This window comes from Lepus europaeus, chromosome 19 (assembly GCF_033115175.1).
Source record: "Lepus europaeus isolate LE1 chromosome 19, mLepTim1.pri, whole genome shotgun sequence".
Lineage (NCBI taxonomy): Eukaryota > Metazoa > Chordata > Mammalia > Lagomorpha > Leporidae > Lepus > Lepus europaeus.
In genome coordinates, this window is record NC_084845.1 from 44,532,306 (window position 1) to 44,786,249 (window position 253,944).

The 253,944-nt window shown below is 59.3% G+C and overlaps 11 protein-coding genes across 17 annotated transcripts in view; 8 read left to right on the plus strand and 3 right to left on the minus strand.

Annotated features, from left to right (window-relative positions):
- Window positions 1-7,150, plus strand: part of CX3CL1 (C-X3-C motif chemokine ligand 1) — a 13,074-nt gene extending 5,924 nt beyond the window's left edge. The window contains exons 2-3 of the mRNA XM_062176408.1: window positions 2,448-2,568; window positions 4,353-7,150. Of these exons, the coding sequence (XP_062032392.1) occupies window positions 2,448-2,568; window positions 4,353-5,376 (1,145 nt within the window). The 3' untranslated portion in view covers window positions 5,377-7,150. The remainder of the gene's footprint in view (window positions 1-2,447; window positions 2,569-4,352) is intronic.
- Window positions 7,151-26,921: 19,771 nt separating this feature from the next.
- CCL17 (C-C motif chemokine ligand 17) lies at window positions 26,922-28,342 on the plus strand. Its single transcript, XM_062177769.1, has 3 exons — window positions 26,922-27,008; window positions 27,529-27,646; window positions 28,113-28,342. Exons 1-3 carry the CDS (start codon window positions 26,927-26,929, stop codon window positions 28,231-28,233), a joined length of 321 nt encoding a protein of 106 aa, XP_062033753.1. The 5' UTR covers window positions 26,922-26,926; the 3' UTR covers window positions 28,234-28,342.
- Window positions 28,343-34,558: 6,216 nt separating this feature from the next.
- CIAPIN1 (cytokine induced apoptosis inhibitor 1) lies at window positions 34,559-49,714 on the minus strand. Of its 3 annotated transcripts, XM_062177108.1 has the most exons (10): window positions 49,635-49,703; window positions 48,744-48,887; window positions 44,483-44,658; window positions 43,884-44,036; window positions 42,483-42,559; window positions 41,086-41,251; window positions 38,463-38,536; window positions 37,579-37,694; window positions 35,526-35,607; window positions 34,559-35,164 (listed from the first exon to the last, which is right to left on the minus strand). In XM_062177108.1, exons 3-10 carry the CDS (start codon window positions 44,637-44,639, stop codon window positions 35,054-35,056), a joined length of 936 nt encoding a protein of 311 aa, XP_062033092.1. In that variant the 5' UTR covers window positions 44,640-44,658; window positions 48,744-48,887; window positions 49,635-49,703; the 3' UTR covers window positions 34,559-35,053. The 3 variants fall into 3 exon arrangements, with proteins under 3 accessions (XP_062033092.1, XP_062033091.1, XP_062033090.1); XM_062177107.1 differs by lacking the exon at window positions 48,744-48,887 and having other exon boundaries at window positions 38,463-38,539; window positions 41,089-41,251; window positions 49,635-49,714; XM_062177106.1 differs by lacking the exon at window positions 48,744-48,887 and having other exon boundaries at window positions 49,635-49,714.
- A 52-nt stretch (window positions 49,715-49,766) lies between these two features.
- On the plus strand, window positions 49,767-64,707 carry COQ9 (coenzyme Q9). Its single transcript, XM_062177105.1, has 9 exons — window positions 49,767-49,873; window positions 52,819-52,981; window positions 54,090-54,225; window positions 59,124-59,266; window positions 59,549-59,633; window positions 60,965-61,069; window positions 63,269-63,424; window positions 63,720-63,773; window positions 64,101-64,707. Exons 1-9 carry the CDS (start codon window positions 49,798-49,800, stop codon window positions 64,134-64,136), a joined length of 954 nt encoding a protein of 317 aa, XP_062033089.1. The 5' UTR covers window positions 49,767-49,797; the 3' UTR covers window positions 64,137-64,707.
- A 968-nt stretch (window positions 64,708-65,675) lies between these two features.
- POLR2C (RNA polymerase II subunit C) lies at window positions 65,676-70,887 on the plus strand. Its single transcript, XM_062176137.1, has 9 exons — window positions 65,676-65,809; window positions 65,980-66,029; window positions 67,706-67,774; window positions 67,912-67,964; window positions 68,438-68,566; window positions 68,914-68,965; window positions 69,141-69,309; window positions 69,431-69,505; window positions 70,281-70,887. Exons 1-9 carry the CDS (start codon window positions 65,724-65,726, stop codon window positions 70,423-70,425), a joined length of 828 nt encoding a protein of 275 aa, XP_062032121.1. The 5' UTR covers window positions 65,676-65,723; the 3' UTR covers window positions 70,426-70,887.
- A 285-nt stretch (window positions 70,888-71,172) lies between these two features.
- DOK4 (docking protein 4) lies at window positions 71,173-78,108 on the minus strand. Its single transcript, XM_062176136.1, has 8 exons — window positions 77,781-78,108; window positions 74,684-74,791; window positions 74,459-74,573; window positions 74,181-74,300; window positions 73,911-74,100; window positions 72,821-72,959; window positions 72,557-72,680; window positions 71,173-72,455 (listed from the first exon to the last, which is right to left on the minus strand). Exons 1-8 carry the CDS (start codon window positions 77,844-77,846, stop codon window positions 72,337-72,339), a joined length of 981 nt encoding a protein of 326 aa, XP_062032120.1. The 5' UTR covers window positions 77,847-78,108; the 3' UTR covers window positions 71,173-72,336.
- Window positions 78,109-101,762: 23,654 nt separating this feature from the next.
- CCDC102A (coiled-coil domain containing 102A) lies at window positions 101,763-120,849 on the minus strand. The gene is made up of 9 exons (XM_062177116.1): window positions 120,765-120,849; window positions 112,878-113,619; window positions 110,816-111,042; window positions 108,683-108,791; window positions 106,691-106,807; window positions 106,204-106,413; window positions 104,876-105,046; window positions 104,157-104,260; window positions 101,763-102,664 (listed from the first exon to the last, which is right to left on the minus strand). The coding sequence occupies exons 2-9, from the start codon at window positions 113,469-113,471 to the stop codon at window positions 102,535-102,537; spliced, it is 1,662 nt and encodes a 553-aa protein (XP_062033100.1). The 5' UTR covers window positions 113,472-113,619; window positions 120,765-120,849; the 3' UTR covers window positions 101,763-102,534.
- On the plus strand, window positions 120,424-139,191 carry ADGRG5 (adhesion G protein-coupled receptor G5). Its single transcript, XM_062176017.1, has 12 exons — window positions 120,424-120,584; window positions 120,704-120,816; window positions 133,108-133,177; window positions 133,753-133,909; window positions 134,371-134,487; window positions 134,956-135,072; window positions 135,743-135,895; window positions 136,477-136,598; window positions 136,769-137,037; window positions 137,467-137,584; window positions 138,504-138,781; window positions 139,091-139,191. Exons 1-12 carry the CDS (start codon window positions 120,424-120,426, stop codon window positions 139,189-139,191), a joined length of 1,776 nt encoding a protein of 591 aa, XP_062032001.1.
- A 34,814-nt stretch (window positions 139,192-174,005) lies between these two features.
- On the plus strand, window positions 174,006-200,527 carry ADGRG1 (adhesion G protein-coupled receptor G1). 5 transcript variants are annotated; one of them, XM_062176906.1, is made up of 15 exons: window positions 174,006-174,097; window positions 181,899-182,043; window positions 189,146-189,231; window positions 189,703-190,125; window positions 191,025-191,157; window positions 192,162-192,309; window positions 192,896-193,027; window positions 193,570-193,686; window positions 193,790-193,835; window positions 193,970-194,073; window positions 194,595-194,713; window positions 195,749-196,017; window positions 196,134-196,242; window positions 197,274-197,542; window positions 199,065-200,527. In XM_062176906.1, exons 3-15 carry the CDS (start codon window positions 189,168-189,170, stop codon window positions 199,193-199,195), a joined length of 2,064 nt encoding a protein of 687 aa, XP_062032890.1. In that variant the 5' UTR covers window positions 174,006-174,097; window positions 181,899-182,043; window positions 189,146-189,167; the 3' UTR covers window positions 199,196-200,527. The 5 variants fall into 5 exon arrangements, with proteins under 5 accessions (XP_062032890.1, XP_062032891.1, XP_062032889.1 ...); XM_062176909.1 differs by lacking the exon at window positions 174,006-174,097 and adding an exon at window positions 181,607-181,688; XM_062176907.1 differs by lacking the exon at window positions 181,899-182,043 and having other exon boundaries at window positions 174,006-174,112.
- Window positions 200,528-202,703: 2,176 nt separating this feature from the next.
- Window positions 202,704-222,132, plus strand: ADGRG3 (adhesion G protein-coupled receptor G3). The gene is made up of 12 exons (XM_062176018.1): window positions 202,704-202,767; window positions 206,678-206,828; window positions 211,988-212,123; window positions 213,830-213,976; window positions 214,672-214,806; window positions 215,317-215,356; window positions 215,445-215,536; window positions 215,657-215,769; window positions 217,693-217,973; window positions 218,148-218,241; window positions 219,322-219,596; window positions 221,113-222,132. Exons 1-12 carry the CDS (start codon window positions 202,704-202,706, stop codon window positions 221,223-221,225), a joined length of 1,641 nt encoding a protein of 546 aa, XP_062032002.1. The 3' UTR covers window positions 221,226-222,132.
- A 6,148-nt stretch (window positions 222,133-228,280) lies between these two features.
- On the plus strand, window positions 228,281-249,432 carry DRC7 (dynein regulatory complex subunit 7). Its single transcript, XM_062176019.1, has 17 exons — window positions 228,281-228,486; window positions 228,857-229,031; window positions 229,865-229,990; window positions 230,537-230,731; window positions 231,876-232,034; window positions 232,840-233,058; window positions 240,008-240,136; window positions 242,395-242,467; window positions 243,246-243,374; window positions 243,522-243,650; window positions 244,427-244,647; window positions 245,372-245,587; window positions 246,345-246,455; window positions 246,542-246,652; window positions 248,180-248,374; window positions 249,113-249,252; window positions 249,339-249,432. Exons 1-17 carry the CDS (start codon window positions 228,281-228,283, stop codon window positions 249,430-249,432), a joined length of 2,628 nt encoding a protein of 875 aa, XP_062032003.1.
- The last annotated feature ends 4,512 nt before the right edge of the window (window positions 249,433-253,944 follow it).

A 253,944-nucleotide genomic window follows, 5' to 3' on the forward strand; every position in this document is an offset into this window, starting at 1 on the left:
AGAGGGCCTCAAGTCCTTGGGCCCGGCACCCGCATGGGAGACCAGGAGGAACGCCTGGCTCCTGGCTTCGGATTGGCACAGCACGCTGGCCATAGCGGCCATTTGGGGGGTGAACCAACGGAAGGAAGACCTTTCTCTCTGTCTCTCTCTCTCACTGTCCACTCTGCCTGTCAAAAAAAAAAAAAAAAAAAAAAGAACAGAGGGCCTGGGTCTTCACCTACTCTCAGAAATGTTTCAAGCAAGTGTTGACTGACTAGGAAGTGGATGGGTGGGTGGGTGCGTGCATGACGGCTGAGAGGAAGGGGGTGGAGGATGGACAGGCGCAGGTGGGAGAGTGGGGGGTGGGTGGTTAGGGAACGAGTAGGGGATGAGTAGGAGGTAGACAGGTGGGTGGGAGGAGACTGACAAGAGGGAGTAGCAGGTGGAGAGATGGGTGGGTAGGTGGGTGGATACCTACCGGCTGCTGAGTAGATGGAGACTTCGTGTCATCCTGGGATTATTGATGGGGTAGCCACCTCGTGCTTGATGCTGGCAAACACCGCGACACCAAGACAGATGAGCTCCCCGGTGTCCTGACACTGGTGACAGAGAACAGATGACCGGCTGGCGGGAGGCATCAGCTCCGTTTACAGAAAGCTGCAGTGCTGAGATGGGAAAGGCCTCCCCTAGGGTAGCTACGCAGCCTTCCTGGCAGAACCACGAACTTGAACCTGGCCAAGAGCCGGCCTTCTGGCAGAGATGGGGACTTTGGGGCTGGGTGATCTTGTGGCTCTTTACGGCCCTGCAGGAGAGCAGTGGCCTTCCCCCTCCCTCTCTGCGCAGCCTCGTGTGCCTCCTCCTGTCTCGGGTCACACACAGGCACCACTGGGGCTTCCCCAGGAAGGCACCTGCCTGGCCTGTGCAGGGGACTGCCGCTGGCTGCCCCCCCACATCCCGCAGGGTCTGGGGAAGCTGCTGCTGAGTCATTCCGAGGCTCCGCTGGGGAGGAAGGAGGGCCACCAGTTGGCCGGGGACTTTCATATCCTGCTTCCTCCCAGATGAAGGGAAGCCCCGGGGCTCCGGGAGCCCCCCGATAGCCCAGCCCAGGCCTGCAGGCCCTAACCCACCCTTGCCACAGAGGGTGAGCTGAGGCTGGGGGAAGCGGTGGAGAGAGGAGGCAGCAACTTCTAGAAAACCCAAGGGTGTGTGGCTGGGAAGGTGGAGCAGGTTGGTGGAACCCAGGTCCTGGCTGGGGCCACCCAGGTCCTGGCTGGAGCCTCCCAGGCCCTGAAGCGCCAGCTACGATCAGCTTGCTTTCCTTGCTTTCCTGACGGCTGCCCTACAAGTCCTGGCCTCCAGGGTCTTGCTGCGTCTGCACTTAACCTTGACCCAGATCAGAAACTCGAGCTCTTCCTTTTTTTAACCCAACATCCCCTGAGCTTACACCTAGCACACAAAAAATCTGGGCATTTTAGGAAGAGGGGAAGGCAGAAATGCAATGCTCACCACCTTGGGCATTTATACTGAATGCTTGGGCTGAGCTGCCCCATCCGGGCCTGGGGTTTCTCTGGCTGTGCGTGGTCCCCAGCCATCTGCATGCCCTTGCTGGCCCGTCCCACCCCCTCCCTCTGCTTGCCCCCCATCTCCGCCCCTCCTCCTTCTCCTCGGAGGCACCCTCGGCTCTTGGGCAGGATGACTCAGGCCCTCGCAGCAGCCTTGGCTCCTAAGGGGCCATCCCTTCAGCAGCCCCGCCTTCCCCAGGAGCCGGGTGTGCTCACATGTTTCAACAAGTTTCTAATGTGCAGCATGGACCTGGTTGCATGGATGCATTCCTGTTTCTATGGTTTTATATACGGCCATTGTGTTTGTGCCTGTCATAGGCTGGGCACAGGAGCTGTGGTTGGACAGAGGTCTGGGTGTGTCTCAGAGGTCGTGGAAATCCCTGTGGATTTGGGAAGAATAGGGTGTATGGGTGTCGGGGGACGATAGCTGAGCAGGTGACTTACTGGGGTGAAGGCAGTGATGGAGGATGGGTGGGGCCAGGAACTGGGGGTGGGGGGCTGGGAGGGTGAGGAGGGCCTGGGAGGAGAGCCTGTTCCATCACTTCCTGGTTATGTGACCCTGGGCAGATCCCCAATGTCAGACTTGTCCTCCTACTTTTCCATGGACCAAGGATGGCGACTTCTCTTCAAAGATGAAACACTTCCTATGCGCCAGACCGAAAGAGCTCCGTGACTACTTACAATAGCGCTCTGAGGCCGATACTATTTTTGTCCTGATTTTACGGGTGGGGAAACTGAGGCATAGAGAAGTTTGGAGGAAGAGGATGCTGAGGCCACGGCCTTAAAGCCAGGGTGTGCAGGACCTGGGTTCTGGCTTGGGCTGTGTGGTCAGGGCAGGCTGGGGTGGGGCTGGACAGCCTGATGCCCACAGACAGCCCTGCTGACCACAGCTCTCTCTGGACACAGGACAGCACCTTGGGGTGGCAAAATGCAGCATCGTATGCAACAACATGACCCCGAAGATCCCTGTGGCTTTACTCATCGGCTATCGGTGGAACCAGGAATCTTGCGGCAAACCCGCCATCGTGTGAGTAGGGCCTCTGTGGCTGCCAGTTCCCACCCCAGCCTCAGCAGTCCCAGGCCTTCCCCACACACATGCACGCCTGCCCGCCCCAACCCGAGGCCTCGACATGCTCTCCCCTCGCTGCTGCCTGCAGTCCATCCTGCTGAACTCACTGCCGGTGCCATGTGGCTTGGGTGGTCAGTGACTTCCTGTGTGGCCCACGGTGGCTGGAGGGTGGCTGCCCCAGCTTGTGGCCTGCAGCAGCCACCAAGGGTGACTTCTCTCTGGGCAGAAGCACACTCACACAGCACGACCTACTCAATGGCAAGGTGGGCTGACAGCCGTCCAAGTGCCAACTGATCTCATATAAATCCTGGCTTCCCCTCCCACCGGCTGGGTGGCCTGGTTCCCTTATCTGTCAGATGGGTTGCAGAATGCACGGAGATTGGGGGGAGATGGTATAACCAAAGGGCTGGGCAGGGTGCCTGGGAGCAGTAGGGCTTGAAAATAGCAGAGACGGGAACCCCCAACCAGGCTTTTGAGCGGGATCAAGCTGAGCCATTTCCTGTTGGTTCTTGGGGACCATCCCCCACCATCCTGGTCACTTGCTTCTACTGGAGCCCCTAGCCCAAGACTGACTTTTGGGTGCTGGAGCAGCCTCGGCTGGAAATGGCCAGTGGCCCGTGCGGTCTGTGCGGCTGGGGAAGGCCAGCGCCTCTGCTGCCCCACTGGTTTCGGCAAGGCACAAGGCCCCAGCGTGCTCCTGTCGGACCTCTCCTCTCGCCCTGCAGGCCTCGCTCCCCACTGAATACAACTGGCTTCTGCTCGCGGGGAAGCAGAAGTGGGGAGCCCTGCAGGGTCACTGCTTCCTGTGCCCGCTGGCTTCCCAGGGCACAAGGGCTTCACCTTTCTGGAGCAGGAGTGGACATGCGGTGCAGACACCCGCAAAACGCCGAGCACGGGCCGTGGCGTGGGACAGTGGCCCCCAGCAGCTCAGAGCCGTGGCCTTGGGGGTGAGCCAGCCCCCACGCAGCTCCAGAGGGGACTCCAGATTGGAAAGGCAGTTAGGGTTCCAACAGGGCCACCATCTACAAGGCTCTAGCTGACAAGGAGCCCCTTGAGCCCAGGAGAGGAGGGTAGGGGCCGGGGGCGACAGTAGCCATGAAACCAAGGGAGAAAACAGGAGGCGGTGACATCAAGTCCCTCCCCCCATGGCGCTCACCTGTCACATGCCTGGCAGCAGAGGACGCCTCCTGGTGAGGAGGCTCACAGCCCAGGATCCTCTGCCTCAACTGTAACTCTCCAAGGGGTCTACCAGAAGTTCATGAAAAAACACGCATGGATTTGGGCAACTTTCTGTGTCCAATTAAGCCCACCTTCCATTCCGGTTTCCTGTGAACGAGCCGAAGTGCCTGTTACCTCCGTGACCCTTTGCAGCCGCTCCTGCTCCCTGGCTCTGAGCCAAGTGCTTTAACCAACTTACCTTTTTCACAGTGACACAGAAGTAAAGCCACCAACTCATCTGTTTTCTGGGACCTGCTGGTTTTAAATTCGAAAGCCTCTCACCCTGAGACCCCCCTCCAGATGTTGGTGCCCCCCAGCAGCCACACGTCCCTTTCCCCACTTCTCAGTGAGGCCCCCAGGCCCTGGAGGCTGACCTGCTCCAGGCTGCCCAGCAGGGAGCTAGGGAGCAGGATCTGCAGTCGGGCCCACTTCCCCGCAGAGCAGGTGCGCAGCGCCCCGTACCATGTCAGCCTGGATTTCTGGCGTCCCGGGGGTCACTGAGTCCCTCTCTCCCTCCCTTGTAGCTTGGAGACGAAAAGGCACAAGCGCTTCTGTGCTGACCCCCAGGCGCCATGGGTCCAAGAGGCTATGAAACACCTTGACCGCCAGGCTGTTGCTCGGACCCCACACAGCGGCACATTCGAGAAGCAGATCGGCGCGGTGAAGCCCGGCGCCAGCACGGTGAAGCCAGGGACCACGGCAGCTCCCAGCGGGATGCCCGAGCCTGCGGTCTCAGAGCCCAGAGCCACGGGGGACAGCAGGAGCCCCGAGCCGACTCCTGCTCCCAAGGAGGCACAGACGACCCTGGGGACCTCCCCAGCGCTGCCCGCTGGGGTGCCTAGCTCCTCGGGGAGTGGCTCCCTTGTCACTCAGAAGCCTCAGGATGGAAGGCCCCCAGCGGGGCCCACGGGTCCTGAGTTTGTCGACATGGCCCCTGTCTCTACCGTCGGCTCTTGGCAGACTTCTACACACCAGCACGGGGCCACCGAGTCCCCCTCTGCGGAGACTCCCTCCACGGAGCACCCCTCCACTCGGGCCCTCACCACCTCATACCCAGCCCCAGAAGAGAACCTTGGGTCTGAAAGCCAATCTCCAGGGGCCCCTGCACTGAGCCCCAGGCCAGGGGACCCTCAAAGTACCTGGGAGACAGTGCCCATGGTCACTCACACGGGTGCCTTCCAGGACGGGGGTGCTGGCAGCATGGCCTACGCTTCTGTGGTCCCTGGCTCCTCTGAAGGGACCCCCAGCAGGGAGCCTGCGGCCTCAGGCAGCTGGACCCCCAAGGCCGAGGAGCCGGTCCATGCCACTGTGGACCCCCAGAGGCTGGGTGTTCTCATCACTCCTGTCCCTGACTCCCAGGCGGCCACCCGGAGGCAGGCGGTGGGGCTGCTGGCCTTCCTCGGCCTCCTCTTCTGCCTGGGGGTGGCCATGTTCGCCTACCAGAGCCTGCAGGGCTGCCCCCGCAAGATGGCGGGGGAGATGGTGGAAGGCCTGCGCTACGTGCCCCGGAGCTGTGGCGCCAACTCCTATGTCCTGGTGCCGGTGTGAGCCGCTGCCCACCTGCCCGTGCCCATGTGTTTGGTCGAGAGCTGGCCGGGGGTCCCACCCGTCCTCCCTCACCTCTCCCACATTCCGGCCTGGGCTGGGATCATCGGAACAGGGAGGCTGGACCCTCCCTGTGTGAATTGCTCCGAGCCCAGGGTAGCCCTTGGCCATTCTTGACCTCTTAGGGGAAGCAGGGGTGGCCTCCCAACTGCCCTGAAATCTGAAGACTCCTCTGCTGCTGGCTGGTTTGAGGCTCCCTCTGACACTGTCCCAGCCCCAGTGAACAATTATTTATTGAGTGCCCAGCCCCCTCGGACCCAAGACCTCCCTCTCGGCCCTCTCGTGGGCTCCCTCCCACCCCGTTGCGTCTCCTGGTCCTGCTGCAGTTACCGGTCCCCGGCCACCTGCGGTGCTATCTCCCCGCGCCCACCTTGGGCCGAGCCCTTTCTTGCATGAGGCCAGTGCAGTGCTTCCTGGGTCTGCTCCCAGCAGAAGTGCTGCCCTCCGCGAGGCATCATGGGAAGGGGAAAGGTGACCTTAGTGTTTGCCCTCCTCCGTCTCCAGTGTGCAGTGAAGGCACCTTGGCTGTGAGGCCGAAGGCTGGGGGTCTAGTCCTGCCTCGGCCCTCGGCCCAGCAAGGGCTTCCCCTCTGCGAAAGGGAAGAGGGGGTAAGTGGCCATGGCTGTGGCCTGTGCCCGTGACGTCCCTGGCTGACCCCAAGCTCCCTTTCTGTAGACCCTGGGGCAGCGTCACAGTCTGATCAGCAGAGTCCCTGAGCAGCGTGGCTATGGCCCCTGGGACCTAGGGAATCCGCAAGGGAGGAAGTGGCGAGCCCAGGTCCTGCCTCCCTCCCCCCAGGTTGGGGCTGGGCAGGGGTGGGGTGGGGAGAGTAGCAGGAGCAAGGAGGAGGAGCCAGGCTCACACCCTGCCGCAGCCCCGCCAGAGGCAGGAGCAGGGGCGGGGACAGAGTGGGCGTGGGCAGCAGGAGGGCCCAGGGCAAAGCTATGGGCGCTTCTACACTCTGCCCTTCTACACGCTGCCCTTCTACACTCTGACTGCAGGCGGCCGGGCCCTGTCGTCCCCGGCCCCTCAGGCTCCTTCCTGCGGCCTGGGGTCCCCTCCCACCTCGGTCATCCCTGAAAACACTGCTCTGTGCACTCCAGGATCTTCTCCCCTCACCTCTGCCCCACCAAGGCAGGGCCCGGCATTTCTGGGTTGGTGTCTGTGGGCCCCATCCAGGTGGGCTTCTGGGGGGAGGGGAAGGTGTGATGACCTGAAGTCAGGGGTTCCTTCCTTGGCTGTGGGAGGGGGCCAGGCTGGCCAGCACCCCCTGACCAGTGCTCACCCCTCCGGGTCCCTGAAGGCAGCTCATCCCTCCCTCCATTGCCCCTGATAGCGACCCTTGCCCTCTCGTGGGTTGGGCTTCACCCAGTGCCAGTGACGCGCTCCCTGGCAGGTGCATGCTCCAAGAGGAAACCCCAGCCCCGCCCCGAGGGAGGAAGACCAGTTTCCCTGCCCACCTGCCCTGTGTGGGAGGCCCAGGACCTGGCTCGGGTCATTGATGGCTCTGAGGCAGATGGCAGGTCTCATGCCCTTTGTCCTGGCCTCAGGCCCCACCCCCCACCCCGTAAGGCAGCTGCTGTGGTTCCCTGGAGCCTGACATGGCCAAGGGCAACCTGGGGAGGGCGTTGGAAGGAATTGGTTGATCCTCCGGCTTTCCCAACCCTCATCACCAATGTCTGTGCCATTTTGTATTTTACTAATAAAATTTAAAAGTCTTGTGAATCAAACAAAAGGTACTTTTCCTGGGTCAGGCCCAGCCACTGGGCCTAAGCAAGGGTAGAACAAGGGAGGGGTCTGCAGACTGCCCAGGAATGCGGAGGGGTGGACCCCTGGCATGGCTCTATTCCGTTCTGCTGTGTGACTTTGGGCTGGTGCCTTCCCCTCTCTGGGCCTGTGTGACTACAGATGTGAGGCCTTTCCTAGTGGCTCCCAGCCTGAGAGGACTTGGAATCCCTCTGAAGGCCCAGCCCAAGCCACGTGAGCCACCGTGTCGGGGCCCCAGTATCACCAGCTACACTTCCCTCTTTGCTGTCTTGCCTCACCCCTGGTTCAGACAGAGGTCAAGAAGGGATTACTGTTCCCCAAGGGACTGGAGAGTTCTGAGATGTTGACCCAAGTGTGAGATTCCTGGAGGCCCCTAAGCCTTGCAGGGTCCTGGGCTGGCGTCATCAAAGCTGTGCAGCCTGGAAACTGCCCAGGGGTACCACAGGTCAAGTTCAGCCTATTGAAGTAGAATGTTCTGCGGATTCGAAGATGCACGTTTTACACACTGCAATATGCTTGGGGTTGGAATTTATTTTGCAATGAATGGCTTGTCAGAGTCTAATGGGCAGGATTTTTTTCTTGATTAGTTTGCTAAGTATCAGAATGTCTCAGCATCGTTAGCATCTTAGCTTCAAGGCCTGTCTGGTGTTTTTAAAAACGAGAGGCAACATTTTAACATCAGGAAGTTGCACAGGTAAACTTACTTTCCTGTGTTCTCTCGGGTGACTCAGAAGAGCTGAGCCTGCCGGCCACAGTCCCCCAGGGCGACAGCAAGTGGACCTCAGCAGCAGCCACCCCTGAGATAGCACAGCTAGAGTGAGAGCCCTGCACCCTCCCGTCCCCACCGCGTCCCGGCCCCTCTGCCTGCAGCAGCTGCCGTGTATCATCTCCCTAGCGATTTGAAGTTCACAGTCGCTGCAGGAATCCGCAATGGCTGCCCTGTGCCAGCGGCGAAGTCCTGGGCTTCCCTGTGCCATGAGCTGCTGTGCCCCGTGCTCCCGAACCCACTCCCCGGCTGCTTTCCCACCCATTCCCACCCCAGGAAGGAGCTTCCATGCATGCACACACACATGCCCTCACACACGTGTGCACACACACACACACACACTGGCCGCTCCCCCACTCCACCTACCAGCAAGCAGCCAAGACTTTGCAAGGAAAAGCTTTGTCCCACCCTTTGGATCCGCAGGACTGGAACAGGTTCTGGCCTGGGCTGTTTCCCAGGGATCCTTTGGTGTGTGTGTCGCTTATTTTCTCTCTCAGTTACAGCTGAAAGCATTAGCTGAAGCTGTTCCCACAACGAACGCAGACTGCGGAGGGTATAGCACTAGTTTTAGTTAATAGCCGCGATTTATTTCACGTCTTCCACGTGTCACACAGAGTATAAATACTTTCTTTTTGTTAAGTTTTTTATTTATTTATTTACTGGAAAGTCAGACTTACAGAGAAAGAGAGAGTCTTCCGTTTGCTAGTTCACTCGCCAAATGGCCACAGCAGCCTGAGCTGGGCCACGCCAAAGCCAGGAGCCTGGAACTCCATCCGGGTCTCCCACGTGGATGCAGGGACCCAAGCAGGTGGGCCATCTTCTGCTGCTTTTCCAGGTGCATTAGCAGGGAGCTGGATTGGAAGCAGAGCGGCTGGATGCTGGTATTTTAACCCATTGCGCCCCAAACCTGGTCACCGTAAATGCTTTCTGTCTGATGACCCCTTTCTTCTGGTGAGGCAAGGGGAGCTCTAATGAGCACTGTGACTTCCTCAAGTAGTAGGACCTGCTAAGGACCCAGGTCTGTCTCCAGAAGTCACACCTCCCACAATGCTTCTGAAAGAGCCAGTCTCTGATGTATTTTTAAAAGATTTATTTATTTACTTATTTGAAATGCAGAGCTACAGAGTGGCAGAGGCAGAGAGAGAGAGAGAAGTCTTTTTTTAAGATTTTATTTATTATTTATTTGAGAGGTAAAGTTACAGAGATAGAGACACACAGAGAGGTCTTCCATCCGCTGGTTCACTCCCCAGATGGCTGCAATGACCAGAGCTATGCCGATCCGAAGCCAGGAGCCAGGAGCTTCCTCCCAGGACCAAAGCACTTGGGCCATCTTCAACTGCAGAGAGCTGGATCAGAAGAGGAGCAGCCTGGACTTGAAGCGGTGCCCATATGGGATTCTGGCGCCGCAGGCAGAGGCTTAGCCAACGATGCCACGTGCCAGCCCCTCAGCCCCTGATTTTTAAAAGCACAGGCCCCTGCACCCCAAAGCAGGACCTGGGAGTCTGCTCTTTCCTCCTCCCCGACCCCGACCCCAGCCCCTTCTCCAGGAAATGTGGTGCCTTGCCTACGTGTTGGAGCCCACCGCCCCAGGTCGCAGGCTCGCATCCCACAAGGACAACAGTAGCGACTTCAGCCTTGTCATGGCTGCCCTTTGCCATCCTCCTCCGGCCGCCCTGGTGTCCTGTGTACATTCCCCACTAGGGTGAGGCCAGACAGAAAAACGCAGAAATGAATGGCTGGGAATTTCCAGCTTCAGGCTGAATAATAAGCGCCGGGGAGGCGTGTGTGTGTGTGTGTGTGCACGCGCGCTCCCCTGTGCGTGTGCCCAGCCGCTCCTCCTGAGCGCGGACGGCAGCCCGGGAGACCACCGTGCCCCATTCTCTTCTACTCAGTCATGTGCTTTTCTGGATAAATTATGACTCAGCCGCAGGAATTTCAGAAAAGACCCAATGCCAGGCCGGTTTTCCTGAGCTAAATACAGCCAAGTGCGGTGGCTGGCGCTGGTGCAGGATCGTCTCCATCTTGCCCAAGCAGGGAGGGTGCTGCCTAGGAAGCCAGTGGCGTGCCAGCATGGGCGTGTTTGGAAGGAGATCTTGCCTCTTGCCTCCAGGGGATCCTGGTCTCCCCGGGGCACAGAGCAGAACTGGCAGTGAACATCTTGTTTTCTAGCCGTGCACACAGGGGAGAGGGGCTCCCTGGCTGTGTGACTTGGGGCAGGCGACTTAACCCCTCTGGGTTCAGGTGTTGTCATGAGGTGATCCTTGCTAAACATTTAGGGAGATGAGGAACCCTGGTTAGGGTGTTGTGGTGCAGTGGCTCTTAAGCTTCTGCTTGGGACACCCGTATCCCACGTGGGTGTGCCTGGTTCAAGTTCAAGCTACTTTGCTGCCGATCCAGCTTCTTGCTAAAGCATCTGGGAAGGTGGAAGATGACGGCTCAAGTTCTTGAGTGTACTTGGAGTGTACTTGAGTTCTTTTTTTTTTTCCAAAGATTTATTTATTTTACTTGAAAGTCAGAATTACACAGAGAGAGGAGAGGCAGAGAGAGGTCTTCCATCTGCTGGTTCACTCCCCAAATGGCCACAATGGGCAGAGCTGGGCCACTTCAAAGCCAGGATCCAGGAGCTTCTTCCAGGTCTCCCACGTGGGTGCAGGAGCCCAAGCACTTGGGCCATCTTCTACTGCTTTCCCAGGCCTCAGCAGAGAGCTGGATCAGAAGTGGAGCAGCCAGGTCTCAAACCAGCGCCCATATGGGATGCCGGCACTGCAGGCAGTGGCTTTACTCGCTGCGCCACACCACCAGCCCCAGTACCTGAGTCCTTGTCACCCAGGTGGGAGACCTGGCTTCAGCCTGGCCTTGCTTTGGCTCTTTCAGGCATTTGGAGAGTGAGCCAGCAGATGGAAAATCTCTGTCTCTCCATCTCTCTCTGTCAAACTCTACCATTCAATTAAATAAATAAGTAAATAAATATAGACTGACAGACATAAAATGAGGAGCCCACAGTGATCACTGAACCTATGGTGGAGCCATACCTGTTCCCAGGGGGGCTTGGTGTATCCTATGTCTGTGATTTTCTTACTGGGTGTCCAAGAAAAACTATAGAATTATAGGACTTCTGCAAAGAAACACGACCATTGGTTTTCAGTAAAGCAGGTGAAGATGTGTTATGGTGTCATGAAACAGATTAGAATAATTTGCATATTTTCCCCTCCCCGCAAAGCTAATAGATGCTGATATAACTTTTCTCCTCTCAATTGCCTTTGAACTTAGCAAGGTCAAAATCATGAATCGTAGCTAATTAAAACCAGACCAGGCAGATCACTGGGGCAGAGAGGGAAGTTTATTAGTTCTCAAGCCTTTGGGGCAGTCGGTTTCTTGACCCTTCTAGCAGCTCCTGACCGTCTCGAAGCTGCTGGCAGGTACAGCTGCCACCAGCATGCTAGGCATGTTTCCCCCACGTCAGTGCCAGCGGGGGACCCATCAGAGCTTTGTGTTCCCTTGGACTAGCATCCAGCCACGTTCCAGAAAACAGCTGGGTCCCAGAGGGAGGATGACTGGACCCTCCAGCCAGGGAAGGGAGTCAGCTGGTCTGTGCGGAAGCAGCAGAGCTTCGTGGCTGTGCCGTGGAGAATCTGAGGTCATTGTTACCGCAGCATAACCTGGCCGAGCCCGAGGACTCGGCAACCGGAAGGAACAAATCCCAGAGTTGCCGTTGCCACACCGGCCGCCTCGCCAGTAACTCGCAGGATGCTCAGCGAGGCTGGAAAGCACGCAGTACCGGCATAGGTGTGCCCCCACCTATCACTCCTCCTTCCTTCCCGTGGCTTTCAGGATGCAGGTTTTATTTGTGTATGTTCTGCCTTGACGACAAATAGCACCTGGGCTGGGTACTTAGCAAGAAAAGCAGTTTCTTTAGCTCACAGTTTTGGAGGCTAGAAGTCCAAGGTCAGTGGCCCCGTTTGTCTGATGTCTGGTGCGGGCCCCGTGGCACGTGGCGTCCTGGTGGGGTCGCATGGCCAGACAGGAAGCTTCGGAGCATGTCTTGATCTTCGCTTACTTTTTTGTTTTTAAAGATTTATTTTATTTATTTGAAACAGAGTTACAGAGAGAGGTAGAGACAAAGAGAAAGGTCTTCCATGTGCTGGTTCACTCTTCAGATGGCCTCAATGGCTGGAGCTGCTCCGATCCAAAGCCAGGAACCAGGAGCTTCTTCTGGGTCTCCCACATGGGTGCAGGGGCCCAAGGACCTGGGCCATCTTCTACTGCTCTCCCAGGCCATAGCAGGGAGCTGGATTGGAAGAGGAGCAGCCGGGACTCAAACTGGCGTCCATATGGGATGCCGGCACTTCAGGCCAGGGCGTTAACCTGCTGCACCACAGCGCTGGCCCCTACTTACTTTTTTTTTTTTTTAAAGACTTATTTTATTTATTTGAAAGGCATAATTACAGAGAGAGAGGAGAGACAGAGAGACAGGGATCTTCCATCACCTGGTTCCCTCCCTAAATGGCTGAAGCCAGGAGATTCTTTTGAGTCTGCCATGTGTGTGCAGGGGCCTAAGCACTTGGGCCATCTTCTGCTGCTTTCCTAGGCACATTAGCAAGGAGGTGGATTGGAAGTGGAGCAGCTGGGACTTGAACCAGTGCCCATATGGGATGCCGGCACCACAGATGGCAGGTTAACCCACTGTGCCACAGCGCCAGCCCACTTTGTTTAATTTTTTAAAAGCAGAGCAACAGAGAGTGAGAGGGAGAGACAGAAGGAGAGAGATCTTCCATCTGCTGGTTCACTCTCCAGATGGCTGCAACGGCTGGGGCTGGGCCAGATAGAAGCCAGGAACTCCACCCAGGTCTCCCACGTGGGTAGCAGGGGCCTGAGCACCTGGGTCATCCTCTACTGTTTCCCAGGTGCATTAACAGGGAGCCAGATCAGAAGTGGAGAAGTAGGGCCAGCACTATGGCAAGGCTGGTTAACACCCTGGCCTGAAGTGCCAGCATCCCATATGGGTGATGGTTCGAGTCCCGGCTGCTCCTCTTCCAATCCCGCTCTCTGCTATGGCCTGTGATAGCAGTAGAAGATGGCCCAAGTCCTTGGGCCCCTGCACCCGCGTGGGAGACCCAGAAGAAGCTCCTGGCTCCTGGCTTCAGATCGACGCAACTCCGGTTGTTGCGGCCATCTGGGGAGTGAACCAGCAGATAGAAGACCTCTCTTTCTGTCTCTACCTCTCTCTGTAACTCTTTCAAATAAATAAAATAAATCTTTAAAAAAAAAAAGAAGTGGAGAAGCAGGGACTCAAACCAGCGTACTGACTTGGGATGTAGGGATTCCAAACAGCAGCTTAACCCGCTGTGCCACAAGCCCACCCTTGTGAATCTGTTAGGAATTTACTCTGAGAAGAGCTGGGAAATGTGAGGGGTTTTTTAGCAATGCACTGGTGCTGGGGAGCTCCAGTGGCCGGGACCCACTTCTTCAGACAAGGAAGGAGAGAGACTGTCACCACGTCTGTCTCCAAGCCTGTGCCAGGTGACTGGGCTCAGCCAGGTCTCACCTGCCTCCTAAGCCCAGAAGCCCAGCCAGGGAGCCAGGGCTGGGGGACACGGGCATCGGGAGCCTGCCCTGGGCCTGGCACAGGCGTGTGCTGTGTCTGGGTCTCCCTGGAGGCTTTGCCTGCCTCAGCTGGCTCTGGCCTCCCTGCTGCTGGGCCGTCCCTCTGCTGCCATCTCCAACTCCTGTGGCTACACAACGTTGAGACCCCCAGGCCAATTCTCTCCCTGGTAATGGGATAACTTTCCCTTCCACTGTTCCCCTGGCCGAACTTTGGCCTTAACTTAGATGCCACTTCCTCCAGGAGGCCTTCCCTGATGTCTTAGTGACATCTTAGTTTAACGAGGGTCCCTCACAGGACCTGGCCTTTCCTGTTTGCTTCCCTGCTTTCCTGGAAGCTCTGTGACAGCAGGCACACGCGGGTCCTGTTCCCCTTTGGTCCCAGTGCCCTCCTTGGTGCAGAGAAGGGCCAGAGCCACCACCCTTGTGTCCTTGTGTCCTTGGCACTCCCTGACCAGGGCTGGGTTGTGCCCCTCTCTGCTGGCCAGAGAGCCCACCTGTCATGGCATTTCCTGGGGGAAATAGCTCATCGTCTCATAGGGCTGTCAGAGCCTGGACATGGCCCCCGGGGAAGGTGTGTCCAAGTCACTTCCATCCCCTCCCCCTCTCCAGACCCTGTCACGTCCTGCCCAAGACACGGCCCCCCAGGCCCGGCCAGAACCTCCACTCATCCCCCAGTCTTCCCTGAGGAGGAGCTGGAGGGGAACCCAGCAACTGGCAACCAGGTGCAGGTGGCCTCTGAGTGCCAAAGCCCCCCTCCTGGGCCTGCTCCTCCTCCCAACACCCCCGCTTCTTCCCCTGTACCTGTGGGACCTGTTTCCAGGTGCTTGCACCTGCCGTGACTGCCACCACACTGATGGAGGCAAAGTCCCATCTGTGTGGCCCGGAGTCCCCATTCCAGGGTGTCAGGGGCCGGCACACACCCGAGGGATGGGGGAGGAGTCTCCCACCTATTGCCAGGGTCGCTGATGAACACAACACTGGCCTGACCCCGACTGTCACGTGAGAGCCTGTGAATGGATTTCTCGGACGATCCCTGCCACAGCCTCTCAGGGGCCCCGTTTTCCAGGTGGGAACACAAAGACATGGAGAGGTTAAGGAATCGACCCAGTGTCACTCAGCTGTAGGCAGTCTGACGAAGGAGGCTTTGCTTCTTTTGTTTGTTTTGTAAATCATGGCACATTTTTTGTACAGCATAGCACCCAGTGATGAGAAGAAATGGGTGGACATTTGGCACAGCCGAGAAATCACCTCTTGGGAAGCCCACATCCCGTATCGGGGCCCCTGATCCAAATCCCAACTGTTCCACCTCTCATCCGGCTCCCTACTGCTGAGCCCTGGGAGGCAGCAGGTGACGGCTCCAGTATTTAGGTCTCTGCTGCTCATGTCGGAGACTCTACCGGAGTTTCAGGCTCCTGGCTTCAGCCTGGTCCAGCCCTTGCTATTGTAGACATTTGAGGAGTGAACCAGCAGATGGAAGATCTCTACCTCTCTCTGCCTTTCAAATAAAAAATGAAAATAAATGAGCTTCTGGCTTCGGATCAGCGCGATGCGCCGGCCGCGGCGGCCATTGAGGGGTGAACCAATGGAAAAGGAAGACCTTTCTCTCTGTCTCTCTCTCTCTCACTGTCCACTCTGCCTGTCAAAAAAAAAATGAAAATAAATGAATTAATAATGTTTAGAGTCCCTAGCTTCTTTCTAAAAGGAGAGAAGATCGTGTGCACATAAACGCCCCTCGCGATGTGGTAGGATAGCTGCACCAGGGCGGCGCTGATTGGAGCAGGAACAGGTGCACACACAGGCTGTGTGCTGATAAGGACAGCCCACATTAGTCAGTAAACTACGACTACGCACGAGGGACAGAGGGGCACCCAACTCCACCTCCACTGTGGTCAGCAGAGGCCTGTGGGGAGCCGGCGCTGTGGCACAGCGGGTTAAGCCAGCACCACTTATGGACACCGGTGCAAAACTTGGCTGCTCTACTTCCAATCCAGCTCCTTGCTAATGCGCCTGGGAAAGCAGTGGAGGAGGTTTCTCCCTCTCTCTCTCTCTCTCTGTAACTCTGCCTTTCAAATAAAGAAAAATAAATCTTTAAAAAAGAGAGAGAGGCCCGTGAGCATCAATGGCACAGGTAACACATGTGTTCACCAGGGGCCGAGAAGGGCTGGTTAATAATGTAGGCATCCCCCCCCACACTTCACTCCATTTGGTTGATTTTGCTACTGTCTTTTTTTTTTTTTTGGGGGGGGGACAGGCAGAGTGGATAGTGAGAGAGACAGACAGAGAGAAAGGTCTTCCTTTTTGCTGTTGGTTCACTCTCCAATGGCCGCTGTGACCGGTGCATCTCGCTGATCCGAAGCCAGGAGCCAGGTGCTTCTCCTGGTCTCCCACGCGGGTGCAGGGCCCAAGGACTTGGGCCATACTCCACTGCCTTCCCGGGCCATAGCAGAGAGCTGGCCGGGAAGAAGGGCCACTGGGATAGAATCCAGCGCCCCAACCGGTGTGCTGGCGCCGCAAGGCGGAGGATTAGCCTGTTAAGCCAAGGCGCCGGCCAAGCTACTGTCTTTTAAAGTTGTCTTTATTTATTTGAAAGGAAGAGTGGGAGAGAGAGAGAGAGACAGAGAGAGAATCTTTCACCTGCTGGTTCATTCCCAAATGCCCACAAAAGCCAGGGTTGGGCCAGGCTGAAGCCAGGAGCTGGGAACTCATCCAGGTCTCCCATGTGGGTGGCAGGCACCCCAGCACTTGAGCCATCACCTGCTGCCCCCCACGGTGCAAATTAGCAGGAAGTGGAAGCAGGCTGCAAACCTGGCCACTCTGATTTGGATGCGGTGCCCCAAGTGGATGCTTAGCTGCTGTGCCAAATGCCCACCCCCGTATTGCTTCTAACTGCCATCCCAAGGGTCCACACCCAAGGCATCAGGCTGAAGTGGCTCCCCAGAGATGTGGCCTGGGGCTTCTGCCCTTTCTCTGTCCTCCCCCAACTTCCTCTCCCTCAGGGAGCGCATCCTCACTGAGCCCCTGAACACAGTGAAGGCACCCCGATTGCCAGGCTCCTCCCAGCCTGAGTCTGTGGGGAGGGTGGGAGAAGCAGGTGGCTGGCGGCCGAGGGGTCAGACGGGCTTTGAGAGACACGGGAAGAGGAGAGGAAATGGGCAGGACAGATGTCCATCCTCCCAAAGTGAATCCACAGATTCAGTAAAAAAAATTAAATAAAATGCCATGTTATTTTGGGAGAGGGAGTAATTTTAGTTTCATTTTAAAAAGCAGAAGCAGTGGGAGAGCTGGAAGGAGTGCAGGCGAGGCTCAGGGAGCCACGTGGGGAGGACAGACAGCCAGAGCCGGGCTGGCCGGGGACCCACGGACTGTTGGGGCGCTGGCCTCTCTTTGCAAAGGGCATCCCTAACGACTCCGCTTCCCAGGTCTGGGACTACGCTATGTCAAGCACCAAATTCCGAGGCACAGCCCCTCTCCCTGCTGGCTTCCTGGCGGGGGAGGCCGGCCACAGGTGCAGGGACAGCCCCAAGGCATGTCCTAGGGGCCCCTTGGAAGAGCCTGAGCCCCCAGGGTGCGGGGCTGTTGGCGCTGGCCCTGGTGCTGAACCACAACGGAATGCTTCCCTGGGAACACAGGGTCCACAGGCAGGAAGGATGCCTCCAGGCAGGCCGCCAGGCTAGGAGCAGCAGACCATGGAAGACTTCAGGACTTCTGTCACTGTACCTGGAGGGCCATTGGGAGACCAGACGCTCCCTGGAAAGAGAGTCGGGCCCACACGATGAATTAAAGGAATTGATGTCTGATCCTGCAGGAGTGTCCCAGGCTCCTGGGGCCCTGGCATCAGAGAGGTGCTGAGACCAGCACCTCAACACAAGCAAGAGCCGGGGGGGTGGGGGCTTCCCGCAGCCTGCGTCAGCAACAGCACCCACCATTCCTCCATCTTCTCATCATCAAGGCAACACGCTTGTGCTGAGGGCCAAGGGGCCGGGCAGAGGACACTGGGAAGAAACACAGGCCTCTGCGGCACTGACATCCCAGGAGCTATGGGACAACTGGTTCAGAGGAGACAGGCATGGATGCAGGTGGAAGTCCGTGCAAGACAAGTGGGAAAGCAAAAGAGCGAAAGAAAAAAAAAATCAGAGCAGAGGAAGGGCTTGGGGTGGGATGTGACTTTTTAAATTTTAAAAAAGCTTGGCTGGCACCGCGGCTCACTAGGCTAATCCTCCGCCTTGCGGCGCCGGCACACCGGGTTCTAGTCCCGGTCGGGGCACCGATCCTGTCCCGGTTGCCCCTCTTCCAGGCCAGCTCTCTGCTATGGCCAGGGAGTGCAGTGGAGGATGGCCCAAGTCCTTGGGCCCTGCACCCCATGGGAGACCAGGATAGGCACCTGGCTCCTGCCATCGGATCAGCGCAGTGCGCTGGCCGCAGCGCGCCTACTGCGGCGGCCATTGGAGGGTGAACCAAGGGCAAAAGGAAGACCTTTCTCTCTCTCTCTCACTGTCCACTCTGCCTGTCAAAAAAAAAAATTAAAAAAAGCTTTTGTTTATCCATTTTGAAGGGCAGAGTGAAAGAGGAAGTGAAGGAAAAAGAAAAAGAGATCTTCCAGCTGCTCGTTCACTCCCCAAACAGCTACAACTGCCAGGGCTGGGCCAGGCTGAAGCCAGGAGCCTAGAACTCCATCTGGGTCCCCGACATAGGTGCAGGGGCCCAAGTACTTGGGCCATCTTCCGCTGCTTCCCCAGGCACATTATCAGGGAGCTGGATTGGAAGTGGAGCAGCTGGGACGCGAACCGGTGTCCACAGGGGATGCTGGCGCTGCAGGTGCTGCTGCCCCAAGAGATGGAATTTTTCAACAGCATTAAGTGACACTGAAGTGAAAGTCCAAGGGAGCGGAAGCAGTGGGTCATGCAGGTGTCTGGGAGGGAACCGTCCAGGCCGCAGGAGCAGTGCGTGCGGCTCGCCCAGCAGGATGAGCAGGAGGCCATGGGGCTGGAGCCGAGTCAGAAGCGAGGTCTTTGGAGAGCTGCGGCCCTGTCTGTGGTGCGAGGACAGACTGGAGGTGGCAAAGAGGTGACAGGGAGACTGCCCAGCAGGCAGCTGTGGGGACCCTGGCGGGGCCGATGATCCTGGATGCGTCTGAGAGGCAGCACCATGAGCTGACCCAGCAGGTGGGGGCAGGTGACAGGAAGAGGTAAGGCCAGCGCCCGGGGTTCTGGCCTGAGTGATGGGGAGGAGGCCGGGGCCTGGCAGAGACTGGGGCGCAGCCAGTGTGGGGCTGGCAGGGAATCAGGAATCCGCCGTCAGATTCAGGGGGCTGGAGTTCCTACGCAGCCTGCTGAGTAGGCGGCTGGATACCGGGGTCCGGAGCTGCGAGAGGAACAGGGGGGGTGGTGCCTGGGCAGGGATGCTATTTAAAGACAGGAGCACATGGCTTGCCAGACCTGGGCACTGAAGCCACAGACGCGGGGCCCGTCCTTTCATCTTGTGGATGTAGAAACTGGGGCTACAGAGAAGGCACTTTGAGCTTCAGGGCTCCCCACCTGTTGATGGTAGAGTCTAATTAAAAACCAGCTGACGAGGGCTGGCGCTGTGGTGCCGGCAGCCCATATGGGCATCGGCTGGAGTTCCAGGTGCTCCATTTCTGATCCAGCTCCCTGATAATGCACCTGGGAAAGTGGGGCAAGACGGCCCAAGGGCTTGGGCCCCTGAACCCCATGGGAGACCCAGAAGCTCAGCTCTGGTTGCTGCAGCAATTTGGGGAGTGAGCCAGTGGATGAAGATCTCTCTCTCTCTCTCTCTCTCTAACCCTGCCTATCAAACAAATAAAATAGTTTTGACTGGAAGGCAGTAGGGAGCCACAGATGGTCCCACCATGGGAGCAGGCCTTGTGAAAGGCCCCTCAGATGTGGGCACTGCATGGAAAAATCCATCAGGAGAGAAATCAGTCAGGAAGAGAGGGACCCAGAAGCCAACGAGCCTGGCGGGGCCTGAGCTGGCGGGGCCTGAGCGGGTGGGAGTGGGGAGGAAGTGACGGCGCCCAGCAGGCCGCTGTGACCTGAGGGCTGGAGGCAAGGCAGGAGGTGGGAGTGTTGCTGATTCACGCAGAACAAAGGGAAGCTGCTTTGAAAGGGGCCTCGGTCCTGCATTGTTTGTTCCTGGGGCTGAGGAGCCATGGGGACAGACGTCTGCCCCTCCGAAGCTCACGGTCCAGCCCGGGAGCCAGGCCGGCACGGAGCTGTTGGACCGTAGGCAGCGCTGGCTGTGGGGCTGGAGAGGTGGGATGGGCGGCGGGGTGTGCCTGGCTGCTCACTGGGGCCCATGGGGGGACAACGTCTGAGAGTCTGGGGTAGGTGACATGGGGGCGGGGGCGGCAGGGGGGTGGGGAGAGGGATTGCTTGGGGCAAGAACAAAATCTAGGACGGAGCCTGGGGGCATCTGTCTTGAGCTGGGTGTCCCCAGGGGACTGGCTGGACCTCAGTTTCTCCCTCTGTAAACAGTGACAGCTCTTACGGAGTCCTAGGTGTAAGAGGACAAAGTAAAGGGGCCGCCCGAGGGGAGGGCTCAGGGCTGCTGGGAAGAGAATCCCTGGGAAAGACCCTGCCCTAGATGCCAGCAGGGCGGAGGCCAAGCCGGGAAATGGGTGCCCAGGGATGACAAGGAGTCCCCGGTGCAGGGGGAGACGCGGAGGCAGCATCTGTCCTCACGCCCACTTTACAGATGAGGAAACTGAGGTCCAGGCTCCAGGAACAGGTAGAGAGGGCCCAGGACCCAGGGCTGGGGCTGGGGCTGGGGCTTGCCCGGCGTGTGCTGGGAACCACCGCCCCTCGCTGGCCACTCTGAGGCCCAGGGAGCAGCTTCTTGGGAGCGTCGTGGCCAAGTGGGAAGTGTAGACCACACTTCAGGAAGTTTCGTCACGAATGAAAGGAGAATAAAAAGGCTGTTGCGTGTGGCGGGCGTGGGGTCAGCGCGAGGGCTTGATGGAAGTGGAGAGCCACAATCACGCGTCTGCAGAGGGCAAGCGGGTCTCGGTGGGCAGCCAGGAGGTGGGGCTGTGACGGGGGCACTGGGAGAGGCTCCTCTGGGAGGAGGGCTGGAAAGCCACAGCCGAGGGGCAGGCGTGTGGTGCAGGGGTTAAGCCGCTGCTTGGGCACCTGCGCCCTGTTTCAGAGGGCCTGGGTTCAAGCCCTGGCTCTGCTTCCCATTCCAGCTTCCTGCGGATGCACACCCTGCAGCAGGTGATGGCGCAAAGTACTTGGGTCCCTGACAGCCATGTAGGAAACCTGGGCGGAGCTCCTGCTTCCTGGCTGTGGCCTGGCCCGCCTGGGCTGTTGCAATCATTTGAAGAGAGAATCAATGGATGTGAAATTCTCTCTCTAAGAAATTAAAATAAGTAAATACTTGAATAAAATTTTAAAATGTCACAGTTGAGGCCGTTCAGGCTTGGCAGACAGAGGCCACAGCCTACAAGGAAGCTGTAAGATGCGGGTGCCCTGAGGCTGGAGCTGTGGCACAGCGAGTTAAAGCCCCGGCCTGCCGTGCTCTAGCATCACATACGGACTCTGATTCGAGTCCCGGCTGCTCCACTTTCAATCCATCTCCCTGCTAATGCACCTGGGAAACAGCAGAGGATGGTCCAAGTGCTCGGGCCCCTGCACCCATGTAGGAGACCTGGAAGAAACTCCTGGTTTTGGATTGGCCCAGTTCCAGCCATTTCAGGAGTGAATCAGCCAATGAAAGACCCCCCCCCCTTCTCTCTGTAACTCAAATAAATAAAATAAATCTTAAAAAAAAAAGAATCGGGGTGCCCTGAGTGGACTTGCTAGGTTTGATCCACAAACTGGTGGGAGCACTAGACTGAAAATAATCTGTTCCAGGGTGAAGGGGCCACCAGCACAGAGGTGGGCTGGGCCTGTGCTGTAGAGACCACCCATCTTCTCATGTCTCCATGCCTGTTTCCATCCATCACCCGTCCTTCTATCCACCCATTTACCCATCCATACATCCACATATCCGTCATCCATCATCTATCCATCACCTGTCACCTATTCACCCATTCTTTTTTAAAAACAGATTTTATTTATTTATTTGAGAGGTAGTTACAGACAGAGAAAATGAGAGAGAGGGAGGTCTTCCATCTGCTGATTCACTTCCCAAAAGGCCTCAACGTCTAGAGCTGGGCCAATCAGCAGCCAGGAGCGAGGAGCTTCTTCTGGGTCTCCCATGCAGGTGCAGGGGCCCCAAGGACTTGGGCCATCTTCTGTTGCTTTCCCAGGCCCATAAGCAGAGAGCTGGAACAGAAGAGGAGCAGCTGGGACTTGAACCGGCGCCCATATGGGACGCTGGTGCCTCAGGCAGAGGCTTAGCCCACTATGCCACGGTGCGGGCCCCTTGCCCTTTCTTCTGTCAGTCTATCCATCCACTTACCCATCCGCCATCCATCCACTCATTCATTCACCCATCCATCCAAACACCTACCTCTTCATCCATTCAATGAACATTTCATTAGCACCTACGTGGTGCTAAGTCCTAGAGGGATACGTTGCAACACAAAAGAGATCCTTGTCTTCTGTGTGAGACCCAACAAATAAGCCCGGAATCAAGTGCAATGTGAAGCCGTTCAGGATGGGGAAGTCAGTGACCTCTGAGGACATGGGGTGGGGTGGGGTGGGGTGGGGTGGTCTTGAAGGAAGGAAGCGAGGGTCCATGCTGCGTCTGAAGCAGTGAGAAGTGGGAGTGGGCAAGAGAGTCCTGGATGAGGGCCCAGCTGTACAAAGCCTGGGGCATCAGCAAGAGCCCAGCATGTGTGAGGAACTGAAACAGGGCCCATGTGTCTGGAACAAAGTGATACAGCAGCTGGGGCGTGGGAGGGAGAGGTGGAGGCTGGAGAAGAGGCGGGGCTTCGGGTCTCATCCTGAGGGCGATGGAGAGACTCACTCAGGTCTGTGTTTTGGGAACATCACTGGGAGAGAGAAGCCCTGGAGGTACACAGCTGGAGGCTGAGCCGTGGGTGTGGGCCGTGGCCCCACAAAGGCCCACGGGCAGCAGACCCAACAGGTGCTCTGGCTCACCAGCCGTGGGTGGTCCGAGAGTTGCTGTCCTGACCCCCAGCAGACCATCAACCCACCAGGACCAGGGTAGGGGCCATGTTGGGGGGGAGTGTCAAAGTATAAATAACACCAGGGGCTCCCACCTCTCAGCCAGGCTGGCCCTGCCCCCTGGCTCTCACCGGATCGGCAGGGCAGGACGAATCCAGCTTCGGGAGCCATCATAGGGTGGAGCTGAGGGGTTGAGACTTCAAGTCCATAGCTCGACCTTCTGGGCGGCACCTGCTGGACATGGGCTGCCGCTGCCGCCCAGCCTGCCCCTCCTGGCTGGCAACCATTGTCAAGTGCAACTGAAGATGATGAAGTAAATCCCTGCCCCCCACTGTCACCTGGGCCGTTGCCCCGTGACTGGCAGCGCCCCTGGTTTCGCCCCATCCTGCCAGCTTTCTAAGACGCCTGGGTCCAGCCAGAGGAGAGAGACAGGAACCTCACTCCCTCTTTCAGCACGAGGGACCCCAGAATTCTGCAACTCCAGCCCCTTCTGGCCCCAGCCAAGTTGGGGTGTGGATCCCCTCCAGCTGGTCTTGCCCCCAGGGATTCCCTGTGGCTGCAGCCCCCCCGGGGTGGGGCGGAGGGTGGCAGGCGCACAGGTGGGGCCTGGCTGGCCTTGGTGAGGGGTCGAGGCAGAGAGTCACCATCACGCCCACTCAGATCCCCTTCTGCCTGTCCACACTTCTAACAGACACTTCCGGCTGCTTCCCTGCCTCTGCCCTTGCCCTCCCCACCCCACCGCCGCCTGCCGCCTCCTCCGGGGAGCACTCCTGATTGTGCTGACGGACGCCCAGGTCCTGGTGTCCTCCCAGCACTGGGGAGGTCTCTCCGGGCCCCTTTCCCCTGGGTATTCAGGCCATTCCTTCCGGAAGGCCCCCTGGGGTCAGCGGCAGAGCCTGGGAGAGGTGAGGAGGAGCAGTCTGGTTAATCCGTGAGGAAATCACCCTGACAAATGTCCCTGGTCCCTGCTGCCTCCCAGCGAGGCCGAGAAGCATGCACGTCCCCCTCCATCCATGCGGTGTCCACTCGTCCAGCGTCGTCACAAGCCCGCTCGGCGCAGGACAGAGCAGGCAGGGCCCAGTCCTGTGGAACTTCGCTGACCCGGCTGGGCTGTTTTCCTGCCTGCGGTCTGCCCTGCCTGTTCCCCTTCCAAACCTTTGCTCAGGCAGTAGGTATGCACTCATCTACGGCCCTCCGGCTGCCTCCTCCAGACAGCCTTCCGAGATCTCCAGGTGAGAAGCAACCTCTCCCCACTCTGGGCACCAAGGCTCAGGATCACCCCTGCATGCCCCCACTTCAGGTATTCACCCCTTGATGCCCCCAGCCCTCCAGGGCAGAGTTGGGGCTGGCCTCTGCCCTCCCTCTGCCCCTGGGGCGGCCCTCCTGGCCAGTGGCCTGCAGCAGCCCACAGCTGGTCCAGAAACTTCTGCGGCTGTTGGCTTGAGTGGTTTCCTAGAATGGACAGGGGAATTTGGCTCCTTCTGGGGAAGCGCTTCAAGGCTGCACCGAGCACAAGAGGCTGCAAAACCCACTCAGGGAGTTTCCCGGGCAGGGGCCCACCCGGGTCGTCGTCGTGCCCGCGTGCCCTCTGGGGCCCAGAAGCATCCGCAGCCTCAGTGGCAGGTGGAGGAGCCGCAGGAAGCGGACAGAGGCAGTGGGCAGAGGGCACAGAGAACAAGGCGGCTGGGGCCACACCCTCTGCCCTGCACAGCCACTGCTGGGGCTCCCACACGCACTTCCTCCGCCTCCACAGGCCTTGACAGCAGAGCCTGGTCAGGCTGCTGCTGCGGCATGGTAGGCTAAGCCTCCACCTGTGGCCACGGCCTCCCATGTGGGCATCGGTTTGTGTCCCAGCTACTTCTCTTCTGATCCAGCTCTCTGCTATGGCCTGGGAAAGCAGAAGATGGCCCAAGCGCTTGTACCCCTGCACCTGCATGGGAGACCTGGAAGAAGCTCCTGGCTTCTGATCAGCTCAACTCCAGCTGCTGTGGCCATTTGGGGAATGAATCAGTGGTTGGAAGACCTTTCTTTCTGTCTCCTGCTCTCTGTAACTATCTCTCAAATAAATAAATAAAATCTTTAAAAAAAAAAAAAAAGAAAGAAAAAAGAGGCTAGCGGGGTGGGTGTGGGTGGGGGGTGCAGCCAGGCCCCTCCCTCCTGTGCAGGAAGCTGGTTCCAAGGATGAGCACCTGCAAGACGAGCGCCCTCTCCTGGACAAGTGAGCAGAAGCCTGGGGTAAGGTTAGGGTCTTTTTTTTTTTTTTTTTTTTTTTTTGACAGGCAGAGTGGACAGTGAGAGAGAGACAGAGAGAAAGGTCTTCCTTTTGCCGTTGGTTCACCCTCCAATGGCCGCCGCGGTAGGCGCGCTGCGGCCGGCGCACCGCTCTGTTCCGATGGCAGGAGCCAGGTGCTTCTCCTGGTCTCCCTTGGGGTGCAGGGCCCAAGCACTTGGGCCATCCTCCACTGCACTCCCTGGCCACAGCAGAGAGCTGGCCTGGAAGAGGGGCAACCGGGACAGGATCGGTGCCCCGACCGGGACTAGAACCTGGTGTGCCAGTGCCGCAAGGCGGAGGATTAGCCTAGTGAGCCGTGGCACCGGCCAAGGTTAGGGTTTTGACAGAGCCACCCCCACCACGGGAGATGAAATTGAAGCCCAGAGAGGCTCTGTGAGCTGCCCAGGGTCACACAGTTAGACAGTGGCAGGGAGGTTCTGCCATGAGCAGGAAAAAGTCTCCCTGGCAATCCCAGCATCCAGAGCTGGCCCTGCGGGGTGGGGGTGGGGGTGGGGGAGCTGCCTGGTCTCTCTTCCCATGATCTGTGCTTGCTCTGAGGAGCCAGGAGCTCACGCCGTGAGCCTGATCACCGCTCCTGGGAGGGTCGGGGTCAGCAAAGAGCTTGCTGGTTGGTATCATCACCGCTCATGAAAATGTAATGAGGGCCGGCGCCGTGGCTTAACAGGCTAATCCTCCACCTTGCGGCGCCGGCACACTGGGTTCTAGTCCCGGTCGGGGCGCCGGATTCTGTCCTGGTTGCCCCTCTTCCAGGCCAGCTCTCTGCTATGGCCTGGGAAGGCAGTGGAGGATGGCCCAAGTGCTTGGGCCCTGAACCCGCATGGGAGACCAGGAGAAGCACCTGGCTCCTGGCTTCGGATCAGCACAGTGTGCTGGCCGCAGCGGCCATTGGAGGGTGAACCAACGGCAAAAAGGAAGACCTTTCTCTCTGTCTCTCTCTCTCACTATCCACTCTGCCTGTCAAAAATAAAAATTAAAAAAAAAAAAAGAAAAGAAAATGTAATGAGGATTCGCGGATTAGCGCGTGGCCCACTGTGGGCAGGCAGGACGCACCTGGCGCCACGGTGGGGAGCAGGTGGGAGGATGTGGGGTGGACATCACCTGCAGCATCCCTGGGTGCTCAGGGGCAGGGCGGAGCCAGGCCTTGACTCCCCCACGTCAGACTCCAAGTCCAAGCACCTTCCAGCTGCACACCTGCGAGATGAGGCCCACAGGGATGCCCGTGCTCTGGCCGCGTGACCTGACCCATCTCCGTGACGCCTGGGCCAGGGGCTGGGCGGGAAGCCCAGTGCAGATGCTGGGTGCTGCTCGGCCAGAGGTGAGAGGCACCCATGTTGCCCAATCCCTTCTTTCTGTTCTTTGGGCTTCCCGGGCTGTGGGAGTGATGTCTGGACCGACTGGTGTCCAAGGCCCCGCCGGGCTGCAGCCATCTGTGCATAGGGTCCTGCAGCCAGGGTCGCTCTGGGCCCTGGGCTTTCTCAGAATCCGAAGGAAAGGGCCCTGCGCACCTGTGCGCCGAGGTCTGCCGGTTCCTAGGGTCAGCCCCCCAGCAGCTGGAGGCCTGTGGGAGGCGGGGTCCCGGGGATGGGGCTGGGCACCGTGTGGCACCGGGCAGGAGGGAAGTCCTCCAGTGTTCAGGGAGCAGGGAGCAGGCCTGAAGCTGGCTGAGGATGAGGCTTTGTGATTCTGCCCATAGAGGAACCAAGAAATGTCCCCTTGGAAATGAGAAGTGTCGTGGCCCCGGACACACGGACCCCACCTCTGTCCCCCTCGAGTCCCGTTCTCTGGAAAGCCGCAAACATTCCAAAACTGGACTTACACTGAATCATCTGATTCTTCGAACTGCCCTGCTCTGGGGAAGGATGTCGGGGGAGGTGACAGGAGGCGGAGCAGATGGCCCAAGAGGTTAAATAGTCACCTCCCCAACCCAGACACACCCTTGGCTCGCGTCCTGTCTCCCCGTCTCCCCGTGGAAGGATGCCTGGCACCATGCACCCCCTGAGGCTGCTGTTCCTGGTTGTTGTCCTCCTGGGGGCGGCCCTGCAGCACAGCCACGCAGGTGAGAGCCGGGCCGGGCGTGCAGGAGCGGAGGGCACGGACACAGCAGCGGTCTGTGTGTCACTTATACACCAGGGACGGGAAGGGCTGGCGGGGCGCGGTGTGGAGGGAAGGGACAGAGAAAGCATGCAATGGCGTGGACGGGCCAGCACGTGGCACCGAAGTGCTTAGGAGCAGGACCGACTCCACGTTGTTGCTGGGCTCCGTCTGCTTCAAGGGCTTCAGGCACAAGGAGAGACTCAGAGCAAGGACAGCAGGCTGGGCTCCCGGGGCGGGGCAAACGGGGGCCTTTAGAATCAGCGGAGACAGGGTATGCTCAGGGATCACAGCTGCAAGCCAGGACTCGTGTACAGACCTGGGCCCAGCCTGAGAGACGCACAGCACACGGACTCCCAGGGCGCACACAGAGGGCACGTGCTAACGCAGGCGACGGACCTACCACACACAGCGGCCTCACGCACACACACGCTTGCACACATGCATGCATGTAGACGCTGCCAGCAGCTCCTCTCTCTCCGTAGCTCGGGCCACCAACGTGGGCCGGGAGTGCTGCCAGGAGTTCTTCAAGGGCGCGATCCCCCTGCGGAAGCTGGTGTCGTGGTACAGGACCTCGGCCGAGTGTCCCAAGGAGGCCATCGTGTAAGTCCCCTGCCCCACCTCTGCTCCTAGGGGGCCGGGCAGTCCCTGGAGCTCCCAGGGTACCCACTGGGGAACGTTGTGGGTGGGGAAGAGAGGGGACAGTAGTCCCTGCAGTCACAGGTCTGGCTCTGGCCCGAGTTGGGCCACAGAATCCCAAGGCCATGTCCCCTCTGTCACCCCCACTCGCCAGGCTCTAGGTGGCCCAAGGAGTGGCACACAATCCCACAGCGCCAGCTGCCTGGCTGGGCCAGGCTGAGGCAGGGCCCTGGGGGGTGGACAGCAGCAAGGGCAGAGCCTGGTGTGCCACACCTGCCCCCCGATGGCCTGGATGACATCCAGCAAGGTCCTGCCCCTTGTGGTCCCCAGGGTCCTGGTCGGCACAGGTGGGATGGCCTTGGGATTCTAGAAGGTTCTTGGCACCCTGACAGCCCCTGGCGGTTTCCTCCCTGCCCCCACCCCCCCGCAGGCTTGTAACCGCCCAGGGCAGGCTCGTCTGCTCAGACCCCAAGGATGGGCGAGTGAGAAAGGCCATCAGACGCCTGCCAAGACTCACCCTGCCGCGGGACCTCGCCGACCGGAAGTCCTGAGGATCTCCCAGCACCACCCAGCCGCTGGGTCCACCAGACACAGAGACCCCGCCAGTCCCTGTCCAGAGCTGCTGTCATGGGGGCAAGAGGGTGCGGATTAAAGTGTGTCCCCTCGGCCTGGGTCTGCGCATTCTATTCCTGAGAGCAGGGCCCTCAGAGCCAAGTGTCCCTGCCCTCCCAGGCTCAGACGGGCAAGCCGACCGCCGCAGGCCACGTCCAGAGTGGAGGTCCCAGGTGGGCAGGGCCAGCTGCCCCTTCCCTTCTGCGCACCCTGGCACGTGGGAGCCCCGGAGGGGCCCTGGGTCCTCGCCCATCTTCTCTGCCCCCAGGGTCTCCCGGCCCCCAGAGCAGCCCCCTCCTCTTGCCCGATGCAGATCTGAGAACCTGCTTCTCCTTCCAACTCCACCAACACCCAGGACCCCTCTGCCGTCCACTCCGCCACAAGCCTTGGGCAGCCCCGAGGCCTAGAGTGTGTGCGTGTGTGTGGTGTGTGTTCCACGGCTGCCCCTCCCATTCCACCCCCCAGCACTCCCCCCACATATCTCTGGGGCCCAGCCCCTCGGGTGCCCTGGCTCCTTCTCTCAACTCAGACTCCAGCCTGGCTGAGCCTCCCTCCTCCACTTCAACGCCCACCACTCAAAGCTCCAGGCAGGCTCCCACCCCACCCCTCCAGGCCCGCGTGCCAGCCCCACTGCCCCGGACGGGGACCCAGCGAAGTGTGGGCGCTGCTGCCTGGCTGCTTCGGATTCTGCGCCTCCCCCGTGGCCCCGCCCCTCCCAACCCCTCGGTGGGCTCAGGGGACCCCATGGCGCTTGCTCTCGAAAGGACCGGGGGCGGGAGGCTCGGAACCTCCTCCCCTCCAAACCGCGGCCCAGGCCAGGCCTGGAAATCACAGGGTCTGGGGTCTTGGGGGGCACACAGCATGGGGTCCTCCCGGAGGACCCCCGCAGCGGGGGGCGCGCCTTCGGGAACGGCTCTTGCCCGCTGCTGCCCCCTCGAGGCCAGTCGTCTCAGGGCAAGACCCGTGTCCGCTTTCCCGCCCGGCAGGGAAGAGGCGGTGGTGGCGGCGCGAGCCTGCGTCTGCGAGACCCCGCGGTCACCTCGGCCACAGGCGGTCTCTTCTCCTGCCCTGGCACCCTCGAGTGACCGCTGCAGGCCCAGTCCGGGTTCTTGGCAGAAAAATACCCTCCGAGCCCAGGGGGTAGGGGAAGGGTGAAGTTTAGGGGCAGGTAGGGGTGCCCGGGGCCGAGGACGGCGAGGGCTGCGCCGGCCTCACCCTGCGGGCCGCGCACGCGGACTCTCGGGCGTGGCCGGCTTGTCTGCCCGCGGGGAGCTCGCGCTCCACGGAAGGCCAGCGGCTCGGACCACGGGGCTGGGGGCTTCCAGGGAGCCCGCGGTGGGACGGCCCGAGGGGCGGGGACAGGTGGATCCGGCAAGGTCAGGGAACCCCCGCACCCCACAGCCACAACGGGTGCGTCTGTCCCGGGCGTTTCGAAGAGTCGTGACTCGGAGACCCCCGCGATCGGGGCGCGCGGCGGGGGCAGGTGCACAGTCCCGCGTGGCTCCTCCCAGCCCTGGCATGGGAGCGCAGCTCGACCGCCCCCTCCGCGGGAGGTCCGCCTTGGTCTCCGCGGTTGCAGCCGATCCCTCTCGGTGTGTGCACGGCCCACTCCCTGCCCTCACCCGGTCTGAGCCCGACCGCACTCTGCCTGCTGATATTGCAGCTGCTCGGGGGTTTGATTCACGCGAGGAGCTCACTGGGCAGGTATTTGCGACACAACTTAGTCCCTGACTCATTTATAACCTGACTCATTTATAAAAAGTGCTTTGCGCGTGGCGGGCTTTTGAGTTAGATATTTTCATCAGCCACACCGGGGTGAATTCCGTCAGGGGCACTCGTGTGGAAAGAGATTTCTCCAGGGGCTCTCACCCCTGGGCTTGAAGCATTTTCAGGTTTTTAAAGATGGAAGTTAAAATTGGATAGTTCTCCAATTTCCCAGCAGAGGGCGCCCCAGCCCTACAATAAAGGTCTGGGGCTGCAGCGTGCTGCCCACGCCAGAGTCGGGTTAGACCGCTGGAGAGGCAGAGGAAGGGCAGTGCGGGATTCGCAGGGCCGCCAGCTCCAGCAGCAACTTGGGCAGGCCCAGGAGCACCGGGCCAGGCTGTTCTGTGTTTCTTTAGGGTCTGTACTGGCCTATTTGGCACAATAGCCAGGAGCAGGTGTTCCTGCGTAGCTGCGAAGACACGCGGTCACATTGGAGGGCCTGGCTTGACGCCCAACTCCAGCTTCCCGCCGCTGCAGACACTGCCACCCATGGGGGAGACCCGAGTTCCTGGCTCCCAGCTCCGCCCCGGCCGCTGTGGGCATCTGGGGAATGAACCAGCAGATGGGAGCTCTCTGTTGGTCTCTGCCTCCCACGGGCACACTCTGACACAGCGCCTCGTGCAGTCTCTGCTCTGTCGCTGCCTGGGAGCCTGGCCACCTTTGCTTCCCCTCCGGGGGCCTGTGCTGGCTGAGACGGTGAAGTTGGACCTTCTCTCTCCTGTTGGAGGCTGACCCCAGGAAGGGAGGTGGGGCTGAGGGGGCTGCTTCTGGGCCTCCCCTCCCTTCGGGGGACCACGGTCTGCCAGCACCTGCCTATCCCCACGCCCTTTCCAAGCCCACATGGCTGCCACAGGCATGAAATGCCCTGCAGGACAGAGAGCTGGGAGCCTGCGGAGGGGCTTGCTCAGCCCTGTGCACCTGCTCCGAGCAGGATGTTCCCAGCGGCCGAGAGGAGACAGTCCACGGCCATGGGCAGGTGAACGGGGAAGCAGACTGTGGCTGTCCTCACAGGGAGGGTCCCTCCCCCGGAAACAGGAAGGAGGTTGCTGGCACCGGGCAAGCTGAAGGACACCGCAGCCACAAGGGGTCGCGCGGTGCAGTAAATCCGTGGACTCAGATCCATGGGTGCCGCAGGCTAGAGGGGCGGGGAGATGGGGAGCAATGGCTTCCAGGGCTGGGGTTTCCTTTTGGGTGGTGAAAACTTTGTTTTGAAAATTTACTCGCGGGGCCAGTGCCGTGATGCACTAGGTGAAATCTCCGCCTGCGGTGCTGGCATCCCATATGGGCGCTGGTTCTAGTCCCAGTTGCTCCTCTTCCAGTCCAGCTCTCTGCTGTGGCCCGGGAGGGCAGTGGAGGACGGCCCAAGTGCTTGGGCCCATGCACCCCCATGGGAGACCAGGAGGAAGCACCTGGCTCCTGGCTTCGGATCGGCATAGCTCCAGCCGTGGTGGCCATTTGGAGAGTGAACCAACAGAAGGAAGACTTTTCTGTCTCTCTTTCTGTCTGTAACTCTGTCAAATAAATAAAAAAATCTAAAAAAAAAAAAAAATTTACTCGCCAGCATTGTGGTGCAGCAGGTTAAGCCCACACACCATATCAGTTAGTTCAAGTCCCAGCTGCTCCACTTCTGATCTGGCTCCTGCAATGGCCTGGGAAAGCAGCAGCAGATGACCCAAGTGCTTGGGCCCTGCACCCGCATGGGAGACCCAGAAGCAGCACCTGGCTCCTGGCTTCGGCCTGGCTCAGCTCTGGCCATTGCTGCAGCTTGGGGAGTGAAAGCAGATGGAGGATTTCTCTTTTGCTCTCTGTAGCTCTTTCAAATAAATCAATCTTGAGAGAGAGAGAGAGAGGAAACGAGGGAGGAGGGGAGAGGAGGGAAGGGAGGAGTTGCTTGTCCTCACCCCCACCCCGCTCTGTCCTCCCCAGACCTGTCCCAGACCTGCCCCGTGTGACAAGACAGCAATGGAAGGAAACAGACTGAGGGGACAGAAAGGACAGGGCTGCAGCCAGACCGGAAGCTGAAAACTCGCCAACACTGCCTTGTGCCCGGCCAGCCTGTCTTAGCATGCAGGTGCCGGTGCTGGGGAGACGGGATTCGCTGCGCCTCCTGCCCAGCGCCGCCCTCCATAGGGAACTCTAAGTGATCCCCAGCGAGACTATTCCTTTCAGTATGGAGCAATGCTGTACCACCTTTCTTCCAGTTTCTAGAAAATTTCTTGGATCATAGCTTTCAGTAATTTTTTTGGATTTTTGAGAGAGTTACAGAGAGAGGCCGTCCATCTGCTGGTTCACTCCCGAAATGGCCACAAAAGCCAGAGCTGCGCCGATCCGGAGCCAAGAGCCAGGAGCTTCTTCTGGGATCTCCCATGCAGGTGCAGGGGCCCAAGCACTTGGGCCATCTTCTACTGCTCTCCCAGGCCATCAGTAGAGAGCTGGATCGGAAGAGGAGCAGCTGGGACAGGAACCAGTGCCCATATGGGATGCCGGCACCGCAGATGGAGCCCTGGCCTATTACGTCACAGCGCCAGCCCTCAGTCATTTTTTGTATAATTTTTTAATATTATATTTGTATTTTAGTTTTTAAAATGTTCCACAAGGATTTATACATTTCTGTTAACATGTCTTAGTTGTGCCTAATCCTGTTTTTATTTCTTTAAGTTTACTTGAAAGAGCAACAACACTTCACCCAGGTACAGGTGCAGGGACTCCAGTACCCGCGCCGGGGCGCACATCAGCAGGATGCCGGGTCGGAAGTGGATCTGGGACTGGAACGCGGACACTCCAGTGTGGGGCGTGGGCGTCCCCGGTGGCATCTTGCCTACTGCACCAGATGCCCGCCCTCTCTGCCGGGGCTGGACAGCAGGCGGCCCTCCTGGCCTCATAAGTGGAGGCCACACGCAGGGGAGCCCAAGACTGTTCCTGGCTCTGTTATTCTGAGCTTGAGAAAGGCTAACACCTCCTCCCAGAAGCGCTACCTTCCAAAGCCACAAGATATGAGGACATGACATCCCCCACGCATCTCCTTGCTGTATCAAGTTGTGGCCGAGTCCCAAGCCCCAGATGTGCACTGCTGATCAGCAGGCAAGGCCTCTCCCACCGTCCCACACCCCTGCCTCTGAGCTGGCTGAATCCCCTGGGGACCTGGAGTGCCCCAGCCGCCGCCACACGGGGCGGGCCATTAACTACGCCAACCATAGCATCGTGGGTTTTGCCAGCAGTGGCCATGGCTCAGGAGTACAGGCAGCCAGGCTCGTGGTGTGGCTAAGCCTGTCCCAGGCCGCTCTCTGGGTTGGGCTCTCATCCTCAACCTGGAGGTAGCATTCCTGGCCCTCCGCTTTGGCAGCCTGACAGACGTTAACATGAAACCCTCCCAGGGGCTGTCCTGTCTCCTGCTGTGTGACAATCCACCACAATTCGGCTTGAAGCTCCCATTGATGAGCGGTTTCTGGGGGTGGGAGTCCAGGCAGGGAAGGGTGGGCCTCTGCTCACACCTCCCCAGGCTGCAGTCATGGGTCGCCGGGCTGTGACCTCTCCTGGAACTTGGGGTCCCTTCCCAACCCAGCGCCCTGCAGCCGCTGGCCTGGGGTCCCCACGTCCCAGTGAGCGCCTGCGCCTGGGCCTCTCACAACTTGACAGCTTCTGCCAGGCCAGCAGAAGGACCTGATGAGGTCCTGGCCACACAGGGTGGTCTCCCTTTAGCTACCTGACTCCGCAGGCCTCTGATTACACCTGCAAACCCTGTCCCGCTGCTGCAGAGAAAGGCAGTTGGCTACGCCACGGCGGGCACAGGCCGTGCTCACACTCAGGGCAGGGACTGGAGTAGGGCCTGGGCACCAGGGATCACTGACGCTGACCGCAGGGGCGTCCCAGTGAAACCAGAACTCAGCCACACCCCAGACTGAGCTCCAATGGCAGACACCGGGGAGAGCAAAGGCTACCCAAGGACCGAGTCAACCTTCCCAGGGCAGATACCGCTTGTATCTCACCGACTCCAGGGCTCTCGAAGGCACACAATCTGGGGCCGGTGTAGTGGCGTAGCGGGTGAAGCTGACCGTGTGCGACACTGGCGTCCTGTATGGGCGCCTGTTCATGTCCCAGATGCTCTACTTCTGATCTGTCTCCCTGCTATGCCCTGGGAAAAGTGGTAGAGGATGGCCCCTGCCACCCACATGGGAGACCTGGAGGAAGCTCCTGGCTCCTGGCCCAGCCCTGGCTATTTCAGCCATCTTGGAATGGGCCAGCAGATGGAAGCTCTCACTCTGTTTCTCTCCCTCTAACTCTGCCTTCAAATAAATAAATCTTTCAAAAAAAAAAAAAAAAAAAGCACACCATCTCTCCCAACATTTGGTCAGCTGGAGTCCCAGCCTGTGCGGGTGGGCAACAAGAAGACCACAGGGCTGAACAGCGCCCGGCCTCGCTGCCCAGCCCCGGTCCGCTTCTCCACACGCCCCCAGCCGCCGGGGCTCTCCCGCAGCAGACACACACACACACGTCTACAAATGATCGTAGAAGTCTGCGGGTTTAATACCTGTAGGTTAACAGAAATGAAACAGGACACAGATCTAACACTATAGTCAAATGGGGTGGTGGGAAGGGACAGAGGGACGCTGGACGGGACGGGGTCACAGCAACCGGCGAGTGACGGCTCCTGCGGTGCCCCGAAGACAAGAGACACCAGCCCGAGGCTGCCAGGCCCTGAGGGGTGCGGGGCAGCAGCCTGGACCTCCCCGCAGGCTGTAGATTCAGGGGGCTCTGGTCAGCGTGTTAGCAGCTGGAGAGGGGCTTCTGTTTCTCCTCACACTAGGGGCAACAGGCCCCCGCGTGGGTTCAGCAGGCCCCACAGTCCTTGGTCTTTGGATCCATAGCAGCACTGCGCACCATTGCGCCCCAGCCAGCAGCCCTGTCTGCTAAGCACCTTCCGGCAAACGGATTGCAAACGGAGAGGGGGCGCAGCCGGGGCGGCCTCGGAGGGGCGGGAGTCGGCCGGAGGGGCCCCTAGGCGTCGTGAAGGTTGCTGGCGCTCAGGAGCACTTTCTCCCCAGGCTTGAAGGCTGGCATCCCGAGGTAGGGGCAGCTGGCACAGCGGAAGGCATCGCCCAGGTAGCACTGGAGATGGGAGAGAGAGCCCACAGGGAAGCCGAGGTCAGGGCAGCCCGGAGACACGGCCGCAACGAGGATACTCCGACTGCACAGGCGGCCGGGGGGTACGGGTCTCTGGGTTCAGGGCAGCGCTGGGCAGGGCGAGGTCCTTACGAGGCCACGTGGCCTCTAGGAGCTTCACCAGCGGCCGAATAACCTCAAGACCCACTGGGAGGCAGAGAAAAGGGCTCCTCCGGCACAGGCCCAAGCGCGCCCTCACACATCCCTGCCACACGCGCGTCCTCAAAGGCTCTCCCAGCGTGAGGACAGTGGGCAGCGAGCGCCTGGGAGGCGGGCCAATGCCCTAGGCTGGGGAGGGCTGACTCACGTTCCCGCAGGCCGACTTGGGCTGGGAGCTCTTCTGCTGTGCCGACTTCTCCTTCTCCAGTTCTTCCGCAAGGCCGCAGGTGCTGTGGGGACAGCGGTCACAGGAGAATGAGATTCGCCCTGCCCAGTCGCGAAATCCTGAACGGCGCCAAAATGCACCGCAATCTCCCATTCACACCTGGGTGTCCCAACTCAGCCACGGGGGCGGGGGATGGGCAGACAAGGCTGATGACGGCGGGGGGGGGGGGGGTTGGGGGGGCGGACGCTAAGAGCAAAGCGGAACAGGAGGGCCTGCGCCCGCGGGCTGTCACTGTCCTTGTCGCCGTGTGGGACGCAGATCCAAAGCTGCTGAAGAACAGAAGAATGCAGCACTTCCTGGACGCTCACGGAGTCCCTGACCGCGAGCGCTGGCGGCTGCACACTGACACAAACTGCCCTGCACCTACAGGGCGAACCTACAGAACACCACCGGCTCGGGTTCTTCCTAACTAAAGGCCATGTTTGCGGGTTCACACCCGGGTGGGGAAACTACCAACAAACACAGGGATGAAGAATTTGAACTCAGGAAACCAGGAGCCTCTCAGGTTCCTGCGACTTCTGAGGCTCAGTGATACTTAGGTTTCTGAACCAGGGCGGGCAGCACACGGGGATTCAGTGCATGGTTCTTTAAAAGGTACCTGTTCAACTCATGGCCATGCCAGGGTGGGGACCTTTTTTCTGCTGAGGGCCATTTGTATATTTATAACATAATTCACGGGCCATACAAAATCATCAGCCTGGGGCCGGCACTATGGTGTAGTGGGTAAAGCCACCGCCTGCAGTGCCAGTATCTCATACAGGCGCCGGTTCAAGTCCTGGATGCTCTACTTCTGACCCAGCTTTGAGCTATGGCCTGGGGATGAAGAAGATGGCCCAAGTCCTTGGGCCCCTACACCCACATGGGAGACCGGGAAGAAGCTCCTGGCTTCAGATCAGCACAGCTCCAGCCGCTGCAGCTATCCAGGGAGTGAACCTGCAGATGGAAGACCGCTCTCTCTCTTTCTCTGCCTCTCCTTTTCTCTGTATAACTTTTTCAAATACATAAATAAATAGTTTTTTTTTTTTTTTTGACAGGCAGAGTGGATAGTGAGAGAGAAAGACAGAGAGAGAGAGAAAGGTCTTCCTTTTTGCCGTTGGTTCACCCTCCAATGGCTGCTGTGGCCGGCGCATCGCGCTGATCCAAAGCCAGGAGCCAGGTGCTTCTCCTGGTCTCCCACGCGGGTGCAGGGCCCAAGGACTTGGGCCATCCTCCACTGCCTTCCCGGGCCATAGCAGAGAGCTGGCCTGGAAGAGGGGCAACTGGGATAGAATCCGGCACCCCAACCGGGACTAGAACCCGGTGTGCCGGCGCCGCAAGGCGGAGGATTAGCCTGTTAAGCCACGGCGCCGGCCATAAATAGATCTTTAAAAAAAAAAAAAAATCATCCACCTGAAAACTAGCCGGCTCTAGATACACTAAATTTCGGATCCCACCTGCAGCTACCTGGGCGGGGCCTGGCCAGCTGATGTCGTGGGCCTTCAAGTACAGCCTGCGGGCTGGACGTTCCCCACCACTGCTCTACATATAATACATGCAAAATAAAACAGGCATTTAAAAAACAGTGAAGGATTGGGGGCTGGCGCTGTGGCGTAGTGGGCTAGGCCTCCACCTGCAGTGCCGGCATCCCATATGGGCACCTCCTCGAGTCCTGGCTGCTCCACTTCTGATCCAGCTCTCTACCGTGGCCTGGGAAAGCAGTGGAGGATGGCCCAAGTGCTTGGGCCCTTGCATCTGCGTGGGAGACCTGGAGGAAGCTCCTGCCTCCTGGATTCAGATCGGCCTAGCTCCAGCCGTTGTGGCCGTTTGGGGTGTGAGCCAGCGGATGGAAGACCTCTCTCTCTCTCTGTCTCTCCCTCACTCTCTGTAACTCTGCCTCTGAAATAAATAAATCTTTATAAAAGAAACAGTGAAGGACTGAGATTCCTTGGGAAGCAGAAGCCGCTGGAAGCCGCAGGGCTGCCCCGCCCACACTCACCAGTTCTTGCAGGCCTTCCTCTTCTTCCCTTCCCCACAGGAGGCAGCCCTCAGGGAAGCTGGGTCTGGCTTCCTCAGATCTTCCGCGTCCAGCAGCTCGTCGGAGTCGATGAGATCCTGGAGTGTGTTCAAGGCCACCAGTGACGAGCACGGTCTCCGCCAGCGAAAGCTCCGGCGGCTGCGCCCAGGCTGCCAGAGCAAACCCCCGTGGCCCTGAGGCAGCCGGCCCCCCACCCCCGTCCTGCTCTGGGTTGGTCATCTTGCTCAACCTGAACTACCCCACGTCCTCAAAGATGCTGCAGGACGGGAAGGGCCTGAGAACCGATCTACACGAGAAGCAGCTGGAAGACCGGCCGGGGAGAGAGGCGCTGTATTTACTTGCACATGAGGTCATGTGAAAGAGGCACTGAGTATGTTCTACCTAATTCCAGAGAAGGCCAATCACTACAGACGCCTGTGGCCCTGGGCGGTGGGAACACAGGCCAGGCCTGTTTTGCTCAGCACTGTGGTCTCGGCGGTGCAGAACTGAAGGAGTGCGGCAGACAGGGCTGAGCAGAGATGCAAAGTGTTGTTTTTAAAACAGTGAGCGCTTGGCAACCTACCCAAAGGGCCCATAAAAATACCCTAGCTGACAAACTCCTTCCGGGTCAATACAGAGCCACAGGAATCCTTCCCGTGCAGTATGGGGGGACAAGACGCTCTACAGGAGAACGGAGACTTCAAAGGCCGCCACGTGGAGTTTCCTTCTACATCAGAGATAGCAGTGAAGCCGCAGCACCGGGCTCTAAATGCATTCACACCCCCAGGTCCAGAACGGTCACTGCGAACCACGGCCGCTCACCCAGGGCGGGGCAGGACAGCAACGCAGCGGCCCGGGCGACTCACCGTGCTCTCGTCATCCATGTCGTTGGCCGAGAGGGTCCAGAGCTTGGCCACGGCAGGGTCCACAGCAGGCTTCGCTGAGTCCCCCAGGAAAAGGAAAACAGCTCCGGTCAGTGCGGAACAACGAGCCTGCCTGAGCACCCGCCACTGAGCGCCACAAACGTGGGCTCGAGGCCGCTCTGCCATTTAGAAAAGGCGTGGCGGGTCCAGTGCTGTGGCACAGTAGGTTAATCCTCTGCCTGCGGTGCTGGCATCCCATATGGGCGCCGGTTCTAGTCCCGGCCAGCTGCTCCTCTTCCAATCCAGCTCTCTGCTATGGCCTGGGATAGCAGTGGAAGATGGCCCAAGTCCTTGGGCCCCTGCACTCACGTGGGAGACCTGGAAGAAGCTCCTGGCTCCTGGCTTTGGATCAGCACAGCTCCAGCCATTGCAGCCATTTGGGGAGTGAACCAGCGGATGGAAGACCTTTCTCTCTGTCTCTCCCTCTCACTGTCTATAACTCTACCTCTCAAATAAATAAATAAAATCTTAAAATAAAAAAAAAAAAAAAAAGAAAGAAAAGGCGTGGCCCAGGCCACCCACTGTAGACAGCAACAGAGCCATCACCTGTTGGGCACTCACTCCACACCAGATGCTACACCAAGCACTTTACAGATGCAGCTAGCTTAATCCTGCTGACAGCCTTAGGTGTCTGTCATCCCAATTTGACACTCGTGGAAACAAGTTCAGCTCCTCAGGCCAGCCACACCAGGCCCCAAGTACGAACCCGTCTTAGGCTCTGAACGTCTGCTCCCTACTGCTTTCTCCGTGGAGCTTGGCTTCCACCCCTTTATCAGGGGCTGAGAGCGACACCCTCCTCCCACTGCAGGGGTTCTGAGGACTAATGAGAAATGTATCCAAGGCTTCTTAAAGAGAAAAGCAGCAGCCGACTAAGGCCTGCTACCCACAAGAAAACAGGCTCAGAGCTGCTGGCAGCAGAGTAGCAACAGACCTAGAGCCGCCGTCTAGGTCAGGAGGACAGGGGACGGAGGAGGGGCCAGTGAGAGCACAGACCCAGATTCAGTGAAGGCCGGGCCTCAGTCAGGGGGGAGAGCTGGGCACAGTGGTTACGACGCCACCAGGGACACCGACATCACCTGTCGGAGTGCCGGGGTTCAGTCCCAGCCCTGCTTCCTCTAACAAGCACCGTGAGAGGCTCAAGTACCTGGGGCTCTGCCACCCATGTGGGAGACTCACAATGAGTTCCTGGATCCTGGCTTCAGCCTGGCTCGGCCTCAGCTGTTGTGGGCATTTGGGGAGTGAACTGTGGATGAGAGCTTTTCTAGTAAAAAAAAAAATCCTCGGCCAGGCCTTGGGTAAGTGCACCCCCTAGTGACTGCTGTCACAACTGGCTGGCAGAACTTCCAGGAGGCCGCTGCTCTAACCCATTCTTTCTTTCTTTTAAAAAGATTTATTTATTTATTTGCAAGGCAGAGTTACAGAGACAGAGAGAAAGAGATGGAAAAAGGGATCTTCCATCTTCTGGTTCACTCCCCAAATAGCCCCAAAGGTGAGAGCTGGGCCAATCCGAAGTCAGGAGCTTCTTCCGGGTCTCCCATGCGGGTGCAGGGACCCAAGCACTTGGGCCATCTTCTACTGCTTTCCCAGGCCATAGCAGAGAGTTGGATTGGAAGAGCAGCAGCTGGGACTTGAACCAGTGCCCATATGGGATGCCGGCACTGCTATATTGGCCCCTCCAACACACTCTAGAATCGAGATTCCAAAGGATTTCTTGAGACGTGGGCTGACTAGGCCAAACAGTGCAATACGAATGTACCGGTAAGCATCTGTTTATCTGTGTGCTCCTCACAGCTGGGGCAACTGGGCACTAGACAGGAAAGCTTAGAGTGGTGGCAAAGGATGTGTGTGCACACAATTTTCTGGGTGGAAGAAACACAATTTTACAAGTATCAAAGTGTGGAAGTCTTCAAAAAAAAAAAAAAAAAGCTGACTTTATCAGTACAGGGGAAAGCACGTGGGACCAGGATGAGGTCTTCTGAGGACAAATGCAGCGACTCTGGGGCCTGGGAAGAATTCATTACGGCATTACGGGGTGTGTGCAGTAATGAGTTAGGCTGCCGCCACCTGTGTTCTGGCTGCTCCATTCTAATCCACTCCCTGCTACTGCACCTGGCAAAGTGCCAGAGGCTGGCCCAGGTGCTCGGGCCCCAACACCCAGGATGGACTTCCTGGCTTCTGCATTCAGCCTGGCCCGGTCTGAGCCGCTGTAGCCATTTAGGGAGTGAACCAGTGACGGAAGATCTCTCTCTCTTCCTCCGACCCTACCTTTCAAATAAATAAATCTTAAAAAAAAAAAAAAAAAAAAAACTGAGAGAGAGAGAGACTTCATTATCTAGACTACGTGACCCTGGAGGCCTCAGATCCTCCGGTACAGCAGGAACTGAACCGTAAGATCTACAGATTACATCAGCTCTGGATCCTAAAATGCCTGGGATAAAACACGTTAGACACATTCTTCCCTCTGGAGGCGACAGAAATGAAGGCCCAATCGCGAACTATCGGCGTCCCATTTCCACCCTGGCCCTCCGGCCATTCGCCCAGAAGGACGTCCCTGAGCCAGTCTTACCCTGCGAAGGCTTCTTGGCGGAGGAAAGCCTAAGCTGACTGGAAGAACCCACTTCAAAGTCCGGCTTTTTGCCCGTGATCTGCACGGAGAGCAGGCCGTCACTCGTGTAACCCAGGTGCTCTTGGACGCACTGTGCCTCCTCGGGGCTCAGGGACTCACGCTGCAGCTGGAATTCAAGACACCCACAGGGTCACCCACGGCGCCTCTGCAGACATTACAGGATGCCGCCGTACGCAGGGGCTGGTGTGAGGAGCAGAGGGACCCATCCTCACTTCACTGCTCACGCTCAGTGTCTCGCTGGTCAGAGTCCTCGAGTGCCACCTGCCTGCCTGTTCACTGGGAAGTCTCCACGCGCTTACGGGTACAAGGCGCTGGGCTGCAGACGGTCCCGCGGTACAACAGACAGGAGACTGAACGCCCTAACAGAGCCAGAGGAGGGACGTCCTCCCTGTGACCCTCAAGAAGCAGCAGACAGCAAAGGGAGGAGAGAAAGGGTCGGGGTGCCACCTCTGTCCAACAGAATCACAGAATGGTTACATAAACCAGGCTGTGGGTGGCACAGAACACTGGCACACTGTCCCTAAAGCTCAGGGGAGAAGCACCTGGGATGTCCAGGGCTGCAGGGAAAGCGGGGCGCTGGACGACGCACACACGTGGTCCTACTTCTATTTGAAAAAGAAGTCTGTGCGTGCATGTGTGGCAAACACAGGAGAGGTCCTGCACCCACACACACGCCTCGTGGCCCCCTCAGAGAGGACAAGTACAACCAAGGGCTGGGAGGTCACTGTGTGTGCTGTGAGCGTCAGTGCAAAGTGAGTTCCTACGAGCAGTCCTCGTATTTAGACCAAACACAGAAAGGAGACTAGGAAGTGCAGACCTAAGGAATCCACAGCCGGCCCTGGATCACGTAGCCAATCAGACAACAGCCACCATCGTGGAACACTGACCTCTCGGTACCCAGGAAAGTGCTAGCCCCGGAGAGGAATGCAGATCCGGACACACTCTGTTCAAGCATCTCGCTGAATTCTCAGGAATGGGATATCCCCGCGCCACAGCCTGCTCAGCCTGCCCCCAAACGCAGGGCTCCTGGAGGTGCCGGCGCCTCACCCGGGCGGGGGACCTGAGCCCACAGAGCCAGAGCGGGTGTGAGAGCAGAGCCACCGCTCCCCCAGCTCCTGCACACCTCCACTGTGCCAGTGCCGAGGAGGCCGGAACAAGCTCACTCCGAGGGCCCCAGGGTGAGTCCCTGAGGCCCACCCAGCTCGCACGCGCAGTCTCTACTTGTTTCCTTGTCCTGTGCGAGGCTCACCACGCACATTCCCGATTGTTCTGACAAGGAGACTGTTTTCTCACTCACGGTTTAAATTCCTGGCAAAGCAAGGCCTCTACAAACATACCTCTTTTACTTCCACGAGACCGGAGAGAGTCAGGGCCGAACACAGTTTAGACGCTGTCCTCACCTTGCCGTTGTTAACTGCCAAGAGGAAAACTCCAGTGAACAGCCTCACAGGTCGAAGCAGGAAAAATACCACAGGCTCTGCCCTAGGTGGGCAGCAGGCACGCACACAGTCGCCCTTTCTGCATCATGTGTATGTATTCCAGGGCCAACATTTTAATTTGACAAATCCTGTTGGTAGTTCAAAGTGCTGATATGTGTTCTTAACTATTATAATTCCATTATTATTGTTCCTTGTTTCTCTGCTTCTGGAACCTTCTTCCGGAGGTTGCCGGACAACCACTGTGAAAGAGGTTAACTGCGAGGTGCACAGGGCTATGAGTGTTCTGGCTGTGCAGCTCCCACAAACTGTTTCCTCACCCAAGGCTTAAATTCCCAGCAGAGAAAGCCGATTTCCATCACAAATGCCACGAGGCTGTATTTTCTTATAAACAACGAATGCCTTTATGCATTTCAAAATACTTTCACTTTTATTCTTCTATTTGATGAAATAAATGATCACACTGAATTGAAAGTCTGGTGAGAAATGCTACCAACTCCAACGCTGAATGGCCCTGGGAAAGAGGCTGTTTCATGGGAATCAGTCATTACCTCTTCAGTCTCGGACTTTCAGTCATTAGTTTTTCAACTTTTATTTTGGAAAAATCCTACACATTTAAATATACTCATAGGAAGTGGCAAAAAAAAAAAAAAAGTTTAGAGAGGTCCATGGACCGTTCACCTCGTCTCCCCACAGGCCACATCTTACACTACCATTGCCCAGTGTGAAGACCGGGCACTGACCCTGATGGACCAAGTGCACCCCGGCTTCAGCAGTCTGACATGCGCTCGTCAGTGGGGCTGTGTGTGCACATCTGTGCGACTACCAACACAGCTGGGGCACAGAACTGTCCCATCACCACGCAGCAACCCACACTCTGCTTTGCAGCCACAGGCCCCTCCCTCCTGCTCCTAACCCCTGCGAGCACTGATCTGATCTCCGTCAGCACAGTGCTGTCAGGTCAAGCGCAGGAACGGAATCCTACACGTGGGATCTGTGGGGCTGGGCTGGTTTTCCACTCGGCACACTGGAGTTCACACACAGATCAGGAGCTTGCTCCTTTTCGTTGTCGGACTGCTTTCCACGTTATGGATACACTGAAGTTTAACCACTGACTGAGGAAGGACCCAGCCCCTTTTAGATGGAAGCTTCCTTCTAGTACCAAAGGACGCAGCTGCAGATCACCATTCCTTAGATATTAACAATGTAGCCCTAAGGAGAAGGTTCTGCCAGGGGAGTATGTTCTCCAAACAACCGGAGTGCAGCACCCTCAACTGCTAGAGTCCCCAGGGATTCCCATACCCACAGCCGTCTCCACTGGCTCTTTCAGGAAGAGACATCCCCCAGGCCGAAGGATCCGCGCCATCTCGGCCAAAACCTCAGCACTGTGTAGCATGCTGCTGCCCGGGACTACGCCCGACAAGACCACGTCAAAGCTGGACTCCTTGTGGGCAGCTGCAAAGAAGGGAGACTCCAATCAGCAAACCCCCGAGCCCCAGAAGTAACCTCCCCAGCCCTCCCAGCTCCCACTGAGGCCATCTGCCTGCTCCACACACACCAGCACACCACTAGCAAAAGGGAACCCGCAGCCTGCTTGCCCTCCCTCAGTCTTACTTATTGCAAATCTTTTACATGCTCAGGGAAAGGAATGAAAAAGGAAGCTGGATGAAGACTAAATTTTTCTTTTTTTTTTTTTTAAAGTATGGAATTGCTACTAAGAAACAAGTACATACTTGAGTATACTCCCAAGTCCACTACCTCCCAACTGCTAACAGCAGGGGCCCGGCCACTGTCCCACCTGCCACCTCAAACCTGCCTCAGATAGCAGGGAGTCCCAGAGACCAGCGCTCCCAACAATCCCCGCCCCCACCCCTCATCAAGGCGACACGGTTGGCACTCACACTGCAACAGCTGGTTGACGTTCTCCACGGACACTTGGCCCTCGCTGCCAGTTAACACGTGAAGCTTGTCCACCAGCTCTTTCAGAGCCTCCACGGGGGACGACTTATCCCAGACCACCGCCACAGCCTGGCCAGCTGAGATCCCAAATTCCGCCATTTCTGCAGTGCTGATGGACCTAAAATTATCAGCCAAAAGAGAATCAAAAGTGAGCAGAAACAAAAGCATAATGAGGTATCATCAGATACAATCACAATCTACTCCCAACCTCCCACCAACGAATGCTGATGGCATTGGAGATCTTTCTGTAGATGTTAGAGTATGAATTAAGTAATGAACCTTTCATCCAAGGCCTCATAACCCCAACACTGCCCATCACGCAGGTGGAGAGAATCCTGGCTTGGCAGAGTCAAGAGGGGTTTGAGTCACAGAGGGAATTAATTAGGCAGAAGCATGGCTCAGCACGGAAGGCCAATAATTGGCAGACATAAGCCAAGCACAAGCTTCATTTAAATTTTGTAAAGTGAATATCGATTTTCCCTTTCATCAAAATGTGAAATTTAATTCCACTGAATCCGCAGTGATCAATAGTCCCTACTATGTCTTTAACATTTAATGATAGCCAGACTGTTTAAAGCACCTGACGTACATTATCCCAACTGAACCCGAGAACAGCCTTAAACCAGATACTAGTCCCATTTTACAGTCAGGAAACTGTGACTTTGCACAAGTCACACAAATAGGGGACGCAGATAAAGTAAGAGAGCGGGGATTGTAACTCCATCCATCGGACTGGAAAGCCCACGCCTCTGCCTCGCTGGCGGCTCGCCTCTCGCTCCCACTTGATCCTCAGGTGAGTGTGTGCCGTGCTCACAGGGAAATCAGGTCACGAGGCAGCCGTGGCTCAGCTCCTCCTTTCCTTTTAAACATTCATGCCCCAGCTCCCTACCTCAAACAGCTCAAATGAAAGAAAGGCAGAAGCGGGGGCAGAGGGGTCCACTCCGGGGCTCAATGCAAGCCAAGTGCGCTCTTCCGTCTTGAAAAATGTTCACTCCAAATGCCTCTCTCCTCTTTGCCTATGAAACACGCCCATTAGCCAGAACCATCCTTAAAAGCCACAGGACTTCCGTCTGTCACTCCTTTTTAAAGCAGTCACTAAAGGTTTTATTTTCTAGAGCAAAATCAAAACGTCTAAGTGCGCTAGATTCAGGGCCCCCACTTCTAACCCTACAAAACCCCTCCATGGTTTCCCTCTCTCATGCCTTCTTCTCCAGTAACTTCACACAGAACGCCCACCCTTTATTATCCACAGGCCTTGGCGAGAGGATGCCAACTGCTACCAGACAAGTGGCATTTCTCATTTAGTGTGGGTTTTTAAATCCCTAAAGAGCATACAATCAAGAACTGAAACTTTGAAGTTTTTAATTGTCACATGCTATTGAGATAGAATCCTCACAAACTGTCCAGGGGAGCCACCTGTGATCAGTCACATTTAAGAACCAGGCAAGGAAGACAAGAGTCCAGACTGCTGAGTGTTGAATAATAAATGGCTGATTTCTAGGGTGATGTTGGAACAGCCTCTCCCCTGGGACAAAAGTGCCGCCAAGCTCCCTGCCCACCACTGACTGCTACAAGTTTGTCCCCATAAAACTGCCCTCAGGAAGCAAACAAGGAGCAAAGGGTAGCTTCTTGGCCAGAGCAAAACAAAGTCAATGTCCAAGCCTTTGCAGCAACTCTACAGAGACAGCTGAACAGGGCACAGGGATTTTTATTAATTAACAAATAAGAATGGGGGTACAATGTGGTGCTTTGGCCTATGTATATACACGGCAGAATGGTTCAAACTAACAAACATACCCATCGCCTCACTACTTATGGGTATCTTTTTGTGGCAAAAATGCTAAACATCTATTCTCGAGCAACTCTGAAATACACGTTATTAACTGTGACCACTCTGTGGGGCAACAGATCACTAAGACTCCTCCTCCCAAGCACTGAAACTTTGCACAGTGTCCCTACTGCAGCCGTGACATTGTGCCCTTTTTGGGTTCCACATGCACATGAAAGTGAGATCACACAGTATTTGTCTTTTGGTGCTTGGCTATTTCTCTTAGCACAATGTTCTGTAGTTTTACTTATTGTTTCACATGACAGACTTTCCTTTTTAAAGGCCATATAGTAGTCTCTGTGTGTGTGTGTAACATGTTCTTTATCCTATCCATTCATCAACTGATGGACACCTGCTTGCCTACCTTACCTACTGTGAACAATGCTGAAATGAACATAGAAGTGCAGTTGCTTCCACACACCAATTTCAATTCCTCTGCAAATACACCCAAACAGGATTGCTGGGTGATATTATAGCTCTCTCTTTAGTTTCTTGAGGAACCTCAACACCATCACACCTCTGAAATGGCTGTATTAATCGACATTCCCAATCACAATGTACAAGGCCACCTTTTCGCCACATCCTCACCAACACTGGTATCATGTGACTTTTTGATAACAGCCATTCTAATGTGTGAGGTAACATCACACTGAGGTTTTGATTGCATTGTCTTCATTAACAGCGGTGAGCATCGCTTTACACACACCTGCTGGCCATTTGTATCTCTTATTTTGAAAAGTGCTCAGCTCCTTTGCCCATTTTCAGTTGGGCTCGTTGTTTCGCTATTGAGTTCTTTATTTATGATATTACTCCCTCATGAGACGCACAGCTTGCGAATATTTTTTCTTAATCCATGGATTCTCTCTTCACTGTTCATGTTTCCTTCGCTGGGCAAGGGCCGTTGAGCCTGAGGCAATCTCTTATCTATTTTTGCTGCCCTGCCTGTGCTTTGGCAACAAAACAATGCCCTGGAGCATTTTCCTGTTTTCTTCCAGTAGCTTTATAGTTTCAGGACTTCTGCTTAAATACTGGACCCACCTCGAGTTGGTTTCTGTATACGGTGCGAGATCAGGGTTCAATTTTGGGCTTGTGCTTGTGGATAACATTTGCCTAACACCACCTGACAGTCCTTTCCCCATTGCCTAGTCTTAGCACTTCGGTGGAAAATCAAATGACCATGAATACTGGGTTTACTTCTGGGCTTTCTATTCTGTTCCACTGTCTGTAAGCCAGTACCAGGCTGTTTTGCTAACAATAGCTATAGAATGTATTCTGACATCAGGGTAGCACACAGGTAGTGAAAACAGACAAACTGGAGTTTGTGCACTCCTGGATCTCCTTATCAGGTCCACAACCCTGGGTAAGTGTTAGCTCCCTGATCACGTTTCTCACCAGTGAGGTAGGAACAACCTCACACTTAGCAAGGTTGCTGTAAGTAAAGAAGACAAAAGCATGTTAAGCCCTCAGCAGAGCTGGGCACCCACAACTCCATGAACTAACCTGGGAGGACCCTGGGCCGCTGCCCTGCAGGCCAGTGTACTGCCTGTTTCAGACAGGCCCCTCTTCCCTCGTGCTCAGTCAGCCTCTGCGGGTGACTCCGCACCGCACTGCGGGAAGCATCTTTCTCACTGTCAGCTCTACAGGGTAAGAGCCGCACGTTGTGACACCGTGGACAGCCCTGGGTAGGACTGTGGCAGAAAATCAGGCAAACATCAATGCTTTGCTTTCCGTGTTCCCCTAATAATCCTCTGATGGAGAGAGAGGGCTGGCTCATAAAATAACTTGTAAAACACCGATCCTCAAGGGACAGGCACAACCACCTGTTTTCAGTGAACATTTTCCAAATAAAACAGCCAACAATGTTCTTCTAAATATCTGGAAGCCAAAGTGGGATACTTTTCATCATCAGAGCTTTGTGCAATGGCTGTGAAATCTGTCTGTAAAAACAAAAACCTATAAGGAAAGAGTGCCTGGCACCTAAGCCACATACTCAGAAGCCATGGCTCATGACTACAGAGGGGGCAGAAGCCAGTCACGCCGCTGACCTTGTCCACACACACAGGCCCCACAGCTTTTAGGAACTGTCACAGGCCGGCAGCACAAAGCAAGGCCTGAGAATAACTTCAGGAGATGCACTTGTTCAAGAAACCCAGTGAGCATCCAACCTTGAGGCGTTCGGCCCCTCTTATGGGTAAACGCAGCCAAAAGCAAAAAAAAAAAAAAAAAAAGAATTGGAAAATTACGTCTCCAGGTCATTAGCTGGGGGTCAGGGACCAAGGTTTCAGAAAGGACACTCCCATAGGAGAGGCTCCTTCGAAGATGAGTGGACAAAACTCAGAAAACAAAACCTCCCGAAGAGATCGCTGTGGCTTTACCTAAACCCGGCAGTGTGGACCTGGCATTCTAACGTCTGGGCAGAGTTCTGGCTTAGGAGGTCTTCGCCACGCTCACGCAGGGGGGATAGGATGGTTAGAAAGACCACGGGAGCTCATGACAGGGGCGCAAAGCACAGCTTCCACCTATGACAAAGACAGGGCCTAGCTGCGAACACACACAATCTACAGGATGACATGCTCCTGTCGTCCCTGATCCCTAATCCCAAAACCGCTCACTGCTCCCTGTTAGGTCTTCCCTGCTGCTACCCGCATTTGTGATCCGTGACCGCACCGTGGCCTCCTGGAGCCCCCAAGCAACGTCAGAACGAACACCGGCCATCCCAGACCTTCCTCCGCACCGGCGGGGCACACCCAGACCAAGTGACTCGACTCCCCGGATCTCCCAAGTCTGGGAGGGACTCGATTCCAAACCTTGGAGGCTCGGACAGGCCACAGGCTTAAAAGTCCAACGTGTGGGCCCCAAGCTTTGGTGCTTTGTCGCCATGTACCTTCCGAGACCCGAACACCGGAGACTGAGGCCCAAGGTCAAAGCAGTGGCTACGGGTAAAAGCAGGTTTAAGATCTGGGTTTCTCGGGCCCCGGCTCGGGGAATCTTCCTTCTCAGAGTGCTGTTCCCGGGAGCGGACGTTCGAGAAACAAAGCAGCCCAGGAAAGGCTGGAAGCCACAGCGTCCGGAGCCCAGGGCAGGCCGGCCCCTCACACCCGCTTCCCAGGGTACAAGCCCTCCAGGGTCCTCAGGGAAGCAGCCGTGGCCGGCGTGCCACGGCGGGACGGGGCTGGGGCTAGGAAAGGAGAGGCTGTGACGCAAGGTGAGCCCGGAGGGGACCGTTGGGGAAGGCCGGGCTCTCAGATCACCCCAACCGCGCTCACCTGCCGCCCGAGCTCGCTCCGGGCTTCTCCGCGGCCACCGGCTCCGCGCCTCGCGCCGCTCGCGAGAGGCGGAGGCGGCGCGACGTCAAGAGGGCGGAAGTGGCCGCGGCGCGGCCCTGACGCTGCCCGTTGCGTCGCCGCCCGCGGCGTGCCCGCTTCCAAGATGGCGGCGGCGGCGGCGGTGTCGGGCGTGCTGGGCCGGGCTGGCTGGAGGCTCCTGCAGCTGCGTTGCCTGCCGGGTGAGCCCGAGGCTGAGTCGGGGAAAAGGGAGGCGCAGGGAGGAGGCGCGAGGCGGCGGGAGCTGGGTGCGCGGCGGGAGGTGCCGTCGTGGCGGCCGGCGAGCAAGGTGAGGTGAAGGGCAGCCGCGCCGAGTCCCCGGCGCCGCGAGCTGGAGCGGGCTGTGTGGCCGGCTTTGGTCTTCATCTCGAGCTGTGAGGGACCAGAGCGCTGGCGCAGGGCCTGTCACCCCCGTTTCTTGGAGCTGACGGAGCTCAGCGAGGTCTGGGGACACCCAAGGTCACACAGCTCGTGGGCTGCGGGCCTGGCGGGCGCGGCCCGTTCTCGGCTCCTCTGCCAAGCGCCGGGCAGGACCGCTGGGAGGACCTCGGTTCCCTGCAGCCGGCCCTGCCCCCGCCCTTCGCCAACTCTGGGGTGTTCTCTTACCACGGAGCTGTAGGCTCCGTGTTTTTATTTCTGTGTCCGAGTTCTTAGGAACGGACCTTGGCATCACTACATAAATGGAAAGGCGGTGTCCCCCTTCGGAAATGGAATGTATGCACTGTCGCATTAACTTCAACATACAACTCATGATGTAGCCGCCTGTGTTTCTCCTCACGTCTCAGCGGCCCATCCTGTGGGGCCTCCCCCTTTTCAGTCCAAAGTTTTCTTCAGTTTTTTTTTTCTGTGCATACAAGAAAATGTTGATATTTTTGCTATGCATCATCCTATTTCTTTTTAAAAGTTTCCTGAATTATTGTGTAGTTTTTTTTTTTTGTAAAAGATGAGTGTCCATTTTGTTTTCATACACGATGTCCAATTAAAGATCTTTAGTAAAATCAATGCCTGTGTTACGTATTTACCCAACAGAAAACAATCTGTCCCAACTACGAGTCTACAAAAAGGTGTGCATAAGTGTATTTGTAGCAGCCTTATTCATAATAGCAAAAGGTGTCCATCAACAGGGTAGTGAGAACTAAACACGTGTCAGAGACAAAGCTGGACGCCAGGTGGCGTAGCTGGGACAGATTTCAATCAGTAAGGACTTAGAGTGGGAACAGGAGTCGGCTGACCTGGCCGGGGCCTCGGGAATCCAGCTGATGCAAATTGGCAGGAACCTTGGTCTTGGGCTTCCAGCCTCCGGAATGATGGGAAGATAAGTGTCTTTTGCTTATCACGGTCGTTTGTAACGGCATCCTGAGTTAACCGAGACAGATTTGGGTACCAGAAGGGTGGTACTCCTGTGAGAAACACCTGACAATCTGGAAGTGGCTTTGAAACTATCATGGGTCAAAGTTGGAGGCGTTCTGAGGTCCCGGGGAGGAGGGCGGAAGGGGGCTCAAAGCAAGGAGACAAAAGAAATACAAAGGGTTAGTGTGAGTATGGTTAGCCCAGCTGTGCGTGCTAGCAGGTGAAGATCAAAGTTAGAGCTCTCTCCTCCCAGGGAAGACGGAGGCCCTATCCTCAGATATTAGCTGGAACAAATGATTTTTTTTTTTTTTTTTTGCCATTCTTGAGTTTTCCCAGGCAGTAACTTCAAAGGGGTCTAAGTCATCTTAGGGACGTGGCCTTGAGTTAGACTACCGCGGAGTCTGTTCAAGTCTTCACAAGCCAAGGTCAGGGGCCCTCGTTAAGAAGTCAGAAGACCCTGACTAGAGTTTGGTTAAGGAGAAGATCTTGTCAGATCTACTGATGGGCACAAAAATATGGCTCAATCTCAGATAGACTGAGCGAAAGATGCCTGACAGAAAATTACATAGAGGTGAACTCCTAGGACAGGCGAAACTAAGACGAGCAAAAATGAATCCGGGGTGAAAAATTGGGGGCGGTGTGGGTGAGGAGTGCCTGTGACAGGGCGTGAGGGGCTTTCTGGGCTGATGGTAATGGTCCCTCTGTAGATAGGGTCAGGTGTACACTTGTTCAGACTCAGAATGGTAGACTGAAGAACTGTGCAGTGCCTTGTGGGTAAACAGCCCCTCCAGAAGAACAGTCAACACCGAATTCCAGGAAGGACACGTGTTAAGGTGTTTAGGAACAAGAAGACTGAACCTGTGGCCAGTGCGTCAGCAGGGAGTGAAAGCCTTGACTACAGGGGTGTAGCTCCTGTTGCGAACTCACAGCTCTCATCCCGCGGGTCTTCTCTTGTCTGTGTGTTTAGTTTTTATAATAAAATATTGGGAAAGAAAAAAGTAGTTTGAGTTTATGCTTAGGAAATATTGTGGACCTTTCTGAAAGTAAGTGGGGTATTGCAAGTGGGGTACTGTGACTTTTTTTAAAAAAGATTTGTTTGTTTGAAAGGCAGAGTTACAGAAAGAGGGAGAGAGAGAGGTCTTCCGATTGCTTGTTCATTCCCCAAATGGCCGCAATAGCTGGAGCCGGGCCAGGCCAGAGCCAGGAGCCAGGAGCTGCTTCCGGGTCTCCCATGTGGGTGCAGGGGCCCAAGGACATGGACCACCCTCCACTGTTTTCTCAGGTGCCTTAGCAGAGAGCTGGATCGGAAGTGGAGCGGCTGGGGCTCTAACTGGCGCCCATATGGGATGCCAGCATTGCAGGCGGCAGCCTTACCCGCTATGCCACGGTGTCGGGCCCCCATCTGTGATTTTCAAGGCACTTAAACGTTTTGCTCAGGCCTCACAGCATAGCATGCCCATGGAGCGAGTAGATTATTACTGTCAATTTGAAGATTTGAAAACCTGCATGTTGGAGTGAAGTGGTTTGCGTGTACCACATGGCTAACATGGTAGAAGCAGGCCGATGAGCCGGGCAGGGCTGTTCCGTGGCTCATCGCTGCTGTCACCATGTCCTGTTCAGGGCTTCGCATTCCCCTGTGGCTTTTGTGGGACCCGACTCTTGGCCCTGTGGTCCTGGAGGAGCCTGTCCTGCTCGTCCTCCCCATCTGGGGCACTGCCCTGGGTCTCACGGGGCATCCTCTGGGCACATCCCTGACCGAGGCTGGTTTCCATTTCAGCGTCCCGCTGCCGAGCACCCCTGGCGCCTCGTGCCTTCCACGCTTCCGCGGTGGGGCTCAGGTCTTCAGAGGAGCAGAAGCGGCAGCCTCCCCCCTCTTCTCAGCACTCAGAGCCACAGGGGGCAGAAAAGCCTGACCCGGAGTCTGCTCGGTCACCCCCCAGGTAGGCACGAGTCAGCCTGCCCGCTGGGCCGGCTCCGGTGTCTGCTCTCCCCCATTTCCTCTCCCTCCACCCGCCTCTTCACCTCCCTTCCCTTCCCTTCCCTTCCCTGTCTCTGAGAAGACCGTGTTGTCTTTATCAAGATGGTGCCTGGGCCTTGTAAAACACCTGAACAGCACAGGGTTCGCAAAAATTAGCCTGGGAACCTGCTGGGTTTTTTTTTTAGTCCTTTTAGCTGTTTTTCCTGGCATACTTCGTATGTAATGTCTGTATACTCACACAGTCACTCTGCTCTGCTGGTTCACTCCCCAGTGGCAAGGGCTGGGCTGAGTCAAAGCCAGGAGCCAGGAACTAAATCTAGGTCTCCACATGGGTGGCAAGAAGCCAAGTACCTGAATGGTTCCCACTGCCTCCAGGCGTCCTCAACAGCAGGGAGTAGGTACTGAAGCCAGGTGCTTCCATGTGGGATGGCAGCACCTGCACTTCTACGCCAAGTCCTTGCCCCAAATCTCTCTTATTTTGGTTTCCCTCACTCGTGTGACAGATAACAGGGTAGGGTAGATGAGTCTCTGTAGACGTGGGGCAGACGTGGGAACAAAAGGTATGAACGCTGCCTTTTCCATACGCAGGAACTGATGACCCTCCAGAAAGGTAATAATTATGTTTCCATTAGATTGGTTTTTCTTCCTAACCCTGCCAACAAAAAGTCAGATCCATGTCTTTTTTTCTGGTTTCCTAATTAAAGTACTTCGCATTTCAATTCTATACATATTTTTCAAGACCTTATGAATAATGTAACTTTTGCCCCTGCCTTGTGGACTTACAGCCTGTACAAATAAAGGTAAAAACAGACAACCCTCCGAGCACAGCACGCTGAGGGCTGCACACAGGGAAACCCAGGGTGCTGTGGGAACGCGGCCTTTGGGTCACATGCCTCTCACGTCACTGTGACAGGGCGGGTGACGTGTCAAAGGCTCCATGCTGCCGCCCAGGCAGACGCCCTCACAGCACGCACTGACGGGAGACTCAGCCTCTGGTTCTGTTCAGGCCCGTTTTGCGTGCCAGGCAGGAACGGTGAGCTGAAGCGCGCCGGCCTCTGTCCGCGTCTCAGGTACACGGAGCAGAGCGGCGAGGAGGACGAGGACTACGAGAGCGAGGAGCAGCTGCAGCACCGCATCCTGACAGCGGCCCTGGAGTTCGTCCCTGCCCATGGCTGGACGGCAGAGGCAATTGCAGAAGGAGCCCAGGTGCGTGGAGGGCGGGCGGGCCACCGCACCGGGAGCCAGCGGGCAGAGCAGAGGCCTCATGCCATCTTCCAGTCCAGCTCCGAGCCCTGCAGAGCTACACGGCTTTTCTGGGGTTTTTGTTTCTTTCCCCGTTAGGGTGGAAAATTAGGTTTACTTATTTAGTTTGTTTAAAAAAGATTTTATTTATTTATTTGAGAGACAGAGCTATAGACAGAGAGGGAGGTCTTCCATCCACTGGTTCGCTCCCCAAATAGCCTCATGCCTGGAGCTGGGCTGATCTGAAGCCAGGATCCAGGAGCTTCTTCTGGGTCTTCCACACGGGTACAGGGGCGCAAGCACTTGTCCATCTTCTGCTGCTTTCTCAGGCCATAGCAGAGAGCTGGATCGGAAGAGGAGCAGCCAGGACATGAACCGGTGCCTATATGGGATGCCAGTGCCTCAGATGGAGGCTTAGCCTGCTACGCCACAGACTGATTTTTAATGACAAAAACTGTGTACCAGGGAGTTTGGTTCTAAAGGCAGCCTATTGGGCAAGAGTTGTCTGTGATCAGAACTACCGTATTTCACTGACTGAGATGCCAGGGATCCCCAGGAGCACCGTGTTTTTAACACATCACAGAAAGAAAAATGTTGCCTTAGTGAAGTATGACACATCATCAGTTTATGATTCACACCAGCGTTTTTAAAATGAAAAAAAAAAAAAAAAAGTGCATCAAGTTAATGAGATCTGGGGGCTGAAAACCCCCCAGGCACCACTTTGTAGACCAGAACATGTGTTTTCCTCCATGAGTGTACGAGTGCTTCCTCCAGGGATGTCAGACTGCTGCTGTAGGTTACACAAGACTGTGCTTAGGCCTGTGTTGTGTCACCTTGTTCACAGTGAGATCAGAGATGGGGGACTACAGCCACAGCTCCTGTCCCACGGCCCCTATCCCAGGGCAGCTGCTCTTGGACCATGGACAAGTTTGCCACCATCCTGAAATTCAGCTGATAGTTTTTGTCTACTCCCACCCTCTCCCAAGAGCACATGGTAACTGAAGTCACATTAGTGACATGTCTATACCCTGTGAGTCCACTGTATATTCATTGTGAAAACTTTGAACAGTGCAGACAGAGGTAAAAAAAGAATGTAAAAATCATCCATGATCAAAGATCCTGCTGTCAACATTTTAATGCCTGTCCTTTAAGTTTAAAAAATGTTATTAAGCATTCATGATTTTAATATTTATTGAGCAAATAGTGTGTGTTAGACACTGTGCTAGCCCCTGGGGACATGACAGCTGTCATGGAAGGCACGGTCCTTACCCTTGTCGAGCTTCTGTCTAGTGACGTTAACCAAGTACGTCTGTGATATGTGCATCAAGAACAGTCGCTAGAGAGACCTAAGGGAGGGACCTGCTCCAGGATGGGGTGGGGCGGAAGAGAGGCTTGGAGCTGATAAGTGAGGCAGGAGTATGTTTTGACTGGTGTGCCTGTGGTAGGAGGGCATGGACAAGTCCAAGTGGAAAGAGAGCATGCAGAGAGGTTAGAAGCCAAGGAAACCACCGTGCAGAGAGGTTAGGGAGCGAGCCTTAGAATGAGGAGTGTCAGTGAAGGCAAAATCAAGCAAGACCCTCACGGTCCTGATAAGGAGTTGTGCTTTTATTCTAAGAATAATTGGAGACATTGGATTCAGTTTGGCATTCCACATGCCCATTTTGGCTGCTGGATGAGAAGTGGATTGAAGCAGAGAGAGTCAGTCACCCAGCAGAGCGAGGTAATCTGGCCCAGAGGCGCCACACAGGCCAGTGGGTTTGCTGATAGATGGACATGGGAGACAGTGACAGCGTGCAAGTGCGGATACATGGTGGTGTCGTTTGCTAAGGTTGGGCCATTGGAATAGGACAGGGTTTAGGAACGGATCATGGGTACAGCATTGTCTCTGAGTCAACCCCGTGAAGGCATCAAGCCCACAGGGCTGGGGCTGGAGACAGCTGGACTGGATGCTACATTTGGGCATCATCAATATATATATGTGATAAGTAACTACGGAAATGAGTAAGGTTGCCTAGGGCCAGAGTATAATGTGGTAAGGGAGAGTCATCTGCACCCTGACATATGAGGGGGCTAGTGGGCAGTAAGCAGTCGGAGCTAGAGCATCCTGGTGTAGGGAGGCGCTGGGAAGTGTTCTGCAGCAGAGGTGAGGCGGTGGCGCCACATTTGTGCAGGCTGGATGGGAGCTAGGGTGTACCCAGGCAAGGGAGATGGGATGGAAGTTTGAGCATGATTGAATGCAGATGGGAGGGTTACGGAAACACGTGTGGGAGTGAAGCTAGAAGAGAAAACAGGCAAAATCAAAAGCCTGAGGTTCCGGGGCCAGCGCTGTGGTATAGCAGGTAAAGCTGCCACTTGCAGTGCCAGCATCCCATATGGGCGCCGGTTCAAGTCCTGGCTGCTCCAGCTCTCTGCTATGGCCTGGGAAAGCAGTGGAAGTGGCCCTGTCTTTGGGCCCCTGCACCTGCATGGAAAACCTGGAAGAAGCTCCTGGCTCCTGGCTTTGTATCAGTGCGGTCTGGCCATCACAGCCATCTGGGAAGTGAACCAGTGGATGTAAGACCTTTCTCCCTCTCTGCCTCTGCTTCTCTGTGTCTCTGCCTCTCAACTAAATAAATAAATCTTTAAAAAAAAAAAAAAAAGCCTGAGGTTTATTTTTCCTTTTTAAATGAAGTTGTATTGTTTATTTGGAGCAGCAGAAAGAGTTCTCCATCTTCTGATTTAGTCCCCAAGTACCCACAATGGCTGGGACTGAGCAGGGCTAAAGCCAGGAGCCTGGAACTCAATCCAGCTCTCCCACATGGGCAGTAGGAACCCAGTTACTCTGAGTTGTCGCCACTGCCTCACAGGGTCTGCATTAGTAAGAAACTGGAGTCAGGAGCCAGAGCTGGAGCTGGAGATGAAACCAGGTACTCTGACGTGGGATGCGAATGTCTTAACTGGCATCATAACTCCAGGCTAAATCTAGATCCAGAAACAGCTGGAGGGACTGGCCTTGGATGTAGCAGGGGCACATTGGGAGAAGGTGCTACAGCTTTAGGGGCATTCCCAGGGGCGGCTCCTGCTTTTCTCTGAAGTAAGTGTGGTTGTTCGTGGCAGGAGACAGGTTCGGAGTCAGTACAGGAAGTGGTGGAAGCAGCAGAGGGCAGAAGGGTAACAGGGTTGGTGGAAAGGTCAGGTCAGACTGAGTGTCCGGTTGACTGGCTGCTGTCACATCTTCATGCTGGCTGCGTGATGCTTACTATATTTCCTCAACTTCAGTTGGTAAACGAGTTGTTTCCAGTTTTTTTGTGTTGCAGACCTGCTTGTACAACATAATTTGGGTATGTTTCTCATTCATTTCTAGGATAAATGTCAAGAACTGGAATTGCTTTTCAGGAAGTGTTATTGGAGAGGGTTCAGTCAGGAGACAGAAACCACACCAGTTACTGGAACAGAGAGAGTTTCCTACAAAGAACTGTTAGCCAGGCATAAAGGTACTGAGAAGGCAGCAGCCAGGGGAACAGAGAAGTGGACTGATCACAACTGGAGGCTGCGGGAGAGAGCCCTGGAGGGACGCCCGGACTCTGAGCAGGAGGCACTGCCCTGCTGGCACTGGTGCCTGTGAGCCTCAAGAAACTGTCCTTTGGGGCTGGCACCTGACCTGGGGGTGCTTGGGAGGGCAGGGGAAGGATGGCAACTTGATGGAACCAGTTCTGCAAGTGACGGGAGACTGCACGCTGTGTTCAGCTACCGCCTGCCTGGGGGAAGAAGCATCGCTAGGGTGATGCTGCATCGGGCAGCCAAGAAGTAAACACGTGGCACGCAGACAGGAAGTAAACAGGAGGGAGCGAGGCCCTTCTTCCTGCTGCCTCCATTGGCAAAGCCTGAGAGGGAGCCAGACATCGGATTTGTAGGCCCCAGCCCCTGCTTCCCCAGCTGGGTCTTTGCAGCTGAGACAGTGACTTAATGTCTGGCCCAGAGAGTGTGGGTGTCTGTTTTGAGGTTCTTGTTACACATGTGTTGGAAGCAGTCTGGCCTCCGTCTCCTCATTGGGAAAATGTGGGTGATAAGAGAACTCCCAGGCAGCCCTGTTGTGAAGGTGCAGGGAGCCAGTGTAGGCCTGCGCCCGGCAGGCAGCTGCAACCCCGTGCTACTAGGCCAGCTGGTCCTCTCCAGAGGTTGTGTGCTGTGGTGTGGAGGTGGTTTCCCTGCACCAGTAGGTGCTGGGTGATGGCTGTCCAGCAGGAGTAGCAGAGGGTGTCCGTGGCTTTGTCACCTCCGCCATAGCGCATGCAGAAAAGCCCTGTTGCTGTGCTAAACCATTAGAGACTCAGTGTCCGTAAGATTTCAGGTAGGCGACTTGGTCGGGAAGGGAGTTGCCAGCGCTCTTGCCCAGCTTCCTTGGGTATTAGGACTCTGGGCTGCAAGTGCCAGAGCCCGCCTCTCACTCACTTCCGCTGGACAAGGAAAGTTCTGGCTCACTTTCTGCAGAAACGTCTGAATGTAGCTCAGGCGCGGTGTTCTTGGGCCGCACCGCCAGCAACAGTCCGTCCATCGGCCCTGCTCTGCTTTCCCCGAGGTGAGCTTCCTTCGCACAGAGAGAGAGGCAGGGACTCGCATGCAGAACTGAAGACGGCTCAGCAGCTCAGGCCTAGCAGAGTCCTGGGTGGACTCTTCAGGCCTTCATGTCCCCATCCCTGAGCCCGCCATGAACTCCAGTCCCCACGTGTGGATCCGTGCCTGGTGTACAGCAGGCGGGCCCGCGGGACGAGAGGCGGCGTCCCACTGCAGACCTAGCTGCTGCCGGAGAGGCACCTGGGCTGAGCAGGCAGCACCGTCCCGCCCACCCACCACCTTTCTGTCTTCTCTGTCCCCTTTTGTAGTCCCTGGGTCTCTCCAGCGCAGCAGCCGGCATGTTTGGGAATGATGGCAGTGAGCTGATCCTGCATTTCGTGACCCAGTGCAATGCTCGGCTCACCCGTGTGCTGGAAGAGGAGCAGAAACTGGTCCAGCTGGGCCAGGCGGAGTAAGTCCTCTGGTGTTATTGCTCAGGGTGGCAGCAAAGGATCGGGCCCCAGGCCTCCCCAGCCGTCCCCAGGAGGCCAATCCAGGCAGAGGCAAAGGAGAGTAGCACTGAGCAGCCCTGCGGCTTGGATGGGACTGAAACCCCAGCGCCTGTCTCTGACGGCTCTGGCCGGGCCAGCAGCAGGAGCCGGTGGGACCGTCCCCCCCAGGGCTGAGTACACAGTGGAGTGCCGAGCCCCTGCCTTTGACCCAGAGACACACTATTTTCTTTTCCCTCTTCCAGGAAGAGGAAGACAGACCAGTTCCTGAGGGATGCAGTGGAAACCAGACTGAGAATGCTGATCCCGTACATTGAGCACTGGCCCCGGGTAGAGTCCATGTCCAGGCCCCAGAGCAAAGCAACAATCACATGAATATTTCCAATTGTCAGCACCTCTCCCTCAGAGGATTTTGCGCACCGTTGGGAAGTTAGCTCCTTAATCTGCTCCACAGGCCCGGGAGTCCTTAGTACACAGCATTGAACCTTGGGAGCATCGAAGAATAATCCTGAGTTTTGGGGCCTGGAGTGGCCTGGGGACAGAGTCACACCCTGGGCGGGGTCCTGGCGGTCAGAGTGCCGCCGAGTCTCCATTGAGGGCAGAGAAGTAGGAAGATTTTAGTGGCCATCATCAGCTTCAGTGACAGCCTTGTCATTTCAGGTCTCAAGGACGGGGACTTCTCGTCCCAGCGTCAGTGATCTTGGGGCTTGAAGCAGTCATCCCAAGGGCTCTATTCAAACCCTTTCTGAAGCTCTTTTCTCTTCCGTTTCAAAGCACGTCACAGTGTGGCCCCTTCTCTGAGTGCAGGAAATACAGAGGCGAGAGGGCCTCCGCCGCGCTGTCCTCTGCCCAGCTGGAGGTCACTGTTGAGCGCGTGGTGTCAGCCATGCAGCCGACAGACGCTTGCACACCTGCAGTGCACCTCGCCCCAGGCCGAGTCCCGGCCCCTGCTTGCCATGTGCATGTCCGCGTGCCTGGCGGGTAAAGCAGAGGACCTGGGCTTCCTTCTCGGGTCAGCTCAGCATTTCCCCTGGCTACCTCGTTCAGAGAGAGCCAGCCAGCCGATGCAGGACCTCTGTCCAGCTCCCTCTGGCTGTGGCACCGTGGCGGGACCCTGTTCTGTCAGGAAGGCTGATGTCTGCTAGGGGAGGGGTCCCTGGTTTGGGCCACCACTTACATTAGTTAAAGAACTTTTGGTTTCAGGAAATAGACGTCAACTTGAGCTAAGCAAAAAAAGATGGGAGTGTTTGTTACGATGCCACGGTGAGGCCTTGAGGTCAGGGGAGCCGCCTGGTCTGTGAGCAGCCCAACGTTTGGTACTCCCAACTCAGCTCCTGTCTGCTGCTTCCGTGTGACAGGATGGGGAATGCTCCCTCATCCTTGCTGTTAGTAATCTTCCGGAGACAAGGGAGCCTCTCCACCATCTGCCTTCCAATTCCAAACTAGCACTGGAGAACGTGGCTGGGCCAGGTTTGGATGGGAAGATGCCCCGGGCTCCTGCCAGGTCAGCTGCAGGCAGGGCCGTTGGCTGCTGGGAGCTCACACCAGCGGGTGGAGACGGTGGGGCCCCTCGGATGTGTCTCTGGAAGGGCGTGATGCCAGCCACCTCTGCGCTGTGCTGACCTGTTGCTGTACCTGTACCTCTGTCGGTTCCTCCTCAGGCCCTCAGCATCCTGCTGCTCCCCCACAACATCCCCCCCAGCCTGAGCCTGCTCACCAGCATGGTGGACGACATATGGCATTACGCCGGCGACCAGTCCACTGACGTGAGTACCCCTGCGTGCCCATGGGACGTTGGGTTAAGCATCAGCCCAAGGAGTTTGTGACATTTCTTTGAGCCCAGTCTCTTCTGGGGGCTTGTGGTGTCATTGCTGTCTACGGTATGAGGAAGTCCCTCAGCCAAAGTGGGATGCAGGTCATCGCCCTCCAGGGACCGGCGTCTGGCCCCGAGCTTGCTGTGAGGATGTGAGGGCGGCCTCGGGGCTTGCGCCCCTGCTGTGGCCATTTCCCCTCCCTGGCAGCCATGTGGGTCCTGCATCAGGAGTCCTCAGTGTGTGTCCCTCCTGAGACTGCTGGCCAGAGAAAAGGACACCATGGGGACGCAGCCACTGCTTTGAAAAGAAACCCCACCCCACCCCCACCTCCCGCCTGTGCCTGGGTTGTGGCGTAGTTAAGCCCCAGCCTGCAACACTGGCCTCCCATATGGGCACTGGGTCAAGTCCCCACTGCTCCGCTTTCAATCCAGCTCTCTGCTAGTGCACCTGGGAGGGCAGCAGAGGAAGGCCACACGTGAGAGACCCGGATGAAGCTCCTGACTCCTGGTTTTGGCCTGGCCCAGCTCCAGTGTGGCCATTTGGGTAGTGAACCAGGGTATAGAAGATATTCTTTCTCTCTCTCCCTCCCTCTCCCCCTCTCCTTTTCCCCCTCTCTCCCTCCCCTTTTCCCCCTCTCTCCCTCCCTCCCCCCCTTTCCTCCTCTCTCTCCCTCCCTCCCTCCCTCCCCCTCCTCTTGTCCTATCTCTCTATGTATCTCTTGCCTTTCAAATAAATACATCTTAGAAAAAAGGACCGCCCCCCCACCAGCTTGGCCTGCTTCCTGCAGAGATCAATAAGCCCCTTTAAACAGGTACTGAGAAAGATCTGCCTTACAAGTGCCATTGTATTTGTGTTAGGAAATTTAAAAAGAAGTCCATGTTCACTAGAGAAATTACCACGTGATGGGATTTGGTGGGCTCCAGGATGAGGGGGCGCCGAGCGGCTCCCAGCACAGCCATAACAAAATGCTGTAATAAAGCGCCCCTCGTGGGGACACAGCGCCGGCAGAGGTGGTAGGGAACTGAAATGAGAATGCAGCAGGCCACTGAGCCGGCGCTCTGAGGAGCACGTTGCCAGGGCATCGGAAGTTGCTGAGGGGCTGAGCTGTCTGCCGTGCGCAGGTCTGCTTTCTGTCCACGCTCTGCCACAGCCGAGCACGCCAGTGTCCGCTCCTAACTGGCTGGTCACGGGCCCCAGGCGCCCTGGGCCTGGGCCCTTTCATCGGCTGCCCCCAGAAGGATGGGAGAACACCCCTTCCTCTGAGCTGCTTGGTCACAGCCCGAGTGCTGGCTGTGACTCAGACCCACTGACTAAACTCTCGGAGGTCGGCCCAGGAGCTTACGTTTTTAGTCTCCCGGGTAATTCCTAAAAAAAGTTTATTAGAGAGGCAGAAAGAGAGAGAGAGCGAAGGGTCCCCTTTGCTGGTTCACTCCCAGATGCCTGCCACGGCCGGGGCTGGGCAGGGCCTGCAGGCTGGAGCCAGGAGTACATTCCGGGTCTCCCCTGCGGGTGGCAGGAGCCCAGCTCCTGCCTCCGAGTCCTGCCTTGACAGGAGTGGAGCTGGGAGCCACCCTTGAGCGCTCTGATGCGGGGCGTGGGCATCCTGACCGGGAGGCTGAGCGCCTGCTCTCCCAGGCAGTTCTGATGCCCAGCTGCCGCCCGGCGTTCTGTGCTGCTGAACAGAACACCCGAGACTGGGCATTGTGGGAGAAAGAGAGGTTCATCTGGCTCACCACGCTGGTGGCTAGAAGGTTCAAACACTGGCTGTGGCATCCGGCGAGGGCCCCTGGTGCGTCACCACGTGGCGGAGAAGTAGAAGAGGAAGCAGACGCTTGCAGACTCAGAGGAGCTACCTGGCTTGCTGTACATCAGCCTGCTGGTTCAGTCACCGACTCAGCCCCCTGAGAGAGCGAGCTCCCTTGAGAAGAGCATAGATCCTTCTTAAAGGCCCCGACCCCTCCTGGGGGCCCGACTTCCCCGCCCTGCCACACTGGGGACCAGGCGTTGACATGAGCTGGTGGAGATGAGCCACGTGCCAAGGCCAGCAGCAGTGTTGTCAGAGGACCCTGTGTCGTGTGAGGGAAGGAAGCCCGAGGGAGCCTGGGACCCCCAGGGCAGTGGCTCGGACCCACACCCCGGGCTGTCTTGCAGTTTAACTGGTACACGCGCCGTGCTGTGCTGGCTGGCATCTACAACACTACGGAGCTGGTGATGATGCAGGACTCCTCCCCGGACTTTGAGAACACCTGGCGCTTCCTGGAGAACCGGATCAGTGATGCCATGAACATGGGCCACACTGCGAAGCAGGTAGCTGGGGGCTGGCCGTTTGGGAACACGTCCTTGGGCCACAGCTGGTCACCAGCCGTCTCTTGCCTTGGCTTCAGTGGATGGATGGTTGTGAGGACCTTCACAGCACACCTGTGTGGTTCTGCCTCACACCAGCCCTTCCCTGAGAGCCAAGCTTTGTGACGGGGCTGTCCACAGCCCTTCCTCTGGGATGCAGGGCCCCTGACTCCTCTCGTGGGGGTTCCCAGGCTGTCTGATTTGGGCCACCTTTGAGCTCGTGTTGGACGTTTAGGGAGCCCTGACTGCCTTTCTTTAGGTGAAGTCCACTGGCGAGGCACTGGTGCAAGGACTCATGGGTGCAGCAGTGACGGTGAGGACTGCCCAGCCCTTCCCTGCCTACCCCCACTCCCATGCTGGCCCTGTGATGGGGAGCACGTGCCACTGACCCCAGAGTGTGGCACCTAACCCAAAAGCTAATAACAAGGCCAGGCCTGGTTCCCCCCAGTGTCTTGACCCTGAGGCCCCACCCCTTTATTTCCCACCGGCATCACAGCACATCCCTGAGCCCTGAGCCCTGAGCCCTGAGCCCTGGGCTGTCCCATCACAGCCACACTTGCTGCCTGGAAAACCCTGGGCCCTCACCTTGGCTTCCCGGAGCAGGGCAAAACCTCACCATCTGTTTCCATCCCTGTGTCAGCTCAAGAACTTGACAGGTCTGAACCAGCGCCGGTGAGGGAAGGACAGGAGCTCGAGTGCCCGGAGGAATGCGAGTGGGAGATTGAAAGGGCTTTGGGAAGCGTGAAGTGCCATCCACCTTAGGGTGCTAACCAGGACACTCTGGAGGACTCCTGAACACCTCGGCAGCCACCCAGAGACCACAGGGCACCTGACGATCGAGCCACTTCTGCAGTCCTAACACCTGGCCACGCTCAGCGCATCCTGCCTTGCAGCTTGTGATGGGAGAAATGAGACTCCCCGGGGCGCTCAGCCAGCACGTCCCTGCGTGGTCTCATGGGCACCCTCGTGTCCTAACCTTCCTTGCAACGGTTTTGGGGGCTGCTAAGGCTGAGTCAAGGCTGGAAGCCGCCGGATGGTGGCAGCTCACCGCCAGCATGCTGCAGGCATCCTTCTGAGATGTTCCTGGGGACCCCTCAGAGAGCTGCCTCCCTGAGACAGGTGCCTGCTGGACACTGAGAGGCGTGGCCCAGGCCTAGTGTCGCATCACTCCAGCACGCACTGCGGGATTGTTAGTGTATTCAGAACCTGTAAAAATTATAATAAATGTTTGAGGCTGCTTCCTTTTATGCAGTTTGTTTCCATATAGACCATGGTAGATGTCCCCAGAGGGAGTTCTGGCCCTGGCTCTGCCTAATGCCTGCTGGAGGGTTGGACAACTCTGCCTCTGGACCAGGTCTTCCCATCAGTAAAATGGGGGCAGTGGGGCCTTCCCCAGACGCCTCGCTCCCTTGGCCACTCTTGTCTGTCACCATTTTAGTGATAGGTTCGTCAGTGTCGGTAATCTCAGCCTGTGCACTGCCTGGGCTCCCTTGCACATCTGCTTTGCTCTGGCCCACGTCTGCCGAATACTGATAGAGGAGTCAGAAGTGGACGCATTTCAGATCCCTCTGGGCCTTCCCCGGGCCCCGCGCCTCTCTGGTTACTCCCTGATACCCCGTGAGGCTCCTGCAGCAGCTACCCACGTTTCATCGCGTTCATCACATCCATGTCACACTCAGGAGATGACCTACTGAGATGCCAGGCAGGCAAGAACCCCTCCTGTCCTTCCTGTGTCTCAGGAAGAGGTGCCCCCTTCCTGGGGGCTCTACCGCAGCCACATTCCATTTTAGGGTCTCTAGAGCCTTTTACGGAAGTTTCTAGAAGTCACATGTCCCATGGGTGTTCAAATTCACATCCTCCTTAAAGGCCTCATAGTATGCCTATATGTATCTATCTAACCAGGTCTCTATCCATAGACCAGTTTTGTTTACCTTTTGCTATTACAGTACTGTCATGAATGTCCCTGTATCTTTGTTTACAACTGCAAACATCTTGGCAGAATGAATTTTTAGACGTGTTATTGTTGATTCAAGGGCATATGCAGGTCTTGCCAAGTTACCTTGTAAGGTGGGTGAGCCTGGTGGTGGGGTGGGGGGTAGAAAACGCAGGCCATGGTGCAGTCGCAGCCTCCCAGCGGCAGGCGGCGCTGCTCGCGCGTCTCGGCGGAAGCTGCGGGGGCCGCGCTGTCCAGCTTCCGGTGACAGAGCCGCGCAGGCGCGACGGGGGCGACGCGCGAGGCCGGCTAGGAGGCCTCAGAGGCGCAATGCCGTACGCCAATCAGCCCACGGTGCGCATCACCGAGCTCACCGACGAGAACGTCAAGTTCATCATCGAGAATACGGACCTGGCGTAAGGCTGCTGAGGGGAGAGGCTGGCGGCCCTGCCGAGCCGGCCCGAAGGGTGGGGGTGCCCTCCCACGGCCGCCCCCGTGCCAGGGCTTTAGCTTTGGGAGCCCGGGGCTCGGGGCCGGCCTGTCGGGCCTGCGGCGCCCTCACGCCTCTCGCTTTCGCGTCCTTCAGGGTGGCCAATTCTATCCGGAGGGTCTTCATCGCCGAGGTGCCTATAATAGGTAAGCGAGCCCCGCCGCATCCTGCCGGGGCCGCCGCTTCCCAGCTTCCCAAGGCCCCACGCACCTGTGCCGCCTCCAGGCCTGGCTTGGGGGTGGAGGTGCTGAGAAGGCTGCAGTGCCGAGGCTGGGTCGCACCCGGCGCCTCTGGCCCGGCTGCCCCTGTTGGCCATTTCGGACCCCTGCCGTGTGCCTCGCGGAGTAGCACGGATTCCGCAGGGGCTGCCCTGGGCTCGGATGCGGTTTCCACGCGCGCGCTCGGTGGAACTTAGGCAAGTCGTGACCCTTCTGTATGCTGCCGGTTCTCGTTGGAGATACTGGACTCTGGTGTTACTCACCAGGCCGACAGCGGGGATCAGCGAGTGAGCGATTCTGATGGATGTGCACGGGGCTTGCACGCCGCACAGAACGGGCCGTGCGCTCATGGAGCTCGGGGAGCTCGCGGGTGGGAGGGCCTCTGGCCTCTCTGCTCCAGTGTTTTCTGCGTTGACTGTGCTTGTGTGGAACGCCAGGAGTGTTTTGTGGCAGCTCCGGGTGTTTGCGTTGGGCAAAAGAAACGTTAAGTCGTGGCTGCTGCTTCCAGTGTCCAGACTCTTACGGAGGCAGCACATACCGGCTGCTTGCTAAATCCGCCGCCTCCACCCCCAGTCGCCTCAGCTGGGAGTGCGGGCCTTCCTCTGGGCCCCGTGGGTCCCGCTTTTCACACTCTCAGCTCTGCAAATGACGTCGCGCACCGACGCTGGGAAAACAAAGGCAGCTCAAGACCCAGCCTCAAGGAATTCTCCAAGCCTGCAGTGGGGATGAGACACAAATCAGACACTGAGCAAAACACGACCGGCGTGCTAAGGGGAGTCTGAGCTGGCCTTGTCCGAGCGGGGTTCAGAGGCCGGGGGTGCTCACGGCTCAGCCGGAAGGGCAGGCGGGACTCCGGTGTTAGGCTCGGGGGATTTGGAGCTGCACGGGGAAGGAAAGCGCAGGCCAGGAAGCAGCCGGGGTCGGGGGGTACGAGAAGAGGCAGAGAGGCCTGGGTTGGGGCCCGAGACGACTGGTCCCCTCCTGCTCTCTGTTCCCAGCGGCCATGCCCCTCCCGTTTTGATTTCGGCGTTTGTATGAATGAATGAGTAAAGTGTGGGTTGAAGTCACGTGGGTGTGAGGACAGTCCTCACCGTGCTACCAGCTCGTTGCTGGCAAGGATTGGTTTCTCTAAGCGCGCCTGGTTCCTGACAGGATGCAGTAACCTGTGTCAGCTGAGTGATGAGGAAGTGCTCGCTGGGGTGAGCCAGCGTTACGTCGTAAGACGCGGTTCCTGCTGTCAGCCTGTTTGTTGTTCTGTGAGTTTCCCTCATCGCAGTGGCTGAATCCTTTGTGTTCCTGGCTGTTTGACACTGGCACAGGTGGCAGATAATTGGCTTCTCACAGAAATCGGCAGCTCGAAGCAGGTGTTCCCGGTGAGGCGCTCTGGGCCGGCGTTCCCGTGTGGTCCAGGAGGCCCCTGCCTTAACTCCACCTGGGTGGCCAGGGGGCCATGGTGCCTGCGTGGTTCCTGAGCTCTGCCTGGTGCTGCAGTCAGTCCCCGGCGGCCCGGCCCGGGCGTTCCTGAATCTTGACACTCACTGCCCTGAGCTTTGGGGAATTCGGTTGCTGAATGAAGTCTCACCTCCGCCCCCTTCTCGTTTTAGCCATTGACTGGGTTCAGATTGATGCCAACTCCTCCGTCCTGCATGACGAGTTCATCGCGCACCGGCTCGGTGAGTGCTGCCCTGGGGAGGTAGAGGGACGGTGTGGCCGGTGCCGCAGGAGGCCTCCCCGCCGCGGGGCGCCTGTGGGCTCTCGTTTTGGGCGTGGCTGTCTGGCTGCCTTGAAAGCGCGGGTCTGTGTCTTCCAGGATTGATTCCTCTCACGAGCGACGACATCGTGGACAAGTTGCAGAACTCCCGGGTATGCTGCGAGAGTGGCTGTGTGTGGCTTGGGTAGGGGCTTCAGGGCCCACAGTACTTGTCCTTGGCATCTGGCTGCCAGCGTGGACTGCGCCGTGGTTGTAGGGAGACGGCGGAGATGTTGTCCAGAGCCCGAGGCAGGCGTTTTTGGTCTTGGTGCTGATGAGGATCCCATAGGTTATGTCCGTCGGGAAGTCTCAGGAGCCAGTCCCGCAGAGCAGTGGCCACCAGGGGGCCTGCCTGTGCAGTACAGGGGCTGTTGCTTCCACAGCACCACCACCACCCCTGCCCCGGGGTCGGGGGGCAGGGGCACAGAGGTTGCTGTGGGTGCGGGCGAGGAGCAGAGGGGCTGGGCGCTGTCTCACAAGAGCAGCACCCCTGCACGGAGGCAGCGGCTCAGGGAGCGGGCCGAGCAGGCAGCTGTCGGGCTTCCCGGCTCTCCGTGGGCTCCTTCCAGCTTCCCTCTCCGCTCAGGACTGCACCTGTGAGGAGTTCTGCCCCGAGTGCTCGGTGGAGTTCACCCTGGACGTGCGGTGTAACGAAGACCAGACTCGCCACGTCACGTCCCGAGACCTCATCTCCAACAGCCCTCGCGTCATCCCGGTCAGTGTCTGGAGCGCCCCCTCCCCCGGGGCTCTGCCGTGGCCGGCTTCGGTGGCCGGAGGGCGGGGGTCCCGGTCTGATGCCTGCCAGCCTGGTGCTGGTTTCTTCTCGGGCAGCGGCAGCACTGGGGCTGGCAGCTGCTGGGGTGAGAGAAGCGGCCGCTTTTCTCTGTGTCTGTCACCCAAGGGCCGTCCGAGAGGCCGGGGTCTTGACCGCACTGTGGAGTGGGTGCATCCGAGCAGGCCCCTCCGCCGGCCCCTCTCGGCGTCCCGCGCTTGCGCAGATTGCAGTCTGGAGGCGCTGTGCGAGCAGCAGCTGACAATTGCCTGGGTTTGGGTTCCCTACAGGTGACGTCCCGGAATCGAGACAATGACCCCAATGACTACGTGGAGCAGGATGGTAAGGGCTGGAGAGCGTGCGTGCGTCACCTTCAATAGAGCCTCTCCTGCCGCCCGAACTCGTGTAAAGTGGCTGAGGGCCGTGTTTGCGTCGCGTGTCACCCTCAGCGGCACTGTCGGTCCACGCGGGGAGAGCCACGCTCCTGGCCAGGACTGACTCGCACCTCTCCTCGCAGACATCCTCATCGTCAAGCTGAGAAAGGGCCAGGAGCTGAGACTCCGAGCCTACGCCAAAAAGGGCTTTGGCAAGGAACATGCCAAGTGGAACCCCACCGCGGGGGTGGCTTTTGAGTACGATCCAGACAATGCCCTGAGGCACACGGTGTACCCCAAGCCCGAGGAATGGTATGCTCCAGGGGGAAGGCGTGCGGGTCGGGGCGGGTGTGCAGAGGGTGGCTGGTGCTAGAGGTGGGGCGGGCGCTCTGCTGCGGTCTGGGAACAGCAGCCTCTGCTTCTCTGACCTCAGGCCAAAGAGCGAGTACTCGGAGCTGGATGAGGATGAGTCCCAGGCTCCCTATGACCCCAACGGCAAGCCCGAGAGGTGAGACCTGGGCGCATGGGGGGCGGGGTCTCAGTGCCTGGGGTCTGCCGCAGGCTCAGTCATCAGCCGAGGGGGCGCCGCTGTTCACCACTGAACTAAAGCAGTGCTGTGTGCACATCCGCTCTGGTCACGAGAAAGCGGCTCTCCACTCACCCAGATGGTTCCCATTCTGATTTTCAGCCCCTAATGTGCAGACTGTTCAGGTCCAAGCCAATTTATGCACATTTACGTACATAGTTAGAGGCAGAGCGGGGCTCCATCTGCCGGTTCCCTGCTCAAATGCTTGCAACAGCCAGGCCTGGGCTGGGCGGGCCTGGAGCCAGGAAGTCAGTCTTAGGTGCCCAATTACTTGAGCCATCACTGCTGCCTGCCAAGGTGAGCGTGAGCAGGAGGCCAGAGTTGGGAACCAGGAGTCAAACCCAGTCACTCCAGAGTGGGCGTCCTAACCGCGGAGGGCAGACACATGGCCCACAGCCCTCAGTAAGGCCCGCGGAGCTTAGCGTGGGGTCTCTGCCCGCAGCTTTCCCACCTTCCCCCTTTCCCACCTTCCCCCGCTGTGGATTGCATGCGTAAGGATTGTTCCAGGGTTTTCACCTCCCTGAGGTCGTGGAGCCCCCTGAGGTCCTTCAGTTGAGTAAGAGGCTTGGGTGGAGGGAGGTCGGCCCTGGGGCAAGGTCAGGATCCTGGTGGGAATAGAGATCAGGCCCAGAGGGAGAGGGTGGTCCGCGGCTGACCAGGCCGCTTCGCCAAGGCTCTCACTGGGCTCGTCTCCCAGGTTTTACTACAACGTGGAGTCCTGTGGCTCTCTGCGCCCCGAAACCATTGTCCTCTCAGCCCTCTCGGGACTGAAAAAGAAGCTGAGTGACCTACAGACGCAGCTAAGCCACGAGATCCAGCGCGATGTCCTAACCATAAACTAGCTGCTGCTCGCCGGCTGCAGCAGGAAGCCCTCCAGCCTCTCCTGGAACCCAAGACCCGGCCTGCACCTGCTCAGGCTTCTCGGCGCATTGTCCGGGCCACTAGGAGGGCGTCACAGGTGGATTCCAGGGATCACTGGACTTGGGCAGGGCCTGGTTTTCCTGGCCAGACTGTCTCTCGCATCCTGCTACTTGGCATGCTTGTCCGTGTGAAGAGCCACTGTGCCCACCTTCTCCCGGCTTTGTAAACCTTCTCTCCAAAAGGGGCACGTTCGCAGCTGCACATCAGGCTGGGTGCTGGAACCTTCCTCAGGCTGCCTGTAACCCTTCCGGTCCCTTCCCCAAGGCCAGCCTACTGGCCCCTCAAATTCAGGTGCCCGTAATTGGAGAGGTAGCCCCGTGGGCATAGCATTAGCCCCTGGCTGCCCCCTGCCGCCTAAATAAACATGCTGTTTCATTCTGTCATTGGCTACCAGCTCCTTCCCCACCCACCGGGAGCCTGACCTTTCCGGTGAGTGAAGGTGGCGGTGGTGAGGGGAGGCTGGGCCCAAGGACCACCTCTCCTGATTTCTCCTGGTGAAGCTTTGAGGCCTGACCCCCAGCACTGTCTCCAGGTAGGAGCGTACCCAGAACAGCTGATCAGGCAGCCGGGAGAACGCCGGAGAGCGGGTACAGAAAGGAAGGGCTATCGATTAACAGTAGTTGTATTTTTAAAAGTTTTTATTTTTGGCAATAAAGAGCACAACATAATCTCCTTCATGCGTCATCGTGCCACTAGCTGAGCCAGCCAGCCGGGCCTCTGTCCCCAGGGCTCGGGGCCGCCAGGCCCCAGGTCAGGAGCTGCGCTGGCTGGGCGGGCTCCCTGGCTCCAGGGCTCCTCTGGGAGGGGCCTCTCGTTTTGTCCTCCTCCTGCCTCGGCTTCAGCAGTGGTTATTTACAAGAAAGTCTAGTCCCACAAATCAGAACCCCAGAGTATTAAAAGAAACAAAAACAAAACCCCACCTCACACAACTGAAGGTTGGACGTGAATAAAAAGATAGCCCTTCTGCGCTAGAAAATCAATTGCTTTAATTGCATCTCAGCAGGGAGCCTCAGCACCATAGGGGAAGAGCAAGTGGGAAGGGCTTGGTTTGAGTGCTTCTGGCCGGCCATAGGCTGGCCAGACCCGGGGGGAGGAGCTCCCTCTGCTGGGGCGCTGTCCACCCCTGGTCAGTGAGGGGCAGCAGGGGTGCCTGGCCCAGCCCTGGGGGACTCAGCACCCCGCCCCAGGGCCCCTTCTTAGCCTGCTGAACAGGAAGGAGCTTGCACAAAAAACATGTTTTCAACCAGATATAACCTCTGCTTAAAACGCCCGAGTGCAAGGCCGCCAAGTGGCTCAGTTCAGGTCCTCCCTGTGCCACTCAGGGACAGCGAGGCCACCTGCCACCCCGGCCCCGGGTTGCTTAGGAGAAGGCAGTGGTCAGCGCCAGCCGTGAGTGAATTGTCCCCTCCTCTGGCCCTGGCAGTTCAAAGCAGGTCCTGGTACAGGAGGGCTGCACCATGGAGGGCAGGCAACCTGCTGCCCTCAAACTCAACAGCAGCCTTGACCTTGGCCTGGTCATGGGAAAAGTGTATGTGTTGGCGGGAAGGGAGAGAGGGGGGAATCTCATTAATATAGAATATGTCATAAGCCATATATATTAAAATCATTAACAGTATATAGTCCCGCGGAGCTCCAGCCCCTCACACATGCTCAGGCGGTGTGGCCAGCCCCTGGCCTTGGTCCAGCCTCACCCTTCTTCGGGGCAGAGAGGGAGCAGCTTGCTCCCTTCCTCCAGGCTCTTGGCTAACAGCCCCTCGAGACCATCCACAGGAGGCCGCAGTCTGCCCCGCCGCGGGCGGCCCAGCAGTCACTGGTGCGTGCCGGCCCTGCCGTCACTGGGATGGGGCCTTGGTCTCGCTGCTGTCGCCCTGGCTCGACTTTGGCTTTAGCAGGATGAATCTGTTGAGGAGGTCCGTTTCCGAGCTGGCCTGGGCCGCCCCGTACCCCTCACCTACGGGCACAGAAGTAGGCTCAGAACTCAGATCCAGGGCACGAGACCCCTGCCCGGTAGACTGTGTCCTCCCCGGGGCGTGGGGCACAGCAGCAACCCACCGGCATAGCTGGCGGACTCGGCGATGTTCTGGGAACCTGTGATGTGGTGCCAGTAGGCGCTGCGGGGCAGCATGGTGGTGGGCGTGCAGGGATACGAGTAGTGCTCCGTGCCCTTGTTCAGCAGCTGTGGGCAGAGGAGCGGGGCCTCCCCGTTAGCTCTGAGGACACTGGCTGCTAGGCTCCCTGAGCAGCCGGCCCAAGCCCCCGCCCACGTCGGCGGCACACGGGGAGACGTGGCTGCCGGACCCCAGGACCCGGGCTCACCCTCACGTTCTTCTCCATCTCCAGCAGAACCCTCTTGTGCTGCTCAGCGATGGCGAGGGTGGCGCTGTGCACCCGCTGGTAAATCTGCTCCCCCTCCTGCGTCTGGAAGGTGTAGAGCCCCTCGCCAGCATCGCACATCCTGGGGAGACAGCACTCACCTGCACACGCTTGCCCAGGTGGGGCGCGGTCGGGGCTCTGCCACGTGTGCGGCTGGGCTCCCTGCTTACAACGAGCAGCCCATTCCCTTTCCGCCACCCACTCGGGGCTAACTATTCATAGTTGCCTTATTGTCATGCATGTTCTCAAGTCGTACACACAGGAAGCAGGCTCATGGGCGCCAAGAAACCCAGCGCAGATGGTATAGAAGATTATACCAGAACGTACGCGGAGGCAGCCTGGCCCTGGGGCCGGAGCTGGGTAAGGTCAGCGGTCAGTGCCGCCTTCCCCCCGTTTCATAGGCCACACAGGGGAGACAGCTCCACTCACGTACCCAGTAAGTGCCAGGATTTGATCTGAACCCAAGCAGTTGGTTTTTTCATTTTTTTTTTTTTTTTTTCCAGTTTGGGAGGCAGACCAACAGTGAAAGGGACAAAAAAACCTCCCATTTGCTCGTCCACTCCCCAGATGCTCCCTATGGCCAAGGCTGGGCTGGGCTGGGCTGGGCTGGGCTGGGCTGGGCCAAAGCCAGGAGCCAGGAACTCGGTCCAACTCCCGCACAAGGGTGTCAGGAACCCAATTATTTGCCTGCCTCCCAGAGTCCATATTAGCAGGAAGCCAGAGTTGGGAGCTGGAACCGGGACTTGAACCTGGGTACTCTAGTAATGGGACACGAGTTCCTCAACCTCTAGGTCCAACTTCCCGCGCCACGTGAACTCACGCGATTCTTGTAAACGGTTTCACATAACCCGCCTGTCCTGGGTAAGTTACTTCTCTGAGCCCCGATTGCCGCCTCTATAGAAGGGGAATACTACATTCCTCATGGGACAGCCAGGCTGCGAGAGGAAGCTCTCAGCACAGAGCCTGCCCGGAGTGGGTGGCCGCCAGCACCGTGCGGACGGCGGGATGCAGTGGGGAGGCACGAGGGTCCTACCGGCCAGCCTCGAAGGTGAACCGTGTGGCATCCCGGCCATAGCGGCGCAGCGAGCAGAGCGGCCACGAGACGAGCTTCACGCGGGGGTTGTGTATGTCCCAGAGGTAGATGTTCTCGTGGGTGATCTGCAGCTTGCACTCGCCGTACACGTCCAGGTTGGGGCAGGGCAGCAGGAAGACGTTGAAGCGATCTGCAACAGCCAATGGCGACAGGGCCTGAGGGGGGGCCTCGCCCTCCGCAGCCCCGCCCAGGGCCAGGGCCCCGCCTCACCTGTCTGCTCACACTGTACCCCAGGGGCCAGGAGGTCGGGCTCTCCCAGGCTGATGTCGTTGAGCCGCGATCCCAGACACTCCACAGACAGGGTCTTGTACCATTCCTCCGCCTCCAGCTCTGGACAAGACAGCGCCTTGTAACGCTGCTGCAGAGGAAGGCCCCCCAGCGCAAGGCAGGGGGGCGGGGCCCGTGGAGCGCACCCGTGAAGGCACCCCCAGCCCCAGCCCCAGCCCCAGCCAGCCTCTTCCTGGACCACTGGCCGAGCAGCGCCTCACCTGAGTCGCAGGTGAAGGTGCGCGCCGAGTCGTCAGTGAATATGATGGCCACCGCCTGCCGCTTAGTCTCCTTGGGGAGCCTCGTGACACACTTGACATTGCTGATCTCGGTCACCTGGGACAACACCATGCACAAGGGCCTCAGCTCAGCCTCCCCGAGTGTGGGGGTGCTCTCAGCGCTCAGCAGATCACAGGCTCGGGGAGCCACGGCCCTGGCCCCCTCACCTTGGGGCAGCCTCGGAGGCACACTGACTTCTCGTCTGGATACTTCTCCAGCCGCTGGGGCCCCTTGCTGGAGGACTTCCGGAACACCAGCCAGCACCGCCGGTAGATCTGTGGGACGAGACCACAGGGGATCAGGCCTCCCCGGACCACTCCCACCCCAGGTCCCCCATCTGGGGCCACTCCCACAGTCAGCTGTGCCTGCTGCAGGCGGCAGGGCCACACAGCCCTCCCTGAAGCCTGGGGATGGTGGTCACCGCCAGTGACCCCCCTGGCTCTCTCCTCCGGTCTAGCAGGCAGTCCCTTCCGGGCTGGCTCTGAGCGGCTGTTCCACCAAGGGGGCGCTCCAGAGTCACTGTTCGCTGCGGCCACCACTCCAAGTTTAGTGTGAGTAGCTGACATTTGTTGAGAGCCTCTAAGTCATACAAGTCACAGTCCCAGAGTTACTCTTGAGATCACTGCTCTTACCATTCCCATTTTATAGATGGGGAAAGTGAGGCACGAAAGAGTAACAGCTAATAAAGGGCAGAGCTAGCATTTCAAATGGGCTGTCTAGACCTGGAGCAGATACTTGCTGCCTGCTGCATGGACCTTCTGGCCAGGGCTCTCGCTGTGCCAGCCCCAACAGAGGGAGGCGCCGAGGGGCAGGGGCAGCCCCTTGCCCACCACCATGGGCGTCGCTCACACCCACACCTGTCTCCAGGAGCTCACACTCACCCTGTTCAGTCTTTTACCAGCCCTGGAGAGCAGGGGGCTAGGGCGGTTTCCCTGTTGCAGCGGGGGGAGAGCGGCGGGAAAGGGGCGGAATGGAGAACCCAGGGCTACCCAGCAGCAAGTGCCTCCCCTGCCAATGTCCTGTGCCTGAAGCCACCGGAACTCGCCACAGCTCCCCAGACTCCTCCTGAGACGCAGGGGGCGGGCAGGGAGTGGCAGAGGCTAGGGAATGAGTGACTGTGCTGTCGGGCTAAAGGCCATTTTGGCCTTTCCAACTCCTTGAGGTCCAGTCTGGCCGCCTCCCTCACCTGCTGACTTCCTGCTATGGCCCTGCCCTCCACCAGCCCGAAGCAGATGCATGGGTGGGTGGCCAGGATGCCCACCTCTTTCAGTGGCAAAGCCCCATGCCCAGGCAGCTGTGGGGTTCCTCTCACTGGCCAACAGCAGGGAGACAGAGGCAGCCCAGAGCTGAGCGGACGGGGGCCCCTGGACCGCACTCCCCAGACCCTGCCCTCTCCCCAGCCCTGCTCTGCCATGGTGCCCCAGGTCCTTGACAGCCAGGGTCACAGGCACTGTGGCCTAGGCAGCCCGCAGGCCAGGAAGCCCCCCAGAGCCAGGCTGGTTTTCTGGCTCCTGTATAGGAGCCGAGGAGGCGCCTGCGCCGCCGGCCCCTGCCCTGGCCCGTCTCCCCAAGCCCCAGCTCTCGCTGCACAGCTCCTTTAAGGCAGGGGTGACTTTCCTCTGGGGATCTCACGCCTATCCTGGCAGCCTCATTCACAGAGCACTGCCGAGCAAGTGAATGACCACGGCAAGGGACAGTGAATGGGCGGCCGGCCGGGTGAATGGATGCTGCTGCCCCAGATGTACCCTCCCGGGCTGGTCTCCATCAAGTCGGGGCAGAGGGCCCGGAGGCCCTGCACCCTGGTTGCCTGGTTACAGGAGACACTCGCGCAGCCCCAGGGAGCCAGCGTTCCACAGCCCTCCTCCCCACTTCTCCCAGGTCTTTGATCAGCACTTCAGAAACACTCTGGCACGGGAAGGCCCTGGCAGGTAGGGGGTGGGCGCCTGGTGCCTGGCCGCCCCTCCCCCTTGCCTCTGGGGGCTGAGAGGAGGATGGCTGCCCCGTCACAGCAGGGAAGCACGGCTCAGGTGTGCAAAGGGAAGGGGGGGACGGGGTGTGGGGGGGAGGCCAGGCCTGGCCACGCCCCACTGCGCAAGCCCTCCCCGTGCCTACCTCTTTCCCTCGGGGTCCCCAGATCTCCTGGAACAGATCTGAAACAGCTCAGCTGAGCCCAGTCCGACCCTCGGCCCCCAGGACTTGCCGGGTCCGGGTCACCGGGAAGGAGGCCGATGGTCCACACCGGCCCCTGCTCCCTTGGCCCCTGCCCTTGGCCTCAGCCTCTCTGTGGTGTGCTCCAGGTCAGCGGGCTGAACCCCACTCTAGGGGACGAGCCAGGGCCCAGTCTCCACTGGATCGGGCCCAAGGAACCCAGAGAGGGGAGGAGGGAAAGGGGCCAGCCCTCCGGGTCTGCTCCGCTCCGGACCCCCTCCAGGCTGAGCCAGGAACACCTGGGTCGTGTGGCTCCACCCCATGTCAACGCAGGGAGAACAGGTACAACTAAATGTAGGCCACTGGGTGTCCAGGGCTTCCTTCCTGCTGGGCAGCTGGGGGAGCAGCTGGCAGACCCCCACCCCCAAAGGCAGGAATAGGGGAACAGCCAGGGAAACTGAGGCAGCTCTTGTGTAAGCTCCTGGCAATCATGAAGGTGATCCCTGGGTACCCTGCTCTTGCCTTCTGGGGGTGCTTGCCCCAGGAGGGGACCTGCAGATCTGGGGAGGGGTCCACGGCCCCCTCCAGCTCTCAGCTCGGGCTGGGCGACAACTTGGAGGGAGGCAGTGGGTCCAAGAGCCGCGAGCCTGAATGCCTTAAGTTCTCTACAACCCACAGCCGCCCCGCCCCGCCCCGCCCCGCCCCCGCCGGGCCGGCCCTCTCCTTCCACGCCGAAGCCCGAAGCCCACCGCCGCGGCCAATAGCTACACAGCCGGGGCAGCGAGCACGCGGCGAGCGAGCGCAGAGGGCTGACTTCAAAGAAAAGAGGCCAGGGGAGGTGGGGGCAGCAGAGGGGAGGGGCCGCGCGGAGGAAGCCAGGGGAAGCGAGCGGCGGCTCCCGCTGCAGCCCTGGAGGTGACAACTTCAACAATAGCCGGGGAGCCGCCTGGCCAGCGGCCACGGGCACCGCTGGCCCGCGGCCGGGGTGCCGGCTGGTCCGGCTGGGGCGGGGGGCTGCGCGCCAGGCAGCCCAGGCGGTGACAAGCCGGGAGACCACACACACCCGACGCCCCGTGTCCCCGGCGGGGGTGGGGGGGCCCAGGGAGGGTCGCTCACCCCCAGCTTCCTGCTCTTCATCCTCACGTAGCCTTGCTTGACGATGTCGTTGAAATTGGTCGCCATGGTGGCCTCGCGGGGCTCTGGGGTGCCAGGCTGGCCCAGGGCAGGGGAGGGGAGGGGAGGAGACCCAGGTGGCCCGGGCTCCGGCTCCCGGGATCGCCTGTCCCAGGCGCGCCTCTGTCCGTCGGGGCTGCCGCTCACCTCGCCCGACTCAGCATTGTTCTAGCAGCTCCTGTGCCGGGCGCCGGCTGCAAACAAAAGTGACAGGGAGATTAGAGGCAGTGACATCTTTCTCTTCCCCTAGCTGGCTCCTCTTTTTCCCTTCCTCTTCCCACACTCCTCCCTCCCGCCCTCCCTCCGCCCGCCCTCCTTCCTTCCCTTCCCTCCCCACCCCAGGACGACAGAACCATTCAGGAAAACCGAGGTGGAGGCAGCGCCGAGGAAAATGGTCCAGCCCAGTCCCCTCCCTCACGGCTGGGGCTGGCAGTTAACCCCTTCCTGGGAGGACTGGCTCCAGCTCCCGCCGTGGAGGAGGGGGTGGCCAGCCCGGGGACCCCGGCTGGGGCCGAGGAGCCGCCGCTGTCCCTGGGCTCTTGGCCATGGCCCCTTCTCCTGTTACAACTTCGAAACAGACACAGGGCAAGCAACGTGCACGCGTGGACCCCCACCTGGGCACAGGAGCCTTCGCGGGCAGGCGGCGCTGGGAGGGGCAGGCGGTCCCCGGAGTTGGCTGGGTGAAGCCCAGGCTCCCCGGGGTTAAAGACCACCTGCCTCTCTGGCCTCAGCAGCCCCCCCACACACACACATATGCCTCTGCCCCACCCTGGCTGTACCCCAGAGCAGCTAAGACAGCCTCTGCAGCCCAGGCCCTGGAATTCTCCCCTGGTGCCGCTTCCTGGGTGGGAGGGCAGAGTCCAGCAGGGCGGGCCTCGAGATTAGGCTGAGGAATGTGCTAGGCCGGCTGGATGTGGCCACTGCCGCGGCAGGCGCCTCCCCTGGCCACGCAGTGGGGAGGACCCCGTAGGCTGCTGGAGCTCCTGCCTGGTCCCATCACGGGGACAGGAGTTAATTACAGGGAGAAGTAGCCAGGGCCTGGGGCACCTAGGGGAAGCCAGGTGGGGTGGGGTGGCGTGCGGTGCCAGCGACACACCAGATAAAGAAAGCCCAGACTCAGGGGAATCTCCGTGATGACCCAGTCTAGCACATTTGAAAGGTGGGAAAAGAAAGATGCCCAGAGAGGGCAAGCCACCTGGCTAAGGCCACACAGCAAGCACAGAGTGCGGCCACGGCTGAAGGCGCGGTTCCAGGGTGGGCAACGGAGGTCAGCCTGGGCTGGAATGTCTGATGTGTGGAGCGCCACTGGCTGCCTGCCACCAGATGAGCCTTAGGGGCGGGGCTGTGCCAGCCCCCGGCCCCCAGCATCTTCCAGATCACTGAGTGAGAAGGCAGCAGCATTGCTGGGGTCAGCTGGGCATCTGTGCTACCAGGCCGGGGCCCTGGGGCAGGCATCCTATTGGATGTGCCAGCAGCCTGGCATTAATTAATCTCCAAGAGGCCTCATGGTCGAGTCCCTAAGTGGAACAGATGGGGCTACCCGAGTGGCACATGGAAACTAGGGGCAGGGCTGAGGGGTACTGCTCCTGGACCCCATGCCTGCCCTGAGGGCCCCTCGGTGCACCCCCCCTTCCCCTCCTCTACCCCAGCGCCCGTGCTGTCTCCCCGCAGCACTGTCGCCCCTGGGCTCGGGCACACAGAGCGGTTCATTTGCCCGCCTCTGTCTCGGCTCTCTGCAGGCTGGCCACTGGCTGCTGGCCCCGCCGCGTGGGAGGCCCCTCTCACAACACACCTCCAGGAGGCCACGGCCCACAGCGTGAGTCCAGCAGGCTGCCTGGTCCTGGGCACACCCCTCAGCTTCTGTGGGCCTCAGTTTCCCCAAGTTTAAAAAAAAGGAAGCTCTGTCCACCTACTGTAAACGAGGAAATGCGTCCAGGAAGCACCTGCCTGACGGCTTTGGACCCAGAGCTTCATCTCGCAAACTCTAAGGGATGTTTTTCTGTTTGGTTCTCTTTTCTCCCCAGAAGCTGCTGCCCAGTCAGGGCCACCACCAGGAGCCAGGTTTCCGCCCGCCCAGCGCAAGCTGCCTGTCCTGCACTGCCCGCCCCAAGCCCCAGGCCTTGGAATCAGCCCCTGTCCTCAGCGACTCCAGGCCAAACACAGTCCTGACAGAGATTTGAAGAGGGAGCCTCCGCCCGGGCCCTACAATGGGCTGTGGGAGGTGAGGTGGGGAAGGGGGCGGGAAGGAGCAGGAAGGGCCAGCAGGTGGACCCACACATTTCGCAGGCAAGGGGAGGCAAGGGGGTAGCCCAGAGCCAACCCATCCCCCAGAGGGACCAGAGGGACCAAAGGGACAGCCGTAAGGTGCCACGGCATCTGGCAGCGTGAGGCAGGCCAGCACTGGGCCAAGGCGCCCGTGCCCGGGGCCACTGCCCTCCCGCTCTGGAGCCACCAGCAGCCTCAGGCCTTTCCCCAGCACTGGGTAGGAGGCCAGGGAGCTCTGAGCACCCAGAGGCACTAAGCAAGGTGTCCCACAGCCCCAAGGCCCCCCACCCCTCCTCCCAGCCTGGCACCAGCAGAGCAGCTCAAGCAACCAGACACGACCTGCCCTGGGCCAGGCCAGCACAGGCGCCCTGGGAGCCGGGCAGGTGTGTGCTGGGGAGGGGGCAGGGAGGCGCCCTGGTGCCCAGCAGAGGGGTGGGGCCGGCCGCCCTGCCCACCTCCCCACGGGGCAGCGACTGACTCTGCCAGCTCCCCCAGCTCCCCACCTGGATTCTGCCCGGAGGCTTTGGCTCCAGAACAAACGCTACTCGCTGAGGCTGGCAGCCAATGAGAGCGCGGGAGCGGCCGCCGCCTGGCTGGGTCTCCACCCCCCTCCTGCCGACGGGATCTTATCAGGGCTTCAGGGACAGCCCTGCCTGGACACCATCTCGCTGTCATCTGGCTGTCTCTGCCCCACGGCGAAGATCCTATCTCGGGGTTCTCTCCCAGCCCTGCCTGATTGCTATCAGGGGCCTGGGACACCAGTCCCTACAAGGGGCCGCCCTGGTGGGTGGCAGCAGACAGACGAGTGCCCAACTGGCCGCAGTGAATGCTGGGAGGAGGGGACATCTGCATCGCCAGGGTCCCCTAGACCCTCGGGCCAGAATAGTGGCGCTGTACCCCATACCACTGCCACTCCGCTCTCAACAAGCCAGCTGCCTTCCCACCCAGAACTACTAGGCCTGCCGGTCCCCCATACAACACTGGTCCTTCACCTGGCCTCAGGCTTCAGTCCACTACTCCATTCAGGTCTCAGCACAAAGGTCACCTCCTCTGAGAGGCCCTCCCTGACTACTCCAGCCAAAGGAGCCCCGCCTGTGAGCATCTCTCGCAACACCCAGTGTCCTTGGCACATGGGATTTTCTTGCTCCTTCATCTCTGTCTGTTACTCAGCCATACAGAGACACCCGGCACCCCACAGCTCGGCCTTGTCTGCGTAGTTACCAGCTACCTACTATGGAGCAGGTGCACAGTCCCGGGGTCTGAATGCACAACTCTCTCCAGGATCTGTCCTCCTCGCCCCCTCTCCCACCATCACCAGCGTCCATCTGGCCAGCCCGGGCTCGGCTTCCACAGGTGTGTGAGCAGTGGCCAGCTCCCGCCTCCATGCTCCTGGAGCTGTCACGGCCATGAGACCTGTTACTGGACTAACAGCCCGGCCCCAAACCCCAGTGCGGCTCAGAGCTGCCACAGGCGAGCACAAGGTGTCCCCGCTGTGTCCGGCTCTGGGGTTGTCGGGTGAGGTCGTGCCCAGCCCTGTCTCCCTATCTAGGAGGAAGCAGCTCAGAGAAGCTACCCACAGGTGAGAGGGGCTCCGCTCCTGGGACCCACACCGGGCGGCCTGGGCTGCCTCCGCGTCCCTCTGCAAGGGACCAGGACAGAAGGCGGACCAGGAGCGCCCAGCTGCTGGCAGGGCCCCTCCAGGCCCTGGACTTTCACGCCTGTCCACCCCAAGCCCACCTGCAGCAGCTGCCATGCACCCAACAGCACAGACAGGCTGCACCCAGGCCCTGCTTTGCCCACCCCATCCGGGTGCACAGCCTCTGCTCGTGCCCCTTTGCAGGGACAGCAAAAAACCGAACTGGAACCAGGGCCCTGCTTGGGGGAGGCAGGGGACAGGGCTCCAGAGCAGGGAGGAACGGGTCAAGGCCGACAGGCAAGCTGCCAGGTCGGAGCTCCATTAGCAGGTGGGGACGGACACTAGGAGCCAGCGGTGTGTGTGTGTGGGGGGGTAATCTCCTGGGACTTGGGGGAGGTGAGCGCGCAGGGAGCCCCAGGGAGTGGGGAAGCCAGGAGGAGGCTGGGGGCTGCCGGGGCTGGTTGGCAGGCGCTGACACCGCCCGGCCTGGTTTTCTCTGATGGAGTGTGTTGAGGGGTGCGGGTGAGGTCAGGTCCCGACCTCGACTGGCCGGCGAGGAGAGCTGGGGGCGGGGGAGAGCTGGGGGTAGCTTCGCGGCCGGGGTGCCAGCGCTGGGGGCGGGTCCCTGAACGCCCTCCACCCTTGGTAGAAAGGTCTCACGGGTGGCACAGTCTGCAGGATCTGGAGGCGAGGGAGGGTCTTGCGAGCTAGACGCGGCCCAGATTCCCCCTCCCCACCTCTCTTCCCCCCCCCCTCATTTACCTGGGCGCCGAGGCCCGGGCCGGGGGCGCTTACTCGGCGGGCCGCGAGGCAGACTCATGCCCGCGTCACCGCGCGGCCGGCGGGGGCGGCAGGGCGGCGGCGCCGGGCTCCGGGCGGGGACGGCGAGGGAGGCGCGGCCGCCGGGCTTGGGCTCCGGCTGGGGCTCGGCCGCGCTCGCAGCTCCGCCCGGGCCCCGTCGCCCCGCCCCGCTCCGTGCAGCCCCGCCCCGCCGGCGCGGCCCGGGACGGCCCCCGCCGTATTCCTCCGAGCCGCGGGACACGCGCGTCCTCCCGGCTCTCCGCCCTGCGGGGCGCCCTCGGTGCCCGCGGCTCAGCCCCGCCGCGCCGCCTTGGGCCGCAAAGCCCGATTTCGCATGGCTGCTCAGCCTGCGAGAGCAGGGCCCCGCATCAGCTCCCCGCCTCGCCCAACTCCTGCAGCAATCGCTACTCACTCAGGCTTCGATCCCCTGCTCGACCCCTGCCCCTCCCGGGGGGGGGTGCCCAGTCACCTCCTCTGTCCCCTCCCACGCTTACCTGACTGCCTGGTCGCCTGTGCCAGGCTGGGACGGGGCTATGGCCTGGTGCCTGCCCTCTGCACCCTGCTATCCTGGTGCTTCTCAAAGCGCTGACCTTGGACCAGGCACGTGGGCAGCACCTTGAAGCTGGCCAGAGATTAAAATTCCCTGCCCCACCCAGACTAGGAAACCCGAATTTCTGGGAGCCGCCAACAGAAATCTGCACTTTACGGGCCCCGAGATGGGTCTGACTCAGCCTAACCTTTGTGAGCCGGGCTTTAGACCCTATATACAGAGCAAGAGAAAACCCGCACCTGAACGCGGAGCTGGAGACACCGCAGGACCTCCAAGCCCCACCATCCTCAGAGAGAAGGGCCTGCCCAGAGGAGCCAGGAGCCCCCACATTCCCCATGGAGGCCACTCCTCTGCCTCCAGACACCCGGGCCTCAGCCCTGCCCTGGGAACTCCTGCAGGGGCCACTTCCCTGCCCCCAACCATTTCCCTGGGTGGCCCCCAGCCTGGAACCTCCAGAGGAGGAGGGGCCCCACTGGTCTGAGTCCCGACCTTCTGACCTCCACAAGCATCTGCCAAACTTGACCCCACCTGCTTTGCTTCACACGGCAGCCCATAAAGCCCCCGGCACCCGATCCGTCACCGCAGAGCCTTTGCCACCAGAAACTGCTGGAGGCGCGTTTTGGCCAACTTAACAAGGGTTTTGACAGTAAGCAGGCGTCTTCAGAGGAGGGGCTCCAGAACTCTCCCTCCCCTCAGCTCTTACTCTTTGCCCAGTCCACTGTCTGTCTGCACCATTGTCCCCTAAAACATTTCAGTTCAGCGAAAAAGCACTGGGTAAGACACACATGCGGACAGGTTCTGAGCGCTCCTCGCCCCACGCCCGGCTGCGGTAACTGGGCGGCATCAGCACCGCACGCGGACCTGGGTCTGTAGCCGTCCTTTCCCACACCACAAAGGCCGCTCAGGTTGCCACACTCATGCCCCTCCCATCCCCACTGCCTCCTCAACCCCTGGCAACCACTGGTCTCCTCTGCTCACCGATTCTATATATATATATATATATATATATATATATATATATATATATATATATATTTTAAGATTCATTCATTTATTTGAGAGGCAGAATTATAGACAGAGAGAGGGAGAGAGGGGGGAGAGACAGGGAGAGAGGTCTTCCATCTGCTGCTTCACTTCCCAAATGGCTGCAACAGCCAGAGCTGGGCTGATCCAAAGCCAGGAGCCAGGAGCTTCTTCTGGGTCTCCCACGCGGGTGCAGGGGCCCAAGCACTTGGGCCATCCTCCACTGCTTTCTCAGGCCATCGCAGGGAGCTGGATTGGAAGTCGAGCAGCCAGGACTCAAACTGGCGCTCATATGGCATGCCAGCGCTTCAGGTGGAGGCTTAACCCACTGAGCCACAGCACCAGCCCCTGTTACTACTTGTCCCCCACTCTGTTATGTATGCTGTGCATTATCACAGTGGTTTTACTGTGCATTTCCCAAGTGGCCGGGATGCTGACCAGGGGTCCATGGGGTCCATGGGCAGTGTGCTGTCTCTGTATCTTCTTTAACAATGATTCACTTCCTTGCCGTGGAAGACTGAGAGTTCTTTATATATTCTAGCTACTAGTCCTCTGTGGGACTGGTGATTCGGAAATTCTGCTGCCAGTCTGCAGCCTGTCTTGCGATCCACCTACCAGGGTCTTGCACAAAGCAGAAGCTTTTCGCTTCGTCAAAGCCAGCGTTCTCCATTTTTCTTCTTATGGATCGTGCTTTTGGAGTCGAGTCCAACAACCCTCCGGGCTCCCGCCTGTGCTTTCTTATGGAAGAGCTGTAACTTCATGCTTTCCATGGCAGTCTGTGGTCCCGCGGCCGAGGTTCCGTGAGCTTGGGGGCTTGCTTCCTCTGTTTGTTTTGCCCATCCATGACTCGGATGCTTCTAGCACCGCTTATTGAAAAGGCTCTCTTTCTTCCATTGAACTGCTTTTTCAATTTTGTCAAAAACCCTCTGGATCTATTTCTGGGTCCTCTATTCTGTTCCAGAAATTGTTTTTGAAATTATATATATATGAGGGATCTTGAGAAGGCTCATGGAAGGGCCAGCATCTGGTACAGAGGGTTGAGCTGCTGCCTGTGACACCAGCATCCCATAGGCGAGCTGGGTCAAGGCCCAGCTGCTCCACTTCCCATCCAGCTCCCTGCTAATGTGCCTGAAAAAGCAGTGGAAGATGGCCCAAGTGCTTGGCCCCCCACACACATGTGGGAGACTCGGATGAAGTTCCTGGCTCCTGGCTTCAGCCTGGCCCAGCCCCGGCTGTTGTAACCATTTGGGGAGTGAACCAGTGGATAGACTATCTCTTTCTGTGTGTCTTCCTGTGTGTGTGTCTACCTTTCAAATAAAGATCTTTAAAAAAAATAAATGCATAAGAACAAAGTTTGTGGAAGATGCCTGTTATGGAATGACCTGTGAATGGATTCCAAGGTTTTCCCAGCAGGCCAAGCTTATGTGCCCATGCTGCATCTCCACACTGCTTCAGGTACCTTCAGACACAATGTCTGCAAGACACAGAGACTGCGTCTGGTAGGATTCTCCAATGAAACATCTGGATCTGGAGCTTTCTTTGTTGGATGCTGTAAAATTTGAAATTTAATTTCCTTGCTGCTCTGGGTCTGCTCTATTGACCGGTCCGATGTTGTTTGTGTTTTGGGGGAAGTGAGCCTTTCACCATGGTTGTCAGACTCCAGTGCGCGCAGTTGTTTGAGTTTCCTCTTGCTGTTCTTCTCCCATGCCAGCAGGGTCTGTAGTGCTGTCCCCTTCTCGTTCCCTATGCACCTTCTCTTTCTTCCCCTCAGTCAGTCTGGCAGAGTTTCGTCAATCATATTGATCTTTTCAAAGGACCAACTCTTTATTTCATGGATGTTTCTCCATTTTAAAAAATGACTTTGATTTCTGCTCTTGTCTTTATTATTTCCTTCTTTCTGCTCACTTTGAGTTTATTTTGCTCATCTTTTTCTTGGTCCTGAAGACAGGAGCTTGGATTATAGATCTGAACCTCCCTTTCTTTGCTTTTCTTTCTAAATTTTTTTTTTTCATTTGAAAGGCAGAGTTACAGAGAGGCAGAGGCAGAGAGAGAGAGAGAGAGAGAGAGAGAGAGAGAGAGAGAGAGAGAGGTCTTCCAACTGCTGGTTCACTCCCCAGATGGTTGCAACGGCCGGAGCTGCGCCAATCTGAAGAAGCCAGGAGTCAGGAGTCAGGAGCTTTTTCCAGGTCTCCCACGCGGGTGCAGGGGCCCAAAGACTTGGGCCACCCTCCACTGCTATCCCAGGTCACAGCAGAGAGTTGGATCAGAAGAGGAGCAGCTGGGACTTGAACCGGCGCCCATATGGGATGCCGGCTCTTCAGGCCATGGCTTTACTCGCTACGCCACCTCCCTTCTTTTCTAATATATGCATTTAGTGCAACAAATTTTCCTCTTAGCTCTGCTTTAGATGTACCCCACAAATTTTGATACATCTTACTTCCATCTGCATTCAATTCAAAGTCTTTTTTTTTTTTTAATTTCCTTTGATTTTTTCCTCTTTAATCCATGGATTATTTAGAAGTGTGTTCTTTAATTTCCGGAATAAAGAATATTTCAGTAAGTCTATGAAGAATGGAATTAAAACACATGTTTATTTCAGTGCAAAAAATATTTGAAATGCATGCATAATTTGTTTCATAAAATGCATTTTTGTGAATTTTTGGAGACTCCTCAAGATGGATTTCAAAACATTTTTTACAACGAAATAAACTTATCTTTTAATTCCACTTTCCACAAACTTTCTGAAGTACTCTCATATTTGGAGATTTTCCTGTTATCTTTGCTGGAAAGATATAATTTGATCCCATTAAATCAGAGAGGACACTACAAGATTTCAACTATAAACGGGTTGAAATTTGTTTTATGATCCAAGATATGGTCTATGTTGGTATATGTTCATGGGCAATTGAAAACAACATGTCTGCTGTTTTAGGGTTGACTGCTCTCTACATCCCCATTTGGTCTTTTTGGCTGACAGTGTTGCGGGTTTCTCCGCCCTTTCTGGTTTTCTGTCTGGTTGTTCTGTCAATTGTTGAGGGTGGGATGTTGACATTGTAACTGTGGATTTGCCCATTTCTCTTTTCAACTCGATCAATGTTTGTTTCACGTATTTATTATTATTATTATTTATTTATTTGACAGGCAGAGTGGACAGTGAGAGAGAGAGAGACAGAGAGAAAGGTCTTCTTTTTGCCGTTGGTTCACCCTCCAATGGCCACCACAGCTGGCTCACTGCGGCCGGCCGGCGCACCGTGCTGATCCGAAGCCAGGAGCCAGGTGCTTCTCCTGGTCTCCCATGGGGTGCAGGGCCCAAGTACTTGGGCCATCCTCCACTGCCCTCCCGGGCCACAGCAAAGAGCTGGCCTGGAAGAGGGGCAACTGGGACAGAATCCGGCGCCCCGACCGGGACTAGAACCCAGTGTGCCAGCGCCGCAAGGCGGAGGATTAGCCTGTTGAGCCGCGGTGCCGGCCTGTTTCAGGTATTTTATAATTCTGCTGTTTGTCGCATACACATGTAGGATTTCTCTGTCTTCTTGGCAGAGGGACCTTCTCATTATTATATACTGTCCTTGTCTGTCTTCGGAAATTTTCTTTGCTCTGAATTCTACTATGGAGGATACGGATGCCGTCACTCCTGTTTTCCTTTACTGGCTGGTGCCTGATGTAGCTTTTTCCATTCTTTAATGTCTAACTCACCGATAACATTCAATTTGAAAGGAGTTTCCTGGAGACGGCGTATATTTTGCTTCATTTGGGTGGTGCAGGCTGCCAGCCTTGGTCTCTGAGTCGGTGCAGTTAGACCATTTGCATTGCCTGAGTTGTTGACGTGCTAGGGCTTCAGCTTGTCTTTCTGTTCTGTGTCTATCCTGTTTGCTGTCTGCTTTTCAGTTCTGTGTTTGCCTTTTCCTGCCTTCCTGTGGGTGATTGAGCACTTTTTAGAAATTCATTTTGAGATTCTATTATGTTTCTGAGTGTATCTATTTGTATAGCTCTTCTGTGGTCACTCTACATATTACATTGTGTCTATCTAACTTATCACTCTATGGTTCCATGACCATTTTACCAATTTGAGTGAAGGACAGAAATATTACCTCCCTTTAGTTTCCTTTACCCTCCCCAATTTGTAATCTAATTGTCTTAAACTTCTCCTCCACGTATATTTAGAGCTATATCAAACAGTATAATCATTTTAAAAATATATGTATATGTATGATTTATTTATATGAAAGGGGGAGAGAGAGAGAGAGAGAGAGAGAGTCTTTTGTGTTCTGGTTCATTACCCAAAAGCCTGCAACAGCTTGGGCTGGGCCAGGCAGAAGCCAGGAGCCAGAAACTCCGTCTGGACCTCCCACAAGAATGGTAGGAATCCAAGTACATAGGCCATCATTTGCTACTTTCCAGATATGTTAGCAGGAAGCTGGATCAGAAGCAGGAGTAGCTAGGACTTGAACCGACACTCTAATATTGGATACAGACATCCCAAACTCTAGCTTAATCCACTGTGCCACAACACCTGACTCAATTTTTGCTTCGACCATCAAACATAATTTTTGAAAATACTAGTGAAAGCCTATTGGCTTCACCCATGTGTCTGTTCACCATGTTCTTTCATCTCTCTTGATGTTCCAAGATTCCTTCTTTTATCACTTACATCTTTATAGAATTTCCTGTAGCCGTTTTGAGGGTACTTATAAATTCTTTTTGTTTTATTTACCTTAAAATGTCTATATTTTCCCTTTATTCCTGAAGAACATTTTCACTGGGTATAGGATTCTGGATTGACAATTTTTTCCTTTCAGCATTTGAAAAATGTTGTTCCACTTCCTGCCGGCTGCCAAGGTTTCTGATGAGAAATCTGCTGTCGCTAGCACTGTGCTTCCCCCGTTTCTGCAGAGTAGCGTTCTCTCTGGATGTAGTTAAGACTTTTAACAAATCTTTAGCTTTCAGAGGTTTAATTATGCTATGTCTAAGAGCAGGTCCCTTAGGGTGGTCCTTGAAGTTCATTCAGTTTTTTAAATCTGTAGATTTACAACTGTGTTCTTTATCAAATTTGGGAATTTTTGTTTGTTTGCTTGTTTAAAGGCTTATTTATTTTTAAAGGAAACCACATTTTAAAAAAAACAGTTTTATTGTATTTATCTGAAAGGCAGAAATAGCAGGGAGCTGAATTAGGAAACAGAGCAGCCAGGACTTGAATTGGCACCCATATGGGATGCCAGCACTGCAGGCAGAGACTTAACCTTCTACACCACAGCACCAGCCCCCAAGGATTTATTCATTTATTTTAATTCTGTATTTTTTTAAAAAATATTTTATTTATTTACTTGAGAGATAGAGTTACAGACAGTGAGAGGGAGAGACAGAGAGAAAGGTCTTCCATCCACTGGTTCACTCCCCAGATGGTTGAAACGGCTGGAGTTGTGCTAATCCAAAGCCAGGATCCAGGTACTTCTTCCTGGTCTCCCATCTGGGTGCAAAGGCCCAAGACTCAGGCCATCCTCCACTGCTTTCCTAGGCCACAGCAGAGAGCTGGACTGGAAGAGAAGCAGGTGGGACTAGAACTAGCACCCATATGGGATGCTGGTGCTGCAGGCAAAGGATTAGCCTACTGTGCCATGGGGCCAGCCCTGGATTTATTTTGTTTATTTGGAAAGGCAGAGTTGCAGAGAGAGAGAGAGAAAGAGAGAATAGAAAAGATAGGGAGTGAGGTCTTCCATGCGTTGGTTCACTCCTCAAATGGCTGCAATGACTGGAACTGTGCCAGACCAAAGCCAGGAGCCAGGAGTTTCATCTGGGTGTCCCACATGGGTTCAGGGGCCCAAGGATTTGGGCCATTTTCTGCTGCTTGCCCAAGCACATTAGCGGGGAGCTGGATCCGAAGTATCTGAGACGTGAACTGGTGCCCATTTGGAATACAGGTGTCTCAGGCAGTAACTTAAGCTCCTATACCACAGTGCTAACCCAGATCGGGGAAGCTGTTAGCCATTATTCCTTTGAGCACATTTTCTTTTTATTTTTTTTAAAGATTTATTTATTCATTTGAAAGAGTTACACAGAGAGAGGAGAAGGAGAGAGAGAGAGAGAGAGAGAGAGAGAGGTCTTCCATTTGCTGGTTCACTCCCCAGATGGCCGCAATGGCCAGAGCTGAGCTGATCCAAAGCCAGGAGCCAGGAGCTTCTTCCAGGTCTCCCACATGGGTGCAGGGGCCCAAGGACTTGGGCCATCTTCTACTGCTTTCCCAGACCATAGCAGAGAGCTGAACAGGAAGCAGAGCAGCCGGGTCTCGAACTGGCGCAAATATGGGATGCCGGCACTTCAGGCCAGGGCGTTAACCCAGTGCGCTACAGCGCCGGCCCCTTGAGCACATTTTCAGCCCTGTCTTCTTTGTCTTCTCTTTGGAGACTCTGATGACACAAATATTAGATCTTTTGTTACAGTCCTATGGGTCCCCGGGGCTCTGTTCATTTTCATTTTATTTTCCAGGCTGTTTTGTCTCTCTTGCTCGGCTTGGGCAATTTCTATTGTTCTCTCTTCCAGTTCATGGATTCCTGGCTCTCTTCCCTCTAATCTGCTCTCACTCACCCACTGAGCGTTTCATTTCCATTATTGTGTCTTTCAGTTCTAAACTTTTCATGTGGATCTCTCTTTTTTTTAAAGATTTATTTTATTTATTTGAAAGACAGAGTTACAGAGAGAGGTAGAGACAGAGAGAGAGGTCTTCCATCCACTGGTTCACTCCCCAGATGGCCGCAATGGCCAGAGCTGAGCTGATCCGAAGCCAGGAGCCAGGAGCTTCTTCCAGGTCTCCCACACAGATGCAGGGACCCAAGCACTTGGGCCATCTTCTACTGCTATCCCAGGCCATAGCAGAGAGCTTGATCAGAAGAGGAGCAGCTGGGAAGAGGAGCAGCTGGGACTAGAACCGGCACCCATATGGGATGCCGGTGCTCAGGCCAGGGTGTTAACCCACTGCGCCACAGCGCTGGCTCCCACGTGGATCTTTATGCCTTCTATTTGTTTTCTGAGACTTTTCCCTTGTTTTGTTTCGAGCTTATTCATTGTTACTCATGGAAGCATTTTGACGGCCACTTCGAAGTCTGTCAGATGGCAGGAGCATCTCTGTCAGCGCAGGCTGGAATCTCTTGTTTTCTGTGCACCCAGCATGAGACTTCCTCGATTCTTGGTCCGAGTGCTCTTCAGGAACCTGGGCATTCCGGCTTGTGTGATGAGACTCTGGATCTCGCTTAAGACTTCCACTGTAGCCGGCTTTCTCCGAAAAGCTCCAAGAGGGGAAAACGAGCTGAAAAGCACCGCTGGGTCGTTGCTCAGGTCCCCGCCCCACCCCTCCAGCCTGTCTGCCTTCCCGCCCACTTTCAGTTTGTTTCATGTATCAACTCAGAGATGCTAGGTGCACGTTTAGAGACGGGAAGAGGCAAAAGCAAGCCTGCTCCATCTTCCCAGAGGCAGAAGGTCTAACTTACTTAGAGAAACCATAAACCCTATCCACGCTCTGCCCTGAAATGAAGCAATGTTATCCGTGAGGGCATCTCCATGCGGGTGAAGACATTCGTGTCCCATTTCAGAGTCCGGGGCTTGACTCCTGGCTCTTGCTTCCTGCTAGTGAAGACTTTGGGATGGCACAAGTTGCTGGGTCCCCGCCGTCCACAAGGGCTACCTGGATTATGTTCCCAGCTCCCAGCTGTGGCCCCACCCCCAACCATTGCAGGTGTTTAGGGAGTGAACCCGCGGATGGGAGCTCTCTCTCCAAGGCTATCTGTTTCTCTGCCTCTGCCTCTCAAGGTAAGTTTGAGAAGCATGAATGGGAGCAGGGCTGCCCCAGATCTCCAGGAGAATGCCCCCTCCACCCCCAGCACTGAGTAGGGGCTGGGGTAGGTGCCCCGTGGTCGCGCTCTCCAGCTCCTGTGCCTGCTGTAGACATCTCAGCCCAGCATTGATGTTGGGCTGGGGCTCAGGCAGGGTGGGGCAGCTTCGTGGTGCCCAGCTGGGTTTGCATTGCTGGATCCTCTGGCCCAAGCCTGCCAAGCTAAAGGCCGCTGTCCTAGGCAACTCACAGGCTGTTGGCTCCCAAATGGTCCATGCCCACCCAGGCCCCTCAGCCTCACCGAGGAGATGGACTGAATTTGATTACATTTTCATTCTGCAACCCACACACTTTCTCATCGGGAGCCAGACTTTTCTTCTCCCCTGGGTACTCCTGGTGCTTGGGGTGGCTCTGGGCGCTGACTTCTGGTCAGATTTGTCTGCGGGAGAATGAGCCATGGAGGACGGCAGTGCCCCGCTTGGCTCTCCCCTGGGCAGTGTCTGGGTGGGCCCAGGCGCCATGGTGACGGTGACGCCCGGGGTAGCCCCAGCCCCAGCACCATCAGCACTTTCTTTCAGGGTCCTGTCACCTTCCCTCCTCTTCCCTGCTTCCCGGCTCCTCCTGGAGAGCAGTACCTGCTGGGGGAAACCAAGGCAACCAACAGCGCCTCGCCTCCCCTTCCCTCTGAACAAGGCAACGGCTGAGCCCGCACAGCTTCCCGGGGTGGGGGGGCGATGCTCCAAGGGTCTCGGGCCACAGGCAGAGAGGGGCAACTCTTACACCTGGGGGCCCTGGAACCAAAGCAGTGAGTTCACTCCTGGTTCCTGACTTGGGCAATTGACACAGCCTCTCAGGTGATGAAGGTGATGATGATGACGATGACAGGAACATCTCCCCTCCTAGGAGTAGAAGTAGGGAGGAGGCAGCGTCCCCGGCATTTGGAACCCTCACCGAGGACCCAGGCAGGAAGGAACTGAGGCCACTCCTAGCTCCTCCCCGGGACTCTCTCCCTGGGACGCCTCACCTTCCTCCCCTGGAAATGGGTGCAAGGAGAGCGAAGTGAAATGATGCCTGGGGCGGGGAATGGAGGGATGGCCATTAGCAGGAGCCACTGTTTTGAATAATGACCCCATCAACAGCTCATCAATAATTAAACCAACAATTTATTAATAATTATGTCAACAATTCATTAATGATTAAATTAATAATTTATTAAGGATTTCTTGGCATTTACATTAATAATTGAAATAATAATGCTCTTTAGGCATTAGAGATTACAGTTAGGGATAGGGTTAGGGTCAGGACTGAGGCCTTTTTAAAGCAATTTTATTTATCTATTTTCATTTTATTTGAAAGGCAGAGATGCAGAGAGAGATCTTCCATCTGCTGATTCATTCCCTAAATGCCCATAATAGCCAGGGCTGGGCCAGGCTGAAGCCAGGAGCCCAGAGCTCAGTCCAGTCTCCTTGCGGGTGGCAGGGGCGCGAGCACTTGAGGCGTCATCTGCTGCCCGCCACGGTGTGCATTAGCAGCCGGCTGGATGGGGGGCAGAGCCGGGATGCAGCCAGGCGCTCACTCGGGGACAAGGGGGGTCTTAGCCGCTGGGCCAGCAGCGTAGTGTTCCTCCCAGGAAGAGCCAGCTCTTCTCTGAGGCTGAGCCCTCTGTTCCCTCGATGCTCCCCCGCCCCGTGTCTGCACCTTGCTTGGCGCTTCTCCAGGACTTGTCCACGCTGCAGCCACGTGTCCAGCGCCAGCTGCTCGAGCCTCTGGTGACCTGCATATGCCTATTTGCTCAGCATCTTTCCCTACAGCATCTCCCACTTTTCTTTGCCCAGGAGCAAACTGAATAAATAAAATACCTTGAAAACAGGGGCCAGTGCTGTGGCGTAGGGGGTAAAGTCGCTGCCTGTGATGCTGGCATCCCATATAGGCGCTGGTTCGCGTCCCGGCTGCTCCACTTCCAACTCAGCTCCCTGCTAACACACCTGGTAAAGCAGTAGAAGATGGCTCAATCCCCTGGGCCCCTGCACTCCCATGGGAGACCCGAGTGAAACTCCTGGCTTTGGATTGGCCCAGTTCCAACTGTTACAGCCATTTTGGGGAGTGAATTGACAGATGGAAGATCTCTCTCTCTCTCTCTCTCTCTCTCTCTCTCTCTGTAAATCTGCCTTTCAAATAAATTAAATAAATCTTTAAAAAAAAACATTGGAAATAAAACATGCATGTTAGGTTCGTGTTCGCACCGTGGACTGCCTAAAAAATCCTTAGGACAACTGTTAAACAGAGTGCAGCAAGTGTGTGAGAGGCAGGAACCCACACTCACACTGCCAAAGTCTTTCTCCCAACAACAGTCAGAGGATGGAAGGGGAATGGCATCATGTGGCCCAATGTTGGGTAGGGGCCACCGTGTGGGTGTGACCGACAGCACTCCATTCACTACGCAGGCATGAATGTTCACCTGTGGGAACATTGTGCCAGCTCCTGGAACCTCACAGGTGCAAGCCAGAGCAGGTTTTGCAATTCCCATTTCACAGGTAGAAAAACCTGAGGCCTAGTAAGTGGAAGAATCCATCTAAGCTGACACAGTCACGCCGCGACTTGAACTGGTGACCGTGGAAGCTCTGCTTCTTGGGACTTGACATAACCCAGATGGATGAGGACGTCTGACCGTGCTGGCCTTGGGCAGCAGTCTCACTCCCCCACATCCCGGGTCTGCCAGCCCCAGAGGAGATCAAGTGTGGAGCCATGAGTGTCCCCGGAGTCCCGGGCAGGCTCACCGCAGCCAGGGCAGTGGTGAATTCTTTCCAGTGTTGGCGAGAGGCGGTAGGAGCACTGGGCCCAGTCATGATGAGGCCCCATCCCGTCCCCTCCCCCAGCCTGACAGTGACACAAGCCAGCCTTCCTGAGAACCTGGACATCAAAGGCGACTACTGATCAGGAGGGGAGTGCAGAGGAAGGAGATGGGGCCCCTCTTCCTGCTGCTTCCTCCAGGGAAGGCTGGGCGAGGGCTGGTTTCTGATAGACTTAGGAAGGAGCCCCAGGAAGACATTCCAGCCCCACCTCCCAGCGTGTGGCTTGCTGCGGACATTTCTCCTTGGGTCGCCTCTCTGAGCCCGTGTGTGGTGTGCCCACAGCAGGTTGACTGGCTGTCCCCTGGACAGGCATGTCCGCCAGCAGCCCAGGCAGGCAGGGTGCTTGGGCCACCCTCCCTTCCCCCATGGGTTCGTTGAGTAATTCAGCCAACATCTGAGCCCTGACTCTGCCTGGAGTTGAGCACTGAGGTCCACAGAACAGCGCATGCCCTTGAGGAGTTTGTGGTCTTATGCAAGGCATGGATGTTGACCTGAGAAGTCCACAGTTGCAGGTGCAGCTGTGAGAGGAGCAGAGAGGAAGGGAACAGGGCCACGTGGTCTTGGAAGAGATCTGGAAAGATCTGATTTGCCCAGGGGTGGGGTGAGTTTTAAGGGGAAAGCTTAAGGGTGAGTTACCCAGGTGAAGAGGGGAGGGAAAGTGTTCTGGCTTGCGGGCAAGGGCCTGCGGCAGACAGCCCAGCCTGTATAATTGTGTGCATGGGAGGCGGCCGGCATGGCAGAGCACACAGAGAGGCGGTAACATGGTGCTTGGTGAGGCTTGCTATGCAGGCTCGCGAAGGGTTCAGCCTTCCTCTTATCATAGATTTTGCACGGAGAGGGGGTTGGATCCAATTTGGCTGCTTCCATAGAACAGACAGAGGCGCCTGGGAAAAGTGGGGGGACACAAGGGCAGCAAGGTGAGGCCTGCAGTGGGCAGTGGCAGAGGGGGCAGTGGACGGCTCTCTGAGACCCTTAGGAGGTCAGGTGCCCTTGGCTTATTGGCAATCGGCCATTGGAAGCCTCAAGGTCAAGAGCAAGGGGGAAGAAAAGTGATGACCTCGAGACAGGAATGGCGGTATGGAGTCTCCCAGTGTGTACAGACCTCCCAGGGCCCCGGCCGTGGGCACACTTTGTCCCAGGCTGATTGCTCATGGATGCCCTCTGCTTCCGCTGCGTGGCCTGCGGGCCCTACGGGACCAGCCTGACCGTTGGCCACTGAGCCGACTCTATTTTTGCTTTCGTAACCACCACCACAATGAGCACTTGTGTGGTTAAATATTTGCACCCACACTTATAGATTCCACGCGCTCCCAGGCTTCCTCAGGATAGATTTCTGCAAGTGCGCAGCCTCTGTGTGTGCTGCTGTGCTGCCCTCCAATGACAAGCGCAGGGGGAGGTCAGTGCCCACAAGGTCAACGCACTTGACCTTGTCTGCAGTCCCCAGGGCCAGGTGCTATGGCTTAGCAGGTGAAGCCGCTGCTTTTGACACTGGAATCCCGTTCTGGGGTCCCGGCTGCTCTGCCAATCTTGAGAAGGCATCAAACAACGGTCTGGGTACCTGGGCCCCCAGTGTGCTCCCCACGTCGGAGACTGGTGGACTTCCTGGCTCCTGGCTTCAGTCTGGCCCAGCCCTGGCTGTTGTGGATACAGGGGGAGTGAACCAGGAGATGGAAGGCCTCACTTTCTCTCTGATGCTCTGCCTTTCAAATTCATTTAGTAAATAAACCTTAAAGACAAAAATCCAGTCCCTGACCCCCTCCCCCAAACATGCTGACCCAAGGCTCTTAGGAACTCCGAAGGTGATTCGTACATCACCAGTGATGTCCTCCGAGCTGCCACTTGACAAGAGTGGTGACAAGGCGTGGCTGAGAGGAGGATCAGGACACGGAGTGGAGGCCTCCCTTGCACACCAGGAGAAGTCATTGTCCCCTCATTGCTCTTCCACTGGAGGATGCGGTGGGGACCTGGGAGCTGGGGGCGGAGCCGGGGGGAGCGGAACCGGGGTACCTGGGTAGAATGAGGAGGGGACCGAGTGGGAAGAAGGGGAGCCCTCTGGGGGGACATCCTCAGCTTACTGCAGGGGGCCCTGCCTTGGGGACCGCCTGTGGCCACTTCCTGAGGCAGCTGTGTTCCCTGATGGCCAGACTGGCCAGAGGGCCCGGTGCAGAATGAAAAGGTGGGACAGCGACTTCACAAAGTAGTCATCAGCTCCAGGCGGTGACCACACAGCACTAAAGCAAGTCTGAGGCCCTTGCTGAGTGTCTCCCTCCCAAGGGCCGGGGGCAACCCGGGTCCTGACTCCCAGAGTGCGGTGCTCCCCTAAGGTGTGGGGGCGTGGACCCCACCCACGCAGCCTTCACCTTTGAGCCCTCTCAGGCAGGGGAGGGGCTCAGGACCCTGCCCCCTGCCTTCCTCAAGGGGGTCAGGCCCAACCTGCCGGGACCCAGAGCCAAGGCCAGCCCGGGCGCATGCGCTCTCCCCCCGCCCCCACGGGGCCCTGGCGCCCTGGTTACTGCAGCCGTGCGGCACCCGCCCACCGTCTCGGGGTTTGATCGTCCATAAAAAAATTAATGGTCCCTGCAAAGAAAGCAGCACAACAGAGGAAGGCTTTTTAGACAATCAATTAAAAGCCTAGGAGAGGGATTATCTCATTGAAATATCAATTTTTAATCACGCCGCATCTCTGAGTTTCCTCTCGAGAAACTTCGCCTGTGTCCCTGCCCTGGTTTCCACTCCATCCCTCGCTGCCAGTGACCGACCTGTGCCTTTGGGTGCCCAGAGCAGGGGCCCGAGATAGAGCATGGACGGTCACTCACTCACTCACTCAGTGCTCAGTGGGCTCCTGCAGTGGGGCAGGCGTAGGTCTGGGGGTGCCATGCGGACCCAGAGGCTGTCAGGGAGCAGGAAGTCTGCGCGATCCCAGGGAATAAACAGGCGATTACAAAGGCTGAAGACATCGGGAAGAATGCACGTCCGGGGTCAGGGACGGAGGTTTATGGGGGCAGCCTTAGGACGGGAGTGTCCATGTGGCCGGAGGAGTCACGGAAGCCTTGGCCACTTCCTGCCCCCGTGGAGGGGACATTGAGAAGGAGGCTGGGGGATGGGAAGAGGGGCGGGTGGTTCCAGGCAGAAGAAACGGCATACGTGGAGGCTCCGAGGCAGGATGGGGCTTGGGGGTTGGAGGAGGAGGAGGCTGGTGGCTGGAAGACAGCCGGCAAGGGGGGACGGTGGAACAAGAAGGGATCTTAGAGGCCACCGAAGCATAACATGGACAGCCGTGGAGGCAGCGGCGTCGCCAGCCCCCACTCCGGAGAGCGACCCCAGTTCAAGCCAGGTGTCTTAGCTGCCCGGAGCCCCCAGAACTTGCCGAAGGCCCCAGCCTCCGCTTCCTCAGCTGTCAGTGGGGTCACAGCTGTGATCAGCTCGCTGGCCGGTCAGGAGCACCGGGGGAAACAGCAGGGCAGCCACCTGCCCGCGCCGCCCGCTCTGCCCTTTTCCCACCTCTGCCCTTCTAGGAGTGGGCAACTTCCTCAGGGTGCCCTGCAGGGCTTGGGCTTGGGGACGACCCGCTGAGAGTCCCACCAGGCGTGTTGTTCTCGCCACGGGAGAGGGGTTGGCAGGGAGGGGCTGCGGGGCCGGCACGGGCAGGGCCCACTGCCCTGCAAGTGCTGCCTCTCCAGGCCCCACAGCACCCTGGATTGAAGAGTCCCGGGCACCTGGCTGAGAGATGGGGTGGAGGTTTCTGAGATGGACCGAGGGCAGGGCGGGGCGTGGTGGGGTGGGGCGGGGCTGGGCGTGGTGTGGTGTGGCGGGGCGGGGCGGGGCCGGGCTGTTCGAGAAGGAAGCGGCAGGTCTGGGCAAGGAGCCCGTGCTGGCATGGACAGCACTCTCTCCTGCCTGTGTAGGGGACAACAGCGCGGCGGCAGGCGTCACCCACGTGCTTCCCAAAACCCGCTTACAGATGTGGGAACTGAGGCTCAGGGAATGGCGCCTCTCGCCTAGTCAGGGGTGTAGGTGAACCCCCATGTGTTTGCTCTCTCTCTGGTGTCACAGTGGAGCCATGGACTAGGGGACATGAGGATTCCCAGAGGCCCCGGATGAGCCCCCTGGCTCTCTGGACTTTCGTTTATTCATCTGGGTGCTGAGGTTCCCAGCACCCACCTGGACCAAGCGAGGCTGGCACAGGGCTTTGCAGAGGATCTGGGGGCAGAGTGCCCGGGTAGAGTTGGGGGAGCCCAGGTTTCCCCCGCCTGCACATATAAGTCCAGAACCTGCTCCACACCACACCCAGGGCGGGGCCGTGCCATGGCCGAGCCCGGCCCTGCGGCCACCGGGGCTTGGATCCCGGACCCTTTGCTCCCTGGGCCTCAGGACCTCATCTTGTCACCGTCCAGCTCCCAGGCTGTTGTGAACATCAAGGTGAAGAGGGGCCCGGCTTTGCCGTGGGACCCAGGGGCCGCAGGTGGGAGCCCTGCCATCAGCCTGCACTCTGGGAGGGGAGGACCCCCCCCCATCCCCACAGAGCCGTCTGGCCTGTGGTCTGACCAGGTCCCCAGTGCTCAGGCCGCGGGGCAGGTACAGAGACGATGCCAGGGGAAGCTGGAGGCGGAGGGGCCACAGCCAGAGCCTGTCTGGCCTTCAGCGCAGAGCACCAGGGAGTTGAGAGCGCTCGGGGGCTGCGGGATGTGGAGTGGGAGTTGATTTCTATCGCAGAGAGCACTGCTTGGCTGGGGGAGGGGCAGGCCAGGGTGGGTGTCTCCCACGGAGGGGAAGCCTGGGAAACAGGAAAGCCCAGAGGAAGACTTTGTGTTTCCACCTCTTCAGGGAGGCAGCCGGAGCCGCTGCTCCACGGGGAGGCGCCCCGCCTGCCTGGGCCCGGGAGGCAGCTGGCACCTGGCAACCCTGCAATTAGAGCACGAGGAGGAGCGGGGTGGAGCTGGTGGAGGGGATGGCGGGCTGAGAGCTGCAGCTGGTTCCTGGGTGCTGCCGCTGCCCAGCCCCCTCCCCGCTGCCCCACAAGGGGGGCTCGGGGTGGCTGGAGGGGTTTGGGGAACGCAGAGCAGTGCGGAGAGCCGGAAAGAGAACATTATCAGTGATGTCGCATGCTAGGGTGCACTTACACAACCCCTTTGTTCTTGTCCCCGTTTTACAAATGATAAAAGTAAAGCCCAGAGAGTGACAGAAGCTTGCTGAAGACACACAGCGGGCTGGGCTGGAAGCCGGGTTTGTGTGGAGGGCTCCCTCCTGGGCACGGATTTCCGGGGAGGGGGCCCTAGGGGCTGCCTGGTGCTCAGGCTGGGCAGAATGCCCTTGTCTGCAGAGGAGACTCCAGGGCCCCCCGGGCAGGCAGCGCTCAGAGGGCAGGGGGAGGCGGGGCCGGGCGAGCCGGTTCTCCAGCCTGCCCACGAGCAGAGGCGCCCTGGCACCGCTGGCCCTGGGCTGTTGTGGCTTTCTGGCCCAGGCTGCCTGCTCCCTTCAAGGGCAAGGCTTTGCTGAGCGGCAGGAAGTTCTGTCTGGGCCTGGTCTGCCAACTTGTGCAGTGGGGCGGGGGCCAGGGTTCTGGCGGCCATCCCTTACCACTCCCCCGCCTCCGCCTGCCCAGCCAACCTTCTTGCCATCCACCTGTCCATCTCTCTCCTTTTTCCTTCTCTCCCAACACATAAGGATGCCCAGAGCCCAGGGCACGATGGAAGGATTCCCCCCTCGCCAGGAGCGGAAGCCAAGCAGTCAACTGCGACACTCTAAGAATAAACTCGCTGCTGAGCTGGGAAGGGCTGGAGGGGCAGGGTGGGGGAGGGGCAGCTCTGGGCAGTGGCTGGGGGTTTCCGCCTGCCTGGAGCTGCAAGGTACCGAGCTGCGAGAGGGGCTGGGGGCTGCAGAGGCCAGGCACCTCACGGGGTCTTGCCGTGAAGGTCTCCACCAGGAGCCTGGGCCGTGGCCTCTGACTGCCAGCCCCGGGATCCCATTTCACGACTCTGTCAGCAGTGCAGCCCTGGGAAAGTTTCTTGCCCTCTCTGAGCCCCTGGAGGCTCAGCCCCCGATGGGACGGTGACGCTGGCAGCTGTGTCACCGGGCTATGGGGACTCTTGGTGAGATGAGGCCTGCGCACAGGAGGCTCAGCGCGCAGGGACGTTCTTCATGGGTGCCGCCGTGGTAACCGAGCCTGCAGGAGTTTGCAGCCATGCGCGCTTGGACTTCATCTCCTCTGGACTTGGGCTCAGTGCCTCCCCTCTCAGTCACTCAGGGCTCCTCACTGTTCAGAGAAACTGCAAGGGGCCAGAGCAGGGCAGGCAGTGCCGGGCAGGCTGCAGGGAGTAGCGGGGGCTGTGGTGTGCCCCATGCCGGGCAGCAGCTACCTCTCGGTCCGGCGCTGTGGCCACGTGGGAGCCCGAGAGGGAAACCCACATTTCTATGGGAAAGCTTCCCGTCGGCAACATCAGCCACGCGTTTCGGATCCTGTGCGAAGCGTCACGGGGGCCACAGCTGGCACCTCTGTTAGCAGGTGCTGCTGCCGAGCGCGGGCCAACTGTGGCCGAGGTAACGGGGAGTCACGAAGGCGCGGGGCCGGGGCCGGGGCCGCATGCCAGGCCTGGGGTGGGGGTGGGGAGAACCCTCGGGCCATGGAGGTGGAAGGCAGACCCTGTCCCTGCCCCCCCCCCCCCCCGCCAGCCACGGGTGGACAGGGCTCTGTCACGCGGCCCAGCTCAGTGCTATCTTGCTGGAGGTGCCAGGGAGTCTGGGGCCGCGGGACAGGGTCTGCTCTGTGTCTGGGACCGGCGGGGCCGGAGGGGCCTGCGGAGGTGGCTCTCGGCAAAGGGCAGTGCGGTCACCCTTCGCTGGGGCCAACTTCCTATCTGGGAGATGGAACACACGCAGCCCTGGCAAGTGGTTCTTTTTTTTTTTTTTTCTGCTGACTGGCGCTGGCCCCGGGGAAAGGGGGAGTCTGCAGCATGGTCTCCCTCCCTTGCCCTTCTCGCTTGGAGCTGGAAACCCCTCCCGCGCAGGTATCTGAACGGGGACCGACGCTGAGCCCTGGGTTAACACAACAGAATCTCCAGGAGACAGCTTAATGTGATGGTGGTGAAACAGATGTTCAGAGAGGGCAGGTCACTGCCCTGAGGTTGCACAGCCAGGGAGGGGCAGAGGAGAGAACCCATCAGGCGCTGGGCATGAAGTCCCCTCTTCTCCCGGTGGGACCTGCACCTCCTTCCCCTCACAGCAACCAGATCCCAGCCCTCGGCCGTGGATGTCCATGCATTCATCCTTCCCCACACTCACTCACTCATTCACTCACTGCACGGGCCAGACTCCTAGTTCGGTGCGAAGTGCAGGCCGATGCTGCCCCCACTCCAGCCTCCTCCCTGCATCTCCACTGTGAAGACTCTGCCCTGAGAACTCGAATTCGATTTATTACAGAAGACTGGGCCCATCCCACGGGGGCGAGGGCAGCCCTCCCTCGACCAGCCCCGCCCTGCGTGGATCCCGGATGGGGAGAGGTAAGGTGGCCCACACTGGGCCTTGACCGCCCCTGTGGTTCTAAAGGCGAACAGGCTCCAGGAGCCCTGGCACACACACAGGGTACTGTACAGGTTGTGCACCTGAAAACCTGGCGGCAGCGGGGGGCACGGTGGCTGCCCTTGTGGGGGAGAGCGGGGTCGCAGGGGGCCGGTCCCAGGACCAGCCCCATCAGTCTGAGTGGCCGCTGGGCCGGGGCCACCAGGGGCCCGTGGCTTCGGGCCAGTGCCACCCTAGGCCACCTGGATCTGCAGGTCCTCGTCCTCGTCCAGGTCGCTGGCTCCATCGCCGGCCTCCTCGGCGCCGAAGCGAGCACTGCGCATCTTCCCGAAGAGCGGGGCGTTCTGCTGTTGCCTGCGGAGCCTGCGGGAGCGGGGAGGTGGGTGGAGGGGCAGGGGTCAGGGCGGGAGCGTGGCCCCGCGGTGCTGGCGCCCCGCACACCTTTTATGTCCGTTCTCCCGCTGCCCATGCAGCTGTTATCACCCCCCAGCCTACAGACAAGGAGACTGGGCCCAGAGATGCCAAGCGACTTGCCCCAGATTACGCAGACACCAGGGAGGGAGGCCGGGCTTGGGAGTGGGAGTGGCGGGGGCTGAGAGGCGAAGGGGGCTGCAGGGGGGTGTCTGCGCCCCCTCTGCTCAAGGCCAGACCCAGCCCTAGTTCGCCCCCGGGGTTACAGGTCCTGAAGCTGCAATTTCCATGGCAAACCTGGCCTGGGAGAGGAGCTGATGGAGGAACGTGGCCGCGGGCTGCACCTTACTGGAAGGCATGAATTATTCACAGGCAGGGAGGGGCCTGGCCGGCCTGTATTACTGGCTGGTGATTTAGTGAGCTGTCCCCAGGACAGGACAGCGCAAACCGAGGCAGCGGGCCTGCTGGGCTGAGCAGAGCCCCCAGCCCGCCTGCCCAGTCCGGGAGTTCACGGCTCTGCTGAGTGCGGTTCAGCAGCCCGAGTGGGCACAGACAGACCTCAAACCCGACCTGGCCCGGGCCTGGCGCTCTGGGCACCGTCGCAGGCAGGTGGGCAGGCTGAGGCTCCGCGGGCCGCGTCACGGCCGGGGGGCGTGGCCCCAGAGCCCACGCACTGCCGCGGAGTCAGTGACCAGTGCTCAGTGGACAAGGATGAAGAAGGCCGGCGACAGGGGGTGGTGCGCTGGCCTGGGCCTTTGTTTCCCCATTTGTAGCCCCCGAGAGTAACCCACAGCTAAGCCCCCTCCCCAGGAGCACCGCGCATGCGCCATGAGCTTCTCGAAGTGCGCTTCAGCCGCGATCATTCCCGTCTCAGAGCTGAGGAAACTGACAGGAGAGGCGGGGCAGGGGCTGGGGACCCCACAGCCGCTAAGCGGAGCCAGGCAGCGCGGTAGAGAAGGGCAGGGGCACGCTCGGCCAGGGCCCGCTGCCCAGGGAGGGGCGTACTCCAGTTCTGGGCCATCCCCCGGCTCTGGGGCGGGCGCAGGGAGAGGGTTGGGGTCCACAGAGTGCTGGGACAGGGATGGAGGGCAGGGCGGGAGGCAGGGTGGCCCGGGCTGATGAGCCGGGAGGCAACTGGGTGGGCGCCACCCTCCAACCCTTTGGGGCCCTGCCGTCCTGGGGTCACTCTAGCCCCATGACCCTGGAGGCCCCTTGTTCTCATCAGTGACTCCCCAGGCCCGCTGTCCCACCCCTTGGGCCTGACCTCCTGGGCAGCCCTTCCTGTCCTCAAGCCGCAGGCTGAAGGAGACAATTCCAGGTCCCCCCCCAACCCCGCCTGTCTTCCTGCACCCCCACCCCTGGTTTCCTGCCTGCCAGAGGGGCGGATCCTGGCAGGGGACGGGCAGAGGTCCCTGTGCTGGCTCTGGGGCTCAGCCCCGCCCACCTGGACTGCAGGTGCTCCAGCTGTACTTGCAGGTTCTCGCTCTGCTCTGTCTGCTCGTCCAGCGACCGCTGCAGCTTCCGCGCCTGGTTGTGGGCCTCATCCAGCTGTGGGGGGGAGGGGCAAGAGCGTGAGTGTGCCTTGGCCAGGGGCAGCCCGGCCTGCCAGCGCCCAGGCCCTCCCCATTTCTGGGGATGTGCTCCCTGTGGGCTAGCCCGAGGCCCACCTCCTCCAGGAAGCATCTTTCCTGTTCTTCCCCATCTCTGCTGCCCCCCCACCCCATTGACCTACCCTCTGACGCCCTAAACCACAGATCCAGCCATCGAGAAACAGCCACCCTCTCCCCACCCATCTGTGCACCTGCGTCGCCATTTATCAACACAATCAGCCACCACCCGCCCTGCCCAACACACCTGTCTCCCACCAGCCTCCCATGGCCCATGCCTCCTTCCTCTCCATCACCCAGCCGGTGTGCCCCCGTCCGCCCGTCCAGCCAGCCATGTGCATATACACTCGCCCTGCCCCTCCCCACCCCCGGCCCCCAATCCTTGAAGGCTGCCTCTGCACACCTCCGTCCATCCCCCGCCCACCGTCCACCTGCTTGCCTGCTTCTCCCCCTGGCCCCCACACCTTTCCTGCTGTGCACCTGCGGCCCACTACACCCAAGCTCCTGCCAGGCGCGGGGGCCCAGCTTGGAGCGGCCCCCTCGGCCCCGGCCGCACCTCGTCCTCCGCCTGCGCCAGCTCCTTCTTGAGCTCCTCCACCCGCAGCCGCAGCTTCTTCACCTCGGCCTCGTGCTGCTCCACGCGCCGGTTGGCGTGCGCCAGCTCGGCCGCCTTCTCCTGCATCTGCTTCTTCAGCTTGCCGTGAACGTGTTTGAGGTCGGCCAGCTCCTGCGGGGGGGCACGGCGGGGTGGGGCTCAGGGGCGTCTCTCCCCCACCCCCGGCCCCCTGCCTGCCATCGGCAAGGGCAGCGAGAGGTGTGGCTGAGCCGCCGGCGGTCACAGGCGCCACTTGGGGAGGCGGCTGGGCAGCGAGGGGGTAGGCTGCCCCGGCGGAACGGGTGCCAACTGGCTATGCCACGGTGCGTCCCGTAGGCTGCTGGGACAGGGTCAGGACCTCTGCAGGGCTGGAGTCTTTGGTGGTGCACGGGCGGCGTTTAAAGCCCTGGGTGTGGGGGTGAGTTAAGCTGGGCAGTGGATATGGGAGGAAAAGGGAGCAGACTGGGCTGGCTGGGAAGGGAATGAGCAGCCAGTAGAGGAGATGCCAATCTCCAAGCTCTGTGGGGCCTCTGGGTCTCAGTGTTCCCATCTGTAAAATGGGGGTAGGCATGGCCTAAAGAGCTCAAGCATCCGGCCTCTTTGGTCCATCTCCACCCACCCCAGCCTAGTCCAGGTGTCCAGCACCTCATGCTCCCCTGGGGGCAGCAGCAGTCCCCAGCAGCCTGCCTGCTGGAGCTGCTTCCCGCGGCAGCTGGCGAGCGCTGGGCATGCCTCCCGCGCCCACGCACCTCCTGCTTTACGCTCCGTAAGGCGGCTGTAGCCCCTGCCTCAGCCACCCTGTGTCCTTCACCCACCCGCCTCCAGCCACTCTGGTCGCCTCGTTCCTCCAGAACTTCATGCAGCTCTGACCACAGGACATTTGCTCATGCTATTCCCTGGTCCGCTGCACCCCCCTCCTCCCACATCTGCTCACCCCCCGGCTACTGTCAGCTTTTCCTGGAGACCTCCGCTCAAATGCCTCTGCCTCTCCAAAGCCTTTCCAGGATCCTGGGCCTCAGCCGGATCCCCTGGTGTCCCCTGTGCCTGGCCCAATGGTGGAGCCATGTGATCGCTGGCACCATGTAACAGAGGGAGCCACGGTGGCACCCCTTGGGCCGTCAGCTCCATATCTGTCCACTGCTGTGTCTCCAGCCCCTAAAACAGGCCTGGGCACACAGTAGGTGCCGCTACAATTACCACCTGGTCTAGCACACAGCGGGTGCACAATGAATGCAGCTCCGGAGGCCATCGCCAGGCTGGGCACAGAGCTGGCGCTCCGGGTCCCCTACCTTGTTCTTCTCGAACAGTGCGGCCTGGCTGGCCCGCAGGTCGCAGTCCAGGGCGCTGGCCGTCTGCCGCCGCCGCCGCGCCAGCGCCTCCTCCAGGTCGCCGACCTGGGCCCGCAGCTTCTTGTTCTCCCGCTCCAGGCCCAGCCGGTCGGTCTCCAGCCGCTCCCGGCGGCCCCACTCGGCCGCGTTTTCAGCCTGCAGCCGCTCCATCTGGAACGGGGCAGGACAGAGTGAGGGTCCCCGGGGGACGGGGTGCACAGGGGCCAGGGCCGGACGCCCCCACCCCTGCCTCGGGCTATTCCTGGCTTCCGGAAGCAGTCCAGCTGCATGGCTATAATTACCCTGGGCTTGGCGCACGTGTGCAGGACGTGCGGGGGCTCCTGGGATCGGGGCAGGGGACGCGCCCAGCCCCCCTCAGAGCACAGCCTGGGGTCTAGCTGCTGGGGGCAGGTGGCCTGGAGCCCCCGCCCCGTCCCGGCCACCTCACCTCGCCCCGCAGCTCGGCCATCTTCCTGTCCATGCTGGAGCGGGCTCCCAGCTCGTCCTCCAGGTCTTCGGACATGCGGCCCAGCTCGTCCTGGTGCGTCTCCTTGAGGATGCTGAGCTGCAAGGGCGCCCCCGCCTGGTTACACGGCAGCGCCCAGCAGGGCGCCTGGGCGGCAGGGACACACCTGGGCCGCGGTCACCCACAGCAGCAGCCCAGAGCGAGCTTGTCAAAGAGTTGAACTTCATCCCGCCCCCACCCAAAGCCCCTCCGATGGTTCCCAGCCAGCTGCGCCAGGACGGAGGCCAGCGCTGCTCTGGGGGCCCGGGCGCATCCCTGCCCGCTGCCCTTGAACCTCCTGCTCCCCTCCTCAGCTCACTCTTCCAGGCACAGTGGGCTCCTTAGTTATTTATTTTATTTTTTAAGATTTATTTATTTATTTGAAAAGCAGAGTTACAGAGGGGCAGAGGCAGAGAGAGAGAGAGGTCTTCCATCTGCTGGTTCACTCTCCAAATGGCCACATTGGCCAAAGCTAGGCTTATCCGAAGCCAGGAGCCAGGAGCTTCTTCCGGGTCTCCCACATGGGTGCAGGGACCCAAGGGCTTGGGGCATCTTCCGCTGCTTTCCCAGGCCATAGCAGAGAGCTGGATGGGAAGTGGAGCAGCCGGGACTTGAACCGGCGCCCATATGGGATGCTGCAGGAGGCAGCTTTACCCACTATGCCACAGGGCCAGCCTCCTCCTTATTTTTTAAAATAAATTTTCTTTGATCTATTTTGACTTTATTAGAAAGGCAAAGAGACAGAGGGTGAGGGAGAGATCTTTCATGTGCTGGTTCACTCCCCAGAAGCTCACAAGAGCCAGGACTGGGCCAGGGTGAAGCCAGGAGCCTGGAATTCAATCCAGGCCTCCCATGGAGGTGTCCCGCAGAGACCTAGGTCCTGCAGCCGTCACCGCTGCCGCCCAGGGCGTGCCTCAGCAGGACGCTGGGCCAGAGGCAGAGCAGCCGGAGCTGACGGTGCTCACAGGGGAAGCTGGGGGCCCGCGTGGAGGCCTGCAGGACACCTCGACGCGCAGCTGGGCGGGGGCGGAGCGTCCTCAGCACACCATGGTGCAGGCAGGGCGCCGCTCGCAGGGGCTCTCACGTGGCTCTGAGCTTCCCGGCGGCGCGTCAGCCCCTCTCCTGCAGCGGGCACGCTTCCCGAGTGACCGCAAGGCCTCGCCCTAAGCCCCGAAGAGGGTGCAGAGGGGCCTGGGGACCCGCACTTTAGGGTTTTCGGGTAAGAGCTGCCTGGCACAGTCTTCAAGCTGGCCTGGGTCCTCTCACCTCCAGGAAACCCCGCCAGCCCAGCCTGGTTCTGCCTGGGTGGCTGCGCCCCCTGGTGGCCATGGGAAGTTTGCACAGGAGGCCGAGGTCCCAGCCCAGCCTGACCCAGGCCCCCTTACGGCAGCGGTAGACCCAGTGTCTGCAGAAGGGGACGCGAGGCCCCAGGGTCCTGGATGCCACAAGGCTTCGGAGACCGCGGGCACCGTCTAGGCACCCAGTGTGACGTCCAGGCTCCTCCCCTTCACTCTGACCTGCAAGGGCCCCTTGCTGTCTCACCTCTCATTACTCTCCAGCTGCTCTGGCTGCCTCTGTGCCCCACACTCCCAAGGCTTGTTCCTGCCTCAGGACCTTTGCACATGCTGTGCCTTCTGCCAGGAACACGTGCCTTCTATCTCTTCCAGAATGCCTCCTCACCCCTTTAGATCATGCCTCAAACGTCACCGTCCCAGAGCCCTTCCCTGAGCCCCCACCCCATCCCTTTTACCCAGCTTTGGCTCCTTCACGAATCAAGAATGTACGCACCTGGCTACTGGTGCATCCCCTCCACCCGCCCCCTTAGCCTCCACAAGGAGGGAGAACAACCGTTGACTGAATGAATATATGAATTTCCTTCTCTCTCCCATCACTGCTGCCACCTCCAGGAAGCCTCCCGCGGTCTCCAGGACTCACCTGCTTGAGCATCTCCTGCTTGGTCTTGTTTAGCTCCTCGTACTTGATCTTCCACTGGCTCAGCTCCCCCTCCAGCTTCTCGATGTTTCTGCTCAGGGCCAGTTTGTCCCTGGGGAGAGGACAGGGAGGGACGGCCACGCGTGAGCCCTCTGCTCAGTCCCCACTGAGGGCGACCCTGCTGTGCCTGCGCACTCGGCCCCTGCGGAGCCCACGCCCACAGTTCCTGCCTGCGCCCAGGCTCTGGCCCTCCCACTGTGGCAGGCACCTCTCTTTGCATTTCACCTGGGGACGCAGCCCACACTCGCCCCCACTGAGTGCAGGTGCCAGTGTGGGGAGGCGACCGGGTCTCCGGGGCACTGGGCACCCTGTGCACCTGCTGCCCTCCCTCTGGGCCCAAGCTCATGTGTCAAGGCCAGTGTATCCCTGTCCCTGCCTGCTCTCCCATCTGCGGCTCCTGGTGCAGTCCGGTGCAGCCATGCATTTCTGCCATCAGAAAAGCCACAGGATGCCACCCAAGGACTCTGGGAGGGACAGCCCGCCCCCCGCCATCATCACTGTGCGGGGTCCCAACCCCCCACTCTGCATCTGCACCGGGACCAAGCAGGCACCTGGCCCTGGCAGCCGTGGCTCGGCTTCAGCACGCCGGGCCTCCTGGCCCCACACTGCGCATCCAGACGGGGGCCCTTAGAGGCGGGGCATTCTCGGTGATCCCAGACTGGGGGTCCTTGAGTGGGTGGGGCCAGCGGGGCCTGACCCCCATGACGGCTGGGAGACCCCACCCAGCCAGGAAGTATCTGTCACCCTGGACACTGCTGGAGGCAGAATGACCTGAGCTGAGACCCTCCGGTGTTCCTTGCGCACAGCCCCCGCCCTCCCCAGGAGTGCACTTGCCTTCGCTCAGAGCAGGACCAAAGGCTGCTCAGCACGCCCGGGAAGTCCCATCACCACAGCAACAGCACCTGTGCGTTCCAGCCGCCAGCCCCACACACCTGTGCCGGCCGCCCTGGGCTGTCCCGGGAGGGGCCTTAACTCGGGGTGCGTGCTCTGGGTGCGTCCGCTGCTCGGATCACCACCACGGCCACTCCAATGGAGTCTAGACTCTGACCGCTGCGTTATTTCTCCTACAGGAGCCGTGCCCAGACTCCCCCACATCCCAGTACACAGGGTTTCCATGGACTACTTCCCAGTTCCGTCTGTGCACTGGTTGGTTTTCGCTTGCTTCTGTGCCTTGCAGAGCTGGGGTGTGCTCTGCCGCAGGTTGGAGGCCACAAGGCCAAGACGAGGTGTGGGCAGGGCTGGCTCCACCTCGGAGCTGCGCCCCCTCCCCTCCCTGACCCCGGCCCCGCTGCTGGGGGATCTGTGAGCAGCTTTGCAACACCCTCACCTCTGCCTTCATCTTCATAAAGGCATTGTGCTTTTTCAGAGCATTTATAAATAGGCTATGCTATGCATGCATCTAATTTCTAGACAATAAAGCTACCAAATGCTCCTTATTAACAGGCCTGTGCCCGCTAAGTTGCCCCCATCAAGGTCACGGGTGACCTCCATGGTCCAAGTGCATGGTCCAACAGCTCAGTGCAAGCTTCTCTTGTTCCCCAGCGCTGGCTGCCGCCCTGTCCCCTCCACCCCTCCCCCTGCCTCTAAGAGACTGAACTTGGCTGGTCCCCGGGGCCCGCCCTCCTATCTCCCCGTCCACCCGGACCCGTCACAGCTCTCAGTGACCTCTCACCAACTCCGTGCGCCATCTCTGGGGGCACCATTGACCGCAACACTTCCCAGCCCAAAGCCCCGGCAGCCTCCCCCGGATGTCCCTGCCCCCTCCCTGCTTATGGCATCTGCCCCACCAGCACGGGAGCTCCACAAAGGCAGAGTTTTGGCGTCTTTGTGGCTCTGTTCCCAGGGCTGTGCATAGGGCCGCGGCCTGGAGCAGGTGCACCACACGTATTATTTGCGTGAACAGACACAAACTGTCATGGGATCCTCGGGTAGAGAACTTCTGTTCTCAAGTTTCAAGACGTAAGCCTGTTTCCTTCCCAAGTCGCACGCTGTGTGACACTGACTTTTCTCCTTGACTCAGGGCCCCGCCACCGCCCCACCCCCTTGGCCTCTGACCCCCAGCCCCCCAAGACTCACTCTCGCTCCTTGAGCAGCACCTTCTGGGACTCATCCAGCCGCAGCCTCAGGGCGGTCAGCTTGGAGGCATCGTCCTCGGTGGAGACCGTGTCCTCCCAGGGCAGCCGGCTGCGCTCCTGGCGGCCCGAGCTGCTCCGGGGACCCCCGGGCCCCAGGCTGCGCGCCCCCCAGCAGCCCTCAGGCTCCTCCGGTCTGCTCTGCAGGAGGCTCTCCATCAGCTCCAGCTCCTGCAGGGACCAAGTCGGGGGCTGGGCCGGAGGGCGCAGGGCCCGGGGCCGAGATGAGCTGGCTGGGTCACCCAGGACAAGGCCACCAGGTCTCCGTTTCTGTCCATCTCCGAAGACGGAGGGACAGGCCCTTCTCCCAGCCTCCCCCTCATTTCCTGGGACTGTACAGAGCCAGCCACTGAGGTCAGCCGGATCCTGGAGCTTCCCCAGGCACGATGGTGAGCTCCCTGTCACTGGAGGTATGCAAGCACTGGTGGGAATGGATGCTGGAGCTGGGATTCCTACAGTGGCTGAAGGTTAGATTCTCTCAGAAGGAAGTCTCACTCCTGAGATCCCAGTTTCCAAGGCACGGGGCGAGCGGTGACATGGTCACAGCCACACAGTGGGTGCACCTGGGAGTAGAACCAGCTCCCAGACAGGACGCGGGAAGGGCAGCGGCCCAGGGCTCAGCCTCCCGCCATGCCTCTGCAGCCCGTCCCTGGGCATGTCTTGGTCACAACCCCTTGAGGGCCACGGCTCCAGTTCCAGCGTGGCTTCTCCCACGAGTGTGGGCCAGTCCCTCTCTCTGCATCCCTCGGTTTCACTGTGTGGACTGGGACGGGGCCCCAAGGACTCCCTGAGGACGAAGACTCTACTGTACAGCAGACTGTCCGGGGAGAGGACAGTTTTATTCCCCATTTCACAAATGGGAAGCGGGCAGGGAAAGGACTCGGGTGGGCCACAGAGCACTGGGGGGGCTGGGCCGCAGTCACACTCAGACTGCAGGGACGGTGCCACCAGGTCCCAACAGGGGCAGTGAGCACTGTTTCCGGACCCCGGGAGCCAGCTGTGCGCACCCCAGGCCCATGGCGCTGTGGTGACATGGGCAGGCAGACAGGATTAAATCAACCAGACTGGGGAGCCGGAAGACCACGCCCCCTGTATGCCCACCTGCCAATCAGACTTCGTAACCACTCCCCTTGGAAGTGAATAAAAGGCCTGGAGTCCCGTGAGCCCTTAAGGCCGCCTCTCCGCCTGCACCAAGCTGTCTGGCTGCTCTCAATCGCACACCTTGCTCGATGTGGCTCTCTGCCTGGACACAACTTGTGCTTCTAGACTTTTCCCCTAAGTTAAGCCCTCACTTTCCTGTGCCTTTTTTTCACTAAATAAACATTTAAAAAACTTACCATGTGGCCTGGTTTATTTTAAGCTGATAGTCAGCATTCTTCTCTGAACAGATAGCAAGAACCGACCCAGATTACTGATATTTAAAATTACTAATGAGGATGGCCAGTACCCGTGGGGCCTGGGCAGGGGAGAGGAGCGGGCAGCCGAGGGCTTCCCAGAGGCGCTGGCCTGGCTGGGGGCACAGCTGGAGCTGAGCCTAGGCCCTGCCCCTGGGGCGGGGAGCTGCTCTTACTGCCCCTCCCCAAACTCCCCAGGCCCCCTCTGCCCTGGGCTTGTGCACAGGTCGTTTCACCCCCAATGCCTTCTGGTCCTTTCCATAGAGAACTCCTACTCACCTCCCTTGTCTCAGCTTCAACTGACCACTTCCGGGAAAGCTGCCCTGACGCCCCCTCCCCAAAGCCTGGGTCAGGGACCTCCTCCGTGATCCTTGGGCCCTGGAGACCCCTCCTCCCAAGACTTCCCGGGACCCCTCTGCGGTCCCAAGGGGATGATTCCTTGGTTCTGTTAACTTCTCAGATGCCAGAGTGGAGAACCCACCAGAACTTAGGAGGGTCCGCGCTGGGACCTCTGGGGGTGACACAGCCCCAGCTCAGGGAGTGACAGCTCCCAGGGGCCAGGCCCCTCCCCGCTCCTTTCCCAGCCCCGCCGCCCCGCCCCTCGCCGCGCACCTGGCTGCTGGGAGGCCTCTCGCACCCGACGTCTCGCACCGGCTCTTGCTCATGCTCGCGCTCGGGCTCCGGGCCGTCGCCGCGTGGCTGCTCGGCGGCCGCCCGGGCTCCCCGCAGGCGCGCCAGCTCGCGGCCGCGCGCCTCGCACTCGCCCTGCGCCTCGTGGCGCTCGCGCCGCGCGCCCGCCAGCTCCTTGGTGAGCGCGTCGAGGCGCTGGCGCAGCTGGCGCACCTCCTCGCGCGCGCGGTTGCGCTCGGCGCGCACCTTGCTCCACTTCTCGCGCCAGTTGGCCGTGCAGTCCGACCACCAGCGCATGGTCTTCTCCATCTGCGCCGCCCGCGCCCGCGCCTCCTCCAGCTCGCGCAGCCGCAGCTCCTCGCGGCTCTCCCAGTCGCCGTCGGCCAGCAGCGCGGAAGGCGGCGGCAGGACCAGCGCGGGCGGCGGCCCCGGCGACGGCGTTCCGCTGGACGGCGTGGGCGGCAGCGAGTCGGCCGGCCCCATGCGCTCGGGCGACGGGCTGCCCAGGATGGTCAGGAGGCTGCCCTTGGACAGCTGCGGGGACTCGGCCAGCCGGGGGCTCGGCCCATGGCTCATGGTGCGGCCGGGCGGGCCCTGGGCTCGAACGTGTGGCTGGGCTCAGGGGTGGCGCGGGGGGCGCGTGGCAGGCGTGACACCACTGTGCATGATGGCCTCCGCGACCCGCTGCTCTCCAGGCCACGGTGTGGAGGGCGCCTCCTGGGACCTGCGGGAGAACACAACCACTGTGATGCTGCGGCCATGGTCAGACCAGCGGGTGTGGCGCCTGGCAGCGGGTGTGGCGCCCGGCAGCGGGCGCCGCGTGCGCGGGTGCGGGAGTGAGGTGCATTCCAGCAGATCCCGCACGCGGCTGGGCTTTGGCAGGCAGGAGCCTCGCCGGCCTCCACGCGTCCCATTACCTTGTAGCAGGGGCTGTGACTTGAAACCTTGATTGGCTGGCTTGCATTTCTTCCTCAACTGTGGGAGTCCCCTCTCTGCACTTGCCTGCAGTGGCTCTTATCCATAACACGCCTGTGAGTTACCACCTCTTCCCAGAAGCCCCCCAGGACGCCCTCAGGCCAGGCCCATTGGCCCCTGCATCGCTACAGAGCCAGTCTTGGCTAGACCACTTATCCCTGTCTACTGCCCATCGGCATCCCAGGCTGTGGGTGTGCGGAGGGCAGGGGCTGGATCCTAGCCCCTGGCTCAGTCCTGCCCACGATAATGACATCTGCAGAAGGCCCACGCTCGGTCCTTAGGTGGGTTCATCCCCTTCACGCTCTTAGACTTGAGATGAGGGGAGCCATCATCGCCATTTGTGGCCCGCGTGACTCCAAATCCAGACACCAGTGGGGATCTGTTCAGTGCCTGCACGCACCGGCCAGTGCTGGAGCCCAGGCCTCTCACCTGCCGGCCTGCAGGGGCTGGACATCCCGCCCCCTCACACCCCCACCCACCCCCAGCAGACACCTGTCCCATTTTACGCGCTCACCTCCGGCTCCACGCCCAGCACAGGGTGTGGCTGAGACGGATGCCCCCCTCTGTCCCCAGCCTGCCATGCTCTCCCTCCATTGTGGCCCTCTGCTGAGCCCTGGGCCACAGGGCTTCACACCTGCCTAAGGCCTGTCCTTCCTTTTTAAAAAAAGATTTATTTAAAAGGCAGAACGAGCCGGCGCCACGGCTCACTAGGCTAATCCTCCACCTAGCGGCGCCGGCACACCGGGTTCTAGTCCCGGTCGGGGCGCCGGATTCTGTCCCGGTTGCCCCTCTTCCAGTCCAGGTCTCTGCTGTGGCCCGGGAGTGCAGTGGAGGATGGCCTAAGTGCTTGGGCCCTGCACCCGCATGGGAGACCAGGAGAGGCACCTGGATCCTGGCTTTGGATCAGCACCGTGCGCCGGCCGCAGCACGCCAGCCACGGCAGCCATTGGAGGGTGAACCAACAGTAAAGGAAGACCTTTCTCTCTGTCTCTCTCTCTCTCACTGTCCACTCTGCCTGTCAAAAATTAAAAAAAAAAAAGCAGAATGAGCTGGGGTGGGGAGAGAGACCTCTTGTGTCCACTGGTTCACATCCCAGCACTGGTTCACATTCCAGATGGCCAGGCCGAAGCCAGGAGGCAGAACTCCATCCGGGTCTCCCATACGGGTGCAGGGGCTCAAGCACTTGGGCCCTCCTCCACTGCCTTCCCAGGCCATCAGCAGGGAACTGGACTGGACGGGGAGAAGCTGGGACTCCAATCAGGGCCTCTGGCATGGCAAGAGCTCAACCCACTGCACCGCGACACTGGCCCTGTGCCGCAGATGGGACCATCAACCCTGGACATGAGCTGGCCGCCTGGCAACCCTCGGGTCCCCTCTTCACCCCTTCCTACCTCCAGTGCCCGCACTCTAGGCAGTGCTCTGATGTCCCAAACAGCAGCAGCGAGGGGAGCCGGCCTGTCCCGCGTCCCTGGGCGAGGACAGAGGGGCCCTCCTTGGCTAGGTTCAATGTCCTCTCCAGGGGCCTCATCCTGCTGCGGCCCCTCCTAGCACCTGCCCACCATCTCCCTTCTCCCTGTCCCCTCTGTCCAGCCACACTGGTCCGCACCCGCTGTCTCCACTCTGTCCACCTTGCTATGCGGTGTGCCCTGTCTCGCCCTGGTCTCGCGGCCGCTCCAGCTTCCTGGTCTCTGCCGTGCTCTCAGGGTTGCCCTGCCCTCCGGCTGTGCCTCAGCAGCTTCCTGGGTGCCTGGCTTCGGTGCTGCTGCCACCTGGTCCCAGCCCCCCTCTTCCACGCTGCCCCTGCTTGGGCCCCCTCTCACATCTGCTGGTTCACTCCCCAGACAGCCGCAATGACCACGGCTGGACCAGAACAAAGCCAGGAGCCAGGAGCTTCATCCGGGTCTTCCACGTGGGTGCAGGGGCCCCACACACGTAGGCCATCCTCTGCTGCTTTCCCAGGCCATTAGTGGGGAGCTGGATGGAAAGTGGAGCAGCCAGGACTGGAACTGGCGCCCATATGGGATGCCAGAACTGCAGGCGGTGGCTTTACCTGCTGTGGCCCAACGCCAGCCACTGAATTTTTAAAAACCAGAACTTGACTCTGCCAGTGTCCGTGCCCTTTGTCACTCCATATAGCTGGGACTCCTCTCTAGCGACAATTCTGAGTCACTCCCTCTAGGCTGCCAAAGAGTCTCCAGTCCCCAAAGGAGCCGCCCTCCACTGACCCCAGCACCTGCCCTGTCTGCTCGGCCCACTGGGACACCACACGCCACGGCCCTCGTCTCCCCCTCGCAGACACACATGGGGTTTCCCTGGCCACCTGTATGCACAGCCCGGCACTGTAGGGCCAGGCCACAGCCTGAAGCAGTGTCGGCTTTGAGCCATGACCGCCAGGCTCTCGGCTCCCAGCGCCGCTCAGCTGTCTGTTGGCTGTCCACACGATGCCAGCTTTGTCACCAACCTCACGTGAGCTGCCGCGTCTCTCTGGACCTGTTCCCCCGGAATGGAACTGGTGTGAGGGGGGCCAGTGCTTCTTCATCAGCGGCTGCCCTGTTCACCTGCTTCAGGGGCTGCTCCCCGCCTTGCCCTCTCCAGACAGGTTCAGGGAGGGTGTGGCTGGAATCGCGTTTCGATTTATCCACGCTGGGGCCACTTGAGTATTTGGTGATGTTTCATTACCCACATGTCCGGCCCCAGCCCGTTAACCCCTGCAGGGACGGTCACATGGCCAGGCACAGCCACACAGACCCAGGCTCGAGGACTGTGGACGGCAGTGACACCCCAGGCACCTCTGGCAGACCAGGTGCCCTCTGCCGGGGGCAATGGGGTGTCTGGCCATCATGCCTCGGAGTGTGCACACAGACACGCCTGCCTATAAACACGCCATCCCGTGGCACAGAGACCCAGACACATAGGCCAGAGACCAGGCACAGAGATGCCCATCTGTAGACAGACACACTCGAGGAGTGCAAACGCCAGCGCACGGACAGGTACAAAGACAGATGCTCATGCCTACGAGAAGCAGATGCACACACACAGATGCACACACACAGAGACGCACACACACAGATGTACACACACAGAGACACACACACGCCCACACACACGCACACACACAGATACACACAGAGACGCACACACACAGACACACACACGCACAGACGCACACACAGATGCACCCACACAGATGCACACACACAGAGACGCACACACACAGATGCACACATGCACAGACGCACGCACGCACACAGACGCACGCACGCACACAGACGCACCCACACACACAGATGCACACACACACAGATGCACCCACACAGATGCACACACACAGATGCACACACACAGATGCACACACAGACGCACACAGAGATGCACACACACAGAGATGCGCACACACAGAGACACACATGCACACACACAGATGCACACACAGACGCGCACACACAGATGGACACACACAGACGCACACACACAGAGATGCACACACACAGATGCACACACACAGATACACACACAGAGATGTACACACGCACACAGATGCATGCACGCACTCCTCCTCTCCCCATTTTCCTGGCCCGGCTCCACATGGAGAAGCTCTTGGAAAAGAAAAACAATGAGAGGGCCTGCCTAAGATGGGGGATGGGAAGGAGAAGGAGACAGGAAAGGGAGTCCCAGCCCTGCTGGGGGGAGGGGGCCTGGCCCCGTCTGCCCAGGCCCTTCCTGCAGCCCTTGAAGCTTGAGAGTGGCAGGGAGGGGGCCGCTGCCACATCTCCTGCCTCTGGGAGCTGCCAGGCCTGGCATGGGGCTTGGCCGCGAGGGAGCTTCTGGCTCTTTCCAGGAAACCCAAGCCTGGTGTACAGAGGCAGCGCAGGGCAGGCGCCACCCACGGCCCGGGTGGCTTCCAGGCACCCACACCACAGCCGGGGCGGGGCTGCGGAGTCGGTCCTACTCCCCTTTCCAGCTGCCCCTCCTGGGGGACCGGGAGGAAGTGGGGTGCAGGGAGGCTCCCTGGAGAGGGTGTGTGCACCTGGGGTGGGGGGAGTGGGGAGGGAGGGCCGCAGTGTGCTTTTCTGGAGAAGACTAGCCCCTTGCCCGCCAGGAGTCAGCTCACCCCTGTGGACCAGACTGCCTAGCAACAGCGCCCCGCACCCCTCGCACAATAAGCCTGGGGGTGCTCGCACAGTGCTGCTAACAGCCACGCTGGCACAGCTCATGGCTGCAATGGCCTGGTCTGCCTGCCCCTTCCCCACCAGGCTCTCCTGTACTGGTGTGGGAGGGCTGGCCTCCAGAGTCCCCCAGGGGTCACCGCTCCCCAGGGTTTAGGTCAGGGTGGGACCAGTCACCCCAGGCCCCAGGGAGCCTTTCCCAACGCCCAGTGCGGCGCTAGTCCCTGGGGTTTTCCTTCAGGCTGTTACCCCCTCCCCATCTCTGGAACCTGCCCCTCTTTCCCTCCCCTTCAAGGTCAGCAGCCTCCACCTCCAGCAAGTGCCGGGGTTGCCGCAGGCCACCTCTAGCAGGGGTGCACAGCTCTCCCCTCTCCCAGAGGGGGCCCCGTGCAGGAGAGACCCTGCACTGCACCCAGCAGTTGCTTCAAGCTGGCTGGTGGGATGGAGGGCCGAGGGAGCCCCTGCAGCTCCAGCCCCTCAGCTTTGCTCACTGCCGGCTCCAGGACAAAAAGGAGAAGGTTTCATCCAACACTCACTAGACAGCTCCGTCAGCCCTGCCCTCAGACAGTGACCAGGGCTTCCAGTGGCCCGGGGGCCTGTCTGGAATGGCTCTTGCTCCTTTTTTGCCATCAGCCAACTCCTACACGACCTTCAAAACCCACATCCAGGGCTTCCTCCCTGGGGAACACTGTAATCCGTGTATAGAGCGTGTGAATGTTCCCAAAGCACTGGGCATCTCCCTGTTCTTCTGCAGTGGCCACGTTGCGCCGTCCCTGAGGGCACCGAGCTGCTGTTGGCTGTGAGCACAGGGCCCAGCGTCCTGCATCAATGTTTCTTGGACTGATGGGTGGAAGGTGGCCAGATGTCGGGAGTCCCCTCTTGACCAGGGAGAGCCTGGGAGGGCTGGCCCGTCTGCAGGATCAGGAGTCAGCTTTGGGCCAGGCTCAGAGACAGGGAGATGCCTGAGTTTGTCCATGGCCAAGGTCAGAATCAGAGGGTGTCTCGTGGGCCACCCAGGGCTCTGGCCTCTTGCCTGAAGAACCCATGTTTTGTCCTTTGTCCGTTTGGATGGGTCTTTTACTATCCAGGGAGCAGTGCTAAGACCTGGATGGGGGCCAGCTGTGGGGATGGGAAGGGGTGGAGGCCCCACTCTCCCCCAGCTCAGAACCAACCTCCGTCCTCCCAGAATCTTGCAGGTAAGGCTCTGGGCTGTGCCCATGGCCACAGGCCTGGCTGCGGGCAGGAGCAGGGCCCAGCCGGAAACCACAATGGACAGCCTGATTGGATAAGTGCAGGGCCCAATGCTGGTCAGCCGCAGTCTGTGGGCACCTGTCCCTCTGACCTGCAGCTCGGGCCCCAGCTGCAGAACCTCCAGCGCGGGACCGTGAGGGATTGCGGGAGGGAGGCTGGGCCTTGGGGCTGGACCTAAGCTCAGGGAAGGCACTCCTGGCTTGCTCCCAGGTACCCCCGTCTCAGATGCAGGAGCCCTAACAACACCCTGGATCCCTGGTGAGCCCAGATCTTTCTGTGGTGTGGGCCAGTTGGGCCCCAGGGCCGTGCTCACACAGACCAGCTGCAGAGCCAGTACTGGGACTGGACGCTGCCCCTCCTGGGTCACGACTACCTGGAGTGCAATGCTCCTGGGGGCACCTGTGACACGGGGTGCTCAGGCACCAGGCCAAGGGGACAAGCCCAGCTGGGGCGGAGAGGGGCAGGCGGATGCCAGCGAGGGGGGGTTCGGCTCCAGCCCCAACCCTCTGAGCAACTCCTTAAACTACTCACCAGCTCCTTCCCCCTCCACCACCGACATGTTGTTTGATCCCTGCGAGTCCCTGGCCTTCTCTGGGCCTCAGTTTCCCTACCTATAGGATGGGACGAGGCACTAAAAGAATTCCTAAAAGTTCTGTCCAGCAGGTGGGCAGACCTTGAACCAACCCAAACCAATTCACTCCCGACAACAGTCCTGGGAGGTGGGGGTGGGGCTGCCACCCCACATAAAGCTAGAGAAACTGAAGCCCCACGGGGCAGAGGTCTTGCGGCTGATACCATTCAACAGCACTGTCACCACGGCGGGACAACCGAGGCCCATTCCCCTCTCCTGGCCCGGAGCCGCCCTTCCACCTGCCCTAACTCAGAAATCAGCTTCTGCTTCCCATCACCCTCAGTCGCCTTGGCCTTCAACTTGGTCGACCCCTCCTCGGCCACCTCGGCCCAGGGAGCCGCCCGGCTCCACCTATCGGCGGGCGGCGGGCGGCGGGACCTCCGTCTAGCGCGGGGCAGTCCCGCCCACCTCCTCCTTGGTGCGCCTCCATTGGCAGCCACCACGGGTTGGGGCGGTGGTACCGCGCTCTGATTGGCCAGCCCCTCCCGTCCATCCCGCGCTCGCCATGGTGACCACGTTGGGTCCCCCGGGAGAGTTCCAAATTCCGCCCCCGCCCGCCGCCCCCTCCCGCCGCCAGCCCGCAGCATTCCAAGGGCGGCCCCCTCCCCCAGCCGCCCGGCAGCCCCTCCTGGCCCGGGGCTCGAGATCCCCCCCCGAGATCCGCCGGTGCCAAAGGAGAGGGTTAGAAAGTTTTGTTCGAAGTTTGGGGGTTGCCGCGGGCGCCCCGCGGGCTCCCGCTCCGCCAGCACGCCTCCCCCAACTTAACCCCTCCCCTCCCGCGGAAGGTGCGCGGGCCGCAGCGACTTCCCGAGCCGCGGTGACTTTGCGCCCTCCGCCCCCGCTCACCTCGAGCCGGGACTGGCGGGCTCCGGACGTCCTACCCGCCGGGCTGGGTGGAGTGGGCACGGGGCTGGCTGCGGCCGCCGCCGGGAGGGCCGAGGGAGGGCCGCGGAGTCTCCTCCTCCCTCCCGGGGGGGAGGGGAAGGAGGGGAGCCGGCGGGGCGGGCGCAGCGGGGCCCTGGCGCGAGCACCGCTGTGGCCCCGCGGTGACCCCGGCTCGCCAAGTAGCCGGGGTGGGCCTCGTAGCCCAGCTTCGGGGCGAGGGGCGCGGCCCGAGCTGGAGAGCCGAGCAGACCCCGCGGAGGCCCCACCCCTGCGTGGGGGCCGGGATGGGGGGGGGGACCGGAGGCAGGGTCGGGGGCCTGCGGGGGCTCGGCGTTCCCGCCTCAGGTTTCCCGGAGCGCCGGCGACATTCCAGGCGGGTCCCAGGCTCCACATGTGGAGCTTGCTTCCCAAGCCCGCCTCTGTTGTCCGCACCGAAAGGACGCAGGCCCGCAGGCCTGTGGCCTCAGCCGGCCTCAGTTTCCCCATTTGCAAAACCGCAGAGTTGGCCCACGCAGCCCGTGGTGGGGCACCTGGCGCGGCTGCCGCAGACTCTCCCGTGTGCGGTGAGGCTTGGAGGACCCCGGGCAGCTAGCTGTTTTGGGGTTCCCTCTGTTTTAGGGGTAGAGAGGCTGCAGTCCTGGCAAGGAAGAGGGTGTCCGAGGTCTCCCCCCACATCCTGCCCATTGGAAGGCCGTCTGAGGTGGACATGTTTAAAAGACCCCTCCCTAAAACGAGGTCCTAACATTGATAGGTTGAGATTTTGCCTAGAAAAAGAAAGGAAACATTACGAAGGTAAGTTAGTTTTACCCTAGGTTACCAATAGCTCCTTTCTTTTTTTAATTTTTTTTTTTTTTTATATGAAAGCCAGAGTTAGGGGCAGTCAGAGATATCTTCCATCTATTGGTTCATTCCCCAGCTGGCTACAGCGGCTGCCGCTGGGCCAGGAGCCTCTTCCTGGTCCCATGTGGATGCAGGGACCGAAGGACTTGGGCCGTCCTCCACTGCTTTCCCAGGCGGATTAGCAGGGAGCTGGATCCGAAGTGGAGCGAGTGGGCCTGGACCCAGCACCCATATGGGATGCCTGCCGACCTGGGAAGCAGGCTTAGTCTGCTGCGCCGTGCGTGATACCACTCCTAGCCCACAGCAGATCCCAACTGCAGCCGGGCACCCATGAGAGTGAAGGGAGAAGGTGTTAAATGCTGATGTTTGAAGTCTTTGTTTCCTTGACAAAGTCCAGGAGGGAGCATCCTTCCCTTCGGACCTCACGTTCCTGCAGCAAGGAGAAGTCTTCGAAGGCCTCCCCAAGCCCCAAGGGTCACTTTGTGTGGGGCGGCGGTTCTCCTTGGGAGGGCTTGGCCACTTCCTTCCCAGATGTTGTCTTGTGGCCGGCGGCTGCCCTGTTCCTCTGGTACCACTTCTGTGAATTTGGTGAGATAGCATGCGTTTTGCAAGACCCGCAGTTCTGCTTGTCCGTTCACTTGCTTCGTGTCTTCCGTGCAGGGCTGCACCTGCTCGCTGGCTGGAGTCAGCTGTCCCTGGGGCCATGTGGCTCCCATTAGCGCTGGGGGCCGGTCTGGAATTGTGTGGCTGCTGTGGCCTTTGTTCCCTGTGGCCTCTTGGACCTGTGAGATGCAGATGCTGGGAGCTCAGAGGACAAGGGCACGGGCGTCATAGAACTGGGGAAAGCAAGGCTTAGAGGGGTCTTGTCTTGTCCTCAGACAGCCTGCAGGTGAGAGCCTGGGACCAGGAGCCCAGCGCTTGTTGCGGTAGTGCTGGGGTTGGGGAAAGGGCTGAAGGTGGTGGAGGCTGGGTTGATGGCAGACCTCAGCTGGGCCTTCTCTGCCAAGACAGGAGGTTGTGCGCTTGTGCTGGGGGTGTCCCTTGCAGGAGGTGGCGGGAGGGGCACCCTCTGACTGTGGGAGCTGAGGTGAATGGTGGCTGTAGGCTGGGCAGCTCCTCCTTGGCCAAGTTCAGATTGCAGCCACCCTGTGAGCTGAGTGTTCCGTGGTGGGGACGGTGAAGACCAGAAGTCAAGTGACTGGCCCATGCTGACACGGGAGGGCCCAGAGCCCAGAAATGACTCTGCATTTTGCCGTTGTCACTTCTGTTCCTAAAACGACACCTCCAGGTCCCTCTTTGAATGCAACGCCTGTGTGACCTCAGCAGCCCCCAGGTGTGCTGGCTGTGTGTAGCTCAGGAGGCAGGGTTTGGACCGAGGGCTGGTGCAGAGTTTCCCACATGTCAGCTGTTCTCTCTCCTGCGCCACCGCTGCTTGCTACCAATGTGCAGCAATCGTGTTCTTGGTTTTAAATTTGATTAAAGAAAGAGGGGGAGGGGGAGGAGGAGGGGGAGGGAGAGAGACATTCCTTCCACTGATTTCATTCTCCAACTGCCTGTAATGGCCAGCATTGGACTGGAGCCAGGAATTCCATGGGGGTCTCCCATGTGTGTGGCAGGAGCCTAATAACTTGAGCCGTCACCAGTCACCTCTCGGGTCTGCACTGGTGGGGCCTGGAGGCAGGAGCCAGAGCTGTGCCTTGAACCTGGGTCCTCCAGCAGGGGACATGGGCATCTTGAATGCCCACTCTTCATGCCCTTGTTTTTCTTGAAATCGTTTTACTTCTTAGGACCTGAGGCTACCGGAAGGGACTCTTTCCTATGGCAAGGGTAAACAGGACATCATGCAAGGTGCCCGAAATAGAAGGAAATCGCACCAATAAACAGCATGCCAACAAAGCGTCATGAAAAATCCAGCCGGAAATTCCATTACAAAGGGACGTGATGTGTACACCCGTGTCCGTAGCAGCATCAATCACGATAGTCAGAAGGCAGAAGCAGCCCACGTGTCCATCCACTGGTGAATGGATACATAAAATAAGACGTATGGTACGAGTGTGTGTGTGTGTGTGCGCGTGTGCACGTGTGCGCACAGTGGGCTACTGTTCAACCTTTGCACGGAAGGCAGTGCTGACATTGCAACACAGGATGGACGGGGGGACATGTCCCGACCGGACAGGTGCTTGGGAGTCCACTCACAGGAAGTGCCTCGTTGTCAAGTTCACAGAAACAGAAAGCAGAGTGGTGGTTGCCAGGGCCGAGGAGAGGGAAGAATGGGGTTTTTGTCTAATGGGCAGGAGTTTCAGTCTGAGACGCTGACAGAGTTTCAGTGATGGATGGCAGTGATGGTTGCACAACAGCGGGACCGGACTCTGCCGCTGCGCTGAACACTTAAAAGTGGCCCAAGTGGTAAAACTTATGTTACGTTGGTTTTATGGCCACAGCATTTTTTAATGAGATATTGTTGTTGATGTCTAATAAAAGATGGGGAAGAACGGGGGGTGGGTCAGTGTGAGAAAGGATTGAAGACAATTCGGTCCTATACAGAGGCTTCTGCCAGATGCAGCCACAGTTGAGAAGGAGTTGAAAAATCAGAGACTTTGCCATGGCGTGACTCAGTTCATCTGATGTCCTGCTGGGGGTCCCTCTCGGGTCCTCTCTCACACGGCCAGGGTGAGCAAGCAGCCTCCCAGGAGGAGACCCGACCCTAGGGATGCTGTGAGGTCCTCCTGCCTGGCTGGGGAGTGAACAGGGCACTGGCAGGTCTCCTGGAGCTTAAGCATCCAGAATGTTCTGTGGGAGAGCTGGAAGCAGAGAAGCCTCTGGGGAGGGTGTAGGACTCAAGCTGAGGCATGGGGGTGGCGAGGAGCCGGAGGGCTGCACAGGGCCCTGGCTGTCGCAGCGGGGCCAGAGCAGGGAGGGAGGTGTGAGGGTGGGAAGCCCACCCGTAACAGGGTGGCAGCAGCAGTTGCACAGGGTTAGGCTCCAAAGGCAACCGGGAACCACCACCCGCTTCTGAGCAGGGGAGTAGCTTGGAAGTGAGTTCCTGAATTGAAGCCCACGGCCGAGTAATGGGCCCTCCCTGCTGAGGCCCAACATAATGCACCTGCTATGGTCCCAGGCTGGGGGATGGAGGCGCTACGGAGGTCCTCTGGACCTGAGAACGGCCCCGGGCTCACATGCAGCCTCAGGAAGGAGGTGGCTGGGAGCGCTCAGAACGAAGGGCCTGTAACGGAGACTCTGCTTGTGGCCAAGAAAACCCCAGGGCAGAGGAGGGCAAGGGCCAGGATGTCGAGACACAGGTGCACTGGCGTCCCTGGGAAAGCTCCGCCCTGCAGCTCTGCTGCTGGGGATCTGGCTGCCTCCATCAGGCAGTCCTCCTGCCCCGTCCTCAGAGGCCACCTGTGGGCCGGGCTGGCACCAGTGCTGCAAGCGCCGTGCACGGGGGCAGTCCCCAGGGAGACCTTGCCAGGGCCTGTCTGCTCTCTCCTTTGGCTGCACCTCTCCCTCAGCCCTGGGCAGAAGAGCCTGCTCCTGAGTCATGGCTTCCCCAGCAGTCTGGATGGGTCCAGGTGTGAGGGCCCTGGCTCCCCTTCCAACACACCACCTTCCCCTCTTTCCTGGGGGCTCTGCAACCCTGCGGCTGCTGCGGGGCGGTCTCAGGCCCCTGACCCAGGGAGAAGCTGGCCAGCCGTGCGGCCTCCTGTTCTGGCCACACTTTCTGAGCTCTGCTCCCTGGGAGGCCTTTCCCACATGGCTGTGCCCTGGCAGCTCTGGTCTTCACCAGGCGGGCATCCATCGCTCTGGAAAGCCTGCAGCTCCACGGAGGGCTGACGGACGCTGTGGGCCTTCCCTTGCCTAAACCCCACACTGCTCCACAAGGGGGCGCTGCCATCACCACCGCCTTCCAGAGGGGTAAAGGACTCCAGAGCACTTCACTTGCCCCAAGTCACCCAGCCCGCACATGGGGACTTGTGCCCAAGCGGTGTGACCCAGCCGTAGCCTGAGGCCCTTGCCATCACCAGAGCCACCGTCTGTTCTTCCTTTCCTGTAGCTGGCGAGACTGAGGCCCAGGGAGGTGATGTCTCTCGCCCCAGGGCACGAGCTGAGGTGGGGGTTGCCTGGTCCTGGGGCACCACCTTGGAGGTGCCGCCGCCTCCAGGGAGCACAGCAGGCCCTGCGGAGGTGAGGTGAAGAGGGGAACCGGCACGACCAGCAGCCCAGAGGAAGCCACGAGGCCGCTGCAGGCCACAGAAGTGAAGTGAGAGTGCAGGGACATGGGGCAGAGGGGAGGGGAGAGGGCGTGGGGTGAGCTGAGAGGCCGCCTGTAGCCTGTCCTGACTTCCTCTTCTTTCTGCAGAGACAGCGGCCAGCGGCCAGGACAGCAGCCCAGAGGCGGGCGCAGCCTCCCAGGTCAGCACCCCCCCCCACCCTGGGCCCCCCACCTCTCCGTTCTACCCACAGACTGCTGGGGCAGGGGGTATAGGCAGGGGGCCGCAGGCCTGATGATGTCCCAGGAGCTGCAAGCTGCCGACTCCCTCTCGTTCCCTTTCTGGGTGCAGCTCCAAACCTAAGGGGCTGTGGAGATCCATGTGTTTGGAAGCGGAGGCAATTCAATGAAGAAGTCGTTAGGCATGCGTGCAAATGCCAGCTCCTCGCGGGGCCTGGTGCAGGCCCCTGGACCCGTGTTGCAGTGTTCCCATCTTTATTTATGACTTTTAAAATATGTATTTGTTTATTTTCATTTGAGAGAGGGAGAGGGAGTGCCTCCATCTGCTGGTTCACTCTCAAATGCCTGCAGTGGCCATAACTGGGCCTGGCGGAAGGCAGGAGCCTTGAACTCCATCCAGGTCTCTCAGGTGGGTGGCAGGGACCCAAGTACTGGGGCCATCATCTGCTGCCTCCCAGGACGGGCCTTAGCAGGAAACTGGACTGGAAGCAGAATAGTTGGAACTGGCACCAAGCATTCTGACATTGGATGCAGGTGTCCCGGGGCAGTGGTTTAAGCTGCTTGCCCAAATGCCTGCCTCGTCCATAAATTTTACTTTAATGAGGCTCTTCTGACAATGGGTGGGAGGGACTGTCAGGTGCTCCGTGTGGGGCCTGGGACGGAGCCTGTGCTCTGTAAGTAGAGCAGGTGCAGGAGCCACTGTGTCTCAGAGACACGGCCCTGCTGCCCACGTGGTCAGACTCTCGGTCGAGCTGTGGCATAGCCTCTCTTTCCTGTGAAATGGGGCCAGGGATAGCATCTCTCCCTCTTTCCTAAGGCTGGGGAGGGGCTCCAGGCGTGATGGGCAGGGGCAGCTGTTTGGAGGAGGTGGGTGGGCGGTGTGCAGGAGCAAGGCTGGCTCAGAGAGTGGGCCTCTCCTGGGCAGCATCGGCTCCGGGAGGAAGGCAGGGGTCACTGTTGCTCAGACGTCTTCCAGGCTGGGGACTTGGGTCACAGCCCTGGACCTGGGGCAGGGCTGGCTTGGCAGAAGCGTGGTGCCTGGCAGGGGTTGAGCCTTTCCCTGGGAAGTAGGTCTCGTTGATGTTGATGTAAAAAACCCGAGGCATAGAGAGGTCAAGTTCCCTGCCCAGTGTTGCCTAGCCCCGGCAGTGACCGCTGAAGCTGGCTGTCAGATGCTTATCTTCCCCAGGCTCTGGCCGGCCCTGCACACCTCTCCTATCTCGCTGTTGGTCTAATCGGGTCTGACTTGTCCGTGCAGCAGCCCGACTACCTAAGTGTTTTGGGGAGGTTGCCATGGGCAGGGGATAATGCACTGGACTTGGGGTTTGGAGCGCTGGGTTTGGGTCGCAGCTTGGTCTCTGGCCTGCGGCAGAACATCGAACACACCCGTCTTGCGTGGGACTCAAGGTTCCCATGGAACCTTGACGCCACCTTGGAAGTCAGGGGAGAGAGTTCCCTCGCAGGGGACCCCAGGTAGCGCATGTCAGGGTGAGGGACCGAGGTGGCTGAGGCTGGGGGGTGATGGTGTGTGGCCGCCCCTCTGAAGGCCTGGGGAGGGTGTGCTGGGGGCTGTATACAGCAGTGAGGACCTTGGCTGGCTCCTGGGAAGGGGGTGGAGACCACAGCTTCTGCCTGGGGTGCTGGGGGAGGGGTCACTTCTGCCGTGGCCTTGATTTCTCCAGTTGTGTTGTGGGGGCAGTGGTCAGCTCCGTCTTTACCTGGTGCTTGTCCCAGAGCTGTGTGGCTAAGGGTCTGGGCACCCGGCCCTGGAGACCAAGTGCCCGGCCTGTCAGGGCCTCCGTGTCCCCGGTGGTACAGAGGGAACCCTGAGGTCATCCTGCACCGTGAAGGCCACTGTTCTCGCCCCTGAAATATCCCAAATCGATCTGCTTAGTGGTTCCCCTGTCTCCCCAGCCCCTTGCTATTAGCTGCTCTCAGGTTCTGAGAGCAGATGACCCGTGGCAACAACAGCCAAGGCAGCAACCACACCATCAGATAACCCAGCACACTGACCCCAGCGTCCCTAGTTCTCTTTCGAAGTAAACATTTATATGAAAATAATATTAGGGGAAATGGGTGACCCCCTGGGGAAACACAACACCGAATGCAGTCTCACTGCCGACTCCGGAGTCGATGCCAGCAGCCTGGAGAGTGCCATGTGAGAATGAAAGCCCAAGAGTCCCGGGAAAAATGCAGAATTCCTTCCCAGCCTTGGAGTGGGGAAGGCTGCTCTGGTTACACCTGGAAGTCCAGAAGCCAAAAATTATCTAAGGGGCCGGCGCTGTGGCGCGGTAGGCTAAGCCTCCACCTGTGGCGCTGGCATCCCATATGGGCGCCAGTTCTAGTCCTGGCTGCTCCTCTTCCATTCCAGCTCCCTGCTAATGGGCTGGGAAAGCAATAGAGGATGGCCCAAGTGCTTGGTTCCCTGCACCCACCTGGGAGACCCAGAAGAAGCTCCTGGCTCCTGGCTTTGGATCAGCTCAGCTCTGTCCATTGTGGCCATTTGGGGCATGAAGCAGCAGATGGAAGATTTTTCTGTGTCTCTCTCTTTCTCTTTCTGTAACTCTGCCTCTCACATAAATAAGTAAAATCTTAAAAAAAAAAAAAAAAAAAAAAAAAGAAATTGCCAAACTGTTTTCCACAGTGGCATTGAAATGGTCATGTATTTAGCTATTCTTCTATTGATAGCCATCTGCATAGCTTTCACATTTTCTTTATTAATGATAATACTAGAAATATTTTTGGGCCGGCACTGCGGCTCAATAGGCTAATCCTCCGCCTGCAGCACCGGCACACCGGGTTCTAGTCCCAGTCGGGGCACTGGATTCTCTCCCGGTTGTCCCTCTTCCAGGCCAGCTCTCTGCTATGGCCCGGGAGTGCAGTGGAGGATGGCCCAAGTCCTTGGGCCCTGCACCCACATGGGAGACCAGGAGAAGCACCTGGCTCCTGGCTTCGGATCAGCACAGCGTGCCGGCTGTAGTGGCCATTTGGGGGGTGAACCAACGAAAGGAAGACCTTTCTCTCTGTCTCTCTCTCTCACTGTCCACTCTGCCTGTCAAAAACAGAAAAAAGAAATCTTTTTGTATACACAGACAAGTATTCCTGGCTTGGCCTGCTATTTCACAGGATAAATGAATAAAAGTCAGTTTCCTGGGTCAAAACTCATCCAGACTGTGACTCCCGTTTGTGTGGCCGGACGGTCCTCCAGGGGTTGGGACGCTTGCTTCCGGGGCGGGAGGACCGTGCCTGCCTCACCGGGTGCCATCGTGACCGGGGTCTGTGCAAATCCAGCAGTGGAAGCAGCAGCGTGTGAGCTTCCGGCCCCTACCCTCTGCCTTACCCTCCAACAGGGCTCTTGAGTTCTGTGGCTCTCCCTTGTCGCGATCTCTGGGGACTTTCTCCATCACAAGAGGAGACGCACTGTTCGCCCATGTGTCTTCCCGTGCTCATTTCTGAACATGTGTATGGAGACACTCAGGAAAATCTACCCTTTGAAGAGTGGTTGGGTGCGTTTGACAAAGGCGCACCACCACGTGTTCCTGTGCCACCCGGTCTACACGTGGGTCATCTCTCCCGCCCCCAGGAGCTGCTTCAGGCCCTTGGCATCTTTCCCTACCCCTGTCCAGGACCGAGCTGTGCCCGATCCTGGAGTTTTGCTTTTCCAGGTGTCCGTGGGAGTGGAAGCGCCCAGCACGCTGAGATTCAGCCGTTGGCGGCGCCCCTTCCTTTTCCTTGCAGAGTACTAGTCCGTCACGTGGATATACCACGGTGTGCTTTCACCACCTGTGGCATCCCTGCCTGGCTCCGTTTTCAGCTGTTGGGAATGAAGTTGCTGTGAAGGTGGCGTGTGGAGGCTTTTGTGTGCACAGATGTTGTCATTGTTCTTAGGCAGACACCCAGAAGCGGGGGTGGGGCTGGGCTGCCACTGGGGAGTGCCTGGGTTTGAGCCCCTCCACCACTAATGAGCACCTTAGACAGCAGCGGATGGCTCAGGTAGGTGGAGCCCTGTCACCCCTGCGGGAGAGCCCAATGAAGTTTGTGGCTCCTGTTTCCAGCTTGACCCAGTTCTGGCTGTTGCAGGCATTCAAGAAATCAAACAATGGATGAGAGATTTCTCTGTCTGTCTCAGTTTCTGCCTTTCAAATAAACAAAATAAAACTTTAAAATACCTAGAAGTGGGGCTGCTGCTGTGGGTATAGCAGGTAAAGCTAACGCCTGCATGCCAGTATCCCATGGGGCGCCGGTTCAAGACCCGGCTGCTCCACTTCCGATCCAGCTCTCTGCTATGGCCTGGGAAGGCAGCCAAGGATGACCCAAGTCTTGAGCCTCAGCACCTGTGTGGGAGACCTGGAAGAAGCTCCTGGCTTCGGATCGGTGCAGTTCCAGCCCTTCTGACCATGTGGGGAGTAAATTGGAGGATTGAAGACCTCTTTCTGTTTCTCCCTCTCTCAGATCAACAAATAAAAATTAAGAAAGAGAAAGAGAGGGGCCGGCACTGTGGCTCACTTGGTTAATCCTCTGTCTGAGGCGTCGGCGTCCCATATGGGCACTAGGTTCTAGTCCTGGTTGCTCCTCTTCCAGTCCACCTCTCTGCTGTGGCCTGGGAGGGCAGTGGAGGATGGCCCAAGTGCTTGGGCCCTGCACCCACATGGCAGACCAGGAAGAAGCACCTGGCTCCTGGCTTTGGATCAGTGTAGCTCCGGTGGGAGTGAACCAACAGAAGGAAGACTTTTCTCTCTGTCTCTCTCTCTCTCACTGTCTGTAACTCTACCTGTCAAATAAATAAATAAATAAAAATCTTTAAAAAAAAAATAAAATAAAATCTTAAAAAAGAACGAAAGAGACTGCCAAGCTGTCTTCCTGTGGCTGTGCCCCTGGGTATGGTCCTTCCCACCCCTGCAGAAGGCTGAGGTTCTGGCTGCTCTGTGTCCTCACCACCACTCATGTTCCCACTTGGGGTTGTGTTCGCCATCCCCGAAGGTCTGCGGTGACATCTCGCTGTGGTTTCGTTGGCATTTCCCGAAGGACTAGTGATGTTGGGTGATTTCTCAAGGGTTTATTCGCCATCTATATATTTTCTGGTGTGCAGACTGTGAACCCTTCCCTCCTCCTGGTCGCGAGAGCTCTCGTTACGCGGTCTGGGAACAGGCTTTGCTGGAGAAGTGAGACGCAGCTTTGCCCCCGTCCTCCGGCAGCCGCTGCCCCGCCCCTCGCGCTGTCGCGTCTTCTGGATTTCGATGAAATTCAACATCCACTTTGTTTTCTTTTACGGATTCTGTTCTTGGTGCTGTTTCTAAGAAATCTCTGTCTCAACCAAAGTCAGCAAGATGGTCCCCTTTGTGCTCTTCTGGAAGTTTTGCAGTTTCAGTTTTGATATTTGGATCTATGGTCCATTTTGAGTTAAGTTTTTTAAAAAAAGATTTATTTTATTTATTTGAAAGACAGAGTTACAGAGAGGTAGAGAGAGAGAGAGGTCATCCATCCACTGGTTCACTCCCCAGATGGCTTCAATGGCCAGAGCTGAGCTGATCTGAAGCCAGGAGCCAGGAGCTTCTTCCAGGTCTCCCACATGGGTGCAGGGGCCCAAGGACTTGGGCCATCTTCCACTGCTCTCCCAGGCCATAGCAGAGAGATGGATCGGAAGAGGAGCAGCTAGGACTCAAACCGGCGCCCATATGGGATGCCAACACTGCAGGCTGGGGCTTTAGCCCGCCCACCACAGTGCCGGCCTGAGTTAACTTTCATATATGCTGCGAGAGACAGATCACTCCTTCTCCCTGCCTCTTCCCCTCCTCTCACCCCTTCCTCCTCCTCCACCTCCTCCTCCTCGTCCTTTGATGGATCCAGAACCATTTGTTGAAAGCTACGCTCTCTCCTTAGCATCTTTGTCAAAAAATCACCCATGGACCCATGGGACTGTGCTTTGTTCCTTTGCAGCATCGCTTCTGGGCCCTTTGCTTCGGCATGCACCTTTTAGAATAGCTTGTCATTGTCCACGCATCCCGCCGGGCTTTGGGTTCGGGTGTGACCTCTGTTCACGGGGACGCCGCTCTGTAGGTCTCCTTCCCGTGACGTTTGCAGCCCTGGTGACGTTGCCCTCTTAACGTGAGTTTGGAGGCGGCTCTTCCGCCTTTGCCTTGTGGAGGACGAGTCAGGACCGTGGTCGGCCCGTCCTCTGTAAGGTCCTGTCTGGGATCCTGGCTCCTCGCACGTGTGGGAGAATTAACGCCGAAGGCGTCTGGGCCCCCGTCGTCTTCATGGGGAGAGGGTTTTGTTCTGTTTTGTGTTTTGGAGAGTTTTGGCCGCTTCTGTGTTTTGAATTTATTTATCTGAAGGGCAGAGAGACAGAGACAGACACACAGAGATCTTCCATCTGCTGGCTCACTCCCTGCATACCCGCGGCTGGGCTAGGCTGAAGCCAGGAGTGGGCGCTCCAGCCACGTCTCCCTGCGGGCGGCAGGGACTCCAGTCCGTAAGCCCTCGCCTGCTGCCTCTCAGGGTGCGCATCAGCAGGAAGCTGGAAACGGAAGCGGGGCTGGGACTCAAGCCCGAGGCCACTGACACGGGATGCCCGCGTCCCAATCAGGGCTGTGGCCAGCGCCTGCCTAGCTTGCTGTGGTTCAGCAGGAGGAGTGCAGTCAGTTTGAAAACTGAGCAGGAGTGGCGAGGATTGGTAGCAAAGAGCTGCACATTCACCCCTGAGCACACGCACCTGGAAGTTATGGCCGTGATTTGGCCGTCATGGTTACCGCAGGCGCCTTTCCCAGGGCAGGTGTGGATCCTGGAGGAGACCCGGGCTCGGGGCATGGATCACTGTGGGGCGCTTGTCCTCTGCCTGTGGCTTCTGACTTTTCCGGGCGGGACAACAGGTACCTGGGCTCCCCTGACCTGAGGGGCTATCCTAGCTCAGGCCCGGGGAAGGTGGCGGGAGGGGGAGTGAGGTTCCCTGGGGGCCAGCGCTGGGAGGCCCAGGGTTGGGGGCAGCCGGGGATGCAGTCTCGCTCTTGCTCTACGTAGAGACATCATCAGAAGAAATCCAGAGCCAGATGCGCAAGATGGACGCGGTGGAGCAGCCTGCTGCGGCTCAGTGAGTGGCGGCCTCCTCGCCGGCTGTCGCTCGCACCCTCTCCCGGTGCTCAGGGTTGGGCCCGTGCAGTCTCTCAACCATGCGTGCACTGACCGTGCCCCCATGTGTGCCCGGCCCCAGCTCCAGAGATGCAGCACAGACTCCTCCCTGCCTCGTGGTATTTGCTGCCTGGGGGGAGGGCCACAGGAGTACATGCAGGTCTCTGTGCATTTTCCTGGGGGCAGGGGGGAGACTTGAAGATTCTGACCAGGCTCTCCAGGGTCTGTGACCCAAGGACCCAGCAGCTCTGGGGGAGAGGCTCTTGATGGTGACTGGCCAGGGCTAGGAGCTGCAATTGGGAAGCACGGGGACACATCACCTGGTTGGTGCTAGGGAGCAATCAGGAAAGGCTTCCTGGAAGAGAGGACAATGAACTGAGACCTGATTAGAAGTTAATCAGAAAGGGATGGGTAGGGTAGAAAGGGAAGAGTATGTGCAGTGGTCGGGAGGCGGGAGTGACGAGGGTGGGAGTGGGGAAGCCCCGTCTGCCCAGGCTGTCCACCCCCAACCTGGCCCCTGCCTGCTCTGGCCCTCAGGCAGGTGCACCAGCTGGAGCAGATGCTGCTGAACGCCAGCTTCCAGGGCCACAACCTGACCGTGCAGACGCCCACCATCCAGGCCCTGGTCTTCTGGCTGGGCTGCGACTTCGCCGGCCTCTCGCTGGGCAGTGCCACTCCAGAGCAGGTGCACCAGGTCTGAGGTGACCGGAGGAACTGGGGGTGGGGTCACCAGCTGCCTCTGTCCCAGGAGTCCTCTAAGGGTTCAAGGGCTGGACTCTCCCCCCACCTCCGGCTCTGCCCCCACCCGGGATCGGCCCCAACCAGCCGTGAGTCCCCACCCTCTAAGGTGGGGGTGAGAGTCAGTGGAGGGGTCCGGAGGCACGGGGCGGGGTGGGGGGATGGCAGTGGGGAGAGGCCAGGGATGTTGGCTCCCTTCCGGCCCCTGGGGGAGCTGCATGGATGCTGGGATGCTGCCGCGGCTGGCAGTGGCGAACAACCCAAAGTCGAACCCAGAGCCGGGTGGGGAGGCTCCGACAGAGGCGATGGCCGTGGTAAAGCAGGGAGGCTTAGCGCGGGGTGGAGGGCGGCGTGGGTGCCAGGGCTGGGTCTGCCGGCCGTGGATGCCAGGCTCAGCCTGTCCGTGACCTCGTGCAGGCCCGGCCTGGGTACTCTATGCAGTTCCCCACTGAACTGACCCGGGAAGCCTGCAGGAGCCGCCCCACGAGGCTGCGGCTCATCTGTGTCTACTTCCTTACCTCCCACTTCTTCCAGGTCAGTGCGGGGTGGGCCACAGAGGGTGGGGCCCTGCTGACACCCCTGCCGCTGCCTGGGCTCCGGGTGGGCACTGGCCTGGGAACTTCCCCTCCCCCTCTGTCTCTGTCTCCTCTCAGAGCCGAGTTCAAGTTGATGATAACCATGCAGCTACAAAGGGATGCATGAGTGTATGGGGAGGGGCTGTTCCCATGGGCCCCCGGGAGGGGCTTTCTGGAGAGGGGGTCTTTCCATACTGGGCTGAAAAACGAACTAGGATAGAGGTGAGCTAGGGGCTCTGGTGCTGGAATACACCCAACAGACGTTCCAGGTGGCCAGGCTGGCGCGTGCCAAGGCCGGGGAGGGGAGGCTGGCCCCCCGCTGGCCGCATCAGGGGCAAAGCAGAGAGGCTGGGGCAGGGGCTCAGACGTCATGCAGGCCCCCTCCCCGTGTCCCCTGCACATGGCCCTCCTACTGTTGTCCTCCCAGGATGGCGACAGCTCGGCCCTGCTCAACGACCACGTGGTGGGCGCCCAGCTGGACGGCGGGCACGTGCACGGCCTCAAGGAGCCGGTCAACATCAGCTTCTGGCATAACCGCAGCCTGGTAGTGTCGGAGCCCCGCCCACGCCCCTCCCCCACCCCACCCCCACCCCCGCGCCTCTCCTGGAGCCCGCCAGCCTGCCTAAGCGGGAACCTATAGGACTGTTTTGGAAAGAAACTTTGGATTCCGTCACACTTCCTGCCAAAGAAATGCCAGAGCGTGGCCTTGAGCCACGGCATCTGTTGGTATTCTTCCTGTTTTGGAGCTAGGAGGCCAAAGCAAGCCAGCTTAGGCACCGCAGGGGGTGCATTGGTTCGCATCAGTGAAACACCTGGGGGTGTCCAGCTTCAGGCATGGCTAGATCCAGGCACTGAGATGCAGTCCTGGTGACTCAGGCTCACCATCTCAGCAACAGGCTCTGGCCTGGCTTCTCAGCCTTGGCTCTTCCCTGGCGAGGCAAGCAGGGGACGTGACCCGGCCACGTCCGACCCTGACCCGGTCACTGTGCCCAGAGGAGGTGCAGGCCCGATTCCACAGCCAGGCTGGAGGTTCCCGTCGCCTTTCATTTCGCTGTTTTCCTTGGGATGTGGGTACAGGCGATCTCATTTTGCAGACGACTAAACTGGGGCGCAGGGAAGCTTGGCAGTTTGCCCGGCCAGCCTCAGCCCCCGCGGTGGAGGTGGGGCTGGGGTCCCTGCGCCCTGTGACTGACCCAGCGCCCCCCACCCCCCAGGAAGGCTACACAGTGACCTGTGTCTTCTGGAAGGAGGGCGGCGGCAGGCGCCCCTGGGGGACCTGGAGCCCTGACGGCTGCCGCACAGAGCTTCCCTCCCCTTCCCTGGTGCTCTGCCAATGCGACCACCTCACCTACTTCGCTGTTCTCATGGTACGCATGCGGCTAGCCTGCGTGCAGGGAGGAGCAAGACAGCCGTGCAAGGGACAGAGCATCCAACTCCAATTGGCTTAAGCAAAACGCAATAGAAAGACAACTTCTGGGCTCGTGTTCTTGAAAAAGCTGGAATAGGCTTCAGGCACGGCTTCATCCAGGGGCTCAATACCCCTCTGCTAGGCTTGCTAGAAGCTGGCTTAGCCCTCAGTCAGGACCTCCCCCATGGGATAATAACATGGCTGCCGGCAGCTCCAGGCTCCTGCCCGCCTTGCTTTCCGGCCAGTGCAATGAGAGCTGCCCATAGCCAATGCTGCCGGTCAGAATCTTGGATTGACTCTCAGCCTACTGTGTTTCCTGTGCACGTCCTTAGCCGGTCGCTGCGGGCACGGCTGGTGCACCTGTGGGCACAGGGTGGGCGGGGAGGGGACAGCAGCACTGAGGCAGGGGGTGGGATTTGCTGGGGGCAAAGGTCGTCACGTTGGAGGCTGGACGCCCGCTGGGGTTTCGGAGGCCCCGCCCACTGAGCCGGGGTGGACGTCTGCGTGCTCTCGGCCTCCAGCCCTGCCTCCATCCCGCAGCAATTCTCCGGCGCCCGCGTGCCCGCAGAGCTGCTGGCGCCTCTCACCTACATCTCCCTCGTGGGCTGCAGCATCTCCGTGGTAGCCTCGCTGCTCACTGTTGGGCTGCACTTCCACGCCAGGTGCGCCCCGCCCCGCGCCGCGCTGTCCCTGTGGTGCCCCCTCGGGCGGGCGGGCCGGCGGGCCGCGGGGTCTCTGCCTCCCAGCCTCGCCGTGCCCCGCCTGCAGCTGCTGCTGGGTCCCTGCCCTCCGTGGGCCGCTGTGAGCCTCGGGCGTCCCAATCCTCCCGCAGGAAGCAGAGTGACACCACGACGCGCATCCACGTGAACCTGCACGCCTCCGTGGTGCTCCTCAATGTGGCCTTCCTGCTGAGCCCGGCGCTGGCCGGGGGTCCCGCGCCCGGGGCCGCGTGCACGGCGCTGGCCGCCGGCCTGCACTACGCGCTGCTCACCTGCCTCACCTGGGTGGCCATCGAAGGCTTCCACCTCTACCTGCTGCTCGGGCGCGTCTACAACGTCTACATCCGCAGATACGTGTTCAAGCTGTGCGCGCTGGGCTGGGGTGAGCGGGGCCTCCCCAGCATCTCCCCCCTGCCCTCCTTCCTCCTCGTGGTGACCCCTGCGTGGCCGTGCCAGCCACCACTCCTGTCAACAGGAGCCACTACTTCCTGTGTGACAACGCACCCCCACCCGCAGCCCCAGCCCTCACCGCCGCCCTCACCTCCACCTCCACCGTCGCGGTCACTATGCCCAGCCCCACCTCCCCGGTTGCCCCCACTCTCATTCTCACCTGCACCACCCTGTCACCGCCGTCATTGGCACCCCAGCCCCATTGCCGCCCCCCAGTCCGTCCTCTGTTGTCACTGGCTTCTCCCCCGGGAGCGAGAGCACCTGCTCAGAGCAGCGCAGTCCCCGCCTGTCCCCTGCCCCAGGGGTTCCGCTGCAGCAGCCTCTCTGGGGTCTCCTGAGCCTGTCCTCCCCCCACCCCCAGGGCTCCCCGCCCTGCTGGTGCTGCTGCTCCTGGCCGCCGAGAGCTCCGTGTACGGACCCCAGACGATCCCCATCGCCAACAACCTGGGCAATGGCACGGGCTTCCAGAACGTGTCCATGTGAGCGCCCGCCGGGCGGCAGCGGCTCTGGGGCCCGGGGGCTGGGCTCTAACCAGGGTGCACTTCAGGCTGGGCCTGGCTGTGGGGCTGCAGAGCCACAGCTCACCCCGGGGGAGGATTCTGGGAGGCTGGGCCTCTCCCTTGCTGGCTGCAGAAGGCCTTGTGCGAGAGTGGCCTGCCCAGTAGCCAGGAAGGGCCCCCAGTAATGTCCCGGACCGTCGGCCCTGCAGGGAGGGGGGCACGGTGGGAACTGATCGGGACAGTTTAAGGGTGCAGGCTGTGGGCTCCGGCCGTGGAGCTTCGCGTCCCACCCTTGCCTGCTACCGGTGTGCCCCCAGCCCGAGCCTCAGTGTCTGGATCTGTGGGATGGAGATGACTGTGTCCCTGCCTCGTGGGGTCCCGTGTGGCCCGTGGCGCGGGGTCAGGCTAGGTGAACGGTGACTCCTGCCTGCGAGGTGCTGTGGGCAGGCAAGGCCCACAGCCTCAGGGTGGGCCCAGGGCCGGGGCCGGGTGGAGTCCGGCCTCTCTCTGGCCCTGGGCTCAGCCTGCTGCCCATTTGCCCACCTTGTGCCCATGCAGAGCGCCCCTCCACCCGCCAGGCCAGGCCATGCAGGGAGAGGCGGCTGCGTGGGCGGCCCTTGCACAGATGGTGGGCGTGGGAGGGCAGGTTCCCGGGAACCCCTCTCCGGGCCAGCGACCTAGCAGGAGGTTGTACCGGTGGGCAGGTGGCCAGCCATGGAGGCGAGATGACTTGGGCAGGTGTGGTGAGGGAGGCAGGCGCGCGGGGGGGGGGGAGCTTCGGAAGGGGGACAGAGGGGCAGGAACCTAGGCCGAGCGCCCACAGTCAGGAAGGCAGGAAAGGGGCGGCTGCGGCAGGCCGCCCGCAGGCCGCCCTCACCGCACGCTGCATCCCCTGCAGGTGCTGGCTGCGGAGCCCGGCGGTCCACAGCGTCTTGGTCATGGGCTACTGCGGGCTCACGTCCCTGTTCAACCTGGTGGTGCTGGCCTGGGCCCTGCGGGTCCTGCGCAGGCTGCGGGCGCGGGATAAGGCACAGGGCCCCCGGGCCTGCCGCGACACCATCCTGGTGCTGGGTCTCACCGTACTGCTGGGCACCACCTGGGCCCTGGCCTTCTTCTCCTTCGGTGTCTTCCTGGTGCCTCAGCTCTTCCTCTTCACCATCTTCAACTCGCTCTATGGTAGGCGCCAGGAAGACGCCTGCAAGAAGCCCTCAGGGACTGCTTCAGGTGGAGGAGGGGGTGCGCTCCACTTGCCGAGCTGGGGTGAGGCCACCTCTGCCCAGAGGAGGGGTGCTGCTGTCTAACTCGCTCACTCCGGGTGGGGATGCTCTGAGGCTCCGCCCCTTCTGGCCTCCAGCAGCAGGGGATTCTGGGAGTTCTTCATGGTGGGGGCCCCCTGGGGGGAACCTCACTCATCACAGCTCCTAGGGTCTGGGAGGGGCCCTGGCTGCCGCGCAATGCCCCCACCACCTGTCCTTTCGCTTGCAGGTTTCTTCCTCTTCCTCTGGTTCTGCTCCCGGAGGTGCCGCTCAGAGGCAGAGGTCAAGGTGCCGATGGAGGCCCCCGGCTCCTCCCAGATGGTGCCGTAGCCCCGCCTCCCCGGCTGTCCCAGGGAAGGTGGCAGGCCTGCTGCTGGCCACCGGCACCGCTGTGACCCCAGGGACCTCCTCCAGCTCCATGAGTGCTCCAGGGACAGAGGGCACGGCGTGTCCTCCCTCCTGCTGACTGCCTGCTCCGGGCTGGCCCGGGAGTCGGGGCCACATTTCCAGGAGTGGCGCTACGTCTCCCTGTGCGACCTCGGGCCTGCCACTTTCCAGGGACCCGGGGTTTCCACATACGTGGCGTGAGAGCAAGAGGCTGTGGTCCTGCCTAACTGATGAACTGGGAGACGTGGAATGCCTGGGAGGGTGGGTGGGGGATCCCCCTGGCCTCACCCCGTGACCGCCATCTACGCCGGGGGTGGGATTGCGACCAGCCAGCCCTGGAAACACTGCCCAGCCCTGCCCAGCCTCCTCCTGGGGTTGTGGGATGGCACCTGGCCAGGGTCCCCTGTTCTTTAGCTCCCCGAATTACGATGACTGTAATGCCAAGCCTACCCTTCCCAAACACGAGCGAGTCCAGCCCTGCCCACAGGCTCCTCATCCAGTGCTCCCGAGAGCCCGGTGGACTTCCATGGGGCGGGGGGAGCAGCCCTTCCCTTCCAGCTGAGCCAGCTGGGCCCCAGGGAGCCGGTTCTTTGATGGTTGGGATGGATTGGATTTCCCCTGGCGGGCATGAGGGTGTGGGTTCCGGATCCTGAGCCACAGAGGCAGAGGTCAGCCTTGCCCGAGACCTGTCTGACCTCGAAGGAGACACGCTCGGGAAGCCAGTGCTTTTCCCAGGATGGACGCCAGGGGTCGCTGTTGGCCTGTGCTTAGAGGCTGGCGGCTCCAGCACTGCAGGGAGAAATGGTGCTGTCTCCTGTGCGTGGACGTGACGCTCCAGCTGGAGACCACGGTACCTCTAGGACCGCACCTGCTGAGTGACCATCAAGAAAGAATGCCAGCCCTGTTTACACTGCTGCTTGTCTCCTTTCCAAACGCAGCTCCCGAGGTTGCTCTTGGGGGCTGTGCCCTGGGCGCGCCTGGCACACATGGAGACTCTCAGGGCCCTGCCGCCAGCCGGCAGGTGGATTTTATGACCTTGAATGTCCCAGCAAGGTGGCTGGAGTGTGTCCCTGTCCTCCTAGGAGGGCCCTCTGCCCTTGTCTACATTCATACAGAACTCATCACCAGGTGTCGAGTGGTGTAAAACGCCAGCTCTGCCCGTGGCTGGATGTGTGACTGCGGATAAGTCTCTCTGTGCAGCTGAGGCCCCATGATTGGATGAGAGAACCCCCCCCACCAGGGGGGGCTCAGCCAGGAGCAGCTGCTCAGGGGTGGCTAGGGTTTTGTCAGCGCTTGACCAGCATCCGCTGTGTCGGCTGTGGCTCTGAGGCCGACCCGCTGGAGCCAGGCCTGGTCCGTGCCACCTCGCCGGCCTGGGTGCCCCCCCTTTTCCCCCTGGGGCCTCTGCTGCAGCCTTGCCGCTCCTTTCCAGGGATTCCCGCCCCCCCAGTGCGGTGCCGTCATCCGGGTAAGTTCCTGGGGGGCCATTTATCAGATCTTCCAGAAAACCTCCCCACGTCCCCCACGGAAAAGTCCTCCTCGCTCTGACCACAGGCCTAGCGTGGCACCGCCACCCCCCCTTGGAGTCACCGTTTGCACTCCTCTGGTTTGCCTGGGCTCTGAGTCGCAGCAGGTCCCAGGCCTTGGGGGACCCCTGCTAACAAGGGTGCTGTGGGATCATGGGAGCTTGGGCAGTTCCAGCGCAGGTGACCCAGGGTCCCGCAGCGGCTTGGACTCCACCAGACTCAGTGCCGTGGGAGGAGGTGGCCGCAGTGACACGGAGGTGCCCCGGTTCCAGGAAGTGGCCCCGAGCCCAGGATTCTGAGTCCCATTGGGGTCCACTTCCTGGAACTGCCTCACCTCGTGTGGGGGCGGGGCCCCACCTCATTGGGGGCTTCTGCAGGTCCGGAGACACTGATGACGGCTGGCCGAGGGGTCCCTCGGGCCTCCGTGGAGGGGTTTGTGTCGTTCTGTGACGGCTGTTTGAGGAAGGAGTGGGTGTGCGCGGCCGTGGGGACAGGGTTGGACGAGGAGTTGCCCGATTTGGGAAGAATTTTGGAATAAAACCGTGTTTGCCATTTGTCTGAAAATCAGATGTAGCTATTTCTCTGTCCATCTATTTAATGTTTGCCACCTGTGCTGACTCGGGCGGGGCGTGGGCTCGATCCCTTCAACTCCACCCACCTGTGGGCGGCTGCTGTGCCTGCGGGGAGAGCCCCACTCAGCTGGAGGCGTCTGCTGGCCAGGGCCACCAGCAGAGACCCCAAGGGGTCCGTCTTGGGTACCCCCAGCCCGCTGTCTGTCCTGGCTCAGCCCTGGCCTCTACCCAGCTTCCTGCCTCCCACTCCCGGGTCTCACTGTACATGGATGCGAGGGGCTTTCTCACACCTGCCACCAGACCGCAGCTGGCTCGCCCGAAGCCCTCCACACCCTCCTCCTGCTCCTTGCCCAGCTCCACATGGGAGATGAAGGCCAGGGGACCAGCCTGCGGCCCGCTGCAGGCCGTCCCCCCTCTCCGTCCTGCCACACTGGACCACGCTCAGCTCCTGGAACAGCTTCTTCCTCATCTTTGTTGGGCTGCTCTCTGTCTAGAACACTCTCCCCCTTGCCTGTCATTTGTAAATGGTGATGACGCACGCCTGCTGTCTCCAGTCTGGACTAGGAGTGGTCCCTGACCTCCAACTGCAGGGTGGGGCCTTCCTGTCCTACGACAGGGTCTCCCCCACCGCTGTCCCTGGCCCCTGCTGCTGGCAGGTGAGAAGCCAACCCAACACCAAGGAGAACTTGCAGAGGGTGGAGCTGGAGGGACGTCCACGTGGAATCCGCCAGTCCCGAGAAGGCAGACCACCAGGGGGCGTGCAGGAGGGGGCAGGAACAGAACCCCGCGCGGGATGCAGTCACGTGTGAGACGCAGAAGAAACAGGACACGCGGCTCCAAAGACCAGCACACCAAGCCCACAGGGATGAAGACAGATGATGGACAGGTGACAGGTGACAGAAAGAGAGAGACTGGGAGGAAAACAAGTGAAATTTCTACAAATGCAAAATATTCCGAAATCGAACAAGCAGAACATGGTAAATGATTGACGAGAGTTAGCGAGCCAGATGTCAACTGCAAAGGGCATGGCAGAGGGGAGGTGCGGCGTGGCCTGAGTAAGACGCAGAGACCCCGAGAGCAGGCTGAGGAGACGGCGGATCCCCGGGTCCCCGGATTCCCGAGGAAGCGCGTGGAGAGGGCGGAAGGAGGCGGTGCGTGAAGACGAAGTGGTGCGGGTTGTCTGGAAGAGATGGAAAACCCCCACGGGACCAGGAAGCACAGTGTCTCCACAAAATAAAAAGTAAATCCATGCTTGGTCACATTTTACTGAAACTGCTGAACACCCAAGGCAGGAGGCGATGGCCACAGCTGCTGAGGAAGGCCAGGCCATGTCCACGGGGTGCGGGACAGGAATCCGCTCTTCCGGTGACGACAGCAAAGAACTGGAGGTTGGAATTCTCTCCAGCAGAGGCCCCGTGCAAGAACCAGGACAAAAAGGGAGGCTTTACGTTTGCACGCCAAGAACAGCTGAGAACAGCCCCACGGAGCGTCACAAAGTTCATGGGAAATGCATATTATGAAGAAACTACCCATGGAGTTAAAAAGATCTCCGAGGAGTATAGTGGGTAACAGCTGCCACCTGCAGGGCCAGCATCCCATATAGGTGCCGGTTCGAGTCCCAGCTGCTCCACTTCTGATCCAGCTCCCTGCTGATGCGCCTGGGAAAGCAGTGGAGGATGGCCCAAGTGCTTGGGCCCCTGCACCCACGTGGGAGACTGAGAGGCAGCTCCTGGCTTCGGCCTGGCCCAGCCCGGCCATTGTAGCTATCTAGGGAGTGAAGTAGTGGATAGAAGATCTCTCCCTCACTCCCTCCCTGTTTCTCTAACTCTGCCTTTCAAATAAATAAATAAATAAATAAATCTTTTAAAAAATTTTGGCACCAAAATAAATTTTTAAAAATACCTGTAGGGCTTGGTATTGTGGTGCAGCTGTTTAGGCGCCACCTGCAACACTGGCATCCCGTGTGGGCACCGGTTCCTGTCCCAGCTGCTCCACTTCCAATCCAGCTCTCAGCTAATGGCCTGGGAAAGCAGTGGAAGACAGCCCAAGTGCTTGGGCTCCTGCACTCATGTGGGAGACCGGATGCCGGATGGAGTTCTGGCTCCTGGCTTTGGCTGTCTCTTGCAGCCATTTGGTGAGTAAGTCAGCAGATAGAAGACCACCACTACCACCACCACCCCCCCCCGCCATGTCACTCTGCCTTTTAAACAAACAAACAACAAAAACATTACATAAAATACAAATGAATAGGACGGGGAGAAACCGATAAATCCACCAGCAACACGCAGGTTCCAAATGCTTTGCCATCATTGATAGCAAACCGAAAAAAACCAAGCCAAGAAGCAGAAACCGTGTGCAGCACAAGCAGCTGGCTCGGCCGATGGGGCAGTAACTGATCCCACCACCCCTGGTGGATGGATTCTTCTCAACCCCTTCACCCCGGGCCATTTACAGGGGTCACTTGTGAAGGAGACCACACAGCACGCGCCCGAATTCAGGCAGTGGCTGCTACGCAGCACACGTTCCCTGAGGTCAGAGGACAAGAACAAAGCGTGGAATGCAAAATCTCTCCGTCTATTTGGAATTTGTCCCTGGGATGGAGAAGCCGAGCAAAGGAGCAGGGAAGAGCCGAAGCCGGCAGTGAGGACTGTGAAGTGTGACCTGTGGCAGCGGCGGGAGGGAGCCCAGAGTCCCCGCGGCGTGTCACCAGCACAGCTGAGTGTCCCTGTGATGCAGCCGAAGGAAACATCCGTGATGGGGTCCACACTGGCGAAGCAAGTAAAGTGGGGTCGAGTCCCGCCTGCTCCACTTCCGATCCAGCTCCCCTGCTGGTGCACCTGGGAAAGCAGTGGGAGATGACCCAAGTGCTTGGGCCCCTGCACCTGAGTGGGAGACCTGGAAAAAGCTCCAGGCTCCTAGCTCCTGAGCCAGGCCAAAGCCAGGAGCCGCGTGTCCTATTTCTTCTGTGTCTCACACGTGACTGCACCCCGCCGGGCTTCTGTTCCTGTCCCCTCCTGCACGCCCCCTGGTGGTCTGCCTTCTCGGGACTGGCGGATTCCGCGTGGACGTCCCTCCAGCTCCACCCTCCACAATGGCTCAGCCCTGGTCATTGTGGCCATCTGGAGAGTGAACCAGCAACAGATGACCTCCCTTTCTTTCTCCTATCTCTCTTTTTAAAGATTTATTTATTTATTTGAAAGGCAGAGTTACAGAGAGGCAGGAGGCAGAGAGAGAGAGGTCTTCCATCTGCTAGTTCACTCCCCAATTGGCCACAATGGCTGGAGCTGGGCCAACCCAAAGCCAGGAGCTTCTTCCGGGTCTCCCACGCAAGTGCAGGGGCCCAAGGACTTGGGCCATCTTCTGCTGCTTTCCCAGGCCATAGCAGAGAGCTGGATTGGAAGAGGAGCAACTGGGACCCGAACCGGCACCCATATGAGATGCCAGCACTGCAGGCGGCAGCTTTACCCACTATGCCACAGTGCTGGCCCCTTTCTGTCCCTTTCTGTCTCTCTCTTTCTCTCTATAACTTTGCCCTTCAAACGAATAACAGAAATCTTATTTTAAAAAAGTAAACTGGTTCACCACCCTGGAGAACCAGCTGAGCCCTTCTTTGTACAGACGAAGCCTGGCACCTCCGCGGCCAGTGTGGCCGCCCCCAAAATGACATTTAAAGGGAAGCAGCGTGCCAAGACACAACTCAGACTGCTCTTGCAGCACGGCTCAGCGTCACGGGGACCCGAGTTGCAGCCGGCTGCCCACCGAGGGGAAAGTGCACACGGATGTCATCACCACACAACGGAATCTCACACGTGTGGGAATGTGGGGACCGCGGCTGCTGCTCGCAGCCCGGCTGAGCTGAGACCCGGGGTGCGGGCGATGGAGACGCCCAAGTGCACGAGCCGCACAGCGCCTGGGCTGCTTGTGGGGCGGGGAAGAGACAGGCAGAGGGGGAGGGAGGCTCGGGGATTTGGACTTCATCTCAGGTGGAGAGGGGCTTTTTAAGAAGAAAGGGGAGACGATTCCCCTGGGTTATAGAAAAAGGATGAAGAAATGCATAGGGGCCATTGGGAGTGACCGGGCTCGTCCTGCCCTGAGCCCTGTTTCCCTGCAGCAGTGGGTACCAGGTGCCTTCTGAATACATTAACTTGCTGAACTTTCCCAGTAGCCCCATGAGCTGTTAGTATCGTGTTAGTATCATAGTAGCCACACTCAGGAGAAGTCTGCAGCTCAGAAAGGTTAAGTGGCTTGTCCAAGGTCACACAGCGGTCCAGTGCTGGAGCCCAGATGTGAACTCTGCCTCCCTCCCGGAACTTCCAGGCAATGGAAGTCAAGCTAGGCTCTGAATGGTCATTCCCATGGTGACCACCAGGGGTCAGGGTTGACCACTTCCGTGCCCTGTGCTCTGACATCTGCCCATCCGTGCGTACCCTTGTCTGGCCATTCCTTTGTCTCCAGTTTGCTCATTGACCCGCTCACCTGTCCCTTTGTCCAGCCATTCATCTGATTATCGATTCCACTGTCCATTGTCTCCCACCCATCACCCAGCCTCCCTACAGTGCTCTGCTGATCTGTCCAGCCTCATGTCTGCCCACCCACTGATTTTATTCGCCCATCTGTCCCTCCAGCCCTCCAAGCATCTGTGTATATCTACCTCTGCCTTCCCCATGTGTGCTGAGACTATACGTCGGGCCAGGCCTCACTCAGCCCCAGGTGCCCTGTGAAGGGAGGGGCCCAGTTCCACTTCCTGCCCCCGCACTCCCTGCCCCTGCCCCCGCTCCCACCTGTGCTGCCCGGGTGGCGTGGACTGGAGATGCATCAGGTCGAGTGGAATGAAATGTGTGTGGGCAGGCTTGGGGGTGCAAAATGTCACACGTCACTTTTTTGGTCACTTTAAACTCCAAGGCCCCAGAGTTAGATTTGTCCTGTGTGGGGAAGGTCCTTGGGTTAAACAAAAATCTGGGTGGCATCGTAGCTCCGGGAAGGAAAATGGGGACAGGGCCTCAGGTTGGACTTCAGCACACGGTGGCCATCGCTGGGTCTCACAGGGTCACCTTCCTCCCGTCCCCTGCCCAGGCCTCCTGGTCCAGGGTAGCACCCCAGACCTTCCTGCAGGCTTTCCCCAGCAGCGGCCACCCCCAGCCCAAACATTACTATGTTCTGATCCCTTTTCCCCCTCCTGGACAGCTGGGAGGCTGGCAGGGCCGGGCTGTTGGGAGCGAGGCCTCCGGAGCTTCTTCCAGTGTGGAGCTGGGCGTGGAAAGGCCAGGCAGCCACGGGTCACGCATGGCTTCAGCTTCCCCGGATGACGCCAATGTTCTAGGGCAGCGGAGCAAATGAGCAGGCCTCCCCAGCCGTGGACGAGGGACCCGCTGCTCTACGGAGCCATCTGGGGGTGTGGGCTGGTGCCTCCTTGTTCCTTTGAGCTGTATTTCCCTGGCGCGTGCGCACTGGCTGTTGGAGTCCCTCTGCTTTGAGGAGTTCGTTCCAATCTTTGCCTGCTTCCCATCGGCTTGTTTGGCTCTGTAGCAGAGGCCTGGGGTGCCAGTGTCGCTCTGATCCCAGTCGCTATGAGATGGGCCTTGGGCTCACTGCCAGAGAACGGGTCCTTCCCAGTTGTTCACCAGGGGCTTTTCTCAAGGCCTAGGGAGGCCTGGAAGGGGCTGATGACAGCTGTGGGACAGCTGTTCCAGCCTCCAAGCCCCGCCCCCTAGCTCTCACAGGAACCCACTCCCCACCAACCTTCCCCACCCTGCTCCTGTCATCACCTGCTAGATCCACGGCCTGCACCCACGCCCTTGTCCAAACCTCGCTTTTCATCTTTTACTATTGATTTGTGGGGGATATTTACATATTCTGGCGCCTGCTGCTTTGTCAGTGATGTCACCGCAAGTGCATTCCTTGCTTTGTGCCTCTGTTTGTTGGCCCTCGGCTCTTCAGACTCGCTGACTCACCTGCTCCAGGGTTAGGGCTTTGGTGCGGGTTTAGAAGCCCTCCCCGGCCCTGCAGTCTCCAGGGTCGTCCGGGAGCCTGGGAGCTGGCTAGCCCGAGGTGCTGCACTCATTTTCCTGACTGGGATGTGCTAGGATCCACGTTCCTGTTTTCCCGGAGGGCTGCTCTGCCTACCCAGCCCTGATTATTGGATAATAATATATATTATTATCCTTCCTCTGCACTCAGAAACGCCGCCTGCCTCTGAGCCGCCCCATGGCCCGGCACGCGTGGTGCGACGCGTGGTGCTCTGGCCCACATGCTTCTGCCTCGGTGCCCTGCAGCTCTTGGCTAAGTGCCAACGTTGCATCTATTGTGTGTTTCTGGTTGAAGTTTTTGCCTTGGATCCCGGAGATGGGTGTGCTACCACAAATCCCCCTGCAAGCCCAGGGCTCCCACGGCGTCTGTGACCTCGCTGTTTCTGGTGGGCGTGCCTCTGGCGCAGGGTCCCTGGGGAGGTTTTGGGTAAGGTGAGGGCTGCCTTTCATCAGAGGGCTCACCTGGGGCAGGTGATCCCGGGGAACTAGCTCAGGATGTGGCCACCGGCTTCCCCCAGAGAAAGGGCGCCGAGACCCGCAGCCGGAGCACCAAGAAGGCAGCCAGCCTTTTGGTGACTCACGTTCAGATGTCACATCGCACATCTTCCAGAATTTTCTCTCCATTAGAGGTGAACCCCTAGACCCAGACAATGCAGGTTTACACAAAGGCGCGAATACCAGGAGGCCAAGGTCGCTGGGGACCACCTGGGAGGCTGCTGGGTACAGTGAATGAATAAAAATTATTTTCATCTTCCAATCATCGTTGCCGTTCCATGGTACTGTGCAATGTGTGAGCCGTGACTTCTGTGTCCAGTAACCTTAATAACCTCTCTTCGACTTCTAACGTTTTAGATATACATTTTTGCATTATTTTTAATGTACTCCACATGTCATCTGTTAATGATGGCGTTCTGTTTTTTTTTTTTTTATGATTTATTTATTTGAAAGGCAAAGTGATGGGAGAGAGGGGGGAGACAGAAAGAGAGCTTCTGTTAGATGGTTCAATACCCAAATGGCTGCAAAAGCCAGGGCTAGGTCAGGCCGAAGCCGGGAGCCTGGAGCTCCCTCCAGGTCTGCTACATGGGTGGCAGGGGCCCAAGCACCCGAGTCGTCCTCTGCTGTTTTCCCAGGTGCATTAACAGGGAGCCGGATCGGGAACAGAGCAGCCGGGGACCCAGCCAGGCTCTGATATGGGACTACTCCGTCACGGGTGGCGTCTCAACCTGCCGCGTCACGGCCCAGCTCCTGAAGTTTGTTTTCATCTTCCCAACCCTTTTCTGGTTTATTTCTTGTCCTTTCCTTAACACGCAGCCTCCGTCTTACGCTGTATCGCCTTCAAAGCTATGGCAACAGTGGGCTCCCTTCTTTTGCTGCCAATCGCGAAGGGAAAGTGTGTGACAGTTTCACCTATAACATTTACCCTTTTTTTTGTTTTTATTTTTGTTTTTGTATTTTAAAAATCAGGTTTAGAAAGTTTGGGGCAGGTGCTGTGGCGCAGCGGGTTAATGCCCTGGCCTGAAGCGCCAGCATCCCATATGGGCGCTGGTTCGAGACCCAGCTGCTTCACTTCCTATCCAGCTCTCTGCTAAGGCCTGGGAAAGCAGTAGAAGATGGCCCAAGTCCTTGGGCCCCTGCACCCATGTGGGAGACCTGGAAGAAGCTCCTGGCTCCTGGTTTTGGATCAGCGCAGCTCTGGCCGTTGGAGCCAACTAGGGATTGAACCATCGGATGGAAGACCCTCTCTCTGTCTCTGTCTCTCCTCTCTCTGTGTAACTCTCTGTGTAACAAATAAATAAATAAATCTTTAATAAAAAAATAGTTTCCTAGTGCTTCAAGTTCACAAAAGTTCTTTTCTTTTTTTTTTTTTAAAGATTTATTTATTTATTTGAAAGTCAGAGTTACACAGAAAGAGGAGAGGCAAAGAGAGAGTGGTCTTCCATCCGCTGGTTCACTCCCCAGATGGCTGCAATGGCCGGAGCTGCACTGATCTGAAGCCAGGAGCCAGGAGTTTCTTCCAGGTCTCCCACACAGGTGCAGGGGCCCAAGGACTTGGGCCATCTTCTACAGCTTTCCCAGGCCACAGCAGAGAGCTGGATTGGAAGAGGAGCAGCCAGGACTAGAACTGGCGCACATATGGGATGCCGCTGCTTCAGGCAGCGGCTTTAACCCACTGTGCCACAGCGCCGGCCTCTTTTCTTCTTTTAAAATCTTGAATGGGGGCCGGTGCTGTGGTGTAGCAGGTAAAGCTGCCACCTGCAGTGCCAGTATCCCATATAGGTGCTGGTTCATGTCCCGGCTGCTCCACTTCTGACCCAGCTCCCTGCTAATGTGCCTAGGACAGCAGTGGAAGACGGTCCAAGTGCTTGGGGCCCTGCACCCATGTGGGAGAACTGGAAGAGGCTCCTGGCTTCTGGCTTTGGACTGGCCCAGCTCCAGCCGTCGTCACCATTGGGAGTGAACCAGAAGATGGAAGACCTCTCTCTCTCTCTCTCTCTCTCTCTCCCTCTCTCCCTCTCCCCCTCCCCCTCCCCCTCCCCCTCTCCCTCTCCCTCTCTCTGTGACTCTGCCTTTCAAATAAAATAAATAAATCTTTTAAAAAATTGCGAACGGTGCTGCATTTCACCAAACATCTCTTTTGTGTATATCACAGTGATTGTTAGTATTTTCTACCTCGATCTGTTAAGGACACGGATCGCAGCGGTATCGTCCAATGTTAGACCGCGCCTCCACTGGTGAACTTGGTGATAGTGTTACCTGCTACTGGAGTTTGTTTGCTAGCATTTTGTTCAGAACTCTCTATGGTTTGGAGAGACAGTTCACGTTTCTTGCTCACCTTGCTTTGTCGGGTTTTGGTGTCAAGGTGACGCCCAGCCCCGTGGAATGACCTTGAGCTTTTGTAAGAGCCTGGGCCAACTTGCACTCATGACAGATGGGGACGTTTGGGGCCAAGCTTGCAGCTTGGGGTTCCCGGGCTGCCACAGGCTGTCGCTCCTGGGGTGGCGCCGCACCCAAGGGTGTCTGTGGCCGCCACTTCTCAGAATGGGCTTCTTCCCCTTCTCTCTGTTTCTGCTTTTCTTGACACCCAGCAGCTTCCTCGGGCTGGGTGGAAGGGACGTGGTTTAGTTCGTGTTCACCCCTTCCCCAGGGGCCCCAGGCTCCACGGCAAGGATCCGCTGTAAGCCTCCTCCCCTCGCCGGCCTGGCCTTGGTCTTGACTGATGAAATCCCCCAAAGCTGAGGCCGAGGGCTGGCTCTGCACGCGACTGGGATACAGAAGTGACCGGTGGCTCGCTAGCGGCGTGACCGCAGGGTTCCTGTCTTCTCCCAAGACTTTGCCTGCCGGTTCTCTGGGCTCTGTCTAGCTCACCACCCTGAGCACACTTCCTCCGCTTTGCTTTGATGCTGAGTGGGAGATGGGAGTCTTGAGACCAGCTGTGGGCTCCCGGGGCCTGGGGCGCGGAGGGCTCATGCTCACGGCGGGGCATGCTGGGTTACCGTGCGTCCGAGAAAGTGTTGTCGCCGTAGCACTGGCCTCCCCGCATGTCCGGCCTAGGACCCACACCCATTCCACGTCCCATTGTGGACATTTTGTCCTCGGAAGTAACATGAGCAGCAGTGGCCTAGACACGACAGGTGGGAACCCAGCAAGACCCGATGCTTTCCCCTTGGGGAGCCTGGAAGGTAGAGCCCAGATACCCACCCGCCAGCTCCTCCCGGGTGAGCTCTCCCGTGTCCCCCCTGCCCTGCAAGGGCTGCCCGGAGGCCTTCCTGCCTCCTGCCCATGCCTGCTGCCTGACATGAGGGCGGTGTGCTGACGGGGTAAGAGCTGTGACGCAGAAGCCAGGCCGGCCAGGTGGAAACACCAGCGACCTTCTCCGTGCATTTCTTCAGATCTGCAATACAGAGGTGACCAGAACAGGAACTAGAGTGCCCTGGCGTTTACAGGAGAACAAACGAGTTACTAGTGGACACGTCCAGGGCTGGCGTTGTGCAGCGGGCTAACTGGCATCCCATGTGAGTGCCAGTTCCAATCCTGGCTGTTCCACTTTCCATCCGGTTCCCTGATAATGCACCTGGGAAGGCAGCGGAAGGTGGCCTGAGGACTTGGGCACCTGCCACCTATGTGGGAGACCCGGATACAATTCCTGGCTCACAGCTTCAGCCTGGCCCAGCCCCAGCAGGTGCAGACATTTGGGGAGTGAACCAGTAGATGGATGATTCTCTCTCTCTCTCTCTGTCTCTGTCTCTCTCTCTCCTTCCCCCTCTCTCTATAACTCTGCCTTTCAAGTAAGTAAATAAATATTAAAAATAATAATGGTGATGTCCAGGGACTGGGCATGTAGCGGCACCTACGTTTCACATCCGAGTACCTGGGTTCTAGTCCTGGCCCTGGCTCCTAACTCCAGCTTCCTGCCAATGCAGACCCCAGCAGGCAGTGGCGATGGCTCAGATCACCAGGTCCCTGTGCCATCTGCACGAGAGACCTGGGCTGAGCCCCTGGTTCCTGGCTTCAGACCGGTCCAGCCTCGGATGTGGCGGCAGTTTGGGGAGTGAGCCCATGTGTGTAAGCTCTTTCTTTCCATCTGTCTCTTTCCCTCTCTCTGCCTTGCAAGTAAATTTTTAAAAAGCTGTAGTGTCCTGAGCGGAGCGGTGGTACCCAGTGAACACCGGGAAGTGTGCCTTTCAGGGCAGGTGTTGTGGTACAGGGGTGAAGCCGCCAGGGACGGTGCCAGCAGCCTGTGCCGGAGCATAGGTTCAAGTCCTGGCGGCTCGGCTTCCCATGCAGCTCCCTGCCAGCGCACCAGGGAAAGCAGCAGGTGGTGATCAAGGTAGCACTGCTTAAGAAAAGGGGGCGAGAGGAGCGTCTTCCAGGCCTCCCCAGGCCTCTGGGTGTCACTGCTGCACCCGTGATATCACTGTGCACCCAAGAACCTGAGGACCCCAGGGGGCAGGGATGCAGCCAAGGCCACCCAGCAGGGTGCTGGCTCCCTGACTGGGAAGCAGCTGCAGCCCCAGCACTGCCACCCCGGCTGCAGGGACTGTGGGCCTCAGTTTCCCCGCTGGTGAGTGAAGAGGAAGGGCCGGGCACTTCTCCACCTGCCTCTGTCTCTGCCTGACCCTTTGCGGGGGAGGGGGTTATGACCAAGCCCAAGTCCATACTGGGAGGGTGAGGGTCATGGTGGCTGGGGGTGCACAGTGCAGCACGATGGCAGGAAGCTGCTTCTCAGAGCCTCGGCACAACCGCGACTGTCACCACGCCTGTCACACTTACGTAGGTGTTACCTTGACTGGGCTTTGTTCACTGCTTCTCACGGGGAGGGGTGGCTGATGATGCTGGGTGAGAATTCACTGCTCCTAGGGCAGGCGACCTCGAATGGGCCAGCCGCCCTGTCTGGGCCTCGGGCCTTCCCTACACGGCCTCCCCGCACGGTGGTAGGGTGTCTGCAGGACAGAAGCCGGTCCGTGACCCTCTCTGGGATGAGGAGGGGTGGTGGTGATAAGTCTCAAGGGCCGTCTCTGCCCTGGGCATCCGGTGAAGGGTGCAGTCCCCCCTGCCATCTGCCTCTGCTCTCCACCTGTCCAGCCCCCGCCCCCGCCCTCGCCCCCTCCAGGGAAAGGCCGCCCCGGGTGTGAGCACCTGGACAAGGGCCCTGACTGCCTGTGTGGAGGCGGCAGCAGCACTTGCCCAGCAGGGCTGCAGGATCATGGGATCGTCCCGCCCGGCCCAGGGGCAGCGCTCAGAAGGGCAGAAGGGCAGCCCCTGCTGCCAGCACCCCTCCCACCTCTGCCAGCCCTCAGCGCGGGCATCAACGCCTTGGCCCTTGCAGCCTCGGTATCTTTACCCCCAGAAGAAGCCAGAACCCAGATGAGCCCTGGCTGAGGCCGGTCCAGGAGCAGGTGCTGCAGCCCCCTGTGTGGCTGGGGCTCGCTCACCTCCAGGTCCTGCCCTGCCCCAGGGTGACCTCTGATTGGTTATCTAGCTGGGGCTCCCAGCCTGCCAGCAGTTAGCTGCTCCCACTCGCAAAACGTGGAGATGTTGATGAGCAGGTAACTCACAAAAGCCAAGACTGCCAGAGCCACTTGTTTCAGCGGGGACTGGCTTTCTGTACCATGGGTTGTTCAGGTGCAAGCTGTTATCCACGGGTGTGCATCTTCTACAATCCTAGGGGAAATGGGAGGCAGCTAGCTTCATTTCTCGGGAGCAGACTCTGGCCCAGGAGGTGTGCTTTATACAGCCTGGTTCTTTCAGCCCTTCCAGCGAGGGGCTAATCATTGGGCTCATTTTACAGATGAGCAAACCGAGGCTCATACAAAAAGTATGCTCTTTCCCAAGGTTACGCAGCTAAGTAGAAATGGATCCCAATCTGCCTGACTCCAAAGGCATTTTACACTCGAGTAGCTCCTCAAAACCCCTTCATGGGGCCGGCGCTGTGGCACGGTGGGTTAAAGCCCTGGCCTGAAGCGCTGGCATCCCATATGAGCACCAGTTCTAGTCCCAGCTGCTCCACTTCCAATCCAGCTCTCTGTTATGACCTGGGATAGCAGTAGAAGATGGTCCAAGTCCTTGGGCCCTGCACTTGCATGGGAGACCTGGAGGAAGCTCCTGGCTCCTGGCTTCAGATCGGTGCAGTTCTGGCCATTGCAGCCAATTGGGGAGTGTACCAGCGGATGGAAGACCTCTCTGTCTCTACCTCTCTTTGTAACTCTGTCTTTCAAATAAAATAAATCTTAAAAAAAACCCCTTCGTATAAAAATTTCCTTTTGGGGGGGGGGCAGAATGTTCTAGAACCTTTGAGCTAAGGGGCTGCTTCTTGACCCTGCTATGGTCTTGCAGGGAGTAATTAGGTGGTTTGAGGTCAGTTCCCACAGCAGCTCCACTACTTTAATGATGAAGGAAGCCCTCGATGTTGCAGACCCACTGGGACTAGCCACCCCTCAGCCCCTAATTTTGAAATAAATATAAAAAAGATGAATTGATTTAGGAGGAAATATTAAGTAAAATATTTGGCAGATTTTATTTCTAAACTTGAAAAAAATGTAAGACCGGAACTTGCTGGCCTGGAGTTGGAGAGAAGTGGTCCCTGTGGTCCCATCTCTTGTTATTCAAACAGGCCCGGGAGACGCTTTGTCAGCCCCCAGAGAGAAGTTCCTTCCCCTGGGGGAAGTTGGTTTTCCTCCTCGCCAACGGGTGCAGGCTACAGCGGAGTTATTTATTTCTCTAGAAATGTTATCAATGAAATGCATACGTGTGGCTTAAGCAATCATGGTTACGGGGTGGAGTGGGAGGGGAGCCCAACTGCCACGGGCGCAGCGGAATTTTCTACAAAGATGCAGGTGTTCTGTATCTCGTTGGGGGTACTTGTTAGACGAGTGTGCACACGTGCCAAGTCATTAACCTGTATACTTAAAATGTGGTTGTAGGAAATGAAGTTGACTTGAAAGCAAAATAACCGTAAATGCAGAGTTTATGTCAGGAGTCACTCGCGTCCATTCCAGGTCTGGATTCCGACCCCTGTGCTGGGCTGGGCTGTGGAGTACGCTAGCTCTACTCACTGCCACTTCGGATGCTCCCAAAGCCAGCAAGTATAGGACTCTGCCACCTTGCCATACAGGTCAGAGAGAGCCATTTGTTCAAGGGACATCACAAGGCAGCCAGGGTAAAAGGGTAGATCAATCCACAAGAGGTATTGGCAGAATTGTTTTCCATTTAGAAGTGAATGAAATTAGATCCCTACCTCACACCATGTACACATTCACAAACATTCCAGATGGATTAAAGATGAACGGATTAAATGTCAAACAAAAACTATAAACACATTAAAAGAAAACATAAGAAAGTTTAAAAAATAAATTCCAATCAGAAAAAAAACTTTTTAATAAAGAGTTTTTTATTTTATATGAAAGAGTTACAGAGAGGGAGAGACAGATCTTCTATCTGCTGGTTCACTCTCCAGGTGACCATAATGGCCAGGCCGAAGTCAGGAACCAAGAGCTTCATCTGGGTCTCCCACGTGGGTGGCAGGGGCCCAAACACTTGGGCTATCCGTTCCTGCTTTTCCCAGGCTGTGAGTAGGGAGCTGGATCAGAAGTGGAGGAGCCAGGACTTGAACCAGTGCCAGTATGTGATGTTGGCATTACAGGCAACAGCTTTACCTGCTTACCTACAACACTGATCCCTGGAAAAAAAACTTATAAAGCAAGACATGAAAGCCAGAAGTCATAAAGGAACATTATGTTTGACTACACAATAATGTAAATCTTTTCTGTGACGATGCACGGAGAATTTTGCTAAATGGCATGCACAGGGAAATATTTGTCTCATGTGCATAAAAGAATTAAGATTTCTGATATGTGGAATGGTCCAATAAATAAGTACAAAGATGACACAAAGTCCAATTAAGAGAAAAGAAATGCAGTTTTTTGGCAGGGGAAGAAATAAAAATGGGTAATGATGTTCTGAAAAGTTGTTCAAGCTCCCTCATAATTCGAGATACGTCCAGGAAACAGTGAGCTCACTTCTCTTCAGACTGGTAAAAGTTTTAAAAAAATTGACGTATGCCCGGGGAAATGAGAACTTTTAGCAAGTCAGCATGGGTGAGTCTCTAAATTGGTACTGCTTTTTAAGGAGTGCAATTTTGCAGTATCTATAAAATTTTTAATAGCATAACTTCCAGGGCCGAGGAGTTGCTCTTTTAGGAATTAATCTATTCTTCAGAAATAGCCGCAAGTGTGTCCCCCCAATATATGTTAATTATGGCAAAGTTTATTCTGCTAAAAATGGGAACAGCCTAAATTTCCTGAATAGTTTTACATTCTAGGCAATGGAATTTGTGCAGCAATAAGAAAGAATGAACCAGAACCGTGTGTACTGACCTGCCACGAGAGCCATTACATCTTGGCAAGAGAAAGGGAAGCAAGTTGCAAAAACTATATATAGCAGAAGAACTCTGTGTCTGCAAGACAACTGGGTGTGAGTTACAGGGATACAGAGTAGCAGCGCCCCCAGCTCCTGGGCAGTTAGGAGTAGCCAGGAGCCTGCCATTCTCCCTACTCCTACCGCGCAGGTGGAGCGCCCAGGCACAGAATGCTGACGCCATTTGCTCCAGGCAGACAGCTAGTAAGTTCCGGAGCAGGGACTTGAACTCCCACAGCTTGAGTCCAGATGTGAGCGCTTAACCTCACCTGTGGCCTGACAGGCCCCGGAGGCTTCTGTTAACCGTCATGACCTCTCAGACCAAGGCTGGGGAAGCCAGGTCATTTTTCAATAAACACTTCTACTACATAGGCTTTAAAAACATGAGGCGATAAAAAGGACTTCCCATGAAAAGCCCCCGTTTCACACACACACACTCCCCTGGCAGCCCTGTGGACACTGTGGGTGCCCGCGGTGGTTACCCCAGGTCCCCAGGCCCCCAGGCCCTGGATGACAGGCTGCTCCTGCCACTGCGGGATTTATTGACTGGGGACTTTATCTGTGGACTTCTGCAGGCACTGGGAAAGGAGAAGCAAGGCCCGCTTATCTTTGCTTTCCTCTCTTCCTGTTAGGGTGTTAGCAGGGAGGGTTGCCGCACCGGCTTGGGTCTGGACCTGGGCTGTTGCCGAGCTGAGGCCCCGCTGAGGCTCGGGGTCCACACAGGACTTGATAATGGGGTGGGGGTGGGGGCAGGGCTCCTGGTGTCCACCGCCCCGAGGCCCACGCTAGGAGTGAGCGAGTACGCCTGTGCTCCACCAGGGTCTCTCTCACACTAATGGCTGCTGCATGGCCCTGGCCCAGACTTCCTGCTGCTAGGGGAGGGGCGGGTGTGTTTGCAGAGTGGCAGGTGCAGCCTTCAGATGTTTGGCTACTAAAAGCTTTTGTTTTCCACTACCATGGGCCTAGGCCTTGACCCTCGGGAGCCTCTGCACACCTGGACTTTGAGACCATCTTCTCACACCCCCTACGTCTCTGGGGTAGGGCAGGCGGCTGGCACGAGACTCCCAAGGCCTTTGGGGAAAAGGCACCACCCTGCCATTCCCTGACCCGTGGGTCACCTGGGAGGGCCTAAAAATAAATAAATAAATATTAAGGACCCATATGGGCAGCATCCCAAGCCGATGAGGTCAGAGCTTGTGCTGGGAGACCGGGGTTTGGATGGCGAGCAGCCCAGGGAGGGCAGGGGTTTGCAGTAGGACACACAGCAGCTCGGAGGTGGGAACACCAGTGTGTCCCCAAAGCCTCACGGAAGCAGGGGGCAGGGGGCAGGGGTGCAAAGGAGACCACGCAAGAAATGCAGAGTTGGGATTCAAACCTGGGGCTCCTGGGTCCGTCCCACAGTGGCCCTGGGCGGTACGTGGTGCCCGGTAGCCCTTCCTCCCCTCCTCGTGCTGTGTGGGGCATAGAGGAAGGGTCTTAGGCTATGTCTGCACTAAGGCTGTTTACTCACTAAGTCACAGACTCCACCTCTCTGGCCCTCAGTCTCCTGACCTGTAGAATGGGCATGTGGGCAGGATTGGGGATGGGGTTGAGGATGATGGCAATCTTCTGACTTTGAAACGGTGACCCACGAGGAAGATCCCTTCAAGAGCCTGTGCCCGGTGGGCCGTGACTGGCGGCTGTAACAGACACAGAGTGACGGGCACGTTGGTCACAACGAAGACGTTCACTTCCTCCCAAGGGACGGCCCGTGCTGTCCAGGGTGGCTGTGGCAGCTCCACGGCCTCAGGCACGCAGGCCCCTTCCCTCTTCTGCTCCCCCACCGCGCGCCGGGCTGTGGCCCTCATCTCAATCCTGTCCTTACTCCAACCGGTGGGGGGTGGGGCGGGAGGGGAGAGGGGCCCCTTTTTGTGAGGCTGTGATCCAAACGCTGCAGTTTTCAATCTTGACCTTTACTTATTTATTTGAGAGAGAACGAGAATGAGGGGCTGGCACTGTGGCGCAGCGGGTTAACGCCCTGGCCTAAAGTGCCGGCATCCCATATGGGTGCTGGTTCTAGTCCCGGCTGCCCCTCTTCCAATCCAGCTCTCTGCTGTGGCCTAGGAAAACAGTGGAAGATGGTCCAAGTCCTTGGGCCCCTGCACCCACATGGGAGACCCGGAAGAAGCTCCTGGCTCCTGGCTTTGGATTGGCGCAGCTCCGACCATCTGGGGAGTGAACCAGCAGATGGAAGACCTCTCTCTGTAACTCTGTCTTTTAAATAAATAAAATCAATCTAAAAAAAAAAGAGAGAGAGAGAGAGAGAGAGGGAGGCACTGATCTTCCATCTGTTGCTCCACTCCCCAGACGCCTTCAAGGCAAGGGCTGGGCCAGGTCAAAGTCAGGAGCCGAGAACTCCATTCCTGTCTCCCACGTGGGTGGCAGGGACCCAAGTACTTGGGCCGTCCCCGCTGCCTCCCTGGGTGCACATGAACGGGGAGACGGAGCAGAGCCAGAACGTGAACCCCGGCGCTTCGGTACGGGCTGCGGGCATTGCAAGCGGTGTCCCCTGCCACTCCAAGGGCCAGTCCCAGTCCCAGAACTCGGTCACGTGGCTACGCTTAGTGGCAGGGGAAGCTGGCCAGTGATGTCCCTCCTCCGAGCTTCTGTTCCTACGGGGGGGGGGGGGGGAGGGGCGGGGCCTGGCCTTAGCTTCGCTTTGTTTGACACCTGAGGGGGTTTAAATCTGAATTAATCCCAACGTTCAACAACTAAGGTTTTCCCATAAAGGTCACATTTCTGGCTTCTCTTGAAAAATGGCGGGATCAGGCCCCCGGGACCCGTATTCTCTCAGTGACAATTCCCGGGAGCTGGGCAGTGCCCCCAGGGTGGCCTGGACCCTGCAGTTCACTCCAGCCCCCCCCCCCCATAACCCCCACCTACCCCTGCTTCCTGTGCCTTTCGCTCGCTTGGCTCCCCGGCCTCCATAGACACAACACCTCGTATTTCCTGCCCCAGGACAGCCACCAGCAGACCAGGAAACTGAGGCACAGAGAAAAGAAAGGATTTGCCCACGGTGCCCCAGGTTGCCTGGACAGAGGCGGGACCCCAGATGCCCGCACACCTGACCTTAGCGTACTTTCTGCCCGGTGCCCGTGTGCCCAGGAGTGGGAGTGGCCAGGGGTTAAGGTGGCAGGCGCGGCAGTGTGGCCAGCCTGGGTTCAGATCTTGCCTCTGCTATTTCTGGGAGAAGGTAACATCAGCTCTGTGAGCCTGTTTTTTTTTATGTTTATTTTTGACTCCGAGGCAGAATAACAATGGTCACCTGCGGATTAAATGAGGTGCACAGTGTCGGCACCTGTCAGTGAGCTCCTCCTTAAACTCTGCAACCCAGGTCCCACCCTGCCCAAGATACACACTAATTATCAGGGCGGAACTCAGGGACCTGTGGAACCAGAGGGACCGCTGGGGCTGTGGCCGCCGCTTCTGAGCAATGGGGCACGGTCGCCTCCTTCCAGCGCCCCGGCAGCTGCTAAGGTCGCTGTGCAGGGCGAGCAGGCTCTGAGTCAGATTGCTGAGGTGCTGGGCTGCCCCAGATACACAGACACCCTCTCTGAGGGATGGGCCGTGCCCACCCACCTCCTGGCCGCTGGCTCGGGTGTTAGGTCTGGGATGGGTTGGCACAAGCTCTGGGGGCCCCAGCTGCCTCTGCGGCCACCTGCTGTGAAGATGGCGCTCCTGGATGGCGCGTGTGAGGGCAGCCGCAGCGGCCTGGCATTTGGGTTCAGGCTCTATTTATATCCCTCTGTGTCCCTTGAGGCTTTGGGGTTTGGTTTCGTTTCCGTTGTGCAAGCATTAGGACAGCTCTGACGGGGGCTGGCATATGGCACAGCGATAGCCCGTCACAGAGGACCTGGGTTCGAGTCCTTGCTCTGCTTTATTCTAACTTGCTGCTAATGTGCACCCTGGGAGGCAGCAGTGGGCCTCTGCCACCCAGGTGGGAGACCCGGATGGAGCTCCTGGCTCCTGGCTTTGGCCTGGGCCAGCCCTGGCTGCGGTGGGCATTTGGGGGCGTGATCCAACTGATGGAAGGTCTTTGCCTGTCTTTGTCTCTCTGTCTCTTTGCCTTTTGAATCAAAATGAAAATAAATGAAACTGTTAAAAAGGAAAAAGAGAACAGCTGTGATGGCAAGACTTCTGCCAGGGGCTCTGTCCGTTGCTCCTGCACTTGTGACAAGCGGCACTGTGCCTTCTGTCCGGTGCTTGACGCCGCTCAGGTGACAGGTGGAGACACTGAGGCTCAGGGCCACACAGCTGGTGCATGGCAGGGCTGGGCCTTGACCTCAGCGGCACCAGGACCCTGGGCTTCCCCACCGCCTTGGTCACTTCTCCCCGCACCCTTGCCCTCCAGCCTGGGCCAAGCACACCCGTTCCACAGCCTGTCACCATGGAGAGCTTTGCTGTTCTTCCTTCATAATAAATATTTCTATTTATCTGAGAGGCAGAGTTACAGACAGAGGCAGAGATACAGAGAGAGAATCTTCCATCCACTGGTTCATTCCCCAAATGGCCTCAACGGCCGGAGCTGCGCTGATCGGAAGCCAGGAGCCAGGAGCTTCTTCCGGGTCTCCCACTTGGTTGCAGGGGCTCAAACACTTCTTTTGCTGCTTTCCCAGGCCATAGCAGAGAGCTGGATCAGAAGTGGAGCAGCTGGGACTCAAACTGGCGCCCATATGGGATGCCGGCGCTGCAGGCAGCAGCCCCACCCACTATGCCACAGCGCCAGCCCCTGGCGCAGAGGTTTCCTGAGTGGCCTCTGGGTCCCAGCCCGGCCTCAGAGTGGGAGACACACCCCTGTGGCAGGTGCAGTCCTCATCTTGGTTTTCTTATTTCCGCTGAGCTTCACACACAAGCAATTTCTTTCTGTTGAGACCATGTGAGCATGTGCCCGGGTGTATGGCCAGGAGTCCTGGGTTGCCCAGGATGAAGGGGTCTCCTGGGGGTGCAGAGCTGTCAGTGCTAAAGCAGGGGCAGTCTCATGCAATATGACATGGTTGCCACCCTCAGGGGACAGAGCCAGGCTGTGCTGTCTGAGCCATTCCCAGCTCTTGGTGTGTCAGGCTCGTCATCGGAGCGTCTTCCCTCAGCGCCACCTCTCTGCGAGGAGGAGACCCGGTTTTTGGGGTCCCTCAGAGGAGACAGACCGGACCTAAGCCCCACCCCTCATCTGAGCCCACAGGGAGTTGGCAGGGGCCTGGGGACTCAGGCCAGGGCCAAGGGGAGGCGGGGCCCAGTGGTGTGTGCGTCACGTGCTTGCACTGTTGCTCCATTGGTAGACACTTTTTTTGAATTGGTTCAATCCAGCTACTGGCAATAATTAAATTATACACGCAGAATTACATTACATTTAAATAGGTCAAAATACTTCCCTTTCCAATAATGTCATCAGGTTTTCCTAAAAGTGGGTTGTGAGGGGTTTAATTGTGGACCCTCAACCCCTCAATCCACCTTGAGGTCCTCACCCTGAGATCCTTGGAATAAAACCGCCCTCGGGGCCGGATCTGGGGGCTCACGGTGAAAGGGGGCGAATGGTGTGAACGTCCATCTGATACGGGGTGGGGGGACCCGGGACACACGCAGGGACCGGAGTGACACCTGTGCAAGCCAAGTGGCACCGCAATGGCCACCAGGGCGCTGGGTTCTGGGGAAGGGGCATGGACGGAGGCCCCCCCCCCCCCCCAGGATCCTCAGAGGGAGCCCTCCCTGCTGACATTTTGATCTTGACCTTGTGCGCTTCCAGAACTGAGACAACACTTCTCTGCCGCTGAAGCCACACAGGGGGTTGTTGGGGGGTTAGTGCAGCAGCCACGGCAGACGGGGCCCTCCGTGCTCCCGTGGTCACCAACATGCAGCACGTGGGTGCGGCAGAAAGTTCTAGAATGGCGTAGCCACCCTGCGCTGGGCTCAGTTCTGCCTTCAGTGCCTGGCGACTTGAAACTGGCTGTGGTAGGAAGCTTGGCTCCGTGGGACTCGCAGGGGCCCCAGGCCAGGCCTTGACTTATTCTGTTGCTGAACGCTGTACGTGGTTTGAGAGACGCTGGTGAGGAGGAAAACGCGGCCCCTCGGCTGTGTGATTGGTCAGCAGTCACCGTGAAGGACTTGTGCCGAAAACAGAAAACAGTATCATCCAGGGGCCGGCGCTGTGGGTAAAGCCACCACCTGCAGTGCCGGCATCCCATATGGGCGTCAGTTCGAGTCCTGGTTGCTTCACTTCCAATCCAGCTCTCTGCTGTGGCTGGGAAAGCAGTGGAAGATGGCCCAACTCCTTGGGCCCCTGCACCTGTGTGGGAGACCCGGAAGAAGCTCCTGGCTCCTGGCTTCCGATCAGCGCAGCTCTGGCCGTTGTGGCCATCTGGGGAGTGAACCAGCAGATGGAAGACCTCTCTCTCTGTCTGCCTCTGCCTCTGTGTAATGCTGCCTTTCAAATAAATAAATAAATCTTTACAAAAGAAAGAAAGAAATCTATCATCCAGTGTGGTAAAAGTCACTCATGTTACTGAGGAACCAATGGAGTTCCCACACACGTCCTCATTGTTTTGCTTTTGACTTAGTTGTCGGTGTGAGTGAAAATATTGATCTTCATAGCCAGTCAATATTCAGAGGCAACTGTTCACATTCCCCAGCCTCCAGCTGGTGTCAGGCAGGGAGGACCAAGGGAAGCAAGGCTGCGGAAGCCTGACTGGTAGATGGACAGACAGACGCCGAGTGGATGGATAAATGGATAGTGATGGATAAATGGATAGACAGACTTCCTGAAGAATGGATGGGTGGATGGGTGGGTGGGTGGGTGGGTGGACAGATGGATGGACAGACTTCTTGGTGGATGGACTCCAGCTACTTTGGGTGGACTGGAATCAGTGTCCAGTGCCTGGGCACTGGGGGTGGGTGGTCACCCTCCCTCTCCCCTGGGAGCTTCTGCAGGCCCCCTCCCTGTTAGGACCAGGCCTGGCCTGGGATGTAGAAGATGCCGCTTGGCCTGGCCTTGACCCACAGCCTTGGCCTGGCCAAGAGCAGGGTCCAGTCCTTCGGGTGTCCTTCGGGAGCCCCTGCTTCAGCCCCCTCCGGGGTCCCCACCCTGCCTGCACGGCCCCGTCGTGGCCTCATATCCCTGGCACCCGTGCTGCGGCCGCGTTCACAGCGCCCTGAGCCCCTTCCCACCTCGGAGCCTTCGCACGCGGTGCCTTCTGCTGGCACTCTCTCCGAGACCGGCTCCTAATCCCACAGGACCTTGCGACCAACGTCACCTCCTCCACACGTTAAATCCTAAGCTGCAGGAAGGCAGGGGTGGTGCCTGTGCCACGTCCATAGACCCCGGCCTGAGACCTGGCAACTTGGAAACCTCTGAAAGAGGGAATGAGAACCTGCGCGACTAAGAGATAGACCACGGATGCGTGGCCAACAGAGGTGTGGCACACGCTCTGCCACAGGCGCTTGGTGGCGGTGTGCTCTGGAGCAGGTTAGCTGATGCTCGGTGTCCTGTCTGTGAGCCTCTGACGGGGAGTTCCAGGGGGTAACTGAGCCACTCCGTGTCAAGGTTTAGGAACTAGCCTGGCATGAAGACGTGCCCGTGAGAAGCAGCAAGGAGCTTCTTCCAGGTCTCCCACATCGGTGCAGGGGCCCAAGCGTTTGGGCCATCTTCTGCTGCTTTCTCGGGTGCATTAGCAGGGAGCTGGATTGGAAGTGGAGCAGCAGGGCCATGAACCGGTGCCCACATGGGATGCAGGTGTCTCAGTGGAGGCTAAACCCTCTACACCACAACACCGGCCCCTGATGTGGACTTTTGACATTCAGAGACTGAATTCCCATAGGAGCAGAGGTGTAACTCCAAGAGGGCTTCTTGGAAGAGGGGGCATTTGAACTGGGCCATACCAGGGGTGAGGGCGGTAGATGGCATTTCTTTGGGGCAGTGGATCAGGAGGGAGGAGGGAGAGCTGTAGGCAGGGGGGCATGCTCAGCGGCTGTGACAAGACACCGCCCTGGTCTCCCTCAGCCTCTGGCACCAGGGATCAGCCCAGGGCGAGCTGCTGTGCGCTCGCCCGCAGTCTCTGCCCCCACAAACTTGACATTGGGGTCAGCCTGTTTCCTGAGCTGAGTCTGCACGGCAGGTGCAGCTGAGGGTGCTCAGGGAGGAGGTGACTCAGTGGCTCTCGTCTCAACCCTGGCAGATCTGTCACCGCAGGACAGGGGCAGAGCTGGAGAGGCCCCAGGGCTGCACAGCAAGCTCCCGCAGCGTCACGGCACCTGAGGATGTGGCCTGAGGCTACTGACTTCGGAGGGCTGGGTGACGGGCTGCTGGCAGCCCTCAGTCTCCGCATCTGAGACACGGGGGCAGGCACTTCCCAGAACTGCTGGGAGAGTGAAGTCAGCCTAAGGGTCTGCGCGGTGCTGCCCCCTGCCCCACACCACCTCATGTCTTGCCCTTGAACGCCCCGCAGGACAGGTGCTCCTAGGACCCGCATTTCACAGCCCTGTCTGTGGCTCCTGCCTCACTGGCTGAGTGAGGGCTCCGGGGGATGACCCACATCAGGGGTTTAGTGCAGCACCTGGTGGCCAGGGTCAAGGCTACTGCCATCACTTCTGGGCCCCCAGATGCTCTGGTTCCCTCTCATTGTACCCTCTGTCCCAGGGGTGTTGGGCTGGACCAGGCCCCGGATCAGAGGGTCCCTGAGACCAGGCCCCTCACCCCACAAGGCTCCTCAGGCACCTGCTCTGTACGGCACACCGAGCAAGTTCCCAACCTAACCGTCTCCCCCTCTCTGCCTCTGGATGGCAAGCGGGGCAGAGGCAGGTGGCACGGAGGGGTGAAGGCGCTCCCCAAGTGCACGCAGCAAAAGAAGTCCAAGGCCAGGGCTCCAGCCGCAGTTCCTGCTGCTCGCATGGCAGAGCTGGGGTCACGTCGCATGCCCAGGGCCGGAGGGCAGAGGGCTGGGAGTGGGGCCTGTGTGTCAGGAAGCCCCAGGGACACCCCTGGTGCTTAGCAAGGTAGGGGGCATCACGGGGCCAGGGGGGACTCTGGGGCTTAGCAGTCAGGCTGTCTCCCTTGGGGTCCTCTCCCAGACACGCCCTCTCCTCCTGGAGCCCCTTGTGTGTGCTCAGCCTCTGCTAGGCACAGCAGGGCTGGCAACAGCAGTGGGGAGGGAGGATGCGGGGTGACCTAGAGACCAGGAACCCCAGGGCCGTTTGGTCGCTCTTCAGGGAGGGCTCGGAGCTGTGCCCGCAGACAGAGCCTGCCTCATCTTCTCAGGGGTGGGGGCTGTCCCACCCTTCAGCACACCTGGATCCGCCCCCCACATCTGTCTGTCCACCCACTCTTCTTGCAGCCCCTGGCCCTGACTCTGTGTCCGTTCATTCAGCCACACAGCCAAGCCAGCCTCCTCCTTATTCCTTAAACACACCAAGCCCCCACCCACCCCAGGGCCTTTGCATGTACTCTCCCGTCTCCTGGCATGCTCTCCCTCCCTTTGCTTCTGGTTGTGCTCAGAGTCACTTCTCGGGGTGAACCTAAGCCACCCCCACCTCCTCCATCTCTCCCTTTCCCTGGCTTGGTTCTGTTCCACATTTCTTGTTTCATGCTGATTTGCTTTTCAGTTTGTTGTCTGTCTCCTCACAGAGGTTTTTGTGTCCATGGCTGGAGCCCTGGTGCCTGGAACAGTGGCTGGCACATAGTAGGCCCTCAGCAAACACTTGCTAGGTGCACAGCTGCCTTCCTCATGGGCCTGTCTTTCCACCTGGCCCCACTCTTCCTTCTTCTCCCCCAGTGTCTGTCTGGGCGCTGTGCCAGGCTTGGCCTTATTGGCCTGGCAGGACCTATGGGCTCAGTGAATGCTAGTCCTGAGACGGGGTGGGGCGGGCGGAATGGCCCCAGGTGAGGGGAGCTCAGCCGGGAGACCCAGTGGGGCAGGGGAGGTGAGGGAAGTTTCCCCAGGGGCATTTACGGACACACAGCAGCGCCCTAGGTACCTGGCCCCGTGTGGCACCTGCTGTGGGCCTAGTGTGGTTTATCAGCGGCTGCCTGGGGTGACTTGTGCAAGGTTCAGGCCACAGTCCTGAACGTGGGGGGCGGGGCAGGAATCAGAAGGCACCTGCGGGAATGGGTGCCCAGGTGTGGGAGCTTTGGGAAGCCCGGGGAACCGTGCCCTAACAAACTGCGAGTCTGAGGCAAGGCCTGGAGGGTGGTGCAGGTGCCTGGGGCAGGCTGGGTACCCAGGGGACCCAGGGCAGCGGCTGGAACCCCCCCACCTGCCTCAGTTTCCCCCCTCCCACCCCTTCCCACCGTGTCCGGTGTCTGGTGGGGGCTGGATGTTGCGAGAGCAGGCTTCCTGCCGCCAGCCAGCTGGGATCGCTCATACTGTAGGCAGGTGAGTGCAAGCTTCAGGTGCGGCCGGTGGGGGGAGGAGGCAGGGAGAATCCCAAAGGTTAGATAGGCTGCAGCCTGCGGGGGTGGTGCTCTGCCGCTTGCCTGGGAGCCAAAAGCCCAGAGAAGGCAGGGCCGGGGGGGTCCTCAGTACTCACAGGCCAGGTCAGCCCCTGTGAGGAAACCTGGGAGAGAGAGGGTGGTGGCAGCGGAAGTGCGGCTAGGCAGCAGGCGGAGCCTCACATGGGACAGCCGCCTGCCTGGACAAGCTCAGACCAGGCGCTGGGTGTTCTGGGAGGAGGCAACAGCCTGCACCTGGAGGTAAGAGCCGCTGTTCCGGGTGGGGGGTGGCAGAGGTCAGCGGGGCCTGCTTGACCTTGGTCGTCCTTCGGCTCTGGTTCAGTGCCTGGACTGCTGGCCCTTGGCTCTGCCCGTCTGTGCCAGGGAAGGTGCCGAGTTGGCTGTTGGGAGGTTCCTGCTTGCTGACCTGGGGTGGGGGCTGGTGTGCTCGTGTGCTCCCACCTGGGCCCGGGAAGCCGCCGGTGGGAGGTGTGCTCCCGGGGCATGGAGGCCCAGAGCGCAGTCCGTGAGGGCAGGGGTGAGGCTGGGCCCCAGCGCTCTGGGTCTGTTTCCTGCTGGCCCTGGTGGGAAACCGGTTTGGGAGCTGGTCGGCCCAGGTGTGACTTTTGACGGCAGCCTTTCCTGGTGAGTCAAGTGGAGGGGACAGGTCTCAGGCCTGGGGGTGCCCGGCCCACCGCCAGCGGAGGCTGCCTCTGCTTCTCCCCAGCCCCCACCCCCGGCAGGGCAGCCCTCCTCCGGGCTAGGTGGCCATGGTGGCCAAGGACACAGGGACAGGGGCCACTAGGGAGGAAGAAGCCAGGCCCTGGCCTTTCTTGACCTGCACCTATTTCCCCATCTGACCTGTGTCGTTGGTGGACGGGGCAAGGACCTGCAGACAAACACCAGAGCTGTGGCTCCCCTCCCTGCACGCCGCACCCTGCCCCGCCAACAGCCTCCCCCACCCCCACCCTGTGCCAGCCAGACAGAGGTGGGCGGCTACTGCAGGCGGGGACTTGGCGCCTGCCTGCTCTGGCTCCACCAGCGTGGCTCCCAGGGGTGTGTGGGCAGCAAAATGGGCCCCCCACGCTCCCTGTGTTAATGAGGCAAATCCCTGCTAACGAGCGGCTGTCATCACTACTCCATTACGCCATTACACCAGGGCAGCAGCCATCTGAGCCCCGGCACTTAGGGGGAGCCCGGGGGCTCCCCGGCTGCAGAAGGCGGAGGTGTTGGCGGGGTCTCCTGGGCCGGTGGGGCTGGGCACTCCATGGCTTCTGGCAACATGTTTTGACTCTGGTTTTTTATTTTACCAAAAGAAGTGCGGCAACGTTGAGCACCAACTGGGGTGTGTGTGTGTGTGTGCATGTGGTGTGGGGGCAGGAAATGATCCCAGGACTCTGTGGCAGTGAGTGCGATGTCACGCTGTCCCTCCCTGCACACTGCTGTGCTGCCTGTGGGAGTCACTAAACCTCTCTGGGCCTCATCTGTTTCTCTTGGCACAGAGGCTGCCATGCCTCGATGCCTGGCCCAAGCCCGGCATCTGAGCAGCTGCCCCTCGCCCCTCACGGGAAGCAGAGACAGCAGCAGCGGCAGCTGGGGTGGGCCTGGGGGACGCTGGTGACCCCATGCCAAGTCAGGACCCCCTCATTCAGGAAGTAAGGCTCCTGCAGAGACCAGGGAAGCCTCTCTTTCAGGCCCTGCCCTCCCCAGGGGATTTGCCTTGCAAAGTGACCCCAGGGGTGGGGGGTAACAGGTGGGACAGTGACCATTCCTACACTTCCCAGAGGCACTGCAGAGAGGCCCTGTGCCCATTTTACACAGGAGAACACTGAGGTCTAGAAAGGTCGCATCAGGACACTTTGATGCCCAGACCTACGGTTGGCAGTCGGGGGACTTGGGCAGTGCTGGGAGGAATCTGGGTGGGGGAGGGGCAGCTCAAAGCCTCTGTCCCCTGGGGACAGAGCCCAGGCTATCTCTGAACAAGGCCCTGGGTGTGGGTCCTCCCAGGAGTGCCACCCTGGGGAGGGGCTGTGCAGAGGCTGAGTGGCCGGGTGCCATCCTGCCCACCTTGCTCCCATCCCTGGGCTGCAGAGTGAGACCCCGATGTCCCGAGAGGGGTGGGATCTCTCAGGAGTTGCCTTGGCCTCAGGGCCCCCAGCTCTGCCCCCTGCAGGAGGATCCCAGCCTGGCAGACATGTGACTGGGGCCAGAAGGCTTGTGAGGGGCGGACTAAATCTTTGCCCGAAAGCTAGGAGGCAGGGGCATGGCCACAATGACCTTGCCGGTCTGTTCTGGCTGGATCCAACCCTCCTGCCAAGTGCCCTGGGGAGTGGGGTGAGGGCTGGGCTGAGGGGCAGATGCTCATTCATGCCTGGAAGTCGGGAAGTGGCACAGTTGCCCTGGGTGCCTCCTGTCTGGGGCTGTGGGGCACTGAGGCGTGCCCACTGCCTAGGGGGTGCAGCGGGGGTGGCCCCGGGAGACCAGCCAACCTGAACTCTGTGGAGCTGGCTTCTGTAGTGCCCCCTCCCCCAGCAGGCAGGGCCCAGGTGATCCTGGGGCAGGGAGAGTGTCCATCAGCCCGTGGGCTTGGGCCCCAGCTGTGGGCTGGTGGTCATGATGGGAGCAGGAAGAGAGTACGGGCAGGGACTGGGGTGGAAATGGGCTCAAAGCAGATCCTGGCTCAAACCTGGGACCTTGGCCCAGCCTCCCCCCCACCCCCCACCCCCATCCCGAGCCTCAGTCTCCCACTCTGGCAGATGGGACACAGCCTCCTTACAGGGCTGCGGGAGAAAGCAAGCGCCTTGCCGGGCTCAGAACAAGCGCTCAGCACAGGGTCTGGAAGTTCCGGGGGCGGGGGTGGGGGCGGGGGCGGGGGCGGGGTGAGAGAAGCCAGCGCTGTGGCCAGGTGTGGACACAGGAGCCCGTTGGTGTCCCAGGAGCACCTCTTCCCTGACCACAGCTCCCAGCGCCTTTGGAAACCTGAGGCAGGTGCACGGGGGTGGGGCAGGGGAACCAGCCGGATACAGCCTGTCCTTGGGGCTCCAAATAAGGTCTCGGGCAGCAGGCAGGGACCTGGGTGGCCTCTCGCCTCCATTGCCCCAGCCTTTCGTTCCATCATGGAGCTGGCACTGGCCCCCTACGCCCAAGCCTGGGCTTGAATCTCCGTTTTAACCGCCAAGACTGGCTCCTGCTTCCCCCACAGTCTTGAATGGGCCGGGCTCCCTGCCCCTTCCCCTGCTGGGGGATGGGGGGGAGGGGAGGGAGGCAGAGGCACACAGCTGCTTTTGTACGGTGGCTGAGTCATGCGGGCAATGCCGCACTCCCTGGGGCCCCGGGGTGGTGCTGTCACGGGGCTGTGGCCGCCCCCATGCCTGGGCCAGGAGGCTTTCCCATGGGAATGAATAGGGAGGGGCTGGGAGCACTGGCCATAAAGCACGTGGTCTGGGTTGTGGAGCCAGGGTTTGGGTGCTGTCCATGCTGGCAGCTGGCTGTGAGGCCTTGGGAAGGCCCTTTCTCTGGGCCTCAGTTTACCTCTCTGTTAAATGGGAATGGTCACGCTGTCTTGTACAAGAGTTACTGGGCGTGCAAGGGCTCTGGAAACAGCAGTGCTGAGCCTGCGGCATTGGCCTTGGCTTTAGGATCATAATGGCCTTGGCCAGCACTCCTTGAGCACCTACCCCATGCCAGGCCCTGTGCCCCAGCTCTTCACTGTGAGCCTGGCTGAAGCTCGGAGGTGGAGCGAGGGGCTGAGACTCCGACCAGCCCTGGTCACAGCTGGGAACGGGCAGCACCTCTGTTTCTTATCCCCGTCTTGGGAGGCCCCACGTCTCTGAAGATGGCCCCGCCTTCTCCTTGCAGGCTGCTGGGAACCACGCCCTGGCACTAGCCCAGGGGCCCGGCGTGGGCTGGGGGCCTCGCTGAGTGGCCCAACAGGTGGTGGTGGCGGCTCTGTCCGCACTTGACAGGCGGGGCCGTGGATGGACAGAGGCGTGGGCCCAAGTGTCCCAGCGGGTCTGAGCCACAGCATCGTCCCCTCTTGCCCCACAAACAAAGGCCCCCTGCGCCCTCACCTTCCAGAGCTCCCCCACCTCTGGTCCCCGTCATGGCTAGGTCACAGTCGTGCCTGTGACATTCTCTGGGCCTGGGGAGCCCTGGCCCCTCACCAGCAAAGTGTTTCCAGCTGCCGGGTGGAAGCAGGGAGCCGAGTGACTCCCCCACATGGCACAGTGCCCCCATTCCATCGTGCCCAAGGGCAGCCCCTTCTCTGCCTCCCAGACCTGCACCCCATCTGGGTGCCCCATGCCAAGGGCAGCCCCTTCTCTGCCTCCCAGACCTGCACACCGTCTGGGTGCCCAGTGTTTCAGGGTGTTTTTTGACGTCTCTGCTCCCCTCATCCCCACCTTCTTGGTTGGCGTCGGCAGGTGAAGTGTGCCCAGTCCCGCTTCTGGTCTCTTGGAGGAAGGTCCCTCTCCACCCCCACGCCAGCAGAGCTGGTACAAGCCCCCAGAGTCTCGCCCAGGGCCCTCTCGGGCTTGAGGTGGTGCCTCCTGTGCCTCAGCTGGCCTGGGTGCCCCGAGTCCGTGGCTGTCCACCAGGTTCTCAGGCTGTGCCGCAGGTCTGCAGGCCACATTTCAAGACTGATCACACTCTGTACCTACACACATTCTCTGGTCTCCCCCCACCCCGGGCCATTGTTGAGCCCCCAAACTCCATGTTGGCAGCTTCTGGGATCCCCATTCCCCTCGCAGACCCCACTTCCTTCCATGCTGGCTCCGTGGCCACCTCTCTGCCTCTGCGGGAGCCACAGCCTCCACCTGGCGCTGTTGGCCTCTGGAAGCCCCTCCCTCCCCACCACCCAGCAGGGGCTCTGGGGCCAGCTTGTTTGCCCCCGGCAAGCCCCTCGCTCCTCTGTGCCTCCGTCCCTGTCTGTAAAGTGCAGACAGCGACTGTTAGGAGCCAAAGCCGTGGTGGATGCCAAGTGCCTGGCAATGGATGCGCAGGGCCGGGCAGGTAGCTGAGCCCACGCCGCTGGACGCCCAGCCCCACGTCACTGCATGGCCTTGGTGGAGCTACTTCCTGTCTCTGGCCGATTGTCACACACCAGGGCGATCTAGCCCGCAACCCTGCAGGCGATCACAACGGCTCTCTCGTTGTCACTGTTGCTGTCCCGGCCTTGGTGCTGACAGCAGGTGGTGCCGGCTTTGATAACAGCTTGTCTGTTTTCTCTCCTTTGGGGCCTCTGTGGTGCCCAGAATTGAGCCCAGGCAGCGGCACACTGAGGGCCAGAGTCAGAGCTGGGCATCCTTCCCCACCTGCCCACCTTGGAGCCTGGAACAATGCCCAGCACATAGTAGGTCTCTGGCACCAGGCTGCCTCAGGGGACAGAGGGGCAGCTGGCTGCGGTGTCTAAGTCCTCCACTCAGCCATCTGCCGACAGGGTGGCGAACTTGCCTCCCCGCTGTGCCTTGCTGGCCAGCACCCTCCGTGGGCTGTGTCTGGGGCCAGGGGCACAGCTCTTACTGGCCCCTGGGGAAGGGCTGAGCCACCCCAGCTGGCCTGGCCCCAAATGATTGACCTTAGAGAAACTGAGTCTCGGAGGTGACAACTCGCCCAGGGCCCTGGCATGTCGGGGACAGCTCCCGCACCCTGGGTGACTCACTGCACTTCCCATGTGGGCCGTTCTGTGGCCTGAGAGGGGGCAGCGGCCTGGACGGCAGGGCTGTTGGCTTGGGGAGCACAGCGCTGTTTTTTGGAAGCTCTGCCCGGGCCTCCTTGCACCCCACTGAGAAGCTCGTATTTCCCTGGTTCTTCCAGGGCGCAGGTCGGGGCAGGCAGGTGAGGGAGGCCCTCGGGCAGTCCCTGGCCTCCCCGGCCACCTGACCTGCCTCCCTGCTCTCTGTTTCTGGACAACCCTGGGCGGCCTTCCCGACCCCCTCTAGAAGGCAGAGTCCTGCCAAGGCAGAGATCAGAGCAGCCGCCGTGTCCAGGCCCCGTGGGGAGGCCGGAGGAGGCTGGGTTTCTGAGAGACTGGGAGCACGGGCTGCAGAGCCAGACTGCCCGGCTCCTGTCCTGGCCCCGCCGCTTCCCTGCTGGGTGACCTGGGGCGAGGGGATTCTCTGCCTCCTGCTGTCCCCTGGCTCCCGCTCCCTCCTCCCTGATCCAGGGGGCTCCTCCCTGAGGGAGCGTCCGAGCAAGCGCTGGCCCGTGGGCAGAGCCTGGAATGCAGGTGTCCCTGTTGTTCTCACTGGGCTGTTGTCACCGCTCACCCTCATCGCCTTGTGAAACCCGGACGGTGCTTGTGACTGGGGAGTGGCTCTCGTGCGCGGGGAGGTGGGCGGCTGGGATTGCCCCTCTGCAGGGCACAGGGCACGTGGGTTAGCTGACGCTTCAGGACCACCAACCAGTGGGGTGCTGGACCTCGGCACTGGGAGGTACCTGCTGGCAGAGGTGAACGGCCGGTGAGGGCTGGGGGCATTGGCCCGTTTCCACGTTTCTCTCTGAGCTCTCTCAGCCACTGGGACTGACCTGGGCATCAGTTTCCCCTTTGGCTCAACAGACTCAAGGCAGCCATTGCTAGAAGACCCTAGGGGTCTCAGAATCCAGCACGTGAGTCTTGGAACGTGGAGGCTGTCGAGGTTGTGGGTGCCTGGGAGCCTCGAGACGGGGCTCTTGGCTGTGAAGACAAACTAAGGCCCAGACAGGACTCAAGGTCAAGTGGTCAGTCGTACTTGGCCTTGAGCCAGACTGCTTGACACCCCCTTCCTCCCGGCGTGCCTTCCGCTCTGCCGGGCTGCGCCAGCTCCTGTCTGCTGCCAAGGAGGCTGGACTCTTCCCGCAGGAAGGGGCAGTTGTCGCCTGGGCCCTGGGGGGTGGGGACAGCATCCGAGTGGCCGGTAGCCATGGCGACCTGCCCTCTGCAGGAACTCTGGGGAGAACAGCCCCAAGGAAGCGACAGATGGAGGGTGAGGCGGCAGAGCTATCCCCGGAGACTGGCACCTGTCTGCCTGGGTGAGGGTTGAGGCTGAAGTCCCCCCTTGCCTGGCGCTGAGTCACGGGCATCCCCCAGGGTCCCAGCTTTGGCTCTTTCAGCCCTACTCCCTTTCAGCGTCCCTCTGAGAAATCCATGACTCACGTAGCAGCCTCCGTCATCCCCAGCCAAGCTCGGGAGGAGGGAGGAGCCAGCCGGGGCAGGAGGGAGGTGCCCGCCCGCCCTGCCCTGCCGCAGGAGAGGGGCTGGAGCCTCCCACGCGCCTCTGTTGCCAGAGCACTTGGCAGGCGGTAGGGACCAGGAGCGGCCTCAGAGGTGGACCCTGCAAGGTGGGCCGGCCAGCTGGTCCTACACAGGCCCACCCACACCAGGTACCTGGCTAGCAGGTGGGAGGAGGGACAGTGTGTGTGTGTGTGTGTGTGTAGCTGTTGAACAGTGGTTTGGGGTGGTGTGGGAGGAGGAATTAAGGATCTTGGTATCTCACTGGGATCCAGCCCAGATCAGCATGGCCGTGGCGAGCTCTCTAGGGCTTGGGCTACAGGAACAGGGAGACGCCTCAGAGGCGACAGTGCTCAGGAGGTGTGGCGCCTCCTAGAGCCACAGTCTCCTGGTAGCTGGGGCAACGGGTTTATAGTGGAGCCGCCGGCAGGCTGGGCTGTGCTCTCGGGTCTGTGAGCCGGCCGCTTCCCTGGTAGGCGCGGGACAACTGGGGCTCTGGAGGGCAGAGAGGGCAGGCACTTGTATCAGTTCCCACAGCCAGGCCAGGGAGGGTGTGCCAGGTGCCGGGCATGGGCAGGGCTGGGACGGGGACCCCCAACCTAGCCAGGGGCGTTCCAGCTCTTTGTCACCTGGAAGGACAGGGCCCTAGCTGCAAGGTCCGAACGCGGGGCACCTCGGGAGCCGACGCAGAGGTGGGGATGTGTGGGCCGAAGGCTGGGAGTTCAGAACTCGGGGCCGCCGTCTGCTTGTGACCGATAGAGCCTTCCTGAGGGCTCCTGCCTGGCCCCTCCCTTTTGTGTGGGGCCCAGATGGGGTCTCCCAGGGGCAGGTCCGGGCCCTTATTACTGCAAGGGACTGCGGGAGGAGTCGATTCCTCTCCTGAGCAGCCGCCGCCAGGATTAGCTGGGCTGGGTCAGAAGACCTTCTGTGGCTCCTTCAGGGGCCAAGGAAGATTTTCATATACCCACTTATGGAGCGCCTGCTGTGTGCACCGTACTATTCCGGAGAGCCAGAGGGAACGACATACGTATGGTCTGAGTGGGCTCCCCAGCGCCCAGGCTACAGGCCCCGCGGGGTCTTTCCTGCCAATGTCTGGGGTGGGACTAGCACTTGGGGGCTGCACTGGATTCCTGGCTTTGCTCAGGGACCTGAGGAACAAACCTGCTTTCTTCCAGGCATCACCATGCGTGGCCAACTTGCTTTGCCTCTCCTCTGGGCCTCAGTCACCACAGCTGTTAAGTGGGTGTGTGGGGTGATCCTAGCTGCCCGGCCTGCCTGAGTGTTAGGTTGCGGGGAACCGGCTTCAGGTGCGCTCTGTGTGAGAGGGCGTGGCTGTGGGTAGGGGCCAGCTGGCCTGGCCCCACACTTCCCTCAGACACACAAACAAGGTAGTTAGATGGCGAGATGGATGGCCTGATAAGCCTGCCCCCGAGGGCCTGGACAGGGACAGCCGGGCTGTGGGACAGGTAGAGAGGGAGAGGGGCTGCTGTGTGCGCGTGAGCAAAGGGGCTTCCTAGCAAGGAAACTGTGTGAGCAGAGCTTGTGAGCCGGTACAGGAGGCCTGGCCTGGGGGCAGGTGGGAGCCCAGGCCAAGGGAGACAGCCATGAGAAGCGCCCCAGGCCACGCCGTCCTGGTCAGACCTGCCTTGGGCCGTGGGCCAGGCAGGGCTGTGCTCATTTCAGGCAGGAGTGGGGCAGGGCTGTGGGACAGGCCACGGAGGAGGCAGGGGGCTGCTGAGGATGGGGTGGGTGGATGCGGGGGGGGGGGGGTGCGGCACAGCCCGAGCCCAAGGCTGCTTCTCCTGATGCGGAGCCTGGACAGGGGTCCACGCCCCAGCCCTGTTCCAGGCCGCCCCGTGCACCCTGCCTTCTGCCTCGCAGCAGATGGGGGCAGCGTGTGAGTAAACCCGGCAGCTGGGGTGACCAGACTCCAGGGAGCGGGCAGATGGCAAGCAGGGGGCAGGGCAGAGCTGGCACAAAGGGGCCTCTCAGACGGGGTGGGTGGGGCCCTGGCTGGCCTCAGCCTCCTTAGCCTGCCTTCCCCTGAGCCCCAGCCCCTCCTCCATTCTGTGGTCCTCATGCCCCATCTGGAACTCCCAGAGCCCTGCAGGTTCTGGACTTGGGCCTGGGCTGCCGGGGAAAAGGGCTGGGGGAGGCAGAGAAATTGGGATGCATTTTCTGACCACTGCTCCGTGTTGGCCAGCCCTGGTGCGAGGGGGCTGGCTTCCCCCCCATCCCCCCTTCATCCCCCCCCCCAACTCTTCCTGACAGCTCAGCCTGGACTGGAAGTGTCCTGGGCCTTCTCTGACCTCGGGCTCTGCTGGGCAGGCTGTGCCCACTTTAGAGATGAGACCACTGAGGTAAGGAGGCCTGTCCAGTGTGGATCCTGCCTCCTGGGGGCCCCAGAGCCTGGGCTCTGATGCACTGTGCTCTTCTGCCCCTCCCGGTGGGATGGGGGCTCCCCAGCCTGGCCAGGAACCATGCTGGGTGCCAGAGGACAGGCACCCTTGTCTATGCCCCATCGCTGCCCCTGTCAAGCCCACGTGCCTCCAGGCCGACAGGCCCGAGAGAGAGAGAGAGAGAAGAAGGTTGCTGTGCTCAGGGAGACTCTTGGCCTTGTCCCTCTCTGGCTGAGTGAACGTGGGCCTGTGCCTCAGTTTCCCCACCTGTGAACTGTGGAAAACAATCATGTCCACTTGGCGAACCTGTTGTGAGCATTGAGGGGGTTAATGCAGGAGAGAATTTGGAACCTTTGTCGTGATTGTTCCCACTGAGCAGGTGGGCATGCTGAGGCCAGAAATAGCTGGTAGGAACGTGGGAGCTCTCCCCCCGTTCCTGCTCCTGCCAGGACAGCTGGCACCACCCCTCGCGCCCGACTTGTGCTTCGGCGCGGAGGCCAGTGTGCTGGACGTGGGCTCGTGGGCTGGCGCCTGCCCTGGTGGTTTGTGGTGCATTTGGCATTTCCAGGCAGACAGAGATAAAAGCTTGGAGCTGGCGGAGCTTCTGGGCACTGGTGGACAGGCCTCTGTGCATTAGTGGGCGATGGCCCGCGGACACTGGCTCACCGCCGGGAGCCTGCAAAGGTGGGCAGTGCTACAATCCTGGGGCTCCAGCCCAAACTCCCAAGGCTGCTCACGCTTTGTCCAGCACGAGACATGGAGAAACAAGCGGCTCCCATTCCCTCCCATCCCCTCCCATCCCCAGGCCCCTGGCCTGGGACCTCAAGGCCCACAGGGCGGGCGGACCAGCGTTGGAGACTTCCCGCCTGTTTCCCGCGGCTCCTCTGTACCTCAGTGTGCTCACGTGCACAGGGAGATAACCGTCCCCCTCGCAGGGCTGGTGCAGCCGTGGTGCAGCCTGCTTGGAGCTCAGCGCAGGGCTTGGAAGCCTCAGGCCAAGCTCTTAGCATCTGGGCTGGGGTGTGACTGAGTCAGAACCGGGTTTTAATCCTTGAATAGTGACCTTGAGTGAGTGGCTTAATTTCTCTAAGCCCTGTGACTCGGGCCGTAAACTGGGAATCAAGACACCTGGAGCTCTGAACTCTAAGTGGGTCTCTGTGGGATGTGCTGGGGAGCCCACGAGGAGCAGACCCCGCCCTAGCCCACCTGGACTCCGGCTTCTCCATCCCCAGCTCCGCCGCCCCCGCAGGCGGCAGCACAGGAGGTGGTTAGACCTGTGGGTTCCGGGGCTGCCTGGTTCTGTTCCAGCCCACTCAGCTGTGTGACCTTGGGCAGGGGTATTAACCTCCCTGGACTTCATTTTCCTAATCTCTAAGATGATGAGGGTAGTAGTACCTTGGGAGGATGAAGCGAGCTGATTTTAACTGCCAAGTGCGGGGTCCACTTAGGCGTTGCTGTCTTTGCCACTGTTTGGGGCGACTCCCCAGCCCAGAGCGGTAGCTCCGTCTCCCCAAGATTCTACTGGGCAAAGCGCATTTCTAGAGAGCCGCCCTCGGATGCACGTACCCGATGGGGCCTGAATCTTCTGACCTGTGGAGATGTCTGGCCTGGGGCGCCTTCCTGCTCCCCATGAGGAAGGCCTGATTGGATTGGCCACGGTGCTGGGCCTGGGGGAGAGGTCTGGGTTCGAGCTGGGCTGGGTTCCTGGGTCTGGCTGCACTCTGTGGTCGCTTCTCTGCTGCCCTGAGCTCCCTTGGCCCCGGGGGCTGGGTGCGCATCTGACCCTCCTGGGGCCCTGGCTGGGTCTGGCTCTCAGGGGGTGGCTCTGTGATAGCACCTGGGTCCCTGGTCCTAGGGTGGGGAAGTGGGGATGCCACTGCCCAGACCCACCTGTCTGGGTGATGGCAACTGCTGGGGGGAGCCAGAGGCTGGCGGGGGCACTGAGTCATGCCTCTGCTCGCGGCTGCTCCGCCCTGTCACCACCTGGGCATGTGCCAAATGACAGGGCAGCGGGGGCGGGGGAGGATGGTGCTCACAACCCAGCCTCCCAGCAGCTCACACGGCGGCGTCTACAGCTCTTGCCGACAAAGACCCTCATTCAAAGTGGGTGCCGCTGCCCTCTAAGATCGTAGCATTGGCCCCGTCCCTCAGCTCTGGAAGCTGCCGCTGGGCGCTCGGTGGTAGCAGGGACCTGAGTCCAGGCCTCCCGCCCCCAAGTCTGGGATTTTTCCCATGGAACTGTAGAGGGCTGCTGTTCCTGGGGGGTAGTGAGCTCCCCATCCCGGCAGGAGTTCAAGTTCGGCAGGGAAGTTTAGCAGGGAACTTGGGCATCCTGGGAGGCTCCTCTTCATGGTTCCTTCCAGCACCCCACGGCTCTTCCCCCTCCCACACTCCCGCAGGAGCCGTGGGCAGGGCTGGAAGGAAGCCCCATGCGTGGTCTCAGCTGTGTTTACCTTCTGCCTGTGCGCTGGGTGGGGCTCCGGCTCCCCTCTCACCTGAGGCCAGGACCCAGTGCGGAACCCCTGGCCAGCCATAGAGGGGAGGACATAGTGGGCTCAGGAGTCCCAACCCTGTCCCTGGAGCGAGAAGCTGCAGTGGTGGTCCCAGACCACAGCAGTGTAGGCGTGAGTGTGGTCTGGCCCCAACCCCGCCTCTCTGGGCCTCCATGCCCACCTGGCTGGTGCTGCTCACTCTGTGTTATAAAGATACCAGAGCCTCAGTTTCCATGGCTGTAAAATGGTACGGTAGTAGCTCTTCATAGGGTGGCCAGGAGTTACGGGAGGTTGGGGGCGGAGTGTGCGGCTCACGTTCCTGCGTGGTCCTCTTCCTGCCCCAGCTCCCTCCTAAGTCCCCTGCAGGCCAGTCCATGGGGTGTCCCTGCCCTGTGCTCCTGGACCCCCCAGGAACCCCCTGCCCGCAGACGCGTGCCGCGTCCCCTCCCTGCTCCTCCTTGGAGAGCCCATGGCGAGCCCAGAGAGCCACTTTGCATTTGCAGCAGCGGGAACGTCACGTTCACCGGCAAATCTCCCCGCGCCCTCCTTAGCTCTGAGCCACGGAAGCGGCCTTCAGTCCGCGAGGGAGCCGTGCCTGTGCCTCCGAGAGAGAATGCAGAGTTTGGTGCTCAGATTCATTTGTGGTCCCAGACACTGGGCTCCAGAGGCGGCGAACGTGTGTCTAAAAGGCTTGGGCTCCCAGGCTTTGGCACTGCAGGACTTCTCAAGGCCTTTGCCAGAGAGCTGTGTATGGGGAGGGAAGTTAGCCTGGACCCCATCCCTCCTCTCAGGCTGTGCACCTCTGTTGGAGTCCCTCTCTGGCCAAGCAGATGGTGCAGGTGTGAGGCCCTGAGCCTGGTAGGGGCTGGGGAGTGAGGATGGCTCAGCGCTGGGCCCTCTCCTCCGTTGCACCTGCTGTGAGTGGCACATGTGGGTTGGGCTGAAAGAACCAGGAATTGATGCTCACTGGGGCAAGACTTGGCGCCTACCAGAGCCCCAGCCCATCTCATGTGTTCATTCATTCAACTGACAGTCGCTGGTCACCTGCTGTGGCCCCGGCGCTGTGGGAGGTGCTGGGGATGCCAGTGGAGAGCGAGACTCCGGAGAGCTGGGGCAGATGCAGGACACTGGGTAGCATGCAAATCGCAGGGTCATTTCAGGGGGTTGGGTGCCGTCAAAACCACAGACAGGGAGGAGGGTGAGTGGTGCAGAAGATAATTTTGATGAGGGGGTCCTGGAAAGCTTGCCAGGGGCAGGGGACACGGAGTGAAGGACTGGGAAGAGCCCTGTCTGGGAAAGGGTTCTGGAAAGAATGTGCTTTGTTGTGGGGAGAGCATGTGCGAAGGTCCTGTGGTATGTTAGAGGCTGGAGTTAAAATACAAGGAAAGGGCAGGGCGGCAGTGGCTCCCTGAGCCTCCATTCTCTGGCTTCTAAAATGAGCTTCACTGCTTATGTCCCCAGCCTCCTGTCTGGCCAGGCGGGTTGGAGATCAGGGAGGAAGCGGGTGGTTGATCTCTTGGCTCTGGGCAGCAAGCAAGCGGGCAGGACGTTTAGCGTGTGTGTGGGGGGCTGGGGGTGCCGAGCCTGTTCGCCTGGGCGTCACGGCCATGCGGGAGCAGCAGCGCGTGCGGCCTCCCCGGGGCTCGTGCACCGCAGGCGCTGGAATCCTTTCCGGGCGAAGGGTCCACCACAGAACAGGAGCCCCTTTCTTTGCTTTCTTTTCCTCTTCCTCCAGGGCCAAAAATAGCGCCTGAATAGAACAGGCAGCGAGACAATAGCAGCCTCCCAGCCGGAGCCGCCGCCTGGCTCTGGTCCACCCGGGAGGAGGGGACCGGGAGGCTCACCATCACCACGGCACCAGGCCCTGCCGCCTTTCCCATGGCCTCGGCCAGGAGCCGGCCCAGGGTCCCCATCCCCTGGGGAGGGATCGCCAGTGGGCCTCCCTGGGGAAGGGCTGGCAGTGCTCGGCTGAGCCCCCGGAGCCCCACGCTGCCGCCGCTGCTCTCCACTGAGCCGCGGCCAGTGTAGCATGCAGAGGCCAGGTTTTTCACCTCCTTCCCCTTGGACTTGTGGGTATAAAGGACCTTTCAGGGGCCAAAAGATGCGCTCCTCTTGGGTGGGAGTGAGCTCCCTGTTGCTGGAAGCAATCACAAAGTCTGGGCATGGGCTGAGGTAGTCACACAGCAGATGGATGCTTGCTCGGATGGCTTCCTGTGGCGGAGGAAGTGCCTGCTTGAATTCCACATGCCCGTCTTACCTGCCAGGCGGTCTCGAGCCACCTCACCTTCCTGGGCCTGTTCCCCAACAGTAAAATGAGTTAAAACACACGGTCACTGTCTTGGGAGCCTTGGCTCTATCCTCTGCCCAGCCCAGGCAGCAAAAGAGGGATGGCCCACTCCTGTCCCTAACTCCCCCCAGGAGGAGCCCTCAGTTCCCGGGCTAAGTCAGAAGGGGCAGTTTTGATGGGCAGTGGCCATGTGGGAAGGCTTCCTGGAGGAGGTGGGGCCTGAGAAGTTTTCTCAGGGCTGTAGGGTGTACATTCTTAGCTCACAAAAGCCTATAGTGGCGGTCGGAGCAAAGCCATGGCTGCTCGCCAAATCCAGCCGCCGATCTGCAGAATCTGGTCACAAGGCGGGGAGGGGGGTGGAGGGGGAAGGGGCACTGTGTTCTAAAAAGATTTGATTTTGAAGGAAATGTCCACCAACTGGCAGAGTTCATGTACACACCCAGTGTTGTGCTTCTCTTGGGAAACGAAAGCTCTGGTCTTTGAGACCTCTCCGGACAGGCCGCTGTCCACTGCCTGCTGCCAGCTGCCCACCTGGCCCGGCTGGCATCTGGGCTCGAGGGCCTGGGTACGTACAAGTTAGGGAGCAGGCGCTGCCGTGCTGGGTCCAGCCCGCCGTGACGTCTCCCTGCAGCTGCCAACGGTTGCCAGGGGAACGGTTGCCAGGGGCCGCTGTCACCTGCGCCCCCCCTCTCCTGCTGGCTGCCCCCTTTGTCTGAAGCTCCAGTAAGGGGCTGGTGGCCCAGCCTCAAAGTCCCTTCTGTCCCCTTCGGCTCAGGGAAGGGAGGGGGAAGCTGCCTCCCCACCCCAGCGGGCTGTTGTCTGCGAGGAAGGAGAGCCCTCGGCGCACGCGGCCGGCCCACCCTCGGTGCATTTGTATCCGCCTTGGGCCGCGAAGGCAAAGGCTGCGCCCAGGCATCCAGGTAGGACCCCCTTCCCCCAGCCCCGGCTCCGCCATCCCCTTCCCTCCCCCTCCCCTCTATTGCTTTTCCTCTTTCTCCTCTCCCCTGTTGCCCCCCTCCTCTCCTACCCCCTTCGCCCCAACAGGGATGTGCAGCTAACGGGGCTGGGTGGAGCTGGGGATTGGGGGTGGCCTGGGCTGCAGCTCAGGGTCCAAGATAAGCCTCCTCCCGGTGCTGGGAGGAGGCATCCAGGGCCAGGGGAAGGCTGGCGGGGGTTGAGGGGGCCCAGAAAGAACCATCGGGTGGGGCTGGGGTCCAAGGTCACCTGGGCAAGTTCTGATGCCCCCCCATCCCAGCCTGAGCCCTTGGGAACATGGCATCCAGCTTCACCCCCACAAAAGGCTTTTGCACCGTGACTTGTAAAGGGAAGGCCTTTCTCACAGGCAAGTTCAAGTTCAGGCGGGAACCGGCTTGGGCACCAGGAGCGTGGGTTCTGGAGCCTGCCCTGGGCTCACGTCCTGCCTTCACGGCTCCCCAACTGGGCAACCTTAGGCAGGAAGTCCTCGTCCCCTCACTGTCCTTATCTGTTCGATGGGCACCATGCTGCCACTTGTCTCAAAGGTTTTGGGGAGGCGCAGTTGTGTTAACACAGGTGCTAGGCTCAGGAACCTGTCTTCCGGTGTCACAGAGCTTAACTGATATCCACTAGGTCCCCGGAAGCGGTGCGCACACTGCCCAGGGGGCGAGCAGACAGCAGCTGGAGGGCGTGGGGTGTTCTGCTGTGTGTTCAGTGAGCTGGAGTGGGGTTCTGGCGTTGGGGGCCTTGGAGACAGCCCCAGGACCCGTACAGAGGGGGACAGCTTTGTGTCCTGCCTGCCTCTGAACCCAGGATCGAGGACAAAAGGAAAGGAGAGTCGGCGGCCCACTGGCGGCAGGCAGAGGGTCCCCCCTCCAAAGCCGGGCTGCCGGCCAGGCCTGGGGAGACCAGGCTGCAGCCCCCACAGACCAAGCTGGGCAGTAACTGGACTGACCTTGTGGGCCTGGCCTTGGCTAATGTGGGAGCACAGATAGGGAAGGGAACTTGGGCCAGACAGCTGCGGTTTGCGGAAAGACAGTCTGGCCAGGGCGGAGGGGACAGCCCAGGTCCCCCTCGCCCCTCGCTGCAGCTCAGAGGTAAGCCCTCCCCTCCCCTGAAAGCCACTGGTGGGGCCCCGGGCTGCAGAGAAGGGAGCGAAGCTGCCCGCGGGACAGGAGCAGGCTGACCCCGCACAAGGCACAGACCCAGGGTTGTGGGCCAGTTGGCGGCAGAGCTAGGCTGCACCTTACCCCCTCTCTCCTGCCCGCGCCGGGTGTGCACGCTTCCAGGTGCCGACTGGCGTGGGGCTGGGGCCTGGGGGCTGCTCTAGGACAGGGCTAGATCCTGGACGGAGCTGGCCAGCACTGCACCAGAGTCGTGGACTGCTCGTGGAAGCCCCAGTGTCTGAGCACCCAGCCCCGGGCTGCGTGAATTCTAGGGCAGCCAGACCTGGAACCCCATCTCTTTCCTCCTCCTCTCTCGGGTTCTGAGTGTCTTCAAGCAATGCCACACCCCCTAGGGGCTTCATTCTCACCTCCTCTAATCTCTCCCTTCGTGGTCATCTCTCCTCCTCTCCATCTCAACTCTGAGTGTCTCAGCTGCTTGAGGTGGGGCCGGAGGTCTGGCCGGGGCTGACCTGAAAGGAGCGGCCCCCTGGGCTGGGCCTGGCCAAGCCCCTCTCCCCAGGAGCTGCTGCTGTCGGCTGAGGGAGGTGGGGTGGGCTCGCGGGGGACCTCTCGCCTGGAAGTGTCGGGGATGCTGATGGGCGACCCTGGGGAAGGCTGTGGCCTAAATGGTTCCCGCAGTCCATTTCATGCCGCTAATGGCCTTGGGGACCGCTCCGAGGGGAGGGAAGTGACCGGAGGCTGGGAGGAGGCAGGCTGGTCTCCGTGTGGCATCAGGATTGCTGGGAACTGGTGTTCGTGTTGCTCACAGGTGTCGCTGCAGAACGGGCTCCCTCAGATATTGGCTGGGAACCTGTGCCCACCGAGGTGCCACTGCAGGGCTTAGCAGAGCCTTTGGGGCGCTAAAAGCTGGCAAAGCAGGGCCCCTGGCCCCCAACGTTTCTCCCACTTGGGGACCAGGGCTCTTGCTGTGGGAAGATACTCATGGTAAAGGAGGGGAGACCGAGTCTCAGAGCGGGCGGCGGGCTCGGTGAGCCGCAGCAGCCGACAGCATGGGCTTTGGAGCTGGGCAGACTCGGGTCTGTGTCCAGGCTCGGCTCCGTCCTAGCTGTACGGTCCTGGCCGTGGCTTAACCGCTTCAGGCTTCAGTTTCCTTTGCTTTACGGTGGGGATCTCGGCGGCGTTTGTGCTATAAGGTTCTGCCCGAGGTGGTGGTGGGGGCTGAGCGGTGCCAGGCACGCACCCAGCACAAAGGGGCGCTGTGACTCCCCCTCCTCCCTGGGAGCCTCCAGAGGTGTGGGTGCAGGGGCCCTTGTGCATGGGCCATGGGTTGGCATCCCGGGTTGGCGGGGGAGGACCCGTGTGGGCAGAGGCCTGGACACAGGAGCCCAGGGCCAGGGCCCCCCCTCCCCGGTTGAAGACGGCTGGCCCCCGGGGTATCTGGCTCTGTGGGAGGCTGCAGAACCCCTTCACATGGGTGGGGAGCACCCTGCTTCTCCCGTGTCTTGATCTCCATGTGGACTAGCAGAGGGTTCCATGGCCCGTGGACTTGGCTGGGCTGAAAGCCACGGGAAAGTGAGGCCAGTGCCGGCACGGGCGGCCGCCCTGCAGGTCTAGAGCAGGGACACGGGCCTCTCCTTGGGCCGTGGGCCACCAGCCGCCTGAGTGAGCCACTGGCTTGATTTTATTGTCCTTTCCTGCTGAGAAATTCCTACAACCTGAGGTCACTCTGCCTCCCTTGCGCTGCACAGCTCCCTCTGGCCGGGAGGGGCGCACTGCGGTCACCTTGGTCACCACGAGGGGCTCAGGCCTCCTAGCACAGAGAGAGCGGCTCTGAGGCTGCTCCTGGCAGCTGGGGGCCTGGGGTGCTGGGCCAGGAGGGGGTATGGCTGGGGGTCCCGGCTGGGTCTGATGAGGGTGCTTGCTATGAGCTGTTGGGTACATGGTGTTCCCAAGTCATCACTTTGATTAAAGAAAAAACAATTTGGAAGCTGCTAGAGGAGGGCCGTCTCATCCCCCCAAGGAAACACCTGCGACGCTCTGCTCTGGGCCCCTCCCGCTCCCCTCCCCCACTGCCTTTTGAAGTCCGCCTCTGCAGAGCTAACCAGCCCCCCACCGCCAGCTCCTACCCGCTGCATACCTGCGCGTGCACAGGCACGCAATGCACACCCACACGGTCCCGTCCTCGCCCACCCCCTCCCTGGGCCAAGTCCTTCTGTCCTAAGATCCTTGCCTGCAGCTTCAAGCGGCCATCAGCTGGGGACAAGAGCTGCTCATCTGAGGGGGGGAGGGCTCAGTCAGGTCTCCCTCTGTCTGCTCCTCCGGCTGGGGGAGGTAGAGGCACCCTAGGGATGGAGGCTGCTTGGACCCCAAATTCAAGCCCTGCCCTCTCTGAGATGGGGCTCTGGGTTTCTCTCCCGGGCTGCAAGCTGTGGCTCCAGAGCCCTTGCCCCGTTCCTGGAACGCAGCCTGTGTGTCTGCATTTTTGCAAGCTCTGGGGCAGAGGGTCCTGACCTGGGGCAGGCTGGGGCACCTCAGCCAACTGTGTACACCTTGCGACACTTGCATGGGGCTGGCGAGCGCGTGGGGTGGGTTCTGCCGGGTCAGGCCCTGCTTCCTGGGGAGGGCACATCTTCTCAGGCCGGGCTGGGATGTGGTGGGCTCTGCAGGCAGGTGCAGGTGCAGAAGGAAGGGGTGGCGGGGCCGGGTTTCAGAGGCGCCTGCCGATGGAAGGGTTAACCCGCACAGCCCAGGTCTTGTCCGCCTCTGCCCCCCCCCCCCCCGCCCCCGCCCCGAGGAAATGGCTTTTCCAGGAGCCTGGACTGAGCCAGCGGTGACTCGTGGCTCCACACGGGATGGCAGAGGAAGTGACTCAGGCCCTGGGGAGAAAGTGAGGTGCGGGTCCCCGGCCCACCGTGCGCGGGCGCACAGGGTTGGGGCTGGGCTGCAGCCGGGGTGCCAGCCTGTGGGCCGGGTGGGGGTGCTTGGGCTCAGGTCTTGCCTCAGAAAATCCTTGGGGACTCCACGATGGGGGCGGCCCATTGTGTCGGCCTGGGCCGACCTGTTCTGTTCTCTGTGTGTTTACGGAAGCCCTGAGGTCAAGAGCAGTTGCTGCGGAAGGGGAGCTGTTGGGGGGAGGGGCGTGGGGCACCTGCACCCTCTCCCCCAGGCTGGAGCTGTCCACGCTGGGAGGAGGATTCTCGGCTGTTCCCCATTTTGCTCCTTCCTGGAGGGAACCCCTGAGGCCAGGGCCGAGGCCAGGGCTGGGGGGGGCTCCGTGTCACAATCGCTGTGTGCCATGGGCTCCAGCCTCAGTTTCCAGATCTGTAAGACGGTGCACGGGATGACAAAGGGGACACCCTTGGTGGCTGAGGCCCAGCAGCTTGGTGGCGACACTGCAGCTCCAGGGCGGACGCAGGTCCCCGAGTCCACAGGGACCCTCTGGGGCTCGGCCTCCTTAGCACGGCCCCTCCTTCCTGGCTGGGCCCTGGGGCGGGAAGCCGGGCCCACAGAGGTGCTGGGCTGTGGTGGCCTCCATCACCGACACAGCCCCTGTGTGCTGTGTGGGCGGCGGCAGCAGCTGTGTGTGCTTGGGGAGGCAGAGGTGGGTGGCGCTAAGGGAACAGGCAAGACAGCCCCCCCCCCCAGTCTGGGTCAGAATCCGCTCCCCGTCCCCCCTCCTTCAGGGCTGGGAAGTCTTCCTGGCAGGGCGGGCCTTCCCGTTGCACACCGGGAAAGGAAAGGAGGCTGGAAGAATTTCCCCTGGAGGTGCCGAGGAGGGTGAGCTGGCGCGGGGCGGGGCAGGGTAGCTGACCCCATGGCCCCTGCTCGAAGCCCTTAGGGGTTTCAATTCATCTGATGGCCCTGGTGAGCCTTGAGCTCCGCTTCACTTCTGTTCCTTTGCCCCAGGGAGGGAAGTGAGGACCAGAGCAGGTGAGTAACCAGCCCAAGGACACACAGCCAGTAGACGGGAACCTGGCTGTGAACCTGGGCCGCTGGCTCCAGAGTGCACTCCATCAGCCAGAGGTGGGGTCAGGGGAGCCAGGCCCCGCCCTCTCACCCCCTCCTCCAGAATGCTGATGGGGCCAGAGTGACTGCTCAGATGGCTGGGGGCGTGGAGGGAGCTGGTGCAGCCTCCCTGTGTCCATCTAGTGACGGGGAGCTCACTCCCTGTTCTCGCCTCCTGTGTTCTCAAGGGCCAGTCCAGGGGGCTGATGCAAGGCCTTGCTTCTAGTAGCAGTGGCTCAGATCTCAGGCCAGGGGGCCAGAGAGGCCCCCGAGTTCCAGCCAACTACCCCCCCACCCCGCGTGCGCCTGCTGGGGGACATCAGGAAGGCACTGGTCCTCTGCCTCAACCCAGACACCAGGAAATGGGGACCTGAGGCCAGAGGCAGGGGTCACAGCCAGGGGGCTGCCTGGAAGAGGTGGCACTGGACTGAGGATCAGAGCGGGCGCCACAGGGGCTGGCAGGGCCATGTCCCCTGACCCCAGGCGCTGGTCTGAGGTGGTGGGGTGGTTGCAGAAGGAATCAAGATGCTTACGGAGACACAAGCGAAACCCTGGCTACCGCAGCCTGAGCAACAGTGGCCCGTCCCCAGAGCGCTTTCGTGTCCGCCTCCTCGGGGGTCCTGGGATGCCACCAGGCCATTGCCCTCTCTGATTGCACTGATCAAGTCCCAGAAATTGGATTCCTCAGGGAGGGGCACTTGGACCGGCTCTTACTTGAGGGGCTGGGTTGGCTCAAGGGAGACCTGGTTCAGGAAAGGAGGTCATGAGCTCCTGCCTGGAGCTCCCTTCTCTTTAATGCTGCCCTCAGATGTGTACTTCAAAGTCACCTCTCCCTGGAAGTCCTCCTTGATTTCTCTGGAACTCATGTGTCACGGGGGGTGCCAGGCTTTCCTTCATCTGGTTTGTGGCAGATGATTGCATTTGTCACTGTGGTCAGACGCGGCTTCTCACAGGACGGGGATGGCTGGCTGGGTCTGTCGGCACAACTCTGTCACTGGGCCAGCTGGTGGGAGAGCGGCCCCCGCTGCCTAGCATCTGTGAGTGCCAGGCACTACAGTCCTGACCTAGGAGGGAAAATCCCTGGCCTCTGATGAGTCATTTAACCCCTAGGGCCTCAGGTTCTCCATCTGTGAAATGGACCCACAGTTGTGTCCACATCAATGGAGTGAGAACCAATGCTGCTGCAGGGGTGGAGTGGCTCAGCGCAGAGGCTGGCAGGTGGCAGGCACTCAGCTCAGCTGATGGAGGCTGAGGGCAGGGGGCCCCTCAAAGCTGAGGTTGGTGTGGGAGGAGCTGAGCCCTCAGTCTGCCATGGCCTGCTGTGCTCCAGGCCCTGGCAACTGCTTCCCCCTGGCGGCCACGATGGGAAGTGACCTTTCCCTCCAGCCCCTGTAGAGGGCGCCATGGACACGCTGGCCCTTCATTGCCTGCCCCTGTCCACCCCTCCAGCCTGTGTCAGCAGGGATGGACCGGGAGCTCCCTGGTGGGCTGACAGAGGGGTCCTGGCGGAGGCGGGATCCAAAGGAGGCTGGGAGTGACTCTGAGGGAGTTGGGGCAGGCTTCCTGGAGAGGGTGTCGCGCTCTGAGCTAGGTCTCGGGAGGGGGCGAGGGGTGGTTCCAGGTGGAAAGTCAGCGCCCAGTTCCAGATAGGGTCACGGTCTCTTCTGGGCCCAGAAACACTTGCTGGGTTTGGGGTGACTTCCACGGGGCTGTGGAGTCGCAACAGGTGACGCTGGGACTCGGGCACCCTCACCTGTCGGTGCTCAGCCTCTGGCTGCTCTGGGGAGTCTGGGCTGTTTCTATGCGGTGCCCGGCCCGCCCCGGCCTCGGGTCTCACGTCCACACCTCGCCTCCCTCCCTTACCGCAGGGCTGAGCCACAGGCTCCCAGTTAACACCGCTCCTGCTCTGTTCCAGGCCAGGACCGCCAGGCGCGAAGATGGCTGCCCAGGTGCCGCTGTGGAAGGCGCTGTTCCTGCTGAGTGTGCTCTGTCTGGTTCAAGGTCTGCCTTCCCACGGTGCCCCGGGGCTGCTGTGGTGACTTAGGCTAAGATGCCCCCATGTCTAGGATGCCCCTTGAATCCCACCACTGACCAGCCCATATGCTAACCTGCTGGGCAGGCCCAGGTGCCTCTTCCCTCCTCTTCTCTGGCAGGTGCAGCCCCACAATGCACAGCAACACCAGTTTCAGCCATGCTTGAGCATCCTTGTGCAGTGCACAGCCTGTACGACTGTCTAAGGTGGCTGTGGCTTCATTCAATACTTTGTTGCTGTTAAAAATTCTTCTGCCTTTAAAGTCATCCATTCCCAGTTTGCTCATTTCCTCTCCCATCTCGAAGCCAGCACGTCTTGAGCAGGAGAGAGGCTCATGGTTTTGTAGACCCTGTGAGGTGTAGACCCTCATGGTGTGCGAGGCCCAGGCCCAGGGCCCCTGCCCTCCTGCCAGGCCCCACCTGCCACTTCTGCCTCCTCAGGTGCCCATGGCGGGGGCCCCCGGGAGGACTTCCGCTTCTGTGGCCAGCGGAACCAGACGCACAGGAGCCGCCTGCATTACGAGCAGGCCCAGGAGCTGCACATCTCCATCAGGAACTCGGAGGAGGCCCTCACCATCCACGCCCCCTTCCCGGCAGACCCTAAGGCCTCTCGGCACTTCCCCGAGCCCCGGGGCCTCTACCACTTCTGCCTCTACTGGAGCCGGCACACCGGCAGGCTGCACCTGCGCTACGGCAGACATGACTACCTGCTGAGCCATGAGGCCTCGGGCCTCCTCTGCTTCCGGCACCAGGAGACGAGCCCGGGCCCAGGCCCCCCACTGCTCGCCACCTCCGTAAGGTCATGGTGGGCCCCCCAGAACGCCAGCTTGCCCAGGGCTGCCGCCTTTACCTTCAGGTTCCACGGTGAGCAGCTCGGGCCCAGGCAGTGAGGAGCCGCTGGGGGGTGGGAGTGGGGGTGCAGGGCGTGTGACCCGAGGTGTGTTTCAGGAGGCCCTGGGGTAAGGGTGGAGGGGCTCCGAGCCCACCTGGAGGCCCCCAGGGGAAGAGGCAGGGACAGCGGAAGGCGGGACTGTGTGGTGTTGGTCCTGGGAAGTTGCCATCAGCATCTCCCTGCATGGTTTATCCCCATTGCACAGAGGAGCAAACTGAGGCTCCAGGGCCTGAGGCAGCTGAGGCAGCAGCTCCCCACCCCTCTGGCTGGGCCTGTGGTGGGTCTGGGAGGGCTCAGGGCAAGCTGGTTGCAAATCAGCACTCTGAGAGCACCCTCAGCCTGGCTTCCCTGTGGGCCAGCCGGGGGCTCCCAGTGCCTGAAACCAGGGCTTGGGGCAGAGGGGGCGGGGCGTGAAGGAAAAGGCTGCCCAGGCTGGCTTCATGGCACAGAGGGTGCCCACACCCCGGGGTCCCCTCCCACCCATTTGCCTCCTCAAGTCCCTTCTGATCCCCCAGGGACCCCTGCGTGTGCAGGTGTCTCGCGGGAGGGGTCGGAGCTTGGGACCAGTGAGGCTGGGGTTCTGGGGCTCCTGGAACCTGCAGGAGGCCGGGCCTGCCATGTGCAGCCAGGGGGTGCAGGGCAGGCGGGACCCACCTGCCCTGCTGGGGCTTCTGTCAGCCAGGGACCCCTCTGCCTGGCCTCACCGCTGACCCTGGGGGCGTGTCTATTTTTACTTCTCACAGCCTCAGTTTCCCTCTCTACAGGAGGGGAGAGAGGACACTGGGGGTCGGGCGAGGATTAAATAGAAGCAGAACGGGTTGGGGGCCTGTGCCACCCCGGCCCCGCTCACGTGTGTCCGCGCTCTCCCCAGACCCTCCCCAGAAAGTCTCCCACAATGCCTCGGGGGACATGTGTGAGCTGAAACGGGACCTGCAGCTGCTCAGCCAGCTCCTCAGGCATCCCCAGAAGGCGGCCAGGAGGCCCTCGTCCAACCTCGCCCACAGGTGAGCACACGTGTGCACACACACGTACCCCGTAGGCAGGAGCACACACACACCTACCTATAGGACATGCACACAGACATGCACACAGACACTCACACGGAGCTGTGAGGGGCATGGGGGCGGGGGCTGAAGATCTGCAGTGGGAGGCAGGCAGAGGCCTCCGCTGAGGTTGGGGCTGGGGCAGGGACTGGGACATCCAGCGACCGCCTTTCCACTTCCTCCCTCGGGAGTCGGGATCCAGCCCGCGGGTCGAGCCCCTCACCTGTGTGTGGGAGGGGGTTGCTGCCCAGGCTCCCAGACAGGCAGCGTCAGGTGGTCATCTTTGCATGGACGTCCAGTCCTCCCGCAAGCTAAGACGCCGTGGAGTCCCATGCGATGCGACTGTAAGGACACGGGCACTGCGTGGTCTGACCTGCCAGCCACACCCTCCCCTCCTCCCCTCCTCTGCACCGATGCGGGCGGGGGCAGCAGTTGGCCCATTCTAGAGCCCGGCAGACTGAGGCTCAGAGTGGAGGGGGCTGCTCCACAGCTGCAGTCCAGGCAGGACTGGGTCCCCTCCCACCTCATCTCCCGCCTTTCCTGCTGGCTCCAGGCCCCCGACTGCCTGGGCCAGCTGGCCACTCCCCCTGCCCACACTCAGCTCTCTCTTGGTCCCTTTTGCTGCCTCTCTGCTCTCCCTGACCCTCTTTCCCACTTTTTTTTTAAGTATTTATTTGAAACGAGAGAGAGTTGCTGGTTTATGCTCCAAAAGCCCACAACAGCCATGGCTGGGCCAGGCGGAAGCCAGGAGCTGGGAGCCCTGTGTGCGTCCCCCGCGTGGGTGCCAGGGACCCAAGCACCGAGTGGTCACCTGGTCCTCCCAGGGCGTGCATCTGCAGGAAGCTGGAATGGGTGTGCGGCGGGAGCCCAGGTGCTTCCAAGCGGCCCCTCCCACCACGTCCCTGCATCTCCCTGCAGCCTGGCCCCTGCCCCTGTGGTCACCACCCCGCTCTCGCCCCTGGCAGGCAGCTGCAGAGCCTGGAGTCGAAGCTGGCCTCGGTGAGGTTCCCGGGGACCGCGATGTCCTTCGAGGAGGACCGGGTCAATGCCACAGTGTGGAAGCTGCGGCCCCAGGCTGGCCTCCAGGACCTGCGCATCCATTCTCCGCCGGAGGTCAGTGGCGGGCTTGGGCAAGTGTGGGACTGGGTCCCCCGCAGGGCGGAGCCCTCATCCCAGCCTCCGCCTGGGGCCCTCCCCTGCAGCCAGGGACTGCCTCGTGGGACTGAGGACCCTTCCTGGGCATGGGGGTGGGCACCGAGGGACTGCTGGGCACAGAGGTCCAGCCCCAAGTGCCTGCCTGTATCCCCTGCCTCCTGGGAGAAGGGGTCCCGGGTAGCTGGGAGCTGCCCACTCTGGCCCTGCGGCCACCATTGGCTAACCAGTTAGGGCTGGCTCGTGTGTGTGCATGTGGGTGTGTGTACATGTACACATGTGTGTCTACATGGATGTAAGCATGTGTGTATGTTGCGTGTATGAGCACATGAATGTGAGTGTGGATTTACATGCACAGGTGTGCATTGCACAGGTTACATGCGTGTGGGTTCAGATATACATGTTGGTGTGCATGTGTGTACATGTGGCCTGTTGTGTGTGCATTGGTGTGCATGCTGCCTGTCCCGTGCGCACGGGTGTAGATGTGTGAGTGTGTGCACGTGCACGTGCGGTCCACGCCGGCTGAGCCTGGGGCCGGGTCCTGCAGGCGGAGCAGGGCGAGGTCCTGGAGTACTCGGTGCTGCTGCCGCGCGCGCTATTCCAGCAGAGCAAGGGCCGGCAGGGCGGGGCCGAGAGGAGACTCCTGCTGGTGGACTTCAGCAGCCAGGCCCTGTTCCAGGTACGCGCCCACACACCCTTCCCCTGCCAGGCGCAGAGAAGGCAGGCAGCCACGCCCACGTCCGGGGGGCAGTGCGTGCCCTGTAAAGTCAGCCCTGGACTCTACGAGGCGGCACTTGTCCGCAGGGCCACGTCCGAGTGCCTGGGCTCTGTCCTGACTCCGTCTCCCGACTCGCCCACTGCAGCCCCTGGGAGGCGTGGTGAAGGCTCAGGGAGCGGGTTCCTGCCACCCGTGTGGGAGGCCTGGGTTGCCTTCCCAGCTCCCAGCTTTGGCCTGAGCCATTGTAGGCATCTGGGGAGTGAGCTGGCAGATTGGATCCCCTCCCCCCAATCTCTCAAATAAATTTTTTAAAATTGAAGTGCGATGTGCGGTTCTCCCTGGGAGAAATCTAAGTTGCATTGTTCTCACTAGGGTGTAAATGACTACAGGAGGAGACTCGGTCTTTGACGGCCACGTGCCGGGAGAGATGGGAGCTGAGAGAGTCTAGGGGACGGCTGGGCCTCTCCTCAGCCCTGAGCCCCCTCCCGCCTCCCTTCTCGCAGGACAAGAATTCCAGCCAGGTCTTGGGTGAGAAGGTTCTGGGCATCGTGGTGCAGAACACCAAAGTAGCCAACCTCTCGGAGCCCGTGGTGCTCACCTTCCAGCACCAGCCCCAGCCGGTGAGCCCGGGCCGGGTCCTGGGCGGGGCGCCCCTCTTGGGGTCCTCTGCCTTTGAGGACTGGGCTGTAAGGGACCTGCTCTGCCCCCTTCCTGTCCCTACAGCGGAACGTGACTCTGCAGTGCGTATTCTGGGTTGAAGACCCAACACGTGAGTAGGGGGGCTGTGGGGAGGTGCGGGGCTAGGCAGCGGGGGAGGCCACCGGGCACAGGGCGGGCTTCGGAGAGGGAGCAGAGGCGGGGCCTTGGTGGGCTGGATCTGAGCCCCCTGCGGACCCTCCTCAGGGAGCAGCCCGGGGAGCTGGAGCCAGGCCGGGTGCGAGACGGTGCGGAGAGAGACCCAGACGTCGTGCCTCTGCGACCACCTGACCTACTTCGCGGTGCTGATGGTGAGGCCCGGCGTGGCCCCTGCCGCCCCACGGCGCAGAAGGGGACACTGAGGCTCAGCGCAGGCCGCTCACCCTCGCACAGCTCCTCCGCATGAGCTTGCTCTGTGCTGTAAAAATGCACATGGCTGGACCACGGCCCTGAGGCCCCAAGGTGGCCTCGGGGCTGCCAGCTCTCCAGGCTTCGCATCCCATGTTCCTGCCCCCCTGAATCTGAGGAGCCCCCCAGGTGTGACTTGAATACCTCTGGCTGTGGGGAGCTCACCCCCTCACAAGACACCCACGCTCGTGTTGAGCGTCACGGAGGAGCATGGGTCTCCGGGGAAAACCGGGAGTCAGGGTGTGTAGCCCACTTGATGGCCTGCCTGTGAGGAACACCAGGACGGACAGGGTTCCCGAGGGCCCAGGGGTGCATTTGAGAATGTGGTAAAGGCTCCGGGAGCCCAGCCGGGCCCCTCGTGGAGGGCAAACCGTCGGCGGCCCCGGGGACTCTGAAGCCAGCGCCGCCGTGTCTCCGGGGACAGGTGTCGTCCGTGGAGGTGGACGCCGTACACAAGCACTACCTGAGTCTCCTGTCCTACGTGGGCTGCGTCGTCTCCGCCCTGGCCTGCATCTTCACCATTGCCGCCTACCTCTTTTCCAGGTAGGGGGCGGAGAACGTGTGTGGTTGGGGCAGCAGGTGCTGGGGTCACAGTGCGCACACAGCATGGTGACCCGGTGGCACGCTGGGCACAGGGGTTCACGCTGGCCTCACGTGAGCCCTTGGCTTTCTAAGCATGAGCTCTGTCCGTCCTGACGATAGCCCTATGGAGGGGTGCTCAGAGAGGGCGAGCGATTGCCCGAGGTCACACAGCAGGAAGTGGTGGGGGCCATCAGGGTGGCAGAGCTTGGCATGGCTTAGACACGGGCTGGGCTCGTTTGGGGAGAGGGGACAGCCCTGGTCCCAGAGCACCCTCAGGTGTCCTCCCTGTCCTGCACCAGGAGGAGGGGAGGGTGGCTTGTGTGCATGGGAGTGTACAACACGTGTGTGCAAATATGGCGGTGCACATGGTGAGGGGGCTTAGTGGGGGATGGTGGTAAGGAGGGACGGCTGACGGACTGTGGGGAAGAGATGGGGACAGAAGCCCCCAATGCCTAATTGATTACAAATGTGCCTAAGGACATGGGGGCAGGAGCCCTGCTACCCTGCTCCTCCCCAAGGTGGCCCTGTGAGGAGCCCCTCCCCTCACAGATGAATGGAAAGTCTGAGGGGGGAGGGGCCGGCCCTAAGTGGTGCTGTGAGCGAGGACGAGGACGGTGACTCTGGGGCCTGTGGCTTCTGTTGCACCTGCTGTGGCACTGAGAATCCTGGGAAGGGGGCGGGATGTGACCCCCACCCTGCCCCCCCAGACAGTTGTGCGGTGGTGTGGACAGGCAATCATAGCACCTGGGTGCTGAGGACGCTCCAATGCCCTCCCCTAGCCTCGGGCGCCCTTGTCTTCCTTACTGCATGGCTGAGGCTGTGGCTAAGGGTGCAGCTATGGGTGCTGGGCACACAGTAGGTGCACAGTGACAAGTGGGGAACAACCGGCCGCAGCCCTTGGGGAAGCAGAGGGGTGCATGTGTGTGTGTAGCCCAGGAAGGCTCCCTGGAGGAGGAGCAGTGGGCATGCCTCCTCCCTGCCCCACCCCGGCTGCAGGAGGAAGTCTCGGGATTACACCATCAAGGTGCACATGAACCTGCTGCTGGCCGTCTTCCTGCTGGACGTGAGCTTCCTGCTCAGCGAGCCTGTGGCCCTGAGCCACTCGGAGGCCGGCTGCCGCGCCAGCGCCATCTTCCTGCACTTCTCCCTGCTCGCCTGCCTCTCCTGGATGGGCCTCGAGGGCTACAACCTCTACCGCCTGGTGGTGGAAGTCTTCGGCACCTACGTCCCCGGCTACCTGCTCAAGCTCAGCCTCGTGGGCTGGGGTGAGTGGCGCCGCAGCCCTGCGGGTCCCACGCCTGAGAGGGGGAGGCGGGGCCTGGGGCCGGGGGCGGGGTTCCGGGGTTGGGGGGAGATGGAGCCACGTGCTTTGCGTCCTCAGGCTTCCCCGTCTTCCTGGTCACATTGGTGGCTCTGGTGGATGTGAACAACTACGGCCCCATCATCCTGGCTGTGCACAGGACCCCCGAGAGCGTCATGTACCCTTCCATGTGAGTGGCCGCTTGCCGTGGGCAGGGGGAGGTGGCCTGAGGGTGTGGGCGCTGCTGGCAGGGAGACTCCCGTCGCAATCCACCTGTAGGCATCGGCCGGCAGCAGGCAGATCACCGGGCAGGGCAGGGCAGGGCAGAGCCAGCGTGGACCCGCATCTCCCTCCGCTGGGTGCCGTGGCACAGGCCCTGGCCCTCCTTTGCAGGGGGACGTGGGCGCGGGGGTTGGGAGCCTCCAGTGGGATCCCCCTGCACCCCTCTGACCCCTCCCTCCCACCGCTGATGCAAAGACTGAGACCCCGGGAGGATGGGCTGTGCTCAGAGCCAGCGCTGCCCCAAGGCACCCAGCAGGGATCGCTGGGGGGGCTGCAGCCCCGCCCACCTTCCCTCTCCTGACTCACCCGGGCTGGCAGCGGCCGTGCCTGAGCCCCGTCTGAAGCCAGGGTGCCCGAGCTAATCCTCAGCCCTTCCTTTCGCGCCCCAGTGACTTCCCCGCCCGTGTACTGTCGATAGTGTTCCTTACAAAAAGATTATTTATTTGAAAGGTAGAGTCACAGAGAGGCAGAGGCAGAGAGAGGTCTTCCATCTGCTGGTTCACTCCCCAAATGGCCACAATGGCCAGAGCTAGGCCAATCCGAAGTCAGGAGCTTCTTCCGGGTCTCCCATGCAGGTGCAGGGGCCCAAGGACTTGGGCCAACTTCTACTGCTTTCCCAGGCCGTAGCAGAGAGCTGGATCGGAAGTGGAGCAGCCAGGACTTGAACCGGCGGCCATATGGGATGCTGGCACTGCAGGCAATGGCTTTACCCACTGTGTCACAGCACCAGCTCCAACAACATCGTTTACTGAATGTTTTCCTTTATATCTTCTAACTTACACGTATTTTTAAGAAGTGTTACGGCGACACAAATAGAAAACCAGCCGTACTTGCTAGGGTCGTGAGAGGTCATGAAAACGAACACACGACAGCAGCGTGGAGACGCTGCGGCCCCCGCCCCTCCCCGCCGCAGGCTCAGTCTCCCCCCTCGGCCCGCAGGTGCTGGATCCGTGACTCCCTGGTGGGCTACGTCACCAACCTGGGCCTCTTCAGCCTGGTGTTCCTGTTCAACACGGCCATGCTGGGCACCATGGTGCTGCAGATCCTGCGGCTGCGCTCCCACAGCCAGAAGTGGCCGCACGTGCTCACGCTGCTTGGCCTCAGCCTGGTCCTCGGCCTGCCCTGGGCCTTGGTCTTCTTCTCCTTTGCTTCCGGCACCTTCCAGCTGGTGGTCCTCTACCTCTTCAGCATCATCACCTCCTTCCAAGGTAGGTGCACGGAGCCGAGCCCACCCCCTGGCCAGGGGGCCCCAAGGTGTCTCTCCTCTGGGCCTCGGTCTTCCCCTCATAAAATGGGAACGTGCTGGCTGAGTGGACAAGTCTTTGTTGAGCCTCTGCTGTGTGCGGGCTCGAGGCTAAGCCCAGGGATTAGGGCTGTGGGGTGGCTGGGACAGGGTGAAAGGGCCAGCATGCGGCCACCAAAGGCACTCTGGGCAAGCGGGGCATCACGGCAGGCCACACCACGGACAGGGCCCGGGCCGGGCTGAGGGCCTCTCTGTACAACAGTTGCGGACACTGAGGGAAGATCCAGCCCCGGGGAGGTCTGGGGCTCCTTGTTCCCGCAGCCCCAGCCACCCAGGAGCTGTTTAGAAATGCGGGGACTGCTCCATCCGGGACCTCTGGGATTCATGGGAAACAGAGCTGGACTTGGGAGGGGGAGCCCCAGGCAGAGAGGGCCCCAGGAGCCAAAGCCCTGACTGAGTTTAGGACAAGGTGTGTGCTGGAAGAACAGGAGGGGGTGTGACCAGAGGGAAGCGAGTGAGGGGTAGGGGGACAGAGGGGTGGGCTCTGGGGGGGGACAGAGGGGCTTGATGCTAAAAGGGCCCCTCCTCCACCACTCGGGCACACCCCAGGTGCACAGGTGTGTGTGCGTCCATACACACACACACACGTGCACCTGTGCAGGCCAGCTTCCCACACACACTCACCATGGAACGGGAGTGGGGAGGAGGCAGAGAGGTGGGGAAATGTGACCAAGTTATTCAGCCTTATGTTAAAGATGTATGTATGTATTTGAAAGGCAGGGTCACCGAGAGAGCTAGAGAGAGGTCTTCCATCTGCTGACTTGCTCCCCAAATGGCCACAGTGGCTGGAGCTGGGCCGATCTGAAGCCAGGAGTCTGGAACTCCATCCGGGTCTCCCAGATGGCTGTTGGGGGCCCAAGCACTTGGGCCATCCTTCACTGCCTTCCCAGCAGAAGTGGAGCAGCCGGGACTCGAATTGGTGCTCTGCTGGGAGATGCTGGCATCGCAGGCACGGTGGCTTAACCTTAACCACGGCTCCGGCTGCAGTTAGAAACCCTTGAGCCTTTCTCCCACGTGACATGAGGAGGCCTCTGTGGGTTATAAGCTAGGCCTGTCTGCCCACGCCAGTGTTTGCTGAGTGGTTAGTGAGCCGGAGCAGTGGCACTGGTCAGGGGAGCTGTGTTACCCAGTGCTGGCACAGGTGCGCCGGGAGCCTGTCTCTACAGCACAGGACGGCCCTCGGCTCAGCCACGCCCCCTTACCTGGGCCTGTTTCCTTGTTTGTCAAACAGAAGGGCCATGCTTAGGACTGGCCTGGTAGGGGCCTGCAGGGGACACTGCGGGAGGCAGTGCACAGAGCCGGCGCTCCTGGGCCCCATGGCTACTGATGGCCAGGCAGGAGGTGGTGGTGGGGGTCCGAGCCCAGGCAGCTCTGAGAGGAAGGAGCCCGGGCCCCTTGCTGAGCCGTGTGGCCCTCACCGCCCACAGGTCTCCTCATCTTCCTCTGGTACTGGTCCATGCGGCTGCAGGCCCGAAGCGGGCCGTCCCCTCTGAAGAGCAGCTCGGACAGCGCCAGGCTCCCCATCAGCTCCGGCAGCACCTCGTCCAGCCGCATCTAGACCGCCAGCGCACCTGCTCGGCGAGAGGAAGCAGGGATGCGGCCTCTCCCTACACTGCCTGCTCCGTGTGCGGCCAGGCCCGGACCATGGCGGTCAGCTGGGGACTTGAGAAGGCCCTAGGACCTTGGGGGCATGGGACAGGGCCCAGAGGGGGGTCTTGGGGATGCTCCGCGGACAGGCCCAGCTCCCGAAGCACTCCGGAGTGCGCCCCCTGCAGGCTGGGGCTGTCCCCACAGCTATCCCGACCTGGGGCTGGAGCCTGTTCTTTCCTGGCCACCTCTGGGCCCGGCGTTTGTTACTGGGGGTCTGACCTCCCAGGCCCCCGGCCAGGCCTCGGCCCTGTCTCTGGCAGGCGCCACGTGGCCACTTGCCAGCTCTGTCATTTTTTAACCTGAGCATGGCATCGCAGGGCTGGTGCTGGAGCCAGCACCTGGAGGAAGAGGCCCCGGCCAGAGCACGGCCTTAGCTCGCCTACCTCGGAACCCAGGCCTCGCTCTCTGGCAGCCTCCCCAGGCCTCTCTCTTCCTCCTGGCTCCTCCCGGCCTCCCCTTGGGTCTCCGCAGGCCTGCAGTCCCGGCGTCCCCAGGTCCAGAGCTGCACATGGGGCAATGCTGCCCACGAGCCTCCTGGTGCCTGCTGTCCGCTTGTACCAGCCGCACAGCCTGAGCCTGCCCCGACTGTGGCTGGGTGTAGACGCGTGGGCTGGGCAGGGCCGTCTGGCCATCCTGGCCTCTCTCTGAGCTGCCTCACCCTTGCTCTCACCCCAAGGGGACCCCAACCTCTCAAAGCCCTCTTGTGGCACAAACGGTGGATATTACTGTTCTGTCTGGCTTTGGTCTGGCACTGCAAAGACTAACACGAGACTCCTTCTCTGGGGATGCCAGCCTCAAGCCTGCAGCTCTCCTAAGTGGTCACCTCGGTGTCCCTGCCCCGGGCACACTTGGCTCTCCATCCTGGTTATCTCTGTCCAACAAGCATGCACTGGTCAGCGGCCAGCCTGTGCTAGGGGGTAGGGACCTGGTCACTTCCCCAGTAAACTCTTAGTGTAATGTGTGTGGCCAGGGCTCCTGGAGCTACAGGCATGGGATCAGGGAGCCATCATTCTTGGCTGGGAACCCAGGAAGGCTTCCTGTAGGAAGTGGCATTTGATCTTGCTTTCAGCCGAAAGATGGAGAGGGTGTGTGTTGTTTTTTTTTTTTTTTTAAGTACTAATTCCTTTGTCTTTTGATATGAAAAGTACATGTTTGTTGTAGAGGATTTGGAAACTGTAGAAGAGTATGAAGAACCAAAATAAAATTAGCTGTCACCATCAGCTGACACCCAGTGTGGACACGTGGGGCTTTTTCTAGGAGTTTTTCTGATACTTGTATTAAAAGGGGCATGGACACGACTTCCCTGAGGAATCGGGAAACACGAATGGGAGAAGAGGATGATAACTTCCGGAAACCCTGTGGACCAGGACAGAGGGCGGGCAATGGGGAGTGGTGGGGTCTGTGGTGCACTGGACCCTATAAAGTCCTCTCTGAGGGGCGGCAGCAGCCACCCCAGGCTTGCAGAGATGAGGCCCACGGAGCCGGACATCTCTCGCAGGAAATGAGAAACCCAGGTTGTGCAGTGCAATCCCTGAGTTTCGGATTTTGGTGACTCCAGATAATTCTGTGGCCAAAGAGTCGCATTCGAGGCTGGCTTCGGCCCTTGGCTGCTCACATGATGGACATGGGGCAGGTGGGCTGTGCTCTCTCCTTCCCTGGCCCCCCGGATCTCAGGGTTTCTGGGCTCCTTAGTGCCGAGTGGAGATGTGTTGGATTCTTGCCACTTAATGTCCAGGACTAAAATGCAGTGGGGTGAAATTGGGCCTGTGTCTATGCTCCTCCCCTCTGCCGTCCGCCGTGGCTGGGGGGCAGGGGGCGCTGGAGCGGGCCAAGGAGGGAGCGAGGCCACCGGGGCAGCCCGGGCAGTTTGGTGGTGCCCTAGCAGGATGTGAGTATGGGGTCTCTGGGGACCTCCAGTGCCTGTCTCCCTCCCAACCCCTCCTCCACTGTTGACCTCTGCTCCCTTCTCCAGGGAGGGGCTCCTTAATGCCCCCAACTCCTGAGGACAGAGGCCAAGCCAGCCCATGCCCAAACCCACCGGTGATGCGGTGGCTGGGGGTGGGAGGGACAGAGCCAGCTCCCCTCCTCACAGGCTGGGGGAGGGCAGGAGGCACCCCCCAACCAGGGAAGGTAAGGGCCCAGCTCCCTCCCCCGGGGCAGAGAGCACCGCCCACAAGTCCAGCCCTCCCACCTCTGGGGCTAGCCTTGACACTGGTTCAGCTATAGGGGGAGAGGTCGGTGGGGTCCCAACTTCTCTGCTCCGCCCTGGCCAGGGCACAAGGGGGCACTAGCGTTCTGTTGTAGGTAGAGAGGGGTGGGCTGTTTCCCTCTGCAGAGCTCTGATCCCCTCCCGCGAGCCCTACGTGCTGAGGCCACAGTCTCATGGCACCCCCGCCTGCGCTTCCCGGCTGCCCTCCCAGCCTTCCTAGCAGAGGAAGTTCTGGGGCTCCCAGCCCTGTGGCTCTGACCTGTGCCTCCATGCCAGATTCCCACCGGCCTGCCTGCTAGCCCCGGGGGGAGTTACCCTGAGCACGCCTGGATGGGACATGTGGGGGAGGGGAGATGCAGGCCGGACTAGGGTGGGCAGCTCTCCAGTAGGGCCTCACGCTCGGCACCTGCTGACATGAGGTCTCGATGGAGCACGCCAGTGGGTAGAAGCGCCCAGTGTGTGCGGCTGCCTGCTCCTGCTCTGGCCAGCTGGGGGGTGGCGGCTGTGATGTCCCTGTCCTCATCATCACAAAATGATCATAACGGCCGCTCCACAGCATCGCTCCTCGTGCCCGTGGCGCTGAGTGTCAGGTGCTCAGTGCCAGGTCACCCAGCCAGGAAGTGACCAGGACAGATGTCCGCCTGGGCCTGGCCCTGGCCCCTCCCCGGGGGCCCAGGCTCCTGTCTCCCCGCCATCCTGCCTCTCCATCCTTCCTGTTATCCAGTCTGATGGGGGAGGCGCCCGCTCCCAGGGTCAGCTCCTCCTCCTCCTCCTCCAGGTCCCAGCAGGTGTGGACTCCTTCGAAGCACAGTGGCCTCTTCACCCTCGCCTGCCTGGCCAGGCTCTGTAGCCCCCGCCCCGGCCTGGTCTCCTTGTTACGGAGAAGGAATCTGGGAGTTACAGAGACCCTCTCGCTTCTGAGAGGAGGGGTCAGGATAGGTGTGCTGGTTCCCAGGGGTCTGCTCTGGATCCCAGCCCTGCAATGCCCGACCCCTGCCCCCCACCGCAGGGCCCTGGGAACGGATCCTGGGGGGCTGTGGCCCATGGCTCCCCCCCCCCCACACTCACCTTTCACAATCCAACCGATGGCGCCACTGAGCAGGAAGGGCGAGCAGGAGGCCACAGGAAGCAGTGGTGGGCGGGCGGGAGGCCCTGCGGCTGCAGAGAGCCCAGGGCCAGGGGCCAACCAGCCTCACAGCCGGCCACGATGGCGTCGCCCCAGCTCCTGGGGGCCCTGCTGTGTCTGCTGCTGCTCCTGCTCCCGGCCTCAGGTGAGCCGTGGGCTCCGGGCCCCTCCTGCCAGGCCTGGAAGACCTTGCCCTGTGTAGTGGCTCTGGGGTGGGTGGAGGGGGAGCCGGGGACAGGGGCGGGAGGGGTGAGGAGTCAGGATCGCCTGGACATGTCCTCCAAGGAGCCCACCCTGACTGTTCCAGCACCCCCTCTAGCCTCATTGGGTCAGTGGTCCTGATCAGCCTCTGGCTAGGCTGGCTCTCAGGCTCCCTCCCTCAGTGCTCCCTCCCACAGAGCCCAGGAGTGCTCCCTGGCTCCCCCACGTCCCTGTCTTGTGGCCCAACGGGTCTTGGCGATCCAGGCCAGGGCTCATTCTCCTCCTGGCCCTCTGCTCTCCGATCTTACACCTGCCTGGGCAGCTCCTGCAAACAGGGAGAGCCCTTTGCTGCCCCTCGCCCACCTGCTGGCTCTCTGTCCCCTCCCCAGCCACTCTGTGTGGCCCAGGAGCCCCTCAGCCCTGTGAGGGGCTCCCTCCTTGGCACCCCCATCTCGGCACCTCAGGCCCATCCTGCGTGGCTCTGGGTTCAGTGAGCGCCCTGCACAGGACCTTGGCCACAGCCATCAGCCCTTGGGGCTTCAGACTTCTCTTCCCTTCACATGTTGGGAATTCCAGGGACATGCCACGGTCAGTCCCTGGCTCCAAGTGGGGCAAAAAATGGCAGCATTGTCCTTTTAGGGGCCTGGGAGTCCTGGTGCAGAGTGGCCCAGGGGCACTTGTGGTGTTCATCAACTGAATAACGGATGGGGGCTATTAGCAGGTCTCAGGGGGATGTCAGAGGCCCCTGGGCCTTTGCAACAACTGCTAATTCGCTGGCTGGGTGCCCGAGGCTACCCCCGAGCCGTGACCTTGAAGCCTGTGGTGGGGTGGGGGCTCTGCTGTGGACGTGGCCACAGCCCTTGAGGGGTGGGAGGGGCGGGGGAGGTTTACACGGAGAGAAGAGACGCCTTCCTCCGAGGATGCTCTTGGGTGAGTCGCCCACCTGCTCACTCACTCATTCATTCATTCGGCCAATGGTGCCCTCTGCTTTGCGCCAGACCCTGTGCTGGTAGTGGGTGGGGGTGTGCTCAGAGGAGTCCCGAGGTGTGGCGGGGACCAGCCCGGGGACCCACAGGGAGGGCAGAGCAGGAGACAGAGTGGAGGGGCTTTCGTGGAAGGAGCTTTGCAAAGGGGAAGGAGCCCAGAAGGGGGCTTGAGCACCTGAGGCAGGGAGTGGTGAGTGGGGGGGAACAGAGGGCGGGGGGCTGCAGCTGCAGGAGGGCCCAGCGTGCCTTGTGCCTCCCTAGGGAGGGACTGGAGGGGCAGTGGGTGGGAGGAAAATGCCCCCTCCGCGCCCCAACCTCCCCCTACTCCTCCTTTGCTGAACCCAAAGTGAGGGAGCAGCCTGTGGGGCGGATATGGGAGGGGTCTGGAGGGTGGGGAGGTACCACTCCGCCTGCCCCCCACCCCCCAGAACACACACACAGGCCTCATTCAGGGTCTCCTGGCCTGGATGAAATGCTTCCAGCACCTTCCAAAGATAACCACAGGAAAGATCCTGATCATCGTCTCTGCTGTGTGTGCCCAGAGCGTCAGCGTGCGACTGTGCTGAAGTTCACATGGACCTGACCGGCGCTCTGCGGCCACCCCAGGGCACCCTGCACCCAGCACCTCCTCCTCACCCCTTGGGGGGACGGCAGTGCCCCAGGCCCCTCGCCTCCTGCGAGTGGACGTGTCGTAAATCTCTAGCTGCTGATGGACGTGTACAGTTCTTTCCGTTAAAACAGCATCGTTACATAAATCCGATCACGGTAGAATCTACTCTAAAAGCCTCTGAAAATCCTGCGTCTACTCTTTGCTCGCCCATTATCTTTACCGCGTATTTTGTTTTTTTGCCCTAATGATTGAGAGTGAACTTTTAAGTGTTCTTCTAAGTGGTGAAAGTAATTTCTCACAAATCAAACGGCAGAGAAGGGCACGAAGAACGGACAGCGGACGTCCCCCCGCCACCTGGCCCCAGCACTGCCCACCCCAGGGGCAGCTCCCTGACAGCTCCTCCTGGCTGCTCTGGGAGGTGGTGACCCCTCCTGCCCGGACGAGTCAGAACGTGGCTGCGTACACACAAGGGGACCCAGACAGATGCTCAAAGCCCTTGTTTAATCAAAATGAGCTTTAATTTCACCTCTCAGATGGGCGCAAAATGGAAAGCTTGGTGGAATCTAGGATTATGGGTGTGCTGCCTCTTGGTGGGGGGTATCAGCAGGTGCCCCCTGCTGGGCTAAAGTTCAACAAAACTTAGCAATCTTTAAAATGATATGAAAATTTATTTATTTGAAAAGCAGAAAGAGAGAGACAGATGGAGAGCTTCTATATGCTGGCTCACTCCTTAAATGCCTACAACAGCTAGGACTGGGCTGGGCTGAAGCCAAGCATGGGAACCCACTAAGGGTTGCCCACATGAGTGACAGGGAGCCAGGTCCTTGAGTCATCCCCTGCTCCCTCCCAGGGTGTCCATTGGCAGGAAGCTGGAATCCGGAGTTGGGACTCAAACCCAGGTACTCAGTGTGGATGCTGGCCTCTCAGGTAGGGTCTTAACCATGACACCCCGGTGCCCACCCCCAAAGCATGTATGTTTTGACCCAGAAGCTTCTATGATGGGAATGTTTTCTATACATCTGAGCACAAAATGGCAGAGATGCACACTCAAGAATTCTCAAGGCAGCATTGTTGAGACTAGGAAAGAAAAAAAACCTCAAAAGTTTAAAATGTCCCCTGATAGGGGATTCGGTTGAAAAATGTTGCAACACCCAGAGAGCAGACTGACCCAGCGAGGCGGGTCGGCTGCACCAAGAGTGACGTGGGAGCTCTGCCGGCACCTCGCCACGTGATCCCACTGTCTACACCTAAAGCGACCTACAGATAAATATTTGCATATGCGTAGACTGCTTCTGGAAGGTTGTGCAGCCAACTGTCAAAGGGTGAACCTGGAGTGTGGCCTGGGAGCTGCAGCGAGAGGAACTCCCACTTCGCATTTTAGGTCTTCGTGCATGGCTCAGGGGTTAAACTCAGCACGTGAGCTCCGTTTGTTGAGAGCTCGCTAACCACAGGGAGACGCATCCAGGCATCCACTGCAGAGCGTGAGCATATAGATAGTCTCAGGACGGAACCCTCGTCTCCTGGAAGACATGGTAGCGGCTCTCCGAACACCCACAGTGGCCGTGTGTATTATCTCTAATTTTCCCCCAAAACGTGCAAGCGAGGCCTGAGTAGCTCTCATTTTGCTAATGAGATTAACTTAACTCCAAGAGTTTAAGTCCCTCGCCTGAGGACACACAGCCAGTGAGTGGCCCAGGGCTTCTACCCTGTCCCCGTGTTGGGCCAGAAGTCACCGTCACTGCTCTCCAGTCTTGGGGCAGCCTCCAGTTGGCTGGAACCACGCTCAGATCACTGTGATCCCAGGGTCTGTCTGTGCTGGACCCTTTATTCAAGAGGTGGCTGTGAGGGTTGTAACGTGGATGTGGGACAATGTGGCAAACCAGGCTGATCTGTTGTCCCCTGAGGCCATCGCTGCAAGGGCTCTGGGAAATCTGACCTGGAACAGTGTGAAAGTCCAGATGGGCTTCTTGGAGGAGGTGGGAAAGGAAAGGAGGAATCGCACTAACATCCAGACCTTTTGTGCAAGCCCTTTGTACGCGCTTGCCCCAAAGCATCCCCCAGCCCTGTGAGGTGACAAGGGGGCAGCTGGTATGTCACCTTGGAAACCAAGTCCCAGGGGGGCTGCAGCCCAGCTCAGGGGTGCAGGTGGTATGGGGTGGGCGGAGCTGGATTCCAGCCCGCACACAGCACCGGACTGTGGAGCCTGAGCTCCCGGCCCCTTCCGGTGCAGCCCATGACACTGCGCCCCCCCCCCCCAGGGGAGAAGCCCACGGAGGGGCCACGGAACGTCTGCCTGGGGCTCCTGGGGGCCGACCAGTACGACCCCTTCCTCCTGAACGACACAGCTGAGTGCTTCCAGAGGTGTCGACGGCGGCGGAGTGAGGTCTGCAACGTGGAGAAGCTGGAGAGGTGAGAGGCGCCCCGGCGGGAGTGGGCTTCAGGGGCTCCGGGCAGGGGCTGGGGCTGTCAGGGAGGGCCCAGGCAGTCTGCGCCCACGGCCCCGGGAATGCTGCTCCCCTCCCACCCACCCCTTTGCTGCCTGATGCCCACACGCCCCTGACCTGTCAGCCCCTTGCCCGGGGATCAGGACCCTGCTGACCCCGGGGAGTTGAACCTGCCTTGCCCGTGCCCTGGGGAGCAGTGGACGGACGGTCAGACCCTGACCCAAATGACGACGACTCCACGGTGTGAGCAGGCAGGAGGGTGGGCCAGGCATCGGTTTAGGCTGGAGGAAAGAAGGCCGCCAAGGCTCCACGGAGGCAACCCATGGAAGGGCTTTGAGGAGTGCACAGGAGTTTTCCAGTTAGGCCCAGGCCATGGTGGGTGTCACAGGTAGAACATCTGGGCACGGAGCTCCCCGCGGGGAGGTGGGGGGAGTGTGGAGCCACTTCAGAAAGTTCGTGGAAATGGAACGAAAAGATAAGTTTGTTGTAGTGCAAAAATGCTGAAATCTGCATGGTTTTTCCATAATCCATGTTTTCCACGAGCTCTTGGAAGGAACCTCATCTAAGCAGGGGCTAAGGTGGGAAGGGTTGTGGGAGCTAGAACAGTGTGGGGGAGCAGCGAAATCTGTGTTAGAAAGGCAGAGAGAGAGAGAGAGATTGATTTTCCATCCACTGATTCACTCCCCCAATGTTTACAACAGCTACGGTTGGGCCAGGCTGAAGCCAGGAGCCCGGAACTCCATCTGGGTCTCCCACACGGGTGGCAGGGGCCCTGGGACTTGAGCATCACCTGCTGCCTCTGAGGGTGCACATTATCGGGCAGGTGGAGTCTGAAGTGGAGCTGGATTCACCCCGGGCTTACCCGCAGAGCCAACGCCTTCCCTAGAATTGATGCATTTGAAGCACAGAAGGGGCGTGGTCCACTTTGCATCTTGGACTGCTCAGGCTGGGGGTTCCGGGTTCCGGGCAGGACGCGGGGCTGGCGAGGCAGGGAGAGACATGACCAGGCAGGATGCTGGGTAAGGGTGAGGGGCTGACCTGCCACGCCATGCCACGCTGGCACCTGAGAAGGAGTGGTGGGCGGGCGAGGGCGGATGCTGAAGCCCCAGCGAGACCCAGAGCCGGGTGAGATGTGGATGAGAGGCCGAGGAGGAGTTTAGAAAACGTTGTGAAGTGATCTCCAAAGATCTCTCCGCCTCCCTCCTTCTCCTCTCACATGGAATCAAAGCTGCCCAGGTCTTCTGGGCACCCAGAAAAACATCTGGCTTGTGGTCGGTTCTCAACAAATATCCGTGGAAGAAGGAGCGGACGCCCTGTGCACCCAGGCGCGGTCACGGCAGCAAACGGCCTGAATCTCGTGGTCTCGGGACCCGAGCACACTCCCATCCTTACCCTCAGCTGCTCCAGTAGCTTCGTAGCCCCTAGAAGCTGGGGCTCTGCCTAGGGCTGCCTCACACCTTGGAAAAAGCGGAGGCCTTGGCTTCTGTTCCCAACCATCCCTTCCAAGCAACCCCGTGAGGTAGGTCGTGTCATCAGCCCATTTTTCAGATGACAGAACCAAGGCTGCAAAGGTTAAATGATCTGCGGATAGTTACACAGCAGGCAAGTAGCAAAATCAAACACAAACGTGGGTCTGGGAGGTTCTACCAGAGACACACAGTGTAGAACAGGCTGGAATCAGACTGCCAGTGCTCAAAAGTGGCACTGGACCTGGACAGGTTGGCTTGCAGCTTACCCATCTGTAAAATGGAACTAAAATATCATTGAACCCAGGGAGTTCTTGTGAGCATGAAATCTGTCGTTCAGACACGTTAGCAGGCCTCACCATCTCATCAGCAGCGCTGTTATTTCCACTCCAAGGCCTGTTCCGGACCCCTCACACCTTCCCCGTAGGTTGTTGCTGGCACTGAATGAGACAATGCATGTTAAGAGTTATCAGCAGGGGCTGGCGCTGTGGCTCACTTGGTTAATCCTCCACCTGTGGTGCCCGCATCCCATATGGGCGCCGGGTTCTAGTCCCGGTTGCTCCTCTTCCAGTCCAGCTCTCTGCTGTGGCCCGGGAAGGCAGTGGGGGATGCCCCAAGTGCTTGGGCGCCTGCACCCACTTGGGAGACCAGGAAGAAGTGCCTGGCTCCTGGCTTCGGATCGGCATAGCTCCGGCCAAAGTGGCCATTTGGGGGGTGAACCAACAGAAGGAAAACCTTTCTCTTTGTCTCTCTCTCACTGTCTAACTCTGTCAAATTAAAAAAAAAGTTTTAAAAATTATCAGCAGACAGTAGGAGCTCACCAAATGCTAGTATATTTTATTTTAATGGTTTCTGATGATAAAGTGTTATATATTTACCATAAAGTTTTTAGAAAATAGCTCTAGAAGGGAAAATGCAAACTCCCCCAACCTTAGCACCCAGCAATAACTGTTATTTTCACTCTGATGTTACTTTTTTGTTTTTTATGTCAAATGCAAAGAATCTGCCAAAAAAGTTCCTGAAAATGCACATTATGAAAACACAATGCATGAATTTCAAAGTTTTTGCATCAAATTAAATTTATCTTTTTTTTTTTAAAGACCTTGAAAGGCAGAGTTACAGAGAGCAGAGGCAGAAAGAGAGAGAGAGAGAGAGGTCTTCCATCCGCTGGTTCACTGCCCAAATGGCCCAAATGGCTGGAGCTGGGCCAATCCGAAGCCAGGAGCCAGGAGCTTCTTCTGGGGTTCCCATGAGGGTGCAGGGACCCAAGCACTTGAGCCATCCTCCACTGCTTTTCCAGGTGCATTATCAGGGAGCTGGATCGGAAGTGGAGCAGCTGGGACTCAAACCAGTGCCTATGTGGGATGCCAGCACTGCTGGTGGTGGCTTTACCCACTACGCCACAACACTGGCCCCTAAATTTATCTTTTTAATTCTATTTTCCATGAGCTTCTAGAAGTACTCTCACAGATAGCACAAGTCTTGTATCCAGACTGCTTTGTTGGTGGATATGTGGGTAGGCTGTAGTTTCTGTATTATACTAATATTCATAGCATTTCATTTTTAAATATTTATTTATTTATTTGAAAGAGTTGCAGAGAGAGAGAGAGAGAGAGAGAGAGAGAGAGATCTTCTATCTGATGGTTCACTCCCCAGTTGGCCACAATGGCTGGAGCTGCGCCAATCCGAAGCCAGGAGCCAGGAGCTGCCTTCAGGTTTCCCACACGGATGCAGGGGCCCAAGCACTTGGGCCATCTTCTACTGCTTTCCCAGGCCATAACAAAGAGCTGGGTTGGAAGAGGAGCAGCCGGGACTAGAATCCTGCACCCATATGGGATGCCAGTGCTTCAGGCCAGGGCGTTAATCTGATGCACCACAGCACCGGCCCCAGCATTGCTATGAATATTCTGCTAATGTATTCTGGTGAACATGCATATTTTTGTAAGGTATTTTCCTAGGCACAGAACTGGTGATTCAGGGGAAAGACGTGTAAAAGCAACTGCCAAGCGGTTTTCCAAAGTGGTTGAGCCAAATCCCCCTCCCACCAGCAGGTATGTCAGCCCCAGCTACTCCTCAGCCTTGATGGCACTTGGTATTGTCTGCTGGTTCACTGTAGCCATTCTGGCTGGCTGCTCGTGTATCTCACAGTGATTTAATTTCCCAGACGACTTGGAGGCTTAACACCCTTCCTGTATTTATTTGGCATTTTAATATCTTCTTGTAAGAGCCCTTTTAATTATTTTGCTCATTGTCCTATGAGTTGTTTTTTTTTAAATTTTTCTTAGTGATGTTTAGAGAGCACAGGAATTGCTGAGAAAGGTTGGGAGGCAGCTCCTGGCGCCGCAGATCCTTTGCTGGCGCACAGAAACGTTTCAGCACTGTGGAGAGCGTCAGCAGCCGGCCTCCGGTAGCTGGAAGCAGCAGCAAAGGGGCAACCATTGCAACCTGAGGGGTTCCAGCCCACTTCCCTTTCCACACAGCCTGTTCAAAGGCTGAATTGCCAGTACCCAGTTAGCACTCAGTGCATGTGCCGACAGTGCTCGCACAAGCTACCCAATTATCCCACAGTTTCCTCCACATAAGCTATGCAAAGGCCACCAAGCACAGGAGAAGGTGCTTAGCATCTCTGTCACTAGGGGAATGCCAGTAAAGTCACAGCGGGAGGTGGTGCCTGGCCCAGTGGTCAGGATGCTGGCTAACGCCTGGTCCCACGTCAGGAGGCCTGGGTTTGATTCCCAGCTGCAGCTCCTGACTCAGCTTTCAGTGAGTGCACGCCGGGGGAGGCAGCAGGAACAACTCTGGGAGTCGGGTCCTGCCACCTCTGTGGGAGACCAGGATTGAGTTCCCAGCTTCCGACTTCAGCCTGGCCCCGCCCCAGCCATTGGCAGTTCTTCAAGAATTACACATGGAATTACCCTGCGATCCAGCCATTCCACGCCCAGGTCAATACCCCAGAGAATTTTAAACAAGCCTTCACACCAGAGCTCGTGCGTGCATATTCTTAGTGGATTAGTCACAACAACCTAGAAGCAGGTGGGGGGGCTGCCATCCATCAAAGGACGCGTGTGTAACTGAAATGTGGACTAGCCATACAACGAAATAGCATTCACCCAGGAAAATGCAGGGAGCTGGAACAGATGAACCTTGAGAACGCCTGGCTAAGCACAAGGAGCCAGGCACGGAAGGCCTCCTATTACAGGATTCCATCTGTACGAAATGTCTGCAACAGGCCATCCACGAAGACAGCGGATTGGTGTTGCCAGGGCTGGGGGAAGCGGGCGGTGAGTGACTGCTGAATGGGTGCGGGGCTTCCTTTGGGGTGGTGCAAAAATTCTGCAACTCAATAGAGGCAATGATTGCGCAGCGTGGTGAAGAGGTCTCCGTCCGCTCAGTGCCAGTGAATTAGACACTTCAGAATGGTAAATGTGCTACATTTATGTTGCGTTATTTTATCACAAGAGAAGGACTAGCCTATCAGGTACTCAGATTTTTAGCTGGAACCCTTGGGGACCCGGCTGTCCTTACCCTCCCACGGCGACCCCAGAGTATGCGCTTTGGTGTTCTGGGTCAGCCCTGTCACCCCAGAAGCCTGACAAGTGGGTAGCTCAGACAGCAAGATCCTAGCCCCCCCCCGACCCCTGACTCCTGACCCCTGCAGATACTGGCTCAACTACGAGAAGCACCTGGTGGAGAATTTGAAGGGCGAGGTGGACTTGGGTTTCGTCAAGGCTGTGGTGCAGAACCTGAGCGCTGACAGCGTGGAGGACCTTCACTTCTCCCTGAAGCCCTCCGAGGTGAGGAGCGGCCCCGCCCCCATCGGGTCCCAGGAAAGCCGTCCTTCAAGGCTCCGCCCTCCCCGTCCCATCTGGTAGGGCTCTGCCTGCTGGCACTGGGTGCTGGTGGGTTCTCTGCACAGGTGGGCCCTGGCACTAGTTATCCAGCAGGGGAGATCATTGAACGAGGGTCAGGAGATGCGGGTTCTAGTCCCAGGTCCTCCACTCCAATCGCTCCTTCAGGAAACGCCTCTGCTTCCTGGGGCCCTGGGGGCTTGTGTAGGATGCGCTCCGTGTTTCCTCTGAGTCTAACACTCCCATGGGCCCCTCTACCCAGGAACACATGTGGCAACAGTTAAAGGGGCTCAGCAAGCAGACTCCGGATTACATGGGCCTGGGTTCGAGTCCCAGCTTTGCCTCTCAGCAGCCACTGTGATTATGGACAACTGACTTTCTTGAGCCCCAGTTTCTCCGTCTGTAAAATTCCGCAGGTGTTGCCCATCGCCACAGTTATGGGGAGGAGCAGGTGCAGCGAGAGCTCAGCCTCCCTGGTCCAGGGACCCCGATCAGGCAGCAGGGCAGGGCAGGGCAGGTGGGTTGGCACCAAGGGACTTTGAAGTCTGGCTGCATTGGGGGAAATAGAGGGCAGTCAGGGCCTTTCTCGGCCTTTTTTATTTTTAAAGATTTATTTATTTATTTGAATGGTAGGGTTACAGAGAGACAAGGAGAAAGATCTTCGCTGATTCACTCCCCAAATGGCCTCAACAGCTAGGGCTGTGCCAGGCCAAAGCCAGGAGCCAGGAGCTTCTGGGTCTCCCAGATGGGTCCCAGGACTCAGGGACTTGGGCCATTCTCCACTGCTTTCCCAGGCACATCAGCAGGGAGCTGGATCATAAGTAGAGCAGCCGGGATTTGAAATGGTGCCCCTATGGGATGCCAGTATGGCAGGCGGTGGTTTAATCCGCTGTGCCACAGCGCCGGCCCCACCTCGGCTCTTTATTATGTCACCCAAGCAGCTAAGCCCTCTGTGTGGGGTATGCGCTGGCCCCAAAAATCACCCACATGCGCTTTGGAGAAGGTCTGGGCCTTCAGCTGCAAGGCTCAGCTCCCAGTGCACAAGGGCTGCCCCAGGCAGGATGGGGCTACAGCCCTAGGAGAGCCAGGGAACCAGAGAATACACCAAACGTGCCTTGTAGTTAGCGCCGAGGTTAGCACAGTCTCCTGGCGATTCTGAGGTTTTTCCCTGTGCTGCTGTTGGGTGGAGAGGGTTTCACGTTCAGTGTCGTCCGCCTGGACTTTCTGCCCCAGGACGTCCTGCTTCCCATGGCTTCCAAGCCAGGAGGCAGAGCTCTGTGTACACACAGGGGTTGTTGAGACCCTCCCCACACTTGCAAACCCAGCTGGCCTGGCCTGGTCTCCTCACACCATTTCCCACCAGACAAGTGGCTGCGAGCCACCTGCTCAGCTCCATTCTCCGTATTAGGAAAATGGAGGCTCCACATTCGCTGTAACTGGTCCTGGGGCTCACAGGCTGTGAGGAGCGGAGCGCAGCCTCTGCCCAGGTGTCCGGCCTTCAGGGTGCTGCCCCTCCTGACCCTGCATGCCTCAGCGTCCCCTCCCAACTGGGGCATGCAAGACCTATAGTATGTGTGGGTGGGGTGGGGTTCTCGGGGTGGGCGGGGCGGAATTCCTGGGTAAAGGTGGGAATTGCTGGGCCTGTGGTGCAGGTTCCGAGGCGGGTGGCGCAGGGCGAGGACAAGCCCCCCGATGGAGTCCGACTTCCCAAGAGCCTTTTCAGCTCCCTGCCAGGCAACAGGTCCGTGATCCGATTGGCCGTGATGGTTCTGGACATCGGTCCGGGGACTGTTTTCAAGGTGAGGAGAGGCCAGCTGGGGACCCAGGGACACCCCAAGCTTTGCCAGGGTCCCATGCCCTAGCCTGCCTGTGCTGGAGAGCCACTGAGGGCTCCAGGGGGGTGGAGCAGCCCTCAGCCACTCCAGTCTGCAGAGGGTGTAGACTGTAGATGGCCACCGGCAGCCCACATGCCAATTCCTTCAGTTTGTATACGTGTCCCCAGCATGTCCGTATGCCCTCATGTGTGCACAAATGTGCCTAAGCTTGGCCATGCCTGTGCACGTGCAACCTCATGTGCTCACGGGTGACTATGTCCACATGAGCAGGTGTAGCCACACCCTGGCAGACGTGTGTACTGCATGGACACAGCAGAGTGTGTATCCACGCGTGTGCGGATGTATTCACTTACACACCCATAGGGCCCCTCTGCCCCTGTTTCTCCCTGAGTTTGGCCCTGAATCCTCTCATTCAGAGGTCAGGGGAGCCCTGGAAGCCAGCCATGGAGAGCCGGCAAGTGCTCTGCGGCCGGCTGACCTGGGGGTGTAGGGACTGTCCCCTCCCAAGCCAGAGACTGTGGGCAGCAGCAGGAAGCACCTTGACCGCAGACTTGGCCCTCCAGACAAGGGCCATGGGTTCTGAGGGCCCCAGGACCCCCAGCCAGGGTTGGGTTAGGACAGCCCCTGCTGCAGCCTGGCCTCCCTGTCTCCCCTCCCAGGGTCCCCAGCTCAGCCTGGAAGACGGCAGCCGCGTGCTGAACAACCGCCTGGTGGGCTTGAGTGTGAGCCAAACAGCTGTCACCGGGCTGGCTGAGCCCCTGGAGGTCACCTTCTCCCACCCACGCCAGCCCCCCGTGAGTCCCCTCCCCCTGCCCGCCATCACTGTGGGCCAGGGATGGCCCGGCACACGTGGGCATACGGGTTCAGAGCAGACTTACTGGGACCTCTGCACCTCGTGCTCTCCCACACGCACCCAGGAGAAGCCACTGGGGCCGTGCACCCTCCTGTGCCCGGAGACACAAGACTGTCTTATGCATGGGTGCCCAAGACTCCGCCCACTCCTGGGCTCAGCGAGTGTACACAGAACCCGGCCAATTCGCCTGCATGTAGCTGCCCGCACCTGCCCGCCTAGCTGCTCCCTACAGGCACGGCGCACACGCACGCAAGCCCTCCCAGCCCAGCCCCACACCGTGTCGGTGCCTCTCACCCACTGATCCAGGCCATGTCAGATGACACCAGTTAATTTTCCTGTAAGGCCCACAGGGGTAGGCGCACATAAGCTAAGACCTTGGGAGCACACTGTGCTCCTCTTTCTCCCTCCCCCTTCCCCCTCCTCTCTCCTGACCCCCGCACTCTGATTTCAGAACCTGACCCTCACCTGCGTATTCTGGGATGTGACCAAAGGTAGGGCCTGTGGGCCTGGGGTCAGGCAGGCAGGGAGGGGTTGGGCTCCCTCGCTGGGGTACAGCCTCTCCTCTCCCTGCCTCCCCAGGAGACTGGGCTTCCAGGGGCTGCTCCACGGAGCGTGGGGCCGAGGGGACTGTCTGCCTCTGTGACCACCTGACTTTCTTCGCCCTGCTCCTGGTAACAGCCCTCCCCTCCTGGATCCCGGGAGTCCTGGGGGCTGCCTGGCAGGGTTGGGGCCTTTGCGTTGCATGGACCTGGCATTGTTCTGACGGTCCCGGTATGCGGGGTCATCCACAGAGGCCGATCTTGGACCGGGCCACCGCGCAGGTCCTCACGCGCATCTCCCAGGTGGGCTGCGGCGTCTCCATGGTCTTCCTGGCCTTCACCATTGTCATGTATGCTGTCCTGAGGTGGGTGACCCCCACCCCATGCATTTCCCTCCTGCCTTCAAGGGGCCACGGGGTAGCGAACTCCCTGGTTGTGCGACCTCTAGTGATGTCCTTTGCACACCTTGCTCTCTTCACCTGCAAATGGGGTGGAGGTCAAAATGGGTGAGGGCGACTTGAGCGGCAGGTGCAGAAACAACTCAATTGGCTTAAACAAAATAGTGGTTCAGATAATGGAAACACTCAAAGCACGTGGACTTCAGGCAGGGTTGGTTCCAGGTGCTCCAAAGCATCCCCAGCAGCGACTTGACCTCTGGCTGCTTCTTGCAGCTTTGTCAGCTGGGTCAGGCAGCTTCACACCCGGGGGCCTCATGAGCCCCAGGCTTACATCACAGCTCCTCTCCTGGCTGCTCAGGCGGGCGTGAAAGCCGTCTCTCTCCTCTTCCTGAGTATTCTGAACTAAATCCCAGAATGGAGCGATTTTATAACAATTGTGAAGTAAGTATAGCCAGCCTAACTGGAAATTGCCAAATTAGTACAGAGAATCCCACAATGTTTCTGCCCGCTCACCTGCTGGTGGCGTCTCCTATAATCCTAGTACAGCCTCAAACCCGGGCAGCTGAGTGAGGCACGGTTCTGCCGGCTGGAATACACGTCGCTCCCTTTTCCCAGTGGAAACCTCCATCCCTGTGTGTGCACGTGTCAGGGTGCAGGGCGGGAAGCCTAGCGGGCAGGGCCCAGTCCAAAATGAAAACACATGGCCCCTCTCCAAACAGTGGGGGAGAATTTCAAGATGACAATGGCAGAACCTTAAACCAAGCATGGGCTCTCCGAACCCAGGCCCTGCACAGTCACTTGCCCAGGAAACCTGCACGTGTGTGTGTGTGTGTGTGTTGGAGTCTACGCAGTTCTACCCCGCGTGCACCAGAGCTGAGTTTAAGCTGGTATCAATGGCTCGCTGCGGTCAAAGCAAGGGATACACAGATTGGCCAAGCCAGGCCAAGTGCCCACTCCTGGATTTGAGCCAACAAAGGACTGGCCACCACCCTGGCCCCTAAACTGGATGCTTGCTAATGGGAAGGGTATTCCTTTGGGATGCCTGGGGCTGTTTCCAGAAGAAGGGGCAGTGGGTCCCAGACAGGCAGAAACAGTGGGGAGGACCACAGCCCCACTGTCCCGGGCCCAGGCCGAGGGACACCCTGTCACCAGCTCCCAGGGGTAGGGCCTGGCCTCTCAGGTGAGCCCACCAGCATCTCTCATGCCCCCTCCAGGCAGCCCTGGGTGCCCATGCCTCAGATGAGAGCCCTTTGGGATCTGATTTGTTAAGAACTTGGAGTGGGGACTCCATGGGAGGGAGCTGAACCTTGCTAAGAAGCACTGGGCAGGGACCCTGTTTGTGACTTTGAAAGTCTCTGGCCCCCTCTGAGCCCCTGTGCCTACCACCTCCTAGGCCTCGTTCATCGGCCCACCCACTCAACAAGGAACCCAGCGCCTGGCACTGCCCCCTCTGCCAGGCCTCTGAGTTCACGGTCAGGGTCATGGTCAGGGTGGCGTTGCACAGTGCTCTTGGGGAACCCTGCACCCCAGCCTGTGCAGAAGGCAGAGTAGGAGTCAGGCCAAGAACGGGGAAGGAGCTGAGGCACAGGGAAGGGCCCTGAGAGCAGAGGGAAGAGCGTGGGCTAAGCCTGGGAGGTCTGAGGAGGTAGCACACGTGTATGAATTGCAAGCAACGCAGGTGGGCACCGCACGAAGGTAAGGGTGGAGGCCGGGAGATCTGAAACCCACGGAGGGGTCTGGGATTGAGCCTGGTGGGGCTCACAGGCTGGCTACAGGCAGGGGTGGATGCTGGCCGTGGGGGTGGAACCAAGAGAACATGATGGACGGATCAGGGCGCTCCAGGGGTGCTGCAGCCGCCCCGGAACCCCGGCCGGGCTCCTCTCGCCCTAGGTTCTCCCGGCAGAGGTTCAAGTCAGAGGACGCCCCCAAGATCCACGTGGCCCTGAGCAGTAGCCTGTTCCTCCTGAATCTGGCCTTCTTGGTCAACGTGGGGAGCGGCTCCGAGGGCTCCAGCGCCGCCTGCTGGGCCCGGGGCGCCATCTTCCACTACTTCCTGCTGGCTGCCTTCACCTGGATGGGCCTGGAGGCCTTCCACCTCTACCTGCTCGCCATCCGGGTCTTCAACACCTACTTCGGGCACTACTTCCTGAAGCTGAGCCTGGTGGGCTGGGGTAGGTGCTTCTGTGGGTGGGTAGCGGGGACGGCTGACTTGAGGGGCCCAAGGGGTAATAGCTCTGGGGACAGGAGGCAAGGGCCCCCTCTCTCAGCTGAGCCCAGGGCTCAAAGGGCTAAGCAGCTGGAGGGGTTTGGAGGACACAAGGTCACGCCTCTCCCCTCACCCCCAGGCTTGCCCACCCTCATGGTCATCGGCGCCGGCAGTGCCAACAGCTACGGCCTCTACACCGTCCGTGACCAGGACAACCGCACCTCGCTGGAGCTGTGAGTGGTGCTGCAGGGAGCCAGGGTGACGGCAGCCGGCTTCACACACAGGGGCTGGAGGGAGGAGGGGGAGGAGGGAGCCCAGGCAAGAGAGACTGAGTACGTCCAGGCCAGAGGGACTCTGAGATCCAGCTAGGGCCTGGCATATGGGGACACCGAGGCCTAGAGAGACAGGAGAAGTGAGGGGGTGCCCAAGAGGGGAGAGGAGTCAGGAAGCCTTGCTGTCACCTGGCCCACCACTCGCCCATATGATGGCGATGTCAGAGGTGACTCTCGCGTGCCAGCCGCTCAGCCTGGCCAGTGGAGGGCGTGCAGGCCTTCAGCCCTCACCCGCCCCCTGGGCCAGGTGCCTTGTGCAGAGCACAGCCTGCCCAGCTATCTGCCGCAGCCCTGGGTCTAGTCCAGGTTCTGACCCTGACTGCTGTGTGTGTGACCTTGGCAAGCTTGTCCTCTCACAGGGCGTCAGTCTTCCTCTGTACAATGGGAGAGCTGGTGGACCCGCCCTTCCAGGCACTGGCCTCTGTGAGGCAGGGAGCAGTGGCGCTGGGCTGAGCCTCTGGACTCCCAGCCACTGATCTCTGGGGGCACCTGCCACTGGGCCCATGGCTGTGAACCAGGAGGGGCTTGGGCCGGCCCCCGGGGGCACAGGGGCTGGGTGGGTCACATAGATGCATATAGTGGCCAGGTAGGGACCACCGTGGACTGGTGGTCACTTGCACGTCTAAGGGACTGTAGAGGGCATCCACAGAGTGGCTGGAAGGCTGGTTTTGTAAGAGAAGCAGAATTCTGGATGCTTGGGTCCAACCTCTGATTCTAAAGGGTGGCCACTGATAAGGGTTTTTGCAGCAAAATGCAGGACACGTGAAGTGCATCTTTGGGGTCAGCGTGGCCCTTGGGCACTGCTGGTGCAGGGAGACAGCAGATGGGCACCTGCGAGGGCCCCTTGCCCAGCAGGAGAGCAGGGAATGAGGGTGGGGCTGGGGGAGGCAGCTTCTCAGCCATCAAAGCCCCGCCCTACCCTGTGGAGACTTCCTGGGGCTTGCTGTTGGGGGCCGTGTCCATGGCCATCCTCTCCCCCAGGTGCTGGTTCCGTGGAGAAACCGCCCTCCATGTCACTGTCCATGGCTACTTCCTGGTCACCTTCCTCCTGGGTGCCGTGGTCCTGGCCCTGGTGGCGTGGAAGATCTTCACTCTGTCAAGCAGCACGGCGGGCAAGCAGCAGGGGCAGAGCTGGAAGGGGGTCCTCACCGTGGCAGGGCTCTCGAGCCTGGTGGGCATGACCTGGGGGCTGGCCATCTTCACACCCCTGGGCCTGTCCACCATCTACATCTTTGCTGTTTTCAACTCGCTGCAAGGTGAGGTTCCCGGGCCAGGGTGGCCCCAGCTGCTTTGTCCGCACCAGAGACAGGTGCATGGCAGGTGGGGAGAGAGGGTGGTTGGCAAGAAGCAGGATTGCACTTCAGGGCTCTCATCAAGGGGGTGATTTTAAATACCCAGGGCTCTCCCGAGAATCCGGGGCAGCCAGGGTGGCTCACTTCCTGGGAGCTGCTACAGGATGAAGGATTGCCACCCAAACCGCAGCTGATGTTTTCTGCATCCGTATCCCGGGAGCTATGTTTGTCCCTCATCTTCTCCCTGCAGCAGCTCCTTCTTTCTGCTCTCCCTGCTTGGCCCCCCCTCCCCGAGTCCTTGCTTGGCGACCCCAGCAAAGAGGGGAGAGCCGAGAGTGTGAGCCACAGTTTGCTTCCTGCACTTGCTGTCTGCTCTTCCAAGAGGTGTCACATCCACCGGCAGAGAGGGAAACAGCTCCCCTGTCCTGAGCCCTCGCTAGGAACCCAGGCATTCTAGCTGCGGCAGGTGCAAGCCCTCAAGACCAGGGCTGGCTCCCAGAGCCCACGAAGCTGTGTGGCCTGGTGGTTGGGACTAGACAGACCTGGGTTCAAGTCCAAGCTCCACTCATGCTCCAGCAAGCTTCTCAACCCCTCTGAGCCTCATCCGTCTCTCAAGTCAGGATGATCCTAGTGCCTACGCACGGTGAATAGCTGTGATAACACACGTGGGAGCCCAGGAGATTCCACCAGGTGCGAACTATGTTAGCACAAACAGAAATGACTGCTTGGAAGCCATCTGAGGCTGTTCCTCGCGGGTGACAAATCCTGAATCCACATCTGGAAACTCCCAGGGATTCAGAGTTAGGGAGATCACCCTGTTACAACTGCAACAGGGGCCTTGGTATCTCAGCCTGCAGCCTCCACCCCCCAGAGCTCCACGTCCCCTGTGTCTGTGTCAGGCCGTGCTGGCCCTTCCTCCCAGGCACAGGCAGAGTCCTCGGGGCACTTCCGCTGCCTGTCGCCCTCTCCCCAGGGTTCTTATCCATTGCAGGGTTCCTATAGGTACACACAGGGCTCTCACCTCTGGGTCGATGGCTGTGCTTAGTGTAATTCCTCGTACCCTCCACTGCCTCTCTTCCTCTTGCCGGAGGACCTCATGGTCATCCTGACCCCAGAGCCAGAGGGGACAGAGGCGCTCTGTGTGTCTGAAGAGTCCTTTGCTCTGCTCTCTCTCTCCTGGGACAGACGCAGGCATGAAGGCACGTCCAAAGGGGCGTGGGAGATGGGATTCAAAGAGCGGGTCCTTTTGGTGCAAAAACCACTGGAATCCACGCCTGCGTGGGCTTTGTGTAAGGTGTAGTGTTTTCCATGGTGCATTTGTTATTTCAAGGTATCTGTTTTTCACTTCCACTATTTCTGTCTGGCTCTTTCCCAGGAGTGGGTTCGGTTTTGCCTGGGTTTTCTATGCGCTCTTAAACATTTCCCGCAGTGCTCTTGCTGGCCCGGCCTGGGCTCAGCCAGCCCCTCTCCTTGCTGACAGGTGTCTTCATCTTCTTCTGGTTCACCGTCCTCTACCTGCCAGGTCAGAGCGCCGCCACCTCCTCCTCTGGCACTGCCCGGCTGGACCAGGCCCCCACCTCTTCTCCTGAGTAGGAGCCCACGGTCCTGCCCTGGAGACAGCTCGGCTCACTGGGTGCCCTCGGGCAGCTCTCCGCCTCCCTCCGGGCCCCAGTCTCCTTCTCTGTGCCATGTGGCTGCAGAGCTGGGGGGCTGGGGGTCAGCTTGCACCACGTGGCCTGGAGGAAAGCCACCCAGATCTGTCTATGGGCTAAGAGCCCACAAACCCGGACTGCAGGAGGCCAAGTCCCCATCCTCCTGAGCCCCTCCTAGCACAGAGAGCCGCTTCACCTTCTGTGTGGCCTGTGTCACAAGGCAGCCTCCTGGCCACCGCCCACCTGCTGGTCACAGCACGGACCTGAACCAAAGAGGGGAGTGCCTTGTTGGCTCAGCCCTAAGGAACCCCAGCTCTCCCCGCCTCCTCAGTGCCTCCACAGTCACACCCATGGATGGCCTGCACCCGAGGGACCTCAGGAAGTCACCGCCCCTGGGTGACCAGGACTGCCAATCCCTCCAGTTATAAATGGACGCTTGTTTGGGGAGCCTTCCTCCCAGGCACCCTGCTTCAGGTCTCTGTACCACCAGGGCCCATCTTCACAGAAGAGACCCCACCATTCACCAGGCTGCCAGCCCACCAGGTGTTTGGGAACACTGACTCTCAGAGGCACCACCTGGTGACTGTACCACCTCTAGCCAAGCCCCCATACCCCACCCCAATGGGCAGGCGATCTGCTGACCTTGGACCTGCTGTCACCTTAGTAGGTGGAAGGCAAATGGCCTAGAGCTCTGTGCACCTGCCTCACTTGTGCACCTGCATGGGGCGGGGGCTCCCCAGGCAAAGGATGGGCACCCTCCACACAGCCTGTAGAGCAGGAACCCATCTTGATGCCTTCTCCACCTGCCCGGCCAACCCTAGCCCAGGGCCTGGCACACTTCAAGCCAAATATCAGCACAGATTTTTCAATAAATATTTGTCGACTGACTGAATGCATCCTAGGGTGAGTCTGGCTCCGCCCAGCAGGGCCCTCAGCCAAGGGAGCATCTGGGGCCAGACCCAGGCCGGGTGTGTCATTTCCAGTAGGTTTGTCTCCATTTCACAACCACGTGTGGGTTTCCTCCTTAGGAAACTAAAAGAAGCAGAGATAAGAGAGAGATAGAGACAGATACAGAGAGAGAAAAAAAGAGAGAGAGGGAGAGAGAGAGAGACTAAATAGATGAGTTGACACAGGGAGAACAGAGGCAGAGAGAGATGGCTGAGAGCAGCGGGCATGGGCTTCAGTCCCCTCCCTGGAGCCCAAGTTCAGGCCCAAGTTCCGGCCTTGACTCCCAAGCCCCGGGCCTCCCAGCATGCCTTGCGGCTGTCAAGTGCTTTCTGTAGGTGAGAAGCCATTGCCAGGATCAGAGGGCTGGCTGGTGTCCCGCTCCTCCTCCTCCCTCCTACCCAGGGAAGGGACGGATGAAAGACAGGAAGCTGGCCTTCGCTTTGTGCAAGGTGGCTGCGTCCCTGGGAGGGAAACCCTGGGCATGGACGTTCCATCGCTTGAGCCACGTGATCTGCTTCCACAGGCAAGCTTGGGGTGTTGGGGGCTTGCTTCAGATGCACCTCTCATGCTAAAGGTCTTGGCTCCTACCCAGGGACAGCTGGTCTGCTGTTGCTGCCTGGGGTCCTGGCTCTGCTGCCGGGGAGCTGAGCCACCCTGGGGGTGTCACCTCTCCTGGCTGAGCCTCAGTTTCTCCTCCGTAACATGGGGATTGGAAAGTCCTCACCTCGTTCAGAGAGTGCTGAGTGATGTGGCAATGACAACGTGCCCAGCACTGGCCCAGCAGGAGGCAGCTGGCTCCCTAAGCCCCTCTCAGCTTAGAGAAAGTCCAGCTCCGAGCTGGGACAAGGAAAGCGAGGCCGGGAGAGGCCCAGTAGCCTGTCTACCAGCGGCTCCTCCACGGGTGGGGCCGAAGCCTCCCAGGACTGCTAGTCCCTCCCCCACAGCTTCCCTGGGCTCAGGAACTCTCTCACCCCCCACCTCTCCAGAGACAGCCTGGCCTGGAGCTTTCCCACACATGCTCAGAGGGACGTGGGACCACAGGCCCCTGGCGGCCGGGTTTGCTGGTGGAGAGCACAGGTGTGGCCCGCCTGGGCACACGCTCCTCTGCTGGCTGGCTCCCCACTCCAGGGCCAGGCGGGGGCTACCGGGCTGGGGTCCCTAAAAGAGTGACCCCCAATACCAAGTGGCGCACACTTCCTAAGGCCAACAGGGGCTACAGCAGAAACATACCCCAGGCCCAGAACTGTCGCTGAGTGGCTCCACCAGCCCTGGGGGGGCGGGGGACATCAGCTAAGCACAGGCCTTGGGGCCAGATCCCGCCCCTGCCCAGGGCCCACGCCTCCCCCTCTCAGCCTGTGAAGCAGAGCAGGCAGTAGCCGCCCCCACCCCTAAGCTGAGGACGGAAAGGACTCGATGAGAGACTGGCAGTGAGGGCTGGGCAGGGCCTGGCCCCCAGCCCAACAGGGATGCAACCAGGCTGGAGCGTGACGTGGCCTTCACCTGCCCGGGGCCGGCCAGCTGTGCTGCAGGGAGGGGCCTCGGCGCCCCGGCTCCCTGCCTGCTGCTCTCTTCATCCCTGGTAACGTCATCACAGCACAACCGATGCACGGAAGTAAAAGGCACATTTGCTCTACCTCGGGTAGACAACGTAATATCGGAAGATGTGAAATTCTTGACACATATTAATTCAATGCAATATCAGTAAAGATCTCAACTCATTTTATTTAGTTATTTTTGGCCCCTCCTCGTGGAGGCTGCTAGCCTGAAATCGCTAAGTCGGTATTACTGAAAGAGGACCTGGAATTTAGACTTGACCTCGGGCTATAGAGGATATCACAGAGTTGAAGTGAGAAGCCCAACATGGAGTCTGCAGGGATAGGAAAGGACTCGAGTGGAACAGAAGAGAGGGCTCAGCGTCAGCTCCGGGGACACCTGGTGAGCTGACACTCAGCAAGGATGGCAGGCCACGTGGGGAGGGTGGCCCCCAATGCCAGCGGAGAAACACCAGCTCGTTATCGTGAGACTGAATGAACACGGTCGCCCGTAACCCTTGACACAGAGGGGAGCTCTGGTGTGAGCGTGAGAGCTGTAGGGTTAACACGGGGAAGATGAGGAAGGGCTTCTCAAACAGGAAACAGCAGACCACCAGCTAATCCCCGTCACCGCCCCACAGCCGAGGTGTTTGTGTGACAAGGACACCTCGGCGGACACCAGCAGTGGAGTGGAGTGGGGGAGGTTAGCCGCAGCATCTAAAGCCAGGGACGGGCCGGCGCTGTGGTGCAGTGGGTTAAGCTGCACCTGTGACCAGTGTGTGGCCTGTGATGCCAGCATCAGCTGATTTGAGTCCTGGCTGCTCCACTTCCACCTCTGATCCAGCTCTCTGCTAATGGCCTGGGAAAGCGGCCGAAGATGACTCAAGTGCTTGGGTTCCTGTGCCTTTGTGAAAGACCCGGATGGAGCTCCTGGCTCCTGGCTTTGGCCTGGCCTAGCTCTGGCTGTTGCAGCCATTTGGAAAGTGAACCAGCAGATAGAAGGTCTCTACTTTTTTTTTTTTTTTTCTCTCTCTCCCTCTCTGTAACTCTGCCTTTCAAATAAATGAATAAAATAGATCTTTAAAAAAGAATTAAAATAAATAAGTAAATAAACACTGCTCCGGGCCCCTACCGTAATGGACGGGTTTTCCTTGTCCTGCGCGCCATCTGCTAAGTCAGAGGTCCAGCCTTGTCCACGCTGCCCCAGCAGCTACCCCGGTCTCCGTGTCCCTGGAAGGAAGCCATGGTGGCTGGGAGGCAGGGGCCCAGGCGGTGCTGTGGGTGAGTGACCACAGCAGCCAGGAGGAACCACCCCGCGTGTGGCCCTCGGCAGCTCCCCTGCACTCAGAAGCCCTCAACTGATTTGACTAAGGCGAAGGGGTCCCTCTTCCCAAGGTGGGAGTCACCACAGGGCCTGGAAATCCGGAAGGGGTGAGTTTCCAGCTCCTATTGCTTTTGTTGTAATATAATTATTTACTTGTAGGCTGTGTTTGACAACTGGAAGTTTAATCACCTGGACACTTTGGCCCAGGGAGTCGGGACAGCTCAAAGACTACATTTCCCAGAAGCCTCCTCTCTGGGGACCAGCCCACAGCTTGGGAACGCTGTTACCGTGGAGACAGCTAACAGCTAGCACAGGCTGTCCTCAGAGAGGTGAGGAAGGAGCAGGGGGCTGGAGCGGCTGGACTGGCTTGGCAGAGGTAGGGGGAGGGTCGTGGGATGAGGGGGCTGCCTCTTCCTGGGGGTCTTTAGCCCTGATCTTGGGGGGCAGGGAGGTTTTCGTTAGTGTGTGTAGAGGGGAGGAGGGGGTTTCAGGGAAGGGCCTGTGGATGGGGCAGGATCCAGGGAGCGAGGCAGGATGGCCTTCTCTAGCAGCTGTGGGGAGAATAAGGTGTTGCAGCTCTGGCCCCAGCTGCCCACCTCCCCCCTCTTCCTGGGGTCTCTTACCGTTGGGTTCAGGGCCACCCAGTGCCCGCTCCGCGGTAACTCCTGGCGCCCTCTGACACCTGGACCTGCTCCTTTCCTTCCTCACCACGTCCCTGCCTCCCACCGTCCTTTCTTGGATGTTCCTAACTCATTAGGCTCTGAAACACACAGCTTACACAGCCAGGAAGAGATGGGTTTGAATCCCAGATCTGCCACTTACTAGCTATGACCGTATGTGGTGCCCTGAAGGTCTCTAGACCTCAATCTTGTTGTCTGCAAAGTGGGCATTGTAAGAGGGTCTGCACCACAGAGTTGTTGGAGGATCCGTGAGAATAGCCCTGTGCAGCCCTAGCACGGGGTCTGGACATAGTAGCTGTTGACTAAACTGTGAGTGCCTCGGGGCCTCATGCTCTTGGTGCTGAAATGGATCTGATGCCCAGCCATGCTGTTTGGCTGGAGGTTTGTCCCCCAGGAACCGGGGTCCTGGACGGGCCTTGTGGATGGGCTTCCTGGACATGGGGCCTCTGCTGTGACCCTGACCGACTGGCTTCCAGCACCAGGAGCGTTCAGCACGTCCCAAGTCCTAGAGCACAGAATGTCAGAACTGGGCAAAAGCCCCTGGTCTTCCCTTCCTTTGGCAGGAGGGGAAACTGAGGCCCAGGAAGGGGCAGGACATGGTGCAAGGGCCCAGCAGGAGCAGGGAGCAGAGCCAGCATTTCTCCCTCCCCTGGCTGCTGGCCAGCGATTTGCCTCCCCGGGGAGGGCGGGCCAGCATTTACCTCCTGGTCCCCTTTGCACGCTGGGGTCTGGCTCGACTCTGCAGGGTGATGAGAAACGGGGACACCTGCCCTTTCCTCCCTGCTCCGCACCATAGCCTGGGAGTTGGGTCGGGTTTCCTCCTCGCTGGGCTCTTGCTCTGTTGGCTGTGGAGGAAGTAGACATTTGAGATGGGGTGATGGAAAGACCGGAACCGGGGACTGATGGGTCTGCTGGGGTGGCGCTGAGCAGCCAGGAGCAGGGACGCGAGGGGAGGCTGAGCTCTGCACCCACACAAGTCTAGAGCTGGCACTTGGGCCTCTGTGGCATCCCCTGGGACCTCTGTCTCCGTGTCCCCACCTGCCATCCTTAGTAGGCACGTGCGGTCACCTCACAGTCATGCCATGGCCACCCCACCCCAGCTGTAGGTCACCTTCCTGGCAGCAGGAGGAGAAAGGACAAAAGTTACAGCTGGGCCTCCTGGGCTCGGCCCTGTAATCAGCCACCTGGGAATTTGTGCTCACGTCTCACTGGCCAGAGAACTCGGTCCCATCTCAGGCCAGCACGCAGGAGGTTCTGGAAGCTGAACATTTGAGGGCACAGTTCTGCCCTCCCCAACGTGGGGCTCTGCTGTGGGGCGGGGCCTGGATCTCTGGGGAGGACAACAGGGTCCACTCAGCCAGGCCCTGCTCTGTGGCCAGTGCGGGTCACAGAACCAGGCCTGTCCTCTGTCTGCCAGCCACACAGGGCGTAGCCAGGAGCTGACCCTATCACCCGCCCCTCATCCACGTGCCTTGGTCTCTCTGGTCTCTGTGCCTCAGGCTGCAGTTTGCTGAGATGAGATGTCACTCACCTGGAACCTTCGTGGGGTTTTTGGTCACATTCTGTGTCATTTGACTGTTGTGAATGCTTTTTGTAAACCAAGTCACTTTTTGGATTGAATCAAAACCTCTAAATGGGAGGTAGCAATCCATACAGCATTGGCATCATTACTGTGAAGAAAAGATAACCATCAAAAGAGATGAGGGGCCGGCATTGTGGTGCAGTGGGTTAAAGCCGCCCCTGCAGCACCAGCATCTCATATGGGTGCCAGTTCGAGTCCCGGCTGCTCCACTTATGATCCAGCTCCCTGCTGTGGCACCTGAGGAAACAGCAGAGGATGGTCCAAGTCCTTGGGCCCCTGCACCCACATGGGAGACCCGGAAGGAGTTGATGTGCACCAGCTTTTCTCTTTTTTAAGATTTATTTATTTATTTGAAAGGCAGAGATAGAGAGAAGGAGAGACACAGATCTTCCATCCTCTGGTTCACTCCCCCAAGAAACCGGGAGCTTCATCTGGGTCTGCACGTGGCTGGCAGCGACCCAAGAACTTGGGCCATCTTCACTGCTTCCCCAGGTGCCTTAGCAGGGAACTGGAAGGAAAATAGAGCAGCCAGGACTTGAACCTGGGCCCATTGGGGATGCTGGCTCGCTACTGCCCCCGCCTGTCAGAGGGAGTTGTGCAAGTAGAACAGGTGGCCGCGCTGGGGGACGGTGGGCACCTGCAGCAGGTGCCTCTCGGGCACTGCCTTTACAGGAAGGGGGCGCTTGGCGATGCCATGGTGTCCTTGGTCACAGACAGGGGCTGAGGCGCAGCACGGGGGGTGGGCTTACAGAGGTGCTAGCACCACACGAGACTTTGTCCTTGACCGAGAGGAAGTTTAAGAGGGAATCACTTCCGGTCTGTGTGCTGGAGCTCACTTGAAACCATTTCCGGGATCCCAGGGATACACAGTGGGGCTTGGCGGCTGTTGGTGGTTGATCTGAGGGTCACCCCTCCCCAGACAGTGCCAGAATGGAGGTCCTGAAGGAGAAGGTGGAGGAGGAGGAGGCGGCCGAGCGGGAGGAGGCGGCCGAGCGGGCAGAACGGGCGGACAGGATGGAGAAGGCCATGATGAGGCCGGTGGAGGCGCGCAAGGAGACTACCCTGACGCCAGAGATGCTCAGAGACCTGGAGAGGAAGCTGGCCGAGACCCCACTCCCCAGCCCGGCAAAGCTCCCGTGAGTGTGTTGGGGTGGAGGCTCTGGGCCCTGCAACCCCGGTGAGAGTGGACCAGGACTGGGCACAGGAAGAGCCAGGCAGGGTGGTGGCACCCGGGCTGGGATCAGGACACAGAGGGAGGGCTCTGCTTTCAGACTCCCTGGTCTGAGTGGCCATCCTCCTTCTGCCTGGCTGTGTGATCTTGGGTGACTCACTCACCCTCTCTGTGCCTCAGTCCCTTTAGCTCTTTAAAACTGCAGGTGTTGATGCTGATAGTCACTGAGGCTGAATGAGGGAGGGGTGGAGTCAGTGGCGGCTCGGGTGGATCGAGGCTCCCTAGGGGCCAGGCAAAGCCTCCCTGGGACTAACGCTGTGCCTGTTGTAGCACAGGCTCTCGACCAAGGACACCCTTGACCTCTCCAAGCTGCCCCTTTCCTACAAAACCAACACGCCCAGAGAGGAGCACCTGCTGCAGGTGGCAGACAACTTCTCCCGCCAGTACAGCCACCTGTGCCCGGACCGCGTGCCCCTCTTCCTGCACCCGCTCAACGAGTGTGAAGTCCCCGTAAGGCCGGGACAGGCAGGGTGCAGGGGCTGGGGCAGTTCTGCAAGGCTGTGGGCCCAAGAGCCTCTAGGCTGGAGCACACAAACTCAGCCTCTGAGGGAATGAGCCCGCATGCCCCACCTGGAGAGGCAGCCGTGGATTGCTGCGGGGTGGGGGTAGAACCAGGCCTGGGTTAGGTCAGGAGGAGAAGGGATCAGGATTTGCACGGGAAGCGCTGGTCTGTGAGTGCGCGCAGCCAGCACAGGTGTTAAAAATCACCACGTGGTCTGAATACAATGGTCCGTGGGGCCTGTGCACCTGTGTTTTGCTACCTTTGCATGAATCCCACACCGTTCCAGCTACAGATGGGGAAACCAAGTCCCAGAGGGACTCAGGGATATGCCTTGGACCACAGGTGTGAGGAAGAAGCCCTGGGGCCTGTCCTGGGGCTTTGGTCTGTTTTTCTGCCATTCCTGGGAAGGGCTGGCCTTGGGGCAGGAGCCTGCACTGGCCCTCAGCTGCCCCGGCCAGGAACCTCTGGAAAGATCACACCTGTGAGGGGCCTAGGGGACAGGAGGCTGGACCCTGACTCTGACTCTGACTCACTGGGGTGCTGAGCCTCCCCCTTGGTGCCGAGGTGGGGGAGCGCTGGGGGGAGGGAGCTCCCAAGGCCCCTCCTACCCGGATCCAGAATAAGCTCGTGAGGGGCTGGGGTCTCCTAGTCACCACCTCTGCTCCACCGAACACTTCTGGGAAGGGGGCTGCTCTGCCCCACCAGGGCTCCCGGGGATTTGAGGAAGGCCCTGGGGGACCCAGGACCCGCAGCGCCGGGCTGCCCGAGGCTTCCCTTGCAGAAGTTCGTGAGCACAACCATCCGGCCCACGCTCATGCCCTACTCCGACCTCTACAACTGGGACGGCTGCGCCCAGTTTGTCTCCGACTTCCTCACCATGGTGCCCCTGCCCGACCCGCTCAAGCCGGTGAGTCCTGCTCACAGAGGTGTCCTGGGGCCCAGGGGGGGCTGCTGGGAAGCCAGGGTGGGCTCAGGCCACAGCCCCTCAGAGACTCCTGTGGGGAGAGGCAGTGCCTTGCCTGGGGGCGCACAGCAAGCCTGGCCCCCTGGCCTGACTTGAGGGGGCGCCCAGCCTCCTGTGGCCTCCGCCCCACCTTGGGGCGCCTTCTCTCTGCCAGCGGAGGGAGGGAGGAAGAGGTGAACAGTGGGGTGTCGATAAAGACAGGCAAGGGAGGATGCTGGATAGGAGAGGGGAACACGGGAAGCCAATTCCCCCATCAGGCGGCCAAAGCCAGAGGCTTCTACAAGCCGGAATTCCCGCCTCCGGGGGAAGTCTGTGGGCCCCTTAAAATAGCAGGCACCTGGGGATCGCACTGGCTAGGTGGTGTCCACTTTGTGTTTGGCGGGATCCCGAGCCCCACAAGGGTTAGAACCCCGCCAGGCACTCCAGCCTGACAGGTGGGCTTGCTGGCGGGGCGGAGCGGCAGGTGCTGACTCCGCCTGCCATGCGCAGCCCTCGCACCTGTACTCCTCCACCACGGTCCTGAAGCGACAGCAGGGGAACTGCTTCGACTTCAGCACGCTGCTCTGCTCCCTGCTCCTCGGCTCTGGCTATGACGCCTACTGCGTCAACGGCTATGGCTCGCAGGACCTGTGCCAGATGGACCTCACGCGGGAGGTGTGCCCGCTCACCATCAAGCCCCGAGAGGTAAGCCAGGCTCCTGGTGCCCCTGCCCTGGTTTTGCCCTCTCTCCAGGCAGCCCTTCAACCGCCCTGGTAACTCCCCTGTCCACATGTGTGAGCGCACACAGCCCCCACCTCCCACCTAATTGTCACTCCCCACTGGGTCCAACCCAGTGCCAGCCACTGTGCTGCCCGCCCTGGGTGAATTTCACAAATGCCACGTGACTTCTAGTTTAAGTCAGACTATTCCAGCTGTACCTGATGCATCAGATTCAAAACGCCCCCGCCCTCTTCATGAAAGGAAGTGGCAAATGTGCAGACTTGATTCTCAGTCCCCACCCCCATGTTAATAGCAAAAGAAAAAAGAAAGAACCCTGCCAGTGGGGGGTGGTGTGGTCTGCGTTCGCACACCTGTTTTTACATGGGCCAGGGGCTGCCTGAACACACAAGGCACTCTGAAATGACTCTTAGTGGTCAGACTCACGAAAGCATCTGTCTAGGTGGGAAAACGCTCATATGGTGGTGATACCTTTCACCACTGCTTAGTCCCAGGACTCTTAGCCGGGCCAAGCCCCTTCGGGGGTCCGCAGCTCGGGGACAGGGACTCAGGGGCCTGAGGCATCCAGCAAGATGCAGGTGCGCCTGTGTCCCCCCCCCGCCCGCCAAGTGAGCACCTGAGGGTCCCAGCGCGGGGGCTGTGACGGAGGGCGGGTGAGGAGCGGGTGGAGGTGCCGGAAGAGCCTCGCTTGCCCAGGTCCTGCCCTCAAGAGAAGACCGAGAGAAAGTTCCATCCTGGCCTTTGGTTTCGGTGCTCTCAGCCCAGCCAAAGTTGTCTTTTATTTTTTCCCTTTTTTTTTTTTTTTTAAAGATTTGTTTATTTGAAAGACAGAGGTTCATAGAGCAGGGGACACACAGAGATCTTCCCTCTGCTGGTTCACTCTCCAAATGGCCGCAAATGCCAAGCCTGGGCCAGGCTGAAACCAGGAGCCTGGAGCTCCATCCGGGTCCCCTACGTGGGTGCAGGGGCCCAAGCACTCAGGCCACCTTTAGCTGCGGTCCCAGGCGCGTTAGCGGGGAGCTGGCTTGGAAGTGGAGCAGCTGGGAGGCAGGGCTGGCTGGGGGCATCTCAGCCTCACGGAGCCGGCCCTTCTTGCCTTGCTGGCTGACAGAGGATCAAAAAGGAGGAAAAGCCGCCGCCTAAGAAATACACCATCAAGCCCCCCAGGGACCTGACCAGCAGGTTTGAGCAGGAGCAAGAGATCAAGAGGCAGGAGGAGAAGAAAGCCGAGGAGGAGAAGCTGTGGAGGGAGGAGCAGGAGCGCATCATGGTGGGTCTGCGCCCTGGGGCCCAGCTGTGGCTGAGGGACTGCTGGGAGAGGAGGCAGGCAGAGGCCCACCCACAACCGCCCCTCGCCTCTGCCAAGCCCGTGGGACTCTCCCATGGGTGGTCAGCCAGCTCCAAGCGACAGAGTCCATGAGGTGTGCGGCATCTCACATTCTCCTTGCTCCATGCTCACTGGTGCACACCTGCTCACCCGCCTCCCCACCCCTCTCCTGCCATCATGCCCTCTCTCACCCACACCCCTCTCCCACCACCCTCCGCCCTCCCTCCCACCCCTCTCCTGCCACCCTCCCTCCCATCCATCTTGCCATCCATGCTTCCATCCGTCCCTCATTCCTCCTTCCAACGTCCTCCCTCCTCTCCCTGTCCTCTCCTTCCACGGTGCATTCCCTGAGCTGCTCCTGGGCCAGGCCCTGGAGCTACCACCAGGAACTTGACACAGCCACAGAGCTCCCAGGGGGATGAGACAGGAAGCCATGCGCCTCCTTTCTGTGGCTTTACCAAAGGAAAGAGTTGCCTTTATCGGGGTGAATTCTCACCCAGCTCTAAGGCTTTTAAAGCCAGTAAGCCTCAGATACCTGGAGATCCCCAGAGTCCAGTTTGCAAACCCCAGGTCCGGCCCCACCCTCCCATTTGACGGACAGGTTCACGGAGGACCAGAAGCCAAGGGTGGGGTCTGGAGCAGAGCTCGGCTCCCCTGTTGGCCCCCAGCCCCGGGGAGGTCTCTGGGCCCCCCACGCCGCTCTTCCCGCCCCGTCTGATCGTCTGATCGGGGTTGCCCACCTGTGCAGGAGGCGGAGAAGGCGAAGCCCGACCCCCTGCACGGCCTGCGCGTGCACTCCTGGGTGCTGGTGCTCTCTGGGAAGCGCGAGGTGCCTGAGACCTTCTTCATCGACCCTTTCACGGGCCGCAGCTACAGCACCCAGGACGAGCACTTCCTGGGCATCGAGAGCCTCTGGAACCACAAGAACTACTGGATCAACATGCAGGACTGCTGGAACTACTGCAAGGTGCCTGGCGGGTCGGGGCGGGCACGGCCAGGACTCGGGAGAGTGCGGCGGCGTCCCCGTAGCCGAGTCCCCGTAGTGCAGGCCCTTGCCCGTGAGCCACCGTCCTGCTGCGACTGTTGCCTCTCTCTCGGTTTCTGTGTCCTCTGAAAGCGTGGATTATTAGTTTGATCACTATTGAAGTGTAACATGCGCGCGAGGTGCCCTCAGGCTAGGCGCAAGCTCGGTACATCGGCAGGTGCTGGCAATGCCAGTGCCTGCAGCCACTTCTTGAAGGGGCGCACTGCCCACGCCCCCAGAAAGCCCCTTTGCCTTCCGTTACCGCCATCCCGTGTCTTCAAAAAATTCACAGAAAATGCATATCGTGAAGAAAATTAGATACGGATTTCAAAAAACATTTTTGCAGTCAAATAAGCATCTTTTAGGATAAATATTTAATTTGAAAGGCAGAGAGACTGAGATCTTCCATCTCCAGCTGAGCCAGGAGCCAGGAACTCCTTCTGGGTCTCCCAGGCGGGTGGCAGGGGCCTGAGTTCCTGAGCCATCAGCTGCCGCCTCCCCCACTGCACATCACGGGAGCCAGGAGCCAGGAGCCAGAAGCTTCTTCTGGGTCTCCCATGCAGGTGCAGAGGCCCAAGCATTTGGGCCATCTTCCACTGCTTTCCCAGGCCATAGCAGAGAGCTGGATCGGAAGAGGGGCAACCGAGACTAGAACCGGTGCCCATGTGGGACGCCGACGCCACAGGCAGAGGATTAACCTACCGTGCCCCGGCCCAGCCCAGCCTGACTTCTAATCGCACCTGTTGCTTTCCTGTTTGTAATCACGCAGTGTACGCGCTCATGCCTGGCTCCTTTCGCTCCCAATCGGGGTCCTGCTGTGCGCGTAGCTGTGCTGTGTTTGTTTTCATTGCTTCATCATTTCCCATCATCTGGAGCCCTCGGAACTCATTTCTCCAAACTGCAGCTGCCCACTGAGACTGTTTCCAGCCCGGACTACTCCGTACGGTGCTGTGTGAACATTTTTGTGCACGCATTTCCTTGAACACCCACGCTCATTTCTGCCGGGTAAATGCTTCGGAGTGGAAGTGGCGGGTTCCAGGATAGGCAGGAAGTTCACTTCCCGTAGTCACTGTCCCTTTTCCAAAGTCACTGTGTCAGTGGGCACCCCCCCAGCAGTACATGACAGTTCCCGCGCTCCGCAGCATCCTTGCCAACCCTGGACACTTTCTGTCCGTTTTATTTTGGTAACAGTATTGCAGTATGGTTTGACTATTTTTTAATATTTACTTATTTGAGAGGTAGAGTTACAGAGAGAGGGAGAGACAGAGGTTTTCCATCCACTAGTTCGCTCCGAAGCCAGGAGCTTCTTCAGGGTCTCTCACATGGGTGCAGGGGCCCAAGCACTTGGGCCATCTTCCACTGCTTTCCCAGGCCACACCAGAGAGCTGGGTGGGAAGTGGAGCAGCTGGGACTAGAACCAGTGCCCATATGGGATGCTGGTGCCGCAGGTGGAGGCTTAGCCCACTACGCCATGATGCCAGCCCCTGTGGTTTGGTTTTAAGACACAATTGAGGGGCAGGTATTGTGACATAGCAGACTAAGCTATTGCTTGAGACACGCTGGTCTCACATCTGTGCCTGGGGCCGGGTCCCGCCTCTTCTTCTAACCCAGCTCCCTGCTAATGAGCACCCTGGGAGGCAGCAGGCTATGGCTCAACTGCTTGGGTCCCTGCCACCAGCATGGGAGACCTGGATGGGGTTCTGGCTCCTAGCATCAGCCTGGCCCAGCCCTGGCTGCTGTGGGCATTTGGGGGAATGAAGCAGCCAGTGGAAGCTGTGTGTCTCTCTCTCTGTCTCTGTTTCTGTCCCTCTTTCTCTCTGCTGCTCTGCCTTAATAAAAATAAATAAACTTTAAACCTATAACTTAAAAAATGCAAATGACTTTTGAAAACCATCCTCATGTCAAGCTAAGCTTCAGCCTTCTTTCGAATTCTACAAATCAGACTTCAGGACTGCCTACATGGGCAAGCACACAGCTGAATGACGGGGGGTTTTGCTTTTTCATTCTTTTCTGGACGTGTTTGATATTATTTCTACCCTAAATGTTTGCTAGAATTCATAAGCAAAGCTATCTGGGCCTGGGATTTTCTTTGGTGCACAGGTTTATAAACTGTAGATTCAGTTTCTTCAATAGATATTCAGGCTTTGTCGTCTTGAGTGAGAATTGGTAGTTTCCGTCTTTAAAAACCGTCTCCATTGCAGTTTTCAAATTTATTGCCATGGAATTGTCTACACTGGATCCTTATTTTCCTGTTAACACCTTAGAGTCTGTAGGGACGCCGCCTCTGTCATCCTCTGCATTGGTGACTTCTGTGTTGTCAATCATATTGCTCCTGGCAGCAAATCAGTTCTGGTCTTTATTTTCTAAATCATGGGTTTCCACTCTGATCTTTATTTTAAACTTTATGCTTGTTTTGAATTTCATTCCTTCTTAATTTTCTAGTTCTTTTTTAAAAGTTTGTTTATTTGAAGGGCAGAGTTTACAGAGGGACAGAGGGAGGGAGAGAGAGGTCTTCCATCCACTGGTTCACTTCCCAAACAGCTGCAGGGGCTGGAGCTGCTTCAGTCTGAAGCCAGGAGCCAGGAGCTTCTACCAGCTCTGCCACATGGGTGCAGAGGCCCAAGGACTTGGGCCATCTTCCACTGCTTTCCCAGGCCATAGCATAGAGCTGGATTGGAAGAGGAGCAGCCAGGACTTGAACCAGTGCCAATATGAGATGCAGGCATTGCAGGTGGGGGCTTTACTTGCTGCAACACAGTGCCGGCCCCTAGTTCTTCTTTTAAATGTTAATTTTTTTCGTCTAGTTGAAAGCATAGCAACAGAGAGAGACAGAGACATACACAGAGAGACCTTCCATCCACTGGTTTACCCTCCAAATGCCCACGACAGCCTGTGCTAGGCCAGGCCCAAGCTGGGAAGGCAGGATTCCACCTGGGTCTCCCACGTGGGCAGCCAGGGCCCAAGCACTTGCGCACCATCTGCGGTGATTTTCTACGTGATAGAAGCCTTGATTTCCTCCCAGAGGCCTGCTGTAGTGGCCGCTCCCACAACACGTTATATTGGGCTTTCCTTTTCTTTCTATTCAAAATGCTTACTAATTTCCCTTTTCATTTCTCCTTTGATCCATGGGTTACTTTGTTGTCAGATATTCAGAAAATTTCCAGAGATCTTGCTACTGTTAGTTTCTAATTTAGTTCTGCACTGATTAGAGAACAAAATTTTGTGGTTTCTGTTATGATTTGCTTGGTGTCCAGAACATGGTCTCTTTTGGTGAGCTTCCTGCACTCAACTAGAATGTGTGTCCTGTTGAGGCCACGTTCTATAAATGTCATTTAGGGTGCACGGCAATTGATAGTCTCGTTCAAGCTTTGTTGCTTTTCTATCAACTTCTCTTTCAGCTGCTGACAACATTGCTGAGAAACTGAACTTGGGATTTCTCTGTCCTTTCTACCCCAGCAGTGTTTGCTGCATGTGTTTCGAGGTTAGATTGAGAAATATTTTTTTGACAGGCAATGTTAGACAGAGAAAGGTCTTCCTTCCATTGGTTCACCCCCCAATTGGCTGCTACGGCTTGCGCACTGCACCGATCCGAAGCCAGGAGCCAGGTGCTTCCTCCTGGTCTCCCATATAGGTGCAGAGCCCAAAGACTTGGGCCATCATCCACTGCCTTCCAGGGCCACAGCAGAGAGTTGGACTGGAAGAGGAGCAACTGGGACAGAATCCGGCGCTCCAACTGGGACTAAAACCCGGGGTGCCGGTGCCGCAGGCAGAGGATTAGCCAAGTGAGCCATGACGCCGACCTAGATTGAGAAATTTTTAAGATTATTATGTCCTCTTGATGAACTGTTTATATGATCATGTTAATTTTTTTATTTATCTGAGAGAGAGTTACAGGGAGAGAGGCCTTCCATCCATTGGTTCACTCCCCAGATGGCCACAACGGCCAGAGCTGGCCAGGAGCTTCTGCATGGTCTCCCACATAGATGCAGGGGTCCAAGCACTTGGGTGATCATCCACTGCTTTCCCAGGCCACAGCAGAGACCTGGATCAGAAGAAAAGCAGCCAGGACACAAGCCTGCGCCCATATGAGATGCCAGTGCCACAGACGGAGGCTTAGCCCACTACGCCACAGCACCGGCCCCTATCATGATCGTTTAAACATTCTGAAATGACCATCTTTAGCTCTAATAATATGTCTGTGCTGATATCTATTTTTCTGATATTAATATAGCCACCCTAGATTTATTTTTGCATGTGTGTGTTACTGTCCTCTTAATCCATTTGTGCCTTTAATCCTTTATTGTCCTTTTAATCCATTTGTGCCTTTTAAATTTAAATGCCTTTCTTGGGGTCAGTGTTGCGGCACAGTGAGTTAAACTGCTGCGTCTAACACCAGCATCCTGTCTGAGTGCCATTTGAAGCCTTGGCTGCCCTACTTCTGAGCCAACTCCCTGCAATGTGCTTGGGAAGGCAGCAGAACAGGGCCCAAGTGCTTGGGCCCCGGCCACCCATGTGGGAGACCAAGCCGGGGTTCCAGGTTCTTGGCTTCGGCCTGGCTCAACCTGGGAAGTGTGCACTAGAGAGCCAAAAGCCCAGGATCTCTGGGAAACCGGCCTGGCCAGAAACAGAGGACCCGGGAAAACGAGCGTGGGGACATGGCGCCTGTCTGTCCAAGTTCAAGTCCAGCTGGCTTGATTTCTCTTCCTCCTCAGATTGGAGGCACCTTGCCATGGGCAAGACCCCGGGGATCGGGCTCGCTGGGCACCTGGCCTCCCAGCACCGTGGCTGGCACGCAGCAGGAGCGCCATGGAGAAGCCCCCTCTGCTCTGGGACTGCATTTCCCTGTGCAGGGCCTGCTGCGCCCCCTGTGGGAGACGGCGGGAGCAGACACCGGACCGCTCTGGTGCAGTCTGTGTAGAAGTACGAAGTTGGGAGAAAGAGGAATTCTGCCTTCAGCAAAGAAAGGCACTCCTACACCCCTGCCCCCTCCTTGTGCACGGAACCTAGGTGCTCTGGTCCCTCAGTGACCTCACAGGGTGTGGGAAAGAACACTCAGCAGGGGTGTCGGAGAGTTGCTGGCTCTCCACTGGATGTGAGCCATTTTACAGGCGAGAAAACTGAGGCCTGAGGAAGTGAAATGACCGCTTCCACACCACAGGGTCAGGGCAGAACCAAGAGTACCCTGCCCAGAGCCCAGGCTTGTGACCGCTAGGGTCCTGCATCCCGGGAGACCGTGGCCTCCCTCCACGCCAGTGCCAGTGCCAGGCAAAGGAGATGAGTGACAGGGGTCACGGATGCCGGACGCTGTGAGACAAAGGCGGCAGTGAGGTCGGAAGGACCGCGTCAGCAAGTGAGGGCATGGAGGAAGGCGTCAGGATGCTGGCTGTCAGCTTTTGTGCCTCCTGAGCATCAGAACGGCTCCTTTCTTCTTCAAAGCAACGGGAAGTGGCTTTAGGGGGTGGGAGGCTGGTGAGGTATCCACAGAGACTGCCCGGTGTAGACATGCCCTGGGCCACAGGCTGCAGCCCGTCCAGTCGGTTCTGCTTTATGTTAAGGACTTTTTTTTACTTAAAAGGCAGGGAAATGGAGGAGACCATGATCTTGCCTCTGCTGGTTCACTCCCCAGATGCCCACAGCAGCGGGGGCTGGGGACTCCATCCAGGTCTCCCGTGTGGGTAGCAGAGACCCACGTCCTTGAGCCATCACCTGCTGCCTCCCAGGGTGCACACTAGCAGGATGCTGGAATTGGAAGCAGAGCCAGCTCTCAAGCTCAGTGGCTGTTGTAAGATACAAGCATCTGGGGCTGGGGCTGTGGCACAGTGGGTTAAAGCCGCTGCCTGCAGTGCTGGCATCCCATATGGGCACTGGTTCTAGTCCCGGCTGCTCCACTTCTGATCCAGCTCTCTGCTGTAGCCTGGGAAAGCAGCAGAAGATGGCCCAAGTGCTTGAGCCCCTGCACCCACACGGGAGACCTGGAGGAAGCTCCTGGCTCCTGGCTTCGGATCGGTGCAGCTCCAGCCGTCGCAGCCATCTGGGGAATGAACCAGCAGATGGAAGACCTCTCTCTCTCTCTCTCTCTCTCTACTTCTCTCTGTAACTCTTTCAAATAAATAAAATAAATCTTTAAAAAAAAAATCCAAGCATCCCAAGTGACATCCTAACCTCTGCACCAGCACCTGCCCCGCTTCTGCTTCTGCCACAGAGATAGTTTTAAGTGAAAGGAGCAAAGGACAATGTCTCACCGCTAGTCGCTACGTAAAAAAGTGACCACTGAAAGCAATGCAGACATCTGAATGACCAGGCTCCTCTCCACTAAGCTTCAGCCGCCCCAAGCCCTGTTTCAGCTATGAGGGGTCTCGCTCCCATCCCCCACCCCTCCCCCTCTGAGAGCAGGATTAAGGGCACGCCCCGGTGGGCAGCTGTCCTTTACCTTGGATCTCCCTGGCAGCACAATTTGGTGTGGAGGGGGAGAGGAGGGGAGGGGGCCTGCCCTGGGGCAGCTGGGGACTGCTGAGGCTCCTGTGGCCCTGGCCTCAGGTGGGCTGGGTGAGGGGAAGGTAGAGGAGACCCGAGCCGTGCCAGGGAGGAGAGATCCCCACCTGCCTCCCTGGCCAGCTTCCACGTGTGCCGCCTCTGGGGCTCCCTGTTTCCTGCACGAGCTGGGGCCGGGTGAGCGCGTGTGCACGGCTCCCTGGGCTCCTACAGGGAGCAGTAGGGGTCGTCTTCACCGGGGACTGGTGATGGGAGGGGGTTCCTGCCCCCTCCCCGCTGAGAGGAGGAAGATACTGAAGGTCTGCCTCCCTGAGCCCAGGCCCACGGCCCTGTCTCCCCACGGAGCAAGTGGGGGTGTGAGTGGCTGAGGGGCGCACTCAGAACTCCCCCACCCTTTCAGGACCTGGTCTTTGACCTGGGAGACCCTGTGAGGTGGGAATACATGGTCTTGGGCACTGACAAGCCCCACCTGTCCTTGACCGAGGAGGACGACTCTGGAGTGAACGATGATGATGACGTGGAAAACCTGGTGAGTTCCTGCGGCCCACGGATGGGGCGTGCATAGGAGGCCTTGCCCCTGTCCCACTCCCGGCAGCCTCATGGCTGCTTTACTAGCAGGTGCATCTGTGCAGAGGTAGACCAGTAGGCCGGTTATAGGCTCCTCCAAGCAGATGGACAAAGTGAGGCCCACACAGGCCCAGTGACCAGCCCGGGACCTCCCACCCATTCAGGGGTGGCCCTGCTCCTTTGGGAGTGGAGACATAAAAGCCCTCTGCACAAGCCCCAGGGCCGGCCGTTCCTCGGTGCCCACCCATCGCCACACCTTTCCTGTCTGTCCTAGGAGGTCTTCCAAAGGTCGTTGACCAGAACCTTCCCCGGGTCAGCAGGGGCCTTCCTGGCAGGTCCGCGTGAGGACCTGTGGGTGGTGGTCACAGGCCTTAGTTACAGCTCTGCGGCCTTGGGCAGCCTCAGGGTTGTTTCCAGTATGTGAAATGGGGGAGGGGCTCCTGGTCGAGCTCACAGTGGCAATGACAAGTCTAGGCCTGCTCTCAGAATGTCGTACCAGTGGAGTGGTTCAACAGCAGACACTCATGGTCTCACCGTTCTGCAGGCTACAAGCCAGAGGTCAAGGTGTTGGCAGGACCAGGGCCCGAGCCCGCCTTCTCCCTGGGCCCTCGCCCAGCCTCCCCTCTGAGTCCCTGTCCCAACCCCCGCTGCTTATAAGGACAGCAGTCAAGCTGGGTTAGGGCTGCTCCACGACCACTTTAGCTTCAGTGCCTCTTTAAAGACATCGTCACTGGCTGGCACCGTGGTTTAACAGGCTAATCCTCCGCCTTGCGGCGCCGGCACACCGGGTTCTAGTCCCAGTTGGGGCGCCGGATTCTATCCCGGTTGCCCCTCTTCCAGGCCAGCTCTCTGCTATGGCCCGAGAGTGCAGTGGAGGATGGCCCAGGTCCTTGGGCCCTGCACCCCATGGGAGACCAGGAGAAGCACCTGGCTCCTGGTTTCGGATCAGCGAGATGCGCTGACAGCAGCAGCCATTGGAGGGTGAACCAACGGCAAAAAGGAAGACCTTTCTCTCTGTCTCTCACTATCCACTCTGCCTGTTTAAAAAAAAAAAAAAAAACAAAGACATCGTCCCCGTCCAGAGGCCCCGGGCTGAGCCCAGGTCAGCGCACTGTCCAGGCTGCGCACACAGGGCCCTCCCTGAGTACCAGGCTCTGGTGCAGGTGTCCAATCTGAATTAGCCCGTTTAAATCCCCTCCCACCCAGCGAGGCGGGCTCTAGTTATTACCCGTGATTCTTTTCACCCCATTTCACAGATGGGAAGACTCCTATATCAGGGTTAAGAAACTTAACCAAGGTGCCACAACCAGTAGCTGGCAGAGCTGAGACTTGAACCCGGCTCCAGGTCTGGGCTCCCATGGCGTCTCCATTCTACCTCCTGTACCAGCTGTACACCTGCCTGGGGAACCATGTGGAATGCTGGCTCCGCATCTGTGCTAAGCACAGGGGCCTCCCCTATTTATTGCCATCCATCCCAAGACACTGGCACCCCCTGCTGGCCTTGAGGCTTGGCCCAGTTCATGCCCAGAGAGCCTGTCTCTGCCAGTGGCATTCCCAGCACCCGCACACAGTTCCAGCCTGCCCCTCACCCCATCACAGAGGTTGACAAGGGGGCATCCCTAAGAGTCAGGACTCAGCGTGGACCCCCCAGGACAAACCAGGGCCTCTAGCCCATCCCACCCCATGTCCCAGGTTTCTCACAGTGCTCTCTGCTGACCACTCAGGACCCAAAATCAGATGAGCAGAAGTCGGGTCTGAGCAGCACTTGTGGAGGAAGAGTGACCGAGGTCGCATCTGCTCCCTGGCCACCTGTTTTAAGGACCGTTTGTCCAGACCGAGCCTGTTTTGCAGTGGGGAAACAGGTGCAGAGAGGAAAGGAAGTCATCATTACATCAGCCAGGCTTGTCCCACGCCCTCTCTGTAGCACTCTGGCCTCCCAGGAGGACCAGTTTACAGTTAGGGAAACTGAGGCTTGGAGTGGCTCACTGGTGTTAGAGGCCGGTTCTTGGGTCCACCGGACTCCAGAAGCTTCTCTCTAACAAAGTGCTGGACACACGGGGCGCAGGTGCAGGGGATGGTGGGTGCCCTGGCGAGAGCTAATCATCTGCCTGCCTTCCTTCCATGTCCTGGCTGGCTCCCCTGCGGGGCTGAGCCACTGGCTTTGACCACAATCTCTCCCGCAAGGCACTGACCCACCCTGCCCACCCCTTCTCCCCGCAGGGCAAGGAGGACGAGGACAAGAGCTTCGACATGCCGCCCTCGTGGGTGGAACAGATCGAGATCTCCCCAGAAGGTCTCTGGCCCTCTCACCCTCTCCAGAGCCAGTGCCTGGGCCTCCGGAGAGCTCCACAGCCGAGGGCAGGCCGCTCCTTTCCACCACACACACTCAGCTGTGCGGTCCCAGCACTGGCACGGCCTGGCACACAGGAGGGTTCATGTAACATGTGCTGGATGCTGGGGGGGGGGGCATCCCCTCCCCCTCCTTCATACCTTCTGCACAGCAGAGGCGGGGGCAATGCGCAGAGGGCATAGAGGGTGCCAGAACCAGACAGAGGCAAGTGGAGGGGGCAGCAGGGCGGGGCCCATCTCGCCCACACTGGGGTCTGCTGGCTGCCGAGGTCCCACCTGCGGCCCACCGGGAGGGCACAGGCCGCTCCAGCAGGATGCAAAGTGCTGGAGTGGTTGTCATGGGAACACAGGGTGGGGTGGGGGGGATGGGGAATACCCAGAGTCCTGGGGGAGGTACTGGGAGATGAGCAGGCAGAATGGGCTTCCAGGAGTAGGGGTCATCCCAGCAAGGGTGGGCGTTTCTGGCAGAGACCCACACAGGCATAGGCCTGGCAGTGAGCGAGAACATGGCCTGGCTGCAGTACTATCCCTTTGGTCAGGCGTGGATGCTGCCTTGGGTGGGTCTGTGCTTCTGCCTGGCCTGAGTTGCTCCAGGGGTGGGGCAGTCCCCCAAGCTGTTCTGTGGCTCCCAGGGTGGGCTTGAGGCCTGGAGGGGCTCCGCAGACAGTGCACCGGGCGGTGCAGGGCTGGGCCACCAGGCGACTCCAGCTCTGTGCACACAGCGTTCGAGACCCGTTGCCCCAACGGGAAGAAGGTGATCCAGTACAAGAGGGCCAAGCTGGAGAAGTGGGCCCCGTACCTCAACAGCAACGGCCTCGTGAGCCGCCTCACCACCTACCAGGACCTGGAGTGTAAGGCTCGCTCTGGCTGGGGGGCTGCGCTGGGTGGCCGTGGGCACGGCCCTTCTGCCAGCTCGGTGTGCGTGTGGCCACTGCCGGCACAGCGGGCAGCGGCAGGGGAGCCGGCCTGGCTGCAGCAGGTGTCTGCCGGCCCCACAGGTACGGAGGTTGTGGAGATCAAGGAGTGGTACCAGAACCGGGAGGACATGCTGGAGCTGAGGCACATCAACAAGACCACGGGCCTGCACACCGACTACTTCCGGCCGGGCCACCCCCAGGCCCTGCGCGGTACACGGCCCCGGGGCAGGGAGACGGGCACCTGGGCACCGACAAGGTTCTCGGGTGGCCGCTGCCTGGCTCGGCACACCTGATGCGTGGGCAGTTAGGGGAAGCGGCCAGTGCTCCCCAGGGAGGTTGGAGGCAGGGCCGCACCCATCCAGGGCTCAAGACTGAGCAGGATCCCATCGAGAGGGCACTTTGGATTGGGAGAGGGTGCTGAGCGGTAGCAGCAAGCAGCCTCCCCTCGAAGGGCCAGGCAGAGGGCGGAGAGCGCCGGTGAGGGTGGGAAGCAGGGAGGAGAGGAGGTATCTCAGGAGAGACCCAATAACCCCAAGCAAGAATTTAAAGCAAAGCTTAGGCCCAGTGTATAGTTAAAAAAAAAAAAAAAAAGGAAATGGGACCAATAAGGGGCCATCTTACAACCCTTCATGTTGGAAAGATGGCTTTAAAAACGGTCCTACTGGGTGCAGACAGGCGTGGGAGGCAGCACGCGGTTGCCCCTCGCCGTGGGTAGGCAGTGAATGGCACAGCTTTTCTGGAGCACAGCCGGGCAGAAGCCACTGACAGCAAGCCAAGCCGTGTCCGCCTTTTACCAGGTCATTCCACAGCTGCGAGTCTGCTCCTGGTAACGAGAAAGAGCAAAAGTGGCTTCACGCACGTGTTCTTCGGGGGGGTGTGGGACGCAACCTAGGCGGTCAGCGAGAGGGGATTGGTTGCTCGGGCAGAGCTGTCTCTCTCTGGGCCTGCACTCTGGTTACTTACCCAGCCACCACCCCCCACCCCAGTACACTCCTACAAGTCCATGCTGCCCGAGATGGACCGCGTCATGGAGTTCTACGAGACAGCCCGTGTGGATGGCCTGATAAAGCGGGAGGAGACCCCCAAGACGATGACAGAGCACTATCAGGGGCGCGCAGACTTCCTCTCCTACCGCCACATCAATTTCGGATCCAGGACCAAGAAGCCGGATGTAGACAGCTCAGAGTCCAACCCCCGGCCCATGGTGGTAAGAGCTTGCCACGTGCTCTGGCAAACGGCCTGGGGCTGAGAGACTTCCACACGTTGTGCACCAAGCATTCACGGCGTGCACGACCCTGGGGCTGTCTGGGGCCAGACTCCGCTTTCCGTCAATGGGCCAAGCAGGTAGTATTTCCTCCCTGTTAAAAAAAGAAATACCCCCTGAGCAGACGTTTGCAAAATACAAGAAGATACATAGAGAAAACTAGAAAGCTCTCTGGCATCTCAGATATCACTGTGGATGAGTAGGTTTGGTTCTGAGAGAATCTTTTCTAACTTGAGGTCCACGGGTAGGGTGCAGATCAGGGGTTAGAATCTCCGTATCACCCACCGAACTTCAAACGATGTGGGTTTCTTTCCCTCCATGTCATTACAAATTATTTGGTGAATGAGCTTAACATCCGCCTACCAAAGACGCCCCTTCTAGCTGTAAGGAATGTCTGGTGATGCCGTAGGCGTCCTGGGGAGGTGGTGAGCTCCCCATCGCTTGCAGTAAGCAAGCCGAGTCTTGTCAAGGGAGCTGGAGAAGGGGCCCAGCACCACACAGGGCTGGAGCTGCTTGGCCTTGAGAAACCATGGCAGGGGCGGGGTGGGGTGGGGTGGGGTTGGGGGTGGTGTTTTGCCTTGCTTGGCCCCAGACCCTTGAGTCCCTAGAGCACGGGGAGAAGTCTCCTCCTCCTCACCTTGCACTCGCCCACGCGCTGGCCCTGCAGAAAATCACAGAGCGGTTCTCCCGCAACCCCGCGAAGCCCGCGGACGAGGACGTGGCGGAGCGCGTGTTTCTGATCAGCGAGGAGCGCATCCAGCTGCGCTTCCACTGCCGCGACGACTACATCACCGCGTCCCGGCGCGAGTTCCTGCGGCGCACCGAGGTCGACAGCAAGGGCAACAAGGTCATCATGACGCCCGACATGTGTGTCAGCTTCGAGGTAGGCCCGCCACCGTGGGGCGGCAGCGGCCCACCCCCACCCCGTTCCTGGCAACTTGGGAGAACTGGGAGGGGCACCTGTGAATCCCGGCCAGGAAACTCCTCTTTCCTCCTTGGGAAAACCCAAAGTTCCCACCCGTGGCCCAGGGGCTTAAGTCCCTGCCTGCAGTGCCAGCATCCCACGCTGGAACACCTGTTCAAGTCCCAGCTGCTCTGCTTCGGATCCAGCTTCCTGGGTTCAATGGAGGATGGCCCAAATGCTTGGATCCCTGCCATCCACATGGGAGACCCCAGGTGGAGCTACTGGCTCCTGGCTTCAGCCTGGCCCAGCCCTGGCCGTTGTGGCCAGTTGGGGAGTGAACCAGCGGATGGAAGATCTCTCTCTCTCTCTCTCTCTCTCTCTCTCTGAAAATTTTCCGTTTCCCACCAGAAAAGGGCACCCAGCAGGCCAAGACCACTCCTCCTGGTCGGCGCCCCAGGCCCCTGTCACAGCAGACCCCAGATCCCAGGCCTGATGCTGGAGTTCACCTTCCAAGCCAAGTCCTCGCTCTCCCGACACCTCCCCTTAGCCCCTCTGTCTTCAGCGCCTCTTCTCTTATTATGTGCACCCAAGTAGGTGAGGCATCCGAGGCCCAGAGAGGGCAGGTGACTTGCTTGAGGTCACACAGCTGGGAAGTGGCAGAGGTGGGTTGGAACGCACGTGGCCTTGCCACGCTGACCCTGGCGGCCCGTCTGTCACGGCGGCGGCTGTCCCGCAGGTGGAGCCCATGGAGCACACCAAGAAGCTTCTGTACCAGTACGAGACCATGATGCAGCTCAAGAACGAGGAGAAGCTGTCCAGACACCAGGCCTGGGAGTCGGAGATGGAGGTGAGTGCCCACGGTCAGCGGGCAGGTGAGCGGCGACGGGTGGGGGTGGGGGCGTCTTCTCTGTGCCCCTCGACCTCCCGATGCAGGTGCTGGAGATCCTGAAGCTTCGAGAGGAAGAGGAGGAGGCGCACACGCTCACCGTCTCCATCTATGACACCAAGCGCAATGAGAAGAGCAAGGAGTACCGCGAGGCCATGGCGAGTCCCACATCCCACCCCAAGCCCCGCCCCAAGCCCTGCCCCAGAGGGCCCTGGGTCCTGCTGGGAAATTCTTTGAGAGAGGATGAAGTTACTGATACGATGTGGTCATCCTGGCTGCTGAGCTCGCTTGCGCCCGCTCGCTCTCTCAATTTTTAAAAGAATTTTATTTGAAAGGCAGAGAGATCTTCCATCTGCTGGTTCACTCCCGAAGTCTTACAACAGCTGGGGCTGGACCAGGCTGAAGCCAGGAGCCTGGACTTCCATCTGGGTCTCCCACATGGGTGGCAGGGACCCAAGCTCTGGAACCCTCACCGTTGCCTCCCGGAGTGTTCGTTAGCAGGAAACTGGACGAGGAACCAGGACTGGAACTCGGGCACTCAGAGTGGGTGGCTTAACCGCTTTACCAAACACCCCCGAGTTGGCCATTTCTAATTCATCCCAAAGAGCCCCGGGATCCGGGCCAGGTCTCTCCCCACCCGCAGGGGCAGTAGCCAAGCTGGCATAAAGAATTAAGATTGTGTGGCTCCACTCCAGCCGGGGCTCCCACCAGGCTGCAGCCTGGGCCCATGGCCCCAGCAAGCGACTCTGGCCTCAGACCTCTTAGCGCGTGGTGCTCAGTTACACCCTCGGGTTGCAAGGGCCAGCTTGGTTTTCTAGGCCAGCTTCGGAATCCCTTTCACCAACTGAGTGGAGGTTTCCAGAAATAGTTTGGGGTTAGCAGCAGGCCAGGGCATCAGGTCCCAGGAGAGGGCAGAGCCCCACCTCTCCAGCTTCACCGGCTCCCGTCAGCCAATGAGAATTCCCAAAGAGAAGGAGAAATGAGAAGTTACCAGCAGCTTCCAGTTTAGCATCGTAGATTCCAATTGGTGCTAACCCAATAAGCATCTTCTACAGATTGCCAGGTCCCAGGCTGTGTGGTTACAGACAACATCCCGTCTGAGGGACCGCGTTGTGGAGCAGAGGGTTAAACCAACACCTGCAAAGCCGGCGGGACGGCATATCAGAGCACTGGTTCAAGTCCCACTTGCTCCACTTCTGACCCAGCTCCCTGCTAATGCACCTGGGAAAGCAGTGGAGAATGAGCCGAGTGCTCACTGGGAGACTTGGATGGAGTTGCAGGCTCCTGGCTTTGGCCTGGCCCAGCTCCAGCCATTGCAGCCATTTGGGGAGTAAACCAGCAGATGGAAGATTCTCATTCTCTCTCTCTCTCTCTCTCTCTCTCTCTCTCTCTCTCTCTCTCTCTCTCCCCTCTCTCCCCCCTCTCTCCCTCCTCCCCTCTCTCCCTCCCTCCCTCCCTCCCTCCCTCCCTCCCTCCCTCCCTCCCTCCCCCCTTCTTTCCTTCTCTCTCTGTATCTCTTTCAAATAAATAAGTAAATCTCAAAAAAAAAAAAAAAAAAAAAGAAACAAGAGTTGGCTGTTACCAGTGAACACGGGTGCGGGAGCCACACCTACCTGCCCCTCCTTGGCCCATCTTGGTGCTGCCTGGCCCTGTGCCATCACACGGCTCATGCCCTGCCCCCACAGGAGCGCGTGATGCACGAGGAGCACCTGCGGCAGATGGAGGCCCAGCTCGACTACTTGGCCCCGTTCCTGGCCCAGCTGCCCCCGGGAGAGAAGCTGACGCGCTGGCAGGCTGTGCGCCTCAAGGATGAGTGCCTGAGCGACTTCAAGCAGCGGCTCATCGACAAGGCCAACCTCATCCAGGCCCGCTTCGAGAAGGTGCAGCCAGGGCCCCCATGCCCGCGGGGGTCGGGGGCGGGCCTGCGGGGCATGGCCCCGGGCTGCTGTCCACACCTCCTGGACTTGAGATGGGCTGCTGAGTATGTCAGTGCCGGGGAGTCCAAACCACTGGATAGTTCTTCCTCTTGTCTTTTGGGTGGACGGACATAGAGGGAGAGAAAGATGATTGGAGGGAAGGAAGGATGGGTGGGAAGAAGCAGGCAGGCTGGCCTCCGGCCATCAGATGGATGAAGAGATGGGTGGGCAGGGGACGGGAGAGGCGGAGCGATGGCTGGGGGGAGGTGCTGGGTGAGTGGCATTGCAACAGCTCCTGGTTCTTGACCCATTTCTGTTGGTCAGGCGCAGACCGAGTTGCTGCTGTGATTGTAACAATTGTCGCAGAGAGAAGTGTGGGGGGGGGGATGGGGGGTACAATGACACTTGTTTTGCAAACCAGAAATTGGAGGCTCTGAAAATCTCAGCCACCTGTCCAGAGGCATGTGGCCGTCTCAGTCCTGACCCTTGCTCCTACCTCACAGACATAGTATTCCTCCAAATACGACCCAGAAGCTCCCACCGAGACAGTCCGCGGCCCCTGCTCTGCCTTCCTGGCCTGCATGGGGAGGGACAGGGGGATGAACCCCCCTGGGGCCGTCTGGTGACCAGTGGGATTGCATCCTGCAACCCGGGCGAGAGCCGGTGTCATCAGCGCTCCCCCCTGCCTGCCTGTGCCCGCAGGAGACCCAGGAGCTGCAGAAGAAGCAGCAGTGGTACCAGGAGAACCAGGTGACCCTGACACCCGAGGATGAAGACTTGTACCTGAGTTACTGCTCTCAGGCCATGTTCCGCATTCGCATCCTGGAGCAGCGGCTCAGCCGGTGAGGGGCCGGGGGGCCCTGGGGAGTGCCGGCCGGGGGCTGGGCCCCCGGTGCTATGATGCCTCACCCCTCTTCTCCGACTCCAGACACAAGGAGCTGGCCCCGTTGAAGTATCTGGCTCTGGAGGAGAAGCTCTACAAGGACCCCCGCCTGGTGGAGTTCCTCAAAGTGTTCACCTGATGCCCCCCTCCCCCGAGGACGAAGCTGAACCCCGCCCACAGCCCGCCCCACCACTCCGACACCAGCTAATGGCCGTCTAGCTACACAGCCCCCCCTCACATCCTCCACAGCCTGTCTGCTCCTGCTCCTCACGACGTTCCTGTAAATAAACATGGGAATTTGTGCCTTATGCTTCATAAGCTCCAGCACCAGCCTGTATCTCCCCCCCCAACACACACACTTTTTTTTAGCTCGAGAGAGGGAGAGAGAAGCCACAACCTGTTGGTTCACTCCTTGCAACATCTGGAAGAGCCACAGGCTGGGGGTTGGTGCCGGAGCCGGGGTGGCTGGAGCCGTTACTTGAGACATCTCTGCTGCCTCCCTGGGTCTGTGTAGCGGGAAGCTGGAGTCAGGCGCTGGAGCTGGCACTGAAACCAGGCACTCCGATATGGGGCACAGGCACGCCAATCGCTAAGCCAAACACTCGCCCCATCGCCTTCCCTTCTTTGTAAGCCAACACCTCTCCCCCTCCATCCCTCCCCATCACAGCCACCATCCTCACTAGCTTCCTGTCCTTTCTTTCTTTCTTTAAAGAGTTATTTATTTGAAAGTCGCATTACACAGAGAGAAGGAGGCAGAGAGAGAGAGAGAGGTCTCCCATCCCTGGTTCACTCCCCAATTGGCCACAATGGCCGAAGCTCTGCCGATCCAAAGCCAGGAGCCAGGGGCTTCTTCCAGGTATTCCATGTGGGTGCAGAGGCCCAAGGACTTGGGCCATCTTCTGCTGCTTTCCCAGGCCATAGCAGAGAGCTGGATCAGAAGTGGAGCAGCCAGGACTTGAACCAGCGCCCATATGGGATGCTGGCACTGCAGGTGGCAGCTTTACCCGCTTCGCCACAGAGCCAGCCCCTTCTGTCCTTTCTTCCCTTGAGTGTTGAGTCTTCAAGCACCTCTGCAGATGGTCTCACAGACACCTGCAAACAAGCTGTTATGTGTCCCAGCGGATGGCTGGGAATGGCAAGGCCACGGTGCATGGTCCGGAGCATAGGGGCCTGACATCAGAATGCAAAGGACTGAATCCCAGTTCCTCTTCGTACCAGACACTGTTTGCCCATTTGTGCAACAGGGTGGCATTGGTGCATTAAATATAGAGCAGAGAGGACTGGGACGGCACACAGGAAGTCCTCACTAAGTGTTAGCTCTAAAAAAACAGCCAAGAAACACATGAGAATGTTATCGGAAGCAGTCATTAGGGGGACAGTGCCACCCCATGCATGCCCACCAGTTTGGCTACAATGAGGGCTGGTAGGATGAGGCTGGAGCTCTCAAACAGCTTTCCTGGTGGAGGTGTAAATTAGTACAACCACTTTGGAACACTGGACCCATAACTCCATTCCTACCTCCTGTCCATCCATTCAATGAACTTAACAAAAATGTAGCTAAACGGATAAACATAGATACCACGGAAGGCCATGTGTGTGAGCAGTACTGTTGATACCAGGGCCAAACTGGAAACCACCCAAATGCCCAAGAGTAGAATGACACACACATTGTAGTCTTGTGATATTTTTGGTTGTAATAATTGATTAGGGAAGATAATGCTGCCAAACATCCTGCAATGCACAGGACAGTCCCCCCCGCAACACACACACACACACACACATTAAACCCAAATGTCAATAATATGGAGGCTGCTATCGGGCTGTTAAAATGAATTACAACTACATAGAATGATATTTAAATTTTCAAGAATAATGTTGAGTCTAGATGCAAAAAAGTACGGTATGGTTCTCTGTATATAAAGAACAAAAACACACAGTCCAGTGATGGGACTAGAAGTCCAGACCATGTTCGCTCGCAGGCTGTGAGGAGCAGTGAACGGACCGGCGCAGTGGCGGGGCTCCTGCTTGGTGGTAATGTCCTGTTCTTGACCCGGGGCTGCTGGCTGAAAATTCACCAAATGTACACTTGCAGTAAGTACCCTCTGGGGTTATATGTGTCACACCTCCACAAGAAGCACTTTTAAAAGCTGCTCGTGGCTCTAATCAAGCTTTTAGAGCCAACGTCCATTTAACAAATGCAGGGGAAGAGGAACAGGTAAACGATTCCGAGAGGAAATACCAATCCATCACTTGGGACAATCAGCAAGGCAAAGGGCCCGATTTCTGCCAAAGTCATTTAAAAAAAAAAACACCTGGGGAGTAGAAGAGCCAAATGTGCTGAATTCTGATTGATTCCTAGTTAGAAGAACAGTATTAAAGAGATACTTGGGACACCTGAATATAAACTATGTTAGAGGATTATTGGGGTAATCATACAGTGATTATGTAGAATAAAGGCCTTATTTTTAAATCAAACATTAACTTCCTAGAAAAATTTATTTGAAATGCAGAGCAATAGAGGGAGAGAGAGTTAGAGTTATCTTCCATCCGCTGCTTCTATCTCCAAATGGCTGCAACAGCCAGGTCTGAGCCAGGAGTCTGGAAGTCCATCCTGATCTCCTACATGGGTGGTCGGGGTCCAGGTATTTTGCCCACATGCTACTCCTTCCCAGGCACAGGAGCAGGAAGCTGGATCAGAAATGGAGTAGGGGGGCCAGCGCTGTGGTGCAGCAGGTTAATGCCCTGGCCTGAAGCCCGGCATCCCATATGGGTGCCAGTTTGAGACCCGGCTGCTCCACTTCCTATCCAGCTCCCTGCTATGGCCTGGGAAAGCAGTAGAAGATGGCCCAAGTCCCTGGGCACCTGCACCCACATGGGAGACCTGGAAGAAGCTCCTGGCTTTGACCGGCGTGGCTCTGGCTGTTAGGGCCAATTGGGGAGTGAACCAGTGGATGAGAGACTCTTTCTCTCTGCCTCTCCTCTCTCTGTGTAACTCTTTCAAATAAAATAAATGTCTTAAAAAAAAAAAAGAAAAGAAATGGAGTAGCAGCGACTTAAACTGGCCTCCCAATATGAGATGCTGGGGGTCCCAGGCCAGGCGTAACCTGCTGCTCCATAAAGCCGACCCAGGGCTGCGCTTTGAAGAGCTGATGCTCAGTATTTAGTGCTGGAGTGAAATGTCTTACCCACAATTCTCAATGGTTTAGGAAAAAAACACGAAGCAAATATGGGAAATTATTTTTTCTTCAAAATTTTTTAATTGGCCGGCGCCGCGGTTCAACAGGCTAATGCTCCGCCTTGCGGCGCCGGCACACAGGGTTCTAGTCCCGGTCGGGGTGCCGGATTCTGTCCCGGTTGCCCCTCTTCCAGGCCAGCTCTCTGCTGTAATCAGGGAGTGCAGTGGAGGATGGCCCAAGTGCTTGGGCCCTGCACCCCATGGGAGACCAGGAGAAGCACCTGGCTCCTGCCTTCGGATCAGCGCAGTGCGCCGGCCACGGTGGCCAATGGAGGGTGAACCAACGGCAAAAGGAAGACCTTCTCTCTCTCTCTCTCTCTCTCTCTCTCTCTCTCTCTCTCACTGTCCACTCTGCCTGTCAAAAAAAATTTTTTTTTAATTAACACATGTACTACTCGTCCAATGTTATGGGGTGCAGCGCAACATTTCAACACGGTACAAAACAATCAAACGGGGGCAGGTAGCCTTAACATTTCCCCTTCTTGGTGACTGGAGCTGCCCAGCCCGTTTCCATTTGCTGAGACCCAGGCGGCGACCCTTCTCCTATCCTCGCGGGTGCTCTGGGGGGAGGTTTCCCTAATGCACAGTCGAGGGGAGCTGCAGGCCGGCCGCCTTCCCCCGAGTCATCCTGCTCCAGGTCTTCCCAGCGGAAGCCGCCTGTGAGGGCAGAGGGGGTGCAGGGCGGCAGGGAGTCCACCAAGGCTCCCAGTCCTGGGCCTCAGGTGACTTCCTGCCCCTGAGGATGTGGCCAATCTGAGGGAGATCTAGCCTCCTGTCCTGCAGGAACCAGCCGGGAGGCTTCAGGCGCTGGGCCCACAGTGAGGCTGTGGAGCCGGGATCTCTCCCCAGGCGGCCCTCGGAGGGACCGCCACCCCTAGCCGGTTACAGCCGTTCCCGAGCCAATCCAGCTAAGGTGTCACAAATAACGTGAGCCTCCCTCGGATTGCTAGTTCGAGGTCCCCTTCGGGAAGCAGCCGCACCGCCCACTCATTCATCCGCAGAGGCCCGGCTGTGGGAACCGCACTCTGGCTCCGCGCCCGACCAGGGACACAGGACCGGGCTGTTGCCCTCTAGACCGCTCGCGGCGGATGCTCAAGCCAGCGCCAGGGTCAAAGGAGAGGGGCAAAGTCCTCAGGCCACGCGGACCGCCCACAGGCAGGGAGAAGAAAGAGAAACTGTGGCAAAATGCTGACTAAGGCTATGTTTTTGCTTCGCCCCACTCCAAGATGGAATCCGCGGCTTCACGATGCTCTCCCATTCCCCTTCTCATTGGTTATCTGGAAATGGTTCGGCCAATAATGTGGACGCTGATTGGTCAATCTAAGACGGTTGCTAAGGCGATTGGCGCAGCCTCCACTGGAGGGCGTTTCTCAAACTTTTCAAACACAAACTAGGTTCGAGGAAGAGACGGAAAAG

Coding starts and splice junctions, on each gene's coding strand:
- POLR2C (XM_062176137.1), top strand. CDS start 65,724: ATGCCGTACGCCAATCAGCCCACGGTGCGCATCACCGAGCTCACCGAC. Junction 67,965..68,437: donor ACAAGTTGCAGAACTCCCGG/GTATGCTGCGAG, acceptor CTCTCCGCTCAG/GACTGCACCTGTGAGGAGTT. Junction 68,966..69,140: donor TGACTACGTGGAGCAGGATG/GTAAGGGCTGGA, acceptor CTCTCCTCGCAG/ACATCCTCATCGTCAAGCTG.
- ADGRG3 (XM_062176018.1), top strand. CDS start 202,704: ATGGCGTCGCCCCAGCTCCTGGGGGCCCTGCTGTGTCTGCTGCTGCTC. Junction 206,829..211,987: donor AACGTGGAGAAGCTGGAGAG/GTGAGAGGCGCC, acceptor TGACCCCTGCAG/ATACTGGCTCAACTACGAGA. Junction 212,124..213,829: donor TCTCCCTGAAGCCCTCCGAG/GTGAGGAGCGGC, acceptor CCTGTGGTGCAG/GTTCCGAGGCGGGTGGCGCA.
- CCDC102A (XM_062177116.1), bottom strand. CDS start 113,471: ATGAGCCATGGGCCGAGCCCCCGGCTGGCCGAGTCCCCGCAGCTGTCC. Junction 108,792..110,815: donor GTGCTGCTCAAGGAGCGAGA/GTGAGTCTTGGG, acceptor TCCTCTCCCCAG/GGACAAACTGGCCCTGAGCA. Junction 104,261..104,875: donor TGGCGCAGGCGGAGGACGAG/GTGCGGCCGGGG, acceptor TCCCCCCCACAG/CTGGATGAGGCCCACAACCA.
- COQ9 (XM_062177105.1), top strand. CDS start 49,798: ATGGCGGCGGCGGCGGCGGTGTCGGGCGTGCTGGGCCGGGCTGGCTGG. Junction 59,634..60,964: donor ACATTGAGCACTGGCCCCGG/GTAGAGTCCATG, acceptor GTTCCTCCTCAG/GCCCTCAGCATCCTGCTGCT. Junction 63,425..63,719: donor TGGGCCACACTGCGAAGCAG/GTAGCTGGGGGC, acceptor GCCTTTCTTTAG/GTGAAGTCCACTGGCGAGGC.
- CIAPIN1 (XM_062177107.1), bottom strand. CDS start 44,639: ATGGCGGAATTTGGGATCTCAGCTGGCCAGGCTGTGGCGGTGGTCTGG. Junction 41,252..42,482: donor GTCTCGTGGAAGTAAAAGAG/GTATGTTTGTAG, acceptor CTTGAATTCCAG/CTGCAGCGTGAGTCCCTGAG. Junction 35,608..37,578: donor AGGAAGGCCTGCAAGAACTG/GTGAGTGTGGGC, acceptor CTGTCCCCACAG/CACCTGCGGCCTTGCGGAAG.
- ADGRG1 (XM_062176907.1), top strand. CDS start 189,168: ATGGCTGCCCAGGTGCCGCTGTGGAAGGCGCTGTTCCTGCTGAGTGTG. Junction 190,126..191,024: donor CTTTACCTTCAGGTTCCACG/GTGAGCAGCTCG, acceptor CGCTCTCCCCAG/ACCCTCCCCAGAAAGTCTCC. Junction 193,028..193,569: donor GCAGCCAGGCCCTGTTCCAG/GTACGCGCCCAC, acceptor CCCTTCTCGCAG/GACAAGAATTCCAGCCAGGT.
- ADGRG5 (XM_062176017.1), top strand. CDS start 120,424: ATGGTGACCACGTTGGGTCCCCCGGGAGAGTTCCAAATTCCGCCCCCG. Junction 120,817..133,107: donor TACCCGCCGGGCTGGGTGGA/GTGGGCACGGGG, acceptor TGCTCTACGTAG/AGACATCATCAGAAGAAATC. Junction 135,896..136,476: donor CCTACTTCGCTGTTCTCATG/GTACGCATGCGG, acceptor TCCATCCCGCAG/CAATTCTCCGGCGCCCGCGT.
- DOK4 (XM_062176136.1), bottom strand. CDS start 77,846: ATGGCGACCAATTTCAACGACATCGTCAAGCAAGGCTACGTGAGGATG. Junction 74,792..77,780: donor TGAAGAGCAGGAAGCTGGGG/GTGAGCGACCCT, acceptor CTCGTCCCACAG/ATCTACCGGCGGTGCTGGCT. Junction 72,681..72,820: donor AGATGGAGAAGAACGTGAGG/GTGAGCCCGGGT, acceptor CTCTGCCCACAG/CTGCTGAACAAGGGCACGGA.
- DRC7 (XM_062176019.1), top strand. CDS start 228,281: ATGGAGGTCCTGAAGGAGAAGGTGGAGGAGGAGGAGGCGGCCGAGCGG. Junction 228,487..228,856: donor CCCAGCCCGGCAAAGCTCCC/GTGAGTGTGTTG, acceptor GTTGTAGCACAG/GCTCTCGACCAAGGACACCC. Junction 244,648..245,371: donor CCAACCCCCGGCCCATGGTG/GTAAGAGCTTGC, acceptor CTGGCCCTGCAG/AAAATCACAGAGCGGTTCTC.
- CCL17 (XM_062177769.1), top strand. CDS start 26,927: ATGCCTGGCACCATGCACCCCCTGAGGCTGCTGTTCCTGGTTGTTGTC. Junction 27,009..27,528: donor CCTGCAGCACAGCCACGCAG/GTGAGAGCCGGG, acceptor CTCTCTCCGTAG/CTCGGGCCACCAACGTGGGC. Junction 27,647..28,112: donor TGTCCCAAGGAGGCCATCGT/GTAAGTCCCCTG, acceptor ACCCCCCCGCAG/GCTTGTAACCGCCCAGGGCA.